This window comes from Uloborus diversus, chromosome 6 (genome assembly GCF_026930045.1).
Source record: "Uloborus diversus isolate 005 chromosome 6, Udiv.v.3.1, whole genome shotgun sequence".
Taxonomy (NCBI): Eukaryota; Metazoa; Arthropoda; class Arachnida; order Araneae; family Uloboridae; genus Uloborus; species Uloborus diversus.
The window spans coordinates 86,156,267-86,444,624 of record NC_072736.1 but is presented as its reverse complement, the minus strand read 5'-3'; the positions used below and the strand labels follow the sequence as shown (position 1 = coordinate 86,444,624).

At 33.9% G+C, this 288,358-nt stretch overlaps 1 protein-coding gene and 1 non-coding gene across 2 annotated transcripts; one reads left to right on the top strand and one right to left on the bottom strand.

The window, feature by feature from the left end:
* The first annotated feature begins 103,643 nt into the window (after nucleotides 1-103,643).
* On the top strand, nucleotides 103,644-260,503 carry LOC129224852 (uncharacterized). The gene is made up of 11 exons (XM_054859398.1): nucleotides 103,644-103,947; nucleotides 107,136-107,408; nucleotides 110,120-110,407; nucleotides 112,836-113,014; nucleotides 134,734-134,873; nucleotides 167,969-168,114; nucleotides 176,892-176,973; nucleotides 191,183-191,333; nucleotides 198,699-198,957; nucleotides 204,188-204,261; nucleotides 260,333-260,503. The coding sequence occupies exons 1-11, from the start codon at nucleotides 103,644-103,646 to the stop codon at nucleotides 260,501-260,503; spliced, it is 2,067 nt and encodes a 688-aa protein (XP_054715373.1).
* A 23,505-nt stretch (nucleotides 260,504-284,008) lies between these two features.
* Nucleotides 284,009-284,081, bottom strand: Trnaa-agc (transfer RNA alanine (anticodon AGC)). Its single transcript has one exon. It is a non-coding gene; the product is annotated as a tRNA-Ala (tRNA).
* Nucleotides 284,082-288,358: the final 4,277 nt, after the last annotated feature.

Here is a 288,358-nt window from a genome sequence, read left to right as displayed (position 1 = left end):
TATTTTTGAAAATTTTTACAATTTGTTATCGCAGGCTGCTTAAACCGTTATAACTTAGATGGCAGCACGTGTTCATCATTTAACAGCACGGTTAAAATACAAAATAAATTGAACTATGCTCTTTTTTAAGCGTAGCTTTTCGAATGTAGTAAAAATGTGATAAGCTATTTGTTTTTTAGCAAACAGAAGAAAAAATATATATTTTACCCTTCAAATTGAGGTAGTATTTTATTTATTTGTACAAAGAGTCAAAAACTCATTAGAAGAATCTTTATTTCAATATACGATTTATTATTTTTTATGAACAAAAAACAATTCCATTGTTGTCTGAAATCTTAAACTTGTTACTTATATTTTCGCTTACATTATGCTTTAATTTTCTTACCAGAGCCAAAGCTTAAAACGAAAAAAAAAAAAACGTACAATTCAGAAGTAATTTAGCACAAAGTCACTTCAAGTTTTCATATCAGCAAGGAGCGTTTCCTTCTCATTTATTCTATTTCTTCATAGTTGTTATTCACTTAAGTAAGTGTTCATGTAATGCGCGATATTTCTCTAATTTTTTTGTTGCAGAGTGTCCGGACGTGAGCCCGAACACGCATTCTCCTGGTTACGAAGAGAACGCTCTGCCGATCAAGCTACTCAGCTCTGTCGGTCATAGCGCAAATTAAAGTTATAAGTTTAACGAAAACCTTATTCTGGTTCTTTAAAACAGGTTTTTCGGCTGAAAAAAACAATTTTTAGACCGTGGGTCTATTTTTCGTCAGTAGCCAGTACCATAAGCTTTAAAATAAGGCGTAAATCAAAGAAATCGATCAAGAATTGAGGAAAATCTGGCGTAGAAACCAAAAACAGGCTACAGAAATAATATATAAGGATTTTAAGCGTAGCTTTTCGAATGTAGTAAAAATGTGATAAGCTATTTGTTTTTTAGCAAAAAGAAGAAAAAATATATATTTTACCCTTCAAATTGAGGTAGTATTTTATTTATTTGTACAAAGAGTCAAAAACTCATTAGAAGAATATATATTTCAATATACGATTTTATTATTTTTTTTCTGAACAAAAAACAATTCTATTGTAGTCTGAAATCTTAAACCTGTTACTTATATTTTCGCTTACATTATGCTTTAATTTTCTTTCCAGAGCCAAAGCTTAAAAAGAAAAAAAAACTTACAAATCCGAAGCAATTTCGCACAAAATCACTGAATGTTTTCATATCAGCAAGGAGCATTTTCTTCTAATTTATTCTATTCCCTCATAGTTGTTATTCATTTAATTCAGTGTTCATGTAATGCGCGATATTTCTCTAATTTTTTTTGTTGCAGATCGTCCGGACGTGGGCCCGAACACGTAATCTCCTGGTTACGAAGAGAACGCTCTGCCGATCAAGCTACTCAGCTCTGTCGGTCATAGCGCAAATTAAAGTTATAAGTTTAACGAAAACCTTATTCTGGTTCTTTAAAACAGGTTTTTCGGCTAAAAGAAACAATTTTTAGACCTTGGGTCTATTTTTCGTCAGTAGCCAGCACCATAAGCTATAAAATTAGCCGTAAATCAAAGAAATCGATCAAGAATTGAGGGAAATTTGGCGTAGAAACCAAAAACAGGCTACAGAAATAATATATAAGGATAATATGTGATTATTCATACAGATTTGTAGTACACATGGTAGAACGGATAACTGTAAAAAAAGAAAGCAAATCATAGAAAGCGTTGAGGACATTTCCATCTTTAACAAATAAAAATTAATTCTTCTTACGTAATGGTATGTTTACATCATGCAATTTATTTATTGTTTTTCTGAAACAGAAAGAGACTAGGTAGTGCTCAGATTTGATTTTAACAAGTTTAGGGTTCGACGATATATATCAGTCGATATATATCATGATTTATATCACGATATATATCCGATATTTATTTTGAAAATATCATGATATTTTGATATTTTGGAGATTAAATTTTTCAACTACGGTATTTTCAATGTAAAAATAATATTAATCATAGTAATTTTGTTCATTTATTATTAAAATAACCAAAAATTTATGTACTATATATTTATGATATATTATTTTATCATTAAGATAACAAACTGATATAATATTCCTTTTTTATTTTACATTCACAAAATTATAAATAATGTAACAGTTTTAATTCATATTAAAAGTGCCTAATTAAATATTAAACATTGGTCAGAGAAAAAGAAAATGTCTTATGCACCAACCAATGTATATTTTATTTCTGAAGCATATACTGTAAAAGTAGCTAACAGAAGAAAAATGAGTGAAACAGCTAATGTTAACTCCATTAAAACTAAATTAACTCCATTAAAATTGATAGAAATGTAAAATGAAATGTTAGATTTAAATAATGAAAGAAACATTAATTTTAAGTCTACATATTGTAGTTATAATATAAGAAAATAAAGAGTAATATGAGGATGCATTTACTATTTTGAAGACTTTAGTTTCTGCTTATTGAAAATATCGGATATTTTTTATATTTTCGGAAATATCATATTTTTGATACATTTTCGAAAACATCATGATATTTTCGAACCCTGAACAAGTTACATAAACTGCGCTTGTTGTTTACTCACCACTGTTTTAGCCTTGCTTATGTTTAACGAAGATCCCGGAAGTAACGGCTTGTAACTTCTCTTGTTTGCTGCCTCTGGAATATGAGAACTTAATGTACTGTTGAATGAATTATAACTTTATTTAATATTTACATTTTTATAGATTGGAACAGGAACAATGTGTGATTCATTTTTAATTCTTTTTGTAAAAGCTGTCTCCCTCTTTTTTTTTAAGTAAAGATCTGTGGAGCTGTCCATAAATGATATCACGCTTTTCCCCGACATTTTTGACCCTCTTGACCATTTGTTACAAAGAGTCACAATTCACCATTCGCAAACTTCCCTCGTCACATGTCAAGTAACTTTTCATGAGCATATTTTTATTTGAAAGAGGTGTGATGTCACACTTCTTGTTATCCCCCCCCCCCTTTGTCATGAACCTTTACAATTTCATAAACCCCCTCGAAGCATGACGTCATTCGTGAACGACCCCTTTATGCAGCTGCAATTTTTGTCATTTGCTCTTTTTTCCTGCGTGCACCAGTTGCCATTAGTGTACACTAGACACGGGAGTACTTTGTCTGGTTTGTATAGAACCTGCTACCCTTCAGCCACGGGCCTAGTGCTTACTCGATCGTGCTCGTGCTATTAAAACGGAGAATATCACGTATGACACTCAGGGGCGTGCACGGGGGGTGGGGGGGGGGAGAGACACCAGTTGGCCTGGGCGCGAGTCTGAAGGGGCCCCGAGATTTTTAAAATGAGGGTAGAAATATATGTAGAGGTGGGGACGTAGGGGTAAACACTATGGAGGGGACCGTGACGTACAGTACTGATTCGTTACACTAATTTTTATCATTAATATTATCATAGTAATATGTGAGAAGATATGACTCGAATTAGAACAAAAATTAAAAAATAAAGAAAAAATAATAGCGGACGAGGAAGGAATGAAAGTAAACAATTCTTAAGGAAACGTTTGAGCAGCATACCAGAAATATTATGCAGGGATTTATATATTTTTTTAATTCATATTTTCCTAAATCATTAAATTTTTTGTTGCTTCTATAAAGAAGAAACTTTTATCAAAAAACCTCATTAAGAATATATTGTTTTCAATTTTGTGTAATAGTGGTAAACATAAGTGCAATAATAAAAGTTATTTATCATAACTCAATGAGTAAATATAGCGACAAATGATTTGTTTCGAGCGTTTAACGAAATCAGTTTCGCATTTTACATTTTCAGTTTATTCAAAATTATGTTTTTATTTTCTTAAAATATGTTTATAATTCATCTGTTAGTTGGAAGAAAGACAATGATAAAGATAAACAAAAACAAAATGGTCGTTATCATTCTTGAATTGAAGGATTGTTTTAATCCATATGAAGGAATATTTGATTCAAACTGGGAGGCTTGTATTAACATTTCTCTCACAGGGGAAAATGGCGGGATGTCAAAAAATTTTTTAACGTAATAGTTATTGACTTAAAATCTGAATTTAATGCTCTTTCTCCCCACGATATCTGTTGAAAGGCGTTGTCCAAAATGAATGGGGGAGGGGACAGGGGCGGATACACAATACCATTTTAGAGGGGGGAGGGATCATGCTGAAGTATAAAGTGTTTTAGATACGAAAAATTTCTGAAACTGCTTGGGTGTCAATAAAAAGCACCAAATCGGAATGGAACAAGACATCTAACAGCAAAAAAGTTTACTAATTAATTTCATAAGCAATGAAAGAAAGTAGTGTTTCAAATACTTTTTAATATAGTTAATGAGTTGAACTTCAACTGATACTTCAATTGTTTTAATTTTATTAATGAACTAGTTGAACAAAATGTGGATGGATTAAATTATTGACAGTTTGGGGGAGGGGGTTGACCGCTTTGACCCTCCCCTTGTATCCGCCACTGGTGGAGGACAGTAAGGAAGAGTAGAAAAGGTTAAAGAGGTAAAGGTTCCTTGTATTTAATGTTATGTTGGAATGTACGTCTATGGAATCAATTTCCATGACATTTAAATAAAATAAAATGCCAGCTATGCGTTACTAATTGATACGCATTGGAGCTGTCCCGTTCTTTATCCAAATATATACAATAATCCAAGTACATTTAGGATTTTTAATAATAATCGAAAATAAAAATAAAAAATTGATCTAGTCAATGCTTTAATTGAAAAAAAAAAAAAAAATGGAAAACACTCTCTTTGGATTGTGTGTGGGGGGGGGGGCGGTCCCACCGAAAGTTAAACTGGTTGGAAACCAATTTACATTGCATTTGCATAATTTTTGAAACAAAAATAAAATATTTCGGGGCACGTCGTCCCCCGTTCTCTCCCCCCCACTTTGAATACTGTCTGATAAAAAAGAACAAAATCTAAGCTTCATAATAAAAAAAACTTCGAAACCACGCCATGAGTTATTGAGCAGCTCCTGAAATGTAGCCTGTTGCAGCTCCTTTCCTTTAATACCTCATGGAATATTGTATGGAGATATCTCGTTCTTGTACGGAATGGAAAATAATATTTTTCTTCAGATATTCAGCATAAAATTCACAAAAACAGCAAAGAGTGGGGTTGTCCCATCTTTTGGGCTGAAGTCCTCACTTGAAATTAGCATAGTTAAAAAAGGGGATTATCTTCGATTCTGGTTTTTCCTCCTTTGAGGATATGCTACTAAAGTCATCGGTGAGCAGGGGCATGGACGGGGGGGGGGGAGAAGGAACACCTGTTGGCCCAGGCCCTAGCCCGAAGGGAGCCTAATATTTATGAAACTAGGCTTGAAATATAGGGTTAAACGATATGGAGGGGGGTTGGAAAAGTCATGTGTGACGAGCCTCAAAATTTCTGTGCACGACCCTGTCGGTGAGGGAAACGTTATAAAATCGGTCATGAGATAAAGGAATGCTGGGGTTTTTTTTAGTTCTAGATGAACTCCTTGTAGAGTCATGTTTTCATGAAACCAGTATGTAACGCATTCAAGGCAGCACAAATAAGAAAGTATCAAAATCACGTAGGAAAAGCTCCGCAACATCACGTAGGTCCAACTTCCTTGTGAAACCTGACTTCGTGCAGCAAGAATGTCTAGATTTTAAATACATCGTTTTCCTTTTTCGCTCTCTCTCTCCTCCATCTCATCCCGTGTTTGTTTTCCTTTTTGGTCCCTACCTCCAGCAATGCCGTGGTCTCGCATACTTGGGCAAACTCGACGATGAAGAAGAAGAGGAGGAGGAGGGAGGAACAGTTCGGGGCACGTGCGACGGAAGGTCACTTTCTGGAGGGTGAATAAAAAAAGAACAGGTTTGACCTTTGTCTTGTGGCTTGCCAACCCTTTGAAGAGGTGGATGGCGTGCGTGTGTGCCCCAGGATTCGGAGTCTGCAGCTGATGAAGAGGGCTGCTATTTCTATGCTTGAGGTATTAAGACGGAATCGCAAATGAGTTTGTTTAGTACCCGAAGAGTTCAGAGCTTGCCTTTAATGAGCAGAAAATGCAGAATTTTCAGCTACTTAAGCATTTTTATGCGGTGAATTGATTGCGGTACGGAACAAGTTCGTGAAGTCGGGCGTAGAGCCAGAAAAGAATTTTGGGAGGGGCAAGCTGGGGTAATGGTAATCGGAGGATTCGAATTGGCATACTGTAATGATGTTTTAAAGGGTCAATTTATTTTATTTATTTATTTATTTGGAGGGGTAGTTTTTTTTTTTTTTTTAAATCCTCGTGGATATTCAAGAAGCCGGCATGTTCAACAGGAAGCAACTCATTCCGCATCACGACCACGCTAGATAAGATGAAGCTTTGGTGATTCACCTGAAAATCCAGACATTTTCGGCAGGGAAAACATTAAAAAATATAGAATACGTGAAAACAGAGCTATATAAATTCTTCGCCTCCTGCAGAACTGAAGAAAGAAGCAAATACAAACATTTTGTCAGCAAGTGCAGAACCAATCCAGCAAGTACGAAAACTATGAAGTTATTTCAAAATTTTTGCCTGAGGACTTTACGAATAGAATTTCGAATTTTCTTACGGTCTAATAAGTTGCTTGCACCTTATCTGAAAACCAGAGTGAAGTTAATTTGAAGTGTCCGAGAAACGGGCTGATATCTGCGAAATATCTGAAAGATTGAAACTCCTACTTCGTAAAGCCCTGAATCGTAGCTTAAGTAGCGTCACGTCCGCCATCTTAGGGCCAAACGATACTTTCTTCTATGTCTGCTATGGTGAAGTAGAGCGTTTTGCTTCTTGATTGGGATTTTTTTTATTAACTCCACATTAATCCGCAATCTAGAAACATTACATTTAAGTAGCAAAACACGCTACTTCACCATAGCAGACATAAAAGAAAGCATCGTTTAGCCCCAAGATGGTGGACGTGTCGCTACTTAAGCTACAATTCAGCGCTTTACTGCTTCGTGGATACTTGCAATTTAACGTTCTTGACGGCAGTGTTTGAACAGTTATGCTACTTTTCCTCCTTGTGTCTATCGAGTGGTCTCCCATTATTTCATACTTTTCTCTATCTGCTGGTAGTGATATTTTTCAAGTCCCATCTGTACAACCAGGACGTTATAATACCCAATCCATTTCGGGCATCCGTAAGGAGAACTCATCACCTTCCCTCTCCCTTATTTCCTTTTCTCTTTTCGACCAACCTCTAAAAACTACAAAATGTTTGGAAATATGGAAGGAATTTACTTACTCTTTCAAAGATAAGAAAATTTCTGGTGTTTTTCTCAAGTTTAAACTGTATTTCAGTATAAAAATGAAATTGACGTTGTGAGAAATTAAGCGAGAACGTATGCACTGCCTGTTGCTAATGATTAATTAAATGATCTACAGTGCCAAAAGCAGTACACATTTTTATCATCCTTCTTGCACGCATATGGTAAACAGATAAGGGTCATTCTCCAGAAAACGTAACTTTTGAACGCAAGTATTTTTCAATCACGAAACCTCTTTTTTTTTTCCATTCTTACATAGAAGTGTTACTTTCTGGAAGTAACCATAAACAATAACTCAGCTAAGTTCCAATTATTTGACTCATAAATAAAAATAAAATAAAAAATGCCTTTTTCACGCAAAAAAAAAAAAAAAATAAAATAAATAAATAAAATAAAATAAAAAAACTTTCAATGTTTAAAAATCGAGGCCAATTTTGTATCAAAGTAGTAATTTTGTTAATTGAGCAAACAATAAGTTATTTTAATGATTAGTGGGAATCTAATATTAAGCTCTCTTAATTAACGTGCGGCTTAATTAGCAGTTATCCTTTTAGTTCAAATAAGTGTTGAAAAATAGTATTTAGTTAATTTGAGAATATACTGGCAATTTATAGTTTTGGCAGAATGCCTAAAAATGATGTATTTCCCCTCCATCATTTATTTTCTCCTCAGAAATAATGACACTGATGAGGTCTGTCGCGGAGGTGAGGAATTTTCCATGACTATAGGCCAAATGGATACATTTTTCAGTGAAATACTTTTTTTTTCTATATTGCTACACTCTGCACATTTTAAGTATATGAAAATATGTTCACTTCTTTTTTTCATTAATTTATATCTCTGAAATTCAAGTTCACGGAGGTGACAATAACCACACTCAGTTTTTAAAACAAAATCTATCTTCCTGTTTTTCGACAAAAATCTCACAACTTCTTTGGCAGAAAATAAACAAAGGGCTCCCTTGTATCATAGAAAGTAAAATTTGTCATTACTGCCTCATGTTATTGAGGAATGGCATTTTGTGTTTAGGTAACGGAGGTGAGAATTTATTGTGTGACGTGACTTCTAATCCTACTAAAGCGAAATAAAACACAATATTAAAAAATTAAATATACTTAAACAATTAGTATTTTAGACTCTTGTGAAAGGAATAATAAATAAATAAGTATATACTTTTAATTAAACAAGTTATTAAACAGCATAAACAGTCACACAATGTGTGTAACATGCCACGGAGGTGAGAATTCACATGTTGTGAACCAAAAATATACTTAAATAACAATTATTTAAAAAAAATGTTGGCAGGTTTAAATAGATGTATCTTTGATGAAATTAAAAAGCATTGTTAAATAAATTGTTCCTTGAAGATTTTACTGTAAAAGGCGTGTGACAGAAAAGTTACACTTTTTGAAGAATGACCCATAAAGAATATGTAATTTGATAAATACGAAACTTATATTTGTTATAAATTGTCAAAAAAAAAAAAAAAAAAAAAAAAAACGAAAAAAAGGAAAGTCACGAGAAGTAGGTGGAATATGTACAGTAGTTTCTCAAACCTTTTTTTTTTGTATCGGTAAAACTGTTTAAAAAAGGGAAAAAAATCACGAACCGGCAAGTTTTTTAATTAAAAGAGAAAAAACTTAAATAAATAAATTTTACTATGGATTAAAGAGTTGTTGACATAAATTAACAGTAGCTTTTGGTTTTCTGGCAATTTGAATGTATAGATAATTTTTTGCTGTAATTATTAAAAATAAGTAAAAACATTGGAGAAAAATCGTAAATGAATAAATCAATACATAAAAAAATAAATAAAAGTTATCACAAAGTTAGCGAAAAAGTGTAGCACTCTTAATTTTTAAGTAGGGAAAATTTTTCGCCATGGAAATCGCCGAGGACCGGTCAATTTTTTCCGTGGACCTCCGCCGAACGATCTGCCATATTTCTTCAGTCTCTCTCTCTTTTTCATTTTTTCTCCACTAAATATGAAGTTTATTCTTGTAATATTCCTAAATCTTCAATATATTTGACCTATGATTCGGTATGATTACTTCAGCAAGCGAAAATATTGCATTGAATTGAAAGTTGTTTTTATGGCTCGACTAATCCTTTAACCGTCACGAATTCTATTTATTTTTCTCCACCTCTTGTATTTCCATCAAAAATTCACTTTTGTTTCCGTTTCTGTTCGAATCCGACATTAGATAACCACTACAAAACAATCTAATTTAATCTTTTTCAAAAAAAAAAAACATTGTAACAAAATGAATAGTATTTTTCCAGCAGACGGAGAAATTGCATTTTTTACTACGTTCTCAGAGGTCAAAGCCTTTGACGGGCCGCACCTATGGTAAAGAGGTTGACTGCTTAACACGCCATAATCTCATCTTCTGAATGCGAAAGATAGTGCTGCCATTCGGAGAAACGGAAATAATATTCCTTTTTTAACTTTTGGCCATTTTAGATAAGAATAAGATTATTTTGGAATGAAGTTTATCGTGGTGGAAATTAAAAAGATTAATATAGTGAAGAACGGCCTTTTATATAACCCCGTGTATCCGGATCTCCGGATAAAATTTGTAAATAAAAAAATGGTAAATAAAATTATATTCACATGAATAAATTGAAATTACGATAGCCAAATAACGTAAAAAAAGAAAACAAAGCATTCACTTTTTATTTTGATTAAATGTTTGACAGTTCCTGATCAGGTTGTTCAATTAGTTATGGTATCTAACAAACATGGCGTACTAGTGGAGCGTTGAACCACTCCAACTAGATTATTAAAAATAGAACATTTAAACTCTAGACATGTTTCAAACGGACAATAGTGGACTTTGTTAAGACATTGGGAGCGAAAGCATTTTTATACCTTTTAACGTCTTGTAAAAAAGTCTATGCATAAAGCTACAAATAACCGCCCCCATAGCCGGGAAGCGGAGTTACAAGCGGTATAACGTAGCAGTTTTAGGAGTGCCTAGCACCCCTAAGGGCGAGGGCGCACCCCCTCAATATCGTGGAGAACCCCCCAAAACAAATGCCCCCAACAAACGAGACAAATACCTCTCAAAACACCCCCCTAAAAATTGCAATGGCGCAGCTTGCGCCATGACCCCCCAGGTGGGCACTCCTGTGCAGTTCTATGCTATTTTGTTGCAAAACATTGATTTAGGTGTTTTTATTCAAGGATTTATTTTGTTAATTACCCATGTATCCCGGATTATCCGGCTTTTCGGACATTCGAAGTGTCTTTTATCGCCGTTAATCCGGATTAACAAGATTGTACTACAATGTAACTGTATTAGTAGCAAAACGATAGTATACAAAATCGATTTTTCATTCGACATATAGAATCACATCATACTAATATAATATTAAAAACAAATTCCCTTTTTGATTAATTAACATTGCGCACAAGTGTTAAGTGACACATAGAATCTAATTATTAATTTTAAGAACTTTCCAAAATAATTGATTTAAAGTTATAAAGAAAGAAAAAAAGGCCAAAAATAATGAAATAAATAAATGAAACGAAATGTAAAACCTTTAACTAAGGCTTCTAGTCAAAATTTTAAAATTCTACGAAAGAGTTCTACAAGATCAAGTTTATTTGAACTTGATTTTGCTTTTACGAAAATCGTCATGAAGTGCGAGGATTCAGATCAAAAAGTAAGTTAAAACCACCATTAGCTGACACTGCATTTATAGTTCACACTTATAAAGAAAAAAATAATTAACAAGAGAAACGCAGACGCTGAAAGATCAGTTAAGAATAAAGCATTGAAAATTTAAACACCACATTAAAATTTCGTAATTTTTGTACAATGGAGTTGTTTTCTTCAGTCAAAATTACTACTTTTAGTCACTGAAGTAGATAAAATAAGGAAAAAAAATAACATGGGCCTAGAAAATACTTTAATTTTCCCAACAGTTATTTTTTAATTAAATATTTAAAATGTCCGATTTTTCAAACGAGGCGTGGTCTTTATGACGTCACGAATGATGTACTTTGGCACATTCCACTGGCGCGCTGAATGTTTATGCTTGCTGTCTACCGCATTTCCAGGTAATGATAATTCAGAAGCGAATTAAATATGGCACTATACGTTTACTATCAACCATATCGTTGCCTCTACATAAGAGTAAAGAAGCGAATTAAATATTGCGCTAGTGGCAACAGTGAATGGTAGTTCGCAGGGGCGGCAAATAGGGGGGTCAAGAGGGGGCGGTTGCACCCCCAAATGTTTTGAATATAAGGATAGAAAATGGGTGAATTCAATTTATGGAAGTCGGAAATCAATGTTCATTAAAAAAAATCTCGCTGGTTCTCAGTAACTATTTGATGAAACGCGACACATTCCCAGATTAGAAAAAGTGTTTTTCGTTATTTGGATGACGACTTAGAAATTCATGAAGTATTTTCCGGCCTTTTCAGAACATAGAAAGCTGATAGAGAATAATGGTTGATTTTAACTAAAGAAGACATTTCCTCATATAGGCTAAATATTTCATACTTGTGTGCCCAGAGTAACGATGATCTGTCCAATATGAGAGGCTAGTGCAAAGTGATGTGGCTGCAAGGTTTTCACAAGAAAATTCCTTGATATTTTACATTCACTTTTACACTCATTTTTAAGTGTATATTTATTTAATGAGTGTTCATCGCTTTCTTTTGCTAGAAACACGTTTCAGCTGCTCAATGTATTATATGCTTTCATGGAAACTTCTTAAAAATGCATGTGATTATTGAATTAATAAAAAACATATACAAATACCTTTTATGGGGCTCTATAACTATGTAATCTCGGAGTGACAAAAAGTGGTCTTCAAGAGTTAAAACCATTAAAACATTTCTCGATAACTTCAAAGCACCGATTTGACGACTGGAAGAATTATTGCAAAACGATTCTTTCAATGGTGAAAAAGCTCATGCCCTTTAGCATGTATGACTTCGTTTGAATTTTCATTGAATTTGCATTGAGGAAATTTTTTTTAAAAAATGCTTTACTCTATCAAAACATCCTCAATCCGCTACCCTTAATTTTCGGACTATTCAAGCCACAGTTCAATCTACGATCTGTGCACCATACTACCATAGTCCAATCTACAATTGAAACTTAAAATAGATTTTGCATAGATGTATATTTCAATCAAGCGTGAAACTTTTCAAAAAAATTCTTTCTCCGAGCCAATTTTAAAAAAGCGCAAAAAAATAAATAAATAAATAAATAAATAAATAAAATAAATAAATAAAAGTGACATAAACCCACATGATGATGCGAAGTCAAAGATTTATTTTTTAATATTTTGTATGAAATAATAGATTTAGTTTCAAGTGAAACTAACACAAGATTTGATGATAAATATTTTTCCGTATGGTTTGCTCTATATTATCTGAATTGGATTTCGAAAACGAAAAATAAAATGTTTCAATTATGAGTAAAACTTTTAGCATGAGACAAGAAAAATTACAAGCAATATACCGACAAGACCGGTTCACATCCAGAGACTGCAGTTTCGTCCTTGATATGGACTCACCATTCTGGAATAGTGATAACAGAGCTGGAGGCAGAGGACATCTCATTGAAGCTGAGAGCGCCGACGAAACTAGATTATTCACTGATGAAAAATTAAGTTCCTCACAATTTTTGTAGTTGCCTGGGTGATTTTGAAGAGCAAGATATAAAAAGTGTTTTGATACATAACTTTGTTACTTCAATTATTTTTTAACTATCAATCAGCTCAGCTAGTAGAGAAAGATTTTTTTATGTTTCAGGAGTTTAGATAATTATTTTTGAAGCACAATGGGCAAAAAATTCAAACGAATTCATACATGCTAAAGAGCATGAGCTTTTTCACCATCTTTTCTATTTAGCTGTACCGGCAAAACAGCACGACACTGGGCACTGATAGATTAGTAACACGATTCCCTGCTCCTCCGAATTCAGAAAATCATGCATTAAAACTTTTCCAAAAGATATTATAACTTTAGTATCGAGATGCTTTGTATGATAACTTATTAGAAAGTGAATCAAAATTTTAATTGTTTCTAAACTCTAATTTTTATTCATATTAAACCGATTTTATGACCACTTCCTGTTAGCTAATGTGTGTTTGGGACCGCACTGTGGCAATACATATTTGAGAAACTCGACCCCCCAAACGAAATGCTGAAATGCCGCCCCTGGTAGTTCGTTATTTGTGATGGTATGCACAAAAGCGTAAAAAATAAAATTGAGTCTGCGCACCGATTTAAATATTTTTTTTAGATATTAAACTTTGTCAAATTATTTAAAAAAAAGAGTCAAATCCTATGTTTTTAAGCATGTTCTTTCAGAAAAAAATGCTTTTGAAATTTCGGAAACGTCCCTATTTTATAATTTCTCTTGTTAATTTTTTTCCCCTCATAAGTGTCAAGTACTTATGCAGGTTTTACCTCATTACACCAAGAGTTAAGTGGCAAATGGTATTAACCTGCGTAAACTTTGATTCCGCCAAGAGTTTTGCTAACTCCGTTTTTGAAATGGATCTGCGCTGCATCTGTTACGCGTATTTTCCTTTCAATTCCAACAGGTAAATTTTATATAGCTTTTCTTAAAAGCAGACGGCTAAAAAAAAATTTAAAAATATATTAAAAATTAATTTGAAGTTTGACATCTGGGTATTCAAATTATGTTTTTCGCAATCACGAGTGTGTGTGTGCATATGTGTGTAGGCGTGTGTGTATGTATATGTGTGTAGGCGTGTGTGTTTGTGTCTGTGTGCAGGCATGAATGTGTTGGTATGTTTGTGTGAAAGTGTATGTATATATGTGTGTGTGTGTGTAGGTGTGTATGTATGCGTGTGCATTCAGGATATGGATGCAACCTGGAGACGGTTTTCGCTAAAGGAGCAGCATCGGGACGGGCCGGTCGACGGTGGTGCTGCAGAGGAAGGCGGGGGGGGGGGGGGAATAAAATCATAGGAACGCCAAAAACAGTCAAATTAGAACAATAAGCAATGTGATTGCTCAAAAAAGAAAAAAAATCGACATTTTTAAATAAAACTTAATTTTAAAGAGTTACCAATTTTCTAACACAATTCGATATGGATTTTTTTTTTTTTTTTTTGCTTATGAAAGAAAAATTAATTCTAAATAATGTTAAAAAATTGGCAATGCTTTAAATAGTAATTGCTTCATTGAAAAATTTGAGTTTTAGGAGCATTTTCTGTGGGTGTCAGCTTTAGGTCACTTTTCCTTGGTTAACAATCGGTGTTTGAACAAAAATGCACGTTTAATTAAATAAACAAACTCATAGAAAACCAATGAAAACGCAAAAAAGAACGGGCACCTTCGACGGTTTCTCCGATAGAAGGTCAAAAGCGTCAGTTCAGTTCATTTCACCTACGCTTGACAAGCTCAATTTAGATCGGAGGATAGGTCGCGTCTCAACTACAGAGTTTAGTTGATTATTGAATTCTTTGTAATCTTTTGCTTTCAGCTAAGCCTCAAATTTCCCTTTCTAATCGTTTCCCATCGAATGATTCCACTTATGACCTTACTCAGTCTAGTTGTTGTTAATAATAGGGATGCAGTTTCGATTGAAATTCTTGAATGAATGCCGTTTCAAACTTCAGTCTAGTTGTGGGTCACCTTCAGGAATTTTCGATTTGCGCAGTATAGGGGCAACAAAAGGTAACGTGCCTTTAAATTTTATTTTCATCATCATTTTAAAAGCAGTTTCATTTGGAAAGTATTTCCTTTCTGTTTTGAAAGGAATATTGAAACGTTTGGAATGTTATTTTAACATCGCTTTTGTTTAGCTTATTTACCCCGTTTTCCTAAAGATAGCTTGATGAAACGCTTGAACAGATTTATTATTATTATTATGATTATTTTTTTACTAGAAAGTCGCCGTCAAGGTATGACGAGTGATAATTGTTTCTACTCTTCCACATTTTAACGATGCAATTGCCTGTTTGGTGATATTTTGATCGCTGAAATTTTAACCCTAACTCCAGCGGATGAACCCTAAACTCCAGTCGATAGCGTTAATAGTTGACCACTTTTTTTCGTTTCTTCACTCTTTAAAATGACATTCTTACCAGTAAAACAGTTAAGTGACCGGATCCATTTCAGCCTTGTCAAAATAAAGCATTTCCCTGCATTTCAAACATTACCAAAAATATTATCATCATGTCGTGGCGTGAGTTTCATTGTTGTCAGGAGCGTTACTCGATGCGACAAATAACGCTCTAAGTTTTATCAATATTTAATTTTGAATCGATTTTTTTTTCAAGCGGACAGGTAAGCCGCCCGGTCCGGCGGAAGAGCGGTTGAAAATCGCTAAATTATGAGTCATGAGTGTCCCAGCAGAAGAAAATTTTGATGGTTCATATCTGCAAACGAACGTCTGACTGTCATATTGTGGAAAAACAGAAAATATATAAAATACTTAGTGTTATACTTAGTGTCTAAATGAAAACACGAGCTAAAATTAACTTGATACACCAACTTGAAAGGAAGGAAAAAAATCTCACAGAAGCAGCACCGAAACAGCGTTAAGGCACCAATCAATGCACTCCTGACTGCACCTCATTCTGCGTGTTGCACAAACACATCGCAAGCCGTGTTTGGAGAACACTGATCTTCACCAATAGGTCATCATATACAATATTCAAAACCGTGTTTTGTTCGATAACTGGCTATAAATATTCATGCCATTTAATATCAAGTATCCAAAAGAAATCATATGTCAAAGATTGTTATCAAAGGATGACAAACGCAAAGAACTGTGAATCATCAAAAGAAGCCCAACGGCCGATTCAATCTGCAGTTGCAGTTACAGAAGCTGAGAATTTTTATCTGTTGCCGGATCTCTCTTTGTTAAGACTGGTCACCAACCTTCTCTCTGAGAGTGAAAATAAGTCTTTGAGAGTGCTAAGAGAACTTTCTGAGAAGTGCCAGTAGCATTCTTCGTCATATATGAAGAACTATCCCAGAGAATTATTTTCACAATCCGTGTCCCAATGCATTGTGTTAGGTGTTTTCTTATTTATTTACTTATTTATTTTCCCACTCGGTGTGACGTGATGTTTATCGGAACTCGTAATTTTTCTACTCATATCGTGAGTTAAAATCGTTTACTTGGAAACTAGGAACTAAATTATAAAAGCAGTAATATACTTCTAACATCCGCTATTATTTGTTGTGTAAAAACAAATGCAGAGTTATCGCAGACATTTATTTCACCATCTGAAATAAGATAATTACTTTTTAGATGAAGGATGGGTCAAAATAAAAACAATGCAATATGAAGAGAGTTGATGGCGAAGTAGAAATATTGTGATATGTTGTGATAAGAGTGATTTAAAAGAAAAGTAATGGTAGGATATAATTTGTAACATAAAGGTTTATGTTTTATAAGGAAGTGCTTCCCAAAGATTTTCTAGATCTTCATTTTTTTGTCGTTAAACTTTCAATGTTTTGCCAGCAACCTGCATTGTACGAGTCCACACTCACACAAAGAAAAAGGGGGGAAAATAGGTGACCAAAAAAGGAACACTTTGAAAGCAAAAAGCGCTTCGGTATTTTCTGTCTGATATTTTTTGCAAACTATTCGCCAAAAATATGAAATAAATCAAGATTAAAAGTTACTAAATTATAGTTTTAAAAAACTGATTTGAAACGAACGAAAGATTAAATCATACATTGTTTTTTTTATAAACTTGAATCGAAGGTTTTGTAGAACGGCGTTCCCCCCATCCCACCCCCAACTATCACACTATATATATATCATAGGCGGCTCGTAGGGGGGGATGCAACTGCCTCTCACTTCCAAAAATAAAGAGACCCTGTCCCTACACTTTTCAGAGTTAAAAATTAATAATCAATTGAAAAATGATTTTTTATAGAGTGGATTGATTCATTTTACGAAAGTAAAAACGAAAAAATTCAAACAAATAAACTTTCTCATCTTATTTTATAAGAATGGAACTTTAAAATGGAATGGGAAAGTTTATAGTGACCTACTGTCTCGATTTTTGATGCCATTTTAGAAGTTATTAAATCAGTAATATTAAAAGTCAATAATAAAGCCCAATTTTACAAAAAAAAAAAAAAAGCTTCAGAGGCCATGCCTCCTAACCCCTATACTTTTGATCCCTCACTATTTTGGTGCACCAGCCGCCTATGATATATATTTTTGTATCAGGCAGGATTTGGTGCTGGAACGCTGTTATTCCAGTACTACTTTTCTGGAAAAGTAAATTTCTTTTTATTGGAATTCTGATGCTTGAAAATTTAGGAATTCACACCTGTGATAACTCTGAATATATATATATATATATATATATATATATATATATATATATATGGGGAAAGATAAATGCAGTTTCCCTGTGTTTCTATTCTTAAAATGAATATGTGCTTTATAAATTCCAGGATGTTATTGTTCAATCCACCTTTTTTTAGACAATGAGACTAATTATTACCAATTCTTGCCACACACAATATTTCAATGGAAAGTAAAATGTTAATTAAGGAACAATCTCCTGCGTTTTTTCCGGTTCTATTAGATAATAAACTGGCTGAAATTCATCAGCTTTAATCGATTAAAGTGCATAGAATTAGTTGGGGAAAAAATGAAAAGGAAATTAAAATAGGTTAGTATGAAAGGTATGGCGGGTGATTGTTTCATTTAATTTAGAAAATTCCCTTCTCTTTTTCTTCGGAATTATAATATTATTTTAATTTGTGCTTAAATGCTTTTTACCTTTTTGCGACCAGCTCTAACTCTATTGTAAAGCTGAAACGAACAACAACAACAAAAACCACTAATTACAGTTATTTATCTCCGTCTTTTCTTAAAAACAGTCATTTCTCCCCTTTCTGCCTTCAAAGGAAAGAGCCATTTTCTTTTCCTCCAAAAGAGAATTTTTCTACTCCTTGAACTGTAATTATGCATCCGTGGTCTTTCTTTGAGTTTGAAATAACATAGTGAGCACAAGAATTACAGACTTGTTTCCGAAAGAAGGAAAAGAAGTTCACAATAGGAGGGGAAATAACCGAGTTATCTTGAAAAAAATGAAGTTGGAGAAAAATGCGCAACATGAGCGGAGCAAAATGTAAAATAATTGGAAAGTTTGCTGTGGGGAAAACTAAACCTTCCACAATCAATTCAAACTTTGAGCAGTATAATCTTTTATTAGAGTTACATTTGCGATCTATATCATTGGAGTCACTTTATTTCCAGTTTCACTGAGTGTGATCTCAGTATGCCCTTAAAAAAGGGAAAATTTGCCTAAAAACCAGGGAAAATGACCAACTCCAACTCCTGGAATTTTTCACCCCCAACTCTGACTCCGACTTTGCAGCCCTGGTAGAGTAGCGGACTCTGGGAGAAAATGACCATTTCCGTCTCCGACTCTTTGAATTTTGAAGCCTTCGACTCCACACTCCGACTCCCACTCCTTTACCCCAACTCAGTCAGGTTCCGACTCTATGACTCCGACTCCTACTAAAACATCCAACTCCTTTCACAAAAACTAGAATAATGATAATAATATTGATAATAACGAGAACGACAATGACTACGATAATAAAAACAACAATAAAAATAATAACAAAATCCTCATATATATAATGGCGAATGATTGATGTCACAATTATTTTGTAATTGAAGGGTAGCAAAATTGTAGTGTGTCGTTAGCTGCGTCTTGGATTTTTTGTTTTATGTAAAAATTGATAAAAAGTTCATTATTTTCTTGTTTTTACATTTGAAATTTGCTATAAACGAATGATAGTAAAAAATGTTAACTTACCTACATAATAAAGTAATGTGTTTTTTTTTAAATTTTTTTTGTAAAGAAAAAGAATAAGAGCACCGGACTGCGAAATGACTTCACAAATTTTACCGGTCCGCGGCATAAAAAAAGGTTGAGAAACGCTGTTAAAATTTATTTATTTTCAGTAAAATCCCGTTACAACGAACTTCAGGGGATCGCAAATTTTGTTTGTTGTAACGGAATTTAAGCAATGGGATGGCAACTATACTGGGACTGAAAATATATTTCGTTGAAACGGATATTTCGTTGTATTGGTAGTCATTGCAACGGGATTTCATTGTGTTTGCTTGTGAGAAAAAATTTTCATTTTACAACTGATGATACACAGTTTTCCGTAAGCACAAGCGAAATTACATTCCTACTATTCACAAAGAAATGAGCAAAAATTTGTCGAAACCAATTGTTCTTTTTTAGTTCGTTTGAGAGCATATAGTTCCACAGTCGCAGAGAGCTAAGGCGGGCCCTCCCCCCCCCCCCAAAAAAAAAAAAAAAAAAAGAAAAAACGAAGAAGTAAAGAAAAGGGGCAAAAGAAGAAAAAGGACGGAAAAGAAGAAAAAAGGAGGAAGGGGGAGAAAAAAATAAAACTGCTTACTAGAATACAATTAACTCTATTTTAAGTGCCTCAACAGTAAATTCCAAAAGAGTAAATTTTACTTAATTTTTACGTTTTCTCTTATTTGGAGTCTCCCCCTTTTCTTTCTTTCTTTCCTTTTTTTTTTTTTTTTTTTGCGTCAGTGTCGCCCCCCTTACCCCCAAGTCCCGGGCCCCTAGTTTCAGACTAGGCTGATATGGCCTCTCGTCTTGCCTGTATAGTTCAGTGGTTGAAAATAAAAAATCATATGCAGTCGGCAAATCAAAACAGCATCTTGTTTTCAAATAACATAGCGGGAAAATGAGGCACGTAGTTTAAAAACAATTCAACCTCTTTCAAAAAGAAAACACAAATTTTGGAAGCAAAAATGTTTTCCACAGCGTGAAAGTAAAAATCCGCATTAAAGCAAAAAACACATAAATGTTTTTGTACATTCTGGTTGAAATAGAATAGAAGTAATGCGAATGTGTGATATGAGAATACGAAAATAAATTGCCATAATTGAAGGCATAGAAGACCAATTTTATCGTAATAGGTCGTAATTCCAAGCTTGTGGTTTCGTTTAAGTTATGTAATGTCTTCGAAATCAGACAAAAATTGAACTTTTTAAGAGAAACTAAACTCCTGCACTATAGCTGTTTAAGTATTTTTAGTTGTGAAATAAATAGCGCGATGTTTGAGGTTCTTTGTCAGATAATAGTTCATTAGCTCGAAAATTTGCAACCATTTTTTGAAGTAAGCTTTTGTTTAGTTAAATGCTGTTTGTATGTTTAAAAAGCAACGGCAGAACTGAATTTTTCAAAAAGTTTTCTGCAACGCTTTTTTACGATTTCATTATAAAGCAAATGTTTATGAATGTTTAGTTTAATAATTCTCAAATAACTTGGCTATGAAAACATACATTCAAAGTGATGTGTAGAAAAAGAAATAGAAAATCTTGAAATTCTGTTCTTCAAAAATAAAGTATTATGCACTGTAAAGTTCAAAAGCATACATTATAGAACCATGGACCGCTTTTGTAAATGGTTGAGACTTGTATATTTGTGTCAGCAATAGCATGAGAAAGTGTTTCAAATTAAACTTGTAGCTTGTAAGACAAACTTAAGAATTTCAAAAAAAAAAAAAGTTGTTTTATAATTTTTGGACACAGTTTTTTTCATCAGGAACCAGGACTTTATTTTAAATGAAAGAAAAGAGAGAGCTTGAAAAGCACTTCAATGCATAAATAATCTAAATTTCTTCTATTAAAAAAACAATTAATGAACATAAAATGGAAAAGAATTGGAGAAGCTGCGTTCCCGTGCAAATTAAACCTCAGTTAACGCACTACAAGTAATGAAACTACGGTAGCCACTGTTCTTTTTTTCGCAATTTGTAATGTACAGTAAAATAAAAATAAGCATAATTTTTAAAATTAAAGTTTCAGTTCTCGACTGTAATGATGAATTTTATCATACAAACAAAGCTTTGAGCATACTCAGTTCTACTTAAATATTTCTCCACTGCAAATTGTTTCAAAAGTTCTGTAATTCTATTTCAATTGTTAATTTCAAGTGTTATATATATATATATATATATATATATATATATATATATATATATATATATATATATATATATATATATATATATATATATATATATATATACATATATATACATATAAAACAAGAGATACAATTTAAGACAATTTTAAAATAGAAATTCAAAGAAATTGAAAAAATCAACGACATTAAAACAAACGACATTCGGCCACATTTGGCCACACTTGGATCATTAAGAATAATAAACCTGTTCTAGAATTTCTGAAATATAATACAATCGAATGTATCTATTCCTTTGATTTCAAAGACCTATTTACAAGTACAGTGAAACCTGTGTAAGTTGACCACTTGCGGTGCAGTACTTTGGTGGTCAACTTAGACAGGTGGTCAACTTATAAAGGGGGTAATGATCTTTTTTTCTTTTTTTTTTTTTTTGTCATTTCTTGCACCATGTCATTTTTTGACTCTTCAACTCACTTTCATTGTTTAACATTACTTTGAAACAATAATTTAAAATGTTATTCAAATATTTTTAGAGGTTATTTTTCTCAGAATGACGTATAACGTGTCATGTAAATTTAAAATTTCAGTAAATTGATCAAAAAAAAATCATTGTTTATAAAAAGTTATTTGATATTAATAGTTCGTAAAAATTCATAGCTAATCAAAAATAACAAATTTTTCGCTCATTTTTTTTTCTCATATACATTTAATACATTTATAATCATGATGATCTACTTTTCAACAAAATAACTCCTTATTGAAGTTTGGCGCACTTATTAGACACTAGTTTTGGAAATTCCATATGTGTTAGCTAATTTTCTCTGGATTTCTCCCTTTTCAATTAATTTTAATATTTCATACTTTTTATCAATCTCAAGTTCAACTAACTTTCTTTTTGAAGCCATTTTATGTAAAACTATAACACAAAGAACAACAAGCTGGACTCTCATAGTTCTAAAAGGCAGTTGAAAATGAAAATGTCCTATTTCTTAATCCCTTGCAGAAATACTGCAATGCAAGTAACTTTTACTCTAGCACAATTCCAGTGTTGCCACAAAATATTGCAACTGGTAAAATAATACTTCGTACTTTTCTACCGACACATGTTTTTATTGAACAGAGAGTACAAAATGTAATCTCAAATAGAACAACAAAAGAAAAACAAGTTTGGAGAATAAAAGGGTTCTTAGTAGTTTTCCAATGTGGTTAAACTTAAAAGGAGGTTTAGTTATGCTGCTGTTTTATTTAGTTGGTAAAATGTTGGTCTGGCATCAAAAATATTCTTGGAAAGCTTAAAAAAAAAAAAAAAAAAAAAAAAAAATAATTTGCTAAATTAAGTTTTAAAAAAACAAACCAAGTGGTCAACTTACAAAGGGTTTTTTCAATACTACAAACCAAATTTGTGGTTACATTAGTGGTCAAGATAGACAGGTGGTCAAGATAGAAAGGTGGTCAAGTTACAGAGGTTTTCCTTCATTATACAAGATAGGGCTAGTTCCGTTCCTGACAAAAGCGGTCAACATAGACAGGTGGTCAACTTACAGAGGTGGTCAACTTTACAGGTTTTACTTCTATTTCTAGTTTAAAAGAAGTTCTTATGTCATACTTTTATGACTTTAGCAACACGCTGGACATTAATGAAAATGGATTGTCCGATTTAATTAATTACTGTTTGTTTAACAACTACATTTACAATGGTGAACATTGCTTTTTGCAAGTCAACGGTATTCCTCAGGGATCTAAGTTCTCTTCAGTATTAGCCAACCTGTACTTACACCACTTTGAAAAAAACTTCACCTTATCCATTCCTAGGGCTTTCAGATACGTCGATGACTTCATTATTTTCAATTATCACAACTTTTTTAATGATTCCAAAAGTATTTATCCTCCCGAATTAGAACTTATCCACACCAATAATAATAACAATCAATCTGATTTCCTGGATCTTAACATTTCTCTTTCGGATAATTCTGTGCATATTGATCTTTTTGATAAACGAATGTTCTTTCAATTCCATGTTAATCGTTTGATTTCATGGGATTCAAATATTTCTATTAAAGTTTTTCGTAATACCTTGATTAATGGAATTAACAGAATTAAAACTATCTGCAACAGAAATGAATTTGTTTCTAAAAATCTTAATTTAATGAAAAGCACTTTAGACTATAATAAAGTCCCTCAATCTTTTTATTTAAGCTACATTAGAAAAGTAGGGAATTGCCTAGCAGACTGAAGTATAGTGCAATTGTATTATTGCAGTAAGGTCACCTAAGCTATGAAGATCTGCCAGGAGCTATCCTGAATATTTCTGATGTAATTTCCGATCCAATTTTTGTTTTTTCCCTCCTCGGCTTTACTATACTCCAGGTTTTTTCAATTCCACGGTTTTCAATTCCATGTCCCGCTGCTGCCGTGTCCTAACTGCATCTTTGCCTGGCACGTGCAGGTCAATTTTAATTTCAATGTGCTCATTCCGTTTGGATGCACTCCGGAAATATTCCTCTTTCCATTATGGAATTATAGCTCTTCAAAGATTCCTCTGTGGACTGCGTGATTCTGACTCCTATGTAACACCCAATTCTAACGCACATTTGAAACTAGTCTGAATTTTTTTCAAAACGTTATTCCGTTTTTCACTCTTTCGCAATGCATGTTTTGGATAAATACTATAAAAAATCTTTAATGTAAATAATATTTCGTAAATCTGCATCTAAAAATTTCTATGGTTTGAATGAGGTTGTAAAATATCATAAATTGAAATATTTGTGACGACTTACATAATTCGCAGCCGTAGTGGCTCTGTAAAGTCTGCTGCGAGTTTCTTGAAGTGCGGTGATGCTTAACGATGCTTAACGACTACGAAAAGGAAAAATACATTAATTTGTGTTTCATTCTGAGGTAATGGGGTCATTTCCAAAATTTCAAAAATATTTTTTAATGAAAGAACATGCTTAAAAATATAGGATCTAACTATTTTTTGAATAATTTGTTTAAGTTTAGTATCACAAATGAGGAAATGCCATTCTGTGTTGCCATTCACAGAGCAAAATATTTAATTCGCATGTTTACTCACATGTATTGGCAACGATGTGGTTGATAGCAAGCATAGAGCGCAATTTTAATTCGCTTCTTGATAACGTGGAAACGCGGTACAAAGATGAGGGAAAGAGCATCATTTGTGACGTCATCAAGACCACGCCTTGTTTGAAAAATCGGACAGTTTAAAAAATTAATTTAAAAATAACTGTTGGGAAAATGAAAGAATTTTCTGGGTCCATGTAATTTTATTTGCTTATTCTATCAATTTCAGTGACTAAAAGTACTACTTTTGACTGAAGGAAACAACCGCATTATGTGCCTAATATTATTTTGTTTTGTTTTCAGGTAAGGAGCATTACATTTTTTCTGAATGTGTGTCTTTTTGAAATTACAGCTGTACAGTGCTCTGAAGTAAGTTCTTATAATGTGATGTAATCATTGTGAATAATGTACTTTTGAAGCCGTTTGTAGTATTTGCACATAATATTAAATGATGTCTTCAAAAAGCGTCTGTTTGTTAGAGGGAGCGCAGAACACTAGAATTACTCAGCCGACTTCATTTCTTATTTCTTTTTTCCTATTTCATCGTTTAAATGTCAGTAATGCATTTTCTGAAGTATTTAAACCGAGCGCTCATCCATTCTGCAAGCCATACTTCCTAATTTAATAAAGTAAGGGATTCACCGAAAGTGTGTTGTTTGTTGCTCACAAAAATTGGGAATAAAAATCGTAATGAAGTTTGAATTTGGTTTTAAAAATGTGAAGTAGAACTTTTCCTTGTTATGAACCTTTTTATTAGATTAGTTATACTAAGCTTCTGTAATTTGTGTTAATTTGGTACATATATTTTATATTTGTGTTTTTATGCATTACAGCTTAGCCAAATTCACGAGATTCGGTGAAAGCTTCGTAGACCTTCACGTTGAATCGTAATCCAGATTTCTATTCACTACACTGTTCGACTCTCAATTAGTCACATGAAACGCAGATTGGTTGAATAGTCAGGGGGCTACGGGGGAAGAAACTGCATTTTTTGACAAAATTATGAAACTTGGCATGTTTGTAGACATTGTAGATACAAATATTTTAGAAAGGGGAGACATTCCAAATTCCCCCCCCCCTGGCGGTCACTTTTGGTCCAAAACCAAAAATGGCGATTTAAAAAAAAAAATCTTTATTATAATTTTTTAAATCATTGGTGGGTCACTCCATAGATGTTAATTGTATTTTTTACCATTTAAATTTTCATTAAAGGACTAATTTCAGAAATAACTTCACAAAAAGTGATTTTTTAAAAAAATCCATGCTTTAAAAATGTAAATTCTCTGACGTGAATTCCCCCCCCCCTCATAACATAATTACTGGTTTCTGGATTTGAAGATACATTTAATTAGAATTATATCAGAGTAGGGTATCAGTTATCCGAACTCTAATTGCCGATCTGTCCAATTATCCGGCCATGATGCACCTCGTTTTTTATGACAGAGCACACATAATCGAAAAATCCTATTTTACTGTAAAATTTTACGGTAGAGATATGAAAACGCTGTGACTAGCTGCTCTGAAAAGAACGAAAGAGATTCAAGCAGCGGGATTAGAGACTGCCTTCGTATTTTTCGCAGAACGGTGTGCCAACCCCAATACTGAATGCAACACGAAGGAAGAGAGGATATGGGAAATTTTATGCTTCACACCGGAAGTCACGTGGCGCATCAAATGTTTCTGCAATTGCTTACTTTTTCCGCTACAATTTACTGTTTTTTTTTCACACTGTAAGCACTCTATTTTACAGTAAGATTTACCTTAAAATTTCTCTGAATTTTTAACAGTGTTGTTTTTATTCCTATTACTTCTTATTTTCGGATAACTATAAAATACAGTGTGCAAAGAGTTTTTCTTCCATTTTATGCGAATAGTTACAAAAATACGATTTAAATATGATTTGAGCCTTTAAAAATAAAAAAATTGTGGATTAAAGTTACTTCGAGGATGACTGCAAGTTTTTCTGGTTTGCGGAGAACTTTTTTTATGATGCAGAAAAGTTTTTGAGCTTCAGAAAGCAAGCAACAGTCATTACTGTAGCTCAAATTTATTTCTCCAGTGACGATAAAAAATAGGAGCATCAACAGGTTTACCCGACGAGCAAAAGTATCGTTCCACTTCAGTGCGTTTATTTAATTACTATTCAGTGACTTTGTTTTGTCTGATGCTGAAGCTCCGAGCGTTTTCGTATTGGAAATGGAAATGGAGTATTTGCTTGGAAGCAAGTGTTTTCAGGGGAACAGTGGGGGGGGGGGGGGGGTTCAAAACCCATCCCTTGAACCAGTCAGGGCAAAACCGATCGAAAATTTTCTAAATATTTATCATTCACAGCATGATTAATATCAGGGCTGCGGAATCGGAGTCTGACTGATTTTGCGGTAAAAGAGTCGGAGTCGGGAGTCGAAGGTTTAAAATTTCAAGAAAGTCGGTCGTTTTCTCTAAAAGTCCTCAACTCTGCCAGTGCTTGCTGAATCGGAGTCGGAATGCTTTTCATGCAAGGGAGACGGAGTAAGAGTTGGAGTTGAATGTCTTAAATTTCCAAAGTCGGAACTGGAGTCGATCCTTTTTCCTCCAATTCCACAGTCCTTATTAATACCAAGAAAAGTAAAATTTATTGGTCAGAGAAGATTCAAAGAGAATATCAAAGCAATCATTTGAACAATAGATTTAGAAAAATATTAAAGTACAGCAAAACCCCTCCTAACGGACACCCCTCAAAGGTGGATACCCCTCTTATGCGGACAAATTTTAATTCCCCAGTTCCAATGCAAATAACATTATTAAACCCCTGTCCTGCGGACACCTCTCTATTGCGGATTCAATACATCTTATACATAAAACAAAAGAAATGTCTTATAAGTATTTTAGTGGTTGAAGATTTTAAACATATCTAGAAAGGAACGCTGTTTCTCTGCAGGTTGAATAATTTTGGCTAATTTCACATGGCTACTTTGTAAATTTTCACATGGCAACCCTGGAGACTTTTTTTTTTTTTTGCAATGTTGCCAAGCCTGTAATACAATGTGTGAAGTCTGTAACTTTATAAACAAACCCACCCAGAAAAAAACTCTGTCTTGTTATGACCAAAGCCTAGGAGAAAAAGCTGGCTACGTTTAGAGTGCGTGCAATAATCATGTAAGTTGTGACTCTGTTCTCTCTCATTAGTTCTGCACAAATCTAAATATTTACCACTCTCACTATCGTAATAAGTTTTGTTTCATGAACTTTAAACAGCTCTTGCTTTCTTTTATAAAAGACTTGATTCCTAATTACCAACTTACGTTGAAATGAATCAACGACCATTTAAAGCATAAGTAAGAAATATATATTCGAACTACATTTTTCTGTGATGGTGGAAGAAGCATGGAGGATAATCAGAGAAATCGAAATTGGTGAACTAAAATCATGAGCAATAAATGCCTTTAAGAAAAAAAAGGACGACGTAAGAAGAGCAAATAACAAAAATAGGAAAAGTAAATAACAAAATATCGCGAAGGAACAAATAACGGATGTTCTTTTCTGCCTATATTTATGAGCAATTACCAAAGAAACACGGAGATTCTCACTAATACCCTTAGAATTTACGTCAGCAACTTCCGATTGGCAACCTTTGCAGTTTGCACCTAGTTCGAAATCTTAATTAAGCCGTTTACTGCCCAGCACCTTCCAGAAGATTGAAAAAAATACCTTCGCAGAAAAAAATACAACTCTTAAAGAACATAAATTAACCGTTTGGAGCCTTGCTACCTGGCTGTCTCCCTGAGTGGCGATAGTTTTAATGGGGCCTCAGAGGTAACTCCTATCTCTTCCTCCAGTTTTGCTCACACTCCGAGAGCATTTCGTAATGGGAGAGTGTCTTGATCTTATCGAAGAACATGTCTCGACGCGGCGTGGATTCTTATCCTGAGCTTTTTTTTATGGATGGCTTGTGGTAGTGATCGATCAGTTTTATTTTGTCTACTGTCTGTCGGTGGTCTTCTAGTTACCACAATGAGCTCAAAAGAAGAACATGTTCTCTATAGAGAAGAGTTCCTGACATACCGTATTTTTCCGAAAATCAGACCAAATTAATGGCGCCCCGTACCCGAACTTAGCCACAGATAGTTACACACGTTTAACTTATAACCCCTCCTTTTGTTGCGTTGAGGATTATAAAAATTGATACATCATTGAAATTTCACAATTTAGAAAAAATGCTCTGAACTTGAATTGTATGTTACTAATTTACACTACAAAAGCTAACCAGTAAACAAAACATTCAGGAGCGCCTTGAACTTTCAGTTTTAGGACGGCAGAAATTCTCAATTTGCCAAACTCCAAATTTTGCGGAATGATGATAATTTTGCCGAAAAGAACTCCGAATTTCGCCGAATGGTGATAATTTTGCCGAATGAAACTTCAAATTTCACCGGTTAATGATGATTTTGCCGAATAGAACTCCAAAATTTTCCGAATAATGATAATTTTGCCCAATCGTTTGTCAAAACTTGCCGAATAACGAATTTCTGGAAGGTCACAGTGACCTCCCATCGGGGCACCCCGGTCTTCTGTTACCCCAGTGAGCTCAAATGACGGACATGTTTCCTTTTGAGAAGAGCTGGTGACGTACGTGATTTCCGAAAATAAGACCTAATCGCAAAATAAGCCTCATCATAATTTTTCAGGGTACTTTAAAAATTGGCCCTTTCCCTTAAAATAAGCCTTGGAAGATCGTCATTCACATGAATGCCTTACGAAATGACAACCAGATCATCAGAATTAGGGAGAGGTCATAAACGTAATATTCGGGCTCAGATAAGGGTTTGGGACGAGGGTTGCCAGACGCCCCGGGTTTCGAGGAACAGTCCCGTATTTTGAAAAATTGTCCCGCGTCCCGAGGAACTTCCATACGGGGCGTCTAAAGTCCCGTATTCTACCTAATAACAATATTTCACAAAACGAGACATTATTTCAAAGGAAAAAAATAAAGTAAAATGAAAATTTTAATTAAAGAGCAATAAGAAAATTATGTGGCAGCAAACGCAAAAATTGTTTTTGCATGCACCGATTCTAAAGGAAAGAAAACTTCTTTACTAATATTAAAGCTGAAAGTCTGTATCTCTGTTTGTCTGGATGTCAGTCACATGCATAGCGCCTAAACCGTTCTGCCGGTTTTCATTAAATTTTGGCGCAAAATTAGTTCACAGCATAGGGGTAAGCACCTCGCCACGATTTTTTGAAAATTAGATTTTGTTCTTTTTCTATTCCAATTTTTGAACATTTTATCAAGCAAATTATCATAACATTGCCGAGTAAATTATCATAACGTGGTCGAGAAAATTATCATAAAGTGTACGAGCAAATTACCGTAACGTAGGCGAGCAAATGAACATGGCAAATTGGCGAGAAATTCATCATCCATTATTTGTACATATGCAGGCGAACCAAATGACGTTTTAATTTTACACTACGGGCAAAGCCGTGCGGGTACCGCTAGTATTGAATAAATTTATAGATTACATTGCAGGATTTCGAAACGAATTAACATTTATGGAGTCGAATAATCCTTTGTTATTCCTGTTTAGTTAAGCTTTTTAGGGCATGCTTCCTCTTTGCAATTAGTGATTCAAATATGCACCTGTTTTTGACAATAAATATGCATGTCGGCTGTTATTCAAATGGAAGACCTTTAATTGACCTTGAGGCATTATTTTTCTCCAGTAATAAAACAAGTTGCGCTATTCCTCTTCATTAAGGTTTAACGGACCACTTGACCACGAAAACAACAAGAACCGAAAAACAAAAGTAAAAATGTCGTGTATTGAAAAACGGAAGATTTCTTTTATCTCTTCTATTACTTTTCTTATTCGAAATGTACCGTTTGTGAAAAAGTCTTCTCTAATTGTTTCTCATTCTTCAATATGGACATAAATAATTTATTGCTATCCCACGATTGGCATTAATATTTGGCAGACGTTTTAAAAATGTTGCGGAATGTCCATGTAGTTAAGCGGAGTAGAGCTGGAAAAAATGTTAAGGAAACATTTTATTACCTTAATCTGCCGTCACGCTTTCCAGTTGATGTAACTGCGACGGTAACGGACAAAAGTCGCCATTAAAGTATAGAAAATGATTGACTAGATGGAAGATATGAAATAATCGTTTGTTTCATTATTATTTGATTCATGCATAAGATACGAATCCCTTCATGTAATTTTTATGTTGCAAGATTTTTTCATAAAAAATATTACACAATTATTTTAAAAAAAAATTATCTTTATTTCTAATTTTTAAACTTCTGTTGTTTTTCAACAATAATAGTCCTGTAAATTTAGGTGAAAATATTGATAATTTAAATATGTACATAAATATGAATGTTCGTCTGGTTGTTTCGTTGAAGCTGTTTGTTTGTTCGTTTATAACAATTATCTGTCTGCTTCTTAAATGGTATACACTCCACCCTTTCATCATTTCAAACAAGATACGGTGTTGAATTCAATCATCTCCTGGAATTAACTTGAAGATTCATTCAATAATTCGATTTAACTTTTTTTATTATTCGAATTTTAAGAATTTCCATTGATTTCTCGACGTTGCTTTTCTCATAACGGGAAGTCTTTTGTAGGGATATAAGAAACTTAAAATTAACTTCCTATTATTTTTTTTTACATGTTTTTTGCTTCTAATCAGAAACTGAATTTCAATTTTCTGATTAATTCCTCCATGCAGTTTTCATGTTGCTAAAGTTTTTCGTCGCAAAATACCACAGAATAATTTTGAAAATAAATCATCTTAGTAAGACTATATATATATATATATATATATATATATATATATATATATATATATATTTCTGCTGTTTTTAGAAAAAGAAGGCACATAAATTTTGGTGAAAATATTGATAGTTTATACATTTGAATCTGAATCCTGGCTTAAATATGCAATGGGGTCGTTGCCAAAATTTTAAAAGTATTTTTTTCTGATAGAGCATGCTTAAAAACATAGGATCTGACCATTTCTTAAATAATTTGTTTAAGTTTAATATTTAAAAAAAAATTACTTAAATCGGTGCGCCTTCATAGTTTACGCTTCTGCCGATGACATCACAAATGATGCAATGCCATTCAGTGCTGCCATTCACAGAGCGAAATATTTAATTCGCATCATTGCTTAGGCGTATTGGCAACGATATGGTTGATTTCAAGCGTAAAGAGCAGTTTTAATTCGCTTCTTGATTATCATAACGTGGAATCGCGGTAGAAAGATGCGGCAAAGTGCATCATTCGTGACGTCATCAAGACCACGCGTTGTTTGAAAAATCGGACATTTTAAAAAATTAAATAAAAAATAACTGTTGGGGAAATGAAAGTATTTTCTGGGTCCATGTTATTATTATTATTATTTTTTCTTTTTTTTTTGCTTATTCTATCAATTTCAGTGACAAAAAGTACTACTTTTGACTGAAGGAAACAACCCCATTTTCTGACACAGCAGATGTATGCACCCTGTTTACGCGTGTGGTTTATTTAAAAAAGAAAGTACTACCGATTTCATCGTTCTATTCTGACATCTTTCCTGTATCAAACCTTCCGCTGCGGATCTGCCCCTTTGCTTATTTGAACCTTTCGAGTGGCCCCACACCTTTTCGAATTAACCAGCTTCTGCCACATTTTTTTCTTCATACGTTTTCTTAATGTTCTTGCGTAATTTTCTTCCTAAGCATAACAAGCTGCTCGAAATAATTTACTAATTCAAAGTCTCATTACCAACATCATTTTTTACATCATCGGGGCGGAGACATTGCGTAACATCCCGCAAAACGATGAGTACTTTTGCAACAAAGGAGCGATGCAATGAGCAATAAATCAGCTGTCACGCGGAAATTTCGGAAAAATTAATATTTTTTTTACAATCCCTGTAAATGAAATGTCATGCTCACAGTCCTTTATTTTTTCGTTTCTTATTAACAATTATTTATACCCGACACGATATTTTTTCTGACAGAAATCATTTTTTCCTGTTAGCAAAAAAAAGGTAGCATTTATTTCTAACAAGGGAAAGAAAAAAGCCGCGTTCAACTTGAGTACAATTACGGTGATCATGTTTCTTCATATTTTACTCCCTGGTGAGCCTCTGACTGACGTCACTTGACGTTCGTTTTTGCCAACAGGTGGTCCGATACCTTACGGATCCATGAAACATTAAAAAAAAAAAAAAAAAAGGATGTTTGAGCAGGGCGCCCTGAACTAAAATTTTGGGGAGGGCGCGAATTTTCAGTTGCGGAATAGAACTCTAAATTTTGCCTGATGATGATAATTTTGCAGAATAGAACTCCAAATTTTGCGGAATGATGATAATTTTGCCGAATGGAACTCCGAATTTTTCCGAACCGTCAAATAAAAAATATAGCCGAATAATTTTCTTTTAGGAGATCACAGTGATCTCCCGTTGGGGTGCCCCTGTGTTTGAGTACTATATATATATATATATATATATATATATATATATATATATATATATATATATGTATTAACCATGTGTTATGACAAAAAAAATGCAGAAGCATTCGTGAATTTCAATTTTTTTTCGACGAAGGCTCAGTTAAAATTCGTCCAAAATAATTAAATTAAAATGAAAATTTGTCGCATCAATGTTGTGTGTCGCTCACTGCCAACAATAGTACACATCTAAAAAAAAAGAAAAGAGGAAATCAAAATTGTACTTAATATTACTCAAAACTGTTGAATCCTCAAATTGTACTACAATTCGCGTAAAATATTTATTATGTTACTAGGGCCTGATGTATGAATATCACCAAGACACGACTAACTAAAAGAGGCCCTATGTCCACAATAATTTGGAGGCCCGTTGAAAACTCTTTAGTGAACTACAGTGGTTGTTTTACTGGTTTTGGGCCCGCTTGAACGCATTTTTGGCTTTCGGGCTCCCTTTTTTTTATTACAGAACAATGTAAATTATTTATCATGTGCATTTATGAATCCTTTTTGGGGCTCCACATAATTGTGACATAAAATTCGCTACTGGCAAAATGAATAAAAAGTATCCTTTAAGGTTATTTTTTTTCCTAATTAACAAGTCATATTTTATTATTATTTTGAAAATCTATGTATTTTTTGTATAGTTCTTATGCTTTAAGTAATTTGGAGCCCCTTAAGAAGATAGTGCCCCAGGCCCAGGCCTAGTCGGCCTGTGCGGTAGTCAGGTCCTAAATATCACCACTTAATAAAGTGGTGTTTGCGCGTGTTGTGGGTTAAAATATTTTTTAAAATTTCATTTTTAAATTAAGCTTCCATGAGTTTTTATGCTGATGGAATTCAATAATACTTAAGTGAACTTCTTACTGTATAGTATAAGCTAAGCTAATATTTTTGGTTTATCTCTTTTTTACTTATATTTCTCCTTTAATTCCCGACTTAAATCTTTTTTACACTTTTCCAGTGGTCTTTAATTTCATTTTTTTTTTTAAATTGTATTAAAAGTTGGGTAACAGCTTTTACTTACTTTTATAAAATTTAACTGGTGGTACCCGCACGGCTTTGCCCGTAATAGAAAAATTAAAAGGTCTTTTGGTTCGCCTGTATATTTACAAATAATGTATGGTGAATTTTCTCGCCAATTGGCTTGTACCCATGTTACGGTTTCATGTTATGATAATTTCGTATCTCGCCAATTGGCTTGTGCCCATGTTACGGTTCCACGTTATGATAATTTCGTAATTTACTCGTCCATCGTATGATATTTTTGTTTTTAAAATTGGAATAGAAAAATAACCACATTGAATTTTCGAAAAATCGCTTCGAGGTGCACACCCCCATGCTATAAACTAACTTTGTGCTAAATTTCATGAAAATCGGTCGAACGGTCTAGGCGCTATGCGCGTCACACAGAGAGACTTTGAGCTTTACTATTAGTAAAGATAAAGATATCTCTCTTTCTTATAGAAACCTTCACCGTAGATTTTACTTCTCCCCACCTCTTAACACCGTATTTAGGAAAAATCTTGTAAAAGCGTAAAAATTTGCTTTCCCCTCAAAAACATTAGTTGATAAAATTTACTTTCTTAACCCATTCCCGCTTGCTGACTAGAGCGTATAAAGTTGATGCTAAAAAAGATCTAAAAACCAAATGTAAATTCGTAATCTGTACAAACACCATTTTTTGTTTTATTCGCTTGAATCAAAAAGTAGGCACTTTTATAACCGTAACGATCTTAATTCGTCAAGGGGTTAAAAAATAATTTTTGCAATAAATACACTTTTAAATCACAAATTTGCAAAACCATTTGCTAATTTGTGCTTGAACTTTCTGGAAGGCCATCAACGTTTATATAATCATCGAAGAAACAAAATATAATTCAATTTTTTTTTTTGCTTGGATTTTTCATAGCACAGAAAATGGAAAATATTCAATGAGGACTACATACTACCAGGGCCGGTGTCGGTGAGTAAAAAAAAAACATTAAACAGTCACGCATGGACTGAAGACCCTACATTTCGCCCCTCTGGGAAGACAAGCGTGGCTTTGAAACGTTTTTCGTGTTGTTGCTATCATCACGCCAATAGCGTTTGTTTCGTTGGGAAATGTGTTAAAGCTCTAATGATGGACAAATTAGATTCGTTCATCACCGGTTTCAAGGTTACGGATTATCGGTCAGATTTTTTGTAATTATCAAGTTGCCGTATGGAACTGTAAATTTTGCCGAATGATGATAATTTTGCCGAGTGGAGCTCCAAATTTCGCCGAATGATGATAATTTTGCTGAGTAGAGCTCTAAATTTCGCCAAATGACGATAATTTTGCCGAGTGGAGCTCCAAATTTCGCCGAATGAGTATAATTTTGCTGAGGGGAGCTCCAAATTTCGCGGAATGATGATAATTTTGCCGAGGAGAACTCCAAATTTTGCCGAATGATAATAATTTTTCTGAATAGATTTCGAAATTTTGCTGAATGATGATAATCATCAGACAAAATTTGCCAAATAAGGACACTTTCAGAAGGTCACGATGACCTCTCATGACTTCCTATCGAGGGCCGCTGTTACCGTGATTACGTAGTGTGCGCTTGACCCACGAGAAGCAGGCCTGAACTTAAAACTAGTTTGTAAAATTTGCTGTTCTAAATGATATTCGCCAAGAGATAGATAAAAACACCAATGCTAAATTTATTTATTTATTTATACAAATACCTCAATTTAACACTTAAGTCGTTTGCCTTCTGACTTCCTACTACTTCGAACTCGGAACAATACAATTAAAAATTTCAAGCGCAGAGCACGCGCCTAAATGGCAACTGTTCATTGAAAGTATAAAATTGCACAAGCTGAAAGCATTGAGAAGAGATAAAATAGAGAGAGTGAAGACTTTCATTTGTGAAGCGAAGATCTCAAGCCACGAGATACATTTTAAAGCAAACATTGGAAGAAATCACGTTTCTTTCGCTGGTTTCGCGCAAAACGTGTCAACCATTCGTCGTTGTTGGGTCACATGACTGGGCGTCTTTGCCTCAGCTTTTGCTAAGCAAATGATAGGACTTGCTCCCTCCATTTACTAATTCCTGCTCTAAGGCTGAAAGCTGGTGAGTTTTTTTAGTTCTGTTTTTGAAAGATGGGCATTAAGGTAATTGTTTCTGGTTGAAAGACAATGGTAACAGCAGTAATTTTGCATAATTTACACTACCCAGTTCCCTTACTTTTTTTAAAATTTCAACTAATGTGTTTTATTCGCACAGAAATCCACGAAATATTTTCTCCTTCAATATTTCCTTTTAAACTGTATTAGGGTCCGTTTACATGAAACGGCCGTCTAGTACTTCATACGATATTTTTTTTACACCCATTACGAAAAGTACTGTACACATGATGCATTTTACTTTTCAAATACCAGCGTAAAAATCGTCGTTTCCTTAAAATAAGAAATAAATTTCAAAAGTAAATTCGCGACAATCTTCCTGATAAAGAGCACGCTGTGGAATTCTTGATTTACTATTTGCGTTTTCCACTCCCCCCCCCCTCTCCCATTTTTTGTAAACTCGATGTTTTTGGTTCTTCCACAGAGCGCCATAAATCAGTGTCTTAGGAAGAAGAGAGGGTTGGACCATATCCCCGGAAACTCGTCGTGGGGAATGAAATTTGTGACGTAGCTACGGAAGCACTCCCGGAGCACTTTAAGACGATTTCAATAGAAAAAGGCATTGCTTTGTTCCAATTTTTGGCATAAAAGCTAAATTTGGAAAAAAAATAAATAAATAAGCCGTCGTGTCTTAATTTACATTCTTTGATACTAATGTTTATGTCTCACCCATAGTTTAAGAGAATAATTTTAAACTCGACTAAAATGTAAAAATAAGACTTGATCATGTGTGATATCAAAATATAATTAATATGAAACAAAACCAGGTTTGAACACAACTTAAAATAATTTTATTAGTATAAAATGATAATGTATTTGAATCATTAAATTCGTAAACTACTACAGAAAATCTTTTCCTGATTTTGAAGAGAAAATTATCTTATTCATTTACTTAAGAAAATTATCTTCCCAAAAATTGTAGAAGACAGTGGGAATCGTTGTTAATATCTGCAATTAAACGTAGTAAAAAACGAATTTGTAAAAGAATAAATAATCATTGAATTTAATAACATATAGCAACTATCGTAGTTAAAAAAAAATTATGTGTTTGCATTTGCAGAAAATATATCTAACAAACATTGGGGGGAAAATACAGAAGAATCTGTTTACCACATGGTACTTCATTTGTATGTCTGAAAGAAATTAAATTATGATACATTTTTAGAGCAATTACTGTTATTACAAGCAGATATTTTCCAAGTACTGTTACTCGTGTATTATGGAAAGATTTTTGAACGATAATGGTTCAAAGTGTAAACTGTTGTATATATAAATGACTAAGATAAAAAGTAAAATAATATGATAGTGTTCCTTTCGCGCGCGCGTAAAATATTAAAATAATGGGGTGGTTTTCTTCAGTCAAAAGTACTGTTAGTCATTGAAATGGATAGAATGAGCAAAAAAAAAAAAAAAATACATGGACCCAGAAAATACTTGCATTTTCCCAACAGTTTTTTTTTAATTAATTTTTTAAAATGTCCGATTTTTCAGACAAGGCGTGGTCTTTATGACGTCACAAATGATCCAATTTCGCGCATCTTTCTACTACGTTTCCACGTTATGATAATCAAGCAGCGAATTAAAATTGCGCTCTACGCTTGCTATCAACCCTATCGTTGCCAATACACGTGAGTAAAGATGCGAATTAAATATTTTGGCTGATACATTATATTTCATTAGTAATCCCACACAGAAATATTATTCTATGAAACATTTTTGAGAACTACCTTTACTTTAAACAGATATTTTAAAGAACTGTTGGTTGTGACTTTCCAAATGAATATCAATGATAAAAATTCAAAATATGATGAACTATGTAATTACTGATGATTATGATACAAATAAATGAAATAAAGTAGAATGAATGCATGTACTTAAATATTTGCATTTGTAATGTACAACTCTAGATGAAAAAAAAAATATGTATTCTCCGAAACTAACGCCACATAACGTTTCATTGAAGTTCATTATCCAATGATTTTTTGTTTGTTTGTTTGTTTTTTAATAGTTCATTTAAGACAGACATTTTTCAAGTACTGTTGCTCAAAATTAATTCATGATATATTTACTTTTGCAAAATATATAAAACAACTAAAAATGGAAAAATATTGATTCTCCGAAATTTAAACCACCTAGATTTCAATATTAACTGCTGTATTAAGAGATTTATTATTCTATTAAACATTTTTAAAAACTCTTACTATAATTTAAAAGAGATATTTCTGATAACAACGTGCTCGCGAATTATCGAATGGATATCAATGATAAAAATTCAAAACATACTCATCAACATAAAAATATGAAATAAATATAACAGGTAAAGTAATGAAATGCTTACATTTGTAGAATGTATGAATATATGTACAACTATAGAGGAAAAACTATAATCTCCGAAATAGACACAACATGATGTTTTATTAATAACCCTACTATTTCAGAAATTTATTACGCTATGAAACAATTTTTCTTTCTTTTAAACAATTCATTTAAAATAGACATTATTCAAGTACCGTTGCTCGTAATTAAATCATGAAATATTACATTTACGAAATTTATTAAACAACTATAGAAGGAAAAATATTGATTCTCCCAAACTGAAACCACATAGGGTTTCAATGATGAACTTACTATTGCAGAGATTTATTATCCTCCTATGAGGCATTCTTTAAAATAATTACTGCAATTTCAAACTGATATTCGAGAATTGTCGAATTAATATCAAAAATGATTATTCAAAACATAAGCAACGGTAAAAATAAATGAAATAACTATAATATGTACAGACAATGAGATATTTGCATTTGTGGAACATATGAACATATGTTAAGGTAGAGAAAAAAATACGCATTCTCCGAAATTGACACGACATGACGTTTCATTGATTACCCCACTATTTCGAAAATTTATTATTCTTAGAAACAACTTTTCTTTCTTTTAAACTATTTATTTAAAGTCGACATTATTCAAGTACACTGCTCGGGGGTATGCAGGAATTATAACACAGATTAAAAAATATATAGAGAGAGCAATTTTACGCATTTATTTTTGTATTTAAAATTTATTTCAGACTGCATTCCCCTCCCCGTACAAAAAAGGGAAAAACATATTGGAAATAACTAAGAATTGAATTAAATATGGGGCTAATAAAAGCTCTGGGAAAATTTTTAAAAATAATTTAGATGAACAATGAAAAATTCTCCTGTTCCTTTGAAATTTCATACCCAGGGCTTGGGCCAGGGAGTTCGCGCGATAAATAGTGCGAGCCTAAAAATTAAAATTGAAGATTCAAATTAATATTGAGCTATGGAAACACGTGAGTCAGTTCTTCCAGGATGACGTCAGAGACGGTCGTTTTTCCCCCGTTTTAGCCAAGACGCGGCAAAACTCGAAGATCAAAGGGATGGTCCAACCCTCGCTACTTCTAAGACCCTGACCATGAATGCTGAACCACAATATCATTCAAAACAACAGATTGTGCTTCTGCTTAGTAAGAAAATAGAAACTATGAAAATAGTAGTTATACTGTCTGACCACGGATTGTATGGAAGAACAAACATCCGTTTTACAGTCGGGAATGGACGAATCTATTATTTTTTACCGATGTCAGCTTTTGCAGAAGCATAGTCTCATTCAAATGAGCGCATACGCGCATTAAATTTTTACTTTTCCCCTTATTCACATAGATTCGTCTTATCTGGACGTTTGAAAATTCCATGCAATCCGTGGTTGGACAGTAGCTTTTATCGGAACTACCGGAATTTTGCCATCACGTGCCATCGTAGAAAATATCGGTTAATATCAGGTTTCAAAACTAATAAATTTTAGATGTAAGTCTTGATGTCTATTGTCTTGAGGGTTGCGAAATTGCTCTTCCAGATTTCTATTAAGAACAAATTCATTGTCGCTGAAAGTACCTATTTTCCGTAATTACAGTGAAACATAAATCCATGGCAATAAAAAGATCAATGAAAGCAAACAACCCATCTCTTGATTTCTTGATAAATCACGTAAACGATATCCCATTGCGAAGGAAATGTGGAAAGTCGCCATTTCTACTTGGGTCAACGACATTCGAATTAGTTCAAACAGTTAAACAACTTTCATAGCTTTTAAGAGCCATTAATTTTTGTCGTGATTACATGTATTGTGTTATGATTATTCAGTCATTTTCACTTAATTGTAAACTTGTTTTAAATATAGCTTCGTGGGTTTTCTGAACTTGTATGATTTCTTCCACTGAAATTAAAGTTGGAAATTTTGAACTTGTTGAAGTTCAGTCTAAATAAATAAATGAAATAAAGATTATAATTATTTGCGGAAATGAAAGTGCTTGGAAAACATACTGCATAGAAAAATTCTGTAATTGGTATCAATGTTTTAACAATGAAGTGAGGATGTTTATGTTTGCTAATGGTTTGTTTTCAAAATATTTTAACATTTATATGATTTTAAAGCCGTTGTTACCGTTCATTACTAACCTTTCAATGTAGTTGGGAAAAAATAATGGAACAGTTAAAAATAACCTAAGCATGCGAAAAGATTATAACGGGATTTGATTAACGTAAATTATTAAAGTTATATCATAACAAGTTTTTGTTTAGTTGTAGAACTAACAGAAAAGTAATTGCAATTACTTCGAAAAAGAATACACAATACCAGGTTAATTTACACTTGCAAAGCTTGCTAATAAATATCGTGTTACGGAATAAAAATGAAAGTCTCGGTGTAAAAAAGGGGCAGTTTCACATACAATTACTTCAAAAAAGAATATACAATACCATGTTAATTTACACTTGAAAAGCTTGCTAGTAAATATCGTGTTACGGAATAAAATTGAAAGCCTCGGTGTAAAAAGAGGGCAGTTTCACGTTTCAGTAACTCAAGAATATCAAAAACTTTTCAAATGTTCACATTTAAAGATTTTCAAACAAAAGACCGTCATGTTTCTTAAATAGCTCAGGAACCTTCAGAGAAAACTTAGATGCGTTAATAATTATAGCTTGGCACCTTCCTGTTTTACCAGGAAATCTCCTGAAACAACTTGCAAGCAAACACCTAACAGTTTATTTTCTTGGAATTCTTGTAAAGATATAATGTCCAAAGACTGCATGTTGTACTTTCTTGAATCTCAGTCAATCTTGATGGGCCTAAACTAGGCTGAAGGCGAAGCACGTAAAAAAAAAAAAAAAAGCTGAATATGACACTAATAGCTAAAATTGTTTTTCACAAGTGTGAAACATGCAAAAGTGAGACTTGTTGCGATTTAGGAGACTTTTTCCCAAAGATACTTGATTTTAACAAGAAACTGTTGTAAACCCTAGAAATTCTGGAACGTTGGCAAAAAATAATTTGTGACACTAGCTGCATCGCCGGCTTTGCACGGTCCACCTCGAAAATAAAAGTTATGTCAAGTGACGCGTGTTCAACACTCAGGCTTAAACAAAAAAAAAAAAAACAGTCAATTTTGTGGCATATTGCGGAAAAATTATCGGAGAGTTATGTTAAATAGACAAACATGAAGGCGGGAACATTATGAATCTATCGATATCTGGTTCGATGGTCAGTTCACTGGCGTTCGGGAAAAGTAACTCGGACATAGATGTATAGATATATAGGTACATACATAGCATAGATACGCTCAGTTTTTAATTACATAAGATGTTTCTGAATTGCCTTACGGTGTTAATGTCCAAGAGATTGTTGGTTCGAGATGTCTCGTTCTTATATAGAATTAAAAATAATATTTCCCCTTCAAATATATCAGTATAAAGCACAAAACCAGCAAAAGGGGATTTTCTTGCACTACGGTCCTCAATTAGAATTGCCATTCTTTATGAATCAGACACATGTTGCTTATTTAAAATCTCCATCAACCTTAAGAACTAATTGTTTCCGCGGCGCGTTTGAACTCACCAGCGTTGATGCAGCTGGTCCGTATTTATGAACACATTATTGCACATCAAAAACCTATAAAATTACAAAAAAAAAAAAAAAAAAAAACCCTAAGAGCGTAAATCTCAACTTTTTGCATTGTGTTAGGGAATTGTAACTCACATCCTATAAAAACTGAACGATCAATTGCTTGAATTAAGAGGAAAACAATATTTTTCATGAAAGTTATTCCGAAAAACTTATTTTTTCCCATCTAATGGCTTCTCTGACTAATAGATAACTAATATTCGGAATTTCATATAGGACGCAGCTGGTGTAAGAAAAATGAAAAACCTTTTGAAGCATAAAATCAACATTTTAGCGAAAGACAAAATGCATCTTTTATAATATAACTGAAAAGGGAAGATAAAATTGGATATTTCATCGAAAACAAATGGTTTTTTGCAACTACGTTTTGGGCATAACTGCTTGTGTGTAATTATAAATTTACTCTGATCCTATAGTGTCATCGAAACTAAGGGGGCATTTTTTTCGTTTGTGTTATATCGAGTGAAATATATTTATACCTGATAAATGTATAACAATCTAATATACTAATTATATCTGACCTGAATGACTTTATATTCATTAAAGCTTTCAAACTCAATTTAGCAATGGATCCAGGGGCACCCTGGTGGGATAGGGAGGTAGATCCCTGGGACTTCCCAAAAAAATTTCTGATTCGGCAAATTCGAAGATAATATTGCAGCTTTGATATTATTTTTTTAATCCTTAAAATTGCTTTTATCATTTAGTAAAACTGGAACTTCATTCATTCAGGAATCAAATTGAGAATTTTCCTTTTTTCTAAAAATTTTAGTTCGGGTTGCCCCTGAATAGCACTCGATTTTTCTATCTATCTATCTATCAATAGACAGATAGATAGACAGATAATATTTCTCCTACAGACTGATTAACTGGCAAGATTTAATCAATTTGCACTTCAACTTTAGTTTACTAACTATATAATAGTATATAATAGTAACTAATGAAAGCATAAAACACTGCAGAAAACACAAAAATTTTTGAGGAAGATTGATGGAATCTGATCGTAACTACATTTTATGTTTTATTCTAATATTGCCCTTTTAGATGGTACAGGCCGACAAAGTTCATGATAAACAGTTATAGTTAAGTATGAGAGTTTAGTCTTCCCGAACGCTTTAAGCAAGGTCAAAATATAAACATGTTTTCTTTCTTGTATTTTATTTGCTTTAAATAAAATACAAGAACCAGTAGTTTCAAAAACCAGAATACAGTTGCCAAACAAAACTACTCCAAAATCAGTGAACCAGTGTGTGAAAATGCAAAATGTTAAGTAGCCCATCTCAAAGTAAGATATTCCTCAAAACAGAAATCAGAAATGTTCCGTCTGAAAAGTTAAATCACGTTTTAAACAGTTACAAACGACGAGCTACTGTTGTAGACGGAGAAAAAAAATGTAAAAGTTTGTCGCTAACTTATGAAACAAAAAATGCTTAATAAGACGAACTACATTCATGCGTAAAATTTTACCATAATTTTTATGGTTTATTCAAATCCTAAACTATGACACACAAAAAAATTTAATCCTGAAAAAATCCTATGCATTCTTCACAAACATTTGGACGTCAGGATGGGAAATGTTGCCTATTAACCTCTGATTTGGATATCAACGTGCTGACCGTGTCTGAATTCGGAAGCGGTAAACCTTGTTTCGACGTGAAAAGGTTTATGAAAATAAGCTAGTAGAGCATGGATTGGACTAAATCGAAGATGGTTCAGGGATTTTACTGCTCGTCTGAGGGTTCGACCCGATCTGTTGATTCGGCATGACCGATTGTGTTCGGCAACTCTTCGGGTCTCATTCGGGCAGATTGGGTCAATAGGCATGGGACTGCTCCTGGGAGAGCAATATGCAATGAATTTTAAATGGCGAATCAAGAACAATGGGTTAAATGGTTTCGAAGCAATCCATTTCTGTAATAGTCTGTACCGAGATGAAATTGCTGACCCGATAAATGTCGGATTTCGACCACAGCTTTTGTATTTGCTGTAGAGCCAAATAGAAGATGAAAATTCAACTGGAATTCGGTGAAGAACTTGGTAATTGAAGTGAAATATAATATGATTTGTAAATGAGACATCAATTAGAAGGATGAAAAGTGTTTGTCACCACAACGCCATGGAGAAGCAAAAAAAAAAAAAAAAAAAAAAGTGCTTCCTTTTATCCACTGTGCCTCATAACATAGATTGTGGCAATAATATAAGAGGTAGAATGCTGCTTTTGTTGCATATGGTCGGTTTGAAATGTGCTGCATTCTACTTTATCTGCCAAAAACATAATTTAGCATCTTTGTAATAATGGTATTATTACATGTGATGTGGCACAATCTCACGACATGCTGATGCAAAGTCACTCCATCCGGCAGTACCCAAAATTTTTAATTATTCAAAAAGTAAATTATTCATTTTTTCAATATTCCACTGTTTATTTTATGTCAGTCTGTGTAATTTTATCTCAAAAGAATGACATTTCTCAAAGACGTTTAGAAAACGGAGGGGAGGGGGTAAATTAGTCTTGGCAATACTCACTGAAAGTGTGTGCTTTTATGCTGTATTTATTGATTATTACCAGGATATCCCTAATGGTCTTAAACATCGGGCACTTGGGTGACTTGTAAAACTTGCTTTTTCAAACCATAAATGGAAACATATTTTTTAGCTTGACATTATCTCCCTTTAAATTGAAGTGTATGTATAATTTGATGAATGGAGCCCGCCAGCACTTCTATAATAAAAAATTGGCCTTTTGAAGATTTGAAGACCACTGGTCTACATTAACGCCCCAAAACCGTTAATTTTGAACTAGATAGGCAATACTATTGAACTAACTAGGACCATACACTATCTTTAAAGTCTTTTTTGGATGTCATTTTAAAGTCACATTATTGCTAAATAACGCTATGTGCAAAAATACAGTACAACCTCGTTTGTCTGGTGTAAGTGAGACCGTAGACTATCTTTCAGTCTTTCAAGTACTTTTTTGGAGATTATTTTAGAAGTCACATCATTGTCAAGTTACAATATATACAAAATACAGTACAACTTCGATTATCAGGACTTTGAATGGGATCATAGACTATCTTTAGAATCCTTTTCGGAGATTATTTTTAAAATCATCTTATAGTAAAATAACATTAATACAAAAATATAGTACAACCTTGATTATTTGGACAAAATGGGACAATAGTCTATTTTTAAATCCTATTTAAATTTTATTTCAAAAGTCATCTTATGGTTAAATAAAGATGTATACAAAATACAGTAAAACCACGATTATCTAGACTAACTGGGACCATAGACTATCCGGAAAACCAAAACCCTGACTAATCGGGGTAACATGGGTTATAAGCAAATCAAATTCTTGAATAAGCAGACACCGTTTGTTACGGTATAAACCATGTTTTGTAACAAAAATACAACGAACTGTTTACCTGACATTGAAAAAATGTAATATAATTTTTTTTAATAGTTACAGTTTAGTTACCTTATTATTTACAATTTATCTATGCAAAAGTTCAATTTAAAATTTTTTTTTACATTTGGTTTGGAATATCCAGATCAGCATGTGCCGGATAAGCGAGGTTCTACTGGACTTGCTTTTAAATAATGTACACTGAGTACTCAAAAGATTAAAACTGTTTTAATTTAAGATAGCCGAAGCTGAGATTTAAGCCAAATATTACTAACTACTAGATTATTTATTCATTAGTTTTAGAAGCTTCAGACTTGTTAAAATTGAAAATACACTTTAACACTGACAATAAAATCTTTACTAATAATAATGCTGAAAGTTTCTCTGTCTGTCAGGATCTCTGGGACGCACATAGACCGCTCGGCCGATTTTCATGAAATTTGGCACAGAATTAGTTTGTAGCATGGTGGGTGTGCACCTCGAAGCAATTTTTCGAAAATTCATTTTTTTTTTCTTTTTCTATTCCAATTTTAAGAACATTTTCCCGAGCAATTATCATAAGATGGACGAGTAAATTACCAAGTTATCATAACATGGAACCCTAACATGGGCAAGCCAATTGGCGAGAAATTCACCATTCGTTATTTGTAAATATACAGGCGAACCAAAAGACCTTTTAATTTTCTACTACGGGCAAAGCCGTGAGGGTGCCACTAGTACTAAATGAAAGCTAACTAAACAATGTCAGCACACCGCCAGCTCAGTCATTCCAGCCGAGGACTGCAGTTCCGTGCTTATTAGCACTCATCAGCCCAGCATAGGAAGTGACTGAGCTGGAGGTGGAAAAACCCCTTAAGGAAGCAAAGAGTGCCAAACAAACTGGTAGCTAATATAGAATTAGCACTAACCAGACGAGTGACCGAATCAATGGTTCTAATAAGCACGAAACTGCAGTCCTCGGCTGGAATGACTGAGCTGGCGGTGTATTTCATGCATTTCTGCCTTAACCCTGGCTTCAGGGCAGAAATTTACTGAATAAATGTCAGCACAGTTACGGTAACGTGGTCGTGATGAGTTTCGGAAAACCTTGGCCCCGTAGCCGTCCCAAAAGCTCTATTAAAGAGTAAAAATCCCACCTTGTTAATAAATTAAGCTATTCATCTCGAATAAACCATTAAAAGTTTTAAGGTTTGAAATGATTCAACAAATAAATAAAGCAAACCATTAAGTCAATAGAAAATGCATTAAAAAACAAAATAATCTACTAACTAAATCAAACATCATTAAAAAAGCTCTATTATTTTGTTTCGTATCTTACTAAGAGACCAAGTTACCATAACCCAGTAACCACATTTATTAACACCACACTGAAACTCCTGCTTCTTAAATTAAATAGAAATTGTAAAAGACAGCTTCGTTCGGTATAGCACGTCGGGAAGATAAAGAGAACCCAATATTAATTTTAACAACTACTGTTACCATTCAAAAAATAATAAATAAAATAAACAATAAATGAAGAAAGAAACAATTAGTGGAGGAACTACATAATAGAATCAACAACATCAGCAGGCTCGCCATTTCAAAATTTTCCGGGGGAGGGGTGGCAGAGGGTGTTATTCAATGCATTTTAAAAGGAAAAAACAACAAAATGTATTTTTAAAAAATGTGTGATTTCTTATATTTCTACACCCTGATTGCCCAAATGATGGGCCTGAATATCAGCCAAGAAGAAAGTTTTGTCTTTCTCATGATTCTAGTTAACAATGTTTGACATAAAAATGACAATGCAAATCTGACCCAGCGTTAATGAGTTTGTTGCATAATTAGAGGTCATAGATTCAGATTCGGAGCATAGTCCCAATTTTGAGGATTGTATCTCAAATTGGGAAATTTATATGGATTGTTTGACTCATGGGAACTAATCATAATTATGACCTCTTTTTGTTTATTTTTTTAAGATTCCATAGCTAGATGCGAAAGAGTTTCGCAAGATCAGAGCTATTTATTAATTCAGCTACAGCGAAATGGTGCTTTTTTAGTTTTCCGATTGCGGAAGCAATCTATAAAATCATTAATTATAAAAATTAAAATTACTAAATTCATTGAACTGTGGAAATAATCCGTGAGCAACGACGTGGTCCCATTGCAAACGAGAAATTTCCGGACTCGCCATTCGACGATCCAGAAATCAGTCACTAAACGATACGAGTGATTATGCCATTTAAAAAAAGAAATCAACTGTTGCTCGAGACATCCGCACTGCCAACGGGCATAAAAATTCCCTAAGACATATAATTCTGCCATCGTTAACCCGAAAGGTTCTTTTTCATAGAAATCGAACGCTGTGACCCGTGATGTGCGCGTCGCCTTTGCGGCATTTCCTTCTATTTTGACCACAGGAGAAAAAAAAATACATAAAGGTATATATCTATCGAATTTGATTCGGATCCATGGCGCTACTGATGGGGCAGTCGGAGAAGTGAGAGAAAAAAATGGAGGACAGGATATTCTAACGGTAATTTTCACTTCAATTGGGAGGTGCCCCGGGTACTCTCGTTTTTGATCGCTTTGTTCTGGAGAGATGGTGACGGAGTGATGGAAAAAAGGAAGATTTTTTTTCCCTTTCTAGCTACTGATCGGCAATCTGTTTCCGAAAGCAAGCAGACAAATCATCTTGCCCGACAGCACGAGTATCATCACATCCATATGTAGTGTTTGCATTGGTAGTTTGATAACATCAGCAGAGCTTGTTGTAATCGTTTAAAGAAAGTTCTTCCATTTACTCTAAATTCGATTTTTTATTTATTTATTTTTTTTGATACTATCTGTACTTCCGGATTAACAATGAAACTAATGACGCTTTTGCCTCAAGGTGAAATATTCTAAAAATATTCACCGGGTTCATTGGTTTTTCCATATTTTTAATTTCGATATGTTAACTAAAAAGTGCGTTAGAGTATATGAAAGTTGCTTTTAACCTTATAACTTAAGCTGTTGAGATTATGCTCATAGTATAGGGCTGATAGCGGAACCAGAATTTTCCTCTGTGGAGTTTTTGAATCATAACAAGCCAGAATTCTCTTCTAGAGCATCGGGAAAGGCGGCGGGGGTCGCAAAAGACCCTTACAATGATGTTTTGAATATAGCGCTACTTAGGAATAATGTGACTTTAAAAATAACCTCCAAAAAGGACTTTTTTGGTAGTCTATGATCCCAGTATCAGTTAGTCTAAGATAAACGAGGTTGTACTATATTTTTGTAAACAGTATTGCTTGACAAAAAGATGACTTTAAAAATAACCTCCAAGAAGAACAAGATAGTCTATGGTCCCAGTTAGTCCAGATAAACGAGGTTGCACTGTATATGTGCATTTAGCGTCACTTAGCAATAATGTGACTTTAAAAATAACCTCCAAAAAGTACTTTTTTGGTAGTCTATGGTCCTAGTATCAGTTAGTCCAGGATAAACGAGGTTGTACTGTATTTTTGTAAACAGTATTGCTTGACAAAAAGATGACTTTAAAAATAACCTCCAAGAAAAACAAGATAGTCTATGGTTTCAGTTAGTCCAGATAAACGAGGTTGCACTGTATATTTGCATTTAGCGTTACTTAGCAATAAAATGACTTTAAAAAAAACCTCCAAAAAAGACTTTAAAGATAGTCTACGAACCCAGCTTCAGTTTGTGCAAGATAAACGAGGTTGTATTGTATTTTTGTATACAGTGTTGCTTGACAAAAAGATGACTTTAAAAATAATCTTAAAAAAAAAAAAAAATACAGACATAATCGCTATCAGTTAAATAAATGGACCAACTGAAGCATGTGAGTGCGTAATGTGTCCCAAGGATTAAACTGTAGACGGTATGATGTAATGAAGGGCTTCACAACTTAGACAGAAACTGATTGCATATTACGCAAACCAGCAAATGCTCTGGAAGAATGGGACTGAAGCTCCTCATCCCATCGTTCTCCCTCCCAAATATGAAGGCTCGTTTGAGATGCAAGGCAAGATAAGAGGTCATGGTGAGAATAAATCCGATTTGAAAAATTGGGCAACGTATGTGTAATCTCCAGGTAATCCCGCAAAGTCTTGAATGATATAGTACACAGGGCGACACGATGGTGAAGAAAAGAGGGGAAATTCATGCAAGTTATGTTTCGGAGGCCGTCCGAGATATCGGTGGTGGAGTTGAATATGTGGTCTTAGGATTTGATTTGGAGATAGTAAGGAGTTCATATTTGTGAGGATATTTCACATGAAATCATGCAGTGAGCAGTTTGTGGAAGTACCCAGATTCTACAAAATCCTTAGGTGGTGCTTATGAACTTGTCTTGGGCTTAAGAGAAATGGATTGAATATGCATTTATATAACGCTTTTGTTTATTCTGCAATAGTTAAATGATTGTGGAAGGTGCAATATATCGAGAATTGGTACGTAAGAGTAGTAATTTGAAGCAATAAGAAAAAAATTAAATATTTTGAAAACCGTATCCATCTTTATGTTCTTATCATCGTTGGTTAAATCATTAACTTTTAAATGTTTTTGCTTAGAATAGGAAATTAACGGTGGCAATAGCAGAAGAGGTAGTGAATTCAAGTAATGTTCGTCAACTCCATTTTGACTGACAAGAAATGAACTAAAACGTGAATTTCTAAAACTTATTACACCCACGACGGTTTAATATCTACTGAAGGAGCAATAAAGGAAGAAATGGTATGAATGAGAGACTAAGATGGAGCAATTAAAAGCAAAGGAAACGAAAACCAAATATTTTGCAAAATGTGCTTACATCAGGACTGCAACTTCCACCTTATTCCCGAAATTTCCCTTCGACTGATGAGGTTCGACTTAGAGGAATCCAGGTTGAGGGAGAGTGAAAAAGTTCTGCTAATATCAAAAATTCAGGAAAAAAAGGGGGGGGGGGGGATATCACCAGCAATCATGCAATATTTTGATCCAAGCACATTTTTGAGACTTCAGTTTAATGATTAAAGTTATCCTCAATATATTTTTTAAGATTTTCCTCCTTTTCCGAATCAACATTACTGCTAAAAAATAACCTTCAGAAATTTCTCCAGAACATATATTCTCGACTTGTAAATTTTTATTAGTCTGAAGAATTTTTTGTTTGCATAAATACATCATAAACTACTAGCGTAAAAGTCATGTGCATCTTGCCATAATAAAAGATATAATTTCTTCTAGCGCTCAGTGGGACTTCAGAAACGCGAGAACAAGTCATATCTTCGTGTTCTCTTTCTAACATGTCAACAGTTTAGTATCTGTCAGAACACATTTGTTAATGTTCGCCGCACCCTTTCTGGGAGTTCATTAGCATCTCTCGAATTTTGCTTCTTCAATTCTTACCTATCCTTTCATAATGATATGCAGAAAAATGTTAACAATTGCTTGACGTGACTGTGAATTTTTCCTCTTATTTTTAAAGCAACTTGTTTAAAATTGACTTGATGGTCTGTACTGAGCGTTCTCAAATATAGTTGGTAGTAAGCATGCATAATAGATTTTTGTTATTATGGCACAACATTCAAATTTAATGTAAAATACGGAAAATGCTGTATTTTAAAAGTGAAACTTGATAGTATTAGTAAAATAAAAGTAGAAATATACTTTATTACTGCAACAAGAAGGTGGAGAAAAATAGCTTTTAAAACGTTATGCACTCTTTTTTTTTCGGATGGTATTTTAAACTAATGAATGATGACTAAAATAATGAAACTTAAAAATGAATAATGAAACTTGATAGTATCAATAAAATAAAAGTAAAATAAAGGTAGAAATAGGATTTTAAGCTAATGAATGATGACTTAAATAATGAAAGTTAACAATGAAACTTGATAGTATCAGTAAAATAAAAGTAGAGATGGGATTTTTTGAACTTATGAATAATGACTTAAATAATGAAACTTAAAAATGAAACTTAAGAATGAAACTTAATAGTATCAATAAAATAAAAGCAGAAATGTATTTTTTACTGCAACAAAAAAACAGAGAAAATAGCTTTAAAAACGTTGTGTGCCCTTTTTTTTTTTGGAAATGGATTATAAACTTCCGGATAAGACAAAATAACACCATCGGAAATATCGACGTAAAGATTGTTTTCATAGAACACTACGGAGCACTGCTACTCAAAATTATTATAATTAAGGTCACCACTAAAACTTTTCGTCCAAAGTAGCACTATGGCAGTACAAAGAGCATTATATTTCTTGGTGCACTCCACAAAATTCAAGTAGGGGCATTTCCCAACGATTTTTGTGTTATTTATTTACATGAATACAATAGAAACAGTACCGTAAGTATCGTAAATTTGACACAGAGGTCTTTTGACGCTCAGGATTTCATATAGGGGGATTTTTCACCTCCCTAAGGGGACGAACGTTTATGTCGGATCTATGCCAAATTTGGCACATAGGTCTTTTGATGCTCAGGAATTCACACAATGGTGTTTTCGCCAAAAAAAATCCATGAAATGTAATGTCTATGGCTATTAATAACAATGACTGAGTTATTGGAATTTTTAAAAAATACAAAAAGGGGGCCTTGATTTAAATTGTGAATCATTAAATTACTCTTTCAACACATTGACATTTTACACATTTAAAAAAAAAATAATTTAAGCCTGATTGTTGAACATGTGTCACTTGACACAACTTTTATTTTCAACGCAGACCGTGCATTTCCGGCAACGCAGCTAGTGTTGTAGTATGCTTTGAATCAACAGCAGCACCAGTAACTTGTTGAGAGACATTTACTCGCAAGAATTTGCTAAGGAAGTACTTTACTGTCTCATCTGAATAAGTTGTATGAAGTAGATTGAGAAACCACGCTGCTTTATGCAAAATTATAGATCATCTTAGTGACTTTTGCCAAAGATGGCACCTTTGTCCAGAGCGCTGAGGCAATATATCATTCGATGTATGTAAACTGTGAAACAAAAAAAAAAAAAAAATAAAAAAAAATAAAGTCATTTTCTATGCAATTAATAGTTTTTGCTATTTATACTTACCAAGAATATTTGGAATTTAAGAGCACGGTGGAATTTAAGAAGAAAAAATGCAGTTCAGGAACTTCTGTATCGCATTATAAGATGCAAATTTTTCACTTACATAAATAAAAGATGTTTTTCGAACATGAATTATCCCAGCAGAGGAGTAACTTTCAATTAGTAGTCCGTAAGAAAGAATTAAACCAATCGCCTTTCAAAGTTAGTTGCGGTTGGTTGTGATTTATCTGTCCTAATGCTTCTTTTTAGATTTTTTATTCAAAAAACATTCCGATTTTTACATTAAAAATGCTACCATTCGCACTTAATCGGCTTAATTTAAAAAAAGGAAAGAAAAAAAATCGCTCGTAAAGGTCAGTGAATAACTCGAAGTTCAATATTTTCTGTATTAACCCTTAAATGGTAAGGTGATTTTTTTCTTTGTGCGTAAGTAGTGAGGAGAAGTGTATTCAATTCTGAAATTATATTTCTTAACCCTTAACTGCTCAGGTGATTTTTTCTTTGTTACGTAAGTTGTAAGGATGAGTTTATGTAACCCTGATATTATATTTCTTAACTAGTGACGGGATTTTTTTTTTTTTTTTTTTTTTTTTTTTTGTTACATCAGTGATAAGATCGAGTGTATAAAAAATCGAAATTTTATTTCTTAAACCTTAACTGGTAACGTGATTTCTTCTTTGTTACGTAAGTATAAGGTGGAGTGTAAATAACCCCAAAATTATATTTCTTCTGAACTCCACAAAACAAAGAAAATTACAGTAAGGAAAAATTTCAATGGTTTTAGTATTTAGTGATGTAAATGCAACTGTGTGTGTGTGTGCAACAGTAAGTGACATACATATACAATACATAGCTACCAACTCTGCCTATTAGTTCATGGGACTCCTTAATTTTGATGCCTTCTCTCGAACACCCTAGTGAAATAAATAAAAAATCGAATTTTCATCAAAACAGCAAAATTCCTCCAAGAAAGGGTTTTTACAATGGTTAGAATTTCGAGATAATCCTTACACTGAAGCAATTGCAATTGTCAGAACGAAACCTTTTCATGCACTTGTATGAAAGTTGTACATGTCTGGTCAATTCTAATATATGTTTGTTTCATTTTCCTCCTTTTAAAATCTTTTATTTTCCCCAAAAATGTGGTAAAACGTTCCCAATCGTTCTCTAAATTTTGTCTGCGGCAAGGTATCTTTATTATCACTTAAGCAAAAAAAAAACTTATGCCTCTTTTAAGACATTTTTTCTCAACTCAGGAAACCCTAATATAAATTTTTGAGAGGAATTCTCAGTTTGCCGAATGGAGCTCCAAATTTTTTCCGAAGGGAGCTCCAAATTTCGCCAAATGAGGTTAATTTTGCAGAATGGAGCTCCACATTTCGCCGAATGATGATAATTTGACCGAATAGAACTCCAAATTTGACCAAATTATGATATTTTTTCCGAATTGTAAGACAAGACTTGCCGAATAAGGAAATTTTTGGGAGGTCACAGTGACCTCCCGTAACCTAACATCGGGGTGGCGCTGGTTACACTCAATATTCCATTTGACAGTGTGCTTGAAAAAATTAGTTAGCTTTTCTGCAAAATAAGCGTTTTTCTATAAGACAACCAATTATAGAAAACTCTTTCCAATGTGATAGATGTCGCCAGAGCCGTTTGAAGAGGGGGGGGGGGATTAGCGGGGCAATCGACTCGGGTTCCAAGATATGATGGGGCGCATTATACATATGTTTAACTATGTAATATTACATATGTTTAATTACGTAATAATTGATATTAAAATGATCGATACATTTTCCAAAAAACGCCCACCATTCTGTTTGTGGAAAGGATGCGTCAGAAAATATTCGCTTCGGCGCCGTCTTCTCTTGGGACGACCCTGGATGTTGCAACAACTAATCTTTACTAATAATAAAGCTGAAAGTCTCTCTGTCCGGATCTCTCTCTGCCTGTCAAGATCTCTATGTCGCTCATAGCGCCTAAACTGTTCGGCCGATTTTCATGAAATTTGGCACAAAGTTAGTTTGTAGCATGGGGGTGTGCACCTCGAAGCGATTTTTCGAAAATTCGATGTCGTTCCTTTTCTATTCCAATTTTAAGAACAAAATTATCATAAGATGGACGTGTAAATTACGTAATTATCTTAACGTGGAACCGTAACATAGGCACAACCCAATTGGCGAGATACGAAATTATCATAACGTGGAACCGTAACAATGGTACAAGTCAATTGGCGAGAAAATTCACCATACATTATTTGTAAATATACAGGCGAACCAAAAGACCTTTTAATTTTTCTATTGCGGGCAAAGCCGTGCGGGTACCACTAGTTATTAATATGAAGCTTTCATTACAACTGTAAAGATATTTCCCTTTCAAGGATATTTTTTGTTCAGTTACAAGTCATCGACATCGAAAACCATGGAGCACAAAACATCAATGTTAAAAAATCGATGCTTTGAAAATATCGATATCGAAAACAGACAACAGACACGAGTTTGATTTTTACTTAAGTCATAAAACCTCAGTATGTAATAATTTTCTATTTCAAAAAGATGGCATACGTAGAAGACTTACGTCCATTAAAATCCGAAAAGTTAGTTATCTACATATTCAACATTTACATTTTAGAAATAAACTAATTGCGGAAATCATCACTGCATTTACATTCGTTTTAAATTATCTCGTGGGAAGATGAACAAAAAGCGGCACGAAATTTCGTTTAACATAAGCAACAGAACGCTTATCTCACCTTTAATTAAACTTTTTTTTCACAGTAGCCGAGAGATATTTCATACACATCTCTTCCACCAACGCAGTTATGTTAGACAAACGCGTTTACAAAACATAGATTTCGTTGGAATCCGACATAAAAAGGATTGTAATTCCGGGGTGGAATGGATCTCAAGTACAAAAACGAAAAGTCATCCGCAATTGCTAGAGGAAGATTAATTTTTTCATATTACGGTGCAATGACTTTCCGTTATAAGAAATGACTAGTATTAAATTTTTAAGCCATTTCACGCAAATATTTCTGAAATAAAAAATTTCAATGGTAAGAATTTTTCGTTTAAGATTTGCGTGTGAATTTGAATCTCGTACACTATAGTATTGAACCAGGAAGTCAGAAAGTCTGAAATTTCAATTATTCGAGAGGACATAAGAAGTTGTACAAAGCAAAATGTACTTCCGCAGGGAAACGTTTTATTGTCGTTGGAGCTGTGTTCGCTCAATTTATGCAAGTAATACTTTGAATCCCTGAGGCTTATTTGAAGCCGAATTAAAATTTTTAGCTTTTAAGTTTGCAAAGAATAAAATATCAAGAGTGGAGAAATGGTTCCAGATTCTTCATAAAGCTTGTTGAAATTGCTTCAGGGTCCGTTTGTTCTTCGTCATTTCGAGGCTCTTTATTTCTTCTTTTCATCATATTTTTATTCAACAAAAAATATCTGACTAAATTTCATTTAACGAAAAATTCATGAAAAACCTGCACATTTCAAAGTTGTCAAATGAATTTTAAAGCTAAGTGTCGATTTAAAATATCTTTCTGTCTCAAAATTCTCCCATTTCTAATTTTAGCCTCAAGTAAGCAAGGAAGGAGGGTTATAAGTTTGACGTTTGTATCTCAGGGCTGCGGAGTAGGAGTCAGTCGGGCTGATTTTGGGGGTAAAAGAGTCAGAATCGAGGGTCAATCTAAGAAAGCTACTAAGGATTGGAATTCAGAGTATCTGTCTTCAAATAAGGGAAAATGGATCAAGCGCTTCCTTCCCACTATTTTCTTTAGATTGAAACGGCAACATCTCAAAACTGGTTTTTTTTGTCACTCAGTTTCTTACTGGGCATGGTAATTTCAAAGAGTACTTGTATAAATTTAATATTTCTACTAGTAACGTGTGTGATTGTGGACAGGATATTGGAAATCCAGAACACTTGTTTCGTTGCAATCGTTTTAACCCCCAGAGAGAAATTCTTATGCGGGAGCTGAGGAAGTTGTCCGTTTCTTGGCCTCCTGTTCCTTCTGCTCTGGTTCAGAGTGTCGAGACTTTTTCTCTTTTGAAACGTTTTATTTATTCAGTTGTGTTTGACCTTTTTGTATGTGTGTGTGTGTGTGTGTGTGTGTTTTCTTTATTCGTTGTTAATTGTTTGTATGTTGTGCTCATTTTATTTTGTGTATTTTGTACTGTTGTGCCTCTTACCTTCCGGCCCTATGTGATACTATGTGGTGCATAGGGAGTTTCTCTTTGTGTCTAATAATAATAAAAAAAAAGTTTAAAAATCGGAGTCGGTCATTTTTCCTCTAAAACCACAACTCTGATAGAGTTTGCAGGTCTGAGTCGAATTAACTTTGGGGCAAGGAAATCGGAATCTCTAAATTGCTCTAAAATTGCCGGATTCGATTATTTTTCCTCCGACTATCCGTGTGTCCGTCTGTAAATAGTAGCTTCTAAATGGATGACCCGATTAATTTTATTTTGTTCGAAAAACAACTTGGTCGAGGTGTTCTTAACTGAGCCTAGTCTTTGTAGGATTTTAATTACAAGAGACATTATTAAAAACCGATTTAGTGCTTTACCCTATTCTGGTGGTGAACACTTACTCTCATATTTAAAATACCAGTGGTATCCGCACGGTTTTGCCCGTGGTAGAAAATTAAAAGATCATTTGGTTCGCCTGTATATTTACAAATAATGGATGATGAATTTCTCGCCAATACGAACAATCAGCTGATCTTTTTGTTTCTTGGAGGCTTGGTCCTTTTGTGCTCATTTTTATGGTTGTTTGTGTTGTAGAGACCAGAACCTGTGATAGAAAATGCAATAAACACGTTTTTGTGAGAAACAAATAAACTGGATGAAATATCAAATTATCAAAAAAAAATAAATTAATTAATTAATAAATTAATAAATAAATAAAAATTATTTCTTCCTCTCCAAAAATAAAAATAAAACCAAACAAATAAAAAAATTTAAAAAATCTAAAAAAAGGTACAAAACGGCTGCCAACAAACAAAAAATAATGCTGGGTGTTGGTTTTCTTATTCTTTAAGCATACAACCATTCTAACTAACGTAGAACACTCGAATAAAAATTTCAACCGACATTTAAAAAAAAAAAAAAGAAAAACATGCCTTTGGTGATTAAAATTGCATGAAACAATATGCTCCCCAAGAAGGAAATTTATGTAAAAACGCTGCTTAAAATTGTACAAAAGAATAACAAACTCTATTTTTACAAAAGACCATTTGAATTTCGAACAATATTAGTTTTACTCTCCTCCTACTATAATTAGTGCATAAAAAGGGAAATGACAACTTTCTAGTTTGACTTAAAAAAAAAAAAAAAACGGTTTCTAAGAATTCACGAATTTTCTACTCCTTCAACTTGTTCCAAATACTCCCTCTTATCTAAATTTTATTTCCCATTCTTTCAAGAAATGTTTGATGATGAAGATGCATAAAGAGAGCAGAAAAAAATCTTAATAACTCTCTCGCTTTTAAGAACCAATATATCACTTGAGATGTCATTTTCGATAAAGAGAATTACTCGTACGACTGATTATTTTATCTCGAAGCAGATGTCTTGATTAACGTTTGGTTTTGGGATTTCACATTTTTAAATGCTAACTACAGACGTTCTAAATTAACTTAGAAACTTCTAACGAAAAGTTCATCCGATGTAGAAAAAGAAAGCCAGACCTTTCGGTTGGTAGTAAAACGTGTAAAGATTTTTGCCTTAAATTAGGAAATGTCTGTGAATATTTCGCTTAAAATTGAAATAAAGAAAGAACAACATCGGGTTTTGAAAGAAATTTACTTTTATATGCACAGTACCATTCGAATTTCGAATGTTATCAGTTTCATTCCCCCCTCCCACTGTAAGTAGCAACCAAAAAAGGGGGGGGGGAGATACAGATTTCTATGTTGATATAATGAAAATAACAAATTTCCATGAATTCACGAAATTTTTACTCTTCCATCATATTTCAGATACTTACTCTTATCAAAACATTATTTCCCATCCTTTCGGGAAGTGTTTGATGATGAAGAGAGCAGAAAAAAAAAGAAAAAACTCACAATTTCTCCCTCTTTTTCTGAGTATTTTTTTGAGAACTAATATATCACTTGAGATGTCATTTCCGATAGAGAGAATTATGACTGATCATTTTATCTGGAATCAGATGTCTTGATTTTTCCTGCGCACGTCCGAGAAGCATTTCAGGTTAAATAAGGGCGGCGGGAGTTTTGTTTGTTTTCCAGCGCAGATAAAATCTTCGGCAAATGGCATCGGCGAAATGAACGCACAGTGACGCTTTCGGAAGGAGTGTTCGGACAATGGAAAATCTTAGCCATCATCAATCTTCGGCAGTTCATTAAATGTTAATAAAACAAATGTGTCTGACAGAAATTTTGATGTCGTTAAACCCAGTATGTATGACAGGCAGCGTTTTGAGTCATTTTAAGCAATGTAGGGAAGGTAGCTCAAGGGTCATAGAGTCCAAAGTTCTCATAACTCAGTATATTACACTGTTAAAAATTCAGGTTTTTATGGTAAATATTACTTTAAAATGGAGTGTTTACAGTACAGAAAAAAAATTACAGTAAATTGTTCCGAATAAAATAAACGATTGCAGCGGCAATTGATACACCACGTGACTTTCAGTGCAAAGCATATCACCGTATTTATTTCCCTTCATTCGATGTGCTTCAACTGGTCAGCAAAGTCGCCTGCCAATACGAAGGTCTCGAGATTGAATCCGCTGCTCGCACGTTGACCTTTTTTCACTCTCATTTATGATACCATAAAATTTTACAGTAAAATAGGATTTTACGGTAAAAGTTACTGGCAACATAGATCCCATTACTTTTAACATAAAATTTCAGGATTTTTTTAACAGTGTCGGTTGGGTCATAAGTTTTGCATTATTTGACGTATGTGAACTTTCGCAACCTACTTTGGTGGAGAGGGACGCTCCACTAGAAATTTTTTGGCATTGTAGTTTTAAAAAAAACTCAATTTTAGATGACCTTCGATGAAATTAGGGGAAGAGGGGATTTAAGTTATAAAAGTTGATAATCTCTCTCCTAGACCTGCTCTTGAGTGTCCCTAACTCGTTCTAAAAATATATAAATTGGAAATATTTATCAGCAGGGTGTGATCATTTTCGGAAATGTGGAACAAAGTTAATGAAAACACACCACATTAACGCAATGTAAAGAAAAAAGGAGCATCTACTGAAACATGACTGTTTTATATCCAACGTATTACATATCCATGTGTAGTTTCACATGGATTTTTTTTACTGAGGAATCGCTTTCCAATTTTGCTGCTAGATGCATAAGCTATACTCTATTCACGGAAAAGATAGACAGAAAGTAAACAAACAGGTTGCCAAAAGGTATGTCACTGTGGCACTTTTGGGGTTTTCTTTGGAATAGTACTATTCGCATACACCGTCTGCTTGGCACCAATTTGTTATTGTCCAAGCCAAGCATCGGGTTGACTTCGTCAAATGGCACATTTTTTGGTTACGTCGTTAATTTATCCCTCCCGTGTACAGGGGCAAATTTTTCTAATGTCGGATCATTTCATAGTATTTATGACTGTGAAATCCCCCCTACGTAACGCTAAACCTCGGAATATTTCTAATTCTTTTACTAGAAAAATGCAGACAAAGTTCACAGTTGGTTTTAACTCTCATTTGTATTTTTACAGTGAAAAGAAAAATATATTTCGAGATTTAGCGTTACGTATGGGATATGTCGTAGCCAAATACTGTGTGTTTACACTACGCTGTAAAATTTCTTCTTCTCGAGCTATAATAATTTTGAAGTTTACATCTTACATTTTTGAGATAGAGCGCATAAAATCTGACTTTTTCAGCTTACGCAGTATTAATAAACCAGATTATGCTACAATGTAGGATTTAGTTTAAAATATCATTGTTTAAAATGTGCCAAACCTTAAATGACTCGCTTTAGACTGCTTTACCTAAACATATTTATGCTACGCTAAAACCTAATTTCCGAAATTCGAATTTTCTTTTTGCCGACTATATTATTTGACATTATTTCTTTTAACGTAGATTTAAGTATCCAGTTTTTGTGTTACATTTTTAAAGCGTTCAAATGAGATCTGCTCTAGCAATCAACATAACTTGAGCTCAGGGACGGATACAAGAGAAGGGCGATGGGGGGCGATCGCCCCTCTCTTGAAGGACTCTCCAGCGGTAATTTTTCGAAAATAAAGTTCAAAAAACGCAAATTTAGACAATTTGCATTGATGTTGGAAGAAGGGAGGTTTGGGTTTGGGACCCTACCTCAGAACTGTTTCGGAATTAAAAGCCCAAAACCTTTGTGATCAATATTTTTAAATCAGTATACATAGTAAAAAGTAAGTTTTAAAAATCAATCGCCCCTTCTTTGAAAAATTTCTGTATCCGCCCTTGCTTGAGCCGCATCGCAACGATAAGTGCTTCCTAGTTCTTTCAAAGAGTAGATATTTCAAAAAGTAACACCCTATGTTTCATGCTATGAAAACACTATGAAATAACACAAAAACTAAAAATAATTCTAAAGAATGAAAATGCATGAAACTTAAAATGTTTAGTCGGTAAGATAAACGTTTAAATGTATGTACAGGAAAACAGTCTTTAATGTGTTCCGAAAAAAGTTTTAATTGAATATTTTGGTCATAAGTTGAGTTAACCACATGTTTGATGAATTTCATTCATTCCTACCTAGTGCTTAAGATTTTTTTCCCGCTAGAACTCTGAGTAATTTTCTATTATTTTGTCTTGAATGTCCTATTCCTATTCAGAGTCACAACTGACTACAACTGTATTTATGTCGAGGACTGCATACTAAGTGCCTTGCCTCCATTATTTTATATACCGATAGATGGGAGCACCATCACCGGATCGAACAGTTAATGAGAATTTAGAACTAGTCCAGGAGCTAATAGCTACCTGGTGCTAGCACCCCCAGAGGTATCGTTTCACTTGGAGGACATTGAGACCACGAGCATATTTAACGTCGCCCAGTCCCCTTTGATGACGACGGTGGGTATTCGACCATCGAGGTTCGAACCCAGGACCCTCCGGCCCCGAATCCGACACTCTACCGATCGGGCTACCACGGCCTCTTGAATGTCCATTTGCAGTTTTTGTTGATTGATAAACGCACAAACAAGACTATTAGTAAGGAAAAAAACTCCGTTATCAGTGTGACCTATGGCAGACAAAAGCTACAAGTAACGAAATCTTTACATCCTTTTTGGAAATAAGTCCACAAAATAAGGCGACATTCCATACCAATAACAATTTTTAAACAGTGAATCGTTCAGTGATTCAGTTCTTTTTCCCTTGTATGCTTTCTTTCAGGCCGTCACCGTGTGACCTCGGCTACCCCATCCGAAACGACATTTCCTTTATTAAAAAGTACATTGGAAGAAAAAGAATCGCTGTCCACACCTCCTGTCCTTTTAGAAGAACAGCTATGACAAATTGGCCTGGCAGCAAAAAGAGAATTCATTGAGCCAAGACGTTAAATTAATTGAAATCGTTTGTGATTATTTCGTGGGAAGAAGGTTACCGCTCGTCCAATATTTAATATTTTAATGTTTGTTTAGTTTTCGAGAGCTTTATTTCCTGCCGTGGCAACATGTTGATAAGATGAGATTTTTTCCCTTATTACTGTAAAAGTAGTTTTGTACGGTGCGGTATATATATATATATATATATATATATATATATATATATATATATATATATATATATATATATATATATATATATCATTGCTATTCCTTTTGTATTGTTGAATGTACTAAAATCTAATTTAATTAAAATAGTAAGATATCGGACACTCAGATATTTCTCGCAACATTAAGTCGTATTTGTGAAATTGCCTATGTTTCAATACCAAAGAACTTTCTGTGAAGTAGCAAGAGAAAAATTTTCTTTTTCATGAATCTGGCTCGCTTTTCCTAGTTAGTCGCAAGAACTTCACTGGTAGACAATGCAAAACTCTTCTCTTTTCGTATTATGCAATGAGCTGTCAATCAGTAAAATCGTTTCGACCATACCAACATACGACCCCTCTCCCTCTTGATCAAGAGCTCGTACGGTACGCTGGTTTGGTATGGTAGAAACTTCTATCGATAAACAAATCAATGCACACTACGAGAAAAGGAAGGATTGGGCATTGATTTTTCTACTGGTAGAGTCAAATCTACTACACCAGCACACGGGTACTGAGGCCCTTTTAATCCAGAAGACGAATGCTGGTATATTAGAAACTACTCTACCGGTAGATAAATCCATACATAATACGAGAAAGGGAAGGATTGCTCATTGGTTTTTCTACTAGTAGAGTCGATTCTGTCATCTAAGGCACTTCTTCCTCCAAAGAACGATTTTATTTTGATTAATCTGTTTAACTTACTTTTATGACTATTTTTATAGCTTTAATGTTTTAGTGATGTCTACATTTCCCCCGCGTGTTGTAACATACGCAATTAAGAGCAATTCAACAGAATAAAAATTTCTGCTCTGGAATGCTTTCAATTGCATTTTTCTGGAAAGATTTTTTATTTCAAAAATGTGAATGCTGTTTAACGATAGTAAAAGTAGTCTGTTAAGTACTAAAACAAGTCATCAGTTCGAATAATTTTGTTGTCTTCTACTTCTCATTTCAAGAAAATAAAAAACCAAAACTTCCTTTTTTCTTAACCTTTATGATTTTTAAGAATGCTTCGCACAAACATACTTTTCTGCTTTTACTGCATTCGTAAATTTTATGGGGTTATTATCATTTGATTTTGATCTCTAACTATCCGTTGATATTTTATTCGTAGATAAATAGCAATTGTCTTTCGCAATGCTGACACTAAGAACGTTGAACTTATATCAGAATTGAGCACAAATCTTTGCAACAAAAGGAGTACGACAAAATTTTAATTTTATGCTTTCGGGAAACTGTTCTATTGTCTGCAATTAACCAAAGCAATGTTTTTTTGATTATATTTCAACATTAGAGCGAGAAACATTTCACAATCTTATCTGATCTTCTTCATTTCCAGACATGGTTGCCATTTTATTTTCGCTGTTGCCAAACGAGAAATATTAAATTCGAAAGAGATATGAATCGTAATGTTTCCAACGTGTAATAATTATGCCTATTATAATATCTTGCAGCTGTTCCGATTCTTTGTCCTTTGCAATTGCGCACGAAGAGATTAAAAAGAAAATCATGAATAAGACGAAATAAAAGATAATATAGGGAAAGGGAATAATAGAGTGTTACGTTCGATTTCTAATGGATTGTTGTTACCCGGTGTGAAGTGTCATATTTAGGCGGAAAGAATGGCAGCAGGTTAATTGCTTTTGACATCAATAAGTACGCGAATAATTTTCTTCGGCCATTATGTTAGGAATTTTTAGAGCCCAGATATACTAGTAGCTTACAAATTGTTCTATTCATGTTATAAAATATTAGCTTAAAAGTAAGTTTTCGGATATTTCAAGCTCTCAAGGTTGAAGCTTTCCTTGTTTGTTCCATTTTAATTCAAGAAATACTAAATTTAATTTTATTTGAAAATGTTGTGTTACTCTTTTTTTTTAAGCATTATTTCACGTCAAGAATTTTCAACTTTTATCACAAACTGTTCTCAATATTTCGTGCTTGCTCAAGTACCCGTTATTTGACCGGTTTTCTCAAATTTGAGGTCTTTAACTTAAGAGAGAAAAAATAATCACCTTAAAGTTTATCTTGATTAAATGCAGCAGATCTTAACTTGCATGGAAACTCATAGGAGTTCGGCTCCTGTACTTTTTTCTTACCGTGACACACATTTTATAGATTAGACATGATGAATAGACTGAATTACTGACGATTTACGCATTTGATTGCTGAGCATTTGTTGCATGATTTTTGACTGACTATTTGTTGCATAAATATACACCGCTGTTAGAAAAGTATCCGACCTTATTTTTTGTGTAAAAACTTGATGGATACTAATCAAGCGCGCTTGTATGAGCCAACTTTGAACCTTTCTCCAATTGCATGATTTTTTTCCCGCATGTCAATAGCATCAGCCGTTGGCGAACCGAGTTTGACTGACGTCAAGTGTAGTGCCCTCGGCCGATTTTCTAATTTCAAGCTAAATGACGACTGAAGCACTAACTACTCAATCGCCTCTTGAGTTTTTGGAACAGCCAGGAATCATAAGGGGATATATGAGGAGAGTAAGAAGCTTATTGAAGTACAGAAGTCTGGTTTTTCGCCAAAAACACCAAAATCAAGTGCAAGAAATGTGGTGAGAAATCGTCACGGAAAGGCTTCTGCATCTTTCGAATGGTTTCTACAAGGCTGTCGCCCAGTTCCTGTCAAAATTTGATGCAGAACCGCTGCTCCAATCGTTCCGTCATTTTTCTTGGAATTAAAAAATCCGACGAGAGCCCAACACACAAAATCAGGTTCGACACCAAACTGCAATTTGTTGCTATACCATAAATAAAACTGTCCTGTCAATAGCTGGTAAGATGAAGCATCTTTCACACTCTTTAATTGGTTGTTTGTCTTCTCGGAGTACTACAGACTATGATTCCATTTACTACGGCTTTGGTTGCAAAGGAAGTCATTTGAAAGCATGCACTAAATTTTCAAACGTTTTGAATCAATCGTTCAGAATCGGAAATTCGACAGGAAAAAAGCAAATTCAATAGTTGAGAAAGCTGCTCAAAAGGAATTAGCTTAACAGCAATAGCTTAGCAGCAGAAATCAGGAACCTTTTAACCCTACGGTACTGATATATATTGACTAATAGTTCTTTTTTTCCCTTCAATGTACTGAATGTGCAAATACTCTAGTTTTGTCATACCCATTTCCTGTAAATAGAGTTCTTAAGTCGCAGTCACGTGCTTCGATACAATCCGGAAATTTAATAACCTTTAGTATTCTGGACTAAATGCTGGTCTTTAGGACTTAATTCCTAGCAAAAGAAGTGCTGTACCCTCGTAGTCTTCAGAATTAATTTTTCTGCTCAAATAGCCTAGATTCCATCTAATGTGTAAAAATTATTAAGAAGTTAAAAAGAAAAAGAACTATGGAAGCAGCTGAGCTCCGTGAGTGTAAAAGGAGGTCTTCTCTCAAGACGCGGTTGTTCTTAAAGACAATCCTCAATTTGGTCAAGAGTTTTTGATGCTTGTGCGCATTGTTGCCTAATGCTTTAGTTTTGCTGGTGAAGCGAGTTTGCTCAGTCAACTGTATCGGTCAAGATCTTTTTCCAGACGATAAAATTGATACGAGAGTTGAGCTGGTTTATTTATTTGCTTTTTATCAGAGAGGAATAACCTAGAAAGTAATAAGCAACACTAATAGTTATTTATAGTTATGTATGTTCATCCGGAAAAATGTACTTTCCAAATAGGTGCAATGGTTCAAGTACGTACGTATCTAGTTTCCAAGTCTAAACAAACATGCAAATTTCCTCCTCTCTCTCTTGTAGAGATTTATTTTCTCAATTTCAGTTTTTTAATTGAAAACTGATAAAATACGCTAATAGCAGTTTTCTCTTTTTGTAATTTTGTGTTTAGTGATAATTTTTCCGGATAAAATATTTTTCAATATCAACTTTTACCTCAGTTTAATTGAACTGTTCCTGGAGTTAAATATAAGAAAAGTTATTTTTCATACACATTCAACTGCCTAAATGTGTTTAATGTTCAGTTTTAGAAGAAAATGAATGGCCATCTTATTCAGAATGAATTATTAGAAGCCGTTTTACTTCAAATAAGTTTTTTTGTGAAGTAATCTGTAAGCTGATTGGCTCATATAATTAGTATTTCAGAAGCTTTACATTAAAATTAGTTCCTGAACAAAATTACTTATAAAAAGTCATTAGTGATTCAATTACAAAGAAAACTTAGACGGTTAAAAAACACTTTCATTGTTACCTCCTCATTGGATTTTTGCTGTGCTTTCATCCAGGCTTACATTTTCTCCCTCGTAAATACTTGTTTCAATGCTTCTGCATCGTTAAATTCCAATGCTATGTAATTTTTCTCACAACCACGGCCTTTGAAATTTCAATTATTTATACTGAATTGCTGCGCTTAATTGTAGTCTTCGTTGCCTGCTGATAACAGCCGTAACTAATTTACATTTGCTTCGAAAAAAAACAAACTCGTTGTCTTAAAGAGAATTCTCATGATTAATTTAAGTGGATATTGCTCCGCTCAGCAGCGCATCTAAAGCTGAAATAAAAACTCATCCAAATGGCTTCTCTAAACGAAAATGATAACGTAACTTCCACGCACTGGTGCTTCACCTGTGCAGATGTAAGGCACCGCAGCGCATAATTCTCGCTTCCATGTCGTTAGGCACAGCAAAGTTTCTTCTCGATTTCTGACAGCAAAAAAAGGAGTCACAATGTGGAGCAACGTACGCGCTGATCCGTGGTTTTTGAAAGCTTAATGGACCGGCAACGACTTGCTAAGAACCCCTTTTTTTTCGCCACAAATCGATACGTAAACAAATGTCGCCTTTTACCGCTAGCTATGCGTGCTTTGATAAAGTTTTTTAGTGGAAAAAGATCTCATAATATCTTCCTTTTTCCATCTTGTTTTCTTCCTAGTTGGGTTAATGTTTGTCCTCCAGGACATTACAGAACTTGTTATAACGGTACATGGGTTCGGCGTTTTCCATTTTTATGGCTTTCTCTTCGGTTTTCACTCGTTTAGCCCTGAGCAGTGAGCACTCGTTCTATACTTGTTACCTGTTGAACAAGCTGGTATTTCGTGTTCCGAAAAAAAGATTCGATGCAATCGAACTTGGCATTCGATTCCTCTTTGACTTCGGGCATAGGCACGTTTTGACACGTGGGTCGCTGCAAGCAACCTTCTTTATGTTCGATGCTGAGTAATTGCAGATGTTTAAAACAATTTTGCTGGATCAGAACTGGTTTTGAGATCTTTACCGACAGTTGTAAAGCTTTAAATGCTTGTTAATATTAATACAGAACCAGAAAACTAATTTTACCACGGACATATTTAACATATAGAACTTTAAGGTATGCACTACCTGAACCGCAAGCATCTGCATAAATAGCTATATCGTCGCCTCAAAGCAACTGTAGGATATCTTACTGTTATTCCTCTGCTTAGATGTCTTAATGATGTTGCTCTGAGGCAATGATAATGTACACTAAATTATTTGGTCATTTGGCTTTTAAACCAATACCCTAACAGAATTAAACCTTTAGAATCTTTTGCATGAAATGGTTTGTTTATTTTTATTATATTACTCCATTTCCTTGCATTGCGGAAGAGCTTCATGACTCGAAACACTACGCAACTTTGCAATGAGCAAAACTAGGTGGATTTTGTCTGTGTCTTCACCTGGCATATAGGCAACAGATGATTATTACATGCGCTTTGCCAACTTATATCTAAATACAAAGCTAATCATTTAGAGCATCGGCAATCTCGACTCTTCTCAGTACCAGGACTTCAAGTCAATGAGGTAGAAATATATATGATTAAAATAACATTCATTGTAACTCTAACCATGAGCAATTAAAGTATAGCCTTAGAAAGCACCATAAGTTTGGCCCCAAAATAACGTAAACTCCCCCCCTCCCCATTTTTTTTCAAACGTAACTACATTACAAAACTTTTTGTGTGCATTTTAGTAGTCTTAGCGTGAATATATGGGTATGAATGATACCTCTTTTTTAGAACACAACTACTTTGAAAATATAGGATCTTTTTTGTGGTTTGTACCAATTTTCCTCAGGACGTGAATTATTTTAGCTTGAACGGGCTCTAACACTAGCAAGAACAAGTGACGTTGGGAGTTGGGATTCAAATAGCATAGGTCATAAAAATATTGGAGCACGAGTTCGAATTATAAGGAGCTGGAAGGGTATACGGTGTATATCTTTGAGTTCGTCTCGAAAAATAGCGTATACCCATTGTATTTATAGTAAATTTGATATTTTCGTTACGCATGATTATTTTTGCTGCACGAATTTTAGTATCGCTCCCATACATGGGATGAATTTTCAAAAAATATAGATTCTTATTAGTATCTCTTTTTATTTATTGATACAAATGACCCATCATCTTTCAAGTTTCAACGTGTACCTTTTTATTTCGTTATCCATGCATAATATACCTGTTATTTCTACGACTGCAACCAGGCTCGTCGTTTAGGGAGGCAAGGGGGTCAATTACCCCCTGCCCCTCTTCGAAAATTTAATGTTTTTACATATAAGTGGGCGTGGTTTTTGTTTTTTATCGATAAATTTTCCATTGAGTACACACCCTTTGCCGCCCCCCCCCCCTCGCAAAAGTCGAAATGATGAGCCTGACTACAGAACTGACTGTCATTATTCAAGATCGGAAGCAAAGATCTCTTTCGTCTTGAAAACATAAAAAATTTTTAACTTTGTTCTCGTTTATACATCGATGACATGCAATAAAAGAGGGAACAATAAGCACCCAATTGTGTCTGTTATGTCCCACTAATTACCAAACCATTGACCTGTTGAATTCTCTCACCAGGTGGAGCGCTTTTCGAAGATCGAACCCCGCAAATTGATGGGCATTTAATTATGTGGTCACGTGACTGGCCCATCGCTCTGGCCCAGACGATGGCTTTGAACCCTTTTCCAACGTCAAGTAAAAAGGGGGGACGGAACAGCTGATTATTGCGTTTATTTTATTTACGATTTTTTTTCCTTCTTCCATATTCCCTCGGGCTTTCTGATGCGCGCGATTAGAATCGTTTGGCATGTACGATGCAGGATGAAGTGGGCGAATGGGATAATGAATGATTTCTAACCATAGGAAACGAAAAAAACTTACCACTCCTTTTCCGAGACTTCGTTCGGGTAGCCAATGCGATTATAATTCGACAGTTAGTGGATACCAGAGATAAATAATATCATTGTCCACATGCAAGTCTTCGAACGAGGAGTCTTAAATTCCAAATTCACAATGTTTCAGCTGCAGTCTTATGCGGTAACTTGGAGCTGCGTGGGTTCACATTGCAGCACGTCATATTTTAAAGTGTATTTGACATTAAAAATACATAGAAAGTCTAGTGCAGCACTCTGCGGCAAAGTTGAGTCAGCTGCACTCTTTATTTTAGAAGAAAAAAAAAGTTCATAACTCTGTTCGAAGCAATTTGGACCAAAAAATAATTTTAGAGTTACTGTTTTTGAAATTTTGGAAGTTGCTGCAATCTTCCATCCTACGTTGCATTTTTCTATCATGTGTATCATCAACTATATAAATGTTACGAAAAAAATATAAGGAGTTTTTAACATGTAGAGATTCTGTTTTTCTAAGTCAAATATGTGTACTACTGTTATAAAAATAATATATATTGCATCAGATTTTTAACAATGCTCAATGCTACTTGAAAGGGCAGGATAGCTTTGAACTAGGCAAATATTTCATTTTAAATGAGTTTAATACTTATCATTTCTTAGTTTTTCATAACTACAATACTTAAGGAGTTTTCTTCTGTTTTATGCTTTTAAATACCATTACAGTATTGAAGTATAAATAAGGCAGTTAAAAAATAGAGAAATTTTGAATTAAAACCCTTTCATAGCCCCATTATCCAATATTTAGGGGTAAATTTCACCCCGTTGAAAGTGTTTACTGCAGATTAAAAAAAAACGAGCTGATGTGCGCATCACATGACTTCCTTTTACTCCACTTTAAAGATAATAGTGCCTCGGAGTGAGCAAAAAAACACTTTAAATACTTTCATTCCAAGTCTGTTGCAAACCGAAGCAAAGAAAATGTTTTATACAGATAAATTTTCCTATTATTGGCTAATGTGATTCAATGGTTAATTCTCTAAATATGGCCATATTGAAACCGAATTTAAAAAAAAAATGCCAAATTTGTCACCAAGTTGGCGACAAAACTTGGCGACCAAAAGACTGGCGATGTATCACCAAGTGTCCGAGAAATTATAACAACACTTGAGTTTACATCGAAATTAATAATGATTTCTCCCCAAAAAGGGGCAAAAGACCCCCTTAGGAACATCCGAATGCAACCAAAATTGAAGGTGCACAACTAGGCTCCACTAGGAGTCTACGTACCGAATTTCAACTTTCTAGGGCATACCGTTTTTGAGTTATGCGAGATACATAAACACATACACATATACGCACATACATACGTACATACAGACGTCACGAAAAAATTCGTTGTAATTAACTTGGGGATCGTTAAAATAGATATTTCGAGTGTCTGTAGGTTTCTAGGTATATATCCACGTGTGGTCGGGTCCAAAAGAAAACTCAACATTCATTCGGGGGTGAGAAAAATGGAAATTAAGGCCGTTTTTTGAGTGAAATTTTTTTCGCGAATACAATACTTCCTTTTTTGTAAAAAGAAGTAAAAAGATGCTCAGTATTTTTAAGTGTTCTTTAGCTGTATAAAGTTTTATTCAAATCGGCGTGTGACTCTTGGGTCTTGTGAGTTACCCATCCCCTTGACGCTAAAAATTTATCTACACCAATTTCCATCGGAGTTCATTTAAGCACCAATTTTAGTCTGAACTCATTATTACTTTTTTTGAGGCAATAGCAATCATGACGTAGTGCAAAATACTTCTATTTCATCACTCTCTTGGAGAAATTACAGTCAAAATCTAACCAGTACCAATTTTTGTCGGCGTCTATTTCTATACTGACTTTTGTTTGCATTCTTGCGTTATTATTATTATTATTATTATTTTGGAAATATTACTTTATAAAATCCAGGTTATTCTTCTCGTAAAAGGGCATGGAGCAAAGTTAACTTGATACAGTCAATTTGATGTTAGAAACCTAATGTAGAGGTTGGACGAAAAAAAACTGATTTTTTTATTTTGACTTTTTTTTTTTTTAAAATTTTTCACGGAATTGATGAAGGACTAAATGAACCCGTGGTAAATTCATGTGCATTGATAATTGTCTTTGCTTAGCAAGTAAAGCGTCCATTAGCCCAACCCCTTTTGCAAAGATTTGTGCCGAAATCTATTTACTTAATTATGTGGTGGACGAAAGGTCCCCCAAAAAGTTTTGCGACTGGGCCCCAAATCAGTCAGTTCGCCCCTGATTAGCCCTATTTCTCATTTGAGGTCATGTATACCTTATTACGATTTAATCCTTGCATTATTATCTGAGAGCCAAAAAAAGAATTAAACATGTTTGAGACACCTATATGTTTTCGCAACATTCAGCATCCTTTTACAAGTGTAAACCCATCAAAATTCGAAACGCTACACGAATCCTGTGCTTTCTTCTATATACCTAGGAAAAACAGAAGGTGAAATCGACTAATTTTGATTTTAGGCGAGCATTTTCTTGTAACTTTAATAGTCAACACTGAATGATGCTGTTGTAATGTCGTTAGTATTTAAAATATGATCAGCCTAGAACATCGCAGGATTATCAAAAATCTTTACTAATAATAAAGCTGAAGTCTCTCTCTGTGACGCGCATAGCGCCTAGACCGTTCGGCCGATTTTCATGAAATTAGGCAAAGTTAGTTTACAGCATGGGGGTGTACACCTCGAAACGATTTTTCGAAAATTCGATTTTGTCCTTTTTCTACTCCAATTTTAAGAAAGTTTTACCGAGCAAATTATCACACCGTGGACGACTAAATTACGAAATTATCATAACATGGAACCGTAACATGGGCAAGCAAATGAATATGGCAAATTGGCGAGAAAATCATCATCCAATATTTGTAAATATTAGAGGCGAACCAAATGACCTTTTAACTTTCTACTACGGGCAAAGCCGTGCGGGTACCACTAGTAAGTAAACAAAATAATAATGCTTAGTTTCTTGAAAGAAATTTTCTGCCGCGAATCTTTTCTCACGCTTGTAGAAAACTCATTAAGCAAGTCTTACTGCATGCTACCTGAAGCATAAATTAATCCAAAGCAAGAATACTTTTTAAAAGTTGTGATTGTGTTTGAATTATACGATTTCACGCAAGCGGGAGAATGTTCCTCTCAGTGAAAGAAAACTTTTCTCAGTAACATCCACCCACCACCGGCCTCAACCTCGTATCTCACGCAGAATCCTGAGAAATGCAGAGGAAACTTCTGCAGTAAATAACTTCAACCGTAACATTAATATGCCGACGTATAACCTTGATACGCGACCCTAAAATCCTGCAGAAGACGTCGCCCGAGTTTCGCATCGTGCGGACCCCGAGAACGCGAAGTCGCGTGCGGCTTTGCCGTTGCTCCGGAGAAATTTCGCAGAAAAAAGAAGTTTACGGTTTTTTTCGTTGTTTGGATTTGTTCTTGGAAGGCCGTCGTGGGAAATTCGTGATTTTTCGTTTGTCGTATGAAACTTCTTCGGGAGAACGATGAAACGGCAAAATTCGGTTCAAAACAATTTAAAAAAATCGAGCATTTTTACTATTTATGATTTTATTTTTTGATACCAAACGAATGTAGTTACAGTGAAACCCGTGTAAGTTTACCACTTGCGGTGCACTACTTTATGGGTCAACTTAAACAGGTGGTCAACTTACAAAGGTTTATTTATACGATAAAGGCTATTTCCGTGCCTGAAAAATGTGGTCAACTTAGACAGGTGGTGAATTTACAAGGGTGGTCAACTTTACAGGTTTTGCTGTAACATCCTAAACCTAAAAATATTCATAAATTTTTGATGCATGGTGCTGAAGTATTGTCCGTTTTAAACGAGAAGGTACTTCGCCCCGCCTTCTCGAACGCAGAGTTCAATTTTACTTGGGGGTGATCGGGAAACATATCTTCGTCACCTCGTGCTTGTAAATGAGATAAACATAACTCTGGCGTACAATTTAATGTGCAAAAAAGTCAGTGTCCTTTAGATCACTTGCTTCACTTGTCTGCTGCTACTTTCGTTACTCTTACATTTAAAAAATCGCTGTTTTTCCTACAAATGCTATATTCCGAGTATGCCTTCTGCCGAAAACGGTGACTTAGAATCATCGGATACTACGTGACGAGGGCGTAGTGAAGTGCCTTCTCGTGAAAAACGCACTATAACCTCTCAAGCAATCCTACTGATTAACAGTACATATCCAACCTTGTTTAGCACAAATACAGATTACGGAATTCACGTGTTACGGGGTTTCCAGGAACCCCTTTTTCAATTCACAATCGTGAGCTATTGGATGTAAAAACATTCGGTTAAAGCCGAAATTAACTGGATCTTAACTAAGCTTTTACAAGATGTTTTTACATCCAAAAGCTCACAACTTTGAATTGAAAAAAGAGGTTCCTGGAAATTCTGTAATACGTGTATGCAATAATCTGTATTTGTGCTAAACAACGCTGGATATTTCCTCTTATTTCCCAGCACAAAAGGTATTTATTATTTTTTTCAATAGTACTAATTGTTCATCTTTCAGAGGAGGCAGTTGCAACCCGCGATAAACCCTTCCGGCACCACCGATTATATTTTCCGATAATTTTCACGAGTGGACTGTAATACAGCAGTACTACACAGGCAATGGGGTTGTTTCCTTCAGTCAAAAATAATACTTTTAGTCACTGAAATTGATAGAATAAGCAAAAAATAAAAAATAACATGGATCCAGAAAATTCTTTCATTTTCCCAAGGGTTATTTTTTAATTAATTTTTTTAAATGTCCAATTTTGCAAACAAGGCGTGGTCTTGATGACGTCACAAATGATGCTTTTTGGCGCATTTTGTATCGCGTTTCCACGTTATGATAATCAAGAAGCGAATTAAAATTGCGCTCTACGCTTGCTATCAACCATATCGTTGCCAATACACGTGAGTAAAGATGCGAATTAAATATTTTGCTCTGTGAATAGCAACATAGAATGGCATTTCATCATTTGTGATGTCATCGGCAAGAAATGTAAACAATGAAAGCGCACCGATTTAAATATTTTTTTTAAATATTAAACTTAAACAAATTATTTAAAGAATGGTTTTAGATCCTATGTTTTTAAGCATGTTCTTTCAGAAAAAAATATTTTTAAAATTTTGGAAACACTCCATTTCGAAATTCTAACCCTAACTTAAGAAGTAGCGGGAGACCCAGACAGCTCTGAAAAACAAAGTAGTTTTTCCCCAGTAGCAGTTAATATGATGATCGCAAGCATACAGTCATTAATAATAGACTAGAAAGTCGCCCGTGACGTGAGAAAATTGCTTCTACTCTTCTACATTTGAGCGAAGCAATTGCCTGTTTGGTGGTATTTTGATATTTGAAATTTTAATCCAAACTCTAGTGGATTAACCCTAAACTCCAGTGGATAGCGACAATTTTCAACCACTCGATCATTGGCCATCTATATGAGGATGCGCAATCATTTATTCTAAGAAAAATTTATGGTATTTTAAACTCCTCATTTTTGATCGAGTAGCTTGTTTCAGTGCAATATATGACAAAAAAATGTATCACATAATTTTGTCCGGTTTTTTTATACATATACTCCTATGTGGAAGTTTTTTAAAAAAGGGGGAAAAAGAACTTTTTTTATTTATTTATTTATTTTATTTTATTTTATTTTAATTTTTTTTTTAAATTTATTTATTTATTTATTTATTTTTTTGACTACTTTGGCGAGAAATTTTGAAAACGCTCCTTCTGTTCTACGGAATGAAAATTTCCGAGAAACAATATTTTAAGCCAATTAACAATTTACGAAAAATTTTAGTTTTCCGAAAATTTTTAGTCATAAATCACACACATTCTTTTTGCCAACGATTGACAAGAAAATAAGCACTTCGTTTTGACTAATTTGCCGAACGATTTCGAAAACGCGCCAAGAATTCCACATTGTGATAATTCCCACGAAACAATATTTAGAGACAATTAGCGAATTACGTACACGACCGTACGACGGCAACATAATCGGAAGATCATTCGAATCTAACTTCGCAACGAAGTAAAAAACCTTTCATTAAATATAATTTTCTCTCCTCCCCGGAATCAGATAACTGCGAAATCAAATCACAACAATGCAATGACAAGCTTTGTTACTCTGCAACAGCTTGGATTGAGGGCTCCCGTGATGAGGAATTTTCTCATTGTTCCTGACGCCAACAGCTTTAATATCCAGAAAACAAATTGATCCTCGTTGGAGATTAACTGCTGAGCTTCTTCCCACGCCATTTTGTTATTTGGCCGACCTTGACCACTGGAGAAGTTTTATTATCTTGGATTTTACAGGAAATATGTTTGCTTATTGTTTTGTTTTTATCTTTTGGATGAATGAACAAATCCACTTGATTTCCAGATAGAATAAATGCTTTTCTTTGTTATATTTATAACTACTGTTACCCGCACGGCTTTGCCCGTAGTAGAAAATTAAAAGGTCATTTGGTTCGCTTGTATATTTACAAATAATGCATGATGAATTTCTCGCCAATCGGCTATGTTAATTTGCCCTCCCACGTTATGGTAATTTGCTCGTTCATGTTATGGTAATTTGCTCCATAACGTTATGGTAATTTACTCGTCCATGTTATGATAATTCGCTCGATAAAATGTTCTTAAAATTGGAATAGAAAGAGAACAAATTCGAATTTTCGAAAAGTCGCTTCGAGTTGCTCATTTCTCTTCTACGAACAAATTCTGTGCCAAATTTCATGAAAATCGGTCGAACGGTCTAGGTGCTATGCGCGTAACAGACATCCAGAGATACAGACTTTCCGCTTTATTATAAGCAGGGTTGGTATAAAAACCGGTGTTTTTGAAAAAAAAAAAAAAACCCAGAAAAAACGGATTTTTGGTTTAAACCAGGGTTTTTTTTGTTTAAACCGGGTTTATTTGGTTTAAATACAATTTGTAAGAAAAGTAATTTTATTTTAGGAAAATCGTGAAGATGTTATGAATTAATTGTTAGGGAATGTTTAATATTCATATTTGTACCAAATCTCTTTATAATTGATTAAATAATTAAGAGTAAAATCTTGAAATTTTATTTTCTCATACTTAGAGATTTCTATAGGAGAATATTGTTTGAAAATCTTTAATTATTATAAATAATACAATACATAAATGGGTCTTATTATAAATAATCATAGAAATAATTTACTGTGATAGTTCAGACATTATTAATTACATATACCCAAGAATAAATTCTTGCGAATTAATTTCCTCATAATCATAGCTATCTACTATAAGTAAAAAAGTAAAACTGAAATCACGCATTCGAAAGCATGGAAAGTATCTACAAATAAATCATAAGTCTGATGTTCATTACACAACTTTAAAAATCCAAAGATCAATGCATATTTAGTTTAAAAATTTCAAAAAAAAATTAAATCATGTAATTTATTTACCTAATGTGTCGGTGACAACAATTATAGAAACAGGACAAGTAGGTTTTAAGAAAATCATTACGTTTTCCATTTTAGACCCTATTTCTCCTGGTTTAATGCATTTAAGAATACAATTTTTTTTAATCAAAGAAAAAACATCATATTAGTTAAAAGCCTCAGTACAAATTTAATGAAAATACTCTTTTAACATATTTTAACAATGAAGATTGTCATAAAAATTAATGTCTATTGATGCTTCCACCATTCATACATGAGACTTCTTTTATTATATAGGGATCAAAAAAGTACTTTGAAAGGCGAAAATTTGGCAATAAATTTTTCTTTATATAAGAGCACTGAGTTACATTAATATTTTCTGTTTTCATAATTTTATATATTTTCTTTTCTTGCTCTGACTGCACCGTTTATCAGGGATGCAAACAGGGTGCAGGTTTAAGCGCTATTTTATGCCTACTCCACTTGCAGAACCTTAAAAAATATAACGTTCTAAATTAATTAAATCTGTAATTTATCTATAAAGCTTTGCTAGCTCCTTTGCATTAATTAGATCTTTGCAATAATATGTAAAATTTATGAAAACATTTGGGGGGAAACGATGAAATTAAAAAAAAAATTTTTTGAAAAAAATCATATTTTTTTTAAAAAAAAAATACGGGGTTTACACCACTGTTTAATCCATGGTTTGAACCAACGTACTTTAAACCAAACAACTCTGAATAAGTAAAGAAAAATTAAGCTAATCGTTTATCTTTACATATGCATGCTATTTTTTCTGCGAATAAAAGATAATTTTTGCTAATAAAAATTAATTATTTTTTATGGTTAAAAGGCGATGCACGACAGATTTTTAAAGTTCTTTAATCTTTGAGGAAACTATTCCTGGAGTCGTTCCCTAAAGAAATTTTATTTTACGCTATTTTAGCCTGATAGAATTGAAAGAAAATTATTTTTTTTTGCAAAAATTCATTTGTTTGATTGATGAGTTTATGTTTAACTGAGAAAACAATTTAAAAAGTAATAATACAGAGTGTATGTTTACAATTTCGATCGATTCAAAGACGCGTTTTGAAAACTGATTCAGAACTTAATGCAAAACATCTTTCACTGTTTTCCGTTATTCCTTTTTGTTTAGGAATAACCGACTAATGAATGCAGTTTTAATGGAACGAACTTCAAAGAAAAACTTATTATTGAAAAATAAACATGTTTCTCATTTTTTCTCATATGCTATTTGTTACTCATAAATAAAATTTCAAAAAAGAATCAAAATGTCATTAAAAATAACGTTTCAAACCTCTGTCTCCTTAAAAAGCTATTTAAATATCTTAAATTCTTTCGGAAAACTACTTTAGGTCGTTGATAGAATTTGAAAAATCTTTTCTAAAATAGCATAATTGTCCTTAGTTTTGTTCTTTTTTTACTATGAGGAAAAGACTCAAATATGCCAACCATAAAAATATAAAACGTTTTTGGATTGGCTGTGATTGGCTGTACTTATCAAACAAGACAAATAACGTTGGAATTTTTAAGGGTTGCAGTAGTTGAAAGGTAATCGTTTCAGTGAAAATATAAGACGGTGAGAAGCAAAGGGATGTAAGTTGCAAAATCAAAAATTTGGAGATAACCTGTACAAATAGTAGGGGAACCTCTCCTCTGCCTTGGGGCAAGAGGTAGTACTAGTAGCCCTGGTAGGTTCTGCTGTATAGCATGATTTAGAAAAAATATTCAATGAAAGCCTACCTAGGATGTTATCTTTAAACGCGTTTTACTCAAAACTTGAAAAAATGTCCACTTACATCCCTTCGCTTCGCACTGCTTCATATGTTCTTTCCGTTGAAGGAAAACAAAATGAAAATCCAGTTCTTTTACAAAACTTAAGTAGATTTCTTTGCTTTTACATATTTTATGTACTATTTTATGGATAAAAAATGGAGCCTTTTTAATTTCCACAGAACTGAGTATATTCGTCAAAACGTCAAGCAATTATTACTTAACGCATACATAAAAATTTTTCACTTCTTAAAAAAGTTCAAAAAATGTCCAAATGTGCTTCATAGTTATAATTTTTCTCAGAGCGCCAGTAATTTCACATCCTCCTTTCCAGCAAAAAAAAAAAAAAAAAAAAAAAAAAACTTCGTTTACAAAAACAAATCCAAACAAAAAAATTATCCACACTGCACTTCTTCAAAAAAAAAAAAAAAAAAATTGCTAATAGTGTTTGCACTTGAATTAAGGCCAAAGAAAGCATCAGATGGTTACTGGTATTTGACCAAACTTAGATGGGGGCAATTGGATATTATTAAAAACTAAAAATTCGCCCGTCACGGTATGACGGGTGAAATTGTTTCTACTCTTTTACATTTGAACGAAGCAATAGGGTGGTTTCTTGCAGTCAAAAGTACTACTTTAAGTCATTGAAATGGATAGAATGAGCAAAAATAAAATAAAAAAATAATAATAACATGGACCCAGAAAATAGTTTCATTTTCCCAACAGTTTTTTTTAATCAATTTTTTTTAAATGTCCGATTTTTCAAATAAGGCGTGGTCTTGATGACGTCACAAATGATGCACTTTGCCGCATCTTTCTACTACGTTTCCACGTTATGATAATCAAACAGCGAATTAAATATTGCGCTATATGCTTGCTATCAACCATATCGTTGCCAATACACGTGAGTAAAGATGCGAATTATTTTTTTTTTGCACTGTGAACACTGAATGGCATTTCATCATTTGTGGTGCCATCGGCAGAACAATAAAAGCGCTCCGATTTAAGTAATTTTTTAAAAAATATTAAACGTGAACAAATTTATCAAAAAATGGTCAGATCCTAGGTTTTTAAGCATGCTCTTTCAGAAAAAAATACTTTTGAAATTTTGGAAAAGACCCCATTGTCTGTTTGGTGATATTTTGACACTTGAAATTGGAACCCTAACTCCATTGGATTAACCCTTAACTCCAGTAGATAGCGTTCATTGTTGACCGTTTTTTCGTTCCTTCATTCCCCTGAAATGACACAGTCTTGCCAGTGAAACAGTTAAGTTACTGGATCGAGTTCAACCTCGTCACAATAAAGTCTTTCTCTGCATTTTAAACATTACCAAAACATTTTATCAAATTATCATGCCGTGGCGCAAGTTTCACTGTTGAAACTCGCGGGTTACTCGACCATTGACTATTGTATGTATAAGGATTGTTACACTATGAATAATATTCAATTTTGAAACCACTGTTTTTGTTAAATTCTTAACGATATTTCTTGTTCTTTCCAAAAATTTTACTTTGCCATATTTTTAACTAAATTTTTCTCTAATAGCCATCGCTCCATTGAAATGTTAAAAGGATATATTTCTTCTGTTTATAAAGTAGTAATATATCTATTCAAAATTTACGAAGAAATAACGTTGTAATAGGATATCTTACTACGCAACATGCTAAAATAAATTTTTAAGTCTTTTTAAGAAAGAGGGTTTTTCTTCTTAATTGCATAGGGTTGTGTATTTAACGTTTATTGAAGTTCCGCTACTTAAGTTTAGCCTTGCTCTGAATTGAATAATAACGCAGACGATTTTTATCTGCAGACGATTTTTTAAAGCATGCTTTTTCATTCTGTCTTTTTGTTTTAGTTCGCAATAAATGGTGGAACAAAGATGATGTGTGGTCAGTTGTCTTATTTTATATATTCTATCGCATAAATCTCATTATATCGCATAAATATGGACGGACATCCCCGCATCTACCAGCACCTTACCGCATAAAAATACATTCCGCTATCTCACACATAGAAAACAGTTTTTATTTCAGCAATGATATATGGTTTTCAGAAAACTTAACGTTCAGCTTCCCTAATCAAAAAACTAAAGCTGCATTAAATCTATTCTTTACCAATACTATCGCAAACGTATAGTGAAGTACTTCGTGGGGAAAATAAATTCTGCGAATAATTGTTTGGGTGGTACTTATACCACCAAAACAATTATTCGCAGATTACATTTTGTCAATGTGCTGGGATTTTAAAGTCAGCCGATTTAAAGATACGCTTCACGCATCTTTGCCGAATTTTTAATAGAAAAGTTTATACGTAGTATGTTCGAACTACCGAGTTTCAAACCAAAAGTTCCCACGAATCTTAAAGATTTAACAACATATGGAGCACATTTTGTTTCAATAAAGTTACCGCAAAAAGTGAATATAATGAAAAAATAATGATACTTGCTAATCGAAGCGTAAACTCTAAAGCAAAAGCTGAAATATCGGATATAAACTTTGGTAATAATTCATGAAACTGAAGTCATACTTTGAAGCGTATTTCAGAAAATGCCATTTTTTTTGCCTGCGAGACTAGCAAATTTAATTACAGATAATTAATTTTTTAAAATACCTTTTCAGTTATTAGTGATTTATTTTTGTTATTTACCACCAAATGTGGGGAAAAGTCTTTACACTTCTACTGCCCACCTTGACTCCGAAGTCACATCAAATATCATGACTGTTTTTCCCTATAAGAGCGTAATTCCTTTGTTGACCAATTGGCTTGAGTGATGCAATATGGCTGCATCACATTTTGGTTGTTGCAACTGACACAAGTTAATACATGTCTTTCAGTCACAGAGTCACAAACCTATTTTTAAAATATAAAAAAAATTAAAATATAAAAGTCCACCTTGTATGTATTAAACACATGATTCTTTAACATTATTTGCACGCAAATATTTTTTTAACATGAAGCACTAATTTTGACAGTAGATGGTTAATCATCGTGGTAAACTCATTTTAATGTCTTCTTGATTCTTGAAATGTCTATGAAGAAGTTCCTGTTATAAGTAACATTATTTAGAGTAATTTGATAACCAAAAAACAAATGTGTTCCTACCAAATCCTGCTTTCTGAATTATAACGTTACAAAACTTTTGAAACAGAATTGAAGAATTTTCGTAAAATAAGAATTAGTCATTCTAATATCACTAGACATCAATTAAAAGTGAAAGTCTTTCTTTCGGGTAAGAGTTTTGAGACCCGCCCCTGAAATCAACCACCCCTCTGAATCGACATAAACATGTCTCGTCATTTTCCTGTACTTTTACAAAAGTAGAAAGTGAAAAAATAAATATGCTTTTGAATTGCCCCGAAACACGATTTCCGGAGTTGATGGAGGGCGTTTCTAGACTTTCCAAAGCTCCGTTACTCCCTCACTGGATGCTTCGGTAGAGTAATGCTCCACTTTATAAATATGAAAACATGTAATGAAGTAAAGCGGATGTTTTAAGAAAGTCAATGACTCAAGAAATGTATGTTCTTTATGTATGACTCACTAGTTTCTTGCATGAGAATCACCCCCTCCCCCTTTTTTTACTTCCTTTTACAAAAAAGGAAGTATTGTATTCGCGAAAAAATTTTCACTCAAAAATCGACCTTAATTTCCATTTTGCTCACCCCCGAATGAATGTTGAGTTTTTTTTTTTTTTTTTCGACTCGACCACACATGGATAAGTGCCTAAGAACGTATAGACACGCGAAATATCCATTTTGACGATTCTCGAGTTAGTTACGAGTTTTCTCGTGACGTCTGTATGTACGTATGTATGTCGCATAACTCAAGAACGGTATGTCCTAGAAAGTTGAAATTTGGTACTTAGACTTCTAATGGGGTCTAGTTGTGCACCTCCCCTTTTGGTTGCATTCAGGTGTTTCTAAGCGGGTCTTTTGCCTTTTGCCCCTTTTTTGGGGGACATCCTTGTTAATTTCGATGTAAACTCAAGTGGTGTTACAATTTGGCGGACACTTGGCGTTATATCGCCAGTCTTTTGGTTGCCAAGTTTCGTCGCCAACTTGGCCACGGCGAATTTTTTAATTTTTTTTTAAATCTTTTTTCAATTTGGCCACTGTTGGTGATATTTAGAGAGTAAACTATTGAATCACATTAAAAATGACATTAAATTGGAGTAAAAAGAAGTCATGTGATGCACACATCAGCTCGTTTTCCTTTCCTTGTTATGAACTCAACAGTCTAGAAAATTCAATAACCAAGCTAGAGACATATGTCATCTCATAAAAGCTGACATTACAGTGGTGGCCATATTATAAGGGACACTACTCAAATTCTGGTATTTTGTAGCTTAGGACGACTTTTTGAAGAAAATAACGTTAGAATCTAAGCGACGATCAGAGCGCGTTGCAGGAATTTGCCGTTGGAGGATAATAAAGGATTCGTTGGCGACAAACTTGGCGATTTTTTTTTTATTTTTTTCAAAATCTGGTTTCAATTTGGCCACTGTTGGTGATATTTAGAGTAAACTATTGAATCACATTAAAATTACCAATAATGGGAAAATGACATTAAATTGCAGTAAAAGAAAGTCATGTGAGTCACACATCAGATCGTTTTGTAACCATTTTTTATTTTTTAAATCATTTTTCCGAGTTGGGTAATGTTTAAAATTCTGCGTTTGTGTTATCTTGATGACCTACTGTTTCTCATAGAGGTACGAGAGGGGGTGGATTCAAAGGTAACCCTCAAGAATTGGTCGAAGCCAGGTTTGTATTAAGGGGTGTGTACTTAATACAAACCTCAATCCTCTTAAACCGTTGACAATATTAACCATCCAAATGATGTTTGAATGCCTTTTGAATACAATGCAAACGATTGCAGTAGTATATTGTAAAAGCATTTATTTTGGCGAACCGTCATTTTCACGAAAATGAAGATATTGGTAATTTCTCAAACTGAAAATGTCGCGAATTTTTATATGAACGTACCGAAAGTTGAAAAATCTGCAGCGAAAAATAGTTTCTGAGGCTTAAATTTTCGCGATTACGACAGGCTAGCGAAAATTAAAGGTTCGTGAAAATAAGAGCTTTTACCACACAATGCGACAACTAATTTTTAAAGTAAATATTATAAATTATGCTTCTTTTCATTGCTTATGAAATTAATTGGTATTGTTTATGTCCTACTAGTTGCCTTATTCCAGTTCTATTTAGAGCTTTTTATTTACACTCAAGCAATTTCTGAAATATTTCATACGAAAAACCATACATTCTTTAGCGCAGGGGTTCTCAAACTGGGTGCCGCGGCACCCTGGGGTGCTGTAAGAATTGACAAGGGGTGCCGCGAAGATTCCGAGTTTTGTGGCAATTCCCTCCTGGGCTTGGAAGGCTTATTAAAGAAGTTTATTACCAACACAGCAACAACGTTGAGTTTACTGAAGAACGAAACGGCACAAGTTTTGTTTCCCAAATGCTCGGTATGTGAACCCTTAGTGATGCGAAAGATAAGTCTAGTGTAATTCTTGTTTCACTTGCTGCAACATGTCACCATCAATAGTTGTTCATTTTCCAAAGGTTCTGATACCACACCTTCTTTCGGGGCCACCGTGCTCTCCGGACCTAACTCCAAGCGATTTTTGTATGGAGTTACATCAAAGATCGTGATTCCGTGCCCCATGTGCCACGTGTATTGCAAGATTGACGCCAGAAGATCACAAGCGCCTTCTTTAATATTGATCGTGAGGTTTTAGAGCGAGTTAAACAAGAGTTAAACTTTAGACTTGATATCAGCCGAAATACGAAAGGTCAATGTATCGAATATTTCGGAAACAAAACTACAGTTTCATACTCCAGTAAAGTCAGCGTTGTTTCTGTATTGGTAATACATTTGTTTCAGTAAGGCATCCGAACCCCGAAGGGAGTTTTGACCCTATATATCTATAATTGGAATAGACTGGGGTGCCGTGAAAAAATTCTAATTCATTAAAGGGTGCCATGAGTAGGAAAAGTTGGAGAACCCCTGATCTAGCGTGACACCCTCTAAAATGGTAGTCACTATCCGCCCCTGATCTAAGCCATATTGGCAGTCGAAGTACGATTTAAAAAAAGGGCATGTAAAATAAGAGCTATTACCTCTAGAAGGATGGTGCAACCCCTCAAATGCTGTGATGACCCCCCCCCCTCGCTCAAGAACGAAATTCTCAAAATAAAGACTAAAACCCTCTTACACACCGTTAAATATGCTACGTAATAGTATTCTGATATCTGCTCAGGGTTATCAAAATTAGAAAGTCATTAGCAGCTTCGTATAGAAAGAGAATTACGAAACTGAAATTTAAAAGCTGATGTGTAGGTGTTTAAATTCGCATTTCCTTTATAGAATTCATCTGCTTCTCTAGCTATTAATCGAGAAAGCAGAGCCCTTGTGTGAGTGCCCTATGTTTTAGTCGACTATTTAAAACTTTAATTTTATCAATTAGGCTGCTGCTTTCGAATTTTAAAATTCTTAATTTGGTATTTTGAAACTGACAATTTTTACACGTTTTATTATTTACGTATCATGGAGGATGACTGAAAGATACAAATTACTTTCCCCCCAGATATGTTGCTGACAGAATAAGTAAGGTCAGAAAAGCATATCTGCCCAACGCTTTTGTGATCTACTGCATAAAACAACTTTAATGACAACGCAGAAGTGATTTTTTTTAAAAATTCATCAGCTTTTCCAACAAGTAACCATTTTCTCAGTACGTTAAAAAAGAAACGATACAAATAAAAATGAACTATAAAATCTAGAAAAGATGATTGAATCATGTATCTAAAACAGGTAATCAAGCCCACAGGTGTTTTTATCTGCAACTCTGAGAGAACTGGAACTTCACCTTTGATAGATGGGTTGAGCTTCTGACAGAGCCAATGAGTTCATCGGTCACTGCTGAAGGCTGAACAAAAGAAATTTTAAAGCAAAAAATTAAACAACACAGTGTTGCATACTGAGAACAGATTTGCGGAAAGTTTTCAAAATAATAATGCCAGAATTAGCAAGAATATGTATACACATTTTAAATATTTATGTAGTTGTAATGGAGTAATCTACAATGAGAATTTGGCTGTGCATTTTTAGTTATGCTGAACCACATGTACAAACAAAGAACAAGTAAATAAGAGTCAAGAAGCTTTGTCAGTTAGACAAAATGTTGCCTGTTCGTCAAGTGTTTTGATTGGTTATCTCCAAAATGATTTTAAGTTTCCTGTTTCCACTGGTTTCAGATGAAAGAACTTGCCCCTGAACTTGCTGTCAATTTTAGGTCCGAAAATATTTGCCTAAAATGAAATGTTTTATTTATCAGAAGAAAAAAAAATGCATATGTTTGTGATTTCTTAAGGAACAAAATTTTGATAATTTCCTTTCGAAATTATAATATTTAAAAAAATATATGAGCTGTCACGTGCGGTACAAATTAGCGGCTTTTTCGTGGAGTGGCTCTACACATAATTTTTTTTCAGCAGTTCAAGTTATTATTTCTCTATAAATGAGATATGTTTCCTTTACAATGGAACCTCAACTTTCAAAACCTAGAATTTCTTTCATCGATGATATATTCAGGGTCCGCCGATATATATCAGTCGATATATATCATGATATATATCCGATATTTATTTAGAAAATATCATGATATTTTGATATTTTCAATATTTATTTTTTTAACTATGGTATTTTCAATACAAAAAGTATATTAATCGTAGTAATATTGTTCATTTGTTAAAAAGAACCAAAAAGTTATGTACTATATTTTTTTGATGTATTAATATATCATATAACAAAAATTTTTAAAACCATTTTACTTGTATTTTATATTTATAAAATGATTAGTAATGTAACAATTCTAATACATATTAAAAGTGCCTAGTTAAATATTAACCGTAGCTCAGAAAAAAAGAAAATGTCTCATGACTGTGCATCAACTAACGCATATTATTTATTTCTGAATCATATAACTGTTAAAGTAACTAACAGAAGCAAAATGAATTAAAACAGCTAACGCTAAATTAACTCCATTAAAAGTGATCGATTTGTAAAATGATATATTAGACATAAATAATGAAAGAAACTTTAATTTGATGTCTACATATTGTAATTATAATGTAAGAGAATAAAGAGTGATTTGAGGATGCATTTAACATTTTTAGGACTTTAGTTTGTGCTAATTGAAAATATCGGATATATATCCGATAACCGATATATATCAAAATATTGGATACTTTCGATATTTTCGAAAAGTTTTCGAACCCTGGCTATATTAATAGTGCAAAAATATTGACTAATTCATGCAGCAAAATGCAAGAGGTTGACTTTAGGTTTTCCGCATGTGACGCATGCAAATAAATCAAATTTCAAACTGAGTCAGGATGTATCTTTTTTGTATCATTAAAAAATGTGCTTTCTCCTGTTTCATTGAGATATGTAACAAAATGTTGGTGAAATTATGGAGTCTGATTTTCCGCACGTATCGGTGGAATAGCGTTGTAATACTTTAAAATATCCTACTTTGTACCAGGTAAAAAGAAATTCGAAAATTCAATCTACAATAATCTGTTTACTTTCCCTTTTATGGGGAATTTACTTACCACGTTTTAAAGTACCTGGAATGAGCCGACTTTTTGGTCAATAATGTAAACTGACTCCATAGATGTTGGATAAGTACATCTAAAGCTAAAGAAATGATTTTAAAAAGTTCGACTTCTACTCCGCAGTCCTATTCACGACAAGGTTGGTTGGTTGGTTTATTTATTTTTAATGGCGCAAGAGCCCTTGAGGGCTATACTGCGCCAAACGATTTTTTAGAATAAATTATATACATACATATAAAGTCAGGATATGATAAAAGTAAGCGTGTTTTATGGAGAAAGGTACAAACATGAGTAGTTTAAAATAAGTAATAAAAAACATGTAGATGTTAAAAACATGTAACAACGTATAAAACAATAGTTGACAAAAAACTTTGAATAACAAGAAAAGGAAAAAGTTACATTTAGACGACACAAACACTAAATTAAAAAGGTGAATCCAATCTCCTGGAGAAAGGAGTACAAATTGCGATGGGGTGGGTCCTCCAGCATCTCCTTCAAAGATGGATTAAAATCATTAAAATATTTAAAACGTATCTGATTAAAATTTGGGCAGTTACTTAAAATATGCAACACTGATTTACATTACATGCAATGCAAGTCGGAGCTGGTTCGCGGCATAAAAGGTATTTATGGGTGAACCTGGTGTGCCCAACGCGAAGTCGAGTTAATAAAACTTGTTCTTTACTAGTAAGTTGTAGTGGTTTGAAACCTGTCGCGAAGGCTTTATCGAGTGCAATTTATTTTGTATTTCAAAATTCCAGGTTTGCTGCCAATGCGTGTAAAGACATTCAGGTATTGCGTTTTTAATGTCGTCAGAAGAGACACTATCATCAGAAAGGATGTTTGCGGCTTTGGCGGCTGAATCGGCGATTTCATTGCCGGCAATGCCCACGTGACCAGGGATCCAACAAAAGAACACATGAAAATTATTTTGTATAAGATTTTTGTATAAATGATATGACTGAGTGACTATAGGGGGGTTGTTATTATTGCAGTGAGTGATAGCTTCCACTGAACTCTTTGAGTTAGTGTATATTACCCATTTTTTGTAGTTGGATTGGGCTATTGATTGAAGAGATGTAAATATGGTCGACAAGGGAAAGAGGGGATAATGGGCGTGGGGGGGGGGGGGGTCATGGGTCTAACTTTAGTTACCAAATACAGTCCAATTCTGCATTTTGGGGACATATTTTGAAAATTTTGCCTCAAACAACCAATAATGTCCGAGTATTGCACTTCGATCCACTTTTCCAATAATTAACCCCCTCCAAAACCGGAAGCTAGATCCACAGTTGGACAAGGGCAATAACTTATTTTAGGGATAAGCATTCCTCGCTCAAGGCATTATTTGGCATTATTGATGTAAAGTCAATGGTAGAAACAAGGTAGCAATTTTTTAATATTTCTGAAACAAATTAATTTTTATATTTTTGTTTAAAAAATATCCAGAGAGAATGAACATCCTTTCTTACCTTTTTTGGTTAATCTACTTTGGATATCATTTTGTTCCCAAGTTTCCGTGACTTCTCCTGCAGCATTAAAACGGAAATTTCTTCATATCTGATCTCCTTTTTTGATATGAAAACTAACAAAAATAAAAGCCCTCACCATTGTTCAACTCCTTTTGTCCACCTGCTTAAACGGAGTGTATCTCCAGATTAAAATAGCAAGTCACATGGTTCTTCTTTGTTGGCCTTGACCGTTATAGTGGGAATCGCATGTAGAACTGTCATTCGCGCTTTATTATTCTAATTTGAGTTTGATTTATGGTGTTTTGATTGCAGCGAGATCTTGCTCCCTTGACCTTCGTAAAATTTGCTGAAAATCTCCGTTGCTTTAACAGGCTTTTCAATAGTGGAGGGAACGTGTTTTACGCGTGAAATTGTGGAGTAAATTTTTCTTTTGTTGAAGAGTCACAGCATGTTCCGCATTTTTGCTCAACTCTCTTCAACGCTTGCTACACTACAGGAAGACTATAGAGTATTCAATAAACGAAAAATTGAAAATATTTTAATTTTTTCTGTTGAACTGGAAGATTGAATGGGGAATATATAGTTGTCAGTCAAATTTACGTCTGTGGTAGATTCATGGAAGGAGGGCACAATATTTCCGTGTTGCATTTCTTGCAACTTTTACATTTTGTTGTTGAGTTTTTTTTTCTCTCTCTCTTTTTCATCATTTTGTAAAAATCATTTCTTATCATAGTATAATCTTCTTAAAGTTTTTTTGTAAAAACCTAATATTGAAAATGTGCTAATTTTTTCGGGTGAAGTACACTGTATTTAACCAAACGAAGAGCCATATTTCTATAAGTAAGTCGCTCCGGTTTCATACGTATTATTATTTCGGCTTAAGCGCTGTCTTAATTAACCAAAATTTATTCCGTTCATTATTTATGTAAACTAATACCGCTTCTAATTAATCAGTATGGATTTCGATTGTTACCGAATGTAATCCATCTATTCAAAAACCTAAATCTAAATGGCACGATTCGAAAATGTTTATTACTCAGGCTCGACGATCATACTTTCATCTGAATTTAATTCCGTGCCGTATTTACGTAAACCAATTCCGCTTCTAAATAATCCATATTGCACCGTAGTTACCGAATCTAATCAATTCATTGAGAAACTAAAACCTAAATAGTACGATTTGATTACGTTTCAAATTACTCAGAATCAATCTTATTTCTTCATTCCTCTGGATTTAAGTAAAAAAATAATTCATACTTATATGGTGAACAATTAATCACGACTGATTCCATTTGCAATTTATTTGACTAACTTTTATCATAACTAGGGACCGATTTCCAGATCTCGGTGCCCTGTGCCCGAAACCATTAGGAACTCCCCTAAAGAGAGTCAGCAAGTCTAAATGGCTTAAATTACAATAGCACTATAATTTTTTAGATGACGGCAAATTGTAAACAGCCTGAAGCTTTTTCTAGAAGTACAGCAGACACAACTTCAGAATTTAATTTAGCTAAATTATGCAGGATAGAAGTAATAACTCATAGAATTTACTGATGAGCAGGATCAAAGCTATATGGGAACAAGATATTTGTACTGAGTAATCCTGTGCAATACGTAAATTGGGGGCCTCTTACAAGTTGCAGGCCCTTGGCCTCGAATACCTTTCCGTAATTCAGAACCTGATTGGAAGTCATCCAAATGTATCACATTAAAACTAATCCGTATAAATCCATTTTATGTATAATGTGCCCGTTATACAATTACTCTCATGTAAATATTTTGCAAACAGTTAATGTGTACTGTTCCTGGTATTACTTAAACACCGTATTAATTTTCATTCAGAATGGATCTAGAGTGATCATTTCTTTATGAATCGGAATTGGTTCCGGTTAGTTAGTCCGGTTCAGTTACGTCAAAAAACCTTTCAACTTTCCGTATCATTTTTGTTTCCGATTAATCTAATTTGACGCAGTTCTTTATTCTGATTAAAATTATTTTATTTAAATTTAATTTTTTTAAATTCAACCAAATGTGTGGAAATGTTTGAATAACGTCATTTTTATTGAAATTTAATGTCGTTCCTATATTTTAGGTATAGAACGTTTCCATACATATGGCTCAATAAAAGTAGAAAAATGTACCGGATAACTGAAAAGCATTGTATAGGAAAATAATAAATTTTAATCATTGTGTGTTTTTTGAATATATTTTTAAAGGACAAAAACGTATTGCCAGGCAAAAAATGCTTTGGTAATAAATTTTCTTTGATTTGAGAACCCCACAATCTCTTCCAAAAATCGCAAGTTTCAGCATTGCTTGACAAATCACCAACAACTTTCTCTCTAAAAAAATTGTTTTTTCAAGCTACGTAAATCACTAAATTCTAATAGTTCATGCAAAACCATGGTTTTCATAAGTTATCTACAAAACTGTTCAGTTGGAAATAAATACCATATTTACGATTTATTTCGTGTGTCCTGTGGCAGAGGAAAGCTCACATTTAACCGTGACCGCAACTGAGATTCGCATAAAATCATACAGCAAGTTTTATTATTCTCCTTTGACAGAGATTTATTCTTTTCCTCTGTATAACTTTTTCCACCTTTTGAATCTTGTCGGATATAGATTCAAATTTATGTGATCCTTTGCTTATGGCATACGATAAGTCTGTGTTCATGATTTTCCTGATGAATACATTACTGCTCAATCACAACAAGATATGGTTGGTAGTGGAAGCAATACTTTTTTTTTTTCATTTCGATCACAACATTTACCTAATTGAAGTAGCCCATTGGTGTTAATGTGTTATTTTCAGGGAATTATCTACATTATATGATCGACAAATATTAATGGGCACAACCCTTGAAAATTCCTTGAAAGTTCTTGAGTTTCATTTTTCCAACTAGGAGGCCTTGAAAAGTACTTAAAAGTCATATATTTTCCTTGAAAAGAATCTTAACTAAGTCACTGTACTTGGACAAATAGAACTGAGAGGAAATCAGACTGAAACTTTCAACCCAGGGACCGTGTGCTGATATTGTAGAAACGACTCTGCTGGTAGACAAATCAATATATTCAAATTTTAATAGTCAAATCAACGGGCAATTCAAAAAAGGAAAGGATTGCGCATTGATATGTCTATTCGTAAGTCGTTTCTACAATATATGCACACGGCTCCGCGTCAAAGACAGACTTGAATTTGAATAAATTCCACGAAAACGGAAACCATCTTTTTACTTTCTGGATTTGCCGCATCAGACAAGTAGGGGTCGAAAGCAATAACAAAAATCATTTTAACCACTGTCATCATTTTTTTTTTTTTTTCACATGAGTAAAATATTTCCAAATAAAAACCTTCTGCTTTTTAGTATGAAATTTGAATTTCTCTTAGACGTCCAAACTCAGAGATAGAAGAAATAGCATGAAATTTGAGATTTTTATGCAGATTTTATTAAGTATTTTATTCATTGCTTTTTTCTGAAGTTGACTTAAAATCATTATGTTTAATCTGTGATGAAATTGCTTCGAGTTAATTTACACGAATTTTAATCTGACTTTTTTTTCTATTTTTTAGCTTCATTGTGGCTTAGACTACTGCCGCTTTGTCTCATTTCCTGCTTTCAATTATCGGATTCCTTTTCCTGTAAGTATTTTCTTTTTTTAATTTCCCTTGTCTTTATGTAACTATAGAAGGTATAAAAGAACAGTTACATGCAATATACCAGACAGCCGGTTATCACATCAAGAGATTGCAGTTTCATTCTTGTTAGAACTCATCAGTGTGGATTAGCGAATAACCGAGCTGGGAGGCAGATGTCATTTCATTGAAGCTGAGAGTGCGAACAAAGTGCAGTCTCTGGATGTGATAACAAGGCTGTCTGGTGTATTACATGTAGTTCTGGGTCTTAGCCCTGGCTCAGGGGCGGTAACTTACTGCTAAAAGAACAGTTGTCTGATACGAGGGAAAACCCAAAAGAAACCGGACTAATGGTGCGATGCCAATTCTCGATGTAGTAATCTGTTCTCCAGCTAGATGGCTCAAGTAGAGACCTTTACAAACCAGCTGTGCAAGTGGCGTCAGTGTAGTTGATAACGTCTGATCGTAGTATTGGTTTTTCTCAGGTGTTGTTGCTTTTCGCCTGCGAACTCATTATGGCAGATTTAAAAGAACAAACTGTAAGCTTGAAATTTTACTTCTTGCTTGAAAAGTCGGCAACGGAATAGCTTACCAAATGCTTCAACAAGCTTTCAAGAACGATGCTATGAGCCGTACACAAGTTTTCGAGTGGTTTGGGAGCTTTAAACGTGGTAGCATGAATGTTGACGATCATGCTCGCTCTGAGCACCCTTCAACGTCTCAAAATGATGAAAACGTTGAGAAAATCCGCCAGAAAATCAACGAGAGTCGTCGTTTTACGATTGAAGAAACTTTATAAGAAAGAAGAGTGAGTTGGAGCTCGCGCTGGCGATCGGAAGAATGATTCCTTCCCCATGATAACGCTACCATACACACAGCCTTCACTATTATTCGCTATTTGGCCTCTCAGGGGTGGCTAGTCGTTCCTCCACCCCCGTATTCGCCAGACCTAGCCCTCTGTGATTCCTTTCTGTTTCCGAGGATGAAAATAATTCTCAAAGTGCAACATTTTGATGATGTAGAGGCTGTGAAAACTACATCGCAACGGGCACTGGACATGGTCAAAGTTAAAGAGTTCCAGGAATGCTTCTAACAGTGGAAAAAAAGAATTAACACGTGTATTGCATCTAAGGGTGAACACTTTAAAGAAGACTAAAGAAATTTTGTGAATAAACTAATATATAAATATTTTAGAACAAAAATCCGGTTATTTTTGGGTCCCCCCTCGTATCCTCTACTTGCTTACTTAACTGAGTTATTAATTTTATTTATTTGTTTTGGTCGACACGCAAGTTAAGAACTATGTCCGAGAGTGGATGGGCGAATTTTGGTCGAGATGGATAACAAATTTTGTAATTAAAAATATATAATTCTATGACTAAATGCTTGAAAAAAAATGAGTATTTCAGAAGCTCAAAAATTAGCCCGGAGGTTAGACTGAAATTTTAACAAATGAATATTTTTATCCAGCTCTGAGCAATTTCTGAGAAAGGAAAAAATATTATGTGAGCTTAATATTATTTTCTTTAAATCGGCAAAAATTTATTAAACTCTACAAGTATCGTTATGAAGATTAATAACGCGTTAGCATTTCAGTGGCAAAATGTGTCATGCATAATAAAAGCAGCCAGTCTTTGCGTCACTTTTAAAGATAGATAACAATCTAAAAATCATACAATGTCATCCAAGTTGATTAATGCTATATATATGTGCATTCTCACTTACGTACAAGAAAAATTACAAGATTTCTATAAGACCAATAATGTTGAAGAAATATTTGCTTTAACTATTCATCATTATATAGGCAATTAATGCTAAATTAAAAGCTTTGAATATTATAATGAGAGAATTAATTATAGGAAGAATCAAATAACACCGAATGTTCATTAATCATGTTCAGTGCCGAAAATAGGTAACATGATGTTATGTAAGATATCTTCTACCACTGAGTGGGGGGGGGGAGTACATGCTGGCAAGGTAGTTTTAGTTGTAACATGTGTATAGAGTAGGGGTCGGCAACCTTTGTGGTAAGGAGCTATTTTTTCCAAATGTAGTAAATTGCTTATTAAAAGAGCCAAATATTTGTACATATATTGATTGATACTATTTCAAACTAGTATGTTGTGGCCATCACGAAACTTTCTTCTATATTTTTCCTTTTTCTGATCCCTCCCCAAGCTTGACGAGGAAGCAATATTCCTAACAAAAATAAAATTACACATGCAAAAACTTGACGACCATCCCAATGTCTGAATTATTGTAAAAGCAAAGCAAAGAGCGAAAATTGAAAGTTATTTTAAAAGCCTTGTTTGAATTAATTACAAATATTTTATTTATTAACAAACATAAGATGGCAACAGTTAAAAATTTTAAATCATTGAGACAATATTTCCCACTAGCTTTTGCCCGCGGCTTCGCTCACGTTGATGTAGTTTTTTTCAATTGATTTAAGTTAATGGTCATTACAGGCAGAGGTCAAATAGTTACCAAAAAATTGTTTGTCTCTAGTTTCGCCGACATTTCAAATTGTCTGTCCCCTTAAATGTATCAAAAGGTATGATTAAAACTGAAAATTAGGGGGAAGGGGAGTAAATGAAATGTCGGCAAAACTGAGAAGACACCCAAAAATCACAAAAAATAAATCATGAACATGTTCAGGAGTTGTAAAGATGTCAGTTTGGGTAATTCCCAAAAAATCCTATTCGAGTGAGGTCAACTATTCTTAAATAAAGTGAAATAGTTCCCTCATAATATCCCGATCTCCATCAAATGCATAATATCCAGCGCTACACCGGCAATCTAAATTATTGTATAATGTATATTTTCTTACCGTAGAAATCGTCCCAAAATAGGGTCAACAATGATGCTACCCGAAATGTTTCCAATAAACAGTAAAATTTGGCAATTGTTTGAAATTGTGTGCAAAGACAAAGTACTGGAAGTTTTTGCGCTGTTTATGAATTTGCGAATTAGTTGGCGAATTATTTTACGTGTTAACAAATTTAAAGAAAGAAATATTAAAGAAATGGCAATATTTGGTTACATAAACCGAGAAAAACAGTACTGAGTAGTCTTTAGCTTCAAAAACAGCGACAGTTGAAAAAAAATGCCAAATGCCTTAGCTATTGAAATGATGCCACAAAAAAAGTTTGCCTAGTCAATACAAATAAATAATTAAAAAAAAACATTAATTCCCTCAAAGTTGCATTAAAATAGAAAAAAAATCAGCCAAATCCATGTATTATTTGCCAATCTTGTGCAAAAATCTTACTTCAAGATTTGACTTGAGAAAAGCCTTGAACAGTCGCGAAAAGCAAAGATAGTCAACAATACAATAGTCGCTATCGACAGGGAGTTGAGATGATACACTAAATTTTGTATTGAGTTAAGGAAAGCCTTCGAACATGGAACTAAAAAGCTCATAACTCGTTTTTTATTCTACTTAGAAATTTCGAACAGGTGCCATCTTCAGCAGAAAAATCAGAGCTTTCGATAGACATATAATATTAATTTGTGCAAGTATTTTTTCATCCCCATATTAGAGAATTTATACGAAAATTACGTTTTATTGCCCCCCTAAGGGGGGTTTTACCCCCCATAATGGGACGAAAACTACCCTATGTGTTATTCTGATGCATAAGGTATATTATTGTATAGTTTCATCAAAATCCATTCAGTAGTTTTTGCGTGAAAGAGTAACAAACATCCATACATCCATACAGACAAACTTTCGCATATATAATAGTAGTAAGATCATTTCCATACAATTAAAATCACGAGAAATACGCAGACGACAATTTATTACGATTTATCTTTCTTATTGTTGCATTAATAAAGCTATTTTTATTCGCAAAAAAAAAAAAAAAAAATCAACACCTCTTGGAGCAATTGGAGTCAAAATTGAACCAAAGCCTGTTTACGTATGGATTCACATATATTCCAAATTTCAACCAGAACGTAGCATTACTTCTTGAGATAGGGCACTCACAATGGAAAAAAAAGAACGGGCGATTGCGCTACCCCCTTTTTAGCTGTTGACACCAAAATAAAATCAGCTCTTATACCCACTAAGGGCTACTTGTCAAAAAAATTTTGTTTGATTCCGTTCGTTATTTCTTGAGATACAGCAGTCACAATTGACGACAAAAAATGTTTTATAACTCAACCCCCGTTTGAGCTATTGTCACCAAAATTGAATCATCATCTGCTCCTGTTAAGGGCAACACGTGAACCAAATTTTGTTTGATTCCGCAAGTTACTTCCTGAGGAATAGCAAGCACGCGTAACTCAAAAAACGTCCCATTGCTCCACCCCCTTGGAGGAATTCGCGCCAAAAACCAATGGGCACAAGTTCACATAGGGGCACATATGTGTACCAAATTTCGTTCAATTTCATGCGGTAGTTTTTGCTGTAGAGCGGCCACAAAAAACTGGTCACACACAGACGTAACACACATACACACACATACATACACACACAGACACACACACACACACACACACAGACAGACAGACATTTTCCAAAAATAGTCGAAACGGACTCAGCACACCTCAAAACGTTCGAATCCGTCAAAATTCGAAATTCAAAAATTTGCACGAATCCAATACTTTCTTCTATATATTAGATATAAAAGAAAGTAAAAAGAATGCAATGATTATGGGCTGTGAAACATTTATATTGCTAGACTCAAACGTTTATTTTCCTTAACAATGTATAGCATAAAATCAATATTTTAAGTGAAACGAATAAACAGTCCTAACAATAAAAACCTAGTTTCAATGGACTACAGTGGCTCCCAAAAGTCTTCGTACACCTACGACTTTCAACGAAATAGGCCCCAATCCATTGGTTAGAATTAATATTTCGGAATAGGTATTTAATTATAAGATCTATGATCAATTTTTAACAAAACTACATGAAAAGCTTTTAAAAAATATTAAACTTAATTTTTAAAAAATCAAAAACCAAAAAGTGCCGGAAATTTTATGTCACAAAAGTATTCGTACACTTTATAAAATGTCTATATATTATTGAATAATCTAACTTTTTATTAAGTTATTAATTAGTAGAATATCATACAGTATTCATAACACCTTTTAAACGTCTGGGAATTGATTTCGTTCTTTTTCTTTCTTTTTTTTTTTTTGCGTAATTTCTGAGTAAGTGTTCAACCACACTTCGAGTCTTACTGTTTCTAGCTCTATTTTCGTTGTAAAGCCGTATTTTCGTAATCTAGCCTATAGATATCTCCAAATACGTTACATTAAGTTCAAATCTGGAGATTGAAGGGATATTTTCTAAATTTTAGGACAATTTTTGAGGCACTAGACACAAACGTTGAAAACCGTGTGCTTCATATCGTTATCTTGACAAAAAACAAAGTTGTTTCCAATAACCAAATTTTTGGCTAAGAGTTCAAAATTGGTTTTTAAAATATTTAAAGGAACAGCATAACTCATTATTTCATCAAAAAATTCCAAACTACAAAGTCCTGATGCTGATATGCACCCTCACACTAGAACACCTCCACCGTTCTGATTAACTGATCCAACTAAGTTCTTAAGATTAAGTTCCTAATTTTTTCTTCTACTTACAATTATGCAAAAATTTAACCAAAAATGTTGAATTCATTTTTATCTGTAAGTAAGACGTAATTCTAAAACGTTTTGAGCTTATTTATCCTTGATTTTGCGACGAAAAGCGTAAGCTTTCTGTTTTTCGCGCGATCAAGAAAATTTCTGCGGGAAGAGGCCCTATTTAATCCAGCTAATCAGGGAACTTGGCGAAAAATTTTAGGTGAAAATTAAACGTAAAATTTTTCTTTTAACTCTGTAGAAACTTTTACAGCACTCAAATGTGTATTTTTCATAATTTTTCAACTTTAAATCTCCGATCACGTTTTGTCAACTTTGTCGGTTGACCTTTTCTTACCTTGTTTTCGGTCCGATTCCTTTGTTTAAAGCATTTTATCAAGCACTCTACTATACAAACAAATAAATTAACTAATTTAGAGTCATTTCAAACCAATGTACCACTACTGTGGGAAACAAATTCGAATTTTGAATGGTGTTTGCGGTTTTTTACGAATACCAGCGATTTTATAGCAATAAAGACAATATTAAGGAATAAATAAACAAAAAGTAAAGCCAAATGACTTATAAGGGTCAACACAATGCAAAAATATTAATAAAACGGCATATGATAATTTAAATCATGAATTTATTCGAAAATAGTTGAGTGTACGATGACTTTTGTGGCGTGTTATTTCTCTGTCTCTTCGTTTTCTGACTTATTTCAAAAAGAAGATCCGTTAACATTTTGAAAAAAACCAATGGGTTGTATTTAGAATGACATAGGAATGATGTGAAAAAATATTGGACTCCATATTCGAATTCAGTTTCGAGTTATTTGGGTTTTGCTAAAAAATTTCAAAGTGTACGAACACTTTTGGGAGCCACTGTACCTACATAGCTGTGCAAAAATACAATTTTGCTTAAATACAACACTACCTCTTTTATTTCTTCTAATACTTGATAACGTACAATAAATGAATATTGATACTTTGTATTATTCATTTTCAAAAGATGTACCTAAAAGATTATAACCATAAAAAAGCTTTCATTTCTTGAGTGAGGATTGTTAAATGTAAAAAGGGTGTTATACAACCTGTAATACCCCTTCTTCCTTATCGTATAAATTAAGAGAAAAAATAATTATTAAAAACTATCAAAATTCTGTGAATAAAATTGTACGCAGTTACGATGTTCCACTCTATAAAATACGTTGTTTATGATTTGTCAAAATTAAACTAATAAATTACCCGAAGCCTTATAACTCGAATATTCCTTCATTTCGAAATTTTCATTTAAGACCCAAACTCGAGAAGGCTGTAGTAACTTTCCATAAATCGAACTGCCAATAACTCAAAGTTTTTAGTCAGCCCCTTGAGACTACGAGTTATTGAGGGTTGACTATAATAATAATAATGTAAACTCTCTATAACTCAAAGTCGCAAGGGACTGGCTAAAAATTTTCATTGAGTTCCAAACTCTTGAGAAAGCTGTAAGATCTGCCCATTACTTGAAAATTTTAGTCGGTCTCTTGGGACTTCGATCTATCGAGAGTTGGCAATAATAATTTCAGTCAGCTCTTAATAACTCGTAGTCCCAAGGGACTGGTTAAAAACTCCGAATTATTGGCAGTTCGAAAACCTTCTCTAGAGTTTGGAACCCAATAAAAATTTCGAGATACAGGAACATTCGAGTTATGAGACTTCAAGCTATCGAGAGTTGGCTGTATATGTATATTATCGTTGCGTATCTTGTAACCAAAAAATCTAAGTCTGCTACAGATTTACGACGAAAACTGGTTCTCTTCGTAAACTGCTACGTGAAGATAAATAAGTAAAATTATAGTGTGAAAATAAATGCGAAAGCTAAATTATTATATTAAACGCTATGAAATTAAAATTTGTTAAAATTTCATACTGAAAAAATTCAAAGTGATAGCGGTTTTTTTTTCTTTCTGAACAATTTGTACAAATGCACGTAGAGGGATTTGGAGGCGAAGCGACGATATGTAGATTTATAGCTTTCACCGTAAAAAGAAGCCCTGTTTTTTGCCCTTGATTTTTATAGCTGTCATGAACTTGACGTCAAAGAACAATTGCTGCACAATTGTAAAATACTCTGAGTTTAAACGGAAGTTCAAAAACGCGACCTTTGAACAAATGTAAGGTCAGGAAATAAAAATATCTACCTGATGCGCATAAAGATGATCATTTTCCCTGAAATACGTTTATGCAAATATCCTCCACCTTTCTTCCTTTCTCGGATAGACGTACCTTCACTATAACGGTCCATTAAACATCCAATGGCATTCTCCGAACCTACACAATAGTTTCGGGTTTTACTACATTTGTCTTGAAACTGCTAAAGAAACCAAAAAGTAAATTTAAGATCTACTAGATCAGTAAAGGTTGTGATCCGTAAGAATATGGTGGACCGTTATCTCAAATGGAGAACTCATGTATGCGCTTAGTTCACCCAGCTTTGACTTTCAGTATGCAGAAACTTGCGGAACATCAAATTGGTATAGAACTGCGATACGTTTTTTTGCTTTAAGTGTGTTCCGTTAAACCTACAGATAGAAGCACTTAACTTAGATCTGTTTTTCGGCAGTTGAAAGTCACAGCTCGTGGTTGACCTTATAGATTTCAAAGAATCGTGGCAATTTTCGCTTGGCGAAACTTTCCCTCACTTTTTATTTTGCTATTGTCAGTGTAAAGCAAAAACAGATACAGTAAAACCTGTGAAGTTGACCACCTTTGTAAGTTGGCCACCTGTCTAAGTTGACCGCTTTTTTTCAGGCACGGAATTAGCCCTTATCCTATAAATCAACCTTTGTAAGTTGACCACCTGTTAAAGTTGACCACTAAAGTAGTGCACCGCAAGTGGTCAACTTACACAGGTTTCACTGTACTGTAAATTCCCGATTATCGGCGGTCGGATTCTCCGCTGTTCCGATTATACGCGGGTCTTTTCATTTTTTTTCCCTCAACGGCCATTAAATGTTTTTTAAACTCCTGATTGAGTTATTGTTCGTGTTTAACATATGTATATTTTTTACATTCAATGTTAGTAAATGTAATGTAGCAATGTTTCTAGCTATAATTTAAATGTAGTTGCGAGTGTTATTCATAATTTTTAGCTTTTGTGTATATTAGTACCGTTTTTTTACCCATTATTTGGATTATCCGCGGTTTTTCTTATCCGCTGTTACCGTGACTCTATTCCGCGGATAATCGGGAGTTTACTGTAACATCATCGACACAAATGCAAAGTATCGAGTGTAAAAAAGTGCGTTTTTCAGTGTCGAAAGTTAAGAGATTGTATCAGAAGCGATATAATAATAGTACGGTTAATATAATTCTTAAAACAATTATAAAAGTGCTTATTAGTGCAGAAATAACATCATCGGAAATTTGTAACAACGATGTGTTCGCAAACTGAATTGGGATGTATAGTTAGGGCAAACCTAACCTGGCAGTGTCATAATACTCTGATTAAGGTCTGCACAGCGTTCACAAAGCTGCCAGGTTAAGTTTTTCCCAACTATAGTGATTCGAAAGGACTGTGAAATAAATTTGAGAAAGATCTGGATTGCAGTGAGGATCGAGTTTGATTGATTTCTTCAACATATATAGTTTGTAACTTGATTTGCATCTATATCAGGAATGAGTTCGTAAATTTTCCAGAACCGGAACACCAATTGAATCCTGAGTAGTGATCAACTTAATGTGAAAGGGCATTCATTAAATCACACCTGACCTCTAGACATAAATATTTAATAGAATGAAAACTTATTCACTTACGGTTTCAAGTAATCGCAATCGGTCTCCTAAGATGGTATGTATGGCTGTGTGATTTAATAGTTGATGCCACGATATTTAAAAAATATATATATATCTGTATCGTATGGAGTTTTTGTGATGGCGGAAACAGTATCCTCAATATAAAATCGATAGAAAAAAAAGAAAGAAAAAAGAAAAGCCATTTGCAACGTACCAGCTAGCCCAGTTATCACATCCTGAGACTGCAGTTTTGTCTACCAGTTTGTTGGCACTCTCAGCTTCAATGAGATGACATCTGTCTCCAGCTCGGTTATTCACTATTCCTGTCTGAAGAGTTCTAATAAGAACGAAACTGCAGTCTCAGGATGTGATAACCGGACTGTCTGGTCTATTGCATGTAGTTCTGCCTTAGGTGTGGTAACTTACTGCTAAAAGCCGTTTGTTTTATCAATTTTTGGCAAAATAAATCTTTCATCTTCTTCCAAAATCACAAGTTTACAACATGCGTTTTGTGAAATGAAAGCTCCACATTTCTTTGGGGTTGTCAGGAGAGGTTTTAGTTATATTTACACCCATCTTCCAGACAATATCAACTTATTAAAAGGTTTAGAAGCAATAAATTGATATAGTAACTTTTCTGCCAAATGTATGACATTGACGGATCCAGTGTTGTTTAGTACAAAGTTGCTACGAAAACAAACAGTGAGGAACCCTTTCTTCGGTAAAAGAAAATGGATGGATCAAAGGCTTTGCTATTTCTATGGATGGAATAAAGAAATAGCAGTTCCGTTTTCGTGCACTTTCAGGGGTTTACCTCTTCTTCACTGCAAGCAAAATGAATCAATGTAAATGAAATAGCAACTTCATTTTTGCAATGTCAGGAGTTTAACCTTTCTTCAGTACAAGTAAATTTATCCATGCGAAAGAAATAGCAGTGCTGTTTTCTTGCACTGTCAGGAGTTTACCCTTTCCTCGGTAAAAAAAAATGAACCGATGCAAAAGAAATAACAATTTCTTTTTTCTTTTTGCAGTGTGTGTGCGTGCGTCAGGAGTTGATTCTTTCTTTTGTACAAGAAAATTCATCTATGCGAGAGAAATATCAGTGCTATTTTCTTGCAGTCAGTAGTTCATCCCTTCTTCAGGTCAAGAAAAATGGATCTATGGAAATGAAATAGCAACTTCTTTTTTGCAATGTCACAGGAGTTTACCTTTTCTTCAGTACAAGAAAATTTATCTTAGCGAAAGAAATAGCAGTGCTATTCTCTTGCACTGTCATGTCACCTTTCATCGGTAAAAGGAATAGCAATTTCATTTTTTTTGCAATGTGCGTGTGTATGTGTGTGTGTTAGTAGTTTACCTTTTTTTTAGTACAAGAAAATTCATTTTGTTCCACTGTCGGGAGTTCAACTTATCCGCAGTGAAAGAAAATAGAGCTGTTTTTTATTGCTTGAAATAGGAATTTGATTTTTGGTTCAATGCTACTAGTTCAAGATTTTTTGATGTATGGTTGCAATATTTAAATGCTTCTATTTTCTTATTTGGTTTTGGAGTTTATAGATAAAGTGGAGTGCCGATTATCCTAACTTGTTTGGTTGGTTGGTTCTATTGAGTTTTTTGGCGCAAGCGCCTTAATAGGCTATAACTGCGCCCTAACCTGTTAGGAACGTTCTAGTTCGGATAGGTCACATCGGATAATTGGACAAATAACTTGAGGGGTGCTTAAGACCCCATGAAGAGTTAAATACATCTTGTTTCAGTCGCATTAAAGAAATATTGTATGTATTCCTTTTCTCATGACAGTTTATCCAAGCTTGGTCGTCATTCGCTTATACATAAGGGGAATTATTTTTATTTTGTGTGCTGAGTCATAAAAAATGTGAGGGCAGATAATTGGGCAGTTCGGTTAGTTGGAGTCTGAATAATCAAAGTTCTATTGTATTGATTGTATTGAGGCGAAAGCATACTATTTTTTTTCTCAAAGTATTTTGTTGTCATTGAATATTTCTTTATGAGCTGTTAAGTTTGTAATGTTTAGCTGTTTCTAGTTCATGACTTATTCTCTATCTCTTTTCATTCCAGTACAATGCTCATCAAGTAAACCTACCTTCGTCCGGCGACTCTTTGCCCGACTGCGACCGGATACTTTATCCGACGACGACGCCGTCCTAGTCCACGAAAGTCCGCCCTCCGAGTGCTACGCCTTGTGTTTGTTTGACGACAAATGCTCGGCTTACTTCGTAGATTATCGGAATCAGTCGTGCCTACTCATCCGAAACGTCGATTCCCAATTATTGGAAAAGAAACTCGTTCGAGACAGCAGCAGCAGTTATCACCGGAAAACGTGTTTACCAGGTGTGTTATTCATTTTATTACAAAACCCAAATTGCCTGAAATCGTGCCGTATATTTCCTCAGATGTATTTTTCGGTGCAATAAATTTCCGTGGGGTCATCTTGCGTGCAATTTTAGAGAAAAGTTAACTGCGTATTTATTTTTTAAGTTAACGTGCAATATTTTAAAATGAGATTGTAGTTTTGCAATAAAAACCTTATTAGAAATCACTCAATCGAAGGTTTATTATTATGTATGTGAAGTTGTATAGAAGTATTTTTACATTTCGAAGAAAAGACACTTTTTCAGTTGACTCAATAATCACAGCAATATTCTTCGCCTCTTCATGCGTTTGTTGTTTCAGTGCCAAAGCAAGCAATTACATTTTGAGGGCACGAAAGAAACATTTTCATTTTCGTTTTCTTTTAATTAACAAACATTTGAAAAATAATTTAAGTTGAATTTATAAAATGTTTTGTATTGCTACAGTAACACCTGTGTATTTATGAGGCATGAAAAAGTTCTGTTCCACTGAAGTAGTATGCTTTTTTTTTCGTTTACAAATAAAAAAACCTACATCTACAAATTATTATAAATCAGTGCAAAATACTTCTCAAACATACTGAAAAAATATATTTTTTTTAATTGGTTGAAAAACCTGATGAAGAGTTTGTCTAACAAAGCCGTATTACAGCTCCGAATTCAAAAGAAATAGGGGAATTCGTCTCGTATTTATTTCTAATCAAATTGTGCATGATATTTTCTTTGATTTTTGCGTAAAGGATCCATCAGAATGTTCAAGAGTTCAAAACCTCTAAAATAGTTCCCAGAAATGTCAAAATTGCAGTTTTCTAGGAAGTAAAAAGATCATTAAAATATCACCTCTTCGTTAAATATTTTGAAGAAGAAGATACCCAAATAATACATCAACTAGTAGAACAGATAGTGTACGCTCAGTGAAACGTAACTAAGAGGATTTGTTGTGGTTCAGTCTTTTAAGATCATAGTATGATATGATTTGGTCTAGATAAAAAGAAACTATCCAGGAAATAATATAAATAGTATGAATTGCTGCAAAAGACGTCAAAAAAGGTTTCAGTTTAAAAGGTTTTTTCTAAATTTCTTTTTAGAAGAATTGTTTTTTAGCTGTGAAGGAGAAAGTATGGCGCTCACTTAAGGGGAAACTTTCAGCTTTAGTCAATCTATCGAAGAAAAAAAATTTTTTTAACGAAGTAGATTGTTAAAACTGAGAATTGCAAATGCCACTTTTAGAGTGACGCTTTCTACTGCCGTGTGCAGGTAAAGGGCAGTTACTGCAATTTTTTTTTTTTTTTTTGCATTTTTGTCATCTATTGTACGTTATCTTTACTGTACAAGCTCGTTTATTTGGTTTACACTGAAAAAAAAAGGCGCGAAAAAGACGTCTAGTTCCAAGATTTCTCTGTTGTTAGCATTGAATCCAAGATGCGTTTCTTCAAATTTCTCGAAAAATCCTTTCTACAGATACTGTCGTTTACCTGCACACTGTAGTCTAGTACCTGGGTCACCCCCTTAAAGGTGCCATTTTGTCACCATGGCAAACTGAAGGGTACCAAAGGGAGCCAAATGTCATTTTTAAAATAGTAGTGGGTTCCGCAAGGGGAGCAAAGGATGCAGCAAAGTATCCACTGACTCAATATGTACATGGTGCGGCATATCAACCTCACGTATTTTTTTGGAGAGAGTGTTCCCAAGTGTTGAGTGTTATCCCAGGGAGGCATAAAAAATTAGATTCTTTTCAACTAAAATTATTTCTAATGTTTTAAAACTGTTCTTGACTGGTTATAAGTGGAGCGTCTTGCAATCCAGGAAAATGGAACTTCTGCGTACAAACGTTTTGTAATATTAACTTATATGAATACATATGCGCTGAATTACGTCACTCATGGAACTGTTTCACTTGAATTTAAATAAACAAACAATACAAAAAAAAATGTTTTATATACACCCTATCTCATCATACAAAAAAAAAATGACCTCGCTAGCAACAAAATTCTTGCTAGCGAGTTTGTTACTTACACAGATAAAACTGCAAGTTGCACCTTTTAGGGTAAAAACTTGTAGCACCAGCAACGCACCCTTAAGGGTGCCATTTGGTTCCCTATGGCATCGCTGATGGTGCCGTTTGGCTCCCTATGGTGGTACCCTTAAGGGTTTCATAGGCACCTAAATGGCACTCTTTAGTAAATGCCGCTGGTGCTACAACGTTACAACCTAAAAGGTGCCTTATGCAACACGCAATTTTTAAAGTGCACCACGTATTATGATGATTGCTCCATAAAATGACTCAGGTCATTTATTAAAAGCACGCCCTTGTATTTCAGCTTCGTAGTGATTATACAAATATATCGTAGTTCTGAAAAAGAGGTTCAACTTTTCAACGGAAACAGAGTGATGACACAGAAGCAAAGATAAAATAGAAGTCTTTAGATTCGAAATCGAAGGGTCCAGGGTTCGATCCCAGCTAGTTGAAGATCCTCCATGTTCGTTAACGGTGACTGGGGCACGGTAACTAAGTCGTGGTCACAAGGTCCTCCAAGTTAATCAATACCTCTGGGAGGTGCTGGACCAGGAATTGATCGACTTCTGGTCTGGAACCAGAAATCAGAGCTGTCTTCAGAGTCCCAGCCAACCGGTTAAATCACAAATAGTGGTCTTAGGTACGAGGAACTCCGGAGTGGGAAGTGAAGTTTAGCAAAGATAAAATAAAGAAAAAATGACTTTTTAAACAATCGTGAATATTTCCGATGGGGGTATTAAATAAGCAGAGGTTCCTCCACGGAGAAAAATACAGAATAATGAACTTTAGATCTGAAAAAGGGTAAGTTAAACCATTTCAGCAACTCAGGGCGGACGATAACCTTAAAGAGGTTGAAAACCTCGATAAATGACATCTCTACTTCCGTTTAAATGGACCAACCGACAACATTTTCCGGGTAAATATTACTGCCGCGTGGAATTTTGCAACTGGCGAACAATATCTCAAAATAATTCCAGCGAAAGTGATGAAAAGGCTTATAACTAATTGAGACAACGAACAACAATGCTCAATTTACGCGCCATGCATGACCTAGCTGGCAGAAGGTGCTTTAAAGTACATTAATTTGTAACAACTTCATAACCAAGTTATGTGGGGATCTTCCCATTCTTATTTTGTGTTTCATTTTCCAGATACGCTCTGTGACCACGAATGGATCTTCGACGAGGTACAAGGGGTCCAGCTCTATCATTATATGGACAAAACAATTACAGACATTCGTTCGAGTGCCCAGTGCATGTCTCTTTGTTTATCGGAACCGACCTTCGTCTGTCGATCGGCCAGATTCGACGTGCTCAAATCGGAGTGCGTGCTCAGTCAACATGATCGTCGGACGGCGACCGAATGGTTCCGACAAGCTCCGAAGGCGAGCTCGGTTTTGTATCTAGAGAGGCAATGTGTGCAGGGTAAGTTGATGAGGAACCTTTGTGGAAAGTCAAGCAAACACTCTAATCAACATGAAAAATGATCAAATAAACTTTGTGCTACAATATGATTAAAGTGAAAAACCAACGCAAATAAAGCCAAAATTCTCAAGAAAATACAGCATATAGCAATTTCTAGGCTACAGTGGAGCCTCTTCATCATTCGAAAAGACTCACCACATTACAAGAAAGTCGAGAGAGAACTGAACGTCACCACGTGCACACTGGTATTCATACCAACCAGCAAGCTAAACTCCTTGGGGTTGACTTGTAGTTTGCTGATTGGTTAGGTGTCTTCTCGTGTCAGAAATTCCTATCAGTTTACCCATTTGGTATAAATACTGGTGTCAACATGGTGACGTTCAGTTATCTCACGACTTTCTTGTTGGGTGGTGAGTTTTTTGCACTGATGAAGAAGTGGCTTCAGTGTAGCCTTGAAATTGCTATATGCTGTATTTTCTTGAGAATTTGTGTTTTATTTACGTTGGTTTTAAACTTTAATCAAACATTCTAATCGTTAAAAAAATGCATATATTCACACACATGACGTAATTTTCGCAAAAGGGTAAAGCCTACAGTTTTTTAAACTTATTTTAGTACGTAAATGACATAAATTCTGTCCATAGTGTGAAAATTCATTCAGTCGATTTTCCATTTCCAAAATTTTATTTATTTATTTATTTTCGTATATTTGACATTCAGCATTAATTAGTACGCTAACTCGACACTACGTCCACTGAAAAAAACATAGTTCAGAAACAGTAAAAAATAAAATCAGCGTTAAACAATTCGCCGGTAATGTTTTAATTATGTGAATTTTAATAGTGCTAGATTTTTCATCATGTTGAATAACGTATTTATTATTACTGTTAATTATTATTATTACTTACCGTTGAATTAGAAATCAATATAAATATTAAACATAATACTGACTTCATTTTGTGTTACATACTTGTAAAAATACATGACCACATGCATTTAGAAAACTAAAAATATAAGAATAATAAAATGTAATAAATATATAAAATATAATCAATAAAATATAAAACACTATCATTATTGCAAATGTTAATAATTATTGCTTATTTACACTGTAAAGCAGCTGGTTTTGAACTTTTCATAACATTTGCAAACTATGTTCGACTAAGAATACGATAAATCTTTTTTTTTTTGTTTAGACAGTGCGGTTTTTTCAGAACTTTAACTTAAGGGGAAAACTATTTTCAAATACTAATTTTCTTATGTTATTGTATTTGTACTATAAAAACATGAGAAAAAATGTGTGGGAAAAAATTATTTGAAAACTTGCGTATTGCAAAATTTAAATTAATGAATAATGCAAAGCAAAAACAGTTAATGAACGTTGATTATAATTTCTATGGATTTAATAGAAAATATATAGGGGTTAATAAATTAATACATTCAATAATACATATCAAAAAGTTCTTACGTACATATTTACATTGTACAATTACAGAAATACATTTTTAAAAGTATCTTTTACAATGTGTTGTGCTCTTTAGTTCATATTTGAGCTAGAGTTTGTTTCTCACTCACTAACTGCAATGGGTAAAGTGAATAATACAGACATAGACTGTGCTTAAATATTTTTCATTTTTAACATCATTTCTCCATTTGAAATGTGATGGTAGAAGCATTGCTCAATTTTTTTACCCCTTCGCCATACTTCCTCTCCATTAAAAAAAAAAAGTTTGAATTTTGACCTCTTGAATTCAAATTATGTTTTTCGTAGTCACGAGTGTGTGTGTGTGTATGTGTGTGTATGTAGGCGTGTGTGTTTATGTGTGTGTGGGGGTATGTGTGTTTGAGTGTAGGGGGTATGTGTATGTGTGTGTAGGCATGTGTGTTTGTGTGTAGGGGAATGTGTATGTGTGTGTAGGCATGTGTGTTTGTGTGTAGGGGGTATGTGTATGTGTGTGTAGGCATGTGTGTTTGTGTCTGTGTGCAGGTATGAGTGTGTGGGTAGTTGTGTGTAGGAGTGTGTGCGTGTAGGTATCTGTATGTATGTGTACGTGTCTGTATGTATGCGTGTGTGTGTATGTGTTTGTGTGTGTAGGTGTATGTATGTGTGTTGTGTGTATATGTTTGTGTGTGTGTGTACGTGCTCGTATGTATGCGTGTAAGTGTAGGATATTGACGCAACCTGGAGATAGTTTTCGCAAGAGGAGCAGCATCGTGAGGCGGCCGGTGGACGGTGGTGCTGCAGAGGGTGCTGGTGGGAAAATAAAATCATAGGAACTCCAAAAACAGTCAAATGAAAGCAATAAGCAATCGTGATTGCTCAAAAAAAAAAAAAAAAAAACATTATCGGCCAAACTAACATAAGCTTTAGAATTAAATAAATACCTTTGTGCTGATTAATAAAAGATAATAATGCAACAATAATACACTCAAATGTGCAGGAAACCGCAGGCACTTGTTTCGGGGTTACATGGAACACTTTTTTCTATGCAGGAGAACGGATGAAAAAATATCCGACAAAAGGGATCTTTTGTCGGATGCTCACTTCTTTGGCATTGAAAAAGGGATCCCTTGTATCTCCGAGACACGTGTCCGCAGTTTCCTGCAAATTTGTGCACATTGACGTTAATATTTTCAAAAAAATCTTAAATGGACTTCTATAATTTTCTCTGCATTAGCACCAAATATGACTATCAATTTTCGTCCCACAGAGCCTGCAGGGTGTCAATTCCGAAGCCGTCAGTCCAGATCTGTCGTTCGAAGATATCGTCACGTTCAGGTGTTTGGGAATGTGACGACGCGCGAATCTTGTGAAGAGGCCTGCTTGAAATCTGCGCCCTTCACCTGCAGATCGTACCAGTTCGGCCCCGGGGCGGATCCAGTGTGCCTGCTCAGCCCCGAAGACTCGGCATCGGATTTGGGGGCGTTCGAAACCCCCGCGGAAGACGATACTGTGGGGACGAATGGAATTTACTTCGAGAAGGAATCTTGCATCGATGGTGAGTAGTTCTAGCATGGGAAGAAAAAAGTGTTGCTCGTAAATTTATCAGCATTTAAAAATATTTAGGCTAGTGTAAATACTTTTATCATCACGAAACTTTACACGATAGCAAGTCAGCACATCATAGACTCTTCAAAAAGTTTTCATAATGGCAAATACAGTAGAACATCTATTTAACGCTTTTCGCGAGACTGATGAAAACAAATGCAATGGAAGGAAAAACGTTAAAATGACCAAATTTTCATTAAATACTATAAAGTAATTTATAAATGGAAGTAGATTCACACATTAAGAAGCATTTACATTACACTTCACTTCAGAAAAACTGCCAAGGCAAAACTTGTTGCTGTATAAGTAGACTTGTCAGATTCCTGAAATGTTCCACCTTGACAACGGAATGCCTTCCTCCCCTCCCCCTGCGCCGCTAGCATTCAAAGTGGTACACATCCCTGGCTGATTTTTGGAGTGTTTTATAGGGCAGTTTATTATCAATGCCATGAATATAAATGGTTACTAATTATGAACCTAAAACAGAAGCAATAAAAAATGACCAAAGCAGATAAAATTTGAACATTTCCCATCCGAGATGTAAATATTTACAATTTATTTTAGTTAGAAAATACACTTTGAATGAGGAATAAAAAAATTGAACGATGTTTAGACATACTTTTTAGTTTATAAGACTCTTAAAGACCTTTTTGGTCATTTGTAATCAGATTTATCTTTTTTCCGGGACGTGAAGCAAACCGGCCGGGACATGAGGATTTCGTTTAAAAACCAGGACTGCCCCTATGCAAGCCTATGTATATGGTACGGAGTAAAAGAATATGTTATGGAATAAAATGACCCAACTTAATTTGATTTATAACTGAGAAAGGAATTCATTTTGTGTGTGCAGCAAAATATTCTTGTAGTAAGGAAAAGTAAAAAACATTTTTGTTAATAAAAATTACTGTTTTATGCACTAATAAGAGTTAAGTATAACCTTTTATTAAATTATTTTGCAATGTAAAACAAGAAGAAAAGTTTTTTTCATAACTTGTTATGACTTTTTGAGCAACTCAAATCGAAAATGTTATTCAAGATGTATTGTTTTCATTATTCTTACTAGAAATCATCCGTCATGGTATGACGGGAGCAAATAGAAAAAATCTACAAAATCAGATTATGTACCTGAATATGGAAAAAAAACCGAACTGATATGTGCATCACATGACTTCCTTTCACGCTAATTTAATGATAATAGTGCCTTGGAGTAAGCAAGAAAACACTAAATATTTTCATTCCTAGTTTGTTGCGAACCAAAGCAAAACAATGTTTTACACAGATTTATTTCCCCATTATTGGTAATTTTAATGTGTTTCAATGGAAATATCGCCAATAGTGACCGAATTAAAACCAGATTAAAAAAATAATAAAATAAAAATCGACAAATTTGTTGCCAAATAGGCGACAAAAATTGGCGACCAAAAGCCTGGCGATATATTGCCAAGTGTCCACCAAATTATAACACACTTGAGTTTTCATCGAAATTAACAATGATTTCCCTTGAAAAGGTGTAAAAGACTCCTTTTGAAACATCCGAATGCCATTAAAAGGGAGGTGCACAACTAGACCCCACTAGGAGTCTACACACCAAATTTCACCTTTCTACGACATACCGTTTTTGAGTTATGTGAGATACATACACACATACGTACATACGGACGTCACGAGAAAACTCGTTGCAATTAACTCGGGAATCGTCAAAATGGACATTTCGGGCGCCTATATTCTTAGGTATATATGCACGTGTGTTCGGGTCGAAAAAAACTCAACATTCATTCAGGGGTGAGCAAAATGAAAATTAAGGCCTCTTTTGAGTGAAAATTTTTTCTCGAATACAATACTTCCTTTTTTGTAAATGGAAGTAAAAAAAAAAAAACCGAACTCAAAAAGCAGTTCGTTCACTACAATAACTTAACGTCTTAGCCGCGCGGCATGGTTTCTCGCCGCTAGCGACACTAACGGCCAGCGCCCTCTCGATGAGTTAACTTACCCCACCATCTACTAGGAATTCATAGAACTACACTTACCCCCGCCATCTATTAGAAATTCACAGAATTAAACAATTAGTTAAACGTTTAATTTGCAATCACAAATATTTCAGTCAATCTGATTTTTTAAAAAAGTAGCCTATAGCCTTCCCCAATAAATGGACTATTCAACACAAGAAGATTTCTCCAATTCGAACCAGTAGTTCCCGAGATTAGCGCGTTCAAACAAACTCTTCAGCTTCATATTATTAGTATATATTACTAATTTTAATGTCAGACATAAAACTTTATTTAGTTGTTGAAATTAACTTGACTCAATTGCTTTTTACATTATTTTGGGAATCTTCTAATTGAAAAATAATGTGTGTACTTTTATAATTATAAACCTAGTGAACATCCAGTGTGGCGCCAACGACATGAGCGTGATTGTTAAAGTGTCCACTCCTTTCCGAGGCAGGGTGTACACTGCCGGCCATCCTTATGATTGCTACTCTGTAACTGTGACCGATGAAGGTTACGTCACTCTGTCTATGCCTCTTCATGGACGACTATGTGGCACTAAGAACTTGGTAAGTTTCTTTCATCTTATTATGCAGAAAGTAATTGAAAAAGTCGTGTGGACTTATATTTACTAAAAGATAAAATGTCTATAAAATGTCGTATATTCAGTAAAATAGTTACAGACATCTCAATTGAAATAATTGTTCATAAAATGCGAAGAACAAGAATGTTTGTAGAGATTGTTTGGTTATAAAAACATGCGTGGAATAACACATGTTATCGATATTGGCTTAAGAATTGTACTGATTCTCTTTTAAAATGTTATAAAAGTCACAAAGAAAGATTTTTTTACTGGCTCAATCGAGCAACGTTGTTCTTACAACCTTTTAAGTGTTTTTGATTGCCAAGCCAAAAATAAATGAAATATAAAATAAAAATTAAAAAAAAAAAAAAAACACCATGAAGCATCGTAAGGAATATTCTATTTCTATATTTGGCTCTCCTCTGATATGCCCCCCTCTTGGCGAGATTTTAATTTTTCGCTCCATACGAAAATCGCCAATAAGGCGATAACTTGGCAACCCTGGTTTTGCAACTTGAACGCTGGAAAGTAGTTTCTCGAAGTCTGTCTTTTTGCACGTGTCTGTGTGGTAGGAGGTAGGTGCTCATATGTTCCGCTCTTAGGGAGATTTTAAGTTGAATACTCTAAAATAAAGTTTCAATTCAAACTTTATTTTAGAGTATTCTTTTTCTTGTTGTTTTTTAATGTTAATTTAGTTGAATTTTCTATTTTAATTATGAGTTCGGTTTGTGATGTTGTCCAAATGTATCAATTGAAATTTTTGAATGAATCTTCTTTTTCTTTTTCGTCAGGTCGTCCAACGTTTGGACGTACCGGAGTCCTAAATAGATTTTTTATATTTAAACTAATTGAAAATAAAGAGGTTTCTTTAGAATTTTTAAGGGAAATTGGTTTACTTAAGAATGAAATGTTATGTTCTAGATGTAATTCTGTTATGAAAATTAAAAAAACTAAAAAATGTTCAGATGGGTTAATTTTTTTTTGTAGAAAGGTTATTGGGGGTGTTGTTTGTGGAAAAGAAGCAACGATCAGGAGTGGGTCATGGTTTAGTTCTAGCAAGTTGAAAATAGAGGAGATTTTTTTGATAACATATGAGATTTTAATTGGGACCAAAACTGCTGATATTGAAAGTCAATATTTTTTTTCATCACAAACTTTAGCCGATTGGCGAAATTATATTAATGAAGAAATATTAAATTACATTGAATTAAAATCCGAACAAATAGGGGGGGTTGGGAAAGTTATTGAAGTTGATGAATCTAAATTTGCGTAAAGAAAATACAATCGGGGACATGCAGTTGAGGGACAATGGGTTTTTGGGGGGGGTTGAACGGGGTTCGGGGAAAACTTTTTTGGTTGCTGTTGGGGATAGGGGTAGGGAAACTCTATTTTTGGCAATTAAGCAGTGGATACTACCAGGCACGACGGTGCACTCCGATTGTTGGAGGGCATATGATACATTGGGGGAGGAGGGGTATGAGCATTTAACAGTCAACCATAAACTTAATTTTGTAGATCCAGAAACTAAATGTCACACTAACACAATTGAATCCACATGGAGACACGTTAAAAGTACTCTACCAACATATAATAGATTAGGGGATTTTAAATTTTATTTAGCTTATTATTTATACAAAAAAAATTGTGAATACAAAAATGAGGATATGTTTGTAAAGTTTTTGGAAATAATTCGCGAAATTAATTGGGTGGAGTACAAAATACAAGTAAAATAAGGTTGTTTTTTTTGGAATTTTTTTTGTCAAAACAAACATAATTTAAATATTTTTGTAAAGTAATGATAATAAAAAATGGGATAATTTCCCTAAGAGCGGAACATATGTGCACTGCCTCACGTGAGGAAGTAAAAGAAAAGTAAAAAAGGTAAGTGAACATATTTTGAATTATTGTGTTTTTAGTGTGTTTCTGGTAGTTTGTATTTTGGTCTGGTTGGCATTTTTGTAGCACAAAAATGGTGTTAATTTCACATAAAATCTGTGACTTTATTGTATACTGAACGGAGGAGATCTGTGACTTATATCCGACTGTGATGTATATTAAAGGTCGGAGGGATAACGGACCGAGCGGCAGCGAGGTCCTGGCGAGCCCGAGGTCTCATAGTACTTTCGTAATGAGACCGAGGCAGGGCCGGCGAGCCGAGGTCTCATTACGAAAGTACTATGAGACCGAGGGCTCGTATCCCGGAGAAACAACGGAAAAAAATTAATGCATTAATTTCATTAAATAATTAATGACATAATTTGAATTTTTCCTGTTGGCGCTAAAAAAGCATCGCTGAGAACGATGTATGACATATGACGTCATACATAGTTTTCTTGGCGACGCTTTTTTGGCGCCAACAGGAAAAAGTCGCCAAGAGGGGGGTATATCAGATTTGTTCCCTATATTTTCCTTTTCGGTCCAATTAAATTAATGAGTACCGTTTATAAGAGCATTAAAACGCAACAAAGTACGTTGGCAATTAAATTGAAAAATGTGATATCGTAAGATTGTACGATTACCATCATATTCGTGCGCAATCAGCCAGCATTATATGAGGTAGTGAGAAGCAAAGGGATGAAAGTGGACATTTTCTAGTTTTGAGTAAAACGCGTTTAAAGATAACATCCTTGGTAGGCTTTATTTTTTTTTCTTTATCATGCTGTATAGCATACCAGGGCTACTAGTACCATCTCTTGCCCCAAGACAGAGGAGAGGTTCACCTACCATTTGTACCAAATTTTTAATTTTGCCACTTACATCCCTTTGCTTCTCACTGCCTCATATATATTAATAAACACTTTAAATAATTGCACGCCTAGTTTTTTGCGAACCGATACAAAAAAGCGTTTTACAGAGATTTTTATTTTAATTTTATTTTAGAATTTATTTTATAACTAGCAAAAATTCCCGGCGTTGCCTGGGTCAGTAATAATTGTGAGAAAGAATCGCTACTTTCATTCGTTTTAGCTGAAAGAATCCAAAACACCTCGCTTTGACGTGATTAAAATCGAGTTTCTTCCTTACCCATAAAAGTAAAATAGCAGTAAGTATAAAGAACAAAAAAATTTTGAAAAAAAAAAAAAATAGAACAGACTTCAAAATTGCTCTAAAAAGTGAAAAATAATTTTATTCTTTTAACACCATCGATAATGCTTTTAAACATAATTTTTGAAGTTGGCGCAAAAATAAAACGTAAAATCCAGTGTAACCATGCTTCGTTCATATTTTTTTCAGAAAAGCATCCAAAGTTACGAACGAAACATTTATATCGTTATTCAAATATGTTGTCATCAATGCATAATTTATGTGATAGTGAAGAAACTGGGCCTGGTTAAATTTATAGTTGTAGTTGAGTTATGACTGTGAATGATTATATCTATCGTTTTTGCGCCAACTTCAAAAATTATGTTTAAAAGCATTATCGATGGTGTTTAAAGAATAAAATTATTTTTCACTTTTTAGAGCAATTTTGAAGTCGGTTCTATTTTTTTTTTCAAAATTTTTTTAGTTCATTCTTTTTAGTGTAAATGTAGATATTTCAGTAAAAGTAAGAAGTTATCTAGTAAGAAGTTCGGCTCTATATCACTGTATTGCTTTAGAAAAGCCTTTATTCAAAATTATCATTACAATTACTATTAATGTTATATGGCACCAAACTTTTATAACAATGAGTTTCATATTGTCGCGTAGATGAAGATAGCGAAGACAATGTGAAAACCAAATGAAGCGAATACTCGTTAGTCTAAACTCGAGATCTTTATTCAGAACCACGAATGAACGTTACATCTCCTTATATACAACTTGAGAAAGTGCTGGAACTTTCCAGACTTGGAAAGATACAGAAATTAATAGAACATTCGAGAAAATACGGGAAACAGTAGAAACGAAATTTTAGTAAAATTCACTTTGTCCTAGTCGGGATTTGAACCCGGGTCTCTCGTGTGGGAAGCGAGAATTCTACCACTGAGCCACCGATATCCACGGATGAACAGTGCGAACTTCGCTACAATATCATTTTAATCATTTAATAGGGAAATTTACTGTTTTTTGCCCATAACTTTTTTTCTAAAGAACAAATATGGTCAAACAAAGTAATGGGACCTAAGTTGAGCCATCCCCTATCCATTAAAAAAAGAATCATCAAAATCGGTTCACTAGATGAGGCGCTGTGAGTGGACAAACACAAAAAAAAAAAAAAAAAAATACGGTATGAACTGATAACCGCCTCCTTTTTGAAGTCGGTTAAAAATAGTATTCAATTAGAAACAAACGAACGACGTTTAAGCATATAAAAATTTGAAGAATTTATAAAATAAGGAACTAAGATTTATCGGTTAATATATTTATTTATTTATTTATTTATTTTGAACAGAGTCTAAATTTTTCTCCATATGGCTATTGAAATACAAACGGTTTTAAAAAATGTAGCCGCCCGTAATCCCTCTATACTTGCTTCCGTTATTTGGGAAATTTCATTTATTGTGGGTACTTGGTGCGATTTAAAATGTTACCAAATTTGCGGTAATCATTTAGGGATACCTTGGATAATGCTCCCCTTCCTTATTTTGTAAAACTGTCTGTTATTAATTTTCGTCAAAGAGATATTGTCACCAAATACTGAGATATTTTTGGTGACCATAAAATGATTCTAAACATTTTCATCCGAAATGTCTCCGAAATAAATAGTAAGACTTGGCGACTGTTTGAAATTGTGCACAATTAATAGAAGTTTTTGTGCTGTTTATGGATTTGCCTAATTTAGTTAGCAAATTATTTTACATTTTATCAAATTTTTTAAAGATTCTTTAAATGGCGATATTTTGGTTACATGGTGAAAGTCGAGAAACATTATTACGCACTCTTTGGTTTCAAGAACAGTTCCAGTTCAATAAATTGCCTTACGTTATTAATGGAATCGAAAAAGTTATTATTGGTAACTGTTCAAATTACTATGAAATTAACATCTATATCTAGTAACAGATTTCCTATTGTGTGTTTGATGCATAAACTCGTTTGCAAGTAATAAACTTACAGATATTTTGAAAAGACTTTATTTCTCCCAGAATGGAAAAAATAGGCTTTTCTGCATTATGTTAAAGGAAAATCATTTATGTGATTGAGAAAAATTGTCATATTTGAAATCAGCGCACCGAATAGAATAAAAGTCACATATTACCGTACAATCACATTTTCATGACCCGAATTTTTCAGGCCTGCGTAATTTTAGACTATAAACACTTTCTACTTTCTAACTGTTGCCAAAATCAACTGTCATTTTACTTAGCAACGTTATCGATTATTGGCATAGATGAGGACAAAAGTCCTAAGAAAGCAATAAGTTTCATGCTTGCTTCAGAGAACATTTGGTTCAAAATTTTCATTATGATTACTATTAATATTGCTAATGTAAAGCAACAAATTTTTGTAGCAATGAGTTTTATATTTATTGGGAAAACACATGAAATTTCCTGTTTTCCATAATAACTTTTTAAACTAAGTTTTTTAGAAATAAATTATAGCCTATGTTTCTTCCTGATAATGACGTAATCTTCCGATGAAAAAATTGTTAAAATCGGTCCAGTAGTTTTGAAGTTTACCCCGGACATACTTACCTACAGAAGTAGCCATTTATGTACGTACTAGTGGTACCTGCACGGCTTTGCTCGTAGTAGAAGATTAAAAGGTCATTTGGTTCGCCTGTATATTTACAAATAATGGATGATTAATTTCTCGCCAGTATGCTATGTTCATTTGCTCGCCCATGTTATGGTTCCACGTTAAGATAAATTGGTAATTTACTCGTCCACATTATGATAATTTGTTCGGTACAATGTTCTTAAAATTGGAATAGAAAAAGAATAAAATTGAATTTTCGAAAAATCGCTTCGAGTTGCTCACTCCTACGCTACGAACTAATTCTGTGCCAAATTTCATGAAAATCGGTCGAACGGTCTAAACACTATGCGCGAAACAGACATCTCGACATCCAGAGACAGACTTTCAGCTTTATTATTAGCAACTAGTGGTACCCGCATGGCTTTGCCCGTAGTAGAAAATTAAAAGGTCATTTGGTTCGCCTCTATATTTACAAATAATGGATGATGATTTTCTCGCCAATTTGCTATATTCATTTGCTTGCTCAGGTTACGGTTCCACGTTTTGATAATTTCGTAATTTAGTCGTCCACCTTGTGATAATTTGCTGGGTAAAATTTTCTTAAAATTGGAATAGAAAAGAAACAAAACCAAATTTTCCGAAAATCGCTTCAAGGTGCACACCCCCATGCTACAAACTAACTTTGTGCCAAATTTTTGCCGTCGCAGACATCCAGACAGACAGTCGGACAAAGATCCAGATATCCACACAGACTTTCAGCTTTATTATAGTAAAGATAAAGATATTGTTACTAGTTCAGACCCTTCAAGAAATTCTTTAAATGACGACACAGTTCAATTGAGAAAACGCAGGAGATTTATTTACAACTATGTACAAGAAATATCGTTAGCAACTGCTAAATTAACCATAGCAATTAGGCAAATATCAATTAACACCGTAAACTCAACGGTTACACACGCATTTACATCCAAATACGCAAAAACACAGCGCAAAGACTAATACATACGAAAACAGAGCTAACGGCTCAGACAGTTTAAAAAGCAAAACTAACTCTTCCATTCAAATGCCACACGGCTTTTATACTGCTTTGGAAAGCTCGACAAAATTCTAAATGCTTCTCGATGTTTTCTTTTTATTCCATTCACAAATCTTATCGTTCAGAAATGGAGGGACCATATACTTCATTCGAATGTAATGGGATTGTATACTCATTATAAGAAACTATTTGCAGGTTAAGTTACTACAATAATTTTAGAGGAAGAATAATGGAAGAAACGCCAAATTTAGCCAGATTACAACAAATTAATCACAAAAATGATTATTATTTACAGAATTTGTAGCAATATATATTATTTTTAATGTTAGATTTGGAATATATTGCACTGGTGTCAGCTGCAGTTGATTGAACTCAATGAATTTTCTTCATTTCACACGTGCGGTCGACTGCATGATACACTTTTTCTCTTTCCTTCTCTCTTAGTGGTATTTACTCTATAACGTTTCTGCTACTGAAAAAAAAATATTTTGCTTAAAATATCATTTATTTAAAATAATAATAGTATTAGCTTAATGCAACATAACGACGCAGGCATGATTATCTTATTTTATATCCTTGTGCCCTTACCGTATAATCAACATTTGACTTAACGTTTAAATTACCCTACACTGAGGTATTCACTTCTTTTACCGAACCTGCAATTGCGTGTTATTAATCTAATTGCCAGGTCAGAATCAAAGAAGCAACACTCTGATGTTTAGCATTCCACTGTGTCCTGATCTTGAAGTAATTATATACTATTGAATCCTAATTTCAGCAGTCGTGTTGCGATTAATCTGAAAAGAAAGATAGAAAAAAGTAATCACGTCTTTCATTGTTTTCTTCTTGTTATTATTTTTTTTTCTATCTGAAAGAGAAAGTTCTACGATACGTTTGAAGGAAAAATGGCTTCAGTACTGCTAAAGTAACTGTGAAGATTATCGGCTTTTTTTTTTCTCTTTTAATTTTTTCTCTTTTTTTCTTTTTTGTTTGAATGAAGTGCATGTTAACAATTTATTATTGCTTGTCCCCTGTGGTCTTTCGCTACGGATGCTTTGATTTTGTTAACTTATGCATTAGCGTGGTTCAAAAAAACTTCTTTTCAGCTAGAGACTAGGCCATCCTCTTTTTTTTTTTTTTTTTTTTTTTTTTTTAAGACTTACTAATAGTATTATGCTGTCAAAGTTTTAGCTTCTTAGTCAAATTTTAAGAAACTGCTCAATGAGTCCTCAATTTAACATTCGCCGTAGCATAGAAAATGTCGCAAATTTAGAAACATTTAATTTCCCCAGATGTGTTTTTTTTCTTTGTAAATAATTATTTTATTGCAATGTATATGCATATTACTCGTGTATGTTTTAATATGTAGCATTATTTTTCAGTTCAATTTATTTTTAACCCCCTCCCCATATTTATTTTGGGAGAGGAGGCTGAGCACCCTCTTCCAGTTGAAATAGGAAGCTAAATTTCTTCCAGTATATTACTATCCACAAGTCTAATAATATTGAGGGGTGTCCTGTTATCTAGGAGAAACTTTCTTTTTTACATGTATTTTTGAACCACCCTATTGTGCATTGCAATTATGTGGACAGGGGCACCCTGAACTAAAATTTTTGAGAGTGGGAAGGGGGGAATATCTCAATTTACCGAATAAACTCCAAATTTTACCGAATGATAAACTATGAGCAAGCATCAGGGGAACCCCGAAGTAAATTTTTTTGGAAGGTGAAAATTCTCAATATACCGAAAGGACTCCAAATTTCGCAATAAGATGATAATTTTGCCAAACGAAACTCCAAATCTTGCCGAATGATTATAATTTTGCTGAATTGTCAGACAAAATTTGACGAATAGGGAAATTTTGGAAGGTCCCAGTGACCTCCCCATCGCGGCGCCCCTGGAAAGCATCTATACTTAAGCCCTTAAAAAATGCTATATATTTTCTCAAAATTTGACGACTAATGAATTTTCCGGGGTTGTCACAGTGACCTGCAATTGGGGCGTCCCTTTATGTAGGATAACTTCGAGCCAGAGACACGGATCAAAAAAAAAATTGTATGCTCTCAACTTCAGTTAACTTTCAAAAATTTCTTCATTCGACAAATTTTTCTGATTATTCAAAAAGATTTGGAGTTCTATTCGGAAAAATTATTATCTTTTGACAAAATTTGGAGTTTCCTTCGGCAAAGTTTGGAGTTCCATTCGGCAAAATTATCATCATTCGACAAAATTTGGAGTTCCATTCGGCAAAATTATCATCTTTCGGAAAATTTGGACTTCCTTTCGAGGAATTGGGAATTTCCACCCTCCCAAAAATTTAGTTTGGGGCGCCCCAAGCCTCGATCGGTCAAAAATTGGACCGCCAAAAGTGTTTTGAAAGTATAACTCATACAAACAATTACCTTGGAATATTCTTTTGTAGATAATAATATCTTTCGGTGCTTAAATTACATAAAATTATTCTTCTGTGCAGGGCCGGATTACTAAATAGGCAATGTAGGCAGTTGCCTAGGGGCCCCGAGGTTCTGAAGGGCCCTGGAGAAATCTTAAACTTGAAAATATGTAAGAAAAAAGATTTTTCGACAAAAAAAAAAAAAAAAAAAAAAGGAAGGAAAAAGTTAAAAAAAAAAGGGGGGGGCTTTCTTTTAGTTACTGTATTAATAGTTAATAAACATTATTGGTAATACTTAAAAATGTAGTCAGAACCTAAAACTATAAGTTTTAAAACGAGGGGTAAATTATGAAATTTGATAAAGGAATAAGGATAATTTTGCGTGGTGACAGAAATACAGGCTAGAGAAATAATATATGAGATTATGTATAAAATACACGTGTGAGGGGGCCCCAACACTTTTAATGCCTATGGGTCCCGAAATCCTTAATCCGGCCCTGCTTCTGTGGATAACAATACTTTCGGGTACCGCCATCACCATTGCTTTTAATGTACTATAGTTGAGAAAAACCTAACCTGACATCATAATAAAAGCAAAGCGACCAACTTTGGTTACCAACTTTACATGGTAACCAAGTAAATGACCTCGAGTCATTTAGTTGGTTACAATGTAAAGCTCGCATAAGTTTGGGGAAAACAGATATTGCTCAAAACTTACGAAGCCCACATTAAACACACACACTTTGCATAAACAAATTGCTTCATACGAGAACCTAACTTGCAAAATGTCAAGATCGTAAATGTAATTATTTTCGAGCACAAATTTTTAAATTTTTTTTTTGCTAAATTTTTTTTTTCACGTTGTCGCTAATGTTAAACTTTTGCAAATGCTAAATCCAAAAAAAAAAAAAAATCTTTTCGGTACATTTTCTTCACCAAGAGCTTTTTCCAAAGCAGTTTGTTTGAAGCAAATACAGCTTTGAGTGCGGGATGTAATATTTATTTGCCTTAAATTTCCCGGTAGGCACGAATGTTAAGTTGTTTCATAATTATTCAAAACTGAACGAAAATTGTTCGAATCAAAAAGATCTTTTCTCTTAATATTCTTCATCAAGAGCTTTTTCCAACATAAATTGTAAGCAGTCGAAAACAATTGGAATGTAAAACGACAACAACGTGTGTAAAGTACAAATAAAGTATTAAAATAGAATTAAAAACTCGGCATTTTTAACTGTGTTAATACTTGATTTGTACTTTTTACACAATGTTGTCGTTTTACATTTTTCCAACATAGTTTGTTTGAAGTAAATTAACTTTTAATTTCGGGATTTATATTTATTTAAATTTCCCCCGTAGTTGGTAATGTTAAGGTTTTTTGAACTGTTTCGAATTGAACGAAACATTTTTCGAATCAAAAAAGGAACTATGGGAATGAAGTGTTCTCGTCAAGTTCTTTCGAATAAAAATTTGTTTAGTTCGAATCGGACTATTCACTCAAAAGTTATTGAGGGGGGGAGGGGGGATGCAAATGACCGACAGACACACATTTTCCACCCTTCTTTCCAATGGGGTGGTTTCCATCAGTCAAAAGTACTACTTTCAGTCATTGAAATGGATAGAATGAGCAAAAAAAAAAAAAAATACATGAACCCAGAAAATACCTTCATTTTCCCAACGGTTTTTTTTAATTAGTTTTTTAAAATGTCCAATTTTTCAAACAAGGCGTGGTCTTGATGACGTCACAAATGATGTACTTTGTCGCATCTTTCTACTACGTTTCCACGTTATGATAATCAAGCAGCGAATTCCTATTCCTATTCAGAGTCACAACTGCCTACAACTGTATTTATGTCGAGGACTGCATACTAAGTGCCTTGCCTCCATTATTTTATATACCGATAGATGGTAGCACCATCACCGGATCGAACAGTTAATGAGAATTTAGAACTAGTCCAGGAGCTAATAGCTACCTGGTGCTAGCACCCCCAGAGGTATCGTTTCTCTTGGAGGACATTGAGACCACGAGCATATTTAACGTCGCCCAGTCCCCTTTAATGACGACGGTGGGTCTTCGACCATCGAGGTTCGAACGCAGGAGCCTCCGGCCCCGAATCCGACACTCTACCGATCGGGCTACCACGGCCCAAGCAGCGAATTAAAATTGCACTCTACGCTTGCTATCAACCATATCGTTGCCAATACACGCGAGTAAAGATGCGAATTAAATATTTTGCACTGTGAGTGGCAACACTGAATGGCATTTCATCATTTGTGATGTCATCGGCAGAAGTCTTAAACAATGAAAGCGCTCCGATTTAAGTAATTTTTTAAAAATATTAAACGTAAACAAATTTATCAAAAAATGGTCAGACCCTATGTTTTTCAACATGCTTTTTCAGAATAAATACTTTTAAAATTTTGGAAACGACCCCATTTTCTTTTTTAGGTAGTTGTTTCATTATTTTATTTATTTTTTACTTTTTTTTCTCATCGATATTTTAAAAATTCATTAAGCCTTCTTTAATGCCATTTTCTTCTGCTATACTTTTACGGGAAAGAAGGTTAAGAAATATTTGAGGGAACTTACCTTGGGGATTTTAAAGACTAACCAAAGGAAATGTTATTCGAAACCAGTTTGCATTTGCATTATTACTTTTACAATAAAATACCAAATATTTCATAAGACAGCGTCCCCCGCGTTCTCCCCTCCCTCTAACTAAAGCACTGGCAAGAAGGTAAGTCGCGCTTACCATATCGCTGCAATAATGAAACTGACTGCAGTATGTCTAGAATTCGCTTTTGTAATTGCGTCTGCACGAAGCATTTTGAAATTTCATTTTTACTTTCGTCCCTTTCCAATAAAACTTCTTTAGCTTAGATCCCCGCAACTCAAATAAATATATTCACACCACTGCAGCTCTAATTTAGCCCTTCTCATTGCTAGCCTGTTATTATGACAGAGCTAAAGCTTCACCGTATATAACTGAAAAAAAGGGGGGGGGGACTGGCATTTGCATAACGAGTTTTATCGCCTGATATAAGACTTATCGCGCAGTAAAAAAGAATACCCTGCAGGTTGTAATCATCTACGGTGGTGGCCTTAAGTCTGAAGACAAAATTATGCTTTTCTAAGTCTGAATTTACATTCACATAAGTGGAGTTTGGGGCAAATTTGCACTTCGTCTTCACAACTCTTACAGAGATACTGGAATCGGTTTGTGCGATGAATAAAGCGAGCTTATCTTAGTCAGCTTATTTAATTTGTTTGCTTTAACGATAATTTGTAACATAGATTAATAGATTTTTTTCAATTAATTCCGGTATGTTATTATGTGCTATAAATCTGATAATTTTTTGTACATTTTTAATTTATATTATCGCATTAATTTTGTTCGGTAATTATTATTATTATTTTTTTTTTTGTTACTGCAGCTTTTGTACTCTCTCCATCCCAAACAATATACGAAATTTTTAATACTTTTTCACTAAATATTGATACGCAGGGGCTTGCACAGAAATTTTGGTGCCCGTCACAAATGACTTTTCCGCCCCCCCCCCCCTCCATTAGTGTTTACCGTTATATTTTACCCCTAGTTTTAAAAATATTGGGCCCCCTTCAGACTCGGGCCAAAAGGTGTCCCTTCTCCCCTCTGTTCACGCCTCTGTTGATACGGATGATTTCATAACCTGGTTTTAGGGGGTGCAAGGGGGAATCTTCCCGCTCACTTTCAAAAGTAAAGCTGTTTTGAACTTCCACTTTTCAAAGTTTAAAATTAACAATCGATCAAAAGATGGTAAAATTGATCGATTTATGTGTTATAAGAGCGAAGATTGACTTAAGAAGTCTGTGTTTTTTATTTTTTTCATGTTATTTCTTCATAAAAAATCAAAATAAAGCTTTGAGTTGGAAGGAAGGAGTCTTACTGTGGCCATCCCCCACGATTTTTGAGGTAGTGTCCCGAGTTTTTTTCAAGAAGGTCATTTCATTAATAATGACGTCAAAATTCAATTGCTCAATTTTCAGCTTCAGGAACACCGCCCACCAAGCCTGCCCCCTCCCTTTTTTTCTTGTGGCACCAGCCACCTATGGATGGTTTGATGATTTTGTTTGAACATTTTTTTTTAGAAATTCCAGAGTGCCATGCTAATAATTAACAGCATTAAATCACCAAGCGCTCTCTTCTTTCCTAAAATCAGTACCAAAATATTTCAAAAATCCACAGCTTGCATACTCTTACGCCACGCCTCGTTTTGTGAAACTTTACTACAAATATGACTGAAAGTCTGCCCTCTAATGAATTCAAGGATATTCTACATTAATATCACGAAGAGAATTATAGCTACTTAAATACTGTGCAATGTTCATCCGTATGTGTGGTAACAGATTCGATACTGTTCGAGCATAGAAATTGCAATCACCAGTTCACTCGCAAAAAATTGCGAGTAGGCTTGATTTATTGCTGGGGTAACTGACTGATGTTTTTAAAGTAAAAAAAAATGCATTTTGTGACATTTAACGCAAGATATACAATGTGCAAAAGATCTTTTCAGCTGAATTATTGTGTTTTTTAAACTGAATTTAATGGTATAGTTGAATTCCTGAAATATATTTAAAAAGATTTTTAAAAAATAAATAAAAGCATGGCAACTGACTGACATGTCAATTTTTAATATGTCAGTCAGTTACCATGTTTTTATCAAATTTTTATAAATCATTCAAAATGTAGTTCGGGAATTCAGTTACGCCACTAAATTCAAATAAAAAAGTAAAACAATCCTCAGGAAATGATCTTTTGTACAACGTATATTTTGCATTAAATGTCACAAAATATTAACTGTTTTGCTTCGAAAATGTCAGTCAGTTACCCGAGAAATGGTTCTGCTATAGTTATTTTTTAGTTATTTAGAAATGATTACATAGGAACTTTTGCTGATATAATTTAAGCGAACCGAGGAGAAAAACTTTGGAAAAAGCTCTAGCAGCTGAAAATTTAAATGTCAAGTATTCTTTGAAACATTTCATTCACCTTAAAACTTTTATTTTTTGTTTTCATTTCGTACTAAACATTTATGGGCAATTTGTGTCAAAAGCAATACTACTTTTTCTCGGAATCACCGGCGTGGATCACAAATAAAATGATTTCAAGAAAACATTTGACTGACAATGCCTTCATCAACTTCCCATACCCTAATAAGACCCTTCAGATTATTATCTCGGCCGGCAGAGGAATGAGTGACATGTACCATGTTGAGTTTGCTTTGTGTTTAGGGATATTAAGGCAGATAACAGGCCCTGGACAGGGCAAAAGCACGCTAAAAAGGCATCGCCACCCCGGCGAATGTCGTGCAAGAACGGAGCCATCACGTAATTTCCCTTCCCCAAACAACATTCGGGCGCACGAGACAATAAAACCATCCCAGGACATACAGACTAAGAATTCCAACGATTTTCTGAGGACCTCATTAGTGGAAGTTGAAGTGTTTGTTTTTTGCCATCACGCAATGCGATTTAATTATACGTTTAGTGCTCCCTAATCAGGATTCGGGATTGAGCCAAATGAGCATTGGACGTCTCTTCTCCAGACTTTTGGCTTTGTTTTGGCCGATACTGATCAGGTAACGAGTTATGGGACGAAACTTGTCACTGTTGCTTTGTGACCTGGTTGCTTTCTTGTTGCTCGACCTTGTAGGTTTTTGATGTTGATTTTTGCCGATGGATTACTTGTACTCGAGGGGCATAAACGAAGAATCGTTACTGTTTTTGATGGACATACCTTGGTTTTATAGACGTTTTTATCTTTCACATTTGCAGTGAACCGTACTTTCCGTTCTCGTTCACGAATCGCTAAGTGGCGATTAGCGCTTTATTTATTTCCTTTAATTTCAGTCAATGGTGCACTGTAATTGCCGGAATTCAGCTTGGAATTCCTATAAAGTGCACGTTCAATTTTTGTAGGCACCGAGGAAACAATGCTTTTACTTCGATGATATTTTCAAGTAACTATTATCTGTACTAGAAAGTCGTCCGTCAGGGTATGATGGGTTAAGATTGCTTCTACATTTGAACGAAGCTATTGCCTGTTTGTTGATATTTTGGTGGTCGAAAATTTAACCCCGCACTCCAGTGGATTAATCCTAATTTAAAGTACATAGCGTTCATTATTAACCACTTTTTCGTTTCTTCATTCCCCTGAAATGACACAGTCTCACCAGTAAAACATTTAAGTGACCAGATCAAGTTCAGCATTGTCACAATAAAGCCTTTCCCTGCATGTTAAACATTATCAAAACATACTATCAAATTATCCTGCCGTGGCGCGAGTTTCATTGTTGATGACGTCAGGAGCGTTGCTCGACCCTTCGCTATTATATACATGAGGATACCTGCATTTCAAGCATTTTAACTCAAACTTATCATAAGAACAATTTTTTTTCTCAAGGTTATGTTTACTCTTAAATAAGTGAGGTGATTTCTTTCTTTTTTTTCTTTGTAACGTAAGTGGCGGGTTGGACTGTATGTAACACCAGCCTTATATTTCTAGTGCACTTTAGAAGATTTAGCAGATTAAAGTAGAAAATTTTCCAGTGATATTTGCGTTAATTTTCTATATAAATACAACTGAAACAGTACCGTTACATACATACAGCCGTATATGACTTGTTAAAGGTCTACTTATAAGTTTTTTTTTTTCTTTTTTTTTCAAATTGACTAAAAATATTGCAGTTCCATTTCATGGAAGAAGCTAATTCTAACGGTGTTAGAACTTATACATTTCACTTTTGTGACTGTTAATTTTTTCATTAATTTTTAACTATGGTTACGTATGTATTTTAGAAATGGTTTGACCAGTTATCGTCCTATTCGATTAGTTGTTATGATCAAACTAAAAACTAGTAATAATCATGCTAGCTGAAATCAATGATTTTTAGGAAATACACATCCACATAAAAAAAAAAAACTTACAATATAATCAAATTTTTAAAAAAGGGTTAAATTTACCAATTCCTGCAGCATAAATATTAAAAAAAAAAAAGAACTGACAAAATGCTTTTAAAATATTTGTCTGAACAATAACAGAAATAAATAAATAAATTAAATGAAACTATTTTACTGCCGAATTTTTTATTTATTGTCTGATAAATTAATATTATCTTTTATCATTAATCCTAAGTATTAATTTTGAGCAAGAATAAATCAAAATAAATAAATAAATAAATGAATAATAATAATAATTATGGTTAAATGTGCCAATAACAAAAATACTTACTTTCAACTGACCAGTTGTGGGCACATTAGCTTGAAAGAATCTTAAATATCTAAATTAATTTCAAATATATTCTTATATGATGGAGAAAAGCTGTGGATTTAGTACGTACCAATAAAACTGCGATCTGCTTTCTTTAAAAAAAAAGCAGCAATGTCAGGTCCTGAAGAAAGAAACCCTCTGAAAACCTAAATGCAAAGAAAATTCACTGTTGGCAACAGAGAAACATTAACATTTTAAATCTTAGACAAAAACTGATGCTTCGAAAAATTGTGAGGGAAGGGTGTTGTGTGTTTTTGAAAGATGGCTAGTTTGAGAATTCACCAATGGTGTTCCTTCGACATCGATTGCAAACTTGATATTGAAAATACACAAACTTGCCCATTACTGGTTGACTGCCCATAACTAGTCATTTGCCCTATGAAAACATTACAAAAACTTTGAATGCAAAAACTCTATTTTTCTGTGTAACCCCCCCCCCCCCCCCCCACTTCACCAGTTAAGAGTTAAAAAGGAAGCTCTTTTGAAAAAAATAAATACTCCAGATAAAAACTCTTGTTTATTTGTTTGTATTCATTATTTATTTACATTAATGCAAATGAAACTGTAGTAGTGTACATACAGATTCATATGAAGCCGTATTTGGTAACGAAACTTTTGTATGCAAACAAAGAATTTTCAATTTCTATTGTTAATCTATTCAAAAACAGAATTCTAAATTCACCACTTTATATGGAAGAAAAATAATTGAATTAAATATAAAATAATAACAACTAAAAAACATTATATACAAGTAAAAATTACAATGGGAAATAGATGAACGCTTTCGGTGAGATGTGGTTTATTGCACCCCAAACCACGAAATTAAAATTAAAAGAAAAAAAAAAAAGAAAAGAAAAAGAAAACCTGTGTTCAACACCAACTTGCAATGCTCAGTCACTTGCTTGACTTGAAAAAAAAAAGGTAAATGCACTAAAAAAAGAAATGAAATTGAATTTTGTAATTCAAACGCACTGTTTTCCTCAGTAACTTGAAATGTTTAATATCTTTTCTAATTTCGACACAAGGCCAGCGTCCTCGCGCTGTTTCATTGATAAATTTGTTCACGCCCATTTCAATCAAGGTGCTCTCACAACGAAATCTAGTAAACTAAAATAAGAATACTTTGAAATTGAAGCTCTGGGGTGTAAAACCTCACCTGTTAACTGTTTATTCTCCTTTCTTAGTTGAAATTAAGGAACAGACAACTTTTTATTTTCTTGCAATAAAAAATGTAGAGATAATAACTTTTCATCAGAATTTCTCGATGACTTGCGGAAAGGGGAGAAGTTTTAATTCCCCCCCCCCCCACCCAAGGCATCAAAATTGCGTTTTCGCGTTTGATGCAGTCTGAAAGTTTTACAAGTCTTTTTTTTTCTTTTAATTTATCTCCGTTTTATGAAAATTGTGAAGAAATGTTTGTTTGATGAAATCCAGCTTATATATTGCGATCATGTTAGAGTTACAAAAAAGTTAATTCAAATCAACTGAGTAGCGCTAGGAGTCAAAAAATGCGGCCGAACAAAAAAAAAGAAAAGAAAAAAAAAACTAAACAAAGAAAAAAAAATATACCTGCCTTGCCTTCAAAATTCGAGTTGAACCGAACCATTGTTTCGGTCACTCGTCTGGTTTGCGCTAATTCTATATTAGCTACCAGTTTGTTTGGCACTCTTGGCTTCCTTAAGAGGTTTTCCATCTCCAGCTCAGTCACTTTCCTATGCCGGGCTGATGAGTGCTAATAAGCACGAAACTGCAGTCCTCGGCTGGAAATGACTGAGCTGGCGGTGTATTTCACGTATTTCTGCCTTAGCCCTGGCTATAGGGCGGTAACTTATTGTGAATATACCTGCCTTGCCTTCAAAATTCGAGTTGAAACGAACCATTGTTTCGGTCACTCGTCTGGTTTGCGCTAATTCTATATTAGCTACCAGTTTGTTTGGCACTCTTGGCTTCCTTAAGAGGTTTTCCATCTCCAGCTCAGTCACTTTCCTATGCCGGGCTGATGAGTGCTAATAAGCACGAAACTGCAGTCCTCGGCTGGAAATGACTGAGCTGGCGGTGTATTTCACGTATTTCTGCCTTAGCCCTGGCTACAGGGCGGTAACTTATTGTGAATATAAGTGTTATGGGTTTATGGTTGCATGAAACAAATTCCAATTTATGACTAAACTCATAACGAATCTGATATATGAGCACAATTTAAAATGCACGAAACAACAAATCAAATCTAACAATTAATTCGTCTCATCGAAACAAATATGCAAACTTAAGTCTTTTAAGGTGATTTTTTTTGTTTAACTTATTTTTTTTTATTAATTAATTAAATTATTTAATTAATTTATTATTTTTGCTTTGTTTTATTTATCCTCACCGGGTTAAAGCACATTGAAATACACAAATGATACAACGTAGAGCTTTTCAAATACAATTTTCTAATTTTTATAAAAATTGTGAAGAAATGCATCGTAATTTTCTTGTAATTCCTTTTCCTGATTTATGGATAAAAAGGTGAGGAGGAGGAACGCTACGGTTTATTTCATTAAGCTATTTTATATTTTTTGTTAAATTAGTTCGTTTGCAAACAACAAATAAAAAGCCATCTTCAGTGGTGTGGAGCAAAACAAATAGTTGCCATGTTGATATTAAAAACCAAGCTTGACACCTTGTAAAAAATGCTCGTTAAACAAGCAAGTTTGATTGTGTGGCACTTTTATCGTAGGCTCGAAAAAATACTCATTTTTTTCTACAGGTTAAACCAATTTATTGAGTGATGCACCTTAAATTTTATTTTGTTCTGAAATTCATCTTTGTTTTCAACCGCTCCTCCCCCCTCCCTTTCTCATTGTAGAATTTAAATTGCCATTTTACATAGTTTTTTGTAAATTTTTATTTTACTCACTTTTTTAATCGATGAATAAATTTTAACATCTGTTTCTTCATTACTCAGCTTTGCTATTTTGGTAAAAGGGCTGTACTCTCTCGGACTTATAAACAACAAGAGTCCTAAGGCTCAAAAATAATTTTAATACCTCACAACTCCAAAAGTTTTTTGTATGCCATTTCTATTGTAATTTTGTGCATCATTATTTAACATTTTTCAAACCTACAGCTGGCACAAAAGTAAACATTTAAAGCTCATTAAATCGCACTTTAAAATTTAAAAATGCTGTCTTAATTGGAAAAACGCACTTGAATACGTTCCACTGGTAGATTTCCCTAACAAGCTTTGACTCCTCGAGAGAAAAAATAAATAAATAAAAAAAAAATGTATTTTGAGCTCATTATCTAAGTATAATAGACGCACGATGCCTTATTTATTAAACATAAAATGTTATATCATGCCTATGTCTAACACGATGCGGTTGTAACAATTGTAGTAAATCATCCGGCACTTATAAGTGCCTTAATTGAAAAATCCTACCTCGAGTTTTGTAATTCAAATCTGCTTTTTTTCCGTAGTAATTTGAACTGTTTAATGTCTTTTCTAATTACGAGGCAAGGCCAGCGTCCTCGCGTTGGTTTATTGCTAAATTTGTTCACGCGCGTTTCAAATTGCTGTGCGAAAAAGACATATTTATTTGTATTGGAAAAATAAATATGTCAGTATAAGATGCCTTTGAACTAATTGTTTACTCTGTGGACGTTCTTCGGGCCTGTTTCAGATTTTTATGGTTATTTTTTATCTAAGCAAATAAATATCAAAATATTCAACTGTTTAGCAAACATGCTAATGATGCATATATTTACAAGCTTTCTCACGGACGTGAGTATTTATTTATTCTGAAAGTGAACGATCTATGCCATCGACTCTGCACTATAAATGCATAATTTAAGTGTAAATTGTACAAGTGAGCATATTTAATGTTTCTTTGTGTGAGAAAATGATAGAATAATGATAATTATGACTTTTTTGAAATTAGTAATTTTTTTAAATCTTTATTCATTATTGAGCGCTTTAAAAGACTTCTAAAACACAATGCAATCTTTTGTCTGGGATAATATTTACTTTAACTACTGATGTTCAGTTCACTTTTACTATGGATATCAGCTGAATACGAATACAAAAAAAAAAGGCAAACATAGGTATAGTACGATGCATAAATGACATCACTCTTTTCTTTAACATTTTTGCCCCCCCCCCTCGCTTTTCAAAAAATGTCACCCTTCAGTCCCCCCCCCCTTTTTTTTTCTAGTGCGAGAGCTCTCAAGATACAGTGGATTCCATCTTGCTTTTTGAAACGCTTATCGATGGTGAGATTAATGATCAACGCCTTCCTTTTTAGAATAAATATAGTAATTTTATTTCGACACATTAGAGGTACTATTTCTATACTGTAAGGCTGGGCAAAGTGGACTTGATTGCATGAGATGATATCCAGTGTTTAATAATTTCGCTTGTTCTGCAGTTTTGAAGATAAAAAAAACAACAGATAAAAAAAAAATAAGTGCATAAAAGCAAACAGCTATTTTAAAGCCCGGGGATAGCTTAAAAACAGCAGTTTTGAAGCTCAGGAATAGACTAAAAATAGCTATTTTGAAGCTCAGGAATAGCATAAAACAGATATTTTGAAGCTCAGGAATAGCATAAAAACAGCTATTTTGAAGTTCAGGAATAGCTTAAAAACAGCTATTTGATTTTTATGCAAAAATTTATTTTTATATGGCAAACCCCGGCAAGGAAAGTGACACAACCCAAAATGTGGGAAAAACAGGCCAGCTATTGATTTAAAATCTAAATTTAATGTTCTTTCTTCCCACAAAAGTCGCACCAAGTTAGCTTTCATAACTGGTGCATGATGGTATAAAAACGATATAATTAATTGTTACACATCTTTATTTCATAATTTAGAAGAAACATTTTTGAACTTTAAGCATGCATTATTGATTTAGAGAGCAAAATCTAACCAGTAAACATCACATTATAATTTTTTTGCTCGTATTGTAATGTTGGACACCAAATCGCTTAAAAGTACTATTGCGTGAAACCTTGATTTCCTCGAAGAATGTTTTTTGAATTGTGCCACTTTCCTTGCCAGGGTGCAGTTTGTTAACGGCCCCTTACAGTATAGTGATCTAAGAGTAATAAACAGGTAAAATATTTTCCATAAAAGCAAACGGCTATTTTAAAGCTCTAGAATAGGCTAAAACAGCTATTTAAAAGCTCATGAATAGCCTAAAAACAGCTGTTTAATTTGTATGCAAAGTGTGCAAAGTTTTACTTTCATATGTTGGTTTTGCCTAGTATTTGATCACAGGACGTATATTTACTTTTATACACAATGTTTACAAAAAAAAAAAATATTGTTTATGTGTATAGTTGAATTTCTTTGAAATAATTTATCATTAACGTTTTGCAGGGAAATGGAACTTTTGTGAACAGTGTTGTTGTTCAGCACCATCCTTTCGTTCTGAGGACAACAGACAGGCGAGTTGATGTCGCCTGTGATTACGAAGAAATGAGGTTGAAGGTGCGAGGGGCCAAAGGCGTCAAACAGGGGTAAGTTGTAACAAAGTTTTTAAAAAAACTTTTAATATAGCAACTCCAGTGCTATATGTTAAAACACGGCACAGTTTTGTGCAATAGTTATGAAATCATCTGATGGTTAGTTGGTTAGATTCTGACGAATAATTTTTTCATCAAAGCACACAAAGCCCCGATTTTAGCACCACGAACAATTCAACAAAACCCATTTTACTATGAATGTATTGTCATTTTTACTTTTTTCTTTTATTCGAGTTGTGACCTTGTTGCACTACAGGTGTGATATGTTTGTTCGTAATACATTTAAAATAATAGCAAATGTTTAATTACTTACATTTGAGCGGTAAAATACTACAAGACGCTAAAGCATTTTTACCTACATGTTTCAATGTTAATAACACGAAGTTTCTTTCGTCCAAAGGAAGAGAGTTCAGCAAGCAAAACTGCTGTACTTGATTTTTTGATTTTTTTTTTTTTTTTTTTTTTAAATGACCAACTATGAAAACATCTTGAACCAAGTCAAGATGAAATGATGAAATCATTTGAAAACTTCCCAGGCTAAGATTGCAGGCGATTCATGTAAAATGAATTCAAATTACCAGTTTAGATGATAAGGAAGTTTTAAAGTAAATGTAAAAGCTGAATAAATGACATTTATTGAGCTGCATGTCATGCAACGAAATGATTTTCAGCACATTAGAGGTAATACTTAGCAGGAACGAGTTTGTTTCTTGTTGGTTATTCAACGATGACTTTGGCAAGTTGAATAAAATTCTGTCACTTCTGTGCTTCCCCACATATATAAGCTGCCATGATACTGTATCTTTCTAGACCAGGGGTTCTCGAACAGTGGGTCGCGACCCCCAGGCGGGTCGCGGAATGTGTCCAGGGCGGTCGCGAGATGTGGAAGAAAAGTTTCAAGGAAATTGATTTATTGCTGTGTTTTTCGAACTGCGTGCAATGATAGAACTTGAAGAAGCGCAAGGTCAATAACTCATAAAACTACAGCAAGATTATAAAATAAAGTGATGTCTCTTATAATAAAACTAGAAAGTCACCCGTCAAGGTATGACGGTTGAAAATTGCTTCTACTCTTATACATTTTAACGAAGCAATTACCTGTTTGGTAATAGTTTGACAGTTGAAATTTTTCACCTAACTCTTATAAATTAACGCTAAACTTCAGTAGATAGCGCTCATTACCGACCACTTTTTCGTTTCTTCACTTTCCTAAAATGACGGTGTTACCAATAAAACAGTTAAGTGACCGGATTCAGTTCACCCTCGCCGCAATAAAGCATTTCCTTGCATGTTAAAAATTACCAAAAAATGTTATTAAATTACCATGTTATTAAATTTGGCGCGAGTTTCTTTGTTGATGACGTCAGCAGTACTCGATCATTATATATATATATGTATATATATATGTGAGGATAATTCAGCACACAAAAAATCGTGTTTATTTTACTAATTACTTGTCTTTCTAAGGATAAAACATAATCATTTGTGTAGTTTTCAGTTATTGCTTTAGGGTTTAGACAGAGTTAAAACTTTGGGGGGTCACCAAAATTCTTTATCTAAAAAGGGGATCACAATGTCTAAAATTTTGAGAACCTCTGTTCTAGACCAAGTACTTCCCTGAAACTAAGACATGTAGTCAGTTAAGCGCTCGCCATTGTATGGGGCTTATAACTATCTGCTGAGTCAAGGATTCATCCAATGATGGTCTCACCTAAGACAATCTATGATGGTACCAATGTGGTAATACTGCTCACGAATACCTTTTCTTATCCCAATATCCAAATTACTGATTCAGGGTACGTGACTCAGCTGTTTGATCGTGGAATGCCAATCAGAGAATGTTTGTCTTGATAGAACCGCAAAATATTCTATAGGATTTCCTACCTCTAACACCAAATTCTCACAGGCAACAATAATGTTTATTTATTAACTACGGTAGGAGAAAGTTAGACGGTGGTTAAAATTTAATGTGATTTATTACGCTCTTTTGTTTTTGTTTTTTACGTAAGCTTTATTTGAAACTTTCACAAAAACGTCCAAAGCAGGACCTTATTTCTAAAAAAAAAAAAACAGAAGTGCGTGAGTTTTCAAAGCCTACTTTCATCACATGTGATTTGTCTGAATTGCATCGAATGACTGAAAACTCACGTAAAACTGAAAAGAAGCACGGGAGCTTAACTTCCGTGAGCTTACTTTCAAGCCCTGATTTTTAGTATAGATGCACTTTCCATATGACTGATCCATTTTGTTTTGCTGTCTTCAATTTCATGCAGACTAAATAGCATCTGCACAGCGCACTTTTATGTCATTACTGAAAAAAATCAAAAAGTCGGAGAAGTTTTTTAATCAATCGTTTTGAACGTTCAGTTCACACATTATTTTTGAGCTTCATTAAAAGCACTGAAAGCACACTAAAGAAAAAAAAAATGGTGCAGGCTCAAACGAAATTACAAATATTTAGATAAAACTTGATGCGGTAGGATGCAGACCTCTCCCCTACCCCACCCCAGGCTGTATGTACCTTCTTCAGCGGCGTCTTTTTACATAGGTCAAACATTTTTCATGTAGAGAGTACACGTGTGCGTTTCGATTACCGTCAAGGCTCTTAATGGAAGATGCGAAAGTGCGTATTTTTGAATGAAAGGCATAGTTTCGATTTTTAAGTGATTTTTAGCCCTCTTCCTCCTGTATTTTTTTTCCATTTTTAAAATGTCCCAAGGCGTAATTAATCTTTGTCAGGTGTCAGTCTGCAGCTCTTCCATTCCCTATAGTCAAAATTACCGTTATCCCCTTTCCATTTTCAATGTAACCCACTCAACCTATATGGACTTCTTTGGATTGCAGACAGAGGTCAACAATGATACTGTCGACAAGGAAAGCAGCAGAGTCTTTTAAAGTAGTTTATCTTAATAGTAAAAAATCAAACCCTTTAATCTCGGCGACAGGTTTTCCGGCCTTTTGCTCTAACAAGAAATTTAATGGGGAAATTTAAGAAAGTAATGCACAGATGCCTCACATTCATTTTAAAATTTTTGGCGATCGTTAAAAGTGGAAAATTTCAGCCGTCGAAGTCTTATAAGGCGGAAATTACTTCGAAAGACGACATATGCTTCTCTTTTCAACGGTACTGTTATTTCTGTTTTGTGTCTTCTTTCTGAAGTCCCTTAAACGGAGGATCTGGGACAGCAGTTGGCAACTGGCGGACCAGTAAAACTGTTTTGAAAGCATAAATTAAGCAAATGAATTATTTGAAAATATTTTTATGAAAACAACAATTTCTTTAGGCGCCAATTATCTCACTTTTTCTAGCATTTCGAATGTAATTGCCTGACTGATATAATTTTTTAATGGCTAGTGAAGAATATGAGGATTTTTATTGAACCTCGAAAAAAATTTTCAGAAGTATCCGGACCGCAGTTTAAGGTTACTTGCCAATTCCTGGTTTAGGGCAATAGAATATCACAAATGTCAACAGCTTTTACTGTACAAGGAATAAAAGGTCAGCAGGTCGACAAACCGTCTTGGGAAGCACAACGAAAAACTAAGCATGTTAAAGGGGGGGGGGGCTGAAAAGAAAGAAAGAACACACAAAATCCAAACTGTTGGTTCGAAAAAAACATTTGCATACCGCCGGATAGAGATGTTTTCCTCCTAAACGTTAACCTGAAGGCCAAACCGAACAGTTTGAGCATCCTCTTATCAAAATCAGTTTGCTACAATGTGTGTATTTTAACAATTTTGAACAAATTCAATCTGTCTGCAATGAATAACATATTCAAACTTTCTTTAAAAGTCATAAAAAAGTTTGAGCAGGATTATGTGTGGCATCGAAGGGTAAGCTTTCAGAATAAATCCGGTCGTAAAAAGTTCATGCAAGCAATTTAAAATCCTTTAAATGTAAGACGAAAGCTATTTCCTTGTTATGAACTGAACTTCTAGCTTTTACGACCCACAATCTTACCCAGCGCTCTTTTAATCATTATGCCCACCGATCGTAAAAGGAAAAAAAAAAGGTGAAAACAATGATATTATAATGGAGGTGATTGGAATTAATCCAGTCTATATCCCTGTCATCAGCAATGGATGGCACAGCTAAAACAAAGACCGACGTCCACTTAATATAGTGCTTGTCCCGACACTCCTCCTACTATAACAATGCGTGTCCTCCGCGCTCCAGTAAGAGTTTGGAACTGTACCATAAGTGATGATGACAGATAGGCCAGACAATGCTTGCACAATGTAATCATTCCATTCGCCAGACCTTTTCCAGCATGTGACAGTTCGTTAAGCGTCGTTTCACGAGCTGCTCTGACACCCTTCCGGACACTGCTTCGCACTGGTCTCCATGAATTATGGAACAGGTGCTTAAAAGGGTGGTCATGGCCATGTGGATTAATCTTTCCATCTTCAACTTTCTTCCACGTGCAGGTCCTCTGATTTTTATTTAGTTTACTTCGGAAGTCTAGTTCGATACCAAAATGACTTCACTCTGCTTTTTCTCCCCTTATACATGTGGCAGTGTTTGGATGTAAGCGGACTTTTTTAAGTTTCGAGAAAAGAGCACTTGGAAGTTCAGAACCTAGGTAGACTCTCATTTAAATTTTCTTCTAAATCATGCTGTATAGCAGAACCTTCTAGGACTACTAGTATTGTCCCTTGCACCAACGCAGATGTGAGGTGTTCCTAACGTTTGTACAGGGACTTTCGAAATTTTTAATTTTTTCACTTACATCCATTTGCTTCTCACTGTCTCATACTTGAAAATGTCCATGCAGAACGTCAAAAATAGTTTTTACGTCTTTTCTCAATATTTTTAGAAAAAAAACTGCACTATAGATAAATTAATAGTAGCACTTTTCCTACTATTTATTTGCAACAGTATAAATAGATAAAAACACTATTTTATTTATTGTCTGTAGATAAATGAAGCTTTAAAAATATCATGTAATATTAAAAAAATAAATGCAAAATCTAGTTCAGTTGGGAGAGGGAGGGGAGTGATGAAAGTGGGCGCACAAAGACAAATCTGTTACCAAACTTTACTAAAGTCACGAGGGCGACCTTCAATGTTATGGATTCAAGATCCTGAAGGCGTGACATTAACGCAAAAAAGTATTGTCTTTTTTTTTTACTACCTAGTTCAAATAAATAATTGTCTAAAATTTAATAACAGATTAAAACTGTTGAATCTTGCTGTTACAAATTGCACATGGAATTATGACATCATGAAAAAAACTAGTTAACTAGAGTTAATTAAAGTAAAATACTACTTAATTAAAGTAAATAATTGCTTAAAAATTAACAACTAAAATAGTAAAATGTAGGTGGAATTTGTATTGTTAACAAAATTTTGCTCAAACCTCTACCAGAACAAAAATTTAGACTGTATGTGGAGGTTAGGACGCCCAGAATTTGTTAAAGTTTTTTTTTTTTTTTTTTTTTTTGAGGGGGGGGGGATTTTCAATCTACCAAATTAAACTCCGAATTTTACCGAACAATTAAATACGAACATACTGTTACGTGTTCGATGCAACTTCAAATTTTCTTTAAATAACGACACAGTTCTCGAGAAAACGCAGGAGATTCTAACAACTATGTACGAGAAATATCATTAGCAACTGCTAAATTAACCATAACAATTAGGCAAATATAAATTAAAACCATAAACTCAACGGTAACACACATATTCACATCAAAATACGCAAAACCACAGCGCAAAGGCGAGAATCCACAGTTAGAAAACAGACTCCCCCATTCACAAGACGCCCGGCGTTTTATACCGAGCGAAGAAATATCTAGAAAATCCTACGAAGTTCTATAAGTTTCTCATATTTTCTTTTTATTCCATTCACAAATCTTATCGGGGGACCGTATACTTCAGTTGAATTTTAGGGGGTTGTATGTACATTACAAGAAACTATTTACAGGTTACGTTACTAAGATAGTTTTAGATGAAAGATAATGGAATAAACGCGAAATTTAGCTAGATTACAACAAATTAATCACAAAAATAATTACTACTTACAGAACTTGTAACATTACACACAGACCTACACTTAAAAAAAACTGTAGTGCTGGCAGAAAATCTCTAGGTAACTGGAGGTTTCTAGGGTAACGACATAACTTTTTCTCTGGTCAACGTTACTTGAGAAGAAGCTGTGTCATTAGGGGCCATTCATCAATTACATAAGGGTCTCGAGGGAGGGGGGTTACAAAAATCTCTACATGCCTTTACTTTGGGGAGGGAGGGAGGGGTCAAACCCATTCTTACGTAATATTTTCCAAGTCGACATTTTATATTAGAAATCACGCGGTCAAGTGGTTTGGAAGAGATCATATTTCATTTGCTTCTGGAAGGTAAAAAACGTATTAGGATGAGCTGTTTTTTACTTGCTGAACAAAGAACGAATATTGTAAAATATAATTAAAGAATCGCACTTTTCATGATATGTTTTGTTTTGTTTTTAATTAGTATCGCATTAGATAATACATTTGAAAAATAAAAATCTTTGATTTACGTCAAACTGGGAGTTTTAGTGGAACTGATCCTTTTCTATCAACATATTATTTTGAAAAACGAAATGAAATCTTACGTAAAAGTAGGGGGGAAGGTTTGAAAAATCTTACGTACCCTTACGTGGGGGTAGGGGTATGGATCAAATTGCCAAAATCATCCTTACTTAATTAATGAATGGCCCCTTTCTAAGAACATCTATGGAAGCGCTGTTTCATATCAATTTTTAGTAATAGTACTATTTTTTTAATGTGTACATCTAATAAGAAGACACATTAGACATCATCAAAAAAATTTTAAATGTAGTTATGGCAATACAATCTCTAAATTTTTCGAATCTTCAGCCAAAATTTTCCGAATAAGAAATTATTTGGGAGGCCACAGTGACCTCATCAGGACGCCCCAGTGTGAAGGACAATCCAGCGCTGAGTTTCTAAAACACAGAAAGTGTGCAATTCATTTCATTGTTCTCTCGGCCGGAGCCGGTAACCTCGAGTTGACAGGCTATTGAAGCGCGAAATCCTAAATCCACATGTTTTTCCGGACCTCCGGCAAGTTTGAATTCGACACCAAGCTCGGTCGTCCTCGGATGATGGATTCGGGCCCTTGACAATGATTCGGAAACAATCGGAGAAATCCGAGAAGGCCCAAGAAAGAAAGAGAGAAGCAAAACACGAGATGCTATTGTTTAGCGTTTTACATTCTTCAGTAAAATATGGCTCTGCTTTCATTCCTCCAAATATTTTTCGTCTTGTATCTTTTTATGGTTTTGAAATATGTAAAGAATTTGTTTCGATTACTTCATCTGTTGTACATGCATTGTTTATAGTCTGGTTCTGAAAAGTTGACTTCTGTTGGGCTATGGCTTAAGCATTTCCATTTGTGAAAATAGTTGTGGTTTATGTAGCTGACAATGATTATTGCGGTGTCTAAATCAAAAAATTTCTCACCTTTTCAATCCAAACAGAAACTAGCTCGTTTAAGGTCAAGCATCTTTATACTAGCTTCAAAGTCATACATGCTCAACGTTTGTGCTTTTCTATGTTTATTTCGTTTTTATGAAGATAGCCTTGAACAGTGATGCCGTGTTTTGAAAATGAAGAGGGGGGATATTCAAATTCAAAACGGGAGGAGGGCAACAGTTGATTAAAAAAATTTGATCAAAAAAATCCTTCAATTTTTTCTTCTTCATTTTTTTAAAATATATGTATTTTAAATGAGCAATACTCGATGGAAACTATCAAATATTATTTTATAAGATACTTTTTTGCTGTAATATTGGCGCTAAGCAAACAAATATCAACGTAAAGCTGAGCCAGGGGCGTGCACAAAAATTTTGGGGCCCGTCACAAATGACTTTTCCGAGCCCCCCTCCATATTGTTTACCCCTATATTTCACTCCTAATTTTAAAAATATTGGTCTCCCTTCAGGCTCGGGCCCGGACCAATAGGTTCTCCCCCCCCTGCACGCCCCTGCGCTGAGCAAACAAGTATCAGCATAAAAAGTTAATCCTAAAAATGTGGGAGTAATGAGGTTGCTCAGCACCTTTAATATCGGCACCCGTCCTTCGGCTTGATGAAGAAAGTTCACTTTTTAATCGCTAAAACAATTCAATGATTAAGTTGAAAACACTTTAAAACAGAGGTTTTAAATAGACCCTCGATTATGATAGGCCCCCCCCCCCCCCGATATGAGGTCACCTCCCACCCACTCCCCCTACATACCACTTCCATATTTAGTCAATATAAGTAGTACAATCAGAAAGTCGAAATTCGCAACTGAAGCTGGTTATTAAGTGTAAATATTCCTAAGATCGGTGAAGAATTTAATTATCACAACACAGTACTTTAAAACTTTTGAACACATTATTATCAGAGCACATTAAAACAAATAAAAAAAATTTTGAAAAAAAAAAAAAAATAGAACCGATTTCAAAATTGCTCTAAAAAGTGAAAAATAATTTATTCTTTAAACACCATTGATAATACTTTTAAACATAATTTTTGAAGTTGGCGCAAAAACAAAAAGTAAAATACAGTGAAACCATGCTTCGTTCAGATTTTTTTCAGAAAATCATCCAAAAGTTAGGAACAAAACATTTATATCGTTACTCAAATATGCTGTCATCAATGCATAATGTATGTGGTAGTAAAGAAACTGGGCCTGGTTAAATTTATAGTTGTAGTTGAGTTGTGGCTGTGAATGATCTTATCTATCGTTTTTGCGCCAACTTCAAAAATTATGTTTAAAAGTATTATCGATGGTGTTTAAAGAATCAAATTATTTTTCACTTTTTAGAGCAATTTTGAAGTCGGTTGTATTTTTTTTTTTTTTTTCAAAAATTTTTTATTTCATTCTTTTTAGTGTAAATGTAGGTATTTCAGTAAAAGTAAGAAGTTACCATCAGGAAATTTCACCTTATTTTTTTCACGAAAATGCTCCATACTAAAAAAAAAAACTATAAGCACGCCTTAAACTTTAAGCGATTGGCACTAAAAATTTATCTTTGTTTTCTCTCTGGAATTCATTTGTGTGTTAATTTAATAACAACCATTCAAATATTCCTTTTTCCCTAACTAATTTGCATTTCACAGCATACAAGTTGCTTGTGATGCAATCCTGTATAGTTGAGGCACACCTAACCTGGTAGTATTGTGAAGGCTAAGCAGATCCTGATCGCTGCATCACCTCGCTACCAGGTTAGGTTTACCCCTCCCCCTATATGGAGCAATGACACTGAAGAAACTTGATGCTTGCTTCAGAGAAGCCTTTATTCAAAATTATCATTACAATTACTATTAATGTAACTGTTATATGGCACCAAACTTTTATAACAATGGGTTTCATATTTGGCCATTTACGTACTGTATATTCAGACAACAGTTGTCCGACTATGTTATTCGAACAACAGATAACTGGGCATGTGCCAAAACTGTTGTGCGAGTTGTTATTCTGACAACTGTTGTCTGGTTATACACGGCCGTCGTACTGTATTATTCAGACAACAGTTGTCTGACTTGTTATTCGAACAACAGATAATTGGGCATACGCCGAAACTGTTGTGCGAGTTGCTATTCTGACAACTGTTGTCTGGTTATACACGGCCAATCATTCAATAAGGAAATTGCATGAAATTTACTGTTTTTTGCCCATAACTTTCTTTCTAAAGAACAAATATGGTCAAAGTAATGGGACTTAAGTTGAGCCATCCCTTATGCATTAAAAAAAAAATCATCGAAATCGGTTCACTAGGTGAGACGCTCTGAGTGGACAAACAAACAAAAAAAAAAACATACATACGGTATGAACTGATAACCGCCTCCTTTTTGAAGTCGGTTAAAAATCGAATACAAACTAAATTTGAAGTAATCCAGGATCTAGGTAAGGCTGGCAGGTAATGAAAGTCACTTTCACAACTCCAGCGAAAGGACTGCTGCCATTTATTCTTAACAAGCTTCTGAATATTAGATTGCAACTGCGACAAAGCACACCTCAAGTCAATTTCAATATTCAGATTCTGGATACTTTGACTTTATGGATGCAAATAGTAAAAATCTAGATTTAAAAAGTTATGGGGAAATTTGCACTAAGAGCCTCAAAAAAAAAAAAGTGAAGCAATAATGTCGAAAATATTTACATGTCACCTTAAAATTGAGCAAATTATACTCAGGCGAAGGAAATGCTTTTTCATTGTATTTTTTTAAGACATTCACGCCCCGTCTTAGGGGGGGGGAGCACCCCCAGGTTGAGAACTGCTGGTTTAAAACAGAGTTTAGAATCAGCATTGAATTAAAGTGAAAAATCCAAAAGTAGTTAATTATAAATAACTTAGAAGTTGCAGTTTGTTAAAAATTATTGTAATTTTTCTTCCTTAATTCGTGCTTAAAAAAATGCTTGAAATATCTATGGAGCTCGTATAAAAAGTTAATTCTACTATTGTTCTCCTTTAAAAAACAACAGCCTGGGGTGAAAAAAGAAATCCGCTTTTGCAAAAGATCATACTAAATACCTCCAGATTTATGCTTTCAATCGCTACATGAGCTTAAAGCAAGAATCAGTGAAATAAATTTCAACAACTTTTACGATAGAAATAAATTTTAACACATCTTCCATTTTTCATCAGATGTACCTTCATGAAAGCGAAAATTAATGGGATGCCTGAATTGCAGCGGTCTAACTTCATTCCCGTCTACTTTTCAACTTCTCCTTCAGCATAAAAGCAGCCACAATTGCAGTACTCTGCTATCTTATTTGAGATGATCTCCGAGACAATCTCGTATAATGAATGCATAATCTTGTAGAGCAGGATAGATGTGTTGCATTTTTTCTTCTCTACCTGCAATGTGATTAGTATATTAAAAGGTTCTTTAAGGTAATTAGGGTTGGGTTTCGTCAACAAAAGTAGTTTTAAAAATTGTTGAAAACTGGTTTTATGAATGAAAATTAGCTCCTATGTTAAGAATCTCTCTTATGTTGTTACTGTTACATTATGAAAGAAGTTTGATATGGAGCTGCAACTATTTTTCATGGAATAGAATTAGATGATTGAATTTTTGCCTTGTATAATCGAGGTTGAGTTCGATGATAAGATCTAATTCTAAAACGGTGTTGAAAATGAACTCAATCCATCAAACGATCAGTAAAATTGTGGGGAATTTCTTTTAGAGGATTGTTTTGTTTACTGTATTAGAACAGTTTGACATTTTGTACAAATTAATCAACGATTTTTTTACAGAATTTTTTTATATGCAAAAAATCTTTCTTTTGATGAAGGACAGAAATCAGCTTTAAAAACTATTGGTGGTCAATTTATTCCAGCAAAACTGTTTCCAAATTATGAACAACTTTCTTTTTTATCATAATTTCATCCGTTATGAAGGTAATTTTGTTAAAGATCAATCAACAATGACTTTTTTTAAGCGAATAGGGAAAAAAAGGTTTGTATCTAGTTTTATGTATCAGCATCACCTTTGCCTGTGACCAATGTGCGTCACAGATTAGATAACAGATTGAAAGTTATAAAAGGCAAACATAAAAGCAAGAACAAAAGTAAAGAAGAATACAACAACAAAAATAATATCGATAAAATTAAAAATTTTAAAAACCTCCTACTGAGTCGCAATTGTAGAATCAAGAGGGAAAGTTGAAGATCCTTTTAAAAGTCTAATAATATTGAAAATCAATGTCAAGTATTTTATTTGCTATTAAATACAAACTGGCAACAGATAAAAATTTTAAATCATTGCTTTTAATTTCCTTGTCGGCCAACAATGAATTCAATTATCAATCGCGTGAATAAAGGCTTAGCCATTATTAAAATCTGCTTAAAAAACGTTATAATTCGAATTCTATGAAACATGGAAGTTCCAAACACATTCTATCAGACGCGGAGTAAATTAAAAAACGAATGAAAAAATGGATAGATAAGGGAACAATTTTCCAATAAATAAAATAAATAATTTCTTAATGTGTAAGAAAAATTAACGAGTGAATAAAATAGTGAATTAATAAGAAAATAAGTGAATGAATGAATAAAAAAGGGAATTATCATATGAAGGAATGTAAATGCTTAAATTATTTAATAAATGATTGAAAACGTAAACAAAATGAACTATTTCACTTTTCCCCAACCATTTTGCCCCGTATGCACTAAACTAATTTTACAAAGCATTAAAAATACAAATAACCTTAATATAAAATAAAGAAATATTGCACAGAAGATTAGTAGGTCTTAGTTAATATTTAAAATGTTAATAACAAGAACTTTATGATTTTATAATAACAGTAATAATCTTTGACTTACAACAAAACATTACAAAATGAGTATCAGTTTTTGAAAATTGCTGATATTATTATATGCTTTGATCTTCACTTGTAACTTTTTCCTGACTGTGATGGATTACATGTCCCACGACATAGTTAAAATATTACCAGATAGGTGGCGCCGAAAAAACAGTAAATATTTTACCATTTCACTTTACCCCACATTCCCCTGCTTTTTTTTACAATACTTTTTTTTTTTTTTGCTAATATTTAGATTCATCTGCCTTAAAAACATGAAAAAAAAAAAACTTTCATACTATTCTTTATAAATGGTTTGTATCCGTTAATTTAAAAAATAAACTTGAAAATGGTTCTTAAAGGGTTAAGGACCGGTACGGGACAGTTGCGTCACCTAAATGCAAAAAAATTTCTTTTGCAAATAAATTATAAATATTTTTTTCATTGTATGGAGAGACAACAGTAATTAGCAAAAAAAAAAAAAAAGAATAGTTATTGCTTAAAATGTATAGTTCTTTTTTTTTTTTCCGAAAACAGCACAAATGTCATGTTCTTTTGGAAAGTTTATGATATTGAAAGGGTTAATAGTAGCATTAAAACATAGCTTAAAACCGGGAAAGTTGCATACTCTGATGTAAGAAATATGTTTCAAGTCGTTTAGGGAACAAGGATTAACTTAATTTTACGTAAAATGAAGAATGATCAAGAAAAAAGGAATTTTTTTTCTGTAAACTTTAAAGATAAGAAAATACTCAACTTTAGCTATGAACTTAAGAGATGTTCTTGGAGAAAGGTCATGCTTTTATCACTCAACTTCGAGGTACATGGTCGTAAGATCGAGTAAGAATGCTTGTCACCTAGTCGTGCAAAATCAGTTGCCCTACCATAAAAAGCTCACCATTCCATCTCGAATATCAGCCATTAGTGAGCATTAAAAAGTTCTTTCAATTCACCCTGCGGCAACCACTGCCCAAAAATCTTGGATCCAAAGTCCGGGTTCTATCAAGGTTCATAACCTTTTATGTCTGTTCAAGGTCAGACTAAATCAGAATATAAATCACTAGGACACCGCATACTAGCCACAATGACATTCTATTACTTTTTTTCCCCCACTTCCATTGTAAGAAATACTTTTTTTTTCTTTCCATTTCAGTTCTTGTCGCATTTACATAAACTATTCCGCTGATATTCAGTATTGAAATGCGTGGCTTCACTAAATTGCTACCTATACACATAACGTGTGCAATCACACGAGACCGTCAAGCTTGGAAGAGTTTTCATATTTGATTTTATTTTTCGTACGAACTCTCTCTTTCTCTCTCTTCCATCTCTCTCTCTCGCTTCTTAGTTTGTACTTTCCTCTCCATTTTCTTTTGTTTAGATTTCATTGTCCCCCAACTTTTCCTTTATGAGTTTTTCTGCGATTCATTTTTGCAATTGTGTGTCACGGTGTGAGGTTCAAATTTCATTTTAAAACGATTTTTGTTTCGCTCTTGGTGGCAAGCAAATGATGTTTAGTTTGAGTGATATTGGTTGCAGCTTTAATATCAAAGAATTTTTTTTCTTATTGGGGGGGGGGGGGGAGGTGCGATTGTTGGGAAGGTAAGATAGTTTTTTTCTCCTTTCGTAGCTAAAACTATTTCAAACAAACAAAAAGTAATCTTATTTTTTCTACTTTTCGTACTGTTGAAACTTCTATGCAACTTTCAGCCAATTTTTAGAAAAATTCCGTACGCTTAAACCTAAATACTGCAATGATAGTGGAAAGAGTTGGGAGGAATTGGGCAGCGGCAGGAGGAATGGAACAGCTGTATTTTGGCCGAAATAAAATGAAAAATTATTTCTGCCTTGGTATAGTAAATGTAGCAGCAAGAGTCTAAAGCTAATGCATCTACTGGAAGTGCTAGAAATATTTTTTTACATTATACTTCAGAATAAATGAAAGTCTCCCATTCCTCCCAACTCTTCCTTGTTTCGGTTTTTATCATTAAACACGCTGTGACGAAGGAAATTATAATTAACTTTCTTAAGGTGATTATATTACGAAAAATATTATTTTCACTTTGAAATTAAAATATTTTTGAATTCATTACACGGCAATTACTAAAATTAATCTTCCATTATTAGGGAGGCTAGGGTATGCCGCTCCCCGAAATATTTGAGCTTTTATTGCAAAAATAATTCAAATGCAGTGTAAATGAGTTTCAAACCATCTCTTCTTTTAGTGAGTCACCTTAAACCCCGAGATAAGTTTCTCCAAACATTTATCTCCAACTACAGCACTGCTATCAGTAAAGGGTAAATACGCAGTTTTTGTTTCAAAAATTTCCAAGAAAATTGAGTTTAATGCTTCAATTATTGCTTAAATGTCCTAACGGCCGTAGTAGTCCGTTTCAAAAATTATTACATTTTATTAGTAAAGTGACCATCTTCAGTTCAATTTTGAATTATGTTTAGAAGCATATTGTTGCATATTAATCTTATGTTTTCAAATTGATTTAAGTGTTCTATTTTAAGGAAGAGCCCTAGGGCTTTTCCCCAGAAAAAGAATTTAGATGTGTAAAAATATCTCTTCAAAAGAATTTAAAAAAAAAAAAAAAACATCGTTGGAAGCTCAGGATCCTACTCCTTAACCTGGGGCACTTAACATTTGTATTTTTATTTTATGTATGCAGCAATGGATAATAACTTAGGGGACACGTACTGTTTTTTATTTTTACAACTAAAAAATAACATAAGATAGAAATAATACAGTCCTGAATATTTTCACACGTTTCAGAATGTATTTGCCCAAGAAAATATTTGATAATCACCCCAGCCTTTTTTTTTTTTTTTGAATGTAATGTTTTCGCATTCCTCTCCACATTTGAAAGCATAAAAGTATTTAGTGGGCCCAAATCTGTACCTGAGAGCTAGACTAACGTAAATCACATTATTGCTACTTTGCAGGAGAGCGAAAAAAACTATCGCATACAAAGGGATGGGGCTCGGTCTGTTTTATGCTGGTAAATAATTATAAAGGAATTCATTTTTTATAATCACGTTGGGTGACTTGATACGGAAAAGGTTCTGCATACCGTATTACCCCGCATTATCTGCCATGCCAGAAAGAAGCGAGGTTGACCAGCATGCTGGGAAATTCGAATTTTCCGTCATGCCGGATGATTCGAGGTTTAATTTTGAAACAAAAGAAAAGTAAATTTCCCCATTCAGTTCCAATCAGAAAGCAAACGGATGTCAGGCAAATAAATAAATACCTTCTTTTAGGGGGGAAAAAAAGTGTATCGCATACATAATGTGCTTGTTATTTATGGTAGGTCATTATTAATGGATTTAATTATATCCAATAAATTAATCAACTCAGAAGCAATCATCGTTACTGCGATTTGTTCATATTTTTTTTAAAATAAATAATTTTAGGTTCCTTTTAGAGAGGTAAGTTTAATTTTTATTTATTGAATAGCTATGGTAAATTTTTTAACACTGGTTTATAGTTATACTGTGTAGAACGTTTCAGTATGTGCTATTAACGCAACAATTACAGCGATTATTTTTTGAGTGAATTATGAATTTGGGTGCTCGTTTTCACGGAAGATAATTAGCCTCAAAATCACTCAAACTGTCATTAAGAGTTTAGAAAAGCGGGAAAAACAGACATTCAATTATTGAAAACTATTTAATCGGCATTATCTACCAGAATCTCAGTTCAATTTCTTTATGAATTCTTACGAGAAAAAAATAGATACAAAAACAAGTTCAACCCCCCACAATTTTTAAGGTAATAAACGGAATAGCATCTAGTTCAACCTTTCACTTAGTCTGAAAGTCATATCATCCATAAGATCAGAATCATTGTTTCAATGCGCTGACGAAAGAAATCAGCAACAAAACTTCATTCCATTTATCCTTTATTCTTGGAAAAAGAAAACATGCCAAAATCAGCTTTCTCTAAACTGTACAATCTTTGCTTTAACCTAGCTTGAAAAACTTAACCCAAAAACAGTCGCCCTCTTGTCGATTTGTGGAAAGCATATTTAGAACATCTCTTTAGATTGAAATCGCTGAATTTTATTGCAATTTAATTTTTGTATCGAAACAATGTATTTCATGGCGCTAATTTCTTTGAAAGAAACAGAAAATATATAAAACATGTTCGTTTTCAATTTTGAAGTGTGTGGGGGAAAGTTGCTTTAATTTGAACTGCTTCGTGTTTTTATTAATGGCTGATTGCTGGTGCTTTTTACTTAAAAATATCAGTACTAAGTTTTTTTTTTTTAATATTCAAGCCATAATCGTACATTTTTGTTGAATTATCAATAAAATTGAAATTTTCTGATACATTATGGATAAGCATCTTCAAAAAAAAAAAAAAAAAAACCCTCTAGTACAATACAGGTATCCCTCGTATAACACGGTTAATTCGTTCCGTGTAGTATCGAAACCGTGTTATTCGAGACTTTTTTATAAATAGTTTTTTTACTCATTTTTAACATAATTAATCATGCACATATCATAAATCATCTCAATGTGTACCGTGTTATATCGAAGCAGTGTTATACGAGAGCTTGAAATAATGTAAATTAAGGAATGTGTACTGTGTTATATCGAAATCAAGTCATAAGGTGCAAATTTTATAATAGCTGAAATTTCGGCTCAATAAAATATACAAAAGAAAACTGGGAATCAAAACATACAAAGACCCACTAATTTAAAAATAAGAGTTGTTATAAACGATGAAACTTAATTATTTTACACACTTCAAATTAAAACTGTTATGCATAGCAAGAAAAAACTTTGATCCGCTTTTCTTTTTGTACTAAGAACAAGACGCACTCTATAAGAAAAAAAAATCGGAGCTTTTCTGTAGCAATTAAGTTTGTCCGAGCAACAACAACAAAACAAAATTTAAAATAAAAATATTAATTTGAATTTTTGGCATCTTGAATTCAAATTATGTTTTTCGCAATCACGAGCGTGTGTGTACGAACGCGCGTGTGTGTTTGTGTAGGCGCATGTGTGTGTGTGTATGTATGCATGTATGTGCTTGTTGTGTATGCAGTGCTGTGTGTGTACGCGCGTGTGTGTGTGTGTGTGTGTAGGCGTTCGTGTGTGTGTATGTAGGCATATGTGTTTGTGTCTGTGCGCAGGCATGAGTGTGTAGGCGTGTGTGTGTATGCGTGTGTGCGTAGTATATGGACGCCTCCGACCAGGAGAAGCGGATAGTTCAAGACCGGGGGACAGCCGCGCCTGGAGGACGGCGGGCGCTGGTGCTGCAGAGGCCCTGGTCCAAGCTGAAAAAGGAACGGAACATCAAAAAATGTCAAATGAGAACAATAAGCAATCGTGATTGCTCAGTAAAATAAATAGAATAATTCTATTTTATTATATTTCATATTTTGATTCGACTGAATTTTTCATTTATCGTTTGCCAAATTTAGCTTATGTTTAATCCCAATGTTATTTTCTTACAATGCATTGGAAACAAAATAATATTCACCTTTTTGATTTTAGAACATTGATGAGAAAAATCAAATTTGTGTGTATTTAAAAGTTTCAAGTTAGTGTTATACGGGAAATCAAACATTTGAGCCCCAAGACACACAATTTTTCGTAAAAGTTTCATAAAATCAAAGTAAAAAATGATTACAGTTGTTATCATACATTTTTTAACAGTGTATTGAACAAAAATTAAATTCCTTCTTTTAAAATTCGTGTTACATCAAAACCGTGTAGTTATGAATTGAAAATCGTACCGGGTGTAATATCGAAACCGTGTTATAATAATCGCAAATTTGGTACCTTGTAATATCGAAACTGTGTTGTACAAGTACCGTGTTATACGAGGGACGCCTGTATTTCATTGAATGTTTCTGCGTCTGTTCAAACCAGCTACAAAATGATCAAATTTCGCATAGAAAAACTGTTATTGATGCGCAATCTTTTTTACTTCCTTTTACAAAAAAGGAAGTATTGTATTCGCGAAAAAATTTTGACTCAAAAATCGACCTTACTTCCCATTTTGCTCACCCTCGAATGAATGTTGAGTTTTTTTTTTCGACTCGACCACACGTGGATAAGTGCCTTAGAACGTATAGACACGCGAAATATCCATTTTGACAATTCCCGAGTTAATTACAACGCGTTTTCTCGTGACGTCTGTACGTACGTATGTACGGATGGATGTCGCATAACTCAAGAACGGTATGTCCTAGAAAGTTGAAATTTGGTACGTAGACTCCTAGTGGGGTCTAGTTGTGCACCTCCCCTTTTGGTTGCATTCGGGTGTTTCTAAAGGAATCTTTTGCCCCTTTTTGTTATGAAATCATTGTTAATTTCGATGTAAACTCAAGTGGTGTTACAATTTGGGCGGATACTTGGCGATTTATCGCCAGTCTTTTGGTCGCTAAGTTTTGTCGCCAACTTGGCGACAAGTTTGGCGATTTTTAATTTTTTTTTTAACCTGGTTTCAATTTGGCCACTGTTAGTGATAATTAGGGAGTAAACTATTGAATCACATTAAAATTGCCAATAAAATGGGAAAATGACATTAAATTGGAGTAGTGATGTGGATCGGGTAAATACCCAGTGGGTAGGTAAATATTTTTTGGGTATTTACCCGGGTATTTACCCAAGGCCAGGGTAAATACCCAAAAACTGGGTATTTTACAAAAAAATTCAAAAAGTGAGTCTGAATTTTTTTTTTAAATCTAAGTATGAAATAATTGGTAAAACTGATATATACATATGTACTACACAGTTAATAATATTTTTTATTGGAAGACTTGATGAAATAATGGAAGAAACATATCGTGAACCAAAGAATCTTCCTTTTCAATGTCATGATTGGACAAGTATAAGCAATTCAATGATGAACTTCAGGATTTTAAAATTACAATCTAGGTTAGTCATATCCAAAATGAAAAAAAAAAGGAAGCATGAGGTATGCTTGGCAGAATTTACTGAGAAGTTATTAAGACTATGATGTTATTTATTTATTTATTTTATCGCTGTTTAAGTGGTAACGTGGCAAATATACAAACAGTTTTCACATTAATAAGCAAAAAAAAAAAATTGTTTTCTGTTGCCTTGTTCATTTGCATTTGCTCCCCAGTACTTCATGATGAAAATTTATTCGAACTATTTTTAATACACGCAATTAGTGATGTCGGGTCGGAAGGTAAATATTTTTTTGGGTATTTATCCTAAGGCAGGGTAAATCCCCTAGTAATTGTGCATTTTGCCAAAAAAAAACTTTAGGTAGTATCAAAAGGTGATGATTTTCTTTTTAAAACATAAACTGTAAAATGAAAGATTAAAAATATAAAAATTTATATATTATAATTTCTTTAATTATAAGCTTAATGAAATCTTATCAAAAAAACTGTCAGAATTTAGAATGAACTATTCTAAAACTTAAATAGGATGGCAGGATAATTTGATTTTTCATGGGGTAAAGCAAAGGGATTTAAGTTTAACTTTGTCACATAGATGGCACTAGCACAACTTTTCGTTGATTTTTCATAATATCATGCTACTAGTTAGTTTTGGCTTTGAGTTTTAATCAGTTTGTCCAAAGCCTCCTAAATACTAAATTACGCCTATCACATTTGCTTTAAAAGTGATCATCCGCCGGTACACAAACAACGCTACTACCTGACGGCAATACATGGATGGTGTTGCTATGGCGATGGATCCAATCAAATCGTTAATTGGTTAATTTTAAAATTTAAATTTAGAAGTTAACCAATTGTTTTCTCAGCTTTTAATTTCTAATGATTTTGACCTTTGATAGTTGGCAGTAACTAGAAGACCAAAAATATGCTTACTGGAATCATTTTGCTCTATGTTAAAAGGAGAACGCAATAGGCATTTAGTCTTTAGGAGGCGCTAGTTGGTCACTCACTTTGTATTTGTACTGGTAAAACTTTAAATTTTGCTTTGAAAAGTGAAAAACGAAAAAGAAAGATGGGGACATTGATTAGGCATATCCAACACATTTAATGTGAATATCATATTAGATTGCTAAGTTGTTTCACACAATAATTCTTTAAATATGTGATCAAAATACAATTTTTGGACAAAAACAGACATAACCAGAAAAGCAGTGATTTATTCAAAGTTAGCATTTCAGCTTGAGTAAAAACTTTAAGGCCACTAGTATTTTTTAAAAATTGCAAGTACTTATACTGTAATAAATGTCACCTCAGTTAACAAGGTTGTGGAAACCCTTCAACTTGCAGTTTTGTGATTATTTTCATCAAAGTTTTTGTGCTACTTGTGACGATATCGTAAGGTAAAAAGTTAACTGTTCAAGAAAGAGGGCAGATTGAAGCTTTTTCTTCAACAAGGATAAATAGGCGTACTATTGCGAAAAAATAGGAAGATCGAAGACTGAAGTCAACATTTTTGTTTGATTTAAACACAATTAGGGTAAAAAGAAAACCCAGGAAATCTTAAAGCTTTGTCCTCGCGTCATGAAAGAAGAGTTTGGAAATTATTACACTACCTGAAAGGTACTCAACTAGGAAACTTATTCAGACGATAGGTTTAAATGTTTGTCAAAAACGATGTATAACACAATTAGAAGGTGTGGAAATTTTATTAATGCTGCAAAATTGCTTAAACCTCATTTATTGAAAATGCACAATATAGAGCGTTTCAACTTTAGCTAGGAAATCATGACCTGGGATAACTAATGAATACAAATATTTTTTTCTAACGAAAAGAAGCGGAGTTTGGATGGACCAAACGGACGGAAATACTGTTGGCATGATTTACGAAAAGAAAAAGAAATATTCTACAAGCGCCAATTAGATCCAGGCTCTGTCAGAACTTGAGAGTGCTTCGCTTACAATGGTGTGTGCTCAGTTGCGTTTATTTCAGGTAAAATAAACTCACCAACATATCAAAATGTCCTCCAAAGTCATCTTTTACCAAATGCTGAATTTATAATGCTGGTAAAAATTGAAAATATCAGCAAAACAATGCATTTATCCATCCGAGTAACAGTGCAAAAAATAGGATCCAAGTAAACAATGTTGAACATTTGAAATGACCAACTAAGTCTTCATATCTTAACCCAATAGAGAACTTATACTGGGTGACTTAGCAAGAAGAGTTTATGCAAAGGAGAGACATTTTACTTCATCAATAGAGCTGAAATCTACCATCGAAGATGAATGGTAAAAAATACATCCCGAATTTTGTCAAAAACTAGTTTTATTCATGAAAACCAGAATATTTGAAGTAATTTGAAGGAATGACTCCCACACAAGTTTATAAATATTTGAATTTTTGTCCTCATATGCTTTTTTCTATGTTGGCCTTAAAGATTTTACTCAGGTTCAAATATTGATCTGTAATATTTTCTGATAATGAAACACTTACAATTAAATTTTTTTGTCTTTTTTATTTGTATTTAAGGTAATAATTATATATATATATATCACTCATATGACTTTTTGATCCTAAGATTAAGGTGTGTCCAATTTCTCAAAAAGTTCACTGGGCAAAGTTTTTACTCAGACTGTAGGTCATGTGTAGTACAGTGACGGTCCATGTGGATTCACTAAATAAGAAAATCACTTATCTGAAAAAATATAGATTTATACATTATTAATACAATTAATGTATAGAAACACATTACCTCGCCGCAAATATTTGCTATATGTGTAACAAACAAATAAAATTATTGAGAGTGGATTTAGGACTGATTTCTAAACTTTTTTCTTCAAACACGTACTCCTTTCACTGATGACTGAGATAAATGTGAGACAAGGAATGTAGAAGTTCAATTGTTAATTCAGATGAAAGAATGATAATTTCATATCTCCAAAATATCTATGGGTACTTCATTAAATTATTATTCAACCTAATTTTCAAGATTGATAATTTTTACTGATGACACAAAAAATACCTAATATTTGTGCTTGTAGCAGACAGAAGGAGAATATATCTTGCAGTTATAACTGGATTGTCGTATGTCGTATGCAAACTTGTTCTGACTGATAATAGTTTGGTAGTTTCATCAATGCCATAATATGAACTTTTGCCATTGATAGCAGAAAGAAAAGCTATCTGCTTTCCATTAAAAATTAGATTCATTGTGGAAAATGTTGTTTAACTGGCAATTTTTATTCTGGAAAGAAAAACTATTACTAAAGTAGACGAGTTTCGCTACCAAAGTTTTAAACTTTTTTTTTTTTTTTTTTTTGAAAAACGTCGCAGCTGGATGGTTGAAATAAATTATTGTATTTCGTCAATTCATGGATAAAAACAAATTTCTTCAAACTCGTAGAACAATATCAAATGCTATTTAGAATTAGACGAGATGATCCTCTGTCTTATTATTTAAATTCAGTATGTTCTTTTCGTTATGCTGACATGATAAGTTTTCTAGAAACTTTAAGAGTTATCTTGTCCTATATCACGGGTGGAGAGGAAAATTCAACTTTCAGTGGCACAATTATATTTAATTATGCATCCTAGAATATTATATACTTCACAATATTTAAAGAATTATTTTAGCAAGCATTTCATAAACATAGTTTTGAAAAAATGAAACACGGAAGAAATGGTCAAGTCTTGATAAACTAACAATAAATAGCCATAACTAATGAAATTTTACCTTAGTTCAAGTTACTCTAGTAACAAAAATACGCTGATTCCATTAATTAAAATTTAGTATTATGTAAAATACACTTCAATATGTTACGTAAAAAAATTGAGTACATTTAGAGCATTTCCTCGTGTTCGAAGATTTTTGATTTTTTCAAGTACGATTTCCTAATCAATAAATTAAAAAACAATTACTAAGTTAGAACAGATAGTTATAGATTTTTTTTCAATGTGAATCATTTTTTCTGTTATTTTTCATTGAAAGAGCTAGAAGACTGATTTGAAATCTGAAGTAAATTGGCAAGTTTTCAATCTTTGTTAATATCTCAGATTCAAAAAAAGCTTCCGAATAAATTGTACTTTGCTCTTTCCTAACAGAGATTTGTTTATAGAATGTGGAAATATTTATTTTCTAAGTGTACGTTTATAATTTACGAAGGTATTGAGTCATAAACTGGCTGCCTATGAACTCTGAAAATTTAGGCTTAGCGTAAGCATCAACTACTAATTTCAATAACAAAGCAATAAACAGTTTTTAAAGTTTCATACTTCGCATTCCTTCATAGATGTGCATGATTTACTTAAATAAAAATTTTCATTGAAATCTGTGACATGTCAGCCACAGCTAATTTGCTCATATCGCATGGAATGACCTATGTCCTCCAGACTTAAATTTTTTTTTCCAATCAAATTATCTGAAGACACGTGCAGTACACTCCGTCTCAGCCATATTTAATTATCGAAAATGCTTTATTGTTGCAATTTAAAGCATTCACTTAATTATAGAATGAAATAAGCCGTCGTTGAAGCTAACTTGATTAAAATGCCCTTCACGGCGCTCGTTATGGTCAGGTATCAAACGTATCGGATTCATAAATCTTGCTTTTCGTTTCCAACTTACTTTGCATACAAGAGATAATGAAAGTAAGAAGATGAATACATTCTTTTAGGAAATTTGACTGCCTAATTGAATTTACGATAAGCTTATTAAAAGTTGAACTTCTAGTTGAAGATACGCGCGTTTTTGTGCATCGAACTGCATAGGATATCAAAGTATATACTGAATTGATTGGCATATGATAATCAATTAATTGAGTTCATGCAGTTCTCCGTAACGAGTTCTTAATTAAAATGTTAATCGCATCGATTTAAATTCTGATTGAAACGTCTGAGTTAAAAATTAACTGACTCATAAAACAAGTTTTCTTCTATTTCAATTTTTTTCTAACTCATTTGTCTTCAACTGAAACACTGTGGCGTGGTTCAAAGACGGCGCAAAATTAATTGACGGTGTCTGTTACTGGGCGGTCGGATCCGTTTTAGAAATTGAATATATAAAATGGAAATAACTGATTCAGAGGATCCAGAAGCAGCGAAACGTTAGATGACATGTAGTTGCATGAGAGAAAAACAGTTTAAAAATTCTAAATGAATGAAAAGGCTCAAAAAATTGAGCTCACCTGAGAATGATGATCTTAAGCATGTCTGTTACGGGTGCCGTTACCCTTATGTATATATTTTTGCAGCAATAAGACTGAGTCAAATCATGCGTTGTCAAGTGAATGTCTCGAACCTGTCGATATTTCTCCCTAAACTAACCTCAAAGTTCACTCGCAGATATTCATCTCCCCTCAACTCTCATCTCCCCTCAACGTCTGCCTCTTTCGAAACACCCCTCTTTCCCGAACACAGGTAAAACTTGTTCCATTATCCATTCTCAAATCGGGCGGAAAAAAAAATGCTATTTAAGTGCACGAGGGGGGGAGGAGATAAAATGGTGAGCAACAAAATATTTTGGGATAAAACATTTTTTTACCGAGCTATCTGGATTACACATAAGGATCCCTATGCCCCCAAAATATCTGGGTATTTATGATCAACTTCCAGGGGAAGATTCAATCTGAGCTAGCACGATATGTTCTTTATTGACTGAAGTAATCCGCCAATTATTTTTTGTGACCTTAATTTCTTTTGTTCGAATGCCGATGATGTAATCACGTCATATTTTGTAGCAAAAGTTATTTTATGGGGAAATTTTCTGTTGCATATGAAAACCTGAAAACCTAAAATGCGCATATTCAAGTCAACAGAAAACCAGCCGTATCGTACATAAAAAGTGTTTTCAGAGTGTAAGGAAAGTGCTGTGAAACTGTCAGAAACTTTTTTTTAAGGTATTTATTATACCTTACTTCAACTCGATAATTGTTTTAAGCCTTAAAACAGTAGAATAGAAAATTTCCAAAAGGGACTACCTTAAGGTATTTTCAAAATTGACTTTCGCTAAGAGCTCTATTTTTTAACGAGGAAAAACTGATATCTGGTTTCCCTTCTGACTTTCTGCAATATCAAAAATGTTTTTATCTGACCAAGATAAGACCTTTTCAAAAACTTCATAGAAGACTTCAAGTCTATGAAGGTAATCTGCAGTGGCTGACAGATGCGGCATCACAGATGGACGTAGAATATTTTTAATGAAAACATTATGGGAGGATGGTATTTTTACATTTTTATCATAATGTAAAACAAAATATTGTGAAATGTAAAAGAAAATCTGTTGTTGTCTTTTTAAAAACATGGCTGCCGTTTTACTGAGAAAAACACTCAAATCCTCGGATGATTTTCGAGAAGGACTCATTTCAGAAAACTAACAATGTTTCTCCCCCAAATTCATCCTCAAAGATACTATTTTGTTTGTTATAACCCACAAAGTTTTTGATAAGGCTAAAAAAAAAAAAAAAAAAAAAAAAAAAAAAACATTGAATAACTTCAGTGGTTTACCAGAAAATCAGGTTTTCCTATCTCCTGTATAGTTTGAATTTCAAGACTTGAGCCCTTTTTGAAATTCGGAATTCAATTTCTCTGACATACAGTTTCATTACGCTAACTGCTACTCTTCGAATACTATAAAATGCAGTTGCTCGCTTTTAGGCTACCTCGGAAACCGGTCAAGAGGGCGGCAAAAATACTAGAAAATAGTTACCAGGTTTGAGTTCCAGAAAGAAAAAAATAATAATAAAACACATTTCTGATGAAACGTGAATAGAGAACCATTGCTGAAAGAATAGATAGCGTATCCTAATTACTCGACTTGATCAAATTTACCGTACTTGATAATTATGGAACATGACATTATCAAATGAAGCACAATATTTAGTTTCAGTACCGAATTTTTTTAACAGACTTCAAAAAATGAGGTTATGATTTCGTCATGCGGCTTTTTATGTATGTTTTCGTATTACTCCAAGAATACTGGGCGTATTTGATCTGACAAACCACCAAATCCTGAGTTAAACACTAATTTAACAAAACGTGAAAGTCTTTAAAACTAAACCTTCTCAATTACGTTAGGTAGTAGTTTATAGGAGTCCCCGACTTCAAATGGTTATTAAAAATTAAGAGATCTTATATAATCAGTTAGGTATTAAAATAATTCATCGTATAGTAATTAAAATCAGTGTTTATTTTATAATTGTGTATTTAGTTTAGTTGATTTTTGTACAGGAATTGTAAAATAAATTTAATTTATACGATTGGGTAGGAAATCGTATTGTAAGTATAACCAATTATTTTTTTACTTTTTAGTTTCTCTTCTTTTTTTTTTTTTTTTTGCAGTCTGTTCTTTTTTAATTTGGATTTTTTTTTCCACAATTGCAGATTTACTCCTTATAACCCATAAATGCATGATTTCTTTAAAAAACACTTTAAAGATGTTCTTTGGCTTTAAACGTCTGTTCAAATCATGGGGAAAATACTCTAAAGAATAATAGTTTAAGTTAGGTATGGTTGTGGTTTATGGTTACACAACTATTTGGCAACATTTGGCTTTAACTGAAAAAACAAGAAATAATTTACCAGAAAATGTCCCAAAACATTGATAAAAATTGCTTACTATTTAACTACAGTCGGACCCCGATTTAACGAATCTCTATTTAACGAATTTCGCAATTTAACGAAACTTTCTCTATCCCTAACTAAAATGAAGACAAAAACCCCTATTTACCGAACAATAAACCCCGAATAAACGAATTATTTTAACAGCCGATTTTTTTTTTTTTTTTTTTTGTTAATTCGAGTTAGGAAGTTTTGGATTGTTTTCCGAATGTTACATCCATAGTGTCCGAAATAGAAAAAGACTTCTCTTGGAATCAGAAATTTTTTGACGGGTGAGAAGGCAACCAACGAATATTGATTTTGATGCAGAAGCAATAATGAAACTCCCATTAAAACTTACTTTTTCAAATGCTTTTCATGGCCTGGAAACTGTAAAAACATATCTCATGCAGCAAGCTGCAAATTACACAGTATTTTCTTCCCTCCAGGGGCATTCCACGGTATTTTTGACATTATGTAGAGTCCGTAACGTGACCTTTTTTTGCCATAACTTTTTAATTTACCGTTTGATTTGCAAATTATTTTAATTTGAGCTGGTGTGTTGGTAGGAAAAGATCAAAATAAAATAATATGCTAATCAAACAGTAAATTAAAAAGTTATGGCAAAAAAGGTCACGTTACGGACTCTACATAAATGTCAAAAATACCGTGGAATGCCACTCCATTAAGTCTAAAGAGAACTTTTTCGAGTCAAGTATCAAGGAAATTGTCAAACATCAATTAGTCAGTAATTTAAAATTTCAAATTAACTCGTGTTTAATAAGTCGTGAAATGCTGAAAAAAAGGTGTACACTTTCTAATTATGGATATTTTTGCGCAGTTGCTTATTAGAGGTTTTAAATAAGGTAGGTGCAGTTTTTTCAATTTTTTTTTTCACACCCCGATTTTACGAATAACCCCGACGTATAAAAGTTTAGGTCCCAATGAATTCGTTAAGTCGGGGTCCGACTGTAGTAGTAAAACTTCATTCGTCATAGAATTAATATGCATTTTTTGCGCTCTGAATCTAAATATGAAGTTAGTTTTTCTCTAGCAGCTCTACTTTTTCAGATAAGAACTGCTGTTTTATCCAAAATATGCAGTTTTAATTCCGCACTTCTAAAGCAAATATAGGCCTCTGAAACAAGAATTGCTTGCAGCATATTTGCCCTATTGTCAGTCTGCAGCCCAGTTACGTTCAGGAAAATTCACTATATGGAGTAAATATCAGGCAAATTTAGTAACAGCGGTTCAACGAATTAAGGTCAACTTGCAAGTTTTGTTTTGCATGCATTCGCTTCGCTTGATGTGTGACGAGTTGCATCTTTGCATATAACATTTTCATGGTTCGATAAATATAGTGGGTGACCCTAAACAAGCTTTTTTTGGGGATCCTATGCAGTCAAACCTAAAAACATAGGCATTAATGGAGAATCGGGGTGGTGGTTTCAGGGGTGTTGAAGTATTGAACCACTCATTCAAAATACTTGTAGTTCGGAGACAGAGCATACCACACACGTGTGCACATAAAAAAAGGTAAATAAATAAAGGAAAGTACTTTAATTTTCTCTCATTTTCTTAAATAATTGACTACTAAAATTTTAGTCTTTTTTGGGAGACTTGAAAATCGGGGACCCATGCCCAACAGCCAAATTCGTCTGTTTGGTAATTGAGCACTGATTTATTTGTATAATACAATAGGAATAAAATCTCCGTGTTTCGTTTTTTGTTTGATCTAAGGATATAACTTAAATCCATGTCATTTATATATGTCAATGTTATATGTTAGAAATTTAAGCTCCTGTGCAAAAACTGTCATATTTGAACTCAGGAAACCAAATTCATACAAAATCAGCTCCAAATACCCATGCACCAAAACGACTGTTTCCCTGTGTTACTAGTTAATTTAATTTGTTCTTACATTATTTTAGAAGAATAAATTGGATATGTTGCCGAATAGCAGCACAATACATTTAAGGATTACTTTTTTTACTGCAAAATTTATTTTAGCAACCTCCATTTTTTAATTGGGTGGTAAAAGAAAGTTCTGGTAAAAGGGCAATTTCAATAAAAGCTTTCTTTTTTTTTTTTCAGGAGAACTTTATTTCGTCACTCTTAATATTCTATTCAAAAAGATTGTAGTGAAACAAAGACAATAAAATCGTGCAAACAGCACCATTTACACATCATATTAGTTATCGGCCACTCTCAAAACCACCGGCGGAAGAGCGCCGAAAATCAGTTCTTTGAACCTGTTGCTTACCATATGGCATCGCCTGTTTTACAAACATCACCACGCATATACTTTAACTTTTATTTCCATCTACCTTTTGGGCAATCAGGGTGAAGGATTCGTACCTGGGGCCGACGGTAAACGAGTAAAAAAAGAAAAAGAAAAAAAAGCGGAATCAAAAAACAGCAAGGGTAAGTCAGAGAACCATCTCACTTGATATTCTTCACCACACACGCCCGGTGGCAAAATATGGAACTTGTAGCTGGCTATTTATTGTGAGCCAGTGTCGTGCGCTGATAGAGCAATTAACTTCTGCCTCGTCCATCTGTTGATTTCTCCCTCATAAAGTCAAAAGTGGGGGGAGAAAGGGAAATTTACCTGATAGATGGAATGCTTTCAGTGTGTTGTTTGGAGTTAATTGTTATTGACATATCACGTTCGACTCGTTTAGAATATAATCACACAGCTTGGCAGATTGACAGCATCGAAAGTCCATTAAATGAAAGTTTTGGGAGTTGACACACGAAGCAGTCTCTGAGCATTTCTTTCTTTTTTTTTTTTTACTTTGTTGCAGTAATTATGTCATAGCTCCGATTTTTATCATTGTTGGATTTAAATATTTTTTGATTGTGTTAAAGATCTATTTTATCGCATAGGATTTGAATATGTTGAGAGTTTGATATTAAAGTATCTTTAGACATTCTAGTAGTAGTTTCTCTAAATTTAAAATTAATTCCAGCGTTATATCCAAGTTGCGTTCCAAGAGTATCAGGAACTCTGTAAAAGATATCTACCAAATGAGTGCATCTAATGGGGTCGTTTCCAAAATTTCAAAAGTATTTTTTTCTGAAAGAACATGCTTAAAAACGTAGGATCTGACCATTTTTTGAATAATTTGTTTAAGTTTAATATTTTTATAAAAAAAAATGCTTAAATCGCTGCTTTTTCATTGTTTATGCTTCTGCCGATGTCATTATAAATGATGAAATGCCATTCACAGAACAAAATATTTAATTTGCATCTTTACTGTCATGTATTGGCAACGATATGGTCGATAGCAAGCGTAGAGCGCAATTTTAATTCGCTGCTTGATTATCCTAACGTGGAAACGCGATAAAAAGATGCGCCAAAGAGCATCATTTATGACGTCATCAAGAGACCACGCTTGTTTGAAAAAACGGAACTTAAAAAATTAAAAAATAACTAATGGGAAAATGAAAGTATTTTCTGGGCCCATGTTATTAGTATTATTATTATTATTATTATTATTTGCTTCTATCAATTTCAGTGACAAAAAGTACTACTTTTGACTGAAGGAAACAACCGCATTCTAAATTAAGTTTTGCGAATAATTTCAAAGAAACTACCAGATTTAGTTCAGTTATATTTGTGGTAAGATTTGCTTGAGGTATTTAATAAAATTAAGCACTGAAAGTGACTTACTGTATAATTCTTTCGAAGCAAAATAGTTTTTTTAAAAAATCGACTGCTTACTGTAGAAAAAGGCTTTAAAGCAAAATATTAACTGACTATCTTCTTTACTATAGTAATAAAGTTGAATGTCCGTATGTCTGTGACGCGCATAGCACCTAATCATTCGGCCAATTTTCATGAAATTCGGCACAAAATTAGTTTGTAGCATGGGGGTGTGCACCTCGAAGCGATTTTTCGAAAAGTCGATTTTGTTCTTTTTCTATTCCAATTTTAAGGAAATTTTACCGACCAAATTATCGTAACGTGGACGAGTAAATTACCAAATTATCATAACGTGGAACCGTAACATGGGCGAGCATAGCAAATTGGCGAGAAATTCATCATCCATTATTTGTAAATATACAGGCGAACCAGAAGACCTTTTAATTTTCTACTATGGGCAAAGCCGTGCGGGTACCACTAGTAAATAACTAAATCGGGTAGTTTTTCTTCCTGTTTACTTAGTGTCTCTGTATTGAATTCGATTTATAATCTGAGCATTGTTATGTGGATATTTTTGCTTGCTTGCATTGCAAAAAGGTGTTGTTACAGAAATAACTGAGCTTGTAGACTTGAGATTCAACAATCATTTTACATAATAAAATTATTTATTCATTTTACGGCTAGTTAAACGACTCTAAAAATAAATTTCCAAAACTACTCAAACGGTCGACTGAATGCGCCTCGACATGGTCGGTGGGAATGACTCATTTTCTTCAAAAAGAACATCGCTACAGATTCAGTGTAGATACACTTTAAAATATGCTTTATTAACAACAACAACAACAAAATAACAAAACCAAACTTCGGGGAAAATTTATAAAATGAAACTGACAAATAAAATTGAATTCAGTTTTCACAAAACAAATTCTTGCCTTCTGTCTTTCAGTCTTTTGTTGGAATTAGAGTCCGTCTATATATATCGCTGGTAGTCTGGAAAATACTAACATATATTCCGGATAGAACGCGCTAATTCGTTCCCAAACACACACACGAGCACCGATAGTTGGGATAGACGTAATTGAAAAATTTGCAAACAAAAAAAAGAAAAAAGAAAGAAAATTAATTTGTATTCTAAAATTTTGAATTCAAATTATGTTTTTCGCAATCATGAGTTGCGACAGGATCTTACTCATTGGAGATATTGTCTAGAAACTGCTCCTGTCCCCCCCCCCCCCCCCCAAGCCTGCCCCTTCTCTTGGGCGGTTACGTGTGTATACACTGTTAAAAATTCAGGAAGATTTTCTGGTAACTGTTACTGTAAAATGTCGGACTTACAGAATCGCTGATTTTTACGGTAATTTATACCGGAGAAATAAGTGATCCCAGCGCCAATTGGTTGCTGTGGCCTACCAAGGAAACCTTAAAATTTTACAGTAACACTTGATTTTTACGGTAATAATTACTGGCAACAAGGATGCCAGTAACAATTACCGTAAATTTTCCGGAAAATTTTTAACAGTGTAGTTGTGTATGTGTAGGCTTGTGTGTGTGCGTAGATCTGTGTGTATGCACGTTCGCGTGTGCGTGTGTAAAATCGTGTGCGTGAGTGTGTATGTGTATGAGTGTACATGTGTTTGGGACATGGACGCCACCGACCAGGAGCAGCGGCTAGCGGGAGGAGTCGTGCCTGCAGAGGACGGAAGAGTTTGAAAAAGGAATCACAACACCACGGACGGTCAAATGAAAGCAATTAGCAATCGTGATTGCTCAAAAAGGTACTTGAGAAGTGCATTCCATTCTAAAATACCCTAACTCTCCTCCTCCATCCCCTCCCCTCACAAAAAAAAAAAAAAAAAAAAAAAAAAAAAAAAAAACACTTTCCAGAGGTCGCTTGTTAGAAAACCAATCCTACTAATCACTTTGTATTAAAAGCAACGGATGGAACTATTTCAAGAATTCTTCACACAGAGTCATACCTCTCGATACACTCCCACTCTGCTCTCGGTCTGCATCATACAGTCGAGTCTTATTTTAGCAATGCCCAAAGGACCAGCGAAATAACTTCGCATTTCACTGTTCCCTTATCTTTCGTCGATATTTCGTTGCATCGATATAACGAATTTTATTGTTCCTATGCAGTGGCGTAGCTAGACCCGACTTTCGGGGGGGGGTACTTCTTATATATATATATATATATATATATATATATATATATATATATATATATATATATATATATATATATATATATATATATATATATATATATATATATATATGTATAATCGCTTGGAATTTTTCCCTTTTCTTCTTTTTTTTTTCTTTCTCTTCTCTCTTCTTTTTCTCTTTTTTTTGAGACTACCTTTTCGGGGGGGGTTTTGTCCCCAAAACCCCCCCCTTAGCTACGCCCCTGTTCCTATGTAATTTGAGTCCGGAATAACCAAAACGTTCAGCAAAACGAGATTTTGCTTTAACAGACTTCGCTAAAACAGGATTTGACTATATTATCAGAATGTTTTGCATACAAAACCGTAATTTCTCATGCACATACGGAACGAAGCATTGGAGTTAATGTATAAGAAATCTGTTTGAAGTATGAGCTCTTATTATTTTTGAAAAATCGTGTTGCTTGAATTACGTACTCTTTTTTTTTTCAGTGAATTAAAGCCATTAGCTCACACCGTCACAGCTGTAGCTCCTACGCCTCCAATCCGTCTTCGTGTTGTGAACGCCACTGACCAGGATGTTTCTGGGGTCGATCTTGGGGATCCACTCTTCCTGAAAGTCGAACTTGCTGATGAAAGTAAGTGTTTCCATTCTTGAAATTGAATTAGTAGTTCTGTAGATTGATTATAAACATTAGCGATGCGATGGGCTTAATCGAATGACTATAATCGAATTATTCGATTATTATGAATCGTTCGAAAACTCGATTTAGCACTTCGATTTCAAAAAATTTCTTTCGTATGATTTATTCTAGCGATTTTTATTAAAAAGATTTCCTAACAGAGAGATTTTATGAATGATCATATGTCGAATGGTCAGGGACCGATTTACACACCTAGGTGCCCCGGGCACTGACAAATATGGTGCCCCCCCCCACACACACACACAAAATATGATGGTAAATGTTGGATATTATTTTTGATGGAAAGAAAATTTTAAAATACCGATTTCATACGAAAAAAGTTAATAATCAAGATGTTTTGCAAAAATATCATTTAATATAAATCTAAAATAAATTTATGGTTTTCATGTTAAAAATTTTTTTACAGTTGCATATGGAAAAACTATGAAACAAATGGTAAAGGTAAATCATAATGTGCTTTCTGCGCATCAATGATTCCTCATATATTTTCTCCTTTGTTTTCTTGTTAGTGAATTCATCTATAATGTCTTCATACTCAAGTTTTAGGTCAAACTTCTTTCTATTGATAATAGAGCTAATAAAGATAATTTAGCGTCAGAAATGAGAGTATGCAAAGGACACTTAATTCTCTTCAATAGCGAAAATGATCGTTCTCCGCAACAATTGGCTAATGTGGTTTCATTTAATAAAAAAAAAATTGTCTAATGACAAATGTTTTGTTTCCTTTAGTTAGAGGCCCCAAACACTGGTCCTTGAAAAAAAAAAATTTGATGACAGAAATTTGGTGCCCCCTTTCCTACGTCATAAAGACCACGTCTTTTTTTCAAAATCGGACATTTTAAAAAATTAATTGAAAAATAAGTGTTAAGAAAATGAAAGTATTTTCTGAGCCCATGCTTTTTTTTTTTTGCTTATTCTATCAATTTTAGTGACAAAAAGTATTAATTTTGACTGAAGGAAACAACCGCATTCAAACAATTCCCTATCGTTAGCATTGAATCCAAAACGCGTTTCTTCAAATATCTCGAAAACTCATTTATGCAGATACTGCCGTTTTCCTGCCCTCGGCGAAATTGACCCCACTCCCTTTCCCTGAGCCCCCTAAATAACGATCTTGCACTCGATTATACACATCGCTTTCAGGGTTAAATATAACAATGGAGTACAATCGTGCGAAAAAAAAACTTAATACTGGTGTTCGCAGTGTCGATTCCATTTGTAACGTAACGACCAGGGTTCGAAAATATATCAAATATCCGATATTTTGATATATATCGGATATTTTGATATGTATCCGTTATTTCCAATCAGTGCAAACTTAAGTCATTAAATAGTAACTGCTTCCTCTGTTTATTTTCTTATGCTATTATAATGCATCAATTCTAAAATTAATGTTTCTTTCATTATTTACATTCATAAATATACATTTTTTTTTAAATTTAGATACTTTGAATGGCATTTAAGTATAAATGATATTTACAATCATTTATAAAATTTGATAATTTAATCTATTGAAAATAAAATATAGCATAACTGATACATTTCTACTAATTTTAATAGAATTATTTAAGCATTAGATGCTTTACTCATTTTTCTTTGGTTAACTTTTACAAATTTTTAAAAAAATATGCATTAGTCAGTACACATCCATAAGGCTTTTTTTCTTCTGACCAATTAAAATTGTTACATTACCTAAAATTTTATGAATAAAAAATAAAGAAGGAATATAATATTATTTACATTATATTAATGATAAATTAATATGTTATATAAATGTACTATATTGCTTTTGATTATTTTTAATAATAAAAGAACTATAAATTTAATATTTATATCGCAAATGTCGTACTACGAAAAAAGTAAATATCGAAAATATCGAAATACCATGATATTTTCAAAATAAATATCGGATATATATCGTGATATATATCATGATATATATCGACTGATATATGAACCGCTCAGAAGCCAATGTGGTTAAGTCCAAAACACAAAAATTGAGAAAATTAATGTTTTTTGATACATTAGTTTTTAAAATTCTTGGTTTATTAATTTAATTAGAAAAGTGTATAAAATCTTTTTTCGAGGTGTAAACTCCGCAAAAAATCAAGATATGTACAGGATGTGTAAATAAAAACGTAAGTATTTATTGAAATAATGACAGCATCTTAAAAATTCTAGGACTTATACCTTTTGGCAGCTGAAAAATATAAGAAATTTATGTAAAAATAATAAAATAGCATTTATTGTCATAAGTTTTATGTTTACTCATCACAACAAACACCATCTTCTTCCGAGTTATTTAAATGTAAATCTTGATCTCCATGTGTTGTCCTTAATGTCCTGTAAAAGTCGTATTTAATTGGAGGTATATACTTTAATAAACATATGATGTCTTTTTTGTTTCTCTTGAAATTGTTCTGCCGTTAGGATATAATATAGGTTGAGTTATATTTTTAAAATTTACTGGCCTATCTATTTTTTTTATATCAATTACATGAAAGGTATCATCCTCGTCAAAATCATGTTTGAACTTAAGGCTGCTTGGTTTGACCTTTCCAATTTTATCCATCTCATACTAAGCCAATTTACTGTTAGTCCACTTGCTGACTTTTTTCTGTTGGTAACAGCTTCTTCCAATGTTTTTGTGGAAAGAAATTCTTGTTGATTCATTTCGACAACTCTGAAAGGGTTCTATTTTGTATCTTTTACTATTTTGTATTATATGATACCAATCACTAGGTTATAAATATACGGATTTTTTTTTGCATAAGCTTTTACAACTGCAAAATCAGTACCATTGGGCAAATAACTGTGCCCACTTAATAAAAATTTAAGCTCAATTGATTCAGCTTTTATATCTTCACTCTGAACCAATTTCAGTAAACTTAACAGTTTTTGTATTTCAATTCTGTCCTGAACATGAATCTGAATACATTATAATTTTGTGAAAATCCTTTGCGTACAATTTAATGTGTTTAGTTAAACACGATGACACTTCTTGTGAACCCCGCAATGCTTCAATTATAGGCCAAACATACATGTAGCCCTCGTTAGCTTTTAAATCATGGCAACCAAGATTGCATACATATAAGTTTCTCTTGTAATAAGCCACTGATGTGGATAGTTTCAGAAATGGTAATGCTTTTTCTAAATCAAAACTAAATACGTATATTTCGTCTCAAGCTCTTAGTCGATCATTAGCCATACTATTACGGGCAATTTCTGCATTTCGCAAGTGTTCGTCATGTTAAACTTCAGTTGCATTTTTTTCTTCATCTATTGTAGATTGTTTTTTTATTACCAAATAATCAGATTTTGCACAAGTATCTTTTGAAAGTTGCTTAAAATGTAAGTTAAATTTTGGTCGAAAATATATGGTAATAAAACCTTTCCTTTACTTGTACAATTTTGCTCTTCATTACATTGTTTGACATACAGGTTAAAAATTTTTGCAATAGAAAGATCTGAATTTAAGTATCTGCGTCTGGGATTATGACTTCTTGTACTATGAATTTCTTTGTTTTCAGTGTTGCCAACAAATATCGAAAGAAGAAGAATTTAATTTTCATTTCAAAGTTTATGTAAAAAAATATTGATAAAAGGTGGACTTATTCACAATGGCTTCTGAAATTATTATGCAATATATTCAGAAGCTATTAAAAAAAGGGCTGTCTAACCTAGAAAAAAGTAACCAACAAATAAATCCTTTAATAACTAAGAAGATTATTATTTATTTCATCAAAATTTCCAAAAATCAGAAAATATCAAAAAAATGGACTTAACCGCATTGGCTTCTGAGCGGCTCATATATCGGCGAACCCTGGTAACGACCAACAAAATTTTCTCGTTCTAATCCAAGAGCTCATGAAGAAAGAGATTCGTAAAAATTCAACAAAAAGGAAAATACATACTTACTTTATTTGCTTTTTTATTTTGTAAAGCACCAAACGAGTGAGTTCATTTTATTTGTACTGTCTTTTCCTGTTATTGTTTTTCGAAGAATACTTAGTTGCAAAAACGCTGCTGTTTTTCACTCTTAGAAGAAGAGTTGGAAGTTTTCTGCCCACTCAAAAATTATTATGCTGGAGGTGGTCTTGCTCGAAATTCTTCACACTCATCGTTTTCAAAGTCGCTTTCGTTATTATTTTTTTTTTCATTTACTTTAACCTGAAGTTCAGGTACAATATTATCGGGAGTAGTTATCTTGGAAGTGATAACATTGGAGCCAAAACATACATAATTTCTAATATTCTAATGATTTTTTATTTCCCTAACTTAAAAAGTAGGTCATCAACACTTACTCTCGAGATTTGACTCTTCAGTAACTTTCAATTTTCATTTAGCTTCCGCCTATCGAAGATTTGTTTTCAAAAAAAAAAAAAAAGAACAAACAAACAAGCAAACCTAAGTTGAAAAATAGAAATAAATAGATATTTTATGAATCACAAAAGATAACTCGTTATAATCAAGATTTGCTCGTTAAAAGCCAGTTAAATACTCATAGATTTAGCATTATAACAACTAAGAATTTCCGATTTCTTCGTTAAATCGGGGTTTTCATGAAATTAAGAATCGTTGTTTGTGAGTTTGGCTGTAACTGCAATGAGAATAGCAAATTTTGTACGAAATAATTCAACACTTAAATGTAAGTAATGCTCAAAGAATTAAAACTTCTTAGCTGTTGAAGTATTAGTTTTAGTTAAGCAATGCATTTCATTTTTTTAAATGATTAAGTAACCCCAAACCCCCTCCTCTCTGCACCTGGAGAAAACTTAAAATCGACTCCATCCAAAATCAACAGCATGTTTGAGCATCGATCATTAAATATGAAATTCTTTCGGATTTTTTTTTTTTTTTTTTCTATTTAATTATATTTTTGTCTCAATTTGTTTCAAAGTAACTGAAAAACAAACTGAATTGTCTTAGGAATAAATAAAAGAATTAAAAAAAAATCATTGATAATTACGTTGATTAAGAAGCATCCTTAACTTTCATCAAAATAAGCATTGGTTGCTTCTAGATGCGTATATGTAAATAATATTCATATTGAAGTACCCTGACTGATAACATGCACATTATTTTAGAAATGATAAATCAGATAAAATAAAAAATGTTTACTTCTCCTCATTACAAAAGATAATTTACTTTCTTCCCCCAAAATAAAAAATAAAACCAACTCCTTTCCTACATTTAATATCTAATTCGATGCCAAATCGCAAGACGGAAAATCGATACGTTCAACAACCACATGATAATGACCCCTAATCTGGCCATTTAAATGTACAAAACGTAAACCTTTGCATTACCATAATAATAACCAAACACGCCCCTACGATTTATATCATGCCGCCCGCCTCCCGAAAACAATCATTAGCCAACTTCGGATAGTTTTTGACACCGATCCAGCGGGGATTAGATGTTTAATGAGTAATTAATGTTCAGTTCTTCGTGCCCTTTTGTCCCATCATTAGTACTGTTGATGAATATTCAATCCCGCCCCAGTCCCATCTTCGTTCCTGGTTGCATGTACAAATACAAGACTGGCGGCTTCTTTTGTGTAAGAATGACGCTTTGCCAATGATTTATGGGCTTTTGTTTTGGAGGTGTGATGACCCGTTGCTGAAGGAAATCACATCCGATTGCATGCCGTTTCGGCATTATTTTTCAGAGCTGTGGAGTCGGAGTCGAAAAGTCGGAGTTGGACTGATTTTGGTGTTAAAGAGTCGAAATCGGGAGTCGAAGATTTATTAAGGTAGACTCGGAGTCGCAGTCGTTCATTTTCGCCCAAAGTCTGCAACTCTGCTGATGCTTGCGTACTCAGAGTTCGAGTTGGACTGATTTTGAGGTGAAGGAGTCAGAGTCGGGAGTCGAAGGTTTAAAATTTCAAGAGAGTCGGAGTCAGTCATTTCCCCCAAAAAGTCTGCAACTCTGTCAGCGCTTGCAAAGTCAAAGTCGAACTGATTTTGTGGTGAAAGAGTCCGAGTCTGAAGTCGAAGATTTAAAATTTCAAGAGTTGTAGTCAGTTTTGGAGTTTCCCCCAAAGTCTGAAACTTTAGGGGCCCTTCATTAATTACTTAAGGATGATTTTGGCAATTTTTGAAACCCCCCTACCCCATGTAAGGGCACGTAAAAATTTTCAAACTCCTCCCATTCTTATGTAATATTCCATTTCGTTTTTCAAAATTATAAAATAACGAATCTTACATCACTGGAATCTTCATTAAATTCATTGTTATTAAATTATTTTTATCTTTTGTGTAAAGAAATATTTACTAAATGATTGGAATTGGGACTGAATGTTTTTTCGACTTTTTTTTTTTTTTTTTATTGATGCGATACCAATTAAAAATTAACCATACCATACACAGTGCTATTCTTTTATTATATTTTACATTTTTCATTCTTTGTAAAATAAGTAAAAAATAGCTCATCTACTAAGTTTTTTTTTTACTTCCAGATGCAAAGGAAGTATGATCCCTGCCGAACCACTTACAGCGCGATTTCTAATCTAAAATATTGACTTGGAAAATATTACGTAAGAATGGGTTTGACCCCTCCTCCCCTCAAAGTAAGGGAATGTAGAGATTTTTCCAACCCCCTCCCCTTCGGCACCCTTACGTGATTAATGAATGGCCCCTTACCAGTGCTTACAGAGTCGGAGTCGGACTGATTTTGAGATAAAGGTGTCGGAGTCGAAGGTTCTAAAACTCATGGAGTCAGAGTCAGTCATTTTCCTCAGATCCCGCAGCCCTGTTACTTTCCGCTAGTAAGATTTCAGCTGCGATATTCCAAATTTGCTGCTGATTTTTAAAGGGTACGACATCAAAGGGGATTCTTGCGAATCGTTGAAGCTGTAAATTCAGACACAGCAGCTACTTTTAAAGCTGTAATAAGAATCTTTGAGCTGACCATAAATTGGAGAGTTTTGAAAAAAAAAACTTTTTAAACTCTTCTGTGAAAATTAATTTACAAATAAAAATGGCTTTCGAGAATTATTCAGGTTTGTTTCATTCTGTTTATTTTATTTTTTAATCTTGACCATTTTCAACTTTCAAAATTTTTATGTTTGTGCAAATAAGATGGAAAGTTTTAAGTACTGAAATGTGTTTCAAGATATGGAAGAAAAAAAACTAGTAACTAGAAATATACTTCTTTGCAGATTTCACTTCTACGGAAGTTAAAATTACTTTACTGAATCAAAGTAAATTGAACTCAAAGCGCTTTAGTAAAAATACGAACAGTTAATAATTTTGCTATTGGTATAAGTTATAATCGAGTTGAAAATAAGTAAAGCTTGACCACGGAGAAATGGTGGATGACCTTGATGCGGGAACATCATTTTTTAGTAGGTTGTTTATTATTATTTTTCAATAATATGAGACCAGGGAGAACTTCGCCTCTTACTACACGGCGCTCTCTGGCTTATTCTACCTATTACAAACGACACAAATGATGTTCCCATTTCAAAGTTATCCTCCATCTCCCCGTAGTCAAGCTTTACCTGAGTGATGATAATTTTTTGTGCTTTGTTTTGCAACGATTAAAAAATTCGCAAACTATTTTTTAATGGAATTAAATGATCGTATATGGTTATCATTGCAGTATCTTTAAAAACTATTCTTACATAATTAACCTGTTTGTTTTTCCTATTCAGTAGTGCGTATATAGAGAGAATATTGTTTTTAGATATTTATTATTAGGTTTATATGAAAACATAGCTTAATTTTAAAATGCTTCAAGCAACTGAAAGCAATATAGTACCAATCAGTTTGCAAGGACGGATTAGATGTTTATATAACACGCAAAAACTTTTCTTTTTATTAAAAGAAAGATATTTTAGTATTAATGTTAAATGTATTGATCGTTATAAAAGGTATGTTTGAAGTAGTTTAGAACTTATTCTAAAAGAGAAGAAAAGGAGAAAAGTAACTAATCTTTAAATTCGACGTTGTTACAAGGGAAAGTAACCTCGTTTAGCTCTAGACGAAATTCATTTTTTGCCACAAATTGTGTAGCTCAAGTACATGTTTGGGATCATCATTAAAAAATGGTGGAGGCGGGGGGGGGGGGGGGTGAGTTCTAGCTTCTTCGTCACGTTATATTTTGTTTGTATATGCCGCCAACTTTTTCTAGGGTAGAGAAAATATTTTATTATTACATGTAAATTTCAACTACTGAATGCGTCATTAATTTATTAATATAGCTGTTATGCTTTTCTCACCATTAATGGCAATAGATTCATTTCATGGTATTTAGGACAATTATGTAGAGACTGTAGCATGATTTTTTCCCTTAACTTTTAAATTTACTCTTTGATTAGCTCATAATTTTGTTTTGAGTTTGTCCTACCAAAACACTAGATCAAATTAAATTACTTTGCAAAGCAAACAGTAAATTAAATAGTTATGGCGCATAAGTGGACTACATTTGTCCAAAATACCTAGATACTATGAAATGGCCCAATGGCGGCAAGAATGTTTTTTTTTCTTAATTTTGTTGGCTTCAGCAAAAAATTTTTAAGTTCTTAATTACTTTCCTATTTGTCGCATTCTCTTTGTAACATAATTGTTTAAACTCGAAATTTTGCAAAAGATGTGCTGCAACTTTTCAACTGTGTTTGGTTCGATTACTTTAAATCAATGTCATATAATCATTCAAATTTTTGATTCGCTGTTAAGACGTTTATATCTCTCTTTTTTTTATGTTAGGTGTGTATGGAATTTTCGGCAGTGATTTGGTTGCTCGAAGCAGTGGCGGTTCTGAAACTGTATTATTAATAAATGATGATGGGTAAGTTAAGTTTTTTAAACATTATGTTCGAACATTAAGGTCAGGAAAATGGTTGGTAAGTACACGAGAATATAGTGTATTTTTTTAAAAGCATCACTGTGTTAATGTGAGACTTGTTACTATGGAAAAAGTAACTAAAGGAAAAGAATGAGAAAAATCAGCTAAGAGGGAGGCTGATTTTTGCGCAATTTAGTTGTCAAATGATCAGAAAAATCTGATTTAAATTTTTTTCTGCTTCCATCTTCTATTTGCTAACAAACAAAAGGTTTAATTAAAGTAAGAAATGCTTTTGAAATTACTTTAAATTTTCTTTGCTTTTGCGGGGATAGTTCGAAAATGGGGTCGTTTCCAAAATTTCAAAAGTACTTTTTTCTGAAAGAGCATGCTTAAAAACATAGGATCTGACCATTTTTTAAACAATTTGTTTAATATTTTTAAAAAATTACTTTAATTGGTACGCTTTCATTGTTTACGCTTCTGCCGATGACATCACAAATGATGAAATGCCATTCACAGAGCAAAATATTTAATGCGCATCTTTACTCACGTGTATTGGCAATGATGTGGTTGATAGCAAGCGTAGAACACAATATTTAATTCGCTTCTTCAGTATCATAACGTGGAAACGCGGTAGAAATATCCGTCAAAGTGCATCATTTGTGACGTCATAAAGACCACGTCTTGTTTAAAAAATCGGACGTTTCAAAAAAATAATTAAAATATAACTATTGGGAAAATGAAAGTATTTTCTAGGTCCATGTTATTGTTTTTGCTTATTCTATAAATTTCCGTAACTAAAAGTAGTACTTTTGACTGAAGGAAACAACGCCATTAAGAAATAGAGCGTGGTCTCATTTTCACATGCGTAATTTTAATTTGATAACCCTTTTATTTTATGTTAACCCTATATTTCTCTACTCTTTGTTTACGCATGCAAAGTAAAAAAATCCTTGCTCAGACATTGCTGTTAAAAAATTGAATACCAATGAATTAAGATTGCCAATTTTATTTTTATTAAAATCTTCCCAATTTTGAAAAAACAAAAAAAAAAAAAAAAATAATCATATCCAACTTTGTTATGACCCACGATTCAAATGTAATTTTTAAACATAAATAGAGAAACGGGGTTAATTTTTTTAAAATAGAAATCCTCTAAACGCACCTTTAGGCTATCTTTAGTTATTTAAAGGGAGGAGGGTCATGGAAACATGACCTCCTTGGCTCCGCGCTTGCGGGAAATGTCCATATACAATCAAGTCACAATGACGAATAAAAGAGAAAATAATTCTGAAGGAATTCAAACTGCTTGAAATGTAAGATTTATCGTCCTCACAATCATCTTCTTCTCAATATTCCTCTCGCAGTTATTTAACAACGTTTCTTTAATTGTCGATATCTTCCTCATCCAATCTGAAGACGGTCCAATTAGTGCTTTATCATCGAAACCGGATATGACAGATCATTTTTCAAATCAAAGTTTTCCTTTTATCGTTTTTGTAGAGATAACTTCACGGCGAAGGTTAGAACTTGACATTTAAATTATGATAATGCCGTCCATAGAGAATCCTAAATGAACATGGCCGGTGCATACACCTTAGAGTTGAACGACAACTGTAGCAAGTTTCAGCGATGCTTCCCAACGCGGTTGGTTTTATTTATGTGATAGTTAATTTCTAGCAATTGATTGGTTTATAGTCCATTATGTTGAAGATCACGGATTGAGGTTTCAGCTTTACGCAGACATATGATTAACGGCCAACTTTCTGAAGTTAATTCGTGAATATGAAACAGCTAATAATTTTTATTTTAGCGCAAAAAATTCACGACATTTAGCATTCGGCATTTAATGACAATCAGAACACTTTACTTTATGAATTTGTTTTCCGCATTGTAATTATCGCGTTAAATATATTAGTAGATTAGTTTCGTGACTAATCAGAGTTCAATAAATCACCTCGTTTACGAAGGAGAAAAATACAGACATAACGGAAACAATTGAAGATAACAAACCACTATAAAATGATATGATTAATCCATTTCCATTTTAAAGACCTTTTTTTTTTATCCATTAGTGCTACATTAAAATTAATTTTGTGACTAATCAAACTTCCAAGAAATCACCTCATTTACGAAGGAGAAAAATGAGAACTTGATGGAAAAGATCAAAGAAAACTATTGCTATAAAAAGATACCGATTAATCTCTTAAAAATTTATATGGTTATTTTTATCCATTAGTGCTACATTAAAATTAATTTTGTGACTAATCAAATTTCAAAGAAACAGTAAGGAGAAAATTATAAAAACGTAGCGGAAAGGATGAAAGAAAGCTATTACTATAAAAAGATACCGATTAATCTCTTAAAAATTTATATGGTTATTTTTATCCATTAGTGCTACATTAAAATTAATTTTGTGACTAATCAAATTTCAAAGAAACATGAAGGAGAAAATTATAAAAACGTAGCGGAAAGGATGAAAGAAAGCTATTACTATAAAAAGATACCGATTAATCTCTTAAAAATTTATATGGTTATTTTTATCCATTAGTGCTACATTAAAATTAATTTTGTGACTAATCAAATTTCAAAGAAACATGAAGGAGAAAATTATAAAAACGTAGCGGAAAGGATGAAAGAAAGCTATTACTATAAAAAGATACCGATTAATCTCTTAAAAATTTATATGGTTATTTTTATCCATTAGTGCTACATTAAAATTAATTTTGTGACTAATCAAACTTCCAAGAAATCATCTGGTTTATGAAGGAGGAAATTGTAAGATCTTATTGGAAAGGATGAAAGAAAACTATTACTCTGAAAAGATACCGATTCAGCTCTTAAATATTTATGTGGTCAATTTTATCCATTAGTACTACATTAAAATTAACTTTTGATTAAGAGCGGTTAAAGCAAAAACATTCATTCTGGCTTTTAAATTATTGAATATTTGATTTAACTTTTAGCTCTACTTCTTATTTTTGAGAAAGGTTGGTCTTCCCGAAATTAAACATTGATGTTTTGTAGGGGAATGTGTGGTAGAGAAAAGGTTAAGGAAACTTACTTTTTTCAATATGAACAAATTGGAAATTTATTCTGAAATTACGGAACATGAAAAAGTACAATATATTTCACAATAAAACTTGCATTGAAACATTGTTTTTTTTTATTGTTAGCAGTAAATTTGATCCTTCAAAAAAAGGTGAAAATTTCCCCCCTTTTTTTCATGGGGCCACGTGAAAAATAAAATATTTTTCAAATGAAATATTTTCTATTAGATTATTAAAGATGTTTTCCATCAACCGAATGCGTAAATGAAATAATTAATAAATGAACAATTGAAAACAAAATTAAGTAATAAACGAATAAATAAATAGTAATGTATAAGAAAAATTAAATGAATGAATAAAATAGTGAATGAGTAAGAAAATAGGGATAGAATGAATAAATAAGAGAATTATTAAACGAATAAATGGGCAAATGAAATATTTAAAAAATAAATTCGTAAGTAATTTGATAAAAGATTAAATAAATAAAAGAGATGAATTATTTCACTTTGCCTCGCATGCATTTGACTACTGTACAAAGCATTTAAAATGCAAATAAACTTAATATTAAACTAATAAATGCTGCACCGAATGTTAATCGGTCTCAGTTAATACTTGAAATGCTAATAACAAGAACTTTATCTTTAATAATAACAAAAATAATTTTTGACTTAACAAAAAGTTACAATTTGAGTATCAATTTTTGAAAATTGCTTGTGTTATCATATACTTTGAATTTCAGAGGAAACTTTTTCTTGAATGCAATGGACTACATATGTAACTACATAGGAAAAATACTGCCAGATAGGTGGCGCTAAAAACAGAGGAAATATTTCACCATTTTATTTTGCCCCGCTAGTTGACTTTGTCCCAAGCATTCCCCCGCCCCCCCCCCCCCTTTTTTTTCTTTTGGCCTAAGAGAGGTATTAACTATTCAAAGATAATCAAATAGTATGTTGTAGACTCTAACTTTTGATAAATTTTGTAAGAAGGTACTTCTCATTGCCTTATAAAGGATTAATACACAAAATAAATATGTATCAAATAGTTTTGGGGAAAATATTTAATTTTTCCAGATAGTTAATATAATATGACACAATGAAAATCGAAAATTTCAAAAAGTAACTCATAGAAATCATTTAAAATATAACACTCATGCTTCAGATATCTTTTAATGTGCAATACTCAACGATGGAAACTTGTTTTTTCTGCAATAATGAATTAGGGCAAACCACAAATTCATATAAAAGTAATACAATGCTTTAATACTGAAAATGCATGAGAAACAGCACACCTACTAATATTTTAGGAGGTATATGAGAACGCAGTATCCCTGCAGCTGGCGCGGTTTCAGTTGCTCTAATTGTCATACAGATTTCGATCAAACTTCATCTGGTGCAGTTTTATACGAGCTTTAAGATGGTACAAAATGGAAAATAATGCAGTTTTTTTTTTTTTTTTGGTAAAGAAAACAGCAATGGTTTGTTGTTCAATGTTTCTGAAATTAAAGTTCTGCTAGTTTGAAACTTTCAACTTTCAAAAATCCTCCTCATGATTATATCTATACAGAACATTATCTCAAATTTGGTGAAATTCTGACATAAGGTGTGTGTATTTAGTAAAGAAAAGTATTTTCAACTTATTAACATGACAAGATTCATGTTTATTTAATACAAAATATTTATTTACAACTAGGTATGCATCTATTATCAAATCGGCTTATCACGGATTACTGATTAATTGGCAAAAGATAATCGGTCAACACCGATTAATTTTTTCGATAATAATTTTCAACAGTACAGCTTTTCCACCCACTTTTTTTTTTAGCTTACAATTTCGGCTTTTCAGAATTACTTAATAGTCTGGATATTTCTATGAACGATGATTTTGTTTTCTTCATTTTCGTAATTTTTCTCTGAAGAGTTTTCAAAATGTTATTTAAGTTCTGTAAAGCAATTTTCTTACCATTGTTGACAAAGTTATATTTTTTTGTTAATTAAAACTGAAAATTCAAAGATATTATAAGGAGACCGTCGTCTATAGTTACTTTTAGTTTAGCGTTGACTTGGTTACTATTATTATCCAGTAAATGTAGGCATTTTATCTTTACGAAATTTGTGAGGCAATCTTAAAACAAGATGCTAGTGGTGGGTGTGGAGAAAATAATTGACACAATGAGATGTGAGTAACGTTGTAGGGATAGATGTGCAGATCAATATAAATTGGAAAAAATAAATTAAAAAAAAATTAACAGCCTGTGACCCACTTCCCCCAATCAACTCTAATTTGAATTCTGAAACTTTGAATTCAAATTATGTTTTTCGCAATCACGAGTTGCGACAAGGCGCTACTCATTGGAGTTATTGTTTCTAGAAACGACTCGCCCGTCCCCCTAAGACTGCCCTTCCTCCTGGGCCGTTACGTGTATGTGTGTGTGTAGGCGTACGTGCGTGCACGTATAGTTGTAGGCGTGTGTATGTGTGTAAAAGCACGCGCGTGTGTGAGTTTGTATGTGTATCAGCATGTGTGTGTAGGACATGGATACCACCACCCAGCAGAAGGGGATTCCGGAGGACAGTGCTCATTACCAGAGGAGCCGTGCCGGTGGGCGGTGGTGCTGCAGAGGCCCCTGGTCCAAGCTGAAAAAGGAACCACAACATCAAGGACGGTCAAGTGAGAGCAATAAGCAATCGTGATTGCTCAAAAAATCACATTGCTTGAAGTATTTAGAAAATTAAAAAAAAAAAATCAAAACATATTTAGCGACATTGAAATTTTTTTATGAATGAAAAAGGTAGATGCTTTAAAAGAAAATTTTTAAATGTGTGTTGTAGTTGTATGCATTAATAATGAATACAGTAACGGAATAAAAAAGGTCGAATGCGAGTGTTATCTCACATGCATCGGGGGGTAAAGGTGAAACTGAAACATGTAAATGTAAATAATCATCTCATAACCTCCTTTGAAAAAAGAAATAGAAATATGCATTTATTTAACAAATATTTAAAAAAGGAACGACTTAATCCTTTTAACTCTAAATTCATATTATTATTAATGGCATATTAGCTTCTGTTGCAAAAAATAAATAAATAAAATTATTTACAGTCTATGAAAGTATGCAGCATAGCTTTTAGTTCTGGTAATACTTGAAGTTATTTATTTATTTATTTAAATGCAGTCGAAATTTGCAGATGATAAATAATGGGCAAGTGGCCGATTACCAGTTTCTGCCGATAAATCAGTTTGTAAGTATTTGTATCTGTATATAATGCTTGATGCAACGTAACATTTAAATGTCTTTTATCTACCATCGCAAGAATTAGTTACCCAAATATAATGGCGTTCAACCGCTTTTTAAAAAAACATTTTCGTCAAGCCTTCAGGAAATCGTGTCATCTGTTCCTAACTTCCAAAGCAGAAAAAATAAGTAATTGTTGCAAAACAGTTAACTCGAACATCTATTCAAACACTGGGGTACAAGGAAACCAACCAATAAAATTAAATTTCATAATTTAACTAGTTTTTAGAAATTAATAGAACTTGAAGAAATCAGAGTGATCCTTATGCTTGAAATTTTGGAGATAATTTATTGTAAAGAATAACCACTTTACTTAACACAGACTCCACGATTATGGTACAAACCAGTTGCCATTTCCAAATAAGGAGATAGGTATAAAAGGCATTGTGTGAAAACTCTTTACCTCCAGCACAAAAGAAATTTTAATAGTAATTATAACATGAAAAAAAAATCCTTAAACCTTGCATTACTAGTTCTTATAAAAACTTAAAACACTACTACTTTTCTAGGAGTTGTAAAAAAACATACTTACCCCTTCCATTCATTAATTATACCTCACATTGTTGTCCAACATGCTCGGAAGTCAGCGAACTTAGTATCCAAATCTAATACTGCTTTCAGCCTTTTACTTCTTCTCTCATTAAGATTTTTTTTAACCATCATTTCCTTATCAGTCATCTGGATGTCAGCCAATCATATCACGCCCTTCAAATCCGGGCGTGTTCTGTATGAGTTATTGTAAAATTTTCATAGCCGATAAACATCGGTACGGTTAAATAAAAATCAAAGATCTTTGATTGTCCTGAATTGAAGTAATTAACGAAGAAAGGTAATTTATTAGCAACCCCAAATATGCATCGCCCGTAGGCTGACAAGACAAGATTGGTCGGAGCTACCTGAAAAGCATTCTAACTTGACAACCGAAACTGAGCTTCTTGAAATGAAAATGATACTTTTTCAGTAGCAATGAAATGGGTGAGAGTGAGTTGGGGCGATGATAAATGGTATCAAAATTTATTCGCTAATACATAGAAATTAAGTGTATGAAAATTAAAAGTATATGAGAAAAACAGCATACTTGATTTATAACAAAAAAAATCAATGAATTCCTATTGGAGTGATGTTAAGGTTTTTTTTTTTTTTTTTTTTTTTGAGCAGTCACGATTGTTAATTGTTTTTATTTGACCGTCCGTAATGTTGTGATTCCTTTTTCAACCCCACCGTCCTCTGCAAGCGCTGCTCCTGCGCGACTCCTCGGTAGCCGATTCTCCTGGTCTAGTCAGTGGCGTCCGTGGCCGAGACACACGCACGCTCATACACATACACACATAGGTCTAGCACACACACAAGCCTACACATACACAACTATACACACGTAACCACTTAAGAGGACGGGCATGCTTGGGGGGACAGGAACCGTTTCTAGAACCATGAGTGGGGGAGTAAAAAATGAGCAGGGCCCTGTCGCTATTCGTGATTGCGAAAAACATAATTTGAATTCAAATTTTCAGAATTCAAAATAATTTTGAAAATTTTAAAGGGTTTTACATTTTTTTTTTAATTTTACTTGGTGAATAGTAAATTTAGTGAGTGCTATTAGAGTTTCACACTAGCCAGCAACTTCCTCATAAAGACATTAAATAAATAGAATTGAAATGAACGGCTCGGGTCAAGAATGTGAGATGCCACATGATGTTTATTTTTCAGTAGGCCAATTTCCTACTTATAAAAAATATTTATAGACATTTTCAAAAGTAATATCTGCAATATTAAGATCAGATACGTTTTTCACCAAATGACATAATCCATTGTCATGTTTATTTTAATTTTACGAGTAGTTATGAGACAAAAATTTTTATCGAAAAGTTACACCTTGTGACTTGTCACATTTCTGCCCCGAGCCATTCAAAATATTGATCAGTCATATCCTAGATTCTTGATTTTCATTTTTTGTGATGCTTTTTCATTTTTTTTATTTATTTTCTTGAATCGGAAAATATAACTTTTTGAACACAATAGAACCTTGTTTATCCGGGTCATTTAGCCTGTTTTAAAATTTTATAGGTTTAAATTATGATTGCAAGAGCATAACTGCTCGTACACTAAAAATTCGCTTTTTATTTTGATCTGTTGATCATAATGTTGTGCGACAAATGCTTCATTCATACATCGCACATATTTGAAACAAAACATAATGGACCCATTTTCACTTCCTTTTATATATAGTAAAGGAAGTATTGTATTCGCGAAAAAATTTTCACTCAAAAATCGGCCTTAATTTCCATTTTGCTCGCCTCTGAATGAATATTGAGGGTTTTTTTTTTTTTTTCTACCCGAACACACGTCCTAAGAACGTATAAACACCCGAAATAGCCAGGGGAATTTTGATGATCCCCGAGTTATAGCAACGAGTTTTCTCATGACGTCCGTATGTGCGTATGTATCTCGCATAACTACTCAGAAACGGAATGTCGTAGAAAGTTGATATTCGGTAAGTAGACTCCTAATGGGGTCTAGTTGTGCACACCTTTTTTGGCTGCATTGGATGTTTCAAAAGGAATCTTTTACTCTTCTTTTTGGGGGGAAATCATTGTAAATTTCGATGCAAACTCAGGTGTTGTTATAATTTGGCAACACTTGACGATTTATCGCCAGACTTTTGGTCGCCAACTTGGCGACAAGTTTGGTGATATTTCTGTTTCTTTTTTTTTTTAATCTGGTTTCAATTCGGCCAGTATTGGTGACATTTAGAGAGCTAACCATTGAATCACATTAAAATTTCCAATTATGGAGAAATAATTCTGTAAAACTTTTTTTTTTTTTTTTTGCTTCGGTTCGCAACAAACTAGGGGTGAAAACATTTAGTGTTTCCTTGCTTACTACTAGGCACTATCATCATTAAATTGGTGTAAAAGAAAGTCATTTGATGCACACATCAGATAGTTTAAGAAATATTGCGAAAAATAAGTTTTATATTGTTAATATTTAGTAAACAATTCTGCATAGTTTTTGTTACAAAGCCTGGTTTTCTACCCCAAGAAACAGTAAGGCAACTTATTTACAGATTTGTTTTGCTTATTACCCATACAACCCAGATTATCCGGATTTTCGATTGTCCAGATTGCCTTTGGTTCCAGTTAGTCCAGATAACCGAGGTTCTACTGAGAATCGGAATTGCGCTTATAAAACTTTTAAGCTTGGGAGGATCAGCATAGGGTGGTATGACAATAAACATAAGCAGAATTTCATTTTCAAAAATTTAAATAATAAAAAAAATTTTGAAAACAACAAAACAAAACTGGGAAGAGAACTTTTATGGATCTGCTTCTTTTATGGATGGTTGAAATAAAAAGTGGTGCAGCAACACAGTAAACAAGTACTTAAAACAAAATCCAGTACCCAAGTCTGTAACCAGTGTCTCGCCAGGTCTTTTACAGCAAAGTGGAACTTATCCCTTATTTGCCGGTATTCACTCATTCACTTCGATATCAAAAGGGCACATATCCAAATTTAAATTTGCCACTTCCAATTCAAAACTAGTTCACAAATAAAATAGCGGTACGAGGCACTGGCTGAGCATTTCCAATCAAGCATCTTACCCGTCCGTACTAAAAGATCGCAGCACCTTGTGCAAGTCTATTATCAGTTAGGCAAGCACGACCTCGAATTGTGATTACTAAATTATTGAATAATTGATATTACTATGAAATTGTGATTAATTGAAAATTTGTACTTAATTGTGATGAATACTGTGATGTATTAATACCTACAACATTGTTCATACTTAATTAGATCGAACATCCTTTTTTTTTTGAAATGTTCAATGAAAAGAATAAAGTAAGTAGGAAGGAATATATATATATGTTGAATTTAGTTTCAATTTTAAACTTTATTTCTGGAGAAAATGCGTGTTTTTTGTTTTGCAAAAGAGATGATATCCACTGTTTTACACCGAAAAAGGATATATTTAAAATAAAATTGGCAATTTAGGTCTGATAAAATAGTGGAAAAAATCCTAGACTTATGCCAAAATTCACTTTTTACTCTACTAAGAAAAATTCGAAATTCTAACAGCTAGTGTTTGTGCGTAAAACGGTTTTTTCGTTTTGCCAAAAAATATATAACTGGATATAATCCGTTTTAAAAAAAAAAAAAACTAGAAAATGCGCGTTTTTTTTTTTTTTTTTTTTTTTTTTTTTTTTTTTTTGCCAAAAGGGTCCACTGTTTTACACCACTGTTATCCACTGTTTTACACCAAAAGGGAATATATCCAAAATAAAATTGGCAATTTAGGTCGGATAAAATTGAGGAAAAATTCCTACACTCATGGCAATAGTCACTTGTTCTTCTACCAAAACATTGTGAAAAATTCGAAATTCTAACAGTTAGTGCTTGTACGTAAAACGTTTTTTGTTTTTCCGAAAAAATATATAATTGGATAATCCGTTTTGAAAGTAAACTCCTCAATTGTTGATTACTGGGGTGTGTTCATCCACTGGTCAGATTGCCAAAATGAAACAAACAAAAATTTCGCTATTCTTAATATACTGAACAAAGTGAGATTGAATCAGTAAATTGAAGACAAGGGTCGCAGCTACTGCCGCATATTTTACTGACAAATTAAGTAAAAAATAGGAAAAGGAAATAAAATCTTATAATTACAGATTTTGTTTCCCATGAAAAAGAGGAAAATTCTATAATGAAAATGTCCTATTTACTTTATATTTGCGGATGAATACACAAATGTACGTCATTCATTATTACAAGCCCCCCCCCCCCCCCCAGAGAGGCATTTCCTCCTTCTTTAGTGTTTTCCCCAGAAGAAACACAAGATTGAGGTAAAATGTTAACCTTATGCTGCCCAAATTATTATTTTCTGTCGAAAAAAATATATTCATAGAATGTTGAGAAATAATGTATTTAACACACGTAAGGTGTTTTTTTTTTTTTTTTTGTAATTTTTTTGTTTTCAAAATAGGTTTTTGATTTTGTGACTAAAATATTAACTTGTGTCAGTACCAACACCAACAACCTAAATGTAAAGGAATCATATTGGCACCACTCAAGTCACACTGGGCCAATAAAGGAATAAGGCTCCTATAGGGAAATACAATGATGAAATTCGAAGTGACCCCATAGTCATTGTGAGCAGTAGAGTCAAATGCACTTCTCAGTTTCAGTCCTGAAGGCTTTAGTTAAAATTAAATACCTTTCAAAGTGTAAAATCATTATAAAAGAATATTCCCATACCGGGCTAAAATGGGTTTCGGTAAATCGGATGAAGTCATTGGAAAAGATTCTATACATCCTGCCTAAATGGATTCAGGAAAATAAAACAGAGAAATCTGGTGAAGCACTAGAGCAGCCAGGATTTATCTTTTGGGGGGAGTAGTCATAAGATGCCTATAAAATAGCACATTAGGACTGGCAATGTGGGTTATAAAAGCAAGGGAGTTGATCCCTCTCTCACTGGGACCTTATGTAGAGGCGTGCACAGGGGGGGGGGGAGAGAAGGGACACCTGTTGGCCCGGGCCTGAAGAGGGCCCGAGATTTGTAATATAAGTGGTGAAATATATGTAGGGACGTAAAGATAAACAATATGGAGGGGAGCCCGAAAAAATATTGGTGTGGGGTCCCAATTGTGATGGGTCCCAAAATGTCTGTGCACGCCCCTGACCCTGCGATGAAATAATTATGGAAAATTGTACTCATCCCATGCCTATATGCTCGAGTAAATTGAAACCTGCTGTAAAAATCTTTTAACTACTGATTCGGTTATGAATATTTTAGCATATCTGATTACCCCATTTATGTTGCGCGGCCTGCTTCAAAGCAAGACATCACGTTTCATCCCCGACACCAATATTCAGTTTACGACATTTTCATGAAGAAAACACTCTTTTCGATGCTTCGGGGTTGTAAAGATAATCGGGCAGAGAGTTTGAGGAAAAGAATCCCTCGCGAGGAGGGCACCTGTTGCCTCCGACTATCCATCAAGACGTCAAGAGGGGGAGGAAGCGCAACCAGTCGTGGATCGCTGTCGTGACTCTCTCTGCCGATTATAGATGCTTCTTTAGGCACTGTAATGGGCGGATTAGGCGACCTGGGGTGCTCTGAGAAAACAATTTCTACCTGCGCGTCTAAAGACCCCTGAGATGCTTGCTTTACGGTCCCGTGCGCCCCGGATTAAAAGTTTTTTTTTCTTCTTCTTCCATCCTTTTGCTTCTAGAGACCACACCGTAAGTCAACGACCAATTCCTCAAAGTTATGTAAAATTCGTTAAAAGAAAACATTGTAACTTGTCTTCCCAGAGTTTTTACTCTACTTTTGTTAATCCGCATCCTGGTCTTCCGGAGAAAGTTTCGGTAAAAGCTGCCGATTTTGGATTAGTTGTGGGATTCCTACGGTGCCTTTCACTTTCAGATGAGGTTCCAATCATTGAATAATGTTTATATCAAAGTGTTTATTGTTGTTTTCATTTTTCTCTGATAATCTATTCTATTCTGAGCATAAACAGTTACGGCAATTGATTTCATGCTTCCTGCACAGCAATACTGAAGTGAAAATTTGGAATATTCTTCAACATCCTTGGCCCTTATTTCTGGATTTAAACCACATAGCCACAGCTATTTTTACACCTCGGCCCCTTTTAGAACCAGGGCCGCCGAGAGACAAGATGAACCCCTTGTCAGTTTGGTCGCCGGCTCCTCTCCTCCCATAAAACGTATCAAACTATACTACTCCGATTCTAAGCCAGACGTCTTCATTCTCTCCAGGGTCGGGTCCTTAGTTTCCAATTAGGCTGACATGGCCTCTCGTCGGCCTTGTTGAGGACTTCAATTTCAGTTACTGTCAATTTCACAATTAAACTTAGTTACTGAAACTTACATCACTCGAATATAAACTAAATTATTTCATTAATTATTTAAATATCACTTTCGACCACTTTCAACAATTTCACAATGTTGTTGATCTCCTTTTAATTGATTTACCTGAACTTTTATAAACAATATGTTCTCTAAATCTCTTTCTCTGCACAAACATTGTCAGTGCCGTCTGCAGCAGCTATCTCCAATTTATATCAATAGTTTGATATAGTTATAATTTTGAAAACCATGTTTTTTTATGTTAAAGTACTTCGTATTACTTAATGTATGTTAATCCGTAAAACTCTAAAACGAAAGAATTTTACACATTTCTCCTGTATTTCTCATTGACGTCCACAAATTGTTACGTTTTGAGGAGGAAGAGAGGGGATTGTGACAATTCGCGATATTGTGACAGTTTGTGACAAGAGGGAGGGAGGAGGTAACAAGAAGTGACACGACAGATTTTATTAGAATATGCTTATGAAAATCAGCGTGACGTGAAACAAAGGGTGGGAAGGGGATGAAAATGTTCAAAAAAATTGTGACATCATTTATGGACAGCACCTAATCTATTATTATTCGCATATTGAAGAAACTAAAAAGCTCGCGGTAAATCCTTTCATATAGTCGTTGTTGCTTGCGGTAAAAATTGAACCATTGTTACAATGCGTGCAAGCACTGCATTTAATAGAAATGTGTTATAATAATATCAATTGTTTAACGCGTAAATACCTTTGTGCTTGAAAATTAAATGAATCAATTAACCAACGTTTTGATGCCCAAAAATTACAATTATTTTGCATCAAAACGTTATTTAATTGATTCATTTAATATCAAATATTGTTAAGACACGAAATACTATATTATTACGTAAAACGACTTAGAATTACCAGTTCTGAAAACCGCAGAGTACATATTGAGATTTTGAGTCTAACACTCTTAATTTCGAGTGCAGTCACTTAATCAGGAATTTTTTTTTTTTTTTTTCTATTTTCAGGTGTCCTGTCGAACCGACGGTGATTCAAGCTTTAGACAGATTGCCTGGTTCTAAATCTCTTGTAGCGCCTTTCCAGGCTTTCAAATTCGCCTCAGATTCAGCTGTTAAGTTCCAGATGACAGTCTCTTATTGTCTGGATACGTGTCCTCCAGTAAGAAATGAATTTTATTCTTTCTCAAACACATCAGAAAATATGTAACAAACAAATTTTCCTGTGACCGAAAAAATAAAGAAATAAAATGTAGGGGAATGTGAGGCAAAGTGAAATAGTTTAAGGTAACTTAGCTTTTCAAAATGAAAAAAAAATTGGAGATTTGTTTTGAAAATTACAGTACATAAGGAAAGAACGATGTATTTCAAAAAAAAAAAAAAAAAAAAAACTTTCATTGAAACATTTTTTAAAGGTCCAGCTCTACTGCCAAAAATAAAAAAACAAGTGAAAAAAAATTTCACTTTTTTTCATGGGGCAAAGTGAAAAATAAAATATTTTTTCTAATGAAGTATTTTCTATTCAAATTTAAACAATATTTTTGATCAAATTTCTGAGTTAATAAAAATTATGAATAAATAAATGAAAATGTAATGAAACTAAACTAATAAATAAATTAATATGTGGGGAAAATAAATACGTGAATAAAATATTGCATGAATAAGAAAAAAGTGAATTAATGAATAAAGAAGGAAATTATTGAATGAAGGAATGCAAATTAATTAATAAATTAATTAATACGTAAGTGATTTAGCAAATGACTGAATGAGTAAGAGAAATGATTTCTTTTATTTTGCCCCATCCACTTCGCCCCGCAATCTCGTAGGCACTTGACTAATTGTGCAAAATATATAAAATACAAATAAGCTTAAAATTAACTAAATAAATACTGCTTCAAACGTTAGTAAGTATCAATTAACATTTAAAATGTTAGTAACAAGAAATGTATCCTTTGATAATTACAAAAATAATATTTGACTTACAACAAAATAGTATTAGAATTAGAGTATCGATTTTTAAAAATTGCTTGTATAATCATATACTTTGATCGTCAGAGGTATTTTTTCCTAACTGGAATAGACTACATGTGATACCTATGCTGTACTTAATATTACTATATTTAAAAATATTACCAGGTAGGTGCTGCTAAAAGCAGAGTAAATATTTCACATCCCCGCTATTTCACCCAGCCCTACTTTCAAAATGCCGTTTTAATCCTTTGAAAACCACAGCGTGCATTTGTCCCTAAAATTTAAAATGTTTTATTGAATTTTCGAAGTCAAATAATTTATAAATTATATTTATATATTTTTGTGTTATTTGAGGCATCAAAACCTTACTATTAGTCAAAAAATAATAATAATAAATAAAAATAATTAATTTTTGATTAATAATATTCTTTTTTTTTTTTTTTGAAAGCATTGCAGATGAAATACATTTGTACAGTCATATTGCCCTGCTCCTATTTTAATTCCAGATTACTCTTTCATTGAAGATTAAATGTAAATTATGTCATTAATATTTCAAAATTTAGTATTTGATAAAATTTTGAAAAACAGTTGCAGTTTTGCAGCTTTTATGTACTATATAGACAGGGGCGTGCACGGGGGAGGGGGGGAGAAGGGACACCTGTTCGCCCGAGTCTGAAGGGGGGTCCCATATTTCTAAAACTAGGCATGAAGTATAGGGGTAAACAATACGGAAGGGGGTCCGGAAAAGTCATTCGTGACGGACCCCTTAAATTTCTGTTACGCCACTCTATATAGACACATATGTCCCATCAATTTGCACAAAATCTACAGAACTAGTTTTCTTAATGCAGTCGGACCCCGATTTAACAAACTCATCAGGATCGAAACTTTTTTACATTAAATCGGGGTTTTTCGTAATATCAGGCTGCGAAAAAAAATTTACAAAACGGCACTTATTTTATCTAAAAATCCCCAATAATCAGCTGCACAAAAAAAAAAAAAACGTTGGATTACTAATTATTTTAATTTTCAGGAAAAAGGTTTCGTTACATAATGGAGTTGTTTCCTTCAGTCAAAAGTACTACTTTCAGTCACTGATATTGATAGAATAAGCAAAAAAAAAATAATAACATGGAGCGAGAAAAAACTTTCATTTTCCCAACGCTTAATTTTTAATTAATTTTTTAAAGTGTCCGATTTTGAAAACAAGGCGTGGTCATTATGACGTCACAAATGATGTACTTTTGCGCATCTCCACTGGCGGTTCCACGTCATGATAATTAAGAAGCGAATCAAATATTGCGCTCTACGCTTTCTATCAACCATATCGTTGCCACTACATATGAGTAAAGATGCGAATTAAATATTATGATCCGTGCGTGAATGTCATCAGTGAATGGTATTTCATCATTTGTGATGTCATCGGCAGAATTAGTAAACAATGAAAGCGCAACGATTAAAATCATTTTTTTAAAATACTAAATTTAGCCAAATTATATTAATAATTGTCCAATCCTATGTTTTTAAGCATGTTCTTTCAGAAAAAAATACTTCAAAATTTGGGAAACTACCCCATTAGAAAGTGCACACTTTTTATTTAGGATTCCGTGATTATTACACACTATAGTTAATTTGAAATTTTGTTGCACTGAGTAATAGATTTTGACAATTTTCTTGATACGTGACTCGAAATAGTTCTCTTCCGCTTTTATGGAGAGAAGAAAATACTGTGTCATTTACAGCCTACTGCATGAGATATGCTTTTACGGTTTCCATTCCATGTAAAGCAAAAAGTACGTTGTAATGACAGTTTCATTATCGCTTTCTGCAACAGAGTGGCCATTCATTGGTTGCCCACTCGCTCGTCAAACACTGCTGATTCCAAGAAAAGTCTTTTTCTGCTTCGCACAAGATGGATATATCATTTGGAAAACATTCCAATAATTCCTAAATCAAATTAACGAAATTTTTTTTTTCGGCTGTTAAAATAATTCCTTAATTCAGGGTTTATTATTCGGTAAATAGGAGGTTTTGCCTTAATTTTAGTTGGGGAATGAGAAAAATTCACTAAAACGCAAAATTCGTGAAATAGAGGTTCGTTACATCAGGTTCCGACTGTACTTGACAAATGAAATTAAAATATATATATATATATATATATAACAGTTCTTAAAGGGTTAATTTTTCTCAATAAATTTATTTATTTATTAAGCTCATGCGAATAGCTTTCAATCCACGTTCAATAAAATCGATATCTGGCCTAACATCCAGTGGGAACATGACGCCTCCCAAATTTCTCCTTATTCGAGAAATTTTGTCTGACGATTCGGCAAAATTATCATTCGGTTAAATTTGGAGCTCTATTCGGCAAATTGATCATCATTCGGCGTCATTTGGTTGTTCCATTCAGCAAATTGAGAATTTCTGCCCTCCCCAAAAATTTAAGTTCGGGGCGCCTCTGCTGACATCCGAACTCAAAACACATTAATTCTTTTTCTGCCTTTAATGATATACAATGATTATTTTTATTATCGGCTATTCCAGTTATCAATATTATTAATTTATGCAGGTATCATTTAGATAAGTGGTTGCTGAATGATGCTACATAAAGGCTTCCGAAATTCGCATTTCTCGCAGTCGCGAATATGCAGTAACTTTCCTTCCACAAATCATCCAAATAAGCACCCAGAGCAGACTTAACAGATTTTCTTTTTGTTTTCGCATAACAATTCCAGACCTGTTCCGTGCTGTTGCGTGCTTTAACAACCCCCATTTCCAACAATCGATCCCTTTCACCGAAAAATACTCGCTTCTCTTTTATTATTATCATTACGACCGGGTGTAAGAAAAAGAAACCACTCTTCCTAGTGCAGCAGAGGCATTCCGTGGTGTCTCATATGGTAGCAGTTGGCAGACCTTGTTGCTTCCTTTGGCACGTGATCAGCATAATCTTTCCCGCCACCGGCTGTTTCCAAAAGGGAAAGAGGAATTCCGTAATCATAATAATTTTGATGCTTTACAAAAGTGCTTATCGGGAACGAAACATTATGTATGTGTATCTAAACTTTGGTTCAGGATCCCGCATCGTCGCAGATATGGGGTTTTAGACGTAATGAGCAAAATAACCTTTCATCATAAAAATCAAAAAATTATTTCTGTTTGTCACCTGTTCTGTTCTTTGTTGAAATGTAAAATTGTTAGCAATTTCTACTTTTCGGAACAGTTTCGCACACGGCCAAGAATGCAGGCATCCTTTTTCCTGAAAATGACAATTTATTCGCGACAAATGAGACAATGAGAAGCAAAAGGATATAAGCGGACTTTTTGACGTTTTAAGCACAACGCGGGCGAAATTCAAGCAATTGGTGGGCTGTCATTGATTTTTTTTTATCATGCTGTTTCATAGCACCTGACAGGGCTACTACCACCTCTTGTCCCAAACAGATGAGTTTCTCCTATCATTTTTACTAGTTACTGTACTGTGGTGCACCAAAGAGAAGGCTTAAAGCCCTACTCAAAACCAGATCGAAGGAATTCGGAAGGGTCATTCCGTGTCAGATCATCACACGGTTTAGGACGGACCGTCACAGAACTGGATGAAACTTGGTACATGAAGAGATTTAGCCCAGTTATGAATGAAAATGCCAAAAAAAAATTTTTCTTTCACCTCATTCAAAAGTTATTAAATATTAATTATTCAAATTTTCATCAAAAAATGCTACACTTTGAGACGGTTAAATCTCATTTTCTCAGAAACTATAACAGATACAAGCTTGAAATTGGTCTTGTTTTGAAGCTCTTTTAATGTGCTTTAATTTGATGTGCAACTTGATAAAATCAAAAAATCATAATTTTAAAATTTAATTAAATTAAATTTTAAAATTTTAATTTCTTAAAAATGGACAATTTTAAAATTCCGAAAAAATTCACAAAATTACTTTGTGTTATCCTTTAGCATATTACCAAGTTTCATAATGGGATCTTAATGGGATCAGATGATACAGGGAGGACAAGTTTTACATATATCAAAGTTTCTGCATTTTGGACAAAATACCTTTCTGATGGATTACTCAAATATTATTCTAAGTCATTAAATTAGCACAGGAAACTATAAATGAACTGCTAATAGTAATGTAAAACCTTCTAATGTCTTACACCTACTTTAAAATTGAATGAAATTAAAATAATAATGGAAAAAAATAAATAAAACTCACACTAACTCTTTTTTTTTTTAAATTTTTACTCTCTAAGCTGCAAAATATTTACAATATTGTTCTTTTCTTCAGCTGGTAGAGTATATGTCCTCCCTGTTGGCGTGATGGGATTTACTTCACAAATAATGTCCGACCACAGACACCAGAAAGAATCCCTCTATCCCCCCCCCCCCCCCCATTTTTTTGTGGAAGGATCATTTTGCAATTCCAAATATACCCTCCCCCTCCGCTCTCCTAAAAATTTTCAGATCATCTTCATCCCTTCACCCCCCCCCCAAATAAATAAATAAAAATGAACATTTTATGCTTTATTTGGCAAGCATTTCTAGAGGTTTAGTTTCCCTCTTCATGTGCTGGTTTTCTTTTCTAAAAAAAGACAACAAAAAGAAAAGAAAACGCTATGACTTAAACAAAAAAAAAAAGGATCTTGCAAAAAAAAAAATAGTTTCAGTTTTATTCCTTCCAAAAGTCTAGACGCCTTTTGATGCAAGGGCACTTTTCTTTTTGTTCAGTTCATATGTGTTACAAAAGAAGTTCATGTGAGTGTACTGCTTTTGATTATTTTTGGAAGGGTTTTGGTAACTTAAGGTGCAAAATCCATTCTTTCAAAAATATATTGTCGCCCCCATGCCATAAAATTATGACAGGCTTTTATTAATTCATTTCTCCCTTTTCTTTAATATTAATAGTAACTCTTATTTACTTATTTATTTTGTGTACTCTAAAATTAATATTGCTACAAACAATTATTTTGGCAAATTTTACAAAAACAAAATTTGATTATAACCTCCCTCCCCCCTTTTTTTGGAATTAGTAAGTTATGTTTTGAAACTAAGGGGGGGGGGGTGCTTTTGAGATTTTATGGTACTGCTGACTGAACTCCACAAGCAAAAACATGAAACATGTTGACAAATTGGTCAATCCCAAACCAGTGACAGGTGGAGAAAAAAGTAGTGAGGCAGAACGATCCATTGGATCTCATTCTCAATAGCCACCCCCAGTCTGTTTCATTTTGTTAGCAAAGGGGGTGAAAAAGGTAGCTTACTGTTTCAGATCTGAATTTGTAGTGGATTATTTTAAGTTCACATCCCCAGAGAAAATATTTTCTTTTTTTCCCCTTTCTTCCTTTCCTTTTTTAAAATTTTATTTCTTTTTAATTTATTTTTCTCAATAAAATGAGATTTAGATGATTAATATTTTTATTAATGAGTTATTTTTCAGGAACAAATTGTACTAAGAAAAACTTCATTTCTAGTAGACAGTTCTGCATAAAAAAGTGAACATGTATGAAGCATATTTATTTATTTATTTATTTTTTTGCACATAAAATAATAACTATTCAGCACAATAACCCATATTTTAGCAGATATTTGAAACTTGTCCTCCCTGTATCAACTGATCCCATTAAGATCCCAATATGAAACTTGGTGAGATGTGAGAGGATAACACAAAGTAATTTTGTGATTTTTTTCAAAATTTTAAAATTGTCCGTTTTTAAGAAATTTAAATTTTAAAATTTATTTAAATTTAATTTTAAATTAAAAAATTTTGAATTTTATTAAGTTGCATATCAAATTGAAGCAGATTAAAAGAGCTTTAAAACAAGACCAATATCAGGCTTGTATCTTTTATAGTTTCTGAGAAAACAAGGATTAACAGTCTCAAAGTGTAGCATTTTTTAACAAAAATTTGAATAATCAATAATTAATAACTGCTAAATGAGGAGAAAGAAAATTTTTTTTTTAGCGTTTTCATTCATAACTAGGTTAAATCTCTTGATGTACCAAGTTTCATCCAGATCTGTGACGGTGCGTCCTAAAATTGCTCCAAATTGTGTTGATTTGACGTGGAATGACTCGGAATGAGGCTACCCCTCTTTATGGCAGACCCAAGAGAGCCTAAAATTGCGTTTTTCGGCCTTGAATTTCGAAAATTTAATGAGGAAAACCCCTATTGTCGTCAAATGCGCCAACGTGACTGTATATCCCCAAGTTGACGACAAAAATTCGGTAACCAATTCCTTGGCGATATATTGCCAAGAGGTCACCAATTTATGACTTTTGTCTGCATTAAAATTAACCGCGATTTTCCCCAAAAACGAGTAAAAGAATTGAAACTGAAAAGTGTGAAACCTTCTCGACCGACACAGGCGAGAAAACTACCGACGTTTATTTGGTGGTGAGTAAAATGTAAATTTCGGCAGAAATTTCAGTGAAAATTTTTTCGCTATTACAATACACTTCCTTTACCTTTTAAATGACATAAAAAAGAAGGGAAGCTTTTGTTCCAGCTGAAACGAAACAATAATGGATTCCTGTGATGACCGAGTTCCTTATTTTCAGGCTGATTGTGATGTTCCAAGTTCCAGTCACACACGATCCTACGGCCGGCGACGGCGGAGGAGCAGTGGCAGGAGGCGCAGATCGGCGACGTCCCACCACTTCACCGATCTCTTACCCGGTGACGTAATAGTGGATGTCACTATGGAAAGTCCTTTATTCTTGGTCAACAACCTGAAGCCGACTGTGGACGGCGCCCAACCTCAACTGCCCAGCAGGAGGTGGGATCCTCAACTGCCTCATACACAGGAGTTCTCTGAAGGTGAGGTCTTACCATTTCCGCTTCAATAAATAACTGTAACTGCATCTGATGTTGGTGACATGACTTTAATTTCAATCACTGATGAATCCGATGTAATGTAGTAATGCATGCGATTGAATTAATGCTTCAGATCACATAATCCTGCCGATTCTGGTGACTTTTAACTAACATGTCACAACTATAAATAACTAAGCTTACGCTTTTAATGCTTCAATACCGATTGAAGATTTTTGATTGATGTAATCTTTAACTTGATCCCAATTACTATCTGATTTATCTTTACTGTGAAACAAGAACTAGATATATCTCCAACCAATATTCCATAAGATATTAAATGAAAGGATCTGTAACAGACTACGTTTTAGGAGAAAGTGAATAAAATCATTACCAATTTTTTGTATTATTTTGAAACTTATGTCTTATTTTTCACGACTTGTATAGTTTTCTAATTAGAACCAAATGTTATTTGAGTTACTATTTAAAATTCAATATTTTGTTTGGGTTATAATACGTATTTGTGAAAACGGGAGAACTCCAAGCAAATAAAACCTTTAATAGGAGTTTTTAACCTTAACGTAAAAAAAAACTGTTTGCATGATTTTTAATTTCTTTTTATTCGAATGTCTTCCTTCTTAAACCGGAAAACTTAACCCGGTGTGTGAAAGAGAAAGTTAGAGTTCAAAAAAATGCTTTCCTACACTTGAAAATGTAATCCATTGATCAAATCAAAATTATCTGTCAGCAACTCAAAATTTCAAAAGCGTTTTTTCTAATGATATTCGAAGTTAAAACTTTTGAAAATATTCTTTAAAACTCAAAAACATCATCCTTTCTCTAAAAACTAAGTTAACGATGATGAAAATTAAAATTGATACATTTGACTCTCTACAAAGCACTTATTCTTATTCAAAACCGATTAAAAGTCTTTCTTTTCTTTTTTGTTTTGCAAACGTACAGCAAAATTAGTATCAGATATGCGCGTAAAGACGTATTTTTAGAGACTCTTACTGAGAACATAAAATCTTAATTTTCTGATGGTTCCGAATAATAATCATGAAAATGAGAACTATGTATCGATTCGGTTTTATACTCCGAGTGTAAAATCCAGTTTTTTAATTTTTATTAAAGAAGGATGCATACAGAAAATGTTTAGAAAAAGTGATTTTTTTTTGCTTGGGATGCAAGTAGTGCTTTTGAGTGCTTGAGGCGAAAAAGATAAGTTTTAAAATTTTTTTATGTCCAAAACTCTAAAATACTTCTTTTCACTATAACTAGGATTTCTATCCGTGTGAAGCGTAACATATTAATGATATTCCGCATAAAGTTATTTAATTCAAGAGATAATTTATACCGTTATTACATGAAAATGATCACAATTTTCCAGCTAAAAATGGCATAATTTCTATTCTTCTTTATTTGTCAAAATTATCTTTAAAAGGAAACTTTCTCTTTTTTAATCTTTCATTTACAGTTAAACGACAAAAACTTGATTTATTTCCAACTTTCTCTTCGAGCGTATCAAACGGGTCTAGAATGATGAAAATCAATTAATGAAAACCATAAATACACTTCTCACGTAGGCCCAGCATTGTCAGAACAACGCAAAATCTACGAAACGTGTCAGATACTGAAGCATTACATCCATAATTCTTCTAAAATCCCGGAATGTGTCCGCCGAAGCGATCCATCGCTCTTGCGAAGCCTCCTCTGGCTAGAAAATATCAACAAGTAAAATTATTTCCTTTGTTCGTCGCCGAACGTCGCCTTAGGCCCCTCGGGGCAGGGTTAAATTGGCTATCAACAAAGCAAAAATTCTCTCTGGATACGCTGCGATGGACACTCTGATGACGGTCCAATTAGTGCGTCTTCGCTTAATTCTGCAGCAAAGGACTCCATACAAATTACCATTCACGTGCCATTCGCACAATGGCTGATGCTAATTAGTGGTAGGACTCGTCCTTTTGTCTGATGCAGGACGACTCTCTGCAGGAGAGAATCTTTCTTGCATCCAATCTCTTGTGCGCACCACCACTGACCGACTGCTTCTTCTTTTTCTTCTGTGTTCTGATTTAGATTTCACTTTCATCCGGACGTTGTTTGCAAATCGTTTTCTGCAACTGAGGAACAATGGAGCACCTATTCATCAGCCCTCCACATCTCCGTTGAGGCTTCAAATGGTGGGATTGGCTTTCAGACTCAGGACCACCGGCTGAACTTACTGCCAATTACGTGGGCATTTCTTTTTTTTCTTCCCTCCTGTTGAAGGACTATTAGGAAAATTTCGCAGTGGATTCGTTATTTCGTTGAAGGATATATTTTTTTTTTTCGGGATTTGATGACTTTGAAAAGAATTTGGTCTTTGACTTTGCATTATTTTTCTCTTTGAAAGTAAGTAATAAGAGGAGAACATACAGCGCCCTTACCTAATGTCAAAAGAAAGAATAAAACCATCGTATAATGACATCACTTAGGCGGTAGTAGGCTTTTTAAGTAAACAAAAGGTCATCGAACGTAAGAATATTTCATAAAAATTGGCAACGATTTTTTAAAGACCTTTAATAACTTTTTCAAAATGTAATTTAGATTTTCGTCCTTTGCATTCCTTTAGTTTTCGCCTTAAATGATTGTAGATGGTGTCAAGCTCATGTTCAAGTCATTGAAATTGTGTGTTTTGAATTTAGAAATGATCAGATTTTTTTTAATGACAAAATAGCATGACTATTCAAAAATAAGAAAATGTGGTTTACATTAGCAAAATGCTTCATAGTTGTGCCATCTATAGTAAATAAGTTTAATAATAATGTAGTTTTATTTTTACTGGAACGGAACCCAAACGAGCATTAAAATTAAAATAACACGAGATACAAGAACGCTCGACTCAGACACTGGCATGTACAAATTTATGGGTAATTTCCGCCCATGTTAGATGGGCTCAAATGCCTTAAATCAGGGGTTCCCAAAGTGGGTGCCGCTAGGAGAAGCGAGAGGTGCAGCGAAATGTCCATGGTATCAATTCATATAATAAAGATAGGCTATGAAGAACTACAGTCTATGAGAACTACACCCTAGCTATATTTCTCATGGCTAAGATGCATGAGAAAATTCTAATTCTTCAAAGGGTGTAGCAAATCAAAAAGTTTGGGAATTCCTGCGTTGAGTGGTTAATTCTTTGTTGGGCGAATCTTTGTAATTTATCGTGAAAGACTGATCAAATGATAATGTAAAGGCGTCCCTCGTACAACACGGAATTTTTACAACACGGTTTCAATATTACACGGTAAGAAACTTGAATTTAAAACTTCATGGTTTTAATATAACATGAAAGAAGTTTCAAAAATATGGAATTTCACTTTTGTTTAATAAATTCTATTAATGTTCAGGGTGGCGACAGATCAGGGAAATCAGGGAGATCAGGGAAAAGTCAGGGAACTTTATTAATCAGGGAAAAGTCAGGGAAATATCAGGGAATTTTGAAAAAATAGCAAAAAATCAGGGAAAATTGATTTTATGAAGAAAAATTTTTTTTTTTTGCTTTACAAAATTAAGTATTATATTCGCTACGCATTTTCCGCCAATTATCTGTTCAAAAAAAAAAGTAAAATTAATGAGGTGCGATTATACACTGCCGCATATTTGTGCATCTTTTTTCCTCAACGTCAAAGTATTGAATCTTGCTTATTAACCACAGGATGAACTTCCTAAGATTGCTTCTGTGTGTTAGGTTGTTTATTTTACCTAGCTTGAAATTTCCTTTTACACTTTCAATTCTACGTAAAATAAACAACCATACAGGCAAAGAGGAAGCCTTCATTAGTGCCTCAGCTCCTTTGCCTTTATTCCATTGTCTCGAAGTAATTAGCGTACTGTAATCACGATTTCAAGAAGAAATCTTTGGTTTTTGACTTAATACTATAAAAGCTTAAAAGTTATTACTTCTTCGCATTTCTAATTTAATTGCTAAAATTGAACCTTCAATAAAAAAAACTGTGTTTTTTGCCATTATACTATTTGTTGTCACCTCAGATTATAAAGGTTTTCTTTTCTTCAGACTTAAGTGATTTTTTAATTTTATAACCAAGTTGTCTTCTTCTTTTATATATTTTGAAATTAACTAATTGCTTTTTTTCTTGCATTTCAAAGTTGTTTGTTACAAAAGCAATCTAAGATTGTTTTTCGTTACATATTGAAATCACTCGAAAAAGAGTTAACTTGTGTATTTAAGTAAATATCTTTTTTTTATTGTTAAAATGCTGTATTCATTCATTAAAAAATATGTTCTTGATTAGAGAAAAGCTCCCTATGAATGGATGTCAAATGGTTTCATCTGTTTTGCATAAATATGTCAATTAGTATTATAAGAATAACTACATTACTTCTACTCTTTCACTATTACTTGTTATTCTTGCAACGATTATTATACTGTTTGATAACTTAGTTCAAAATAATTTCAATTACTTTTTAGTTCTATCATAAATACACATATATTTTTAAGAGTAATTTTAATAGTTTCTTAAAATTCTTATGCTAAGTGGTTTCAGGAAGTAAAATTTTTTTTTAATTTTCTATAATCTTTCCATGTAGAAAAATTTAATATACTGTTTTGTAGGGGATTTTTCCCCCCCAAAAAATTGACCTTTTTTTTAAAAAATCATTTTATTAAAAAAGTAGCATCTTTTTAAAATGTATCTTTAGTTCAACAACTTTACACAACTTAAAACGTTTAAAACACTGCATTTTATACAAACATACAATGGATTTCAAGTAGAGCAAAGGAAGAAAACCATTATCATTGGTAACGTAAATGAGGGAAATTTGGTGAACTTAATCAGGAAAATCAGGGAAAAGTCAGGGAACATTTTTTCACAGTTCCTGTCGCCACCCTGATGTTTGATAATAACTCTAATAAGTTTTTGTTTTGTTTTTATGAAACTTGGTTTTGATATAACACGGTATACATCCTTTGATTCACATTATTTCTATGTCTCGTATAACACGGTTTCGATCTAACACAAAATGCGGGTTCGATACAACACGATGCATATTGACATGATTTTTACAATGTACATGATGATTAATTAGTGTACAAAATGAGTTTAAAAAATATTTTTTTAAGAAGTCTCGCTTTTACACTGTTTCAATACTACACGGTACGAATTAACCGTGTTATGCGAAGACGCCCGTACATGGAATTAAAACAATATGGATTATTAAAGATATTTTATCCTTCCAGGACATGTCCGCATCATGCCCCAGGCTCAAGGTATGTGTGTTTCCATCACGACGCTGTACATAATTGGCTCTATAGTAGGAGCAGTTCAACTGGGAATAGTCTTCATATGTGCTGTTCTGTTTTTCTACCGAGGAAATTTTGATTCGAACTGGCAGAGCCACACCGCAGCAAAAAATTGGCCATCTGTATCCAGTAGAAGAAAGCTGGTTTGCAGTAATTCCTAAACTTCGGCTCGGAAATTAGAAGAAAGCCTTGGAAGCGTTTTAAAACTTCAAAAGACGAACGTACTGCTTGAGCAATGTGAAACGTCGATTAACTTTAATGCCCTTTAATGCTTAAAACAGGTTTGAGAACAGTCTGAATTGTGATACATTTTACGAATCAAAAAAACATAGTTGGAGGTAGTACATAATTATTGACACAATTACACACAAGTGTTTCACTTTTGTACAGGTGATGCCCATCCCCCTAACACCAAGAGCGCCCTCCACCCAACACCATATACCACAAAGCCCCCTAAGAGTGAGAGCCTCTTCTCCCCAAGAAAGCAAAACACCCCTCAGAAAAATCTCTCCTCGCCCCTAAGGGTGGGCACCCCTGCATGACAGTTTGCTTTTGGTTTAATATTTGAACAATGAAGATTTAAATTGTCTTACCTCTAAAAGCAAGTTGTAAAAGTATACTTAAAAACGGATTCAATTATTTACAAAGTTCCCTAGATAATTTTAAAGGAGTTATTGCACATTTACCTAACTTGATAACATTCAAGAGCAAGTTTTATTTTCCTTGATTAATTTTTAGTACTCAATTGTATTGTTTGAGCATTTATAAAAAAAGAAAATCATCAAAACTAGTACAATCATTTGTATTTTACGAAATAAATACGTTTGCACTTTGCAGCAGTGCATGAATGCAAAAAACATATTATTCAATTTACTTCTTAAATTTATTTGCCATTTTTACTTTCAAGCGTATTTATGTACGTATAAAGGTTTTCGAATTTTTTAAAATCTTCATCTCACTTTTGTACTAAAAAAATGTTTTATACACTGTATAATATAATGAAAAATTCAACATTTTTATCTGTTTTCTCGTAGTACCATAAAAATGTTTTTTTTTTTTTTTTGGTAGTTAATATCAGCGTACTGCTTCCCCTTTTTTGTTGTTAAAATTTTGTATAAGATATTTTTCAAATTGAAACGCAAAAGATTGTGTGCTACCTTAAGTTTCTGTTGCTATTCAATTTCAATGAAATTATCAAATTATTTTACAGCATTAATGTGGCCTTTTTCAATTTTACGTTGTGACAATTTCAAAAAATCATTGTGTGTTGAAATTTCGTACTTCTTTTTTTTTATATTCAAAGTTCAAAATCAACTATTTAATCCGAACTTATCTTGTAGTGCAGCTCATTATTTCATTTCATTAGTCAATCTCATTTCTGAAATTGTTTTCATATCTTCGTGTCAGAGCAACAGTAAGACATCTAAATCTGGAAACAACAGTGAGATATCCTACTGTTGTTCTAATTGGCGACCTTGTTTCTTCGTTCAACTTCATAACATTTAGAAGGCGTTGTGGCAGCTAGCGCAAAAAACGCAACTAATACGAACAATGCTAGTAATTGCATTGTAAATCATTCCTATTAGTATTTTTATACCTAATCCTTTCTGTTTTTTTCTCCTTCGTGTAAGTGACACGCTCAATTGTAAAGCTCAGTGTGAATTGTGTTTGTTCTATTTATTGCAAAATGTTCTATTTTGTATTGTCTGCGTTTTGAACATAACACGGAGAAAAAAAAAAAAGCAACGGCATTTCAAGGACCGACTGCGGGTTTTGAGGACATTGAGCACGAAATTTATTTGGTGCCCTCCCTCCCCTATCCCCTGGTTTATACTATCAAGCTAAGTTCTAAAATACTGTGGCTTTGTAATTTGTGTAAAAGGTCTTTTTACGAGATTTTTTAAGACTGAATCTTCGCATTTTGCTATATAGTGTGGTTTAAAATTACTCGAATTTTCGAAAACTTAAATACGGATTCGGTGCCTCCCGAATTTTGGTGCCTTGGACTTGTGCCCTATTTGTCCGTACCTTAATCTGACCCTAACGGTATTTGTTGATAAAAAAATTTTGAAAAAAAAATAGAACCGACTTCAAAATTGCTCTAAAAAGTGAAAAATAATTTTATTCTTTAAACACCATCGATAATGCTTTTAAACATAATTTTTGAAGTTGGCGCAAAAACAAAACGTAAAATCCAGTGTAACCATGCTTCGTTCATATTTTTTTCAGAAAAGCATCCAAAGTTACGAATGAAACATTTATATCGTGATTCAAATATGTTGTCATCAATGCATAATTTATGTGACAGTGAAGAAACTGGTCCTGGTTAAATTTATAGTTGTAGTTGAGTTATGGCTGTGAATGATTTTATTTATCGTTTTTGCGCCAACTTCAAAAATTATGTTTAAAAGCATTATCGATGGTGTTTAAAGAATAAAATTATTTTTCACTTTTTAGAGCAATTTTGAAGTCGGTTCTATTTTTTTTTTTTTTTTCAAAATTTTTTTATTTCATTCTTTTTAGTCTAAATGTAGGTATTTCAGAAATAGGAAGAAGTTACCATCACGAAACTTCACCTTATTTTTTTTCATAAAAATGCTCTATACTAAAAAAAAAACTATAAACGCGCTTTAAACTTTAAGCGATTGGCACTAAAAACTTATCTTTGTTCCTCCTTGGAATTAATCGATAGTTCACATAGAATTCTATAAATCAGCAAGGTTACCAAAATAAAATTATTTACGCCAAAAAATGAGACGACAGCGCCAGATTCCTGATTATTAATTATGAATAAAATCGAAATATCCCCCTGAAGAAACTTGATGTTTGCTTCAGAGAAGCCTTCATTCAAAATTATCATGGCAATTACTATTAATGTTACTGTCGTATGGCACCAAACTTTCATAACAATGGGTTTTAAATTTAATCATTTAATAGGGAAATTGCATGAAATTTATTGTTTTTTGCCCATTACTTTTTTTCTAAAGGACAAATATGGTCAAACAAAGTAATGGGACCTAAGTTTAGCCATCCCCTATCCATTAAAAAAAGAATCATCAAAATCGGTTCACTAGGTGAGACGCTGTGAGTGGACAAACAAAAAAAAAAAAAACATACATACGGTATGAACTGATAACCGCCTCCTTTTTGAAGTCGGTTAAAAATGAAGACTTGTTGTTATCTGAAAACAGTTGTCAGAAAATTGTGATTGTTCTTTTCCATCTTGTTCAAACAGCAAATACTTTAGTTCATTTAATTGCCTGTTTTTTACATAATGGCTTTTTGCATAAAAACCTGTTTGCTTTTCTGTTTTAAGCCTGACTAAAACACTAAAAACTACAACTTTAATTTTACCTTTATGATAGTTTTTATAATGCCGTTTCTATTTTTTCTTTCTTTCTGAGCTGATTTACGGGTACTGAATTCAGAACTCAGAGTTTCCTTTAATAGTAGTACTTTCTGTATTGTTACTGAGGTCACTCTTCTAAACTTAGTTTTATAAGCTTATCATCAGGGCCTGATTAAGATATCAAGGGGCCCTAGGCCAAATACTTTTCTGGGGCCCCCTGTATTCAACCTTTATAACTTTATCCATTGGCTGAAACAATTTTAACCATTGACTAAAGTTAATTTCAGCCATTTAGGGGCCCCTAAATATCGGGGGCCCTAGGCCTGGGCCTAGTTGGCCTATTCAGTAATCAGGCCCTGCTTATCATAGCTAGAAGTTAATTTTCGGTAACAATTCAAAAGTTGGTAATAATTCGAGGGTTCTTTTTTTTTTTTTTAATTTGTTGCGTAATGGTGGTTTTGTGAAATTCAAAAATTTGTAAATAACTAACAGGTGATAGACAAGAGGTAACGAACTATAAATATAAGTGCAAATAATCTGTTTTGAGGTAAGAGGTGGTTCTAGCAGCCCTGATAGGTATTGCTATAGAGCATGATTTCAAAACACGTTTCAATGAAAACCTATCATGGTTTGAAATGTGCAGGCTTTTTATTCAAAACTTTAAAAAAGTTCATTTACATCCTTTTGCTTCTGACTGCCTCGACTTTTATCTCTCTTGATTTAAAATGAAACTAAAAGTTCAAAAGACAATATCAGAACAAAAAAAAGTAACTGAATCGGTGCTACATAGCCCACTTCTGAGGTTATTATAGTCACTATGATATTTATATTACTTCTTTCATTAACATTTAACTATCGTTGTTGAATATGTTCAGGCTCAGATCTTTTACAGATGCGAAATACAGTGGGAACTCAGAAATTCGAACCGCGGAGATCCGAAATTTTGGATAATCAGAACAGCTTGTGAAGTAAGGGACAAAAACTGGATTTGAAAAAAAAGGGAGCGGGGGAATCGATGTCTTAGATTTAAAAGCTAAGTTAGCTCTTAAATGACTGGTGCTTTTAGCAAGCGTTTAAATGCAATTCATAGTACAACTCTGTACCTTGTTACGTAGATACGTATAAACATTAGCATTAGTTATACTTAACTCCGTACTTTATCAGGAATAAGATTGCTTTGTTGTTAACTTAAAACAAACATCTGCAGAACACTAATGAGCTAATAGCAAGTGTTTAAATAAGGCAATCGGTAAATCCGAACTATCCGGAATCCAAACAGAACTCAGCTCTAATTAGTTTGGATTTTTGCGGTACCACTGTATAACATTTTGTTTCTTCCACAGAGCATTTTGCTGTAGTTCTATCATTAGCCCATCTCTAGTTGTTAAACAATGTTTTCATATTCTGTCTTCAGCCTTCCAAGCGACATAATTGCAGTTCTAGGACTTCAGGTTCGATTCAGATGGGAGGGATGCGATGTATGTTTCTTCTTCCACACAGCTTTTTGATGTACGTCATTGGCTCATCTCTAGTTGTAGAAACAATGTTTCTTATTTTGTCTTCCACCTTCTAAGCAATATTACAGTTCTCTGACTTTGGTCAGATGAGATGGATGCGATGAGTACCTCTCCCCACACAAAACATTTAGTGTATGTTCAATATGATGTCAAATATTGAAGATAATTTCTCGGTGTTTGAACCTGATGGAAATGAATAAAGAAACAACAGTGAGAAAAAAAAATTCAGTGTTTTAGTACGGAATTTCTCCGTGTTGTGGATAAAACTAAAACCGTCCTTATTGGTCTTACTAGGTGATATTTAATGCCATTGTGGGATGTTGTTTAAACAGGGTTTGAGGCATTATGGGACTATAAATGGTTGCGTCTTTTTCTAGTGGATTTTCATGTATTTCTGTGATCCATTTTTATGTACATTTTTTTATTTTTACATTGCAGCGGTTGTTAATAAAACTGACTTTTTTACATACCTGTGTCAATTCATTGTTTGTTGCCCATTTGAACACTTTATTTTTCTGTTGTATTTTACGGGGAAAAAAGTTAATGAGTCTCATATTCCAGCTGAAATAATAGAAGTAGGGAAACGTGGAGCAAAGTGAAACGGTTACGTACGGTGTTTCTGAGAAAGATCTTTACCATTTTGAACGTAAATTGCAAAAATACTAACGGGTGAAATGAAATGCAGTTGTCTGTAAAAGAATGAAAATCTTAGAACGTTTTTCTGAATTTGTAGTGTTGATTCTCTGAAGTACACAGTACTATACTTGCTTGCAACTTAAGTTGACAGTGACGTCACAAAAGAGCAGAAGTAAAACCGAGTTAACAGATAAAGCATCACCACTATTAGCTATCTATCCCACCCATGGGCGCTCAAATAGGATGGCAAGTAGAGGCCCCAGCTCTCCCCCCCCCTTTTAGAAATGACAACTTCCTTGCTTTTAGTACTTTTTTTTCTTTTCCAGCCATTAATGAATAAGTTATTAAAAATGTCTAATTTTAATGTCTCTAACCTGTACTGAAATCTGTTTCCATGGGGAAAATAACTGATCCCCACCCCTTAAAATTTTGCATATAGGCCCCTACCTGCTTCGCCAATAAGAGAAGAGCGCCACCTCTCTACGAGCTGCTATTGGCTAGCGCGTTTGATTCAAATGGATGTTCAGTTCCGCGTTGCTTTGTTCATAAAATTGAAAATATTTAATGATTGACAGAAATTATGACTAAAAAACGTTACGTATGTGTGGGTTTAACAAACTAATCCTAAGTGAAAAGCGTAGTTTCACCCGAATATCTGACAAGGCGCTAGGAACTAGTTCCTTCGCTTGGTCTCAGCTTATTTCTCCATTGTCAAGTAAGTTTGCTGTCGAGTATAGTTGCTAGCTAATTGCGATAAGAAAAAGAAATGGCGACTGCACAGGGGACAGCGCAGTATTTATTGTCGTTAGCCGACACTAAATCACCGATAACTGTGCAAACAATTTTCGACCACAAAAATTCACCGTGACAGCAGATTTTTATAATACATCTGGTGAAAATTCCTTCGGCTAATCGCAAGACACACTGCACTTCTGTGCAGTCGCCTTTTCCTTTTCTTAGCTCAAACATCTAGCATTTAGCACTGTCTACGTCAGGCAACTAATACTAGAGAAAACTTTCAAAGTTTTTTTTTTTTTTTTTTTTTTTTTTTTAAGAAAACTGCGTTTTATTTCACCTTTTAGTATTTTTGTTATTAATGTTAAGAATGGTATAGCAGTCGGATAAACTGCATTTAGTTTGCATCGCCACTTATCTGCCGGTATTTTAACTATGTTACTAAACATGCAGTTGATTCCAGGGAGAAAATAAGTTATTTCCAGCTATCAAAACTAGTGATGTGCCGGATCGTTAAAAAGGCGGATCCGGATCATTTGTCTCAAGATCCGCAGATACGGATCTCATTTTTTTTTACCCAATTCAACTATCCAAGTGCAAAATTTGTTACGGAAGGTATTCCCGTCAGAATAATAACACTGTCTCTTCAAAAAATGTCAACTACAGCGAAAATATAATCAAGACTATAATTTACTCTTTAAAGAAATCTTCGTTAAAATTGAGGGAGAGTTGGAAGGAACGGGTCAGCGCTGCATTAATGCTTGAATAGAATATCAAAAACTATTTTTAGCTTGCTCGGTAGATGTAGGATACAGGAGCAAGAGTGTAAAGCTGGACAGGCGAGAAATAATTTTTAGCATTTTATTTCAGCATAAAAACAGCGCTGACCCGTTCCACCCAGCTTTCTCCGCTCGATTAAATAACAGCCGGGAACACCTTTACAAACAGTAAATAGAGAATTTAATTTAATCTCACTTTTTTTGAAGGGTGCGGAGAAAAACCAAAATAAAGAATAACAGAAACTCCAAATCAATAACAAAAAGTAATATTAGACTAAAAATTAAAAAAAATATATATGTCCCCAGAGGGCCGACCTAATATAAGATGGATTTCACGGTCAGAAAACACTTTGTTAACAAATATGAACTGACAGCGGATAGAAATTTTAAATCATTGAGCCTTTTCTCCTTATCTTTCGACTATAAAATCGCTACCAATCACGCGTGTTAAAGTCTTTGAATTGTATTTAAAATTTACTGAACAAGATAATTGCTAAAATTGTATATAACTTGGAAATTCCAAATAAATATCAAACGCAAAAAACTTCGTTCTTTCAATTTTTGAGTTTTTACTACCATAATTCTGAAAAACGCTAAGTCGGTTTTTATTAATATCTCCGGTAATTAAAGTTCGCCAAAAACGAGGCCATGCTAAGAACAATTTCGGTGAAGTCATCTTTTGAACGAAAAAAGAACTATCAAAAACAGTTCATCTGTTTAGGAACTACGATGCCACAAACAGACACACAGATGCACTTTAAAAATTTATTGCCCTTTCCTTTTTGTGACGGCGGGTACAAATTGGCTTCTGAAATGATACCTATTAATTTAAATTGGGAATAAAACCTAATTTACGAGGGCCATCCGGAAAATAGTAACCGTTTGTGAAATAAAGACACAAAAGTAAATATTAACAAATGTAAAGATTTTTATTGAAAAGAGCTACTTTAAACTACTTCTCAACATAATCTCCAAGCAAATTCAAAAATTTGTCATAACGTGTGACGAGTGTTTTATTCCAACTTCATATTCCTCCGCCACCAGCCGATTGAAATACGTAGTCACGCCTTCTTTTAGTTCTTCATCGCTGTCAAATCTTTTTCCCGCCAAAAACTCGTAAGTTTTGTAAAGATATGAAAATCTGAAGGGGCCAAGTCTGGGCCCTTCAGGGTCCCCCCCGGTGGATGGTCGAATATTTCCCAATTGAATTGCTGCAGAAGTTGTTGTGTTATCCCCGCTGCATGAGGCCTGGCATTGTCATGGAGGAGAATGACGCTATCAGACAACAGACCTCTCCGTCGATTTTGTATTGCCCGCCGTAATCACAGCCCTCACTTCACAACTGGCGGCGTTCTCAATTTTTTTAAACATTATGAACGGCCACAGAAACAACACAGGCAATGCTAGCGTCACGGAAATTGCAACAGAGAAGGCAGACAAGCCACTGAAGCGGTCTGACCTTGACCGGCGGCTACTCGTATACGGAATTTTACAGTCTTTTATTCAAATATTTGAGAATTTTTAGAAAAGACCCGTCAGAAAAGTAACGGATACGGATCTTTATTTTCCCTCGGATATCCACGGATACGGATATCCGGAACATCACTAATCAAAACGTAAGATAGTACAAGTAATTTTCAAAATTTATTACTCGTGTTGTAATATTTCATGGTTACATCAAAAATAATTTGTTATAAAATAATAAAGTTTCTTTCATTAACATTTCAAACATAAAGGTGTACTAATGTTCAGTGAATTTATTTATTAATGTTAGGCATGTTTTGATTTCGAATGTTTAATGCTATTTGTCAACAGTATGCGAGGCAAATCAAATTAATTTCATTTATAAATTCATTAACTAAATTATTTACGTATCATTACGTATCATTTGATGAAAAATATTTTTAATAATCAATTAGGAAATATTTTATTAGAAAAATATATGAATCACGTTTCCCTTACATAAGGTAAAGTGATAATGTTTCATTTTTATTTAAAGGTACGAGTTTACTACCAAAAATGTAAAACAATATTTTACTTCAAGTTTTGTTAAAAACTGCCTTGTTCTTTCCTTATATACTGTAATTATCTGGAAAAAATTACAATCCGTTCATTTTGAAAGTTCTCAACTATTTAAATTTGCTTCACATTTCGCTAATTTTAAAAACTTGCGAATAAGTTGAAAGCTTGATAAAACGTAACTAATGTCGAGCTAGAAAACAATTGGTTCTATGGTTTTCAATTTCTAATCTCTCTCTCATCATTCCTTATTTAACAAGATTCAAAAGTTAGTTCGTATACAAATGACTACCTCATATACAGTCGGATCCCGCTACAACGCGATCCGACTTGCGCGAAATGGCTATAACGCGAGTTTTTCCATGAGTAATGAATTTTATTGCTGACGCAAATTATTTGCTTGCAACAGGAAATTTTTTCGAAAGGAGCAGCGGAGCATTAGAATGGGCTTCGTTGACACTAAATATTGGTTTCGTGAATAGACTTTCATCCCTTTAGCATCACTGACAGCGGAAGCTCACACATTGTATAAGTCTAAACAACGCTTTGCTTTAGTTTATACAAATTACCGCTCCGATTCTGAACGGGTTTTTTTTTCCTTCTTATGAACGTTAATAAAACAGAATGGTTCCCAAACAAGGACTTTCATCTCAAATTAGCAAAAGTGGGAAGAAAAACAGAAAGTTTCTGACAATGCTAGCTCGACAATTAGGTATGAGTTAATCTTTGATACGTACAATTAAAGTTCAAGAAAAGGAAATTCGCAAAAGTTCAGAACTTAGTTTTAATAATGAAGCTCGCAGAGTAGTGTCTGAGCAAAATACAAACATCATGAAAATGGAAGCCAGGCCAGAAATAGTGTTGTTCCCACACTGCATAAATTTCATAAATTTTAAAATTATAATTAAAATTACGATATCTACTGTTCAGTGCTATTATAATGCAGTAATGTTCTTTCTGTAAGTACCCTACTGTTAAAGGACATGTATTTTATTGATAATTGATTTTGTGCTTCATAATAGAGTAATCATGTTAAATAGTAACGTTTTTCTAAAATACAGTAAAAAGTCAGTTCTTTATAAAACATACGGTAATATATAGCTAAGAAATGGTTTGAAACAATTTGAGGGATGTTAACACATGTCTGAAATAATTGGGTATGCTTATAAAAAATTTCTAAACATGCGTTGTTCCACAACGCGAAATTCCGACTTACGCGAGGGGTCTTGGAACGCATCCTTTCGCGTAAGTCGGGATCCGACTGTAACTTAGAACAAATAAATGCGAGCTAGAGATAAACTGATTTTCGTCATGCATCAGTAGCTTTGTAACAAAACAAACTAAAACAGGAAGAAGAGTCGTGTGACAGTTTAAAACCCAGTGGTGCCCAGCCTTCTTCACCCGACGGCAGTTCCTCATATTAAGATTCATCTCCCCAGACAAAAAATATACAGAATTTAAATTTTTTTTTCCCGATAACAAGAGAAAGAACGGAAAATGAAAGAAATTCGCTAACCAAGGTATTGTTGTTATCATTACTACTTGCTTATTTTTTTATGAGAAGTTTGTTTTTCAGAAACTAATTTCTAATTATTTGGTTTCAAAATTGCAACAATCATTGTTGACACTAAATAAACATGAACGGTATGTTTGAACGATCTCTAAATAGAGATTTTGATTCTTGACATTGAACATAACAACGGACCACAGTTTCATACCATCGTGGGTCGTGTTTCGGGCTGGGGCGACCAAATGGGAGGTCACCGCGACCTCCCGAAAATTTTCCCTATGCGGCAAATTTGGGAACTTTTTGCAAAAATGCAGTTTTAAAATGCGTATGCACCTTTTCATGTAGGGGAATGTGTGATATAGTGAAAAGAGTGAGTAAAGTGAAATAGTTAAGATGACTTACCTTTTTTAAAGTGAACAAATTCGAAATTTGTTTTGAAAATTACAGTACAAAAAGAAAGAAAATTGCATTTTATAATAAAACTTGTTTCGAAGCATCATTTTTTATTTTTGCTAGTAAATTTGCGCCTTCAAAAAAAAAGAGGAAATTTTTTCAATTTTTTTTTTTTTTTATATACGGCAAAGTGAAAAATAAAATATTTTTCTAATGAAATATTTTCTATTCGATTATAAAAAAAGTATTCTTTATCAAATGAATCAGTCAATAAAATGTTAAATGATTAAATGAAAAGATAATGAAACAAAAAACGAATAATAAAAGAAATCACTTAACTAATATATGAAGAAAAATAAATAAGAGGGTAAATGACTAAGAAAAGCAGTGAATTAAGGAATAAACAAGTGAATTACTAAATGAAGGAATGCAAATGAATCAATTAATAAATAAATACATAAGTGATTTAGTAAATGATTGAATGAGTTTGACGAAATAAGCTATTTCTCTTTTGCCCCATCCACTTTGCTCCACAGGTACTTGAGTAATTGTGCAAAATATTCAAGATACAAAATAGCTTAATATTAATTAAATCAAATAGTGCACCGAATATTAAAAGGTCTCAATATTTTAAATGTTAATAACAAGAACTTGATCATTACGAAAAATAATTTTTGACTTACAACAAATATTACAATAAGAGCATCAATTTTTGAAAATGGCCTGTTTATGATTTGTTAAAAGTAGAGTGAATATTTCACCATTTCATTTTGCCCCACATTCCCCTACTTATGTGGGCCTACACCTTTATTTTATCATACGGCAACCTTTGAAGTTCCATTCGGCAAATTAAGAATTTATGCCCTCCAAAAAATTTTACTCCGGGGCGCACCTGATGTCGAGCATCGCTGATTTTAGGATAAATTGCCCAACTATCCTAGAAAAAGAAATAAAATTATAACCTGCTTAAGAGATTATTGAACTGCACTATATCATTCGGGACTTACATTTTAAGTTGTTTTGAAAACATTAGCGCATGTCATCTCAGGTACTGTAGCCAATTTGTTACACGCCCTAACCAAAGATATTACAAAATAGAAAGCTGGTGATTATATAGGGTCTTTGCCCTAACTACCTCAGGTTACACCTTCTGTGCTACTCAAATAAGCAAAATGCAATCTCTTCTTCATGCCGAAGGCACTGAATTACTTTTGAGCATTCAACAACTCTCTGGCTGGAAAAACTATTCTTAGTACCACCTGCTTTTTTAAATGCGAATATTTTTAAGTGGATAATCTAGGGTTCCTGTTTCAACCATTTCATTAAATCAATTTTAATGACTCAAATAGTTTCGTTTTTTTATGAAATCTATTCTAGTCTACTCAGGTACAAAGCTTGAGGGGCTGATAAATCTTATGTAAAAGACATATACTGTTTGTACGAGAGACATAGTGCAATAATTTCGTTTACTATTTTCTCATTAGTGGGACTATCGGACGCATTAGTATGCATTAGTGGACATGGGTATCTACTGACGTGAACAGGTAAAGGCAGTAACAGCAAATTTTTCTTTATTATTATTTATTTATTTATTTATTCTCATTTTTGTCATCTATTGTACGTCAGTTTTATTGTGTAAGATTGCTTATTTCGTTTCCACTGGAAAAAAAGCGCGGAAAGAGCGTCTAATTCCAACATTCTATTGTTAATATGGAAACCGAAACGCGTTTCTTCAAATATCTCGAAAACTCATTTTTGCAGATACTGCCGTTTACCTGCCCATGGAAGTATAATTTTGCAGCGGAACGAATATTGATAACACAACACGTCATAGAAACGTTACAATGACTTTACTGCGAGTCTCAATGTGCAAATTGTGATGTCTTATCGGGATCACGCTATGATACAAATAATGTGACATGCTCCACTTGACTTCGTCGCGACGTCGTCAAAGCAATTCGTTTGTGACTGCTCACTTTGCGACAATATGAAGACGTCACTGTAATGTCATTTTGTGACGTCACCGAGAACTGACAATCGTAAGTTGCTGCTACTTTTTCATGACGTTGCAATGAGTTTTCGTGACGCACACAACTTTCACATTGTGGTCCCATTTTCGTCACTGTCCTATTAAAGCAGTGATTAGGTCAATATTTCAGTTCGGTCCTCGATGATATGGTGCTGTTCTTTGACCACTTCAACAAATAAAAATGTTTAACTCTTTCCCTAAGATAGTTAGACAAATCAGTTATTAGGCGAGTGGTAGGGGGGAGGAAAAGTTTCTTAAACACATCTGTGTTGTGCGCCATGACTTACCTTAGCACTCACACCTGATATAATGTTCAGAAATATTTAAAGCGAAGTTTCCTCATAAAAATAGATTTTGGACGGGAATGGAAACTACAAATGAGGTCAATGTAATAGCTGTATTCCATTTGGCCATAATCAGCGCCACGTGTGATAGGTAAAACAGTGGGTTATAATATCCTCCCCCCTTCAAAACTGAAGATATTCCTTTTCTATCCTTAGGAAAGGACTTTTGGTAATCATATCACTCTTCGAAATTGGTTTCTGCCTACGCCTCTGTAAGCAAGTTTCCTTAGCAACCCAGGATCACATTTATGACATTAACAAATGATGAGAGAGGATACCTAATGCCAAGTGACTTGCTTCGAACAAAAACAAACAAATCTGCAAAAACATTAAACCTTACAAAAGAGTCAGTGAAATGTATTTTTTCGCGCAATTTCCTCAAATAAAAGCAACTCCTTGGAAGCTCTAATATCTGCGTAAATACCATCCACCAAAGAAGGACACGGGTATTCGATGCTCAACCCCCACGATTTGCACATTCGGCATCGTCTGCGACGAAGAAAGTGCAACTGAGTATCGCGACTGATGAGATACAAAATTGGCCATTTTGCGGGCCAATCACGCCCAAGAGGAAATAGGAGAGAATAAACACTGTTCTTTGCGTCTCATTTGTTGCATGACGTACTTACGTTATCTTTGGCGAGCTGCTGGGAAATTTAAGATCTGAAACTTTTTTTTTTTTTTTTCATCGCCAACTGTCTTTGTCTTTTCCGTCTTGTGCGGTATAGTCGAAACTTTAATTCAGAATGCGGAAGTAAGAGAAAATGGATTGACAGTCATTTTACTTTCACCACCTCTAGGAAGCTATTATTTTCGTCCATATATTTTTTTTCTCTTTTTCATACCATTAATTCATCCTTTTCTGAGTCAGTTTAACAAGACGTAACTAATCACAGTTTGATTTTTATGATGAACTAAAGAAAGTTAATTGACGTGAGAAAAAAATACGAATGAACTAAACTGCATGTTACAAACACCTTTTAAAATGCAATTCTTGGATAAAATCTTTGATGGCAGGATTTTGTTCTTCTCGTTTAAAAATGAAACTATTCTCTTTGTCAAGGAGACATTTGTTCTCTTCAGACACGCCAGCAAAATAGAAACTCAAATTTCAAAATTCTTCTCTTTTTGAGTGTTCAGGAACGCCGCCCGATGGGAGGTCACTGTAACCTCCCAAAAACGTCTTTGTTCGGCAGATTTTATGTGACGGTTCGGCAAAATTGTCATCATTCATTCAGCGAAATTTGGAGTTATTCGGCAAAATTAGTATCATACAGCAAATTTTGGAATTCTATTTGGCAAAATTATCATCATTCGGCGAAATTTAGAGTTATATTCTGCAAATTATGGCTTTCGGCCCTCCCAAAAATTTTAAGTTCGAGGCACCCCTGTCTGTGGCGCGGAACTGCGGAGGATCATTTCCAAAATGATTTCGGATATGAAAATCAATCACCAATATTTCACGCCGATGTTCGATTTGATTCACAGCACAATTACTGCAGTGAGAAGCCAGCAGGTCCGTCATTTAGGGGGGGTCGATTGCCCAGCACGGTTTTGAAAACTATGTTCTTACATATAAGTGGGCGTGGTTTTTATTTATTTCTTGATAGAATTTGCATTGAATTTACCAGGGCTGCGGAGTCGGGAAAAAAATGGTCGACTCCGGAATTTTGAAACGTCCGACTCCGGCTTTTTTAATTATTTATTTTTTCATGGGAAGGGGGGAAATCCCCTAAACAAATATTGAAATATTAATTCTTTTTTATGAAATTTACGCGTTGTATTTTATTGTAAACCTAAGATGCATACAACGTAAGAAGTTCAATTTGAAAATCAAACTATCCAATGTTGCGATTTCTAAAGTGATTAAAAAATTGAAAAGTATTGATTTGCTCCTTTTTAATGTTTAACAAATAGATGTTGATCAAATCCTGTGCTTTCAATTTTTCAAAGCTATACCTTGAGAGAAAAAAAAAACTCTTTTGCTAAGTCAAAAAACTTTTCTTGAGAGGGGCGCCCCCCCCCCCCCCCCCCAAGTAACACCCATCTGGTGGGTGACACGTCAACTTAATTTCAGTATATAAAAATTGAACTACCTAAATTCTGAAAAAAATCCCCAATAATAAACCTAAAATTTCATCTTAAAAATTTAAACAAAAAAATTGCACGATATTGCGAGGAGAGGTTGGGGTTGGGCACATGTATACGTCTGCAGCAATTCTTACACAAAATGCGGCGGTATACGTCTTTGCACGAATAGCTTTTGCTATACCTACATTTCTTGGCTCAATTTTATTTTTAGTTTTATTGGCAGCTTTAGAATTAACCTTAATATGAAGATTTTAGGATTAACTACAGTTATTGAATGTTGTAACTAGGGTTTCCAATTCCGATCCCCGCAAGATATTTAGCGGAATTGAGAGCGAAATCCCGCGGGATTCTTACTCCCGAATTTTTTTTTTTTTTTTTCCTTTCAAGTATTTTGCCATATTTCATAAAACGACTATTTTCACAAGCATAATCTGAAGTTTGAATCTTCTTCGTCGTATATCTGCAAAAAGAGCAAGTAAAACTTTGTCTCATATGCATCAAAAATGGATTTACCATTTCAAAACACAATAAAAATAGAGTATTTTTCTATGAATGAATTGGTATTCTCATTCGAGGTTTCAGTTTTCATACGTTCAGCAATTGATAAGATGCGTAATATTTATAAGCATTTTCAAAAACCATCACTAAAATTTAAAATACAGTAAATTACGCATTCAAAAATAGAGAAATTGTATTACATATTCTAAAACTCGCTTAGTAGCCTGAATAAAATGTTGGAGCACTTATGTAAGCTTTACTAATACATTCAAGATTCAAAACCTATAAGTTACAAAAAGTGCGCTCCAAAGAAGAAAGCGATGAAAAATCTGACATTATGCAGTACGACTTGAAAAGGGGTGACAGAAACTTGTATGAAACGCAGGATGACTCTCAAGACAGTGCAGTAAGTTAAGCTGCTCAAGTTTCTGAATTCCTTTTTAAAGTGAGGGGTAAAATTAGCGAAGTCGTCCGGTAATATCATAGCTGAGATTGCGACTTGGTGAAATCAAGCAGTATTCACCTCTTGCTGCAATGAATCAAACTCACTACAGTGAACAACAAGTAAGAAATAACAACGTCAAAAAGCACAAATTGCAGTAATCTGCAATTTGTGCTTTTTGATGTTATTATTATCTATTACTTTATTGGAATACTTATTTTTTTTTTTTTTTTCATATTAAGATTCAAAATTATATGTTGGGAGTTTTTTGTTTTTTTGCAATAATGTTTTTCTATTTGCCTCTCATAGACAAAAAAAGCTTCATTTTTTTCCTTTTGCGGTTGAACATTGTCGGAAAATAAATCCCAGCAATTTGATACTACATATTCAATACAGGATCTTTTTTTTCTTTTAGAGATGCATATTTTGTTGTTTGAAATCAGTTTTAAATGTTAAAAAGCTATTTTTTATGTAATTGCAACCTCTACTAATTGAGAAAATATTGTTACAAATTCTGTAAATAGTAATTATTGTAGTAACGTAACCTGTAAATAGTTTCCCGTAATGAATATACAACCCCTATACATTCGGCTAAAGTATACGATCCCCTATTTCTTTTTTGTTCATTGATAAAATTTGATAACGGTCTACTGTTTTCCAGAAGCGTTTGGAATCTTGTGGATTATTTGAGAGATTTCTTTCGGTGTTTATAAAAGCGTCCCGCGTTATAAAAAGTTTAGTTTCGATTGAGAATTTGTACTGAGAGTGTATTAGCTCTGTTTATTGCGAGGCATTTCGCTGTGTTGTTTTCGTATTTGGAAGTAAATACGTGTGTAACCGTTGAGTTTACGGTGTTGAGTGATACTTGTTTAATTGCTGATGGTTAATTTAGCAGTTGTTAACGATTTCTCCTGTACATAGTGTAAATAAAGCTCCTGTGTTTTTATCAAGAACTGTGTCGTCCTTTCAAGAAAGTTGGAAGTCTCGCCGGATCTGTTACAATTGGCGCCCAACATGGGGCTTCTTCTGGACTTTCTTGGAGTAAGTGTGACTTGGACATTTTTTCATAAAGACTGTTTGAATTTATAGACTTTGTTTTTATGGTGATTACTCGCGCAATGGATGAACAATTAAAACAACTTCTTGACGCAATCAACTCTGTGAAGAGTGATATGGCGGCTAATCAAGAACAATTAAAAAATGATATGGCGGCTAATCAAGAACAATTAAAAAACGATATGGCGGCTAATCAAGAACAATTAAAAAATGATATGGCGGCTAATCAAGAACAATTAAAAAATGAATTGGCGGCTAATCAAGAACAATGGAAAAGTGATTTAATGGTGCTGAAAAATGAATTAGCTTCTAACCAAGAGGAAATTAAAAACGACCTTACTTCAGAAAAGAATGTGATGAAAAATAAATTCAATGAGATAGAGCATCGAGTTGATGCTTTTGATGAAAAACTTGAAACAGTAGAAAACCGTATCGTGACAGTTGAAAATCATGTGGATGAGAAAATTAAAAACATGGAAAGGAGATTGGCGACCGCGGAAAGCAGCTCTGTACAGTTTGGCGCTCCCACATCGGTTGCTCGACCGTCTATTAAACTTGACACATTTGATGGGAAAACTTTGTGGCAGGTTTACAAAACTCAATTCATGATAGTGGCGGAAGCGAACGGATGGGACTCTGCTACCAAGGCCTGCCATCTTGCAGCATCCCTAAGAGGTGACGCAGCGGACATTCTTCAGACCCTTCCGGACAGCCAGCGCCTGGATTTCGCCGCCCTCACATCTTCGTTGAAGCTTCGCTTCGGTGAGAAGTGCCAGAAAGATTTCAGCCGATTCCAGTTGAAGTCCCGTTTCCTGAAAACCGGGGAAACCCTGCAAGAGCTAGCGGCGGACGTCGAGAGACTGTCTCATCTTGCTTTTTGCGACTGTCCTGCGGATGTTCGAGACAACCTGGCACTCAACTACTACATCGACGGGGTTCGAGATCCGGAAATCCAGAAAGCTCTACGGATGGCGGATGCCAAAGACGTGAATTCTGCTGTTGTGTATGCGATGAAGTTGGAGGCCGCCCAGCAAGCAACCCGCAAGGATCGCCATTCAATCCGCGGCGTGAAAACTGATGAGCCTGATCCGGTTTCGTCACGTTTTGCTGAACTGGAAAAGCAAATATAAGAAATTGCAGGAATCCTCAAAAGGACTTCGGCTTCCAAGGACCAAAATGGACAATCACTTAAGTGCTGGAAATATGGCGGCGAGGGTCACTTACGAAGAAACTGTGAAGCTCGCCAAGAAACCAGAGGGAAGAGCACCTCTCCCTCTCAGGTCCAGGAAAACTAAGCCATGGCAATCTCGCGGGGCGGAGGTCGCCAAATTGGAATGAGCCCCATCTTAAAGTTTTCCAGATTTCATCGACGAGTGGCGGCAGTAATGGACTGTTTGTTTACGCATATGTAAACGGGTTTCCCTGCGAACTGATTATTGACACTGGAGCCAATGTTACAATCATTAGAACAGATGTGGCTCGTCAATTTGGACTCAACATTCTATGGACGCCGCCCTGCGTTACCGTCCAAACTGTGACAGGTGACAAGATCGAGATTGAAGGTAAAGTGAACTTAGAAATTGTGTTTGGAAATGCCACTTACCATCATACGGCATTCGTTGCTGCTATCACAGACCCCTTCATTCTCGGATTGGACTTTTTAAAGAAGTATGACTTCAACCTCGACTTCAAGACTAATGAGCTGCACTCGATGAGAGAAGACATCGCCATTTTCCCTGCAAAAAGTGATGTAAAATCCGCTCATCAAATACTAGCCCAAACAGATTTATCGATTCCCTCAAGGTCAGAATCATTAATACCTGGCTTCATTGAAGAAAGCAATAGTTTTCGATTTGGACTCATTGAATACCCTAACCTAAGCAATAACCTAAAAGGAGTGCTGGTAGCATCTACGCTTGTGGACCTTTCTAAGGATGTAATTCCTGTGAGAGTCGCCAACGTGAGTGAAAGGCCAAAGAATATCCGGGAAGGTGAAATGTTAGCAACTTGTACTCCAGTAAACTGCATCATTAGAAGAATCAATTCCCCCGAGACTGTGTCTTCTGAGTCCTTGACATCGAAGTTAATTGGGAGTGCGCCATTATCGAAAGATCAAAGAACTGTTGCGGAACAATTGGTGGATGACTTCAAGCATCTGTTTTCATCTACATCGGAGGATGTTGGCCGTACGAATTTAACGCAGCATAGGATTTACACTGGAGAACACCCCCCTATTAAACAGCATCCAAGACGACTACCGTTCGCCGAGAAGGAAGAGGTTGAGACCCTCCCAAAGAGATGAAGGGGAATGATGTAATCGAACCCTCATCCAGTCCTTGGGCGTCTCCCATCGTCTTGGTGCGAAAGAAAGATGGCTCCACCAGATTTTGTGTCGATTACCGACGGCTGAATGAAATCACCAAGAAAGACAGTTACCCTCTTCCACGGATAGACGACACCTTGGACACTCTTTCCGGACACTAGTGGTTTTCGACCCTGGACTTGAAGAGCGGCTACTGGCAGGTTGAGATACACCCTGATGACCGAGAGAAGACAGCGTTTACAACTGGACAAGGCTTATGGCAGTTTAAAGTGATGCCCTTCGGCCTCTGCAATGCACCAGCTACGTTCGAGCGTCTTATGGAGACAGTGTCAAGAGGACTTTCCTACGAATCCTGTCTGGTCTACTTAGACGATATCATCTTCGTGGGACGCAGTTTCGAAGAACATCTGGCAAATCTTAGGAAGGTGCTGCAAAAGCTTAAGGAAGCCAATCTGAGGTTAAGCCCGTCCAAATGTAATTTGTTCCGCCGGGAAGTGAACTACCTTGATCACATCATCTCTTCTGAAGCTGTACAAACCGATCCAGAAAAGGTATCTGCGGTCAAGAGTTGGAGTCGTCCCGAAAACATCCATCAGCTGCGAAGTTTCCTGGGGCCTGCACGTACTACAGGAAGTTTGTAAAGGGTTTTTCCAACACTGCACGACCTTTGCATAAGCTGACGGAGAGCAAGCAAAAGTTTGAATGGTCCAAAGAATGCGAAGATGCATTTCTACGACTGAAGGAGGCTTTAACATCAACGCCTATCCTCGCCTATCCTCAGCCTGAAAAATCCTTCATCCTGGACACTAATGCGAGCAACGAGGGCATCGGAGCTGTTTTATCCCAAGAAATTGACGGCAATGAACTTGTCATCGCTTACTGGAGCAAATGCTTATCAAATTCGGAGCGAAATTACTGCGTCACCAGAAAGGAGTTACTGGCCATAGTGAAAGCTGTAGAACACTTCCATCATTACCTCTACGGCCGAAAATTTCTGCTTCGGACAGATCATGCCTCGTTAACTTGGCTTTTGAACTTCAAGAATCCAAAAGGCCAGATAGCCAGGTGGATACAGCGGCTCCAGGAATATGACATGGAGATCAAGCACCGAAAAGTGTTGTCTCACCGTAATGCAGACGCTTTATCAAGGAGACCCTGTTCTGAGAACTGCAATTATTGTTCCCGAATCGAGAAACAGTATGGAACGACTAGCCCTACTCCCTATCAGGTGACAGTGACTTCATCATCAGAACCTGATCCATGGAGTGACGACCAAGTTCGAAAAGATCAACTTGAAGACCCCGACATAAAACCAATTTTGGAGTTCATGGAAAGTGACAGTCAGCGCCCTAGCTGGCAGGACGTTTCCATCTTCAGCCCTGCAACAAAAAGATACTGGGCTTTATGGAACGTACTCCATTTACGGAACGGCGTATACGGAAAATGTGAATCTGATGACGGCAAAACATCTAGGTGGCAGTTACTACTTCCCCGATCAAGGATTTCAGATGTTCTGAAATAAATACATAGTAGCGCGACTGGAGGACATTTTGGTGTCTTGAAAACCCTCAATAAAGTTCGGGAGCTCTTCTTCTGGAGCAAGGCGAAGGATGATGTGGAGAAGTGGTGCTATTCTTGTGACGCCTGTGCTGCTCGTAAAGGACCGAAGAAAAGAAGCAGAGGGAAGCTACATCTGTACAACGTTGGAGCTCCTTTCGAACGAATTGGGATCGACATCCAGGGTCCTCTACCAAGAACTGCTGATGGGAACAAATACATTCTTGTTTCCATCGACTATTTCACCAAATGGCCCGAAGCGTATCCCATTCCAGATCAAGAAGCTACCACCGTAGCAGAGACTCTAGTCCAACATTGGATCTCGAGATATGGAACACATTTGCAGATTCATTCCGATCAAGGGAGGAATTTCATCTCTGCTGTGTTTAAGGGCCTATGTCAAATTTTCGGAATTGAGAAAACTAGGACAACACCACTACACCCACAATCGGACGGCATGGTGGAGAGATTTAACCGCACAATCCTGAATAATCTCTCGCTTATTGTATCCAGAAATTAACAGGATTGGGACAAGAAGCTACCTTTGTTCCTGCTGGCCTACCGCAGTGCTGTCCACGAGACTACCGGATTTGCCCCATCTCAGATGCTCTTCGGACGTGAGCTTCGGCTACCTTGTGATCTCGTCTTCGGTCGTCCTCCGGATGCGCCTTCATCGCCTGAGGAGTACATCCAGGATCTCCAGGCCCGGTTGGAAGACGTTCATAACTTCGCACGAGAGCGAATCAACATCGCGGCGGAGAAGATGAAGACCCGATACGACACAAGGTCTACTGGACATGAATTCAACGAAGGCGACAAGGTTTGGCTATGGAATCCCATCCGACGGAAAGGTCTTTCACCCAATTTGCAGTCGCATTGGGATGGACCCTACAAAGTCCTTAACCGACTGAATGACGTCGTGGTGAGAATCCAAAAATCATCTAATGCAAAACCTAGGGTTGTACATTATGATCGGTTAGCCCCATACTATGGCCATAGTTCATGAGTATTACGTAAAAAACCATGGTTGATAATATAAAAGTTGTAGATAATTTTTTTTGCTTATAATGTTTAGTAATATTTCTTGTTATTATTGTGTTTCCTATGCATTATTGGTTATTATTTAATGTGTGTATTTGTGAACTTGTGATAGAAGTTTGGCACCCTTTCTGGGGATTGTACTGCCCGGGACGTGCAGTCTGTAGGAAGGGGGCAATGTTACAAAATCTGTCAATAGTAATTATTGTAGTAACGTAACCTGTAAATAGTTTCCCGTAATGAATTTACAACACCTATACATTCGGCTAAAGTATACGATCCCCTATTTCTTTTTTGTTCATTGATATAATTTGATAACGGTCTACTATTTTCCAGAAGCGTTTGGAATCTTGTGGAATATTTGAGAGATTTCTTTCGATGTTTATAAAAGCGTCCCGCGTGATAAAAAGTTTAGTTTCGATTGGGAATTTGTACTGAGAGTGTATTAGCTCTGTTTATTGCGAGGCATTTCGCTGTGTTGTTTTCGTATTTGGAAGTAAATACGTGTGTAACCGTTGAGTTTACGGTGTTGAGTGATACTTGTTTAATTGCTGATGGTTAATTTAGCAGTTGTTAACGATTTCTCCTGTACATTGTGTAAGTAAAGCTCCTGTGTTTTTTATCAAGAACTGTGTCGTCCTTTCAAGAAAATTGGAATTCTCGCCGGATCCGTTACAATACTAATTTTACGCTATAAAATCGATGTTGGTATACGGGAATGTAGAGTCGTTTAATTCTAGGTGGAACTTCTTATCTTTTTAAATACATCATTCAATTTTTGTGTTAACACTTCATGGTGGTAATCTATGCCAGAGTATAATTCATTTAATATCAAGATGACTTTTCAATGAATGAACACACTCCAAAAGCAAACGACTTGAAAATGTTATTTTTGTTCACTTCAAGTGTTTACCTACTGTGTTGGTTAGCAGTACCTTTTTCATAGAAGTCCCATCTATTCCAAAGAAATAAATGAATAAATAAATACATTTATCATTCAAAAATATTTTTAGTATCAAATGCCAAATGCTGCATTTTTCAACCATGTTACGAATTTTCTTTACTAATAATAAAGCTGAAAGTCTCTCTGTCTGTAGGAACGTCTGGATCTCTGTGACGCGCATAGCGCCTAGACCGTTCGGCCGATTTTTATGAAATTTGGCACAAAGTTTGTAGCATGGGGGTGTGCACCTCGAAGCAATTTTTCGAAAATTCGATTTTGTTCTTTTTCTATTTCAGTTTTAAGAACATTTTCCAGAGCAAAATTATCATAAGATGGACGAGTAAATTACGAAATTATCATGACGTGGAGTGGGAGAGCGAATGAACATTACCAATTGGCGAGAAATTCGTCATCCATTATTTGTAAATATACAGGCGAACCGAATGACCTTTTAATTTTCAACTACGGGCAAAGCCGTGCGGGTTTATAATTGAAAATAAAATTGCGCTTTAGTGTGTATTCACTGGTCATTTCTCTATCTATTCCTATTCTTGCTTGACGACGTTGACATCCAATCTTTTCCTTTTTGAAACTGGTCTCGAATTTTAAATCAACGCAACTATGTCTTCCTGCAAAGAGCGTGGGAAAAGCTCTTCGATTGCCCAGTCTTTCTGACTTTTCTTTCTATTCTTGTGCCATTGCAGTTTTCTAAAAATATCTTTTCAAAAACTTCGTGAAATGTTAAACTCGGATATGCAACATTACGCTGTTGTTGCTTTCTTATAACGAAGAAGTTCCAAGTCTCGTGAATGCGCTAATTTGGGATGGGAATAAAACGCCTGTTTTAGTGTTAAAAGGAAATTAAACTGAGTGGAAAATCGGCGATACCAAAAATTTGTACGAACTTCCAGGTATTTCAAGTAATGAAAAATTATCACTATTATAAGCTTTATGATGCAATATGATTAAAGTGAACAACCAATGTAAATAGAGCACAAATTCTGAAGAAAATACAGCATACAGCTATTCAATGGAGCCCTTTTCAAGGTTACAATGTAGCCTTTTCATCAGTGTAAAAAGCTCACCAAACAGAAAGCTGCGAGAGAATATGTTCTATCGCGAAGAATAAAACTTCCATCATATTGTTAAAGTCTTCTTCAAAAAACAGTTCTTTGAAACTTCATTTCGTAGCTTTTACGTCGGCATAACAGTTTAATATTTTGTGTATCGAATTGACCTGCGTCGTGTATAGTTGATACAGTTCGAAATTTTTTTTTAAAGATTTTTTTTGAGATGAAAAACATTATGCCAACTAAGATATTGAAATAAATATTTGATAGGAAAATAGTGACAATGAACTTTTATTTTGGTACTTAATATTAGTATCAAGAATTACAAAAAAAAAGTTAAATGTGTATCAACTTTACCCAGTCTGCCCGAATCATAATCAAGTATATTATGTATCAATCGATTGTACATAAGTAATTTATGAGTAATTTTAAAATATTTTTCATCACTGCAATGTATTGAGTGAAATAGAGTGAACTGATAACTCACTCAGTGCTCAACTAAGCTTTAAACAAAAAAATTTCACATTTTAATGAAAGGTAACAATTTAGAAAACGAGCTGATGTGTGCATCACATGACTTCCTTTTACACCAATTTAATGTCATTTCCCCATTACTGGCAATTTTAATGTGATTCATTAGTTAACTCTCTAAATATCACCAACAGTGGCCAAATTGAAACAAATTTTTTAAAAAATCGCCAAATTTGTCACCAAGTTGGCGACAAAACTTGGCAACTAAAAGACTGGCGATATATCGCCAAGTGTCCGCCAAATTATAACACCACTTGAGTTTGCATCGAAGTTAACAATGATTCCTCCCCCCAAAAAAAAGGGGCAAAAGACCCCTTTAGAAACGCCCAAATGCAACCAAAAGAGGAGGTGCACAACTAGACCCCACTAGGAGTCTACGTACCAAGTTTCAACTTTCTAGGACATACCGTTCTCGAGTTATGCGACATACATACACACATACGAACATACATACAGACGTCACGAGAAAACTCGTTGTAATTAACTCGGGAAACGTCAAAATGGATATTTCGGGCGTCTATGCGTTCTTAGGTACATATGTACGTGTGGTCGGGTCGAAAGTAAAACTCAATATTCATTTGGAGGTGAGCAAAATGGAAATTAAGGCCGATTTTTGAGTGAAATTTTTTTCGCGAATACAATACTTCCTTTTTTTGTAAAAGGAAGTAAAAAAGTAAAATAAAGCAATGAATTTAACGCTTTTACCTTGTTTGCAAAAGGGAAAAAAAAACACATTTTAAGAAAAAAATCATGAATACAAATCGCTCACTCTTTTGAAAAACCTCATATCCCAAAAATTAGCGATTTTGAGTTACGTTTTTTTTTTTTTTTTTTTTTTTTTTTTTTTTTTTTTTTTTTTTTGAACTGCCATGAATGAGTAGCATATCTCTGCAAGACCTGCCCTTCTATAACTTAATGTTTCGTTGTTAGAGAGTTGAAAGTGTCGTATTTTGCATTTTCAAGTATTTTTGGAATGTTTTTTTAAAGTCACATCTTGGGTTGTGTGTTTAGGGATTGCTATACCGGACCAAAAATTTATTACCGGTATTCGGTATTTTTAATAAGCGATGCCGGGATACCGGTATTAATACTGGTACTTGAAATTTTTCAAAAAATGTTTGAAAACATTGTTTTGTCACTACATTTCATAATTTTGTACATAATTTATATTATTTATGAAAACGTATTGTGATCAAATGTAAAATGAAGGAACAAATGTCAATAAAAAAATCAATAATAGTAAAAAACAGAATGCATATACAAGCCTGCAACTCATTTAGTGCTCAACTTTCCAACAGTTAAAAGTACTCTTTCTTCACGCAGGTCGATGGTACTGTTAACAATGCGTTACACACCCCCTCTAATTGTCTAGAAGTCTCATCTTCAAATAATTCGGTCTCTTGCATGTTATTTTTGAAAAAATCGTTTCGTGTGTGTTTTGTGTGTAATATGTATGTATGTATATATATATATATATATATATATATATATATATATATATATATATATATATATATATATATATATATATATATATATATGTATATATAATCATTATGCTTAACCTCTATGCAAATTTTCTAGGCACTATATAATTTCTAAATATTTTCTTGCCAAGTATAAAGCGAGACATGACAACAAACCAATACCGGTGACAACAATTACCATTTGTTTTACTAACAAGATAATTTTTTTTAACCAAAATTCAGTACAGTTGAGACAAATAAAGAAAATATCATAAAGTTTTTCTGCAATTGATGGTCGAAATCAATTATTAGTAAAACAAATACACTCGAAATTAACTTTCACAAAAGGGAAGGTTGTGATCAGGGAAACAAAAAATAAAAACATGATGCACAAAAATGCGATTCATCTCGCCATTTAGTAATGAAAACATCATTCTGCAATCTTTCCACTAATTTGTTTAATAATATTTTATTAAATCATGATTTTGAAGCCAAATTTGTATGTCAATACTCAATAGATTGATTTAGGTTCTGTATCATGGAAAAAGAAATGTACATTTAAAATATAAGTAGAGATTTAATTAGTTAAATTGAAAATTCTTTAATTAAAACTATTCATTATTTTCAGCTAAGACTGAAAATACCGGCATTTTACCTCAGTAAATACCGGTATTGCGAAATTGAAAAGTTATTCGAAATACCGGTATTCGGTGTACCGATACTGCAAGCATTAGTTGTGCTTGATCCATTAGGCATTAAATACCTGTGTCGTTTAGTGGTCGATGATATTATTTATTACAAAAACAGTATTGCATGCAAAAAAAGAGCATTTTTCATTCTAATTTCTTAATATGAAGAACGCACTATTTGCATTTATGTCGGTATTGTAAGGAGAAGAATTAGTAACATTAATGACTTATTTTGAGATATTTCAAATAGTATCTTCGGAATTTTGGGCAAGAATGTCAAAAATAAAACGCAACTTTTTCAAACTTACACTTTTTACACTTCTTTGTGAAACAGAGAAGAAACACCAGATTTTCTGGAAAAAATGCGTAAGAAAACTTTCAATCAGTAGCTTCAAATACAGATATGCTACATGATATATCTTACTTTTAATTTTTAAAATCGCTTTCCTGAAAATCACATTATTTGAGACATGTCGTTGTTGAAAAGAGTGAGCGAAATGTAACATAACGTAGACATTTAAAAACTCAAAACAAATATCTGGAAAAAAAAGGGAAAAGTCTTTTCTTATTTGTTGACTTTAGAATTCAAACTGGCTAAATAAGCATTGAAGTTGTAGCTCCTAGTCTTCAAAATATTATTAAATTCAATGTAATCCTTATTTTCGTAATGATTATAGTACAATATGAGCCACAGAAGATGTTGGTACAAAAATGAAAAGCAATGGTTTTCACCACGGACGGATACAAGGGGGGGGGGGGCGATGGGGGCGATCGTCCCTCCCTTGAGGGACCACTAGCAAGTTTTTCGAAGTGAAATCCTACAACGTAAATGTAGACCTTTTTTAATGACCATAGGGTAAGGAAAGGGGTTCGAAGCACCTCTCGGAAACATTTCGGAATTGAAGTTACAAAAAGGCAGTTTTAGATTATCTTCCGTGCTGCTTGGGGGAAGGGGTTTTGAAGCATTCCAACGGAAATATTACGAAATTGAAGTTTTAAAACGCAATTTTAGATAACATCTTTCAAAGCAAAATTCAAGAAATACGTTCAGGGATCTCCTTGGCTAAATCTCTACAGTTTAGTTGTTTCAGGCGAAAATGCTGCGGCAGCCTGCCCCCCCCCCCCCCAAAGCATAAAATAAAAATTCAACTGCCCCCTCCTTGGAATATTTCTAGATCCGCCCTTGGTTTTCAATAAACCTTTTTTTTATGTTGCATTGCTGAATTTATTTTTCTGTGAAAGATATAATTTAACTGATATTTTATACTGATGTTGCATATCAGCGCTATCTTAAATGACGATATAATTCTTAATGATTTGAAGCTGGGATGCATAATAATCTCTGTTTCAAAACAAAGCATTTTTGAACCCATCATAAATTACTTATGTGCAAGCAATTGATACTAGAATATACAAATCTAAATGAAAAATCATTTTTAAAAAAGGTGATAAGTACTAAAATTGAAATTCCAAAGCGTCGAAATGATTTGTACTATTTTCGGGAGAACGAGCCACAGCTCATTTTTGAATTATTTGAGTATCTTAAAAACAGATTAACTGCACGAAAAACAATGATAGTTCTTCTTTTGAACCTTTTGTTAGTTTTCATCTTAGCTAAGAGAATTTATTATAAATGAAATAAATGAAAGTGCCTGGACAATAATCTTCGCCGAAAGTAATAACTTTTCGATAAACAAAAGTGGTAGAGCACGCAAACTGTTGTCATGAAACATGCAATCAAATTTTTGCTTTTGTGTATTTGCTCCTTTTCTTTCAAATTACAAAAAAAAAAGAAAAGAAAAAAAAAAAGATTTCGTACTGAAAGGACTATTTCCCATTTTCAATTAAAAAAGTAGAGCGTTGAACAATAGCCGAAGGGGGGGGGGGAGTTGAAACTGAAGCGCACAATGATTGTTTTCAAAAGAACAATCAATGCAATTTTATGAAAGATTTATATTTTTGTAAAAAGTCCAGAAAATACATTTTTAAATTTGAGATGAAATGAAACTCGCTGATCGGAAACTTGTGATGTCTGTGTAGTCTATCCCCCCTCCCCCCTTCTTTTTAGAGATTTTGGTCTATACAGGGTTTTCAACCTCTTCAAACCCAAGTGTCCGTTTTTTAATTTCATTAATTATGCGTACTCCCAACGAAAGAGTTTTAGTTTTATTAAAATGAAATTGAACATTAGTTAAAAGTTTAACTGTTAAAGTTTACTGGAGTCGTTTCCAATATTTTAAATGTATTTTTTTTCCTGATAGAACATGCTTAAAAACATTGGATCCAACCATTTTTTAAATAATTTGTTTAGGTTTAATATTTGAAAAAAATCATTTAAATCGGTGATCTCGCATCGTTTTTTGTCGATGACATCACAAATAATGAAATGCCATTTTGTGTTGCCATTCTCAGAGCAAAATATTTAATTCGCATCTTTACTAACGTGTATTGGCAACGATATGGTTCATAGCAAGAGCAATTTTAATTTTTAATTCGCTTCTTGATTATCATAACGTGGAAACGCGGTACAAAGATGCGCCAAAGAGCATCATTTATGACGCCATCAAGACCACGCCTTGTTTGAAAAATCGGACACTTAAAAAAAATTAATTAAAAAATAACTGTTGGGAAAATTAAACAATTTTCTGGGTTCATGATTTTTTTTTTATTCTATCAATTTCAGTAACTAAAAGTACTACTTTTGTCTGAAGGAAACAACTAGGACTCGACCGATGCATCGGGGCCGATGGTTCAACAATTTAGCCATCGGCATCGGCGGCCGATGCTAACTTGCAGGAAACATCGAAACTTAAAAAACATCGAAAAGCCGATGGAATTGGCCGATGTTTTTGAAAAAAAAAAAAAAAGACTTTTGCTGTTTTACTTTTTTGTACGAAGTAAAGGGAGTTATGGTTTTCATATAAAATTGTTTAATTAAATTTCAGTATGAATTTCCATTTTAGTCACCCCTGAAAGAGTTTTTAATACTGCATTCAGGTACCAAACAAGCTAATTATTGCGTTGTTTCTTGCAGCTGGATGTACGTATCCATAAGTCATAACTCAAAAATGGTAAGCTGTAGAAGGATAACTTTTCGCATGTGGGGTGTGCGTACGTTCCAGTTGTGCACTTCCCTTTTTGTTTTCGATCGCGTGTTCTGAAAAGCCTGTTTACTAATTTTTTGTGGCTATTAATTACTTATTTCAATGCAAAACTAATATAGCGTCTCAGACTGACGATCATTTGGTGATATATTGCCGAATTGGAAAACATGGAAACAAATAAGAGATGGCAAAACCGGTTTTGTTTCATTCTGTTAGATTCCCGTTGAACCGACGGTAATTTTTAATTTTTTGATATTTGTAATATGAATCACAGTAATGCAGTCTTTTCTGCCTCGCTTCGGCGGAGCTAGAAGTTTGGGTCCCGTCGAAATACATTTTCGGGGGCCTTATTTCTCTATCACAGAAGTTGTAAAACATTTATCATAAGCATTTTTGTAACTCCCACGGTGCCCCTATGGTTATGGGGTCTCTCGCTCAATTGCAACATTTGCTATATTTTAAATCCGCGACTGCACGTCAAACCTAACTCGGGTGCAAGTTTTAAAAGGGTTTTTCTGCTCAATGTTTATGATTATTTTGAACTCTATTTTTTACGACTATTTTTTGTATTTCCGAGAACACTTGTGTGCCCCTCCTCCCACTCTCTCAATTTCTGAAATTAAATTAAAATGGTACTTCTTAGTTCAGTAAATTACCGCCCATTAGCCAGAGCTAAAGCAGAAATACGTAATTAATAGCACTCATGAGTGCTAATAAGCACGAAACTGCAGTCCTCGGCTGGAAATGACTGAGCTGGCGGTGTATTACACGTACTTCTTAGTTGTTTAAAACTAGCACCATTCATAAAATTAGAGAATTTTTTTTTCAAGCTTTATCTATTGTTTAGGAAGAATTTAGAGCATTAATGTAAGAAATTGATTAAAGACGTTTTGAATGGTGACATAATTCGGAAATCAAAGGGACTTTTGAATTTTTTCTTCGGAAGTGATGAAGCAGATTCAGAAACTCTTCCGAGGCGTTGGTGGTAGCTGCTGATTATTTTTAACTAAAACTAATTTAATATTTGCTTTGCTTTTTGTATCATAGTTTATGACAACAGGAGCTGAAAGTGTTGGTATTTTCAAATGATAAATGGATGCTCTCGAAGGAATGTTTTCGTTTTTGACAAAACAAATCTTTAACAAAAATGGTTTTATTGCACCAAAATATGAGTTTTATTTTATTATTATTATTTTTTTGCGATCGTTACATTGCATTTTACTCTTTCACACTTAAAAATTTTATTACTGTATTGTTTAAGGTTGTTTCTTTGTTTGAATTTTATTTTCATATTTTTGTAATTAATATCTTTGTTCCCACTAGTTTATTTTAAATACTGATGATTGTCAGCTTCTTTCTTTCGTTTTGTTTCTGCAACTCGGTATTTCATTAAATCCCTTGAATACTTCAAAAGAACTGTTATTTTATTTTTGGGGTGGTTTTAAATCAAAAATACTGTTAGTTTATTTTACATTAGAAATAAAATTTACGCTAAATTTGTTTCCTCTTGATGTGTGTGCAGTCCTATCTCTTCCTATTTCTTACTACTTTTTTAAGTGATTTTTTTTTCCTACTTTTCCTACTTTTTTAATTTTTGATTCCTCATTTCCTACTCCCCCCCCCCAAAAAAAAAACCTCTTCGGGGTCTGTACTACGTACGTATGAGTTTTCAACGTACTATTTCATAACGTTTTTGAGTGACGCAAATTTACGCGCATGAAGACATCACAAGAGAATTTGCGATAATTAACTGAGGAGGCATTCAAAATGGATATTTCGGTCATCTATATGTTCTTAGGTGCATATGCATGTACAGATGTGCCGAAAAAACTTGTGAAGTATAAATTGGATGATCGTAAAATAGAAATTTAGGTCGAAATCTATTTTTTTTTTTTTTTGTGATTACAATTCCTTATTCGAAGAAAGGAAGTAAAGTGAAATGAATCAATGATCCTTTAAATCCCTGACAATCTTATCAATACATTTCTGTTTGACTTTTTTTTTTTGCCATCGGCCAACGGCATCGGCCATCGGCCATCGGCCATTTGGAGGAAAACAATCGGCCATCGGCCCTCTTTGAACAATCGGCATCGGCCCATCGGCCAAAAATTGCCATCGAAACAACCCGTCGAGCCCTAGAAACAACCCCATTCGGTTATCAATCGCGTGAATAAAGGCTTAGCCTTTATTAAAATCTGCTTTAAAATAATGTTTTAATTCGAATTCTATGAAACATGGAAGTTCCAAACTCATTCTAGCAGACGCAAAAAAAAAAAAAAAAAACCCTCTTTATTTTTGGTATTAAAGTTTAAATTTTTTAACTATGTTTTCACTGCAAAAATCGCGAAAAACCTTTTAGAGGTTTTCAATTGATATCTTTGTTAATTAATGTCATCCAAAAATGCAACCTAGCTAAGAACACTCTCGATCAACTCGCCTTTCGAACATTTTTTTTTTTTTTTTTTCAAAATCGGTCCATCCGTTTAGGCGCTAGAGTGCGACAGACAGATGCACAGATACACAGACACGTCAAACTTGTAACCCCCTTCCTTTGTGTGTCGGGGTTTAAAAACTAAGAATTAATAAAACTCAGTCTTTCCAGCTAGAGCCATCAGATTAACTTGACATACATAACCCCTACTTTTGGCATAGTTACGTTTTGTGCAAACTTACAGAATGAAAGTTGAAATTCAAACCCGAACTTTTGATAGATGAACTTGAAATTTTGATTTCCACAAAGAACTTATCCTGTAAACCTGGCTGAACTTTGTCAGCACTTTCCTGAACAAAACTTAACCTATTTCCTCATGGAATTAACAATATACAATAACTGTTCGACTGTTTTAATGCGATCGTTTGTGCTTTCTTCGAGGAAGTTTCCGCATGATAATGTGAATAAAAAGTACATACCGCAATCTAAGCTTGTCTGGGTCATTCCAAGAGCACTTCAAAAGGTCAAAACTAGATCCATGAATTAACCGTGGGTAGGAATAACACCGGCAAAAAAACCTACTTCGAAAAAACAAGGTTTCATAGAATGCAAGTTTGAAATGAATGGCGAATTCACCAAAGTACGGAAGCATGGTAACAGGAAAGGATAGATAGTAGAATGTAGCTTTAAATGTGTTGCCAAACCAATGTTAAAATTGTATCAGAAAAATAACAATGACGTAATTCTTGTTATTGCTTTGAAGAATATAGGGATTCTTTTCCTGTCTCCTCCAGCAACAAATTTGTGTAAAGAACAATTTTGCACTATTCTGCCGCGGGTAAGTAAACGGCAGTATCTACAGAAATGAGTTTTCAAGATATTTGAAGAAACGTGTTTTGGATTCAATACTAAACATAGGAAATGTTGGAATGGGGTTGCTTCCGCAATTTTAAAAGTTTTTTTTTTATTTATTTATTTATGAAAGAGCATGCTTAAAAGCATATGATTTAACCATTTTTTAAAATAATTTGACAAAGTTTAATGTTTTTTAACAATTATTTTAAACGGTGCAATTTCCTTTTTTACGCTTCTGCAAATGACATCATAAATGATGAAATGCCATTCACTGATGCCATTAGCGCACAGCGCAATATTTAATTTGCTTCTTTACTCATATGTACTGGCAACGATATGGTGAAAGCAAGCGCAGAGCGCAATATTTCATTCGCTACTGAATTATCATAAGCTGGAAACGTGGTAGACAGCAAGTGTAAAAGCATTCAGCTCACCAGTGGAGATGCGTCAAAGTACATCATTTGTGACGTCAAAAGACCAAGCCTTATTTTTGAAATCGGATATTTAAAAAAAATAATTTAAAATCAAGCGTTGGGAAAATGAAGATATTTCCTCACTCATTGTTTTAATATTATTATTATTATTATTTATTTATTTATTTTTTGCCTATTCTTTCAATTTCAATGACTAAAAGTTGTACTTTTGACTGAAGGAAATAACCCCATTAGTCATTTTCTTCATGCCTTATTTTTATCGGAAAACTGAATAGCAAGCTTGTATAGTAAAAGTAACGTACAATAGTGTACAATAGACAAAAATGCAAAAAAAAAAAAAAACCTTGCAATAGCACATATTTAAAAATTCTTAACTGAACAACATATATATATATATATATATATATATATATATATATATATATATATATATATATATATATATATATATATATATATATATATAATAACTACTTTACAGAATAATCCTAAAAATCGAGAGATTAGTTATGAATCGTTTGTTCTGAATCACGAAGGTTCACTGGAATTACATATATAAGGATGTCAACCATGACATTGCATGAAATACATGCTCCGGTCAGTTAAATTATCTTAATAATGATTTCAGAATCTCCTAGACAAAAATAACGTCCAAAAAAGAAGCGAGTTCAGTTTCTTCCTTTTCGAAGATGTCTATCTCAGTTTGATCAATCCATTCAGTAAGTAACTTATACGCTACACTGAAATCTTAAATTTTCTGAGATGATAGAATGGAATACCGGGCGTATTTCAGTCAACCCGAAGACGAAACCATTTTCACACCAATAAAATAAATCCTAAGAACTTTCGCATAATTCTTGAATATATTCTACCGTGCTAAGCACAAAAGTGGTATCTGCGTTTTCATCAAAAATGAATTACGGTCACCAGGAGCTTCTTTGTCACCTATTTCACCTAAATGCTAAGTTTTATGGTCATTTGTCAATAGGAAATATTTTTTTTTTTTTTTTTTTAAATCTGAAAAAGTTGCATCCGCCTCCAAAATATTTGTCTTTTCTAGGGAAATTAATGCATATGTAATGTAAATTGAGTATAGTGATAAACCAACATAAATAAAGCATAAATTCTCAAGAAAATACAGCACATAGCTATTTCACGGCTACATTACCTCTTCATCAGTGCGGATGAAGAGGCTCCATTGTAGCTTTAAAATGGTTAAATGCTGTAGTTTCTGAAGAATTTGCGCTTCATTTACGTTGGTTTTTCACTTTACTCATATTGTAACACAAAGTTTGAACCACATATGCTCATTTTTCATTTAATGTAAATTGATTTCAAACCATCTTTTCTTTTGGCGAGTTTCCCCAAACCAAAATGAGTTCCCCTGAATTTTTTTTTTTTTTTTTGGAGCAATCACGATTGCTTATTGTTCTCACTTGATCGTCCTTGATGTTGTGGTCTCCTTTTTCAGCTTAGACCAGGGGCCTCTGCAGCACCACCACCCACTGGCGCGGCTCCTCTGGTCCTGCGCACTGTCCCCCAGAATCCACTTCTCCTGGACGGTGGCGTCCATGTCCTGCACACGCATGCTCATACATATTCACACACGCGCGCCTTTACACACATACCTACGTGCACGCACTTAAGCCTACACACACACTCAACTATACACACGTAACCACCCAGGAGGAGGGACGTCCGGGGGGAGGGGGAACTGTTTCTATAAACAGTAACTCTAATGAATAGGGTCTTGTCGTAACTCGTGATTGCGAAAAACATAATTTGAATTCAAAGTTTCAGAATTCAAATTACAGTTGATTGGGGGAAGAGGGTCACGTAGGGTGTCCCAAAAAAATGAAAGTCGTTTTTTTTAAACGAATACCCTCTTATTTTTTTCCTTTTATATCAAAACCGTTGTAAAGAAAGTTTCATGCAATTTGAAGCACGGTAACCCGTGCCGACTTGCACCTAAAGGCCTAATCGTGTAAATAGCACGTGTATTCATAATCAAGCGAACGCTGGCGACGCGATACTTTGCGAAGTTCAAAACAGCTGTAAATAGTGCACAGAAAACATATGTTGGGGGCGGGGGGCTTATCTGTGGCAATTTGCAAACCGTCAAACATGTCAGTACGCATATATTCCTGTCAGCGAGCGCAGTATAGTCCTTCCATAGGGAACGAAACATGGCAGTGAAATTGCAAAGTTTGAAAAAAGAGACATTTTTAATAGGAGTCGTAAAACACCAAACTACGGGCTTGAAACTTCCCTCAAACGGACAAGTTCTGTTTGTTTTGTTTTATCACATTCGAGAAGTAAATTTAACCATCAGTGAAAGTGCAAATCTCGCTATTCGGGAATGCATCATCTTTTGGGAAAAGGCACTTATTCCCACCAAATCGTTGTCAAATTGTGTGAATTAACTTAAAAACCTGAATCAAATTTGGAGAGACTTACAAAAAACTGCAAAAAGTATTCAGGCAGCGCCAACAAGAATTTGAGAGTAAATTAAACAATTTATTCAATATTGCACATGCTGATGGACTTCGGTTGATCAAAATAGAGGAAGATGGGATTTTCTTGCAACTCCAAAAAGAGCCCGGCCGACGTGGTCACTTTAGGTGGAGTGGATAAAAAACTGGCCGACAAAGAGGAAATGGCTCGACTCTGAGCTGTCAAAGAAAACAGGCGCATTAAATACGATTCCGCTTCAACATCCTCGGAATTGTGTGAACCTGTACAAGAAGATTTCTCTTCGAGCTCTAGTGAAAATATTAATTCAGAAAATTTCCCTGAAACATATAAATCAGTACCTGGAACAAGTTTATCAGAACCTGGAACAAGTATATTAGAACCTGGAACAAGTATTCCAGAAACTAGAACAAGTATTATCAGAACCTGGAACAAGTAAATAAGTAATGAGGAGCGATTTTATTACTCCAAAACTAGTTGCTGCATTGGACAGGGGTTCAAGTATACGAGATTATGTGTTTATTCTTAAAGCTACTATTGATGCACTTGGGTGTAACATTGATGAATTTCCCATAGGTAAATCTTCAATTCAAAGAATTCGAACCGAAAAGCGGAAGGAGTACGAGGAAAGAATAAAAATTGGTTTTCAGAACGAGGTACCATATGTAGTGAATTTACCTTGGGATATGAAACTGTTGCCTGCTTTGAGTGCTCAAAAATCAAAAAAAGATCGCTTATCTATAGTTATTTTATATGGATGTGACGAACAATTCATTGCTAAGTTTAAACTGGATAATTAAACAGGAAAAAAAAAAAAAACAAAGGCTGTTCGAAAGGCAGTTTTAGCTTGGAATCTCGAAGATAAAGTTAAAACTCTCTGTTGTGATACTACAGCTCCTTTCAGTGGTTCTTGCGCTATTCATGAGCAAAAATTTGATAGAGAAATGCTTTCCTTTGCTTGCCGCCATCATATATATGAACTGATCTATCCCACTAAAATACAGTGCTATGGAGGAGCTGCGGAGTTGTTCCAAACTGTACCCTATCTTGGAAAATTTACTTGACTTTTACCGTGCTGAACTTACTAATATTACGGTCAGGGATGACTATCAAGAGTTGATAGAACTGTCTATCATATTTTTAGGTGGAGATACAGAAAATGAATTTGAAATAAGATCACCGGGAGTCATGCACAAAGCTCGATGGATGGCTCGAGCGATTTACTCCCTAAAACTATTGCTATTTAGTTCACAGCTAAAATTAGATACGAAGGAAAATGAAGCATTGTTTGATGTCAGTGACAATATACGTGAAACCATGACTTCAATGCAATTTGGAAGTCAAAGCACCCAACAAAGATTTGTGCTTTTTGATAAAAGTGTACGAAAATGTGGACCCAATTATCTCAAAAGCTGCTCTACAAAAATTCATCCAGCTTTTATGGTATGGACAATAATATTTCATTCCTTGATGTGAAAAAAACTGTCTCAATGCTTAGAGCAGTAAACGATGCAGCTGAAAGAGTGGACAAAATGATGCAGGACTTTCATGGTTTGCTAACAGCTTTGAGAAACAAAAACAATCTGTGTTACGTTGTGTTCAAGAGCAGCGGAAGCTCTATCCTGACTGCAAAAAGCAAACATTGAATTACAAATATGTGCAGTAATGTTTCTTGTAGTCTAATATTGTTGTAAATATCTGCTTTAAATAAATTGATGTCGCGTGTGGTAAGGAATTTTACAGTTAGCAATCTTTCCACTGTAGTTGCCGTACAGGGTTTCAGGTCCAACTTTGACCTCAAGTCGGCACGGGTTCCCGTTATTTTATTGCAAGGAAACTTTTTTCTAATGTTTCTGATGTAAAATGGAAAAATTTGGAGGGTATGCATATTTGATTTCACAAATTTTTTTTTCGCCATTATATCTTGGGACACCCTAGGGTCACAGGTTTTTTTTTTAACTCCATCATTGGCCAGAGAAATTGTGTCCGCTTATGAATAATTTGTGGGCTAGTGAAAAGCACAGTTGCAAATCTCAGATCTTAAACAAGGTTCGCTGTAAAAATAAATTGTATGAAATCCTGACAAATACTTCGTGCTTATTTAAAATCAACATCACAGATACCTAAGCAAATTCGTACATTAAACATTATAGTACGAGATCAATTCTTGTTTAAGTGTTCATAGCTGTTCCTTTCTGTAGTACGCACTAACTTTTGAAAATATAGAACTTTTCCCTTTTAAATGCACACTCGGTTGCTTGAAATTGCTAAATGTCCCGTTTTGAGGGTAGAAATAAATGATTACCTCTAGTCTGAAGTCAAATTGAATTGTTAACGAAAACACTGGAAAATGAAACCGGAGCGTAATTTAAACAAAGAAAACTAAATTATATTTTTCATACAATTGTGATTTTTTTTGTTCTAGAGAAAACAGAACGGAAGTTGAAATACCATGGAAGAATGATGTTAAAACCAGTTATCTAAATGATTACAAGATTTGGTGTTTGAATACCGACGAAATTTGATTTCAGAAGCAGGCAGAGGGATTCTGTAAATAAGTCAAAATAATAGTAAATTAGTAATTTGAACGATTTTGATAACCTGCTTTGAATGAAATTTTAAACTCGTAATATTCCAGCTAATGCTTGCTGCTTTCCGTTCCATTTTTTGATAATTAAACTGCCTGTAAATTAGTATTTATGCTTCCTTGGACTTAAGAAAAGCTGACCCCATAAAACTGACTCCTCAGTTCAAATTATACGAGATTGAACATTCCTTCCTCCAGTTTCGCGAACGCTGGTTCATATTTTCGTGATTGCGTTCGCCGAATTTCTTTTTAGAGAAAGAATGGAACACCTCAACAATAGGGTTCACATTAATAAACAAATTCATTCTCTTAATGAGAGCAGCAATCCGTTAGAAAGAGGGGAAAAGGCGATCAGACGTGGTTGGCTACAAGGACATCAGGAAGTACTGCCTCCCCCCCCCTCAAACACCTGTTATGGCATTGTAATGGCAGAGTAGACATCTCGTGTTAACCATACCCGTCACCTTCAAGCCGCCTGACCTTTACACTCTTGCATAGAGGTTACCAAAACTTGCATTCTTAAAGCAGCTTTGGATTTGGTCTTGACAACCACTAAGATTAGTATCATCATAACGGCATAGGCAAGCATGCTAATTTCAAGTTTCGACGCAGAATGAATTCAAACTCAGAGCTCAACCCGTTATACGGCCATTTTTATCTACGAGGGATGTTTTTAAAGTTAGGTCCGTTTTGAAATAAAAAAAAGAACGTGTACAGATAGAACAAAGAAATTTATTGCACAAAAATCTACACCCTTACGCTATTTTTCGACATTGCTTCCGTGATATTTTCAAGCATTTGTCATAGCGTGGTGTAGGTTTTTGTATACCTATTCGTAGAAAATTGCCGACTGTGTAGTCAACCATGGGGTAACATGTTCTCTCAGCTCATAATTGCTGTTGTGCCACAGACCAACTAGGAAAGACTTTAGATGCCGAAACAAATGAAAGATGCTGCGAGCGAGGTGGGGGCAGACCATAGAATGTTCAAAAACGTCCCAGCCAAAGCCCTGTAAGAGTCCTCATGGTTGACACAGACGGCAACTTTGTACGAACAGGTATACAAAACCTGTACCACGCTATGAAAAATGCTTGGAAAATCACGGGAGCAATGTCGAAAAATAGCGTAAGGGTGGTAGTTTTTTGTGCAATAAATTTCTTTGCTCTATCTGTACTCGTTCTTTTTTATTTCAAAACGGGCCTTACTTTAAAAACACTCCTCGTATTAGTGCTGCATTAAAATTGTTTGGATCAAAGTCGGTTAAAGAATAGAAATTCATTTAGACTTTCAGGGTATTGAAACTATTACATTTAACTTGCATCGTAAGCTCCGCCCCCTTTTGTAGGAGTGGAGTATACATTCTTCTCATATTAAAAAATATAATGCAAATTGCTTTCAAGATTTAGAAAAATTAGCTCATGAGATGTGATCAAATAATTTGTTGTGAACATTAATATTTGTTAAAGTTGGTGGGAAAGCATTTTACACTGCCTTCTAATGGATTTTCTCCATAAAATATTTTATTATACGTTTTTCCTTTGCGGTAAATAACTTGCTTCAGACACGTTGTGGTATAATGTAATTTCAGAAAAACAGAAAAGAAAAACCCGTAAACACGATGAATAACGGAATGTTTAAAATATACTAAGCACTTTACAAAATGCACCTAAAAGGACTAAATAACTTTTCTGTGTCAGAAAGGAAAATATTTAAGTATTCCTTACTTTTCAGTAATTGCAAGAAAATGACTCCCCAAACGCGGAAAAGTGCGGCTCAAGTCAGGTAGAGAATGTTTTATGATTATCTAATTTTCTGTCATAAATTTAAGTGCTGAAACATGCATATTTTTCTGCGAAAGTTTGGTTTGAAATGACTTGAGCCACAATTTTCTTCGTTGTGGAGTCATTTTATTGGAATAATTGAAAACTATACAGGAACACTTAAATATTGTCCTTTCTGACCCAGAAAAGTTATTTAGTCCTTTTGGGTGCATTTTGAAAAGTGCTTAGTATTTAAAAAAAAAATCTGTTATTTTATCCGTTTTAGTGTAAATGTATTTCAGAAATAGAATAATGTTACTATCACGAAATTTCACCTCTTTTTCTCATATAAATGCTTTATACTGAAAGGAAAAAAATAAACATATACGTGTCTAAAACTTTAAGCATTTGGCGCTAAAAATTAATCTTTGTTCCCCTCTAGGATTTGTTTGTGTGCTAATTTGATTAGAACAATTTAAACATTAAAAGGTTTGTGAAACTAATTCATATTTCACAATATAAAAGTTGAACCATTGTTTCTGTCACTCGTCTGGTCAGTGCTAATTCTGTATTAGCTACCAGTTTGTTTGGCACTCTAGGCTTCTTTAAGAGGTTTTCTACTCAATCTCAGTCACTCCTATGCCGGGCTGATGAGTGCTAATAAGCACGAAACTGCAGTCCTCGGCTGGAATTGACTGAGCTGGCGGTGTATCTCATGTATTTCTTCCTTAGTCCTGGCTATAGGGCGGTAACTTACTGATTATACAAGTTACTCGTGATAAAGATCCTAATATGCGTCTTTACATAACCCCGTTTTCGATTATTGGCATAAATGAGGATAAAAATCCTAAGAAAGAAGTGATAGTGGATAAATTTCATACTTGCTCCAGAGAAGCCTTGATTCAAAAAAAATTTTTATGATTAGTACTATAAATATTGCTGTTGTAAATCAGCAAAATTTGTAACAATGGGCTTTATAATTAAACATTTAATGGGAAAATTACATGAAATTTTCTGTTATCCAACCTAATTGAAATGCTAAATTTTATTTTATAATTGAATTTTTCAGCGTTAAGTTGTACCTTAAGATTAAACAAATCATTTAGTGAAGTCTCGAAGTCTCTAAGTGTTTTATTTGCTGAGATATAAGCAAAATCAGGCCTAAGATTTTTCCGTGACAATCAGGCCAAGTATAATAAAAGTGCTTAAAAATTACACCAATTCGCTAATCTTAAAACCAGATTAAAAGTTACGGCATTTGTTCCTTTTACCTCTTTCAGTCGCCATTAGCCAGAGACATCAGCGCCTCCTATACTTTATTGGAAATGTAAATATTAAATTCGTTAGTTCATTTCAACATTCAGCTTCTGTTAGGCTAAGGCTGAGCTCGATTCTTCCTTACACAACCGTAATTCTAACAATTTCCCCGCCATTCAACGTTGTTAGATAACTGCTGTAAGGCCTTGATATATGTATTCCTGTGGGCTACTGCGTGTGCAATTAATAGCAAAAATGCACGCTTTGCTTTCATAAGCGTGCGAATACTGTGCCGCTTTCTTGTTTTGAGATAAATGCTTCAACTTCAAATTTCTTTCGTTTCACAGATCTCATTTAAGATTACTGTTTTTGACGAGAACATTCATATGAAAGGTTTTAGTTATGGAATAGAAAAAGGTTTGTATCAGTAACGTTATGTAATTTTATTTATTTATTTATTTTTGAGTGGAGTAAATATTCATAATTAAAGATCATGCATAACAGTATTTTGATTATAATTTTTGAATATGTAGTGTACTGTATACTGATTTTGATTTTGTATTACATATTTTTGTATCTATATTTTTGAATTCGTACCTTCAAACTGTGTACTGATTCCTTTAACAACAAACTGAAATAAAACAATTTCATGTACCCATTTGAGCAACACTTTGTGTAATTATGCTGTACATAATGAACAGCCATAAATGAGAGATTTTTCGGGTTTCTGAAATTAACACGCATTTTTAGAACATGCTACTTGATAAACTTGTTTATATATGATTCGAGGACATTTTGATAAGTGGGAAATGGAGTCGTTTTTCATAGTTTTGGTGAGAATAATTTCATTTAAGTAACCCTGCTGCTTTATTGGTAACCATATGCACGTAGATTTTCCCCTGCTCTTTGTTTATGTTTGCAAAAGAAAAATTTTTTCCTTGCGTAGGCATTGATGCCAAAAATTCGACGCCAGTGGATCAAGATCGCCAATTTCCAAATATCGACATCGTCCCGCGCCATGTACTGGTATTTATCAAAATAATGGAAACACCTTTGAATAAAGTTACATTTTTGAATTTGATTCCTAAGTAATTAAAGAATAAAACTAGATGTCTGTTTTTTTATAAATAGCAATGTACATATTCTGGTAGTATATGGTGGCTTAATTGAAACTCTGGAAGTCTTGGACTTTTTTCAAGCAAGTGAAATAAATGTCAGATCTCTCAAATTTTAAAAGAGGCCAAATTGTTGGAGCGCGTCTAGCTAAAGCAAGTGTAACCATAGGCGGATTTAGGACTGAGTTCCTGGGAGGGCAGGATTTTTTTTTTTTTTTTTTTTTTTGGAGCAACATTTTTAATTGCCCTCCCCCCTCCCATGTTTTTGTCTGTTTTCTGTGAGGCGTAAGGCCATTCTTTACTTTATGTGTCGTTTTCATTACTGTGTGTAATCATGCTGTCCTTTTTAAATTGACCTTAAAAGAGAGGGGGCTGGTATTAAGAGAGTGACGCAGTACTCCCTTTTAAGTGGGATATAGTATATCTCCAGTTTTAGGGGGGCCCGGGGGTTACTCCCCCGGAGGAAATTATCTAAAATGGATATAAAATTCTGCATTTTGAGGTCTTATAAGGGTTAATTGGAAATAATAGGCAAATATTTTTTTTTCTTAAGTTTTACGCTTTAAAAGTGCTTTCTGATGCAAGTTAATACTTTAAAAGAAATGGTGCACTGATTTAGAGAATAGGTATCAAGAGAGTAACATACTACCCATTTGGACAATTCTTAATTTATACACTTGATAAGAAAAAAAATTGAAGCACACTTTGCTTAGGAGTTTCAAAGACTTGTCTAATTATTTTCAAGGTTTCGTTGGTTAGATTGGGTTTTTGGCTCAAGAGCCCTTGTAGGCTATACTGCGCCAATTCTTTTTAGGGATTTTAGAACCTATCAATAATTTGCACTTTCCAGTCTCTGAAATTGAGTAGTAGATTATACAGTTGTACAGTATTGTTCAAACTTTGTCAGAAACGGCTATTTTAAGTTTAAAAGAAAAAATCAACTTTAATTTCCTATTCAAAAAAGAAAAAATCATGATATTTTTTTTTTGTTATAAGATTTTGGAAGATAAGTTGTTACTATATAAACTCCTCACTCCTCCCAAAACTGGGGGGCGTTGTCACCTTTGCCCCCCCCCTCCCGATAAATCCACTCATGCTCTTCTGAACTATTCAAAAACGAAAAAATAATGATTTTTTTAAAAATTTTTGGAAGATGTGTTGTTACTACATAAAGTCCTCCCAAAACTGGGGGGGGGCATTGCCCCCCTCTGACCCTCCATAAATCCGCCTATGAGTGTAACTGAAACATCTCAACTTTTTGGCGTTTCTAGAGGTACAGTATCTAAATTCATGGCATCATACACACAGCGTGGTAAGACAAACTCGGCAAAGCGAAATAGTGGACGCAAGGAGAAGCTTAAGAAAAGAAACCGACGCGTATTGAAGAGGATTGTAATGTCTAAAAAGTGAACAATTGCAGCTAAAGTGACCTTAAAATGCAATCACCATGAGTGATTACAGCCAGAAGGCACCTTTATTAACAGAACATTTACGGCAGAGTAGTGATTCCTAACACACTTGCCACAAAATGTTTCCATTATTTTGATAACTACCTGCATTACTCCTAACAACTCCGTATCAATCGCCAATTTTTGGCAATCTTTTCATTCTGGCATTGTAAGCCATGTCAAAATAGATGTCGCGTGGGAGAATTATCATAACACGTAACAAGCCAAATTGGCGAACTAATTTTCCATTGCTAAAACTGCTGTAGCCATTTCTATTCATCGTGCTGTAATTTTGCATTTCAATGGAATTTCTATTGTTTTTTAACGAGTTATTATATTTATTTAGAGGGTTACTTTACTTTTTGATGCCTTGATTCTCATATGACATATTTTTCATTTAAATGGAACTTAAAAATTTTGTTCAATGGTTTATTTTACCTGAAAATTAAACATTTAATTTTTTTCAGCAACACTGTTTTTGGCAACATTTGATATAGTCCAGTTATATTAGACATTAAAATCGCAAAGTGCGATGTAGTTCTAATTTTTTAATATATGTTGTTTGGGTCAGTTAGGGTAGTGTAAAGCTAAGTTTGCAGTTTTCGAAAACCTGTGCTCGCTGCTTAATTCGCGAAAAACTGCGAAATTTTCGGACTTTTTTTAGTTTTTCCTTTATAACTCCTAAACTACCCAACTTTTGATATTAAATGTGCATACCTATTTTTAAAGACATTAAATTTTGAACAATTTAAGCTGAAGTGGCGTTCTGTATGACCAATAGCTTAGGAGATATCGTACTTCAAAAATTGGCTATTTTTGGCGCAAAATTAAAAAATTATGCTTTGATCACATTCTACGTCAAATATAGACGTGAATTCAAACTCTGAAAATAAAAACTGGGCATACTGTTGCAGTACATTTAATTGGTTTTCATTTAAGCCAAAAACGAAGTCCTCTACAGCACAGATGCGTTGCAGCTAGCGGGCGCGGTCTTGAAGACACACGGAGCCATTTAATTGTCCATGGGCACGACAAAAAAAAAAAAAAAAAAAAAACGAAGTCTGTAGATTCAGTAGTTCTTTAACAATTACAAAGCAGACGAATAATCGGAAAATTCTATTTTTGATGTAATGAGACAAACTACTTTTTAAGACAATATGGACGATCTTATGCTAAAAAAGGGGGCAAAGAATGATATAATAAGATTCTAATGTGTGTGTATATAAGTTATGTGTGCTGGCAAAACAGAGCGGTTATAAAAAAAATTTAAAAGGCCAATAGTTTACAGCCCTATGACAGGTAACGGTAACGCAAGGTTCCCCTACTTATCTATGCCTTTCACATTGATGAATTTTCGGCCGTATTTCGTTTTTCGACTGGAAAGTTATCTACCGAGTTTGATTTTGAATAGATTAAATTTTTTAACAAAAGACTTTCAGTACAAAACACTTCCCATTAGAATAAGAGATATATCGATGAAAGAAAAAAACAGAATGATTTCAAAAGGGTGAAAGTGTTTTTTCACGTTAGTTTTATCATTAAAACGTATCATAAAAGTTAACTGCAATTAATGTCTAGGTTTTTATGGTGTATTTGATGGGTACGATCGTACTCCCGAACAAAAAAAAGAAGGTAGTGATGGACCGTTTTTTTTTTCATTTTTGTCGCTCAGAATAGCACAGATGTTGTGGGCAGTCCTTTCAAATGGCAGATTGCGCAAAGCTGAGCAGCTAAGACCAGTTCTATAACAACAGCATGCTCCCATACATCCCTTCTTGCACTAAAATGAGAGAAATCTGAAAAGAACGGGTGAGGCTGGATCGTTCAATGTAGTGATTGGTGACGAACCAATCTCAAAATTTATGTTGATCTTCGACCAACTCCGCTCAGGCATCCTTCTCCTCTGCCAACCATTTGTTTACTTGTCAGTAGCTACTCCTTTGGTTGAAGACTAACAAAGACGGTTCACAGTTGCATTACATTCTTCTTTGAGAAACAGGCGGAACTGAATACTGTCGCAGGATATTGGAAGGATGCCTTATTTCTATACACAGCAATAGCTCCATCTCTACAGCTTCGACTAACAACAGGAACATTAAAAGTAATCATAATGAAAATTTTGAATCAAGGCCTCTCTGGAGCAAGCATGATATTAATTGCTTTCTTAGGAGTTGCATCCTTATCTTTATGCATAAATGGCTAATCTCTGTCTGGATGTCCGGGGTAAACTTCAAAACTACTGGAGGGATTTTAACCATTTTTTTTTACCAAAGATAGCTACATAATCGGAGAACAACTTAGGCTATAATTTATTGCTAAAAAACTTAGTTTAAGAACGTCGTGATCGAAAACAGTAAATGTCATGTAATTTCCACATCAAATGATTAAAGATTAAACCCATTGTTTCGAAAATTCGTTGCCTAACAACAGGAACATTAAAAGTAATCATAATGTAAATTTTGAATCAAGGCCTCTCTGGAGCAAGCATGACATTTATAGCTTTCTTAGGAATTGCACCCTCATCTTTATACATAAAGGGATACTTCTGTCCGGATGTCCGGGGTAAACTTCAAAACTACTGGACGGATTTTAACCATTTTTTCACCATAGATAGTTACATCACCATATATAGAGTAAAGAAATATACATAGAGAGGTCCGTCTATGGTAAAAAGGAGATGAAATTGAAGCCGGAATTGTGGGGTACAGCGGTGCAATGATTAGCGGGGTTATGATAACGTGATCGCTTCGCGAGTATAGTTTTCACCAATCTTGCAAAGAGACCGTATAAAATAGCTGGTGGATTGGTTTGCATTTTAATTCATGTATTATTGCAATTTCAAAAACGTGCCCCATAAACTTGCAACAATATCTAAAATAAAATTAACAATCAATTGAGATTCCGTAATGGAATGTTTGGAATCAAGATGTATCATAAAATACTTAGCAAGAAGCTAAGGATGTTTGGATAGAGCGGTGCAACTTCCGGCTTCAATTTTTTAGTACAGCAGGGCCTCTCTATGTAATTTCTTTACTCTATGTGATTAAACATAAAACCCATTGTTAAAAAAATTCGTTGCCTAACAACAGCAATATTAAAAGTAATCATAATGAAAATTTTGAATCAAGGCTTCTCCGGAGTAAACATGAGTTTAAAGTTATTTAAACATTTGCAAACTCTGCTTTTCGCACCCTGATTGTAGGAGAGCTTTAGTTCAGAGTTAAAGCTTATAGTAGAGAGCTTTTTTTTTTCCTTTTGTGTGTGTGTGTGTACTATTTAATTAAATGAAGAACGCGCACGGTTTTTTTAGTGATCTTTGTTTTAGTTAGTTCATATTTTGGAAATTCTTCAAAATTTTAATATGCTTAAATTCGTGCTTTCGCTTCTAAATGAATATTCGTTGGTTCTTTACACTTATTGCTATTTTACTTTTATGGGTAAGGAAGAAGCTCGATTTTTCATCACGTCAAAGCGGCTGTGTTTTGAGTTCTTTCAGTTAAAACAGAAAACGAAAGAAAATAGCGATTGTTTCTTACAATTATTACTGACCCAGGCAACGCCGGGTACATTTGCTAGCAGGTAAATAAGCGTTTTTATTCGTTTTGTTTGGCGAAACACTTAGAAAACACGCCAAATGTTCCACGTTTTGATAATTCTCCCTGTCGCCTCTCCACTATAGTTTAAGCAAACCTAACACGGCAGCATTGTGAAGATTACGCTGTTCCTAATAGCAACATTATGAAGTTGCTAGGTTAGGTTAGGTTAGCCAGGGTTTCTCATCGGGGGGGGGGGGGGGGGGGGCATGGCGCAGATTGCGCCATTGAAATTTTTAGGTGGTGTTTTGAGGGGTATTTTTTTTTGTTGAGGGAGCTCCTGCTTTGAGGGGGTCTTCGCGATGTTTAGGGGGGTGCTCCCTTGAACTTAGGGGGGCACCCCTGGGTTAGCCGCAACTTCAGTAAGATTGAGAAAACTACTATAACATATGACAAGACTTAGTAATTGTTTTTTTCCCTTACTGTTATTGTTAAATTTAGGCCTAGGAAATATGAAACTTCATGCGCTGTATTGAAAATAAACCAATATGTAATATGAAAGGATTAAAAGAAGTGCTAAACGTTCTAATTGGAACAAACAACGGACAGGAAAGTGGATATTCATGTGACAGCGAAGGAAAACAATCGATTGACAAAGGAGAAAACGTACATGGCCTTGGTGAAAACATGAAAAGTAAGACCTTATTTCAAAATATGGGTGATTCTAAAAAAAACTGACATTCTTCAATCACATTTTATAAAAAAATAAAAATGCTGAAAAAAAAAACTCAGAAAAAAAAAGTATTTACTCTTTGTTAGGAACATATTAAGAGAAAAATAGAGGGAACTCACTTTAACTATGTTACACCCTCAAAAGAGGGGGTCAAATTTTCATACAGCAAAAGACTGACAATCAGCACCAGGAGAGTTACAAAATGAATTTCTTCATGGGATGTAACTATTGTAATAAATAAATAACTGAAGCCCAAATCAAAAAGTATGGTTATTAAATGACAAAACAAAATTTATGTAAAACCTGCCTTAACGAACACCCCCAATTTCTTCGAGTACAAGTCCCACATAGTTTTTTCCATATTATTCACTCTGAATTGCTTACACTCCGAATAAAGGGCATTCATTTTAACGAAAAAACAATCGATTGCTACGTTAAAACTTTCTGTAAGTTAGCCATACACAGTATGATAAAATTTACAAAAAGAAAATTTATCTTATCATTTCATGCGAATTGTTATGGTTCAGGAAATACAAACATAAAGCAAAAAGGGAATCTTCACCAACCTATTCGAGCAAAACATTTAGATTAAAAAAAATGTCTAACCAATAAATCGCTTTTGGAGCAATTCGTCTGAGCAGCAACAACAAAATAATAATAATAATAATAATAATAATAATAATAATAATGATAATAATAATAAATAAATAGAATTATTCCACTGATGCAATTTTTATTTATCGTTTGCCAAATTTAACTTTCTTTTTTTTCAATCAATCTATTTTCCAACTAATGTATTGGAAATAAATCCTTCTATTCTACGGGATGCATTACCAGTGCTTGAGAAATAATGCTAACAGAGAGGTTTTTTTAGGACAGGAGTATGACTTTGTTTAGGGCAGGAGTATGGCATTTTCCATACAATTTTCCTGTAGCGTAAGCCCAGGATTGTAATTAAGGTAACTAATGTTATTTTTCGACTCTAACCTCTTGATTCAACTACACACTATGAGTAGAATTATTATTTTTCTTTTATTTAACATAGAAATTTTTTCCAGGACAATGACAGAAAAAATGTTACATGCCCATTTTTGAACTTCAAAGTTTTAGTAAGAACAGCAGACGAATCATATGAACTTAATACTCAAGGAATCTAACAAAATAGTGATAATAAACAGTGTTTTAGCACAGTAAATCAAAAATTCCCTTTTTTAATCTACAATAATTGAACTCATTCCTAGGAAAGGAAAATGACATGAAACCTGGGGACAAAGTTTAAAATGATGTACCTTGATGATTTAAATAATTTAATTTATTTAAAGAATGCTATTTTACACCTTTTAAGTATGCTTAATTTTGTACTACAAATTGAACTTGTGGAATGTTGATATAAAATTTTTAAATATTTTAAGTTCACTTGAAAAACGGATGAGGACACGACAAAAGTGTCACTTTCTGGTTATTAAAAAAATTTTCTAGAAAAAACTAAATGAGTTATTTTTTTAAATAAGAGTAGAATAACATCAGATAAGTTATTTCTAACTATTAAAAAAAATGAAAACACTTTCTGAGCTAAACAATTTTTGTGTTAAGCTGCTGGTACATAATATTGTTAGGATTTTGGAGAATCACCCATATACTTTTTCACTAATTCTAGTTGTACTTTTGCAAAGAAATATGCTAATGATCCGATATATTTATTTGGTGGATTATTAAGTGTTTCAATGGAGTTTATATTCTTCATATAAGCTAGACTCACCAACAACTAGATTTATTTATTTATTGTATTTCATTTTATTTTTTATTTCTCAAATGAAGCAAATAGAATAACTCAATAAGAAATAGTACATGATTCAGTAAGTTACCGCCTTATAGCCAGGGCTAAGGCAGAAATACATGAAATACACCGCCAGCTCAGTCAATTCCAGCCGAGGACTGCAGTTTCGTGCTCATTAGCACTCATCAGCCCGGCATAGGATTAACTGAGCTGGAGGTGGAAAACAACTTAAGGAAGCCAAGAGTGCCAAACAAACTGGTAGCTAACATAAAATTAGCACTGACCAGACGAGTGACCGAAACAATAGTTCGGTTCAACTCGAATCTATGCCGGGCTGATGAGTGCTAATAAGCACGAAACTGCAGTCCTCGGCTGGAATTGACTGAGCTGGCGGTGTATTTCAAGTACATGATTGTTTAAAAGGCGTTTTGTGCGTACAAAAAGACAAAAGAAAAAGTCTGGCATTAATTAGTTGATAATTGCAATAACATTCCAGTTCTGTATCTTTCCTTCACAGGCAGATGAGGTGCGCACAATTGCCGGATTGGGTAGGATAATTCTTCGCACAGCAAGTTTTCAGTTTTTAATTTGAAAAATTAATAATTATTCAGATGTTTTGTGTAGCAACTTTTGAATGTCTTATTTTTCACAAGTTGAAAAAATGAGCAAGGTTGTGGTTATATTTAAGATATTAAACCTCTGTGGAGTTAAGTGCGCTAAGTCTGCCCACTTTTCCCTGCTTTATGCCTCTTCAAACACGCTCCCTCCGAAATTTTTTGGCAGTGTAATTCGAAAAACGGTTGGGTTTATAGACTGTATTGGGGAAAATGACCTTTCTTCATAATAATTTACCCACATTAAAAAAAATAATAAATAACTCATTTTGATAAATTCTTAAACTTATTATTCGGAACTCCAATAAACTATGGAGGGCGCTGCAACCGATGTCTAATGGCGGAAGAAAAAGGTAAAACAAACAAATGCCGTAACTTATAACTTATTTTGAAGCTTAGTGACTGACAGTAATTTTTCGTCGTATTTGTGGGAAGCTTTCTTTTCTATTCCTTTGAAATTACATTACATCAAAAACTGTCTGAAGCCTGTAATTTATCACAAAGAAAACACTTGGAACGGAATGTTTTACCTTTTTCAGTTGTATTGTTAACCACCGCAAGGTAGCGTATTCGAGCTCTGGAGTTGCGAATACTTTGTTTGAGCTAAGTAAAATTGAACGTCTTTGAAGTTCACGAAGGGACCCTGCTATGAGAAAGAAGTTTTCATGGAGGAGGGAGGGGGGTCCTTTTATCGTTTGTACACACTTTGGGGCTCTATTATTGTTGTACATTTTCTTACTATGTAAATTAAAAACTACCAGGTAGTTTAGCAAAAAATAAGTACTATGTCATGTAAATATATGGTTGACTTCCCTTTTTTTTTAATCATTTTAGCTTAAATAATTTTCGAGAAATCATTGGATGTATTTTATTTGTAAACAGGGTGCATATTGCTGTTTTAGTATTTTTTAAAGTTTGTTTGATTGTATATAATTTACTACTGAGTTTTTGATCTGTAACACTTTTCAGAAGTGCCTTGCCAAGCAAATTATCCTAGCAATAAATTTAAAACCGACAATTCTGTTGAAAGAGATAGTTATTCTTTAAATCTGAACAATAAAGGTGCAGCTATGAAACAAATTCCACTGGCGGTCGTACGTCAAGGTAAGAACTTCCAATCTTTATTTAAAAATTATAATATTTATTTAACTTTAAACATGCGCATCGCTGAAAATTCCCATGCCATGTTTGAGGTTTTAATCCTTTTGCATCCTGTAAATGTTTTAATTATTTTGAAAGCAGGAAAGTATTTTAACAGATGCTTAACTATCCTTGAATAGTTTTATTTTATTCTTCACTTTAATGATTTCCTTATTTCTAAAGTTTATTTTAGTTGTTAGTTCATTCAATGGAAAATCAACCAACTAAAAAAAAAAAAAAAAGCATTTTACGTTCATAGTCTAAGATTTCAATGAAACATGGCGTGAAAAAAATCCTGGGAATTTTTTCTTTTCCAGACTTATCTAAGAACCCTGTATTGATACCAAGTACTTATTTCTGTTAACTTTAGATATTAATGACAGAATGTAAGTACGAATATACTTTGAGTGACAATAACAGTATTTGCTAGTGGTACCCAGTTTTTGACTCTTTCCAGAAATTAATGTATCCAATAAATTCCAAAACACTGTCCTAATTTGTGGCAACACTGGTGCTGATCTCGGTTGCTATCATGACTTCGGATATATATGAGCTCTAATATAATTCTATGTTTTATCTACTCAATAATCATTGAAAAGATTTTTTTCTTTCCTTTTGTTAAAATGTGACAATATAATTCACTTTTATTCACATAATTTACAATGTTTGTTGTAATGCATTCGCTAACATTGTAAATGAATTAATTTTAAGTAATTAGTATTTTTTGAATTTCTTACATGAAAAAGCTACTATTTTAACAGTTGTTTATTTAAATGCAATATTATTTTGCTTGAAGATTTAAATAATACCTTTGTACTGAAAAGTAAAAGATAACAGTACAACATAAACATGCAGTTTCCCGCAAATTTGTGCATATTCACGTTGTATTATTATCTTTTATTTTACTTACTGATTGATTCAACATCTTGTTGTAGGAAGCAAAAACGTTTATGTTAATAAACCGTGTAAAATTCCTGTTTGCAAAAGAAAATCAGATATGCTTCTTTCATCAAATCCTTCAGCTCAAGTTGTTTTATCGGAAAGAAAAATGGAAATAAAAGAATTAGAAAGTCAAATATTCTGCTTGAAAGAAAAAATTAAAGTAAGTTAAATTTTTAGTGCAGTAAAACCTGGAAAGTTGACCACCCTTGTAAGTTGACCACCTGCCTAAGTTGACCACTATTTTCAGGAACAGAAATCATAGCATTCAACCTCTATAAGTTGACCACTAAGTAGTGCACCGCAAGTGGTCAACTTGCACAGGTTTCACTGTACATGGCAATAGTAGGGGAACAGGGAGCAAAATGAAATGGCGAGGAAAAGTGAAATATTTTCTCTACTTTTAGCTCCACCTATCTGTTATTATTTTAACTACATAGTACCGTATGAGGCAGTGAGAAGCAAAGGGATGCAAGTGGATATTTTCAAGTTTTGAGAAAAATGCGTTTAAAGATTAGCTCCTAGGTAGGCTTTCATTGAAATGTTTTTCTAAATCATGCTCTATAGCAGCAACTACCAGGGGTACTAGTACCATCTCTTGCCCCAAAACAGAGGAGAGGTTCACCTACCATGTGTACTGGTTAGCTCCAAATTTTTACATTTGCCACTTACATCCCTTTACTTCTCATTGCTTCATACGTAGTCTATTCCAGTTAGGAAAAAAATACCGCCGAAGATTCAAACATTTTGTAATACAAGCAATTTTTAAAAAATGATACTCGCATTGTAATATTTTGCTGTAGGTCAAAAATTATTTTTGTTACTGTAAAATGATAAAATTATTGTTATTAACATTTTAAATATTAATTGAAACCTCCTAATATTCAATGCAGTATTAATTTAGTTAATATTAAGCTTATTTGTATTTTAAATAAAATGTACAATTAATCAATTACATTATCAAGTAGTTCATTTACATTCCATCATTTAGTAATTCACTTATTCATTCATTCACTTATTTTCTTATTTATTCATTCTTTTATTCGCTCATTTTTTTCCTTCAAAAAAAAAAAAAGATTTATTCATTTAACTATTCGTTTATAAATATTGTTTCATTATATCTTTATTTATTCATTCAAAATTCTATTTACTGATTCTTTTGATCAAAAATATGTCGTTTTATAATCGAATAGAAAATATTTCATTAAAAATATTTTATTTTTTACTTGGTCTCCATGAAAAAAAAGGGGAAATGTTTCCACTTTTTTTCTTAAAGACTCAAATTTACTGCCAAAAATTGAAAATACTATTTCAACGCAAGTTTTATTATAAAATAGAATGTTTTTTCTTTTTGTACTGTAATTTTCAAAACAAATTTTCAACTTATTCATTTTGAAAAAAAAAAAAAAAAAAAAACTCCCTAATCTTAACCATTTCACTTTGCCCTACATTCCCCTATTTATGCCTTATCTTCACTTGTATTGTAGTTCATTGTTTGTTATTGTAAAAATGATGAAAATTGATGAAAATGAATAAAAATGATGAAAAAGTTGGCAAAATTTCAAAGCACTCGGATGATTGCTTCTTGGTGCGTCGATTTTTTTGTTATAGAGTGTAATGAAATTAGCAGAATTTTATCCTTTTTTGGGAATTGTAATTGTATGAACTGAAATGTTAAATTTTTTTGCACAAAAACTGTCTCAAAACGTTTTAGTATTTTCAGGCTATTTAATTTTGAAAATCACCATTTAATTTTTAATTGAGTTACAAATTCGTATCTTATAGCTTACAACCTTTGTAGTGCTGTCTTCGTGCACGTTCAGCTTTTCCTTTATACACTATTCAGTCTGTAATAAATTTGCTTTATTTTAACGATGGTAAGACATTATGTTCAAAACACTAACCGAACCACGTTAGGTGTCAAAATAAATATGCGTAAACATGCCCCGGGTGTCCGGGGCAAGTTTACGCAAACAACTTGGACTTAAAAATAATTTTTTTAACGGTTAAAAACACAAAGTTTTATTTTGACAAAATTTTACCAATACATAAACACATTTCAAATGTTAAGACAACAAAAATTAAAGTTGGTAAAAACATAATGATTGAACCCAACAAGTGCATGATACTTATTTGCGAAGATCAATAGAAGACAAGTAGTGAAATCTTTTAAACGATCCATTGAAAAACTGGTTGTGAAATTTTTGACTCTACAAAAATGCTTTTAAAATGACCCAATAAATCTTTGCAAAGGAGGAATAAAATGAATAATTTTAGAAGAAGAAAAACTCAAATTTTTTAGGATTTAGATTTTAAGTTATTACTATTTTTGGAAGTAAGTAACTTTGCTTTAAAATGATTAGAAACTTGAATAATAAAGTACAACCTTTGTAATTGCATAAATTGAATTAAAAGCGATAATCACAGCCAAAAAATTATCACAATTGAAAATGAATGTAACTGAATTATTTTGTAGGAAACTTTTTTTGGATTTTAGAAGATGTAAATGTGATTATTAATTAACTAAAACTTATCAGCTGCTTATATCCAAATTTTATGAAAATGAATAATGTACTAGAAACATGCTTTAAGGTTTATGTAGAAGCATACTTCCTAATAAATTTTAAGTAAATCAATGAAATTGTCGGCTAAGATGAGTAACTTTTTTTTAAAGAAAGATTTTAGACAATTTCTGTCATTCAGCTTGTGGTCCCTACTCTGAGAGAGGATTCCTTTTATTTGAAAACACTTTGGGGAAATTATTACATTAATTTTCATTCTGTATCACATAATGTGTTTACAATGCTGTAAATCTAAACACACTTGTTTATTTTCACTTATTTCTTTTAAATATTTTTTGCATTGCAGGAACTTAAGATGGAAAATAAAACTTTAGTTGATATTCAAGCGAGGCAAGATAGGGAGATACGAAAGTATGAAACAGGTATTGCAGACATACCATCTTTGATGAAAGATCATAAAGAAGAAAAGAAAGTTCTGGAACTAAACCTGAGTTCTCTCAAAAATGAATTAAAGTGAGAGTAACATTTATTTTTAGTATGTTTAGGTGATTTTAATACTAATTATAACTCTCTCTCTGTCTAATTCTTTTTGTGTATACTTGTATGTGCGTGTGTATAAAAAGCAAACGTTTTGGTTCCCAGAAATGTTTTTTTTTTTTTTAAGTTTACAATCTTTAGATGAGATGTAGTTTAGCTTGGTTTCACTCCAGCTGTTCCAAATTTGGAGAAGAAATTTAGTGCAGAGTAGCATGTACTGCCGTGAAGGTAAAGCACAGCAGTATCTGCAGAGATGTGTTTCTGAGATATTTGAAGAAACAGACACGAAAGTTGATACTTCATAACATCATGATACATGATGGTTCCTCGTATTCGAATGTATAGCAGCTAAAAGGCAAACTTTAAAATTCTGGGAATAAAGTGCGAATATGTATAAGTAAAAAGTCACATCCGTGCAAACTTCACATTCGTATGCTTTCTCCTGACACTGCTGCTAATATTGTACCTCTCAGTTACAGGGGCGTATTGGGTCCCCCAAGAGGACGCCAGCCTTGACTTCCAAAGGGCGCAAAAAAAAAAAAAAAGGAGGTGCATATGTTTAAGGATGCAAATAAAATAAAATTGAATTTGAACAAAAAAGGTTTGAAGACGGGGAAAAAAACCAAAGTGCACACGCTCGAAAGCGCAAAAAAAAAAAAACCGCAGGAGCTCAGGTTTAAAAGAGCAGGTAGGAGAAAAAAACGAAGTCACTCAGAGGTTTGAGAGCAAAATAAGCAAACAAACAAAAAAAAAAAAAAAAACACGAAGGCGCAACGAGAGACAAAGGCGCACAAGTTAGAGGACGAAACGAGGAAAAGAAGGAAAAACATGAAGGCGCACACGTTCGACGGCCCAATTAAAATAAGATGAAAAAAAAAAAAAAGATCGAGGGCGGGGGAAAAAATCGAAAAAAAACGAAGTGGCATAGGGGTTTAAGGGAGCAAAAAGAAAAAAAATTAAAGTTTACAAGTTTGAGGGCGCAAAAAGAAACAAGGCACACAAACGTTCGACTGCGGAAAAAGAATGGCGCACACGTTCGAAGGCACAAATAAATTTAAACGTAAAATAAAGAACGATCGAGGGGGGGGGGGGGGGGGGACAGAAGTCACACAGGTTCAGGGGGGACCCCGAAAAAACTCCGCTTTGAGAGCGGGGGGGGGGGGAGGGAGTTGAAGGCGCGCAAGTTTGAGGGCGGGAAAAAAAACAAAAACAAAGGCACACAGTTTTGAGGGCACAAAAAAAAAACATTCGAGGGCGCACAGGCGGGAGGGCACATCGGCCCGCTCGCCGATAGACCGGCGGGCCAGTCTTGCTGAGGTCTATGAAACAAATCTCTTTTAAAGTCAAGCAACTGCTTGTGTCACCATGAGGTACATTTCAAAGGGATCTTTCTTCAAAAGCCTGTGTAGTCGGGGGGGCTACGGGGGAAGAAACTGCAAATTGTGATAAAATTATGAAACTCGGCATGCTTGTAGACATTGTATAAACAAAAATTTTAGGAAGGGGAAGCATTCCAAAATCCCCCCCCCCTGGCGGCCATTTTTGGTCAAAAACCAAAAACGGCGGTTCTTTTAAAATTTTCGTTATTATAATTTTTTAAATCATTGGGTGTGTCATTCCATGGATGTCTATTACATTATTTACTATTTGAAACTCCAAAAAATGTCTAATTTCAGAAATAACTTCAAAAAAAGAGGTTTTTAAAAAAGAAATTGATATTTTTAAATTGTGAGTTCCCTGAAGTGAATTCCCCCCCCCCCCCCATAACAGAATTACAGGTTTCTGAATTTGAAGATACATTACATTAGTGTTATATCAAAGTAGGGTTCCAGTTATCCGAACTCTAATTGCTCGAACTGTCCAATTATCCGGTCATGATGCCCCTAGTTTTAAAAGACTAAGCACGAATAATTGAAACTAATTGCGAAGAGTATAACAAAATAAGGACTTGGAGAAAAAAGGGAGAAATTAATTTCAAGACAACATAATTCTAAAAGAGAGAAATTTAAAGTTGAATTTTAAATTGCTGTTCATTATTATTATTACTATTGTTGCTGTTGTTAATTCTCCGTCCCCCAATTGATCAACAGTAAGCTTTTTCCCATTTTATAAAAAAAAAAAAAAAGCATATATATATAAACAAATTCAAGTTTTGGAGCACCGTATTAAAGCTGGTGCTTTTAAAATTAAAGTTTATTAGATCATACATCTCAACCAACTTTATTATCTTTACTGAAACTTTGAAGGAGTTGATTTTGTGTGTGTGTGTGTGTGTGGTTTTTTTTTTTTTTTTCCATTTTATTGCTATACGCTATACATATACTTTGGTAACTATGCTGGATAGTTACCAGTTTTTATTCAAGATCTTTTCCTTTAACCCACAAACCCTCCAGACGTACACAAAGCCTTTGAAAAAGGAACGTTTGTTGTAAAAAAGACAATGAACGTGTTTTCTGTAATTGGATCGGACCATGCTTAGAAAAAAAATGCGATAGTGAAAGGAGATGGTGGGGCTATTGGACTTTCACAGATCCAACTGCGTTAAGAAGATGGATGTTGGCTGGTCTTCAAATTATCGATTTAATTATACAGTTTGAAAAAGTTACCTCTGCTGATTTAAAGAAACGTTGTATATGCGCAATGAAGAAATGTTAAGTTTCCAAAGCATGTTTTCAAGAAAGGTCTTGAAGAGAAATAGTTAAACATGAGAATCCATTTTTAGAGTCATCGAAAGAATTGTTCTCATTGGAGACGAATGTAGCAGTAGACGAAGAATATGTGGAGCAATTGATGAAGATTGTGCAAGTTGAGGAAAAAAACAGTGCAACAAATTTATTGAGAAAAGAGTTGTGACTCAAAAGTCACTTTATGTTCACGGGTAGAAAAACAATAACTTTTACCATTTCATTTTTCCAGAAAAATCAGTAAGTCTGTTCTTTTACTGAAAAAATTAAAATCCGATGCAGATTCACTTTCAAAGTTTTTCATTATTTGTAATACCGTAAATTTCAACCTAGTTGAATTTCTCTGTGAAAATTTCTCTATGAAAATCAACCTCACCCTCCATCGATTTCAATAAATGGAGCTCTTTGAACGGGAAATAAGTCTGGTCGATAACATTCCTGCTCAATGAGTTAAATTATAGTATTCCTACTGATGAAAACAACTCGAGAGAGGAAGAAAACGAGATGAGATGATAAAGATGCAAATGATGAATGCTAATTTTAAAATAAGTGCAATGGAGATACATTGTGACGCCATTGTCTATGATGGTTCTTTCATCGTTCACATAAAACGACCTAGGACAGAAAATTTTTCGGTGGATCTGCATTCTTTTCAGGATACAACAAGTAAGACATATAAGAGGAATAAGAGAAAGATATCATTTTAGAGAAAATGGTTTGCTTTCTAAGAACTGGTTCAGTTTCCACGAAATGCAGATAAGACAGAATTGTTTTCCATGATTGCACTAGCTATATGATCTTATGTTTGCTCTTAATGATGTGACGGTGATTTTCATCGAGTAAGACGTCTCTAGTGCCATAAAATCACGAGGAAGCTAATTTCTGGCTCTTCTTTCATGTTTTGCATGCTGCAATAAGAGGACACATGAGCATATTCGTTGGAACTGTTGACAACGATGCTTCCATCAGCTGTACAGAAAGGGGATAGAGAAGATTTTGGAGCTGGAAAACACTTTCGACTTATACTAGTCCAAGACTTATCGTACAAAGTCGGACAGTCAAAATCAGTTGTTCTAAGAGAATTTCACTCATTCTCAGCGGAACTCACATGGTTACTTCTTTTCTTGCAGGTTGGAAAAAAGTGACGATGTGGAAATAATGAAAAGATTATCCTGATGTTATTGGTTTAATTTCCTATATATATATATATATATATATATATATATATATATATCCTAACCTAAAAAAAATGCACACCTAATTAAAAATTTCAAATCTCTTAGTGATTCATTAATCTTTGCTACTACTCGTCTGCATGCAACTTGCCGTCCGTAAATGAAGCTGGAAACTTTTTCCACCAGCGAACAATGATCAATGAATAACTTACCACCCACAGCTGAAGCCCTAAGGCAAGTTATTTAGTACTTATGAAGGTGGTCATCAGTGGGGCAGTATGTCCAAAAATTTAGCCTTAACTTCAATCTATGATTTTGGTTTTACAGTAACTGATGAAAAGCACGTTCTTATTTGTCTGAGTTTGCCTGAAGTTTTAAGTTCTTGCTGAAAGCGAATTTACGTTATGCAAGTATAAAAAAATTGCTCTTAAATAACTTGTGGGTGCTTCAAAAGTGGACTTATCTAAACTCCTATGTGTAAAATACTGCAATGGAAAATGTTATGTACTTGTGTAAATTACTTGTAAATTCAAACGTTTAAAATTGCCTTCTATATAATCGTTGTATGCATCACTTAATCAGATTTGTATTGCAATTTAGTTGTAGTTTTTGTAACAGTGAATTACATTTCAATAAATAGCAATTTTGTTAATAGTAAAAATATTGCTAGCTTTATCAACATAGTACTAAACTTCTTATTGTACTAATTAAATATTTCTTCCACTTAAATCGTTTAAAACATAGAACAAACGCCTCAAATCGTCTAATGAGAAAAAACTTGAAATTTGTTTTAAAGCGTTTAATAATAATAAAGATTGTAGTTCTGGAAAAACAACGTCCGTGCCCCCTCCCCCTTATTTCAAGTGCACATATGACTGAGAAAACTGCAGAATGTGAGTGAAACTTCCAAAAAATTGCGTACTTCATTTCCAAGTGTTTAAAGTTTTTTTTTTTTTTTCCGCCGATAACGAAAATTGATTTCGTTTTAACTATTCAAAGTGCTGCATTTATTCTTAAACAACAATTCAAATGTTTTTTTTTTGTTTTGAAAAATAACTAGCTTTGTTTATGGTTTTTAATTTCTAGTTTTATTCTTAGTTTTGCAATCAATTTTTCATAGAAAACTTTAAAACATAGGTTCGGATTTTTTGATGTTTCGGATTTCTGGGGTTCGGATTATTGGGTTCTACTGTAAATAAATTGATTTTCCTTAGCAGTAGTGCTTTAAAAAGCATAAAAAAACATTTCTTGAACGACCCCTCAAGAAATGTTAAAGACTTTGATTAGTTAAAGTTTTGTTTAAAAAAATCCAATTTTTAAAATTAATTTTAAAATTAGGAGGTTTAGAGATATTTTGATGATATTTTACGCTTTAGTAAGCATAATAGAACTCCCAAAAGAAGATACAGTGGGTATTTTTCAAAAAATAAAAAAGAAAAGTAGTTTTGGATTTTTGTCCAAAAATGGCTGCCAGGAGGTTTTTTTTGGGGGGGGGGGGGTTGAATTGCCTCCCCTTCCAAAAATGTTTGTTAGTACATTGTCTACATGCATGCCAAGTTTCCTGATTTTATCACAAAATGCAGTTTCCGGCTAAATTTTCTACCATAGCCCCTCTACTAGTGTATCAAAAGCGGTTGCAAAGTTTTAATTACTCATGGATCCGAGTAATGGACAATAATGCACAATTGCACAAGACCCATTAGTCCTTCTTGCTGAAATATTAATCACTTACATCAAAATGTCAAGTTTTATAACTCAGAGTCGATTTTTTCCTGGTGCACTTTTTTTTCGTCATTTTGAGTTTGATTACGTAAACCATTGAAAAAATATTGTACATTTCAGAGATTCTCAAAAGGAACTGAAACTGAAACAAGATACTTTATTACGGAAGGTTAAACAAATAGAGAAACTGAACATTGAAGTGAGAAAACACAATATAATGAGGCAAAACCTAACTGTTGAAAATAATAACCTGAAGTCAGCAAATGCAAAGTATGAAGAAGAAATTAATGAATTGAAATCAGCAAATAAAAAGTATGAGGAAGAAATTAATGAATTGAAATCTGAAAATATGAAATTGCAAAGAAACATTCAGGTTAGTGCTTGGAAATTTCAATTCAAAGTTTCTTTTCCGTGGGGGGGGGGGGATATATAAATGACAGGGGTATCCCCCTAAGAGAAAGGGCGCACCCCTCCCCTAAATATCGCGAAAATCCACCCAAAAACAAGAGCTCCCCCCAAAAAAGCTAAAATTACCCCTTCAAACACCCCCCCCCAGGTATGTTCCCCTATAAAGGTTTTATTCTTAAGTAAGGATGGCAACTGCCTCTCACGTTTCAAAGTTAAAATTAATGATCGATAGTAATTTTTTAAAGGGGGTTGATTTAGTTCACGAAAATAAAAATTAAATTTTCGAAATTCTAATTAAATAAATGTTTCTAATGTTCTCATTTCATAAGAATTGAATTCGAACATCGAATTGGATAGGGATGTCTACTACGCTGGCCGTGTTCTTAGATTTTTAAGAAACTATATTCAATTCCTCCGTGGTATTTTATTCAATAATAACGTTAAACCTCAATAATATAGTCCGACATTTAAAAAAAGAGAAAACAGCTTTCAGTGCACCTTCTCACAACCACCATTTCTGACTCCCCACTTTTTTGCTGCAACAGCCGCCTTTCATATCTGATTACAAAGTAACTACAATTAGAATTTGGCGTTAGCTTTTAAATATCTTCAGGACGTGCTAAGCGCAAAAGTCGTAATTGTGTTGGTGTGTAGGGTTTTCAAATTGATCTTGTTACTATTTTTGTCAACAGTTTAGTTGTAATTAAATTCCATTCAACACATAAATTTTTCCACTTCTTATATAAAAGTACCACGACGGAACAGTGAGACACGATCTCATGCTGTCTCACTGCTCCATCATTGCTATGTCTGAACCTAAGTAAGGGCCATTTTCATACAAGGAAAAATAACAATCATTTTACTGCTAAAATGAACGTTAAATAATAGGCTAATAAAAGGTTAGCAACACGAATTTTTAAAGTATATCTAACAAGGCAAGAAACGATGCAACAAGCCATGCAAAAAATTTACTTTGATGGGGTTAAATTAAAATGACGCAATGATTTTGCTCACCTTAGATCTGAATGCAACTTTCTCTCTGGATTAAGGTTCACAACATGTTGATTTGACTTAACAAAACTGTTGTCGGTCTGGAAGTAGCTTAACAGAGAATAAATTGCTGATGTCTCACTGTTGTGTCCCTGTCTCACTGTACGCACTCCTCCGCTACTTTTGGTGAGCGTATGTCAATTTTGATAAAAAGTGCAGATACGACTTTTGTGCTTAGCACTGCAGTATAGTGCTGCCATTTAGTGGTGTGAAGATAAAAGAATCTAAGATAGATTTTTCAAGCAATGAAAAGCCTACCATTTATTGAATTTTTTCAAAATATTTTCTCACATATGTTAAAAACATCACTGCTGTTGAGTTATCTTCATCTACTATTTGCGTTAACAGTTAGTTTTTTCAAATTGCAATTTTTTTCATACAAAGGAACAAAATAAGAGGGTGAGAAAACTATTTTCTAGTTTTATATGAGCACCACCTTACTGTGTATTTAATGTGTAGAATGCCATTATTAATTAAAATATGAACTGTTTGGTCGTCTAATCTGCTTCTTCACGTAATTATTAATCTCAGTTGATCAAAATTGTTAATTTAATGATAAAGTTTCATCATAAAATTTAAAACTTCACATAATTTAATGAAATTATTAGGTATTGTACTAAAACTTTAGTTACACTGTTTTTAAAAAAAAAACCTGGAATTTTGCTGTAAAAGTTACTGGCATCCATGTTGCCAACTTTTACCGTAAAATCCTACTTTACAGTAAAATTTTACAGTAGAATAAACAAAAAATAAAAAACGCAAAAGGTTGCTAGCATGTTCGACCTTAGGACAATTGGCAGGCGACTTTGCTGCCCCCCATACGAGTTGGAACATCCAGTAAGGGGAAATACGGTATTATCTGCTTCGCACTGTAAGTCATGTGGTGTATCAACTGGTGTTCCAATCGTTTTTTTTCTTCGGCGCAATAAATTGTAAATTTTTCCTGTACTGTAAAAACTCCATTTTACAGTAACATTTATTACAAAAGTTACTTGAATTTTTAACGGTGTAGAAGTTCTTGGCAAAAGGTGTTAAATGAGGAGAGGAGTTTAATACATGTTTTGAGCAAAACGATCTTTTACCTTTGATGTGCTCAAATCGCCAATTGCTCTAAAGCTGAAAAATGCTAAAAAATGTGTTTAATCACAGTTACCAATTCTAATTTTGCAAACCATGTGATTAAATTTGCTCTCTTAAAAGAAAATTCTCTCTGAAGCGATGTGCTTACTGATGAAAACACTTAATTTTTCTTGCAAGCTTTTTTCAACATGCATCCTATTTATTTTGCTTAGAGAATAACTTTGAAAAATACACGTGCTCAAATTTAAGGTTTGAAATATTAATGCAGGTGTTGATGCTTGTTCTGATCACTTAAATAGCCTTAGTAGGGACTCTTTATGCTTTTGATAAATTATGAAAATCAGGAGCCTGTAATATGTGTATGGGCTGATTTTGACTTTTTCCTTTATTCTTCGAAGCCTCTTTAATTGTTTTCATCTACATATATGAGATTGGATGCAGTTATTTGTATTTCAATAAAAGCGAAGAACCTCTTCCCTAGCAATTTCCTACAATTTATAAATGAACGTTCAAAGTGCTTTAACACAATTTTTGTGAAATATAATTTGTTCTAGGCTGATGTCTCAAACTTGAATGAGCAAAATTTGGAAGTTACTCAATGCACTGCAAAGAAAATTCAAGAAGCTGTTTTAGATGTTGAAAATTCAAAGGAGGAGTTAAACGTTAGACTTTTCACTTTTCTTAGCTTTGAAACTTAAAAACACTGAGAACGCTTTGTTTGCATCTTTTATGTTCTTGCAAATTTCTGGGGAGTAAAAATAATAATAATAATAATAATAATAATAATTAAGCAACCAGCCCCTGGCGTACATAAGAATTTTAACATCTTGGGTTCAAATTATGTTTTTCGGCATTACGTATGGGATAGGTCGCTACTTGTTGGGTTTCTTGTTTCCACAAAGGGTTTCTATTGCAATTCTAATTGCGAAAAATATAATTTGAATTCAAGGCGTAAAAACTGAAATGAACGCCTGGGGCTGGATGCTGTTTTTGTATAAAGAGGATTATGTAAAGTCGAGAGAATCCTCATGTATAGCCAATGATCGAGCCACGCTCTTGACGTCATCAACAATGAAACTCGCTCCACGGCATGATAATTTGATAATATGTTTTGATAATGCTTGACTTAGAGCCGCTATATATACAGGCCTACGCAACAGCTTAAGTTTAGCCATTTTGGATCGGATCTTTCATTGTTGCGGAGCTAGGGTTACCAGAGCAAAGTTTCGGGTTTTGCCAAATTGACTAAAAATAATATTTTATTTAATAAATAATTCACGTGCAGCTAATAATTGCTCGCAGGGAAAAATCAACAAATGCGATAACTTGTCAGAAAAGACAACCACTGAAGATGATGCGCCGGCTAGGGTTAAAATTTCAACCATCAAAATATCACCAAACAGGCAATTGCTTCGTTCACATGTAGAAGCAATTTTCACCCGTCTTATCTTGAGCGATTTTCTAGTCCGGTATAAATAAATCAATGCCGAGGGACATGGGCGACATCGCCCCAGAGGAAGGACTTTTTTACACACTTACAAATTTCTTTTCCAAATTCTGCATCTATTCAAAGAACGTTTTCAAAATTTTATTTTATCCATTCCGAACTCAAAAAAAAAAAAAAAAAAAAAAAAAAAAAACCTTTCTGAAAACATCCTCAAAACTTTTACTTTTCTATAAAATGTGAGGGAAAAGATTAAACTATAACATTTCACACTGATTTAAATCTTTAATGGTCTTTCTTCGCTGAAAAAAACTGCAATCATATGTTTTCATTTTGCAATTAAACTATTTAAGTAACCATTACAACTATAAACGTTATTTAAAAAAAAAAAAATATGTGCTTCCAAAATACACAGCAAACTTTTGATTAAAATACAGTGGCTCCCAAAAGTGTTCGTACACTTGGAAATTTTTTAGTAAAACCAAAATAACTCAAAGCTGAATTGGAATATAAAGTCCAATATTTTTTCACATCATTCCTATGTCATTCTAAATATAACCCATTGGTTTTTTTTAAAATATTGACGGATCTTCTTTTTGAAATGGGTCAGAAAACGAAGAGACAGAGAAATAACACGCCACAAAAGTCATCGTACACTTAAATATTTTCGAATAAATTCATGATTAAAATTATCATATGCCGTTTTATTAATATTTTTGCATTGTGTTGACCCTCATAAGTCATTTGGCTTTAATTTTTGGTTTATTTATTTCATAATATATTGCTTATTACTGTAAAATGGCTGGTATTCGTAAAAAACCGCAAACGCCATTCAAAATTTGAATTTTTTCCCATAGTAGTGGTAAATTGGTTTAAAATGTCTCTAAATTAGTTAATTTATTTGTTTGTATAGTAAATTGCTTGATAAAATGCTTTAAAGATAGAAATCGGACCGAAAACAAGGTAAGAAAAGGTCAACTGGCAAAGTTGACAGAACGTGATCGTAGATTTGAAGTTAAAAAATTAATGAAAAATACACATTTGAGCACTGTAAAAGTTTCTGCAGAGTTAAATGAAACATTTTACATTTAATTTTCACCTGAAATTGTTCTCCAAGTTCTTTGATTAGCTGGATTAAATGGGACCTCTTCCTGCAGAAATTTTCTTGGTCGTGCGAAAAACAGAAAGCTTACGCTTTTCGGCCCAAAATCAATAATAAATAAGCTAAAAACAGTTTAGAATCATGTCTTACTTACAGAAAAAAATTAATTCAACATTTTTGGTTAAATTGTTGTATAACTGTAAGTAGAAGAAAAAATTTGGAACTTAATCTTAAGAACTTAGTTGGATCAGTTAATCAGGTCGGTGAAGGTGTTTTAGTGTGAGGGTGCATATCAGCATCAGGACTTGGTAGTTTGTATTTTTTTGATGAAATAATGAATCATGCTGTTTCTTTAAATATTTTAAAAACCAATTTTGAACTCTTAGTCAAAAATTTGGTTATTGGAAACAGCTTTGTTTTTTATCAAGATAACGATAAGAAGCACACGGTTTTCAACGTTTGCGTCTAGTGCCTCGAAAATTGTCCTAAAATTTAGAAAATACCCCCTCAATCTCCAGATTGTAACTTAATGTAACGTATTTAGAGATATCTGGAGGCTAGATTACGAAAATAGGGCTTTAAAACGAAAATAGAGCTAGAAATAGTAATACTCGAAGTGTGGTATAACACTTACTCAGAAATTACGCTAAAAAAAGAAAGAAAAAGAATGAAATCTATTCCCAGATGTTTAAAAGGTGTTATGAATACTGTATGATATTCTACTAATTAATAACTTAATCAAAAGTTAGATTAGTCAATAATATATAGACATTTTATAAAGTGTACGAAGACTTTTGTGAGATAAAATTTCCGGCACTTTTCGGTTTTTGATTTTTAAAAAATTAAGTTTTAATATTTTTTAAATACTTTTCATGCAGTTTTGTTAAAAATTGATCATAGATCTTATAATTAAATACCTATTCCGAAATATTAATTCTAACCAATGATTTGGGGCCTATTTCGTTGAAAGTCCTAGGTGTACGAAGACTTTTGGGAGCCACTGTATGTACTCCCATTCCTTGGATGCACTTTTAATATTGCACTAACTGTTGCAAGTAACTTTTATAGCAGTAACTGAAATTTTATACCTGCATTTTGTTTAAATAAAAACCTCTTTTGTTCCTCCCCAGGAAAAAAATATGGAAACAAGTTCATCTCCAAAACATAAAGACCTTGATAAGGAAGCTATTCCTGAAGCAGAAAAATTGTATTGTGCAAGATCTTCCCCCAAAGAGTTATGTGTTGATGTAAAGGATTCAGAAAAACGTAAATACCCTGAGATTAACGTGGCTACCCCATCTAATATTAGAAACTCCACTAAGAAAGATAGTGAAGATAATAATGTTCTAATGTCTACGGATGTTGTACAAGATCTTGAATCTGCATCTATTGCTGGTTGTTTTACAAAGGAATCATATGCTTTGAATTCAAAAGAGCTTAGTTGTACTGATCCTGCTTCTCAGAAAAACAGTTTAGCTGCAGTCGAAAATACGAGAGAATATTGTGAGGTAGACATTTTAAAGTCCTCTAATGTTTTCAATAGTTCTAGGACTACTTCCGCTGCTGATTATTTTACTAGAGAATCACCTGCCTTGCAGTCAGAAGAACGAAAATCTGCTGATCCTGCATCTCAGAATCAATTTTTAATTGCTGACGAAAAGGCTAGAGAAGATAGTCAAAGTGATATTTTTAAGTCTGATGCTATTTTTCTTCATTCTAAGGATGCATCTTTTGCTAATTGTTTCACTAAAGAATCATCAGCCTTGCAGTCAAAGGAAATAAAACCTACTGGTCTTGCATCTCGGAAGAATTCTTTACTAGTTGTCGAAAATAATAAAGATAGTAACGAGAATACTTTTCTAAAGTCTGGCAATATTTTTCATGCATCTGCCTTGCAATCAAAAGAAATAAAACCTGCTGATTCTGCATCTCTGAAAAAATCTTTATTCGTTGTTGAAAATAATAGAGAAAATAGCTTTCTAAAGTCAATTAATGTTTTTCAGAATTCGAGAATTGCATCTTTTGCAGATTATTTTGGAAAAAAATCCCCTGTATTGGGTTCAGAAGGAAGAAAATCTACTTATCTTACATCTCAAAAGAATTCTTTGACTGCTATTAGAAGTACACATGGAAATGACAGCGAAAGTTTAATCGAGGAGGAAATATTTGATTTCAGTGAACCAGAAGTGTTTTCAAGTCCAGAATGTGTTATAATGAATAATATTTTGGAGAAAAAAGACTATCTTAGTTCTGATTTGTTTGAACAGAGCTCTGGAAAGTTTATTTCACGTACTAATAAGCTGGAAAAAGAAACATTGAATGATTTTTGTGACACCTTAAATATATCAAATATTAGCGATAAATATTCGCATAATTCTAAGATCTTTGATGAATATCTTCAGAAAAATTCATGGAAGTATCATAGCTGATACTTCCATGAATCCATGTGTGATATTATTGCTCGCATAAAAATGCAATTTTAAACATTTTTACTTCCAAAATTATTGCTCTCCTGTGTGATACTATCACAATGTTTTCGTAAAAGAGACATTACTTTTTTATTTACCAGCATTTTGTTCACATAATGAAATTTTTATCTTTCAACGTTCTCTTTTGTGAAGTTCTCTTTTATTTGTGTACTAGTGATACCCGCACGGCTTTGCCCGTAGTAGAAAATTAAGAGGTACAGTCGAGCCCGCTTAATGGAATATCGGATAATAGAATATACCGCTTAACGTAAAAAAATTCCAATGTACTACACCGTTGATGTGTGTTATTTTTACCCCGGATAATGGAATATCCCGCTTATTAGAACAATTTTTCCTGCCAAATTGCCTATTCCATTAAGCGGGCTCGACTGTATTTGGTTCGCCTGTATGTTTACAAATAATTGATGATGAATTTCTCGCCAATTTGCTATGTTAATTTTCTCGCCCATGTCACGGTAATTTGCTCGTCTACGTTATGGTAATTTGCTAATACACGTTATGATAATTTACTCGTAAATGTTATTGTGATTTGTTCGTCCACGTTATGATAATTTACTGGTTGAAATATTCTTAAAATTGGAATAGAAAAAGAAAAAATGGAATTTCCGAAAAATCGCTTCGAGGTGCACACCCCTCAAGCTACAAACTAGTTTTGTACCAAATTTCATGAAAATCGGCCGAACGGTCTAGGCGCTATGCGCGTATCAGACATCCAGAAACACAGACTTTTCGCTTTATTATTAGTAAAGATTTGAATAAAAAAATAACAAAATCGAATTTTTGAAAAATAGCTTCGAGGTTCACACCCCCATGCTACAAACTATTTTTGCGCCAAATTTCACGAAAATCGGCCAAACGGTCTAGGTACTACGCGCGCCACAGACTTCCAGACAGATATCCAGGCAGAGATCCAAACTTTCAGCTTTATTATTAGTAAAGATAAAGATGGCACGATTTGAAAATGTAGAGTTTTCTGTACAAAAATCAGCTGATCATGTCAAGTAAAAGGAAAGTTTTTTAGAGGTTAGGTTCGTACTTGGAGGAAAATAACAGAAAGCCAAATAATGAAAATGTACTAAAATTAATTTTAACGTTAAAGTTTGGGCACAGCGGCCTTTTTTTCTTTCTTTCTTTCTTTTATTAACATTTTCTTTGAAGTTTTTCTGCAATTTACAGTTGTTCTCTCTTTACCGACTGAAATCATATTAAAAACATTTTTTTTTTTTTTTTTTTTTTAAGTAATGGAAGCTGAATGATCTTTTAATGCAAACCGTAAACAGATTTAGTTTTGCTTCTTATGAGGAGGATAAGACAAGTTTGGCAGTTCCCAAAAAGAGAAGAAAGCTGCCAAGATGTCAGCTCAAAAGCAATTTTTGTGTAATCTTAATTTGCAAAAGAGTATAACTTTAAAAATATTTTGTTTACCAATCTTTTTCAAATATCTCTGTGGCTTCAATTATCCATTATAAGGCTTCAAAATGCAGGATTTTATATCTATTTTTCGAAATTTCTTTCGGGGGGAGAAACCTCTGGGCCCCCTAAATTGGGGATATTCTGTACCCCACTTAAAAGGGAACCCTGTACAGGGCCGATAACCTGGGGGGCGCTACCGCCCCCCCCCCCCGCCCAGTTTTTTGAAAGTGGAGTCGCCAATTTCCTTTTAACTACGAAAAAGGAAAACTCTTCGTTGTTTTAAAAAATTAAAATAGTAAATATAAATGAACAATTGGAAATAATAGTGACAAAAAGTATTTTTTCTGATAAATTTGAACAGAAAATGTAATCTTAAAATATAATTTAGGAACATCCATGATTCTCTTTTATTAAGACTATCTAAGTAAGGGCCGTGGAAATGTACGCTTCAAACATTTTTAGCGCAAAAAAAAAAAAAAGTATTCAGTGCACTATCTACAAGGCCGCAGAGTGGGTATGTCTGCCTATTCAGAAATTACGGGCCCGGTTCAAAATTTTCCCCGAAAGTATTGTCCATAGAATAAAATTGGCATAATGGGATGTAGGACCGGCTACAAAACGTGCACGCCTTGTCGATTGGCGGCCCTGGTTATACAAAACCATGCATCAGGATATTCAGTTTAATAAATAAAGAAATAGGATGCCTTCATAGGGGCCGCCGAAACATTCCCATATGTAATTTTTTCGGTGAAAAATATTTTCCTGAAAATCATTGCTAGGTGGAGAAAAATGCATGAGTCGCCGATGTAATTAAACAGAGAGAGAGAGAAAGAGAAAAAAAAAACCAGTTTAATGCTAAGAGAGATTTTAAGTATTGTGATGAATACTTACACCAGAAGTTCTAAATGTTTGAACGTAAAAATCGTAAGTTAAATCAAAACTTAATCGAGAAATGCAAGAGGAACATTTAAAATAATATAAATACAACCTAAAATATCACAGAAAATTACCACATTCGTTCAAAATGTTAAAAGCTCTTTCTTCGGCCGCAGCAGACGTTTGAATTTCAAGATAGCAAAAATATTGGGCTGGAAATTGAGAATTTTACAACGGAAAAACCAAGCAAATAATCGTGTTTGGTAAAGGAAAACTGAAAGAAAGTATTACCACAATAATTAAAGTTTAAAATGAAAATAGGGACGTACTCAAACTGAGGGTAACGTGGAGAACTCCAATTCCTTCTTTTTACGACCCCAAAGCTGGTCTGGAATTTAGTTTTAAAACTTCGGTTTTGAAAAAATTGTGGGAAAACGTTCTCAAACCCCTTTTGCCCTACCGTCAATAAAAATGGTCTACACATTAGTATTTATCACTGCAATTTCGAAATCATTGAGAGTGTTTCCAACGTAATCCCCAAGCAAACCCCTCTCAATTAATCATTCATCATCATTCACGGTCGAATAAATTTCGTCTTTTGGACTTGAATTTTAAAAAGCTCCCTGGGGTCTCCTGAACCTGTCCTCCTCCTAATATTACCGAAGATCCTCAAAAATTTCATGTTAAGGTTTCAGAAAATTTTACGAGGGTGATCTCCTAAACCCTCTACCCCTACAGCAGTATTGAAATTCGCCTATGATTGCGTTAATTGAATTTCAATTTGCCAGAGGAGGACTCCTAATCTCTCCACCTATTTACATTACCAAAATTCTTCTAAAACTGCGTTTGCTGCAGAGCGGAAATTTTTCGAAAGAATGCTCCCCCCCCCCCTCTCTCTCGCCAACATCACCGAAAAACGTCTTAAATCTCGTTTTTAGTGCTTCAATTATGAAACACTTCTGTACGCGAGCCTCTTCAACCCCTCCTCCCTCCCCTTTCAGTGAAGGTTAGCTTTTTCACGTTTTCGGAGCTTTAAGAAACTGGTGGTGCACTCATTTTTAACAGAAAAGCATACAACCGCGTTTTTAGGGTTTCAATTTCAAAACATTTCGTGGGGATGGTACCCGCTTCTCTCTTCTCCTTAATATCACCATAGATCGTCTAAAACTACATTTTTCAAACAGCAATTTTCAAATTTTCCAGCGGGAGAGCCCCCGGACACCCCTTTATCTGTCGCAATCAGAAATAATTCACAATTGTGTTTTTTGAAAATTTATCGGGAGATGACCCCGAGTCTCTTCTTCCCTAAACATCACCATAGATCGTTTAAGGAATTTCAAATAAAAATCTTGAACATTTCCCGGGGGAGAACCCCCGGACCGCCCCTCCTGAACATAATCAAATATAACGTACGATTGTGTTTTGAGAACTTGACGCGGGATTATCGGGGGAGGCTATTGGACCTTCTCTCCACTTTATCCCCTACTTAAAATATAATCTAAATCTGCGTTTTTATATCTTCAATTTTGAAAATAATGCCAGGAGGAAGCCCTCCGACACCCTTTAATTCTGACTAAATATTATTCTTGCGGTTAAATTTATATTACTAGTACTAAGGTCTAGTAATATGACTATCCCTGCTAAATCAGAAGCTAAATATTCTCTCTCTTTTTTCTGCATATCGAAACATGCGTTTGAAACATTCAAGGGGCCGCCCAAATGCGTACCCCCCCCCCCCACCTTCCCCAGTTTTATGACCTAGCGACGCGACGGCCCTGGCCCTGCATCATTCTTGATAACATTCCCCCTCGTAAGAACAATTCAAAAACGACAGTAGGCAATACATTAGAAAACGAACTAGTAAAGCATGGCTTTATATATCGTGAAAAAGAGAAACATAAAGGAGGGAAAAAAAAAAAAGAGCTGATGTGTGCTTCACATGACTTCTCTTTTACTCTAATTTAATGATGATAGTGCCTTGGACTTAGAGTAAGCAAAGAAACACCTCAAATATTTTCACCCCAAGTTTGTTGTGAACTGAAGCAAAAGAAAAAAAAAAGCGCTTTATACAAATTAATTTTCCGAATGTTGGCAATTTTAATGTGAATCAATGGTAAACTCTCTAAATATTGCCAATAGTGGCCAAATTAAAACCAGATTTAAAAATATAATTTGAATACTGAAATTTTGTATTCAAATTATGTGTTTCGCAACCACGAGTTGCGACAGGGCGCTACTTAGTGGGGTTATTGTTTCTAGAAACTGCCTCCTCTTGGGCGGTTACTTGTGTACAGTTGTGCTGCGCAGTGGTGAGTGTATGCGTGGACAACGCCACCACCCAGGAAAAGCGCTCAGGATCGGAAGAGCCGCGCCTGCAGATGACGGTGAGCGGTGGTGCTGCACAGGCAGAGTTGGGCAAATTTTAATTGCATTGACAATTAAAGATTAACAATTGATTACTTGTGGTAAACGTAACCACAAGTAACAATTGATCAATTGTAACTGGAAAATTACAATTAACAATTAATTAATTGTTAACTGTAGTTTACTACAGTTAACAATTACTTAATTGTTAGTTGTAGTTTACCACAGTTAACAATTAATTAATTGTTAACTGTAATTTACTGCGATTAACAATTGTCGGTTGTTCTGTGAATTTTAATGAAAACTGACTCATAAAAAATTACTGATTTTGTACAATATATTCTACAGACGACAGGTCTATCTGGGACGTAGACGCTAAACGGGTACCATATTACTATCTAACTATTTAAATACACATGTTAGCAACAAATAAAATATCAATAAAATATCAGTAACTTTCAGTAAATTACCGCGCAATAGCCAGGGCTAAAGCAGAAATATATGAAATACTCGAGTTGAACCGAACCATTGCTTCGGTCACTCGTCTAGTCTGCCCTAATTCTATATTAGTTACCAGTTTGTTCGGCACTCTTGGCTTCCTTAAGAGGTTTTCCATCTCCAGCTCATTCACTTTCCTATGCCGGGCTAATGAGTGCTAATAAGCACGAAACTGCAGTCCTCGGCTGGAAATGACTGAGCTGGCAGTGTATTTCATGTATCAGTAACTTTATTACGAGCAATAAATTATTTACTTCAGCATATGACTTTTCTCAAAAAATCTTATGGCTCCAGCAAAATATCCTCAAAAAAGGTATATTTCAATTAAATTTTTTTTTCCGTACTAGTAAAAGTCCAAAGAACATCTGAGGGAAATTACAGAAATGCATCTTAATTACACGATTAAAAAAAATAAATAAATAAAATAAACAGAGCGGTCTCTGAGATCTTACGTCCCCTGTTATGTCCTACTTTCTGATTTCCCCTGTTACAGGTTAAACTATAAAACAATGATTTGCACAACTTTAAAACACTTAATTAAAATAAACATTTACGTGTGGAAAAAACTTGTCAAGAATAGAATAGTTCACGCGGCGAGCGAGCAATCAACACTGAACGAAAATACGAACTCGAATAATACTTTGAACTCTTTACGCTGCGCTGTACCTATTGATACATTAAGTTAATTGTTAGTTTTAATTGTTTCACAAAACAATTAAAAAAATTAATTGCAATTATTTTAATTGTGAAAAGTGATTAACGTACGTTAATCTAATTAAATTAATTTCAAAGTACAATTAATAGTTTAATTGCAATTATTTTTTAAATCAATCAACAAGGCAATTGAAAAAATAATTGATTAATGCCGAACACTGTGCACAGGTCCCTGGTCCAAGCTGAAAAAGGAACCGGACATCAAAGACGGTCAAGTGACAAGAACAATAAGCAATCGTGATTTCTCAAAAAAAAAAAAAAAAAAAAAAAAAAAAAGATAAATAAATAAATTAATTAATTAATTAATTAAAAAAGAAAAAACGCCAAATTTGTCGACAAAATTTGGCGTCCAAACGCTTGGTGATATATTGCCAAGTGGAGGTTGCATTGAAATTAACATTGATTTCCTCCCAAAAAGGTGTGAAAGACCCCCTTTGGAGCATCCGAATGCAAACAAAAAGGGAGGTGCACAATTAGACTCCACTAGGAGTCTACGTACCAAAGTTCAACATTCTAGGGCATACTATTCTTGAGTTATGCGACATACATACACACATAACGCAAATACGTACATACAGACGTCACGAGAAAACTCGTTGTAATTGATTCGGGGATCGTCAAAATGGATATTTCAGGTGTCTGTACGTTCCTAGGCACATATACACGTGTAGTCGAGCTGAAAAAAAAAAACTCAACATTCATTTGAGGGTGAACAAAATGGAAATTAAGGCCGATTTTTGGGTGAAATTTTTTTCGCGAATACAATACTTCCTTTTTTGTAAAAGGAAGTAAAAAAAATGTTCTTTCCTGAAAACAATAACAACTCAACTTTTAGTTTTTTTCAGAGCACAATGCAATTTTGGTAAAATGCTTTTGGATGCCACTGCCCCCCCCCGTCACATATACACATACGCACATACATACGTACATACAGACGTCACGAAAAAACTCGTTGTAATTAACTCGGGTATCGTCAAAATGGATTTTTCGGGTGTCTATATGTTCTTATGCATATATCCACGTGCGGTCGGGTAGAAAAAAAAATATATTTATTTGGGGGTGAGCAAAATGGAAATTAAGGCAGATTTTTGAGTGAAACTTTTTTTGCGAATACAATACTTCCTTTTTGGCAAAAGGAAGTAAAAAACATCCTGCATTCATTTGAATTTAGACGTTTTGAATTCAAATTATTTTTTTCGCAATCACGAATTGCGACAGCATCCTACTCGTTGAGTTTCTTGTTTCTACAAAGGGAATGGAATGGAAATGGCCAAGAAATTTGCACCCGTCATATTATGATTTTCGAGTATAGGTAATACGAGGCACACCCATAAAAAAATAAATGGGGATAATACAGATAAAGATTTTATGGCCGATATCCACCAGTACATTTGTCATAGAGATCATTTACAGCGATTTACGTTGCGTATTTTTATTTCTTATCAATTTCTATTTGGATGAAGTTTTGATTTTTAAAATTTTCTAAGTTGATGTTTTTTCTGGAAAAAAAAATGTAATTTTACACCCATCCACCCCTTTTTAAAAGTCAAATCTGCCTAATTTAAGCCTTAATGAATGCAAGCGATTTGTAACCATGGTAACGAAAATTTGTCCTCTTAATAAATATTAAAATAACGAAATAGCTAATTCTCATCGTCATGGCGATCTGAAAAATTAGAGCAACATCAACTTGGATCAAATGAGGATAATAAAAGCAATTCAGTATTGCTCAAGGAAAAAAAAAATTGTTCAGGACTTAGGCTCAGGAGGTTGCTACTGCCCTTCGTCGAATTTGAGAAATCATTTTTATTTTACATATAGGGGAAAAGGTGGCACATGTAAACATGGTATGTTTTACTAGGATAAAGTCAAGCAAAAAACCTTGAAAAATTTTCAAGTAATGGCAGTACCAGTTGCATTTCTTGACCAAATTTTTGGAGCAAGGGGCCAGTTTATGTTCCTGTGGGGACAATTTCTTTGTTTTAGCAGATACTGATGTAATTTTATCACTATCTTCTTAATGTAAAAACAAATTTTAAACTAACTAATAGGCTAAACTTAATTATTAAAAACCATTATGCGTACATTCAAGTAAATTTATGACAGTCTTTAAATTTTTTAACTAAATTAAGAATTTTTTATTTTTGAAAATTAGTACAAAGGTAGATGACGGGGCACTTTTGAACACAATATGTTGGGGCACATGTGAACAGTTCCCATGTACTCTCCGTAATATAATAAGTTTTCTTCTTGTTTATCCAGTAATTAGAACATGCTACGTAACTTTAAAATTTGACACTGAGCAGGGTTATACAGTTCGGAAAAAATATTTTCTAATTGACAGTTACTGAACAGTTTCAGGGGCGGATTCAGGGGAGGGTCAAAGGGTCATCTGACCCCCCTATGACAGGAATTTAGTAGGATAATTTTTAAAATTCAATTTTTTAGGTTCGAAAAAATAGTACATGGAATCAATGTCAACCATTTTTTTTATTTTTAAACTTGGTTCTGCATGGTATTTCTTCTCATCGGGTCATAATTCAAAAGATTGATTAGGTTCGTTTACTTTTCCAACTGCTATTTTGAGTTTTTTGTTCTTTCTCCAAAGAATAATCGTCTCTATTGAGCTTAACGTTTTTCAGAGCACTATTCCACCTCAAACCATGCATATCTGTGTGTGCGCGTGGTTTTTCCAACGTGACCAACATGTCTTCCTAAAGAAATGTGACTTTTTACGAAAATTTGAGGGAATGTGATCCATGGTGCAGGTTACGCCATTGAAAGTTTTTGGAGGAGGGGGGTCGCAATTTGAAAGGGGTTTGTCAATTTTGTTGTTGGGATGGGGGGGAGAGTGCTCCGTAGCATATGAGGGGGGCTCCATCACCCTTGGAGGGATGGGCACACCTGCTTAACTGATACTTTTTTACGATGGAGATCTACCCATTAAAACTTGATCCCCCTTACAAACATTTCTGGATCCGCCCCTGTACAGTTTGAACCGACATAGTATAGGTTTACAAACCCATCAATGCATTTGGTCTGTCCGACTATGTTTTATATTAAAGAGTTCGTTGAAATATGATACTTGTCCTGCATTTTTCAATCGTGTTCATATGCGCACCTGGCTTGTTCACATCTGCCCCCCTCCCTACAGGAGCATATGTGGACAATTGAAGACATTCTTTAAAAATTCCGTAAAGTAAAAATATAATCTTTTGAACAAACAGAAAAAATTTCAGGGCACAAAGAAAAGACTATTTAATCATGGGTACACATTTTCTGCGAAAATATGATTTTTTTTTTTTTTTTTTTTTTGAGAAATTAAGAAGAGAAAAAAATTGTTCACATGTGATCACTTTTCCCCATAGACTAATAATAAGAGTAGACCGAGCTATGGCAACCCTTTTGCTGCTCATAAACCAAACCATGTGACTGGTGGATATCCTAGCAACAGCGGGCGTTGATCGTAGCAGACGATCAACGCTCGCGAGAAATAAAATAAATAGAATTGATGGAACACGGAAGAATGATCTTTTATGAAGTCCGATTTGTAAATTTGTTATTCTAAGTTGTAAATATTTTGTTAAAGTTTTTCGTTTAGATCGTATTTTGCATTTTCGATAGTCAATTTCAATAACTCTATAAGCAATTAAAGATGCAAGCGCCCGAAAAGAATCGGCAAACGGTAAGATTTTTACCTACAATTTCAATTTAAGATACCGATTAGTACATTTTTGCGTTAATGCAAATTGTTTACGCCATTACGTTCACGCCAACGCTGACGTAGTAGTTCCAAATGAAATAAAAGTTACTGAAAACTGTGATCAAAAACTAATGCCAAAATAATGCATAACTAAAAGAAAAACAGTTCATTCTCTGCACCTGGAAAAAAAAATTATAATGAAAATACATTACGTCTTAAAATACATGTCGAGTGCCAAACTATAGATAATGTTGCAATCTAGCAACCATGCCGCCAAAGTTCTCGCCAAGCCTTCCACTAGTCACATGATGTATCCATGAACCAATTTTTTCATCAGCTAGTCTGTGAAAGCTCGGTCTACTCTTATTATTAGTCTATGCTTTTCCCCTATCTAGGCATAGTTTTTGTTTTCAATATGGATTGGTTAAATTTGAAATGACTAACCCGAAAGCAACAAGCATATTAAAAATAATTAGAAATATTAATTTTAATAAAAAAAGATGGAAAGAAAATATATATATATTCAAGATGCCAGGTGCCCCCCCCCCCCCCTCAAGGGCAAGGGCGCAACCACACTCACTATCGCAGATCCACGCCAAATGAGAAAAATACCCCTCAAAACACTCCCCCTAAAAATTTCAATGGCGCAGTCTGCGCTATAGCCCCTCCCCCCTAAATATGATGGAAAGATGCATCAATAAAATCTTCTCTTTGAATCAATTCGTACAAAATTACTTTTTCACATGGCAGAAAAAATATGAATTGGAGGCGCCGGGTATCGATCCCGGTACCTCTCGCATGCTAAGCGAGCGCTCTACCATCTGAGCTACGCCCCCGACAGCCATTTAGTGTCCAAAGTAAAAATTTAAAAGTCACATACAAAGAATGCAGTTTCGATGGATAACATTTAACAGAATTAACGTTACTTTACGATTACTCATTGAGAAATTCTGACTCTTTGAATGCAAAACATGTAACATTGCATCATACTTCGTTTCAGAAAGTTTTTCGGAAACTGCTCGTGCTGACACCTAACGGAATAGAGCAGAACCAAACTTTGATTCTGAATTTTATTATTTTTCATGTCAGCAGGCGCATACGGTGGGCGCTGACGGTAGTTTGAACAATGCTAGACCATGGGCTAGACCAGTTACCGCGAACTTCGATATTTTTCTAGGGTAAGAAGCTAAGCAATCAAATAATTTGACTCGCCTTATATTTGGATCGAAAATATCCTGCAGATAAATGTACACGTTTTCTTTTCCTTCTTAAAATGATGAATTTAAGAAGGCGCTTTGTGAATTATTTTGGAAAAAATGTCAGGCGAAGTTATCTTATGTATTGTACACTGGTTTCATTTTGAAATCTTGAAAAAAAGAAAAATGTGATGCTTGTTTGAAAACTTTAAACTTGCAATAGTTGTCCACATGAATTTCGTGTTAGTATTAAAATTTTGTAATCCTAAATCAATTCAAAATTATTTTTATCTTATGTTTTCTCAGAATAGTCGCTAAATTCAGTGGCGTGGTGTCGAGCTGAGGGGGTGGGGGGAGAAAAACAGTGGGGGCGTATTGGGAGAGACTTGATGTTTTTTAGCGCATTTGTAGATGTACATACATAAAAAAAGAGAGTAAGAGTGGATCCAGCTTTTGGTTTTGGAGGGGATCATTTCAAAAGGGGGAGTCACAAGCGTCATTTTTGGACCAAAGTAAGTAGTGTGGGGAAAAATGTTTTTTAATACAAGGCGTCAAAACGTAGTTTCAGGCAGCAGACAATCTTTGGTGGAGGAAGAGTGGGCAGAACCCCTCTTATTTAAGTGGATCCTAGATGGTGCCTGATGATGATTCTTTGTGATGTTAGGGGAGGAGATATTCCACAACCCCTTCTCCGAAAATGTTTCATAATTGAAATCTTAAAAAAGAAGGTACGAGTGACATCCCTTTTTGTAAGAAATATTTAGTGACGTTAGAGGACGAGCAATTTTTGAAGGGAGCGGAGTGTTCAGGGCTCTTCTTGGAAAATCTTCAAAATTGAAGCTCCAAAAAAAAAAAAAAGAAACTTAAGACTATGACTATCTTTAATGATTCTGGCGAAAAGCATGGTTCGTACACATAATTCAGTAAATTTTTCTAGAATGAGAATTCAAGGATAAAATGAGTTTTTTCACAGATAAGTTAGGACTATTTTAAAACCAACTTTTTTACAATAATAAAATAATAAGTGTTGATTTGGTTCCAATTCACAAAGGAGTTTCAGCATTTGACAAAACTTTTTACACTATGTTGCTAAAATTTAAAACACTAGGGGGCTCTGCGCCCTGCTCGATGGGATTCACCAACCCGTGAAGATTGCTTCGCAATCTTATTTGATTTGCAAAGATTTAAATCATCGATTCGAAATAATCAGTTTGAAAAAAAGTTATGAGTTCCGTTTTGAACAAAATGAAGATGTCCTTCTCCCTCCTGCAGAAAATAGAAATTAGGTGAAGGCTCATAATAAGAACACAATCCGGTTCTCACCAAAAGGCAAAAAAAACTTGAGAGAAATATACATAGTCAAGATATTTAAACAAAAAAAAAAGAAAGAACTTTGAAGAGCACCCCTTTGCCAGGTTAAAAAATTACCTGTACAAACTAGCACAACTATAGGTGCTAGGGGTGACCTGAGTATTGTAAAATAGCAGTTTTGTACGTTTGAAATGTCACTTTCAAAATCGTAACTTCTAGTAATACATTTTGTTCTTTAGCTCCGGGCTTGAATTGAGCTGAGCCTAGGACTTTTTGCTAAAACAGAAACCCTTATTTCTGCTGATCTAATTTATTGAGAAAATAGGAACAAGCTTTATTTGATGCAGAAAAAAAAAATCTCTATCAAACAACAGAGAATGTTAAGCGATGTGGGAAATCTTTCATCCCTTTTGTAGGTAATTTCTGTGAAATTTTAGCTTAAATAATTATTTTAAAAAACTAATTCAAAATTTCAAATAAAGAACCCCCAGGTGCAAACTCCTGGTGCTCAAAGTAATTTTGGGAAAATTTTCAAGGACACAGGTCCGCCACAAACATGTCTTTGACGTTACTTTCTTTTAATACATAGAGATATCTTTACTACTACCACTGACCTACCTAAAATAACAATAAAAGTTTAACATTTTAGAAATTAAAGACTAATGTAGAACAATCAGTAATTTTAAACAAATCAGAATTAATTTCAAAATTCATTTAAAAATATTGCTGTGATAGTGCTGTGTGGCAACATGGCGAAATAGTTTGTGAAGATGGGACAAAACTTCCACCTGGCCGAATCATGAGGCGTAATTTGGGCGGTTTGGCCTATGATAATTTATGATGTAAATATTTTAATTATAATTACATAACATGTTGTCCTTTAAGAAATACAGAACTGCACCATACAGTGAAACATAGTAGGAAATTTATTTAAAAAGTTGTGTGTACTGAACCGTTGGAACTAGAAACTGTCCAATAATTAACAATACAGTAGAACCCAAATAATTCGGATTAATTGGGATCCAACCCAATCCAGAATGTCCAGAGAATGAAAAAATAAATAATAAATAATACATACTTACTGAAAATCATATTTATATGAAACATATAATTACACATAAACAGTAAACATGTTTACTTTGTTACTATAAAGTCTCTAATCTTCCGAAGAAAAAAAAACATTCCGAAGTTTCATTGCCAAGAAGAGGGAACTCAATCAACGACATAACACGGTCTTGCCCGCGAAAGAGTTCAATAAATTAATGTTATGGAAATTTTTACGATCACTCCTCAAATTAAATCCGAATTTGTGGGGTTCTACTGTACATTCCATTTAACTTGAAAGCTGCAAAGAAGTAAATAAGTTATATTAAGTTGTATTTAGTTAATAATTATTTAAACAACTAATTGCTTTAAAATGAAAGCTATTAGAACATTGCATTTTAAGGTATTTGTATCTTTGAAACTTACAAAAAAGTAATATTGGTTTGTAACATCTACCGGGACAGATGTGCCAGTAACAATGAGCACCCTGATGTAATTTCCTTTAAAATTATATTTCATTCAATAGTCATAGGTATAAAATTTCAGTTTTAAAAAAATATATTCTGTTGACAAAATTTGACCCTTTTTTGTAGTTATTGATCAAGATTATTATTGATTTAATCTAGTATTAAAACACAAGCAGATAATTATCTATAAGTAAATAAAAGCTTAATTTTTATTTTTTATTGTCCAAAATAATGAGAATACCCATTCTTGCACATTCCATTTTGATTTAAATTCTAAAAATTCATTCTCTGGATAAAGTTATGTGCAAAATGAATACTGATATAAGAATATAACACAAAAGTGATAGATAAAAGGTTGTAATTTCATTTACTTTACAGAAAATGCTAATATTTAATTTTATTCTTATAAAAGTTCAAAATTAAATGTTTTAATAAATATAAATTACTGAATGATATGCTAAGTAAGGAAAAATGCATGAACAATACTCTTGAATATTCAACCTAAATGCAGAAATTTAAATTAAGAATATCTAGATGTATATTATAATGTTTAAGATATAATAGTAGTAGTAGATAATTTATAATTAAATTATTCTGTGATTTGATATTTGATCACATCAGTTGGTTATTATGAACATCAATTAAACTGCAAAATATGCTTTTGATATTCCAAATAATGCCCTCCTCCCCCGCAAAATTTCGAAGTTGCAATTTTAAAAACTTTGTTTTAGATGATCTTTGGTAATGTTATCAAGAGCAGAGAGAGATTCAAAGGCTTTCCTCTGACAATTTTTTAAAACTGAAATTCCGGAAACGCAAGTGTAAATGAAATTTGATGTATATCGCCGTTTGAAAAGCATTATGAAAATTATATATGACTTAAAATACCTATCCTGAAATCAAAATATTTTAATTATTTACCAACTCAAATTTCAAGCAAAGAGAACTTTTCAAGACATTTTCCATAAAAAAAATTTGTTTGGGCTATAATGTAAAATGAAAACACAAAGATTGGACTTCCCAAAGATAAATAAATCGTTTCTGCACATAATTTTTTTATTCAAATCTTTTTTACAATTTCAGTAGTGAAAAAAC

Excerpts from the sequence above, each read along its gene's own strand:
- LOC129224852 (XM_054859398.1), top strand. The coding sequence starts at position 103,644 with ATGACTTATTCTCTATCTCTTTTCATTCCAGTACAATGCTCATCAAGT. Across the intron at positions 107,409-110,119 it reads AGAGAGGCAATGTGTGCAGG|AGCCTGCAGGGTGTCAATTC; the intron begins GTAAGTTGATGA and ends TTCGTCCCACAG. Across the intron at positions 198,958-204,187 it reads TACACAGGAGTTCTCTGAAG|GACATGTCCGCATCATGCCC; the intron begins GTGAGGTCTTAC and ends TTATCCTTCCAG.